General features: G+C 45.9%; 6 protein-coding genes and 2 long non-coding RNA genes across 28 annotated transcripts in view; 4 read left to right on the forward strand and 4 right to left on the reverse strand.

The window, feature by feature from the left end:
- Positions 1 to 5,004, reverse strand: part of rec114 (REC114 meiotic recombination protein) — a 27,547-nt gene extending 22,543 nt beyond the window's left edge. Inside the window, exons 1-2 of the mRNA XM_064336036.1 lie at positions 4,835 to 5,004; positions 4,171 to 4,260 (exon numbers count right to left, since the gene is read on the reverse strand). Coding sequence (XP_064192106.1) covers positions 4,171 to 4,260; positions 4,835 to 4,969 — 225 coding nt within the window. The 5' untranslated portion in view covers positions 4,970 to 5,004. The remainder of the gene's footprint in view (positions 1 to 4,170; positions 4,261 to 4,834) is intronic.
- Positions 5,005 to 6,494: 1,490 nt separating this feature from the next.
- hcn4 (hyperpolarization activated cyclic nucleotide-gated potassium channel 4) lies at positions 6,495 to 72,761 on the forward strand. The gene is made up of 8 exons (XM_064336037.1): positions 6,495 to 7,975; positions 28,418 to 28,841; positions 39,891 to 40,052; positions 41,536 to 41,754; positions 55,108 to 55,254; positions 55,645 to 55,885; positions 60,993 to 61,157; positions 65,788 to 72,761. The coding sequence occupies exons 1-8, from the start codon at positions 7,314 to 7,316 to the stop codon at positions 67,311 to 67,313; spliced, it is 3,546 nt and encodes a 1,181-aa protein (XP_064192107.1). The 5' UTR covers positions 6,495 to 7,313; the 3' UTR covers positions 67,314 to 72,761.
- On the reverse strand, positions 25,156 to 36,775 carry LOC135255202 (uncharacterized). The gene is made up of 4 exons (XR_010330121.1): positions 36,589 to 36,775; positions 26,562 to 26,666; positions 25,472 to 25,589; positions 25,156 to 25,293 (listed from the first exon to the last, which is right to left on the reverse strand). It is a non-coding gene; the product is annotated as an uncharacterized LOC135255202 (long non-coding RNA).
- A 16,047-nt stretch (positions 72,762 to 88,808) lies between the features above and the next one.
- On the forward strand, positions 88,809 to 101,859 carry dhdh.2 (dihydrodiol dehydrogenase, tandem duplicate 2). 6 transcript variants are annotated; one of them, XM_064336047.1, is made up of 7 exons: positions 88,809 to 89,110; positions 89,275 to 89,386; positions 89,516 to 89,679; positions 98,651 to 98,903; positions 99,388 to 99,512; positions 100,426 to 100,576; positions 101,264 to 101,859. In XM_064336047.1, the coding sequence occupies exons 1-7, from the start codon at positions 89,021 to 89,023 to the stop codon at positions 101,371 to 101,373; spliced, it is 1,005 nt and encodes a 334-aa protein (XP_064192117.1). In that variant the 5' UTR covers positions 88,809 to 89,020; the 3' UTR covers positions 101,374 to 101,859. The 6 variants fall into 6 exon arrangements, with proteins under 6 accessions (XP_064192117.1, XP_064192115.1, XP_064192119.1 ...); XM_064336045.1 differs by lacking the exons at positions 98,651 to 98,903; positions 99,388 to 99,512; positions 100,426 to 100,576; positions 101,264 to 101,859 and adding exons at positions 90,780 to 91,032; positions 91,331 to 91,455; positions 91,891 to 92,041; positions 92,339 to 92,646 and having other exon boundaries at positions 88,820 to 89,110; XM_064336049.1 differs by lacking the exons at positions 88,809 to 89,110; positions 89,275 to 89,386; positions 89,516 to 89,679 and adding exons at positions 94,303 to 94,392; positions 94,499 to 94,610; positions 95,247 to 95,392.
- LOC135255206 (uncharacterized) lies at positions 92,085 to 94,210 on the reverse strand. The gene is made up of 2 exons (XR_010330124.1): positions 93,444 to 94,210; positions 92,085 to 92,554 (listed from the first exon to the last, which is right to left on the reverse strand). It is a non-coding gene; the product is annotated as an uncharacterized LOC135255206 (long non-coding RNA).
- An 871-nt stretch (positions 101,860 to 102,730) lies between the features above and the next one.
- Positions 102,731 to 132,000, reverse strand: pkma (pyruvate kinase M1/2a). 8 transcript variants are annotated; one of them, XM_064336039.1, is made up of 11 exons: positions 131,957 to 132,000; positions 117,961 to 118,145; positions 116,449 to 116,540; positions 113,261 to 113,392; positions 112,587 to 112,773; positions 112,056 to 112,326; positions 111,364 to 111,514; positions 110,221 to 110,373; positions 107,797 to 107,963; positions 104,847 to 105,028; positions 102,731 to 104,285 (listed from the first exon to the last, which is right to left on the reverse strand). In XM_064336039.1, the coding sequence occupies exons 1-11, from the start codon at positions 131,983 to 131,985 to the stop codon at positions 104,179 to 104,181; spliced, it is 1,656 nt and encodes a 551-aa protein (XP_064192109.1). In that variant the 5' UTR covers positions 131,986 to 132,000; the 3' UTR covers positions 102,731 to 104,178. The 8 variants fall into 8 exon arrangements, 6 of the variants coding, with proteins under 6 accessions (XP_064192109.1, XP_064192108.1, XP_064192110.1 ...); XM_064336038.1 differs by lacking the exon at positions 107,797 to 107,963 and adding an exon at positions 108,358 to 108,524; XM_064336040.1 differs by lacking the exons at positions 107,797 to 107,963; positions 131,957 to 132,000 and adding exons at positions 108,358 to 108,524; positions 127,478 to 127,637.
- A 2,322-nt stretch (positions 132,001 to 134,322) lies between these two features.
- LOC135255207 (protein mono-ADP-ribosyltransferase PARP6) lies at positions 134,323 to 156,310 on the forward strand. 6 transcript variants are annotated; one of them, XM_064336056.1, is made up of 23 exons: positions 134,323 to 134,626; positions 136,933 to 137,103; positions 138,204 to 138,281; positions 139,779 to 139,873; positions 141,903 to 141,963; positions 142,061 to 142,151; positions 142,283 to 142,349; positions 142,764 to 142,913; positions 143,736 to 143,898; positions 144,389 to 144,442; positions 145,804 to 145,899; positions 146,564 to 146,656; positions 147,074 to 147,199; positions 147,411 to 147,476; positions 147,714 to 147,781; positions 147,874 to 147,922; positions 148,558 to 148,670; positions 149,685 to 149,757; positions 152,170 to 152,239; positions 153,152 to 153,231; positions 153,524 to 153,587; positions 153,946 to 154,030; positions 154,149 to 156,310. In XM_064336056.1, exons 2-23 carry the CDS (start codon positions 137,095 to 137,097, stop codon positions 154,249 to 154,251), a joined length of 1,854 nt encoding a protein of 617 aa, XP_064192126.1. In that variant the 5' UTR covers positions 134,323 to 134,626; positions 136,933 to 137,094; the 3' UTR covers positions 154,252 to 156,310. The 6 variants fall into 6 exon arrangements, 5 of the variants coding, with proteins under 5 accessions (XP_064192126.1, XP_064192122.1, XP_064192127.1 ...); XM_064336052.1 differs by having other exon boundaries at positions 134,324 to 134,626; positions 144,311 to 144,442; XM_064336057.1 differs by having other exon boundaries at positions 134,324 to 134,626; positions 143,748 to 143,898.
- A 21,307-nt stretch (positions 156,311 to 177,617) lies between these two features.
- celf6 (CUGBP Elav-like family member 6) overlaps positions 177,618 to 288,358 on the forward strand; it is a 131,052-nt gene continuing 20,311 nt past the window's right edge. For 2 of the 4 annotated variants that reach the window (XR_010330126.1, XM_064336058.1), the window contains exons 1-10: positions 177,618 to 178,165; positions 186,256 to 186,338; positions 254,131 to 254,179; positions 265,875 to 266,003; positions 270,949 to 271,028; positions 282,914 to 283,057; positions 283,616 to 283,763; positions 285,325 to 285,474; positions 285,904 to 285,966; positions 288,027 to 288,107. Coding sequence is in view for 3 of the 4 variants with exons in the window: in XM_064336058.1 (XP_064192128.1) it covers positions 177,916 to 178,165; positions 186,256 to 186,338; positions 254,131 to 254,179; positions 265,875 to 266,003; positions 270,949 to 271,028; positions 282,914 to 283,057; positions 283,616 to 283,763; positions 285,325 to 285,474; positions 285,904 to 285,966; positions 288,027 to 288,107 (1,177 nt within the window). In the remaining variant the exon portion in view is untranslated. The remainder of the gene's footprint in view (positions 178,166 to 186,255; positions 186,339 to 254,130; positions 254,180 to 265,874; positions 266,004 to 270,948; positions 271,029 to 282,913; positions 283,058 to 283,615; positions 283,764 to 285,324; positions 285,475 to 285,903; positions 285,967 to 288,026; positions 288,108 to 288,358) is intronic. The other 2 variants (XM_064336060.1, XM_064336059.1) reach the window with 2 other exon arrangements.

A 288,358-nucleotide genomic window follows, 5' to 3' on the forward strand; every position in this document is an offset into this window, starting at 1 on the left:
CCTCGTTTCATTAATATTAATTCCCCACCTGTATTCCTCGCCTGGATATCCAGTGCTCCCACGCTCCCAGCACACTCTACCACCCAGCTTCAGCATTTAGTAGAGACAAGATGAAAACAGAAGCCTTTAAGAAATAAGGCGTGTGGAACCATCATCTAATCTTTTAGAAATTACCCAAACTGTTCCGCTTTCCAATGGCAGTGATACCGTTGCACTCTGTAGCTGTGTGTTTAGGTTTCTGTAGCACATTTAGCTCAGCTGATATTGCCTGTTCCTTTCTCCGGTCTCCTCCGGTCTACTAGACCTCACTGATCAATTAGTTCTCCCCGCTGATGCTGTTTGGTAAACATATTGCTTTTATGGGCATTTCACTTTGAGTGAAATAATGCCATTAACCAAATGCAAGTAAACCAAAGTATAGGCTACATACATATATATATATATATATATATATATATATATATATATATATATATATCATGGCTATATTAAAAGTTTTTTTAAAAGCACCTTTCACACAGGACTCAGGTTTTCCAACTTCAAGAAGACTTGAATTTACTCGGCCTAAATTTAACAAACCCTTCTTCACATCGGCTGTCACATAAACATCATGTGTTATAAAAGAATTTTAAGATTCAAAGCAGATTATCATTTTCTCTCTCTACTGAGATGTTCTGAGCCGATCCGATTATTCTCTCTCTCTCTCTCTCTCTATTTTAAATTTATAAAATCTGACCATCATTTACCTGGGTCACAGGTCTGATTTAGCACGTGCGTGCAGAAGCCTGCGTACTCCCTCCTCTACTCTTCTCCGTGTCACAGCATAGATCACATGACACCTTAGAGCAGGGGGATGTTCCAGATTTGGGAGTGTTCCTGTTTTTACTCAATGCAGTTTTCCAGCTAACTCAGTAACCCTACTTCAGGAAATACCCCCCTGTGCAATTAAACTAGTGAAATGGGGGAAAACCAAGCGGCCAAATCCAGGTGTGGTTTTTCAAGCTCACAGCCAGATCTCGTCGAGAGATGTTGCTCACTAGTGCCAGTGCAACTGGCTCCAGTATAAGTGTTTCAGCCACCCGTTTCAATGTACGTCAACGGTAACAATACATTCAAAATACGAAGTCAGTTTTTTCCCACAAGAAAATGTAGTCATAATAGGTTTGTTTTCTTCATCTAATGTCTCACCATGTGCCTAATTGTTAAGTTATTGTGTTATTTGGACAAGATTGTAATATTTTGTGGACGAATCAGGGACAGTTTGTGTCTCTGCCGAGTCACTGTATCTCACATGCTTAGTGGACAACTGGACTTCACTCCCATATAGGGGTCCGCTTGCCTACTGTGCAGTCTCTGGCTCCAACTTGTACAACATGGCGGCGCCCACAAAGTTCTCTTCCGGAGCACTTGAAACGTGTTTCACCAAGCCAATGGAGAGTCAGTGGGTGATGTCACAGTGACTTAGTCCATATATTTTCTAGTCTATGGGGCAAACACAGCCCACCATAGACTAACTGGTAGCCACTAAGAAACTAAACAAAATTTAAAAAATTACAATACACATCATAAATTTGACTATGTTCAGGGAAGCCTCTGGACAGCCACAGCAAATATAATTGTTAATGTCGGCTGGTATTCCTGTCGCATAGGCTCCTCACTATTATGGTGGACCTCAATGTTTTTTTCTAAGCTACTGCAATTTAAAAATTTTGTTAATTAAATTCCCAGAAGGAGCTCTTTCCTTTCCTCATAAGCTTCTGAAAAACATGCAGTAGCATTAAGATTAAGCACACCAATCTATCCGTGGGCACTAACCTCTCTTCCCAAAGGACTTTACGCTTTGACCTAAATAAATATGTGGCCTTAGCTGGCACCTCTGGCTTAGCTTGGCAGTTTGTCACTGGTGGAGATAAAAAATAAATAAAAATGGCGCATGGTTGCTATGGTTGTCGTCTCTCTGGCTGGCTCTTGGAAAAGACACGTAGCTTGGCGCTGAAGGTGACTCTTCTGCTCTCTGATGCCTAACCCAGCTAACACAAAATGTTCTCATAATGTTACTGGAACGTTCTGACAACGTTATAACATTACCATGACATGGCAGCAACACTGTGAGAACGTTTCGCGTTAGCTGGGAAGCTACCTCTTTGCGCTACTTCCTGGGGGACAGAGTATTTCTTAAAATGGTGCATGCGAGCCAAATATTTTCCATGTTCTATTTACTAAACAATGTAAAAATAAGATGTATTGTAGTTAGCCTCAGTAAAGTAAATGCCGACTTAAAATATTTGCAGCTATTGCTTATTATTCAAACACAGGTCGGGGTACGCTGCTGACGCTGTGCAGATGAAGACCTTGAAAGAGCCGTGACTTTTGATGGATCTGAATGGTACTTTTTCCAATGAGCACACAACACTACGTGTGTGGTCCGTAGGCTACCAGCTGAATAGCCCTGGTGTGCAAGAACAGAGCAGAGGGCATTAATAATTATGCACAAAAGAACAGTTTGGGATTGCTGGTTTCTCTGAATTTACAATGACAGGCAAAAACTGGAAAATATCAGAAGTCAATTCCAAAACTGAAAATATTACAAGATGAATGTGAACTACCAATACCTCCCTAAATAATAACAGCAATTTACATTCACCAGTAACATTTTATATAATAAATAAACATGTAATAGGTAAAGAACAATACCTCCCTGCTGTGTATTAATTATACATAGCAAATCGCTAATAGTCTTGACTGAAGTCTTAAATTCACTGATATGACACATAGCTATACCTAACTTTCAATGCAGTTGCTCACATATTGGCCTGCAAGGGCTTCTTTCTAATCTATCGACAGAGCTAAACAGTAATTTATTTCCTGGATTCAAATTATCCTCACTCAAGTGCTCCTCTGCATTCAGACTAAAAACACACAGAAGGATCAGACAAAAATACTATTATCATCATTATTTTGAGGAGCAGGAGAAAATGGAGCTTAGCTGTGGAGTTTAAGGGGAAAATGTACAATTCAGCTAGAATTGAGATATCCTCCATACTGTACAAGAGCAAACTGGGTTTATATGTACTATATTTGAATGAAACCCCACAAGTTTGTAATACAGGAACTGACATGACCAAATGTGGACCATTAATAAACATTCAGGTTAACTGTAGCATTACTGGCATGTCAGAGCAGTCTTGCTCCAGTTTCCCTCTTACTGCTAGACAACAGCACACAGCATAAAACTCAGATTTTCTTATGTTTTAATGACCTTTATAACCCTTAATTTTTTAAAAAGCTATCTTATACATGCACATGCATTCATGCATGTACACAAAAACATATTAAAAACTGAAGATATTTAAACACCTATCCTTGCTCCTGTTAAAAAACATGTGTATCACACCAGAACCCATGACTGCCATTTAAGTTATCTTCAGCAAGAAAGCTTGCTAAATAAACATTGATAATAATAATCCCCAGATTAGAAGTAGAAAAGCCCTGTGGCATCATTCCTCGGCTGACAACTGTGCTTATAAATTTCATTTTAATTTCCACTATCAAATTTATGAAAAATCCTTGATATGAAAACTAGTGTCATACAGTAACCTATGTAGTATCAGGTAGGACTCCCTTTACCCTCTAGGAAAGCCCAAATTTACATTCTCTGTGAGACGGGTGCATGCAAATCCTGGCAAATCCGGGAATCACCACATCTGGCACCAACAATCACACCATGGTCAAAGTCGCTTAGTTCACACACCTTGCCCATAATAATGTTTGGCTGAACAACAAATAAACCTCTTCACCATGTCTGCATGGATATATTGAGTTGCAACCACATGATTCGCTGTTTGGAGGAGCAGCAAGCTATTAGCGTTATCAAGCAGGTGGACTTAAAAAAGTGGCCACTGAGCCACCCGCATGAATGCCAGTTAATCTTTTTGTCATATTGTACCCTTTTCCTTTCTTTAACTCACAAAATATGAAAGCAGCTACAATTGTTACATTTGCTCATATAGTGAAAGTGCACTAATATCTTGATAATATCTTTTATTTCAACATATTTCAGCGCATGTAATTTTTCACTCTGTAGACTAAAAACCGACAGTGAGGTGGAGGGGAGGAAGTGTGTTTTGTAGAGTAACATCTTTAGGGTGGAAATGCAGAACCTTCCCTTACCAAAAGTTCCTGGTCTTGGGAAACAAGCAGGTGTCCTGACTGCACAATGGTTAACGCCAGATGCCCTGCAGTGTCACTGGGCTCAAAGACCTAGAAAACATTTTTACCAAACTGATCATTGTCAGAATCAGACTGTAGACTTACACACAAAAATTTAAAAATAAGTATATGTAAGGCCAGTCTGTCAACGGTGTAACCTGTCATGAGGGTTAGTCGGTGGGCCCGACTGGAGACCAAAGGCATTCTCAGAACCCTGTCTAGTGCCTAAAGCGTAGGAGTTAGGCTAATATCCAAAGGCTTTAAGCACCTGGTGTAGTTCGGTAGCTAGGTAATGCTAATAGGCTATATATTTTGGCACTGAATCTACCTACAGACCCAACTCCATTGGCCCCTGACAGGCATTAGCTAGCTACTCGCCAGTATAATACAGCCACAAATAGTCACCTATCCTAGTCAAACAATATGTAAAGTTATACCTTCTTTACCAACGCACTGGATGCTTTTTTACCACTGACCTGCCTATATTCTTCATACCATAAATATTTACCAGCTTGTCATTTAACTGCTGGTTACCAACACTTCGACAAATTATGCTAGCGTTAAATAACCAGCTCTGCAGACAGTGAGTGGGCTTGATGTTTTAACGTGGTTTAAAATAAGAAACCTTCCAGGAGGAGGTCCTGTCGCATTTGGAAGTCGGGGGTAAAAACCGTCCATATCGTTTCAGTCGCCAGAACGATTTGTTGGTGTTGAAAACCTCATCGTTTTGTTTCCCCTTTGAATCAATTTTCGCCGCCATTTTTCATACATTCCACGTTTGTGTGACAGTATCCCAGAATGCACTGACACATAAGGGAAAAGTTGAGACAACAGAACTTCTGTGGTGGAGAGAGTGGTTGTGTTCGAAATTCAAGTGACTATTAAAAAGGTTCGAAACTGCATATTATCCGCACGTAACATGCTGACTGGCGTAAAGTTAGTAGTATGGTCAAAAATAATTGAGATGAAGTAACGTTGGTGTGTTAGCAAATACAAGGGAAGTATCTTTGATGTTAGTAGTCGGTTTCGAATTGGAGGAAGGATCTCTAGCGTTGATGGTTTCGACCATAGACTGTATAAAAGTTTGGACGTGCCTGATCTACGTTTTATGAGCTTGACAAAATGTAGGCCAAGTGAAAGGAACAATGATACATCGGTTCTTTCTGTAAGCGCGCGTGTGCTTGTTTATGGAGCAAACTTGCATATGCTAATTATTCTACATACTGTAGGACTGCGTCATAGTTCTATCCCCATTTATTATGATAAATTATGCGTATAGTTGCTGGATACCACATAAGAAGCTGGGTTTTCTTGGCATGACTGGTGCTGAGTCGAAAGACTGTTTTGACAGCTTTCGATGCATTTATAACTATAACTTACACGTGATTAACGCTCAATGTTTGCACAACCACTTGGCTGACGTGCAGAATCATAGCTTATACAAACAGGCATATTTGACGAGAAAACAACTTAAAACTCAGAAACCTTGCGACGTGTAGCAGAAATTGATGCTGTCTGAATACTGGGTGACCTAATACTGGTGGTGGCACTCCAGGAACAGGTTTGCCTACTGATGAAGCCTAAAAGCTTTGTGCAACGCGTAGCTACATAAACTTATGTTACTTACGTAGACCACTAACTGTGGAAGCCTGTATCAAAATGTGCGCCTTACAATGAAGGTAGCCTATATAACTGAAACGTTTGCTTGGCTTTAACTGAAAAACCTTGTCCTTTTATGCACGTGCTTACTCAAATTTATAAAAGATTTTTATAAAGCAATGAATCCGAATTCATAGACTGTATAAGCAGAACGAAAATGACTTATGATGTAGCCTATTTGTTATCTGATCTCTGTTGATGCATTATTATTGCTTGAGAAATTAATTATTACATTTGTAAATGTTGCATGTAAAGCAACTATGAAAGAGCGTTGAATTGGATTCCATCCATAATTGTTAATGTTATTATAGCCTAATGTGACAGTGGTAAGTTATGTTTTAGCCTACACTATAGGCCTAACGTTTCTATTTAACGTAATTAGAACAAGTAAATAGGCTACATAAACCAGTAATATAAAGTTAAATGCAATAGGTGCAAGAGTTGAATGATAATGTTGTGTTTCGTGTATCAAATGTGTTTAAGTATTTAATTTTATATGTAGCATAAGGGTGTATAGAGGTCAGTCTTGATGCACTTTAAATTGATATCTTCTGGGTATGCTTTTAAAAAAATGTTTTCAGTCGGTTGTCCGTAGCAAACTATAATGTCCAGATGTGCGCTATGAAAAACCCGCGCATTTGCACCTCTGGCAGCAATAACTTCAACTTTGAATCGGGGGACTTTACTACTGGTGATGGCAGCTGCTTGCTTACGTGTTCTTGTGTATTTGTTCCAGTGCAGACACTGGATAATATTATTTATTCAGCAACATAAAGAAAGGATGGGACTGCCCTTTGAGCGTTAGCCCTTTAAAAGCCCAGACTGGAGTTTTAGGTGGGCTGAGCTTATTTGCAGTTCTCGCTCCTATGGCAACCCAATAGATCAGCTTCATGAATATGCACAATGCCAGAAAGGTTGGGACGATGGACCCGTGATGTCAGCGCTTCTTGGATGCTGGTGCTGTTTGCATGATTACATTGCATTGTTTGTAACTGACAACAAATACGGATCAGAAGAAAGAGGAGATGCCTCGTTTTTAATGACCTCCCAGTATGCCCCATCGCCCGTCACGTCCCTTACCTGGCATGTGGAGGTAGCTTCATGTGTTTTTTATTTATTTTGCGCTCATTGGATGTTGAGCATTCCAGTGCCTTTCAACAGGAGTGTGGGGCTGCAGCGGGGTGTACTGTCAGAGCTGCGCGTGGAAGCTTATTACAAGCGTCAGGTAATATTTGAGATGATCCGTTTCTTTCAAATGCACCACATCCACCCATGTCATGTGCACTAGTATAAGGCTTGCGGTGTCTTTGATTAGCTCCAGACAGTGCGCTTACAGTCACCGGTAGAGAGCTGTGTCATTCGTGGCAATAACAACAGTAACAATCCGGTTTTAGATTTTTTCAATTATTATTTTTTTCCCCTAACTGGAAGATTTTAATATCGCAATGGACAGGTTACATTCGTCCATGCGTAAAAGGCTCTACAGTTTGCCACAACACATAGGGCACAAAGCCTCGATCATTGGCGAAGGAGAAGACGGCGACAAGGACACCAGGAGGAAGAGTATCAGGATGAAGCCGTTACCTTCGCCGTCCTCCGCAGGAAGCTGCAAAGGCATCGGGGAGACCAAAAGCGGAGACGTGATTATGGAAACGGACATCGGGAGACCCATAAAGACCAGCTCGAATGGGGACTGTAGGAGGTTTGGAGACAGTCTCTCGTCCATCACTGGACGACATGTCCACGACTCTGACTCTGCGGAAGAGAGGCGCCTCATCACCGAAGGGGATGTAACCCCCAGCGGCGAGAGCCCACCGGGAGCTCTAGATTGTGGTTCGGAACTGGGAGCGCAAGGCGGAGGTGCACAGCAGGCATCTCCGGATGAACAATCAAGCTTCATAAAGTTGGATGGCATCGATCAAATTATGCCGGACGACGAGAGATTGTACCAGGCTGGCTTCATTCATAGGCAGTTCGGAGCAATGCTCCAACCGGGGGTCAACAAGTTCTCCTTACGGATGTTTGGAAGTGAAAAGGCGGTAGAAAGGGAACAAGAGCGGGTTAAATCCGCCGGATTTTGGATAATTCATCCCTACAGTGATTTCAGGTAACTAGTCACCCATTTGGCATTCGCTCAAAGATATGGTGTTTTTTTAATTTTTTAATTTTATTTTTAAAATCTCTGCTAATGTGAGTTCTTCATTCGTAAAAATAAATTAAATTGCTGTTGGAATTCAGGTATGTATACTGTGGCAAAATTGCGCACAGACAGTATTTACGGGTTATCTGTATTGCATAGAATTTTAAATTATAAGTGCTTGCTGATTAGGTTTTCAGAGGGAATTATGTTGAAATTAGACATGGAAGAGAACGTTTAACTACTAACATGAAATAAGATGTAAACACAACATGAAAATAAATGTTCTACTTCTGGTAAGTCAGATTCAATAAGTGGACACGCAGCTTTTCGGAATATCATCTTAAACTTCCGTGGTATGATGTCAATGAAGGGGAGGTTAAAATATATTATTTGTAGACTAATTAAGTTGCGCATTAAGTCAATTCAGCTTTCGTATAGCTGTGGTCACGTTTTCTGTCTGTATAAGATTAATTCTAGCTTTAAAAATGAACATGTATTTAGTATTTTCGTCCAGACATTATTTTAAATTAAGTAGTTCACAAATGCAAAATCAAAACATTATTATTATTTTCTTTATCACAAAATATGAACCTAGTTTCAGTATTTTACAGTAGTCGACAGTGAAATAATTTCGGACATTTCTTTTGTTTTTGTTGCTTTGGCTAGAGATTAATGAAATATTATACTTGAAAGTATTCGAACTAACACCAGCAAGTCATGGTAAACAGTACAAGGATAACCACACGGAAAGAATGAGTTAAACATGTTTAATCTTCATAATGCTTTGTAGCCTCAATTTACACGTTCGACAGTGTGGCTCACCAGAATTTTAACATCCAGTCAATGGCTATGAGAGATAGCACCTAAAGTCCAATTCGATTGTTGCTTTTGCAGACAAACCGCAACGATTTTAATTAAACCACGTCCTTGAGAATGACATTGAATACATGCAGTTGACTCCAGACAAAGAAAAATGTTTAAAGCCTTTATGCTATCTTTCAGATGACACAGCACTGTGTGTAACTTTGACATGATCATTAATTCTGCTGTCTCACTGCCTGCGGGATCTGCAAGGTTAAGAGAATACGTTTCGGATACTGAGCTACCAGCAATTTAAGGGATTTATATTTTGAAACCACACAATGTATTTACATTCAAATTCGTAAATCTTAAATACCGATTAAACGTTTCAATTAAGATAGCAAATAGTGCATATATGAGTTCCATCTCAGAAATAAATCTCCACCTTGTGGTCACTGGTGGAATTGTGTCATACTAAAAAATTATCCATGTTCCAGCATGCATTACTCTGTTAAACCAAAATACAAAATATGACTTGCATTTTGGGGCCAAAATTCCTAACTTTTAATTAAGCTGCAAGCAAATACGGGCAAAAATGCTCAAAAAAGAAAGAAAAAAAAGAATGAAGAATGTGTCAATGATCTTAAATTAAAGTGGTGGAGGCATAGGTTGCTTTGCATGTGTCACAAAGTCATTAACTGGTGAGCACTCCATATTACATAATGCCATTATTGTCCATTCCTGACTGCAAGAATGCGAATGACCACATTTAGGCTTTGAGCCAATATGGGAAAAGTGTGTACTCTCAGCTTGCCCTGGGCAGTGGGGGTTAACCTGGTTCAGTTGAACACACTGTAAGTGTGAGGTAGTTCAGGTCAATGGCATGACACATAAAAACTGTGCTCTCTACCAAAGCAATTTGGTGAATAAAATGGATTCAAAATTCTGCAGAAAACAAGTGCAGTTTATAACCCCATGCTATGGTGTGTTCTGCTGGTGCACTGATTACATTAGTCCCACTTCACGAATACTAGAAATGCTTGGGCTTGCTCCTGTTTTCACTCGTGTCAGTTTTAATTATTAGCAAGTAACCCCCTTCTTTGCAGTATATCCAACATTGTCTGTGACAACAACTGGAATATTTTCTTAATACAGTCACAATTAAAGCCATTTCCCAGTTTTTATGTCTTATTCTGGAGTTACAGAGCTTTGATATAATCTATAGGAACATTTTAAAAAGTGCAGCTCTGACATTTGATCTAATATCCCTGTGCTGTCACCAATGTGTAATTATTACTTGCCACAGAAGTCTATTGAAATAACTTTGAATGCTTCATTGTAAAATCCATTTGTTTAATCTTATTCCGTTTTGAAATAGTAATTACTGTTGTATTTTAAATGTCAATCATAGCTCTATTCAATGCTTCTGAATGGCATCCACGTTACCTTCGTAATATTTTTAAAATTTGCATCATAAAGCCACTCTTGTGGGATTTTGGAAAATGTTCATATACCCTGCAGTCCTAAGTGATATCTTAACTTGGACTCCATGCTATAATCTCTGCCCTTTAATCTTTCTCTACAGTAAATTGGAAATCCTAAGGCTGTTGAATTTCTCTCCGCACATTTTTATAGCCTCAATCATAAGAGCAGCCTATTAAGTTCGGATATGATTTCCATTTGATGATGAGGATGATAAAGAAGCCGGTTATCGCAAGCAGAGTTTGCCGGTGATAACTTGATGGGAGTGCCCAAATTTGACTTTATACTGTTGGCAGTGTTTTAATTAGCCCTGGGCATATTGGGGAAAAAAGAATAGATTCAGTTGGGGTTCCTCTCAGAGGAGAACAGACTGATTTATTTACTTGTTTATCTCTCAGTCTCCTGATCTCGCAGGAATCTTCACGCTGACACTTGGCCGTCTACACGGTACAGGATAATGCAGGCTTTTAGAAATTCTTGTTCAAAATCTTTTTTTTCCCTTCCTTCCTTGTGTCTTTTCCTTTCCTTATCTGTCCAGCTGAACTCCAAACAGAAGATATTACAGGTTTTTTGTTTACTCTTTGAGCTTCTTCAGTATGTGGTCTGCAAAGCATTGTACATCCATGAAAAGCAATCGTAATTTTGTGAAACAAACGGTTTTTTTTGTCATGCATATTTCATATTGCTGCACATACTGCAGGTTAAATGTGTATTTTTAAGTAGGAGATATGGTTTGCATTCATTAGCAGTTTAATTTAATGCCATCAGAAAATTTGGCTGTAATGAGTGCAAGCATACACAAAATTATTTTTGCCCAAATAAATTCTTTTCTTTGTTCTATTAACAGTGGAGGGCATGATATATCTCAGTCCTCAGTGAACAAGAGAGTTTTATCTCAATAAATATAATTATCTGGAAATATGCTTCTCTGCATTCATAGCTTTTCCTTATTGCTTATAAATCTAGAATGTGTAGTGGCTTTGTGTTTGGGATGTCAACGTATTTGCCATTTAATTACGATTAATGAATGTCGTCAGTAACTCACGTTACTTAGGCAATTCATATTTTAAATTCTATTGCACTATATTTTCATAGATTAATTTCTAATAGCGCATCATTTTGACTGGTCTAGTTTTCCGAGGACCGGAGCAGATGTACTGTAATCAGTCACCTCTGTTCTGTTCCCATTGACTGTGGTGAAGAATGGATGTGACAAACTGTCGTAGACATATTCATTGTGGCACAGGAAATAAACGATTTGTGTGTGGCGGTGGGCGTACCATATATGTATTATTTTTTAATTTTCTAGCGGCTAAAGACCTCGCTGCAGTGCTACAGTCTTTAGAAGTTGTTGAGCCCCCCTCTTCTCGATTAGAAGTGACACGCTTCCTGCTTTAGCAATGAAAATGCCCTCCCACTCAATCCTCGCCTCTGTCTCCGTGGAATCTTCAGTGCTAAGCATCTCCACCTCTGATTTATTTGTTTGTCAGTGCTAAGGAAATATGTTGGGTGTCCTGCCGTACTCCTGCACAGTAAACACAATTGTGTTCAGACAAAACAGTGTTGATGAAACACTATATTGCTGTACTCCCATGTGCATGTGCCTCACTGTTTTCAGTCTGGCCTAATCAAGCGTAACGCCACACAAGGGTAGTTCTACACAGTCACCTTGGGTTTTGGAAATGTGCTGAATAAATAAAATCTCATATTACTATTGTTTGTAGTAGTAGTAGCAGCAATACATTGTAGTAAAGCATGTAGCCGTAGTTGCAGTACATGTAGCAAAGCACGTACATTTCTAACCATAATTTATAAATGATTTGTGTTCATTTATATTTGTTTCAGGCTATCCATATTTCTCCAGACCCCTTTTTATTTTGGTTCTCCCTTTGTTCTTTCAAATAAGGATGCGGAGGAGCATGCTGGTAGTGTCAAGATTCTCTTTGTGATATGAATAGAAAGAAAAATATAGTAATATGGTGCCTCCGCAAAATATTCACAATAGACTGAAATTACTGCGAAGGAGGAAGAAAACGTTTGAGGTGTTAAACAATAGCGGAAAAAATAGAGTATGACTTGCTACTGTTTCCAGACTGGTGTCATCACCAAAAGAAAAGGTCCAAGGTTGTCTCACTGGTCTTTTGACAGTGGTAGCACCCCACTTTAACCTGAATATGAGGTCACAGTGCAGACTATCAACTTTAATTTGAAGGTATCTACATCCATATTGGGAGATCTGTGTAGGAATTACAGCCCTTTTTATGCACAGTCCCGCCATTTTAGGGGACCAGACAATCGGTTGCTCAGCAGTTTTTTTGGCCAGCTGTGTGTCTTTACATCATTAGATCATGCACAAGAAAGCTAACAAAAGGTCCAGAGTTGAATCTAGGTATGGGATTTGGGGTCTATTGCTGTTGTCATGGGGACCAAATAAGTGTTAATGCCAGTAAAGCAGACCATCGTGAGGTTGAAATATTTAAATACAATGATCAGAGACTTAGCCAAAACATTGGGTGCATCAAAATCAACTATTTGGTACAATGTGAACTCAGCAATAGCAGATAACCTGGTAGACCCTGGACGACCACTGCAGTGAATGACCAATGAATACTTTCTATTGTGAAGAAAAGCCCCTTTTCAACTGTCAAACAGATCAGTAGCACTCTACAGGATGTAAACATAGATGTGGTCAAGAGATGACTACACCAACATAAGCTCAGATGGTTCACCGATGCAAACCACTGTTTAGCCTTAAGAACAGAATAACCATGTTAGAGTTTTCTAGAAAGTACACTAAAAACTGTTGAGTTCTGGAACAAAGTCTTATGGACAGATGAGGCTATTATTAACCTGTACCAAAGTGCTACAAAAAGGAAAGTGTGGAAAAAGAAAGGAACTGCTCATGGTCCAAAGCATGCCACCTCATCAATGAAACATGTTGCACCTAGACTTATGGCTAGGGCATGCGTGGCTTTCACTGGAACTGGCTCACTTGACTTAATTGATGATGTGACTGCTGATGACAGCAGCAGAGTTAATTCTGAAGTGTACGGAAACATCTTGTCTGCTCAGATCCTGCAAAATGCCTCAAAACTCATCGGCTCTTCATCTTGCAGCAAGACAATGAACCCAAATATACTGCTAAAGCAACCAATCAACCGAGTTGTTCAGTGCCAAAATGTGGAATGTTCTTGACTTGGCCAAGTCAATATCCTGAATCCAACTAAACGTGCATTTCACTTGATGAAGACTAGACTGCCGCTAGAAAGCCCCCCAAATACTGTAACTGAGGATGGCTGCAATACAAGCCTGGCAGAGCATCATCAGGGTAGATACCCAGCATCTGTTGATGTCTATGGGTCGCACACTTCAGGCAGTCATTAAATGCAAAGAATTTGCAATCACATTCTAAATATGATAACTTTATTAAAGATTATGTTCATTTGTGCGGTTACTTTTGGTCTCATAAAATGGGGAAACTTTGCATGAAGAGGGCTGTAATTCCTATGCGGATCACCCAATATGGATGTAAATGCCCTCAAATTAAAGTCTTCCCTTTAGCCAGAGCCAAAACAAAAAAAAAATTAAAATACTTATGGGCTGCGCTGTGTACAGTATATCGGTTCAAGCTGTTATGATGGCCAGGCTGTGCTTGTCCTTAATAACCGCTCCTTTGTAGAAACGTTCACATTATTGTTTTAAACGCGCAGCGCAAACTGACATTTTCCCAAGGGCAGGGATTTTAATCGAAATCATAAGTAAAAACGAGTGAGAGGAGGCTGGAGTATAAATTAGATGGAGAGGGGACACTCTCTTAATGGGCAGGATTTTCAAAGGGCTTCATGGCGAATTAGGGCTCTGGCTTTACCGCACAAGCGGCATTATGTTCATCGTTTATCATTGAGGGAGCAGATCAGCGTGTCACCGCGAATCACGCTGTGCTGAAGGCCGGGAATTCGCAGTGCTGTCCCCTGTCAAATGTCTCATATACTCTTAAGAAGGGGGAGGGACGCGTCATCAGAGGGAAAGGGGATTAAAGTGGCATCGTAATCCAATCTGTCGGCTCGTTTCCAGACCTAAAGCTGCATAGCCTTTTCACTGCATTTATGAACATGCATGCGTTCGCCGGTAGGCTCTGTTGTCACCAGCTGGCTAAACGGAAGCGATAGATTTAAGCAGCTATGTATGAAGCAGTCCGGGCAGGGAATATGGCAGATGTAAGGAGGGAAGCCGGCACAACAGAACTACGCAGCAGTGAAAAAGACATTTTTAAAACTGTGTGAATTTATCCTCCAAACAAGGAAGCTATGCTTGTCGATTTTTCTGTTAATTGTGCCGCATCACAGCGGGGGAAGGCGGTGAAAGACACTTAAACTCAACGCTTTTTGGGAAAGGCTTCATTAAGCCTTCTCCCTGCGTCTGTAACAAGACCAAGCTGGGGACGCAATTACAAGGGGAAGCCAGCCTGTCCTATGGTGTCTGTCAATCTGTTCAAGCAGCCTGGCCTGGACTTGCTTCCTTTGACCTTGCGCTTTCTCACCAAGCTTCTCCACCCTGGACCCAGTCTGTCCTATTACCCTCAACCTGCTAAACTCAGCTGTACAACGCTAGTTAAACCTTGCCCCCACCAGTCTTCCCATTCCCAAGCCCGTTACGTTCTTTCCTCTCTATCTTCTATATATTTGTGGAGAACGTAGAATGTGGGGCAGTTTGTAGAGGAGTGAAAAACGTGAGGATATTCTGTTGAACTGGAAGAACGGTGGCATTGGGTTTCTTGATAAAGGCAGATATTTCCTCCTGGTTGCATATAACTAACGCCTGTTAGTTCAGCTTGCTTCATCTGCTCTTGATGGGATTTATTATATTGACAGTTGTAATTAAAAACATAGTCTAACAGGCATAACTGTATTTAACAAGCTGTAAAATTCTGATATGCGTTAGGCATGGCTTTCTGTTGCAGAAGGATGGCCAATGGCTAAGTCGTATCAAATGCTCCTAAATAGACTATGTTTGAATTCACATATGAAATATGGCAAATTCCAACATGTAGGTCTCACACAGATTATGAAAGAATACACAATGCTGTTTAACTTGCTTCCAGTTGGGAATTCACCTCCAAATGTAGAGTTTGAAAAATATATGTGGATAGTTTCAGTGTAAAGAGGAAGTCAATGGTCCATATAAAAAGTAAATATGGGTGAAAGGAATGTCTAAATGCATCATTTGGACCTTTCTCAGGTTGCACCCTTGTGCAGTTTTCAACATCCTGTTTGTTTTCTTAATAGATTTCTGGTCCATGTAGATGAGATTACTAAGGCTTTTCACAGGAAATTTTGCATAGGCTGAATTCATCCATCTCAGACCGAAGCAAATCGACCTGCTTTTATGGGGTTTCTGTGTGCTAATTTCCATGGGCAAGGAGTTGCACTGTGCTCTGTTTCATATGTAAAGCAGTCAGATTTTCCCCTTGAATGGAGAGTGTCTAACCATGAATATTTACCTTGGAGTAGTTTATTGACAATTTTGATCTGCTTCAGCTGAAGTAAGGTTGCATCCCATATTTCCTCGCCAGTGTCAGTCTCTTTGTGTCTTTCCTTCAAAGCTCCTTGTGTGATACAGAGTTTGGCCTGACAAAGCAAATAAATATTTACATTCAATGAGTAGTGCCAGCACCCAGCACAAGAACAGAATATCTTTCCATCTTTCATCTTGAATCAAAGGGGTTCATATCCAAGGAAACATAACTATAAAAAGCTTAGGATAGCAGCTCCCTTTAACACGTTTACTAAACCAAGACTAGCCTGTTTTGAAGGGAGACCGCTTTGACAGTTCATGGATAATGTGTGATTTGCTCAACAGATTTGGTGATGGACAGTTTTAAGGGGGGTGTGGCTAACAAATCAGGATTATGCACATGGAAATACAAGACAGTATTTAAAATGGCAATACAGTTAAAACACTGACTTTAAAGCACAATAAACATTAGACTACCATGTGTGTTAGAGAACTTTGCCTTTGAAAATAAAAGTTATTTTAAGCAAGTTATGAGCAGTTATTATTTATTCCAGTTTTACCTAACTTAGATGACAAGCAGGTACATTTAAATGTAGGGGTAACAGTTTGTTAGGGAGATGTTTCTTTTGTAGTGTAAACTATTTCTTAAGATTCTAGAGAAAAAGGGGGCATGGGTAAGTAGTGTTTTCTGTAATGGCCTTGTAGATGATGTCAATGTAATGAAGTCAATCCAGCCCATTCATACTGAACGGAGTTGTAGGTGCAAGTAACAAATCCCATACGCCATGATAAACAAACATCTTTCATCTTACTAAATTAATGACTTACCTGAACAAGAACACTGATGAGCTTTAACTTTACGAAAAATAATTGGGCTGGTTTCACTTTTTTTACAGTATTGTTCTTTGTTGTATTCTTGCTATGAAACACTTTTATTGTCATTTTAATTATTCAGTGCTACTGTGTAAAGATTTGACACAGAACTGGTTAGTACCGTAAATGTGGTAGCTGGGTTTTTAAAATCCACTCACATTTTTTAAAAGTCATATTTGACAAATGTATGTGAATGCTGTTATAGAGGAATGGGCATATAGAAAATCCTGGCAGTTGTTGCTCAGGAACAGTTAATCAGCCATATTAAAAAGGTAGACCAGATTCATTTTGGATTGTGTTATGTTCTTCACAAGGTCAAAACAAAAATACTGACTGACGTCTTTGTCCTGTTATTATCAGTTGATGTTTTGAAAAGATCGTTGGTGCCAGTCAGTACTATGTCAATACTGCACATTATTTGGGACCCTCAATGCCCGCAGGAGGTCTGGAAATGGTAAATTATGAAGGAGAATATATAGTGCTTAATTCATTGGGAATAAAGTCTAGTTTTAAGAATATCTGTGTTAATTTTTCTCTAGTATGTGGTCAAACCCTAACTTACTGAGAGAGACACACTGGCAGGTACACTGCAGCTTTCCCCCTGTTGCTGTGTGAGGTGAAATATAGGCATGTTCTACCGATGTTTAAACATTCTGCAGTCCAACTAATGATTTGGGTCTGTCTGACTAGTCTATTCCATGAAGGACATCAATAAAGGGAAGTTGATGTATGTCTTTAAATAGTGCTAATGGGAGATGAAGTCAGAAGTTGAGAATGCTTTTACTCAACCTCTGGACTATACCTCCCAACCAATACTTGTGAAATATTGTTCAGCATATTGCTTATTGCACAGTTGTCTCTCTTGGTTACACACTGAATTGATTTGTCTCAGCTCTCCTGGAACCCCTGACTTGCCATTGGGAGATTTATAGAAAATTGAATTAAGTCCCTCCCCCTGCAACCCCTCCCCACATTTCTACCAATAGTGTTCTGCGTTGCCCTGCCTCTGACCGTACGTTAACCAAAGCCTTACCGCAGCTTGTGTTTTTCCACCAGGCTGGCTGTTGGTCTGGGGGAACATGTACTGTTGTGACTATTCTGTGGTGTTTTTTTTTTTTCTTGTTGGTAAATGAGTCCATTTTTTTTTAATTTAGCAAAGGTAAAGCAAGGGATTACCGAATGTGCTGGATGGTCTTGAAAGTGGGGTAATCAAAATAGGCCGACATGCTCGTCCTGGAATATTAGGAGCACACATCTGAGGAGATTATTACTACACAATTTATTTAATGGAGGGAGGATGGGTAGGGAGGTGGGGGGGGTGGGGGTGGGAAGGCAGGCAGTAAATGAGACGGAGTGATTGAAATGTACCACCTGACCTTGTCGCACTCGCGCAGGAGTGAGAGCGTACAAACACTGGGTGCTGCGCAGGCTTAAAGTGTGGACGTGCATTTTCCCATTTGTCTGCGATAGCATTTTTCACCTTGCGCGTTTCAGTAAAGAAATAAATTAATGAATGGATGAATGAATGAATAAATAACATGAAAGAGCTGCTGCATTCTAATGTGCTAGCAGCATGTAGAACAGCAGGTTTGCAGGTCTGGTGATTATATTGATTTATATGACATTTACATCTTAGCGAGAGGAGAAAGCCACCTTATCGATTTCCTGGCTCTTACAAGTCAGTCCTTCTCAGTTCATATCAGGTCTGTCTTTGATATATATATATATATTCCATTTTAGTAGTAATAGGTTGTGACTGTATTGTGTCCACCTTCTTCATTAATCTTTCGTTTCAGTTTTTATAGGCCGAGCTAATGTCTCTTTTTTCAGCTTCTTATTACTGCGTATTGGCTCAGCGGTCCTACCAGTAAATGCCATGTGTATGTATCACCGTTTTTGAAAGGTAAAGGTAAAAAAATGTAATTACATTATTCCACAGTTTCCAGCATATTTGACAGATACACATATTTCACACATTCTTTTGCAGCGCTGTCTATCACATTTAGACTACCTGAAGCAAAAGTGATGTGCAAAAAGTATCCAGCCCCAGGTCCTACATATTGACCAAGACCACACTCATATTCTGAAATGTCTTTTTTGGAGGGGGTAGAAGCAATTGCATAAGTTAATTGCCCCCAGTGAGCAGGTGCAGCAGAAATGACCATGGCTGCATCCACTTGCGCACGGTTATTTTGGATCCTTTCCGTACTGCTCTCTGTTCTCTCGTCAACCGTCCCCCGCAGCAGCTAGAGCTGATCCCACGACCGAGATTGGCAGGCGATGCCCTCGCTCACAAACCCTGGACGCCCGTTCTGTCAGAGAACCACCCCCGCCTGCCTCCTCTGCCCCTTTCCCCTTGTTTTAGCCGCCGACCTGAAGAGATGTTTGATATATTCTTTTATGTGAGCAGGATGAAGCTATATTCTCTTTATTCTTGGAGTAGACAGTACACTCTCCTTGTGTGCTTTCCCCCCCCCCCCACTTTATTCAGGCGGGGAGAAATCAGAGATGATTGCAGATAGATACAGCATTACAGTGCACTGCTAGGAATATTCAAACCCCGGCCACACAAGGGGATTCAGACACGGGTTAAGGATCAGCCACCATTTGCATTGCACCACACTGTTTTGCCCGTTCTCTCCCATATTAAATTCATTTTATTCGTGGTTGCATCAGGACCTCGTTTTGCTTTGTGGAGAGGCATGTAAAATAAATTCTGCTCAGAGCCTAAGCCCTCCCCTATTCTGTGCCTTTCACCAGTCGAGCTGACCGGTCACATTATTCTTGCTGGCTGACAGTAGAGAAACAAGCTTATTAAAATACATTAGGGCAAACCGTTGGGTAGATTTGTGAGGCAAATGTCACCTTCCTCTTGCATCGGCGGCCATTCCGGTGCTCTAAAGCGTGAGGGAACCGAGAAGTCGCCGTGCCCTGACCTTACCAGATACAGAGGGTTTGAATCCGGCACACGCACAGGAAAAAGAAAGAACAAAACGGTGCGTGGCTGGCATGACTCACAGGAAGTGTTTTGCGCCCCAATCAATGTGTTTGGCCCGCTCCGAATGCATGTTGGGCATCTGACTGGGAGCCTCAGACAAGCGGTCAGATAAGATGCATGCCGTCATCAGGAATAGATTGGTTTTGTTCCACCCCGTGGGGAAGCCCTATTTTTTTAGCACATTATTCAGTGTCAATGAAAGGGCTATTCTCCTACCTCACCCCCCATCATTTGTCATTTAGGTAAGTTCTGTCACATTTGATTTTTTTTTCTAGTCTACCCTTAGGGCTTGCCAGTGAGTGAGTAGTGCTATTTTGTTAGGGAGATGGGGAGGGGAAGGACGTGTAGCACAGTGGGTAAGGAACTTGGCTTGTTACCGAAAGGTCGCAGATTCGATTCCCGGGTAGGACACTTCCATTGTACCCTTGAGCAAAGTACTTAACCAAAATTGCTTCAGTATATATCCAGCTGTATAAATGGATACAATGTAAAATGCTATGTAAAAGTTGTGTAAGTCACTCTGGATAAGAGCGTCTGCTAAATGCCTGTAATGTAATGTAATGGGAACTTTACCGAAACCCAATACATAGAACCGCAGTTAAAAACACACATTCAAGAAAGCATAGAAACAACAAATAAACAAAATAAATCCCATCCGATTAGGTTTAAGAGTCACTTAAGGCTTGTTTTGCAGTCAAGTGAAACCAGATAAACTCAATATTCAGTCCCGCATTTGTATTTAATTTTAGTCTTAAAAAGGGGTTTCTATAAATTGCTTGCTTAAGCAGCATCAACTTGGGATACATTTTTACTCTCTTGCTCAGTTTTTTTTTGGGGGGATGCTAAAATGTGCTAACGGAAATAAGAGTCACGATTTGAGAAAGAAGGGCTGATTAAATACTTTTGTTATTCTGGCTCCTTTGTCTGTCTTTGTTTCTTTGTGTCCTGTTTCTGTGTGTGTGTGTGTGTGTGTTTGTGTCTCTCTCTCGCTCTATCTCTCTCTCGCTCCCTCTGTCTCTCTGTCTGTCTCTCTCTCATATCATAATCCCTGGGAAGCTCAGATAGCCTCTCATTCAGGCAAGTCCATTTACTGATTACATCACCTGGTTAGAGGAGATAATGGTGAGAGACATGGTTGGAAGTGGAAAGGGAGGGTCGTGGGAGGGGCTGGTTGTGAGGTGATCACAGGCAGTTTGACAGAGACCACTAATGCAGTCGCTCATCTACTTTTTTGGAACAGCTGCTCTCTCCCTGTAGGGACACTGTGACGCATGTGGAGGGTAATGCTTAGCATTTGCTGCTACACTCAACAGCTGGCAGATAGTGGACTTCTAGAAACAACACGCATTCCTGTGAGATAAGGCGATGCAGGATTTGCAATAACAAAGGAAAGCATAATTACAACTGGGCATTGGCCATACTAAAACAAATATGGTAGACGAGTGAAAAAGAGAACACAAATACTGATAAGAGCCACAGCACAGCTATCCATAAATGGAGTTCCCTTTTGTAATGGATGTGTGCGGTTGGTGGTCCTTGTCTGCTTGTGGAAGGCTTAACTTCATGGTTTCCTCTGCATGCTGTTGTTTCTATAAGCAGAAATCAAAATGCTTAGAGGCTTGTGGTTAGGGTTCAAATTATCTCCATTTCAGTTAAGTCAAATCAGGAAATTCACTAATGTAAATGGGATTGGTCCCAACTTATAGGGTAACTGTTGAGGTGACCATTGTTACTTTAGTCTGTAGGCTGGGAGGGATGGGAAGTGTGTACACCTCTGATAGGGCCTGTCAATGGGTGCCAGTGACATGGGTTCTTCAAAGTTTCTTTCTCAAATGTTCTTCTTTCCACCTCATTCTTTTGGTTGCCCCTTGTTCTTTCTCACGGATTCCTCTCCTCCTCCTGTCTGTTTCCATGGTTACATGGAAGCACAGTTCCTCTAGCGTAGACTCCCCTCCCCTCACTTCACGTGTAAGGTTTGGTAGTGCAAAGGCTGAATCCCAGGGTAGGAAATGCAGTACAGTCTATAAGTATTTGGACAGTGAAACAATATTTGTTGTTTTGGCTCTGTGCTCAAAATGGAACAGTGATATTAAATATTAGGTTAAAGTGCAAACTGTCAGATTTAATTTGAGGGTATTTATATCCATCAGGTGAATTGTGTAGGAATTTTCAGCCCGTTTTATACATAGTACTGTCATTTTAGAAGACCAGACATAATTGGAGAATTGGCTGCTTGGCTGTTTCTTGGCCAGCTGTGTGTTGTTGCATCATTAGTTCATGCACATAAAGTTAACAAAAGGTTGAGTGTTGATTCTAGATGTGGCATTTGCATTTGGAGTCTGTTGCTGTTGTCTGTCAACATGAGGACCAAAGAAGCGTCAAAGACAGTACAGCAGGCCGTTATGAGACATAGCCAAAACATTGGTACATTGTTAAGAAGCGAGAGCACACGGGTGAGCTCAACAATATCAAACGACTTGGTAGACCACAGAAGACCTCTGTTGTGAATGACCAAAGAATGCTCTCAGTTGTGAAGAAAAACCCCTTTTCAATTGTTGAACAGATCAGGAGCACTCTACAGGCTATTGGCATAGATGAGTCAAAGACTAGCATAAAGAGCAGACTACACCAGCATAACCTCAGTGGGTTCACCTCAAGATGCAAACCACTGGTAAACCAAAAGAACAGAACAGCCAGGTTAGTTTGCTAAAAAGTACATTTCAAAAACTAGAATTCTGGAACAAATTCTTCTGGACAGATTAGACTATTGTTAACCTGTACCAAAGTGATGGAAAAAGGAAAGTATGGGGAAAGAAGGGAACTGCCCATGATAAAAGAATACCACCTCATCTGTGAAACATGTTGGAGGTAGTGTTATGGCTTGGACATATATGGTTGCCTCTGGAACTGGTTCATTTGTCTTTATTGATGGTGTGACAGCTGACGGCACCAGGATGAGTTTGGAAGTGTACAGAACCATTTTGTATGCTCAGATCCAACCACATGACTCAAAACTCATTGGATGGCACATTGCCTAGCAACAGGACAGTGAACCCAAAATTATTGCTAAAGGAACCAAGGAGTTTTTCAGGGCCAAAAAGTGTGATGTTCTTGACTGAAATTTCACTTGCTGAAGACTGAAGGAAAAAAGCCCCTCAAACAAACAGAAACTGAAGCTGGCTGTATAACAGGTCTGGCAGAGCATCACCAGGGAAAATAACCAGCATCTGGTGATATCTATGGGTTGCAGACTTCAGGCAGTCGTCAAATGCAAAGGATTTACAACCAAGTACTAAATATGACAGCATTAATTTGTCCAATTAGTTTTGGTATCCTAAAATGGGGGAACTGTGTATGAAAAGGGCTGTAATTCCTACATTGATCACCCGATATGGATGTAAATAGCCTCAAATCAAAACCGATAGTCTTCACTTCAACCTCATATTCATTGTTTCATTTCAAATCAAATGTGTTGCAGCGCAGAGCCAAATCAACAAAAATTGTGTCGCTGTTCAAGTACCTACAGTCTGCACTGTAGCTCATTTACGCTCATGCATGGTACTTAACCTGATTTGCTCCGGCAAATATCCCAGCTGTGTAAATGGATGACGCGTAAGCTCTGTACGACGCCCTGGATTTGAACATCTGCTAAGCACGTAAATAACGTAATGTACTGTCCCAGATAGAAGAGACTCTCCCCTTGCTATTACTTCCACAGATTTTTCTCTCTCCTTTTTTCTTCCTGTCACTGTAAGGGCAAACTGCACCTATGATATGCACAGCCACCCGCCTAGCCGGCAGCCGTTTGAAGAGTAGAGAATGGCTACCAAGGCATTTTCTGTCACAGGGGGCAGGTTTGTGGGGGGGGGGGAGGGTTTATTGGGGTGGATTCTTATCGCTGTGCTCATTTTGTTCACAGACACCAGTGTTGCTAATACAGAAGTCCCTCTCGAGTCTGTGCAGACAGGGATGTTAGGGGCATCAGAAATCCACTGCTCCGAACAAGCTGTGACGCCTAGCCGTCCCTAACTTCCCGGTGGCCCAGCCTGAAGTTGTCTCTTGACTTTTTTTTACACAAATGAGTCTCCTTGGGATGCCTGTCTGCTAAAAAGCTAAGATTTAGTTCTTTTTGGGGTTGCTTGGTCAGCATGAATGAAGGAAAGCATTAGAGTGGGCTTTCGTCATGTTGCGTCTTAGAGCCGTTCTGTAGACCAGTGGTGATGTCAAGAAGATGGTATTGGATGGTATCTTTGTGGCAGATGCTGGCTTCAGTAACGGAAGCATCTGCCTGAGGGCAAAGGGCAGATGGACTTCGCTCATAATCCCCGGGCTCGTAGATGTGGTGTGCATGGGCAAAGATGCCTTCTACCTGAGTAATCATTGGAGCTTACCCTGGCTCGTTGATCACTGGAGCGTCTCTTGGCAAGAACGAGCCTCGGCAGAGTTTTATAGGTAGATGGAATACAAAACAACAATTTCCTGGTTGTAATCTCATTAAGGGAGCCTTTTTCATTTATTTGCAACATCGAGAACAGTTACTTTCTCCCATCGATTTTGTTTCTGTAAACCCACGTCTGCGTCCGTGTTCTGCAAATCCATCTCTTTCCTCTTCCCCCCGAGGTTAAAGAGATTTACTTTTCCCTCCGCCATAAAATCTTCTCTGGCGACGGTGTTTGGGTGCGATAAAACGGCAGCCGGGCCTCGCCTAAATATAGCCGGGCCGAGAGCATCCGCGGACAGCGGCGGGCGAAACGCTCCCGGCGTTCCCGCCGGTCAAGCTCGGCAAAGTCGGCGCAGTTGACTGGATATCAACAAAAACGGGCTTAACCCTTCTCAATCCACTTCCCCAGTTACTGGCTGGCAGGTGCAATCCCCCCAGACACCATGGGGACTGACCCTTATTGGCTAGATATGTATTGCGCTCAGAGGCAGTAATTATAGTTACTTCCTGTTAGCTGGTGACTGGCTTACCCGCTCCCCTTCAGGTTGAGGCCTGTATATTTCCTGAGGGTCGTTTGATGTGCTTTGGAGATTGGCTTTCAGAGTTCTGCCTGAAGCTTATGAGGCTGCATTTTCCCCGACCCCCAACCCCCTCCCCCCTGCCCTCCCACCTACAGTAGTTTGGTCTGGCTCCGGGCTGTCAGCTCTGATGGAACTCAGCACAGATCCCGTCTAACTGCTCGGTGTCCCCCACCGTGCGGAAGCGACGCCTCTGTGACGGGCCGGGGCAGTCTGACGATTTATTCGAGCGGGCACCCGTGTCTCTTGCCTTCGACGTCGTGCGAGACAGCTTCCGGAGCCCGTGGGCGGAACAGCACTTCCGAAAAGCGCTCCGTTCCAATCCCAGCCCCACCCCCACCCCATCCAAATAAAACAAACCACAGCAAAGACAACAGAAAAACTGGATAAAAATGATGCAAGAAGGGAATTTCTTTTCACATTCAGAAATAACTGTAATTTATTCAGTAAGCCCTGGTGTCATGCTCTGGTGTTTTTCTTTCTTTCCGGTGTACAGTGCTGTCCTCATTCAGTCAGTTAGACAGCCTGGAGTAGCAACATGCTGCAGCTGGGCCTCTCCTTTAAGGTAATATACCTGACCTAGTGTCTTCACTCATCACTGTTATAAAAAAAAAGAAACAAATGGGTGAGTGACATTCCACTGTATACCATAAATACATGACAACAACCAGACATGGAGCTCAGAGAGAAGGGTTTCCCTCTGCATAGGTCTGCCTCTTTGTAGGGCTGGCAATTATAAGGATAAGTCTGGTAGTGGTACCCGTAGGACGGCTTACTTAAGGTGCAGCGCCGCGAGCCTGAGAGGCTTATCTTGTAGCCGAAGGCACTTTGAGGGTGAAAGCGTGCTTCTGACATCCCCGGCCGCCACACACGAGACCGGGCTCCTGCTCTGCCCTTGGGTGTGCGGGAAGGAAAATGTCAAGGACTCCCGTTTTCAGTGGGCAGTCGCTACCGCTGCTGGTGGGGGGGGAGGGCGGGGCAGGTGATGTGGGGGGTGGTGGGTTCCCCCCCGCCCCCCCCCGTTTCATTTCGCGCAGGGTTGGAAACGTGCTGAGATATGAGAACAGAAGTGATGTCATGCTTTTTAATACAAACCCCCTCCCCCTCTAAAAAAAATCAGATGGTATTTTCTGAATACTCTGGAGTGCATTTGCTTGGGGTATACTAACTCGGTGGGGGGGTGGGGGGGGGTGCTAATCATGGGGGAATCTGGGATTCTGCTCCTTCAGATGTGCTTCCATGGTTCATCTACGCTTCCTGTGTATTTATAGAAGTGTGTTTTTTTTCCTCCATGTCAGGCACCCAATGCATAATAAAATACCGAAAATGGATCTGTGCTGTCGAGATGAACTGACTTCCATTAAGAGGCTATGCGAAGAACGAGAGAGGCGAGCGTGTGCACATGCATGAACTCATTGCATATCAGGAGGCTTGAGTGCTGGGGCGTTTGACTGCTGTTTACGCGCTGCAGACACATTGCTCTGCATATATTGCTTTGAATATGTCTGCTGTGCCGTTTGTGCCTCTGAATCCACGGAATAAGTGGGCCTCAGACAGGTGCGTTTGTCGTCTGTCTCTTGGTCCCTCCCTGGGGAATTCTGACAGCAGTGTCTCTAACCTTTTCTTTCATCAGACTCCACAAGGAAAAAGACAAAAACAAACAAATACTACTCTTCTTTTCCTTCCCCTTCCCCTGCCAGATAGAACAGATTTATTATTATTTTTCTTTTGGTTTTTTACCTTCTGAGGTTTGACCCAGTTTATGTACACAAAAACAAAGGGAACCCACACAGCAAGAAGAACTGCCAGAAACTCAACAAATAAGTGCCATTGTCATTGCTTTAAGAAACAGGTAGGCTGACTCACTTTGTTTTGGAATGGTTTTTCACAGGGTTATCCCTCATTATCCAATTTTGTTTCTTTGCGTGGGAAGGATTTCAGCACCCTACAGATGTTAGCATTAGCAATGGCCTGGGACAAACACAAGAAAGCAAGCATCATTAGTGATATACATGATTTTCTTTGGAATTTCCCTTGTTATCCTGGGTTTAAAAAGCATAGGAAGAACAAACTCACTGACACGAAGATCACATTGTGTATAACCCTGCCTGACAGAACCTTCTTTTGAAGTTGCGGATACCATTTCACTTTGAAGAATTCCAATTACTCTCTGCCTGGACTGTGTGCATGGTGTGTAATTTGAAAATAATCCATCCATAAATGTATGTAGTTTCACTGCTATTCACAATAGTTGTGTGGAACCCAATGCGTCCACTCTTTATTAAAAAAAAAGAAAAAAGTTTTCACTGGCACTAGATTTTTCATATCTTTGCTGCCCTCATTGCAAACATAAACAGGATAACTAGAGCCTTTTCATTTATTTTGGCTCAGCTCTAGATTGGTTCTGCTGTGTGATGGATTTTCATGGAGGAGCTGAACTTGAATAATGCATCTGGGCTCAGAGGGCAGGTTGAAAATGCGGGAACCCCCTCCTCATACAATCTGATGCCCCAAGGATAGATCACCCTTCATGCAACAGAATTAGTCTGTGCTTCGTTACAAAGCAGTAGGAGCAGTGTTTATAACCCAGCACATCAGACACTGTGAATAGCTGATTGATTGACTGATTGCTTGATTGATGAATTTATTTCTCCCCTTGGGGAAATTTGTCTTGGATAGTAATAACCACTGTGTGTACACAACACAACATCATACACAAATATGCATACATTCTTACATGTATCCATGTACTTACATGCATACACATACATACATGCATACCTAAACATATACATGTACATGCATATAAATTGAGTAGAATAAAAAAAATCTTAATTTACACATAAAAGCACATTAAGGGATGTTTAAATCCACCTTCTAATTCTGACACTTGTGCTTCCTGATATTTTACCAATGTGCGCACACAAACATTGAACAAATCGCACAGTCAAGCGATCACACTTGACTGATGGATGTTGAGAGACAGAGAGATAGACTGTCAGACTGTTTAAGATATGCATTTGTTAAATAAATATAAATGGGCATGTGGCAACTTTGCATTTCCCGGACAAGTAAATCACACATGACGAAAATACCATTTCTGAATGACCTTGTCTCAGTGGTATTAAAGAGAATTAAAATGGCTGATATAATAGGCTATAATCAAGCCAAACCTCCACCACAATTTATTCCCATTTAACCAACCATCACAAAATTACCAAAATTGAGTTGGACATGACTTAATTAGCCAGATCTGCAGAGTACCTCTAGAGTTTTGTGTCTTGACTGCAAACATATGGCCAAAGTTTTGCTTTCTATTGGACAGTGCAGTACTTTTGGAAAACGTTCACCAATGACGCTTAGTATCAGTTATATGTTACAAGTCACAACACATTTTACAGGCTATGTAATTGTAACATTGTAACAAATGCTGCTGTAGTATTAGCACAGTCACATTTGTACATTATCAGTATTAATCTAGTATTGATAGAGAGCAGTGACTTTGAACACTTTATTTTATTTCTATTTTGTATACTAAATCTAAAATTGTTTTCCAGTCACATTTGTACATTATCAGTATTAATCTAGTATTGATAGAGAGCGGTGACTTTAAATCGTTTATTTTATTTTTATTTTGTATACTAAATTTCCTCCCTCCTCAACCTTCTTTTGCCTCTTCCCCTTCCTCCTCACCGTGGCGCTCCCATGATGCCCGTGTGCAGGTTCTATTGGGACCTGACCATGCTGCTGCTGATGGTGGGCAACTTGATCATCATCCCCGTGGGCATCACCTTCTTCAAGGACGAGCACACGCCGCCCTGGATCGTCTTCAACGTGGTGTCGGACACCTTCTTCCTCGTGGACCTGGTGCTGAACTTCCGCACGGGCATCGTGAAGGAGGACAACACCGAGATCATCCTGGACCCCCAGCAGATCAAGATCAAGTACCTGCGGAGCTGGTTCGTGGTGGACTTCATCTCCTCCATCCCCGTCGACTACATCTTCCTCATCGTGGAGACGCGCATCGACTCGGACTTCTACAAGACGGCCCGCGCCCTCCGGATCGTCCGCTTCACCAAGATCCTCAGCCTCCTGCGCCTGCTCCGCCTCTCCCGGCTCATCCGCTACATCCACCAATGGGAGGAGGTAGGCGGCACAGTTCATTACCACTCCACCAATGGGAGGAGGTAGGCGGCACAGTTCGTTACGACTCCACCAATGGGAGGAGGTGGGCGGCACAGTTCATTACCACTCCACCAATGGGAGGAGGTAGGCAGCACAGTTCATTACGGCTCTTACTGTATCCGTACGAAATCAGGAGGAGGAGAGGGGCTTAATGACCTTGCAGTTGACCTTTGCACACATGTAGTAGGAAAACTAGAAAATAGGAGGTAATCGTACTCAAAAAAGTAAACACTGAATCGTGGACCAATTAGGCAAGGTGAACTTGCCATCTTGACAGCATCTCAACAGGAAATACAAATAAAATAAGTATTTAATTTCAAATAAGTATAATAAGTTATTGCAGTTAAGTTGAAAGTTTCCAATGCTCCCCACTACCCTTTCATGAATGTCATGAATGACAGCCCAGTGGGTGCATAATTTAGTAAGAAACATCCTGCTACACGTTAGCACATCAGAGGGTCCCCCAGATTACCAGGTGGATTCATATGGTGACAGAGAAATGAGCTCTCTGCTGGAGGCGTCTTGTCACCTGCCTGAGCACAAAGCCCACAAACGGTTGACTCCTGGGAAATAAACGTGACAGAAATTAAATTAATTCTACTGTGAACTCATTCCTGACAGTTTTAATAGTAGATTGGTTCTATCCCTCTGACAGATGAGCGTGAGTCAGGTTGTGGGCTTCCTCACACAGCTTAGTTCACATTACGTAAGCGCGCCAACGTTTTTTGAAGTCTATTTGAAGTGACTCACTGGCGGGGAAGACGGTAAAACACGAGCAGGCCTTCACTTCATACAGCTGTTTTATTGACACAGATATTTCAGATCTCTTTGCCTGTAGGATTTAGCTTAAATTAAAATTTCATTAAAGAGGTTTGAGATCACAGTGCTTATTGCTGTAATGCAGTTACAATAACACTGTATGTTTTCATGCAATATTTACTTACACATTTCTTTTGTAATAGTGTGCAAGTTATACGATATTTGTTCTGCCAGACAAGACACAAGGAAGCATTGCCAATTTGTCATGTGTATGGTTTTCACTAAAATTAGTACATTTAAATTGAAGGGTTCAGAGCGAATTATTTTTTGCTTTTAATATTGCAGCAATACATTTTTTTGTTCTTTAAAAATGACCATATTCATATACATAAGATACATTTAAAAATGTGAAGTTTTATGATCAAATGAATTGATACTAGTACACACGCTTTGTATTTGCTGTTGAAAAAGTTAGATTCACATCTCTTAAGAGGACATGGCCAACACCTCACCTCCTCACTGATTCTGAACAGATTCCTAGGCTAGGCAAAGTCGTACCTTTGTGATGAGACTTGTATCACTTGCAGGGTATCTGAAGTGAACTTTGTCTAAGATTCCACCCCAACAGCTAGGCATTCATAGCTATCCTCAATATCACTGTATAATGACCTGAAATCAAGATTTTTTTTCTTGAACTTAATTTAATTTAGGTTTGTGTGTATGTATGTATATATATATAGATATATATATATATATATAGAGAGAGAGAGATGTGTGTATATATACAGTATATATATATATATATATATATATATATATAGATGTGTGTGTATATATACAGTGTGTATATATATATATGTATATATACACACACTGTATATACTGTACATACAAACTTAAATGTATTGGTAGTCTACTCCATTATTGTTATTATTTATTAATGCTAGTTCAGTCACTGATGCCCTGTGAGTAGAGGAAACCCTTGATCCCATCTTGGTGGTACAGGTACATAACTTGTGAGACCTTTGAAAAAAATTGAATAGTCAACTTGATTACATTCATGCGAAAGCACTGGATTGATCTCCTCTGAGCAAATTCTGAAGGGGACTCGATTCCGAAGCATTTTGGAGACTGCAGTTCAAATGAAAGACAAATCAATCTCCATTTAGGGCTCTATTATCCAGAATCAATGTCAGGCGGCACAGGGTTGCAGTCAGTGGTGTGGTACGTGGGTACACTGGGTGTGGCTAGTGAATGTTGGTACTTCCTGGACCAGAGGCGAGGAACACACTGTACAAAGTCTTTTGCCTGCCTGGAAACAGGCCTGGGCTATATTGTATATATTATCAGTGTGTTTGGAGCAGCTGGATTTGTTAACAATCAAATGACCTGTTTTAATTACCTTTAAGAGCTATGTGAACTGAGCAGGGTGTACTGCCAATTTCAGTGGTGTATGGCTGCAGTGGAAGATGAGGATGATGATGTACTAATCGGATGTTTCTCCCAAGATGTTCTTTTGCGAGAGGTGCAGAGTTGGGCTGTCATTTTTTATGCCTCCGCGATGGCACAGCCGTGGCCGGAGGCATTATGTTTTCAGGTTGTCCGTCCATCCGTCCATCCTTCCGTCCATCCGTCCGGCCCGATTCTCGTGAACGCGATATCTCAGGAACGCCTTGAGGGAATTTCTTCAAATTTGGCACAAATGTCCATTTGGACTCTAGAATGAACTGATTAGATTTTGGTGGTTAAAGGTCAAAGGGCAAGGTCACTGTGACCTCACAAAACATGTTTTTGCATTGAGGGAATACAAAACACCTTTTTGCCTTGAGGGAATTTCGTCAAATTTGGCACAAACGTCCACTTGGACTCTAGGATGAACTGATTAGATTTTGGTGGTTAAAGGTCAAAGGTCAAGGTCAGTGACTCAAACATGTTTTGCATTGAGGAATACAAACATTTTGCCTTAAGGAATTTCTTCAATTGCACAAACTCATGGACTCAAGGATGAACTGATTAGATTTTGTTGGTCAGAGGTCAAAGGTCAAGGTCACTCATACACTAATAATGAATAATTCATACACTAATTATGACAAAGTTTCACACAAATGTCTAATAGGATAAAATTATGAAGTGATGACATTTTATATCCAAATTGGCTACTGGTTGGCGGAGGCATACAACCGCAAGGCGGTATTTCTAGTTTTTCAAAAATTGAGTCATAACGAATCTCATAAATATGTGAATTTTCTTCTGTCAAAATTTGAACATTGCCTAAATGTTTATTATGGGTTAATTATGCTATAACTAAGACAACAGTATCTGGAAATTTTGTTTAACACAATAAAACCAGGGAAGACCATGCAATGCCAGCGATCCCGCTCACAGCAGTAAAATGACTCAGTGTTGCTCAAGTGAAAGAAAGAGAAATTATAACGCACAGAGTCCATCATTAATTCATGACAATCGCATGGCTTAACTGAACTGAGCTGTATTGGATGAGTGTAGTTTCGTCTTGTTTTGAATACACTTAGTGGATCATTTAACTCCTGTTTCCAAATCAATATAGGTTTGACTTGAATTACTTACTCATAGATATTAAGCAATGAAACAGCATGTCTATCCCCATATGGCATTGTTGTCTGATCTACATGTGGTATTTAAATAGAACATACAAAAGAATATAGAAGAGGTAAAAACAGGTTTCCACCTCACACACGTTAACGTGTGTTTAACTGTACACAAACCATTTGTGATCACTTCAAACTTAATGTTTCTTATTGTAGCAGACAAATGTACACTCTTTGTAAAGATATTGCACAGCTTTTGATCACATTACTTCTAAGTATTTCAGTAAAAAGTAAAAATGGGAACAATTCTGCTGGTGCTACCCAATACAAAATATATTTGTGGTAATGATATTCTGTGACCATCAGTAATTTGAAATAAAGCACACATTCCAAAAAATAGTTTTTTTCTTCACACAAATATTTTAATTTTATGTAGAAAAATACTGGACAAAGCAATACATTTTCAAGCTGATTATAATATATCCACCAGCAAGATAGATTGGACTGCTCAGTTATATTGGTATGAACTAATACTGTAGGAATTTTTAATGATTACTATTATGTGAATTGTTTATACATTTTTGTAGAATGTACATGTTGATATTATACTTATTACACATTACATTTATTATGCCAAAAAGATATATTCTTATATTACATTAATCATCAAGCTGTTTATAAATACAGTCTATCCACAATTTGTGCCAGTACTGTAGCGATCATTTTAACTACTAACATAGTAAAATGAAAAGATCGTTCAAGTTGCGTTTATTGTCATTCTTCTCCTTACACACAGGTGTAATAAAAAGAACAAAAGACAGTACCCTATGGACCATGATGCAGTTTTAGAACAGCCATAAGCAATTGGAAATTGAAATAAATACAGTAATGAAAATTATTTTTAAAAATAAAAAAGACAATGAACAATAAATACAAAGCATGCATTTTTTCCTGCTTCTGGGATTTATATCAAAGTCAAATTGGACAGCATATGATCCATGAAAACTCTTGATGGGCTTTTGAATAGCCTGTAATAATGTGCATTGCATTGGAAACCCCCGAAATTTGCCATCCGCCCTGCGATGGGCTGTGCTTTATTTCGTACACCTGTTCTGGGCAGGCGGGTGGCGAGGGCACAAATCGGAAAATTGCTATCCGCTTCCCTGGATTGACTGACACACCCCCAGCAGCGACTCTCCTCCCACTTGGGCGCATGACGAGTAAGGAAATTACCCAATGGCTCAGGCGTATCAAAACATATGACGAAAATACCATTTTAGCATGCAGTGCGATGGCTCACAACATGCCATGCGCTAACCGGTAAATAGAGCCCTTTGTGTTTTAAAAATAAGAAAACTTCTAAAACTACCTCAGTTTGAAATGACTTAAAGTGTTATTAGTCATTTTGTTCTAAAAAAAACTCTGCTAGAATGAAGGATTTACTGACAGGTACAGACTGCCGAATCATAGCGGAGGACCGATTTGCATGTCGCTGGTTGTCTCTCCCTTTTATTTCCTGTGGGCAGATAGCGCCGCTGCTTAGAAAGGCAGAACCAAAGGCCGGCGTTGCAGAACCTTTGACTCATGACTGTAAGATCATAGAGATTGCCTCACAGAACAGTCGACGCTAAAGTCCCAGAAGATGAGCTTCTTTTTTGGCTGGACCGCAACAGCGGGGCCAGCCCTATAAACGCGAATGTCTGTGACTGAGTGACTGAGTGAGTGATGACGTTACACTGCGCATGTCTGTGACTGACTGATGAAGTTATACCAGTGGTCGGCCGGTTCGGTCCAGCCATGTACTAGGTCTTGACCTGGTCTTGTTTTTTTACTTTGATTTGCGGCATTCACATTTGGTATTAAAGACTTTTTCTTTTCAAACTGTAAGACAACTTATGGCCTCACATTTAAGCACCTTGGCTAACAGGGACACAGACGAGGCCCTGTAAATTTCACTCGAATTGCAGTCAGTCTCGATGCTTAGTCGGAAGAGCGACGTTTCTGTGTTCATCCCCTGATGACTTCTAGGGAAAGTGCACCCTGGAAGAGAGCACGCAGTGCCATGAAATCTAAAAGGAAAGTGTCATTTCTTGTGTCAACCTCTTGGTGTGGAAACCGCATGTCACTTTGTCCAATCTTTGGTTGCGCTCCGGCGGCCGCCATTACGGCTCCCTTCTAATGGGCCCGGTTGCAGAATCGCACCTCCGCACCCACTAGACACCTCCTGTCAGTCAGCATTAAGCGTCCCCAGCCCCCACCGCCCCCCGGAGCCCTTGTTGAAGCCCGCTGCCTTTCCGCGCGCGCGATACGGGAGTGTGAAAGTGTGGCGCTGTGCAGCGGATCCTTCAGACCGCGCCCCCGCGGCGAGACGCGACCCCGCTTCCTGCCGAGCGAGGAGTCGTTCGCCTCCGCTGGAATCCGTCCCCTCCGCCATTAACCCACACGTTTCTTCAGACTCTCGCTGAGGCCTGCGGCTGATACGGCCGAGTTCTGGCTTCCGTCCTATCGAGGCACGTCCGTGCACCTGACAGAACGCCTCGTTAATGTTGCCAGACTTCTCATATGCCTTATCCTGGCCGTTCGAGATAGTCCAACATACTTTATGACAGACAACGTTCGTCTAAAGTAGCGCAGATGGCATTCCGGAGCCCGGGACAGGGATAGCTTGGGCGAAGATAATGGCATTTTAAGTGGTCTGCGCAGATCCGTCATTTCAGTTTGGCTGCCTGGCCGTCTCCAGTATCCAGCGACACGACAGCCGGGTTTCACTCATTGTCATGTTTTATTGTGAGAAAGGAATAAGACTCCGGTTGAGGATATCCTCCTCATTCAGCTTGTCTCATTCAAACAGACAAAAGAGCGCCTTGAATAGAATTAGCAGAATAGAATGGAATAGAATAGAATTATAATTAGTTCGAGTGAATGCGCTAATTGCTAATCCTCCAGATATGTACACCGCCTACCCCTTCCCACAAAGCATTGAAGGTAGGCACACACAGTTTTAAAGCATTTTTTCTTTGAGCAGCCACCCCCCTCTCCCCCCACCAAAGCCATATTAAATCACTCCTTTACACTGGTGATTATTTATATCTGGGAACATGTAAATAATATTTCAATACTTGAGGAAGAGCATCTGATTAGGAATTGTTTTGTTATGGCAGACAATTACCCATCGGATTTCGATCTCTTGAGTCAGGAGCTATGGAGGAAAACCTCCCGTGTTTCTCTATTGAGCTGAGCCCACGAGGCCATTTTTATTTAATATGGACACTTGGGATTGTTGCGATTTATGGCCTTCATGTCCCAGCTGGGTGAATGCTGGGCTGGAGGAGAAACATGACGTGCAGGTGATATACTGGAGCTTGTTGATAAGACAGCTCTGCGCAGGCATCTTCAAAATTATATACATTCAAAATATAGATCAATTAACCAGTCTGTGTTTTGTGGCTGAATACACAGGCCAAGAACTGCTCTTTCAGAGACAATGAGGAAGAAAACGTTTAATAGGGTATTTTTGAAAGCACAATAAAGCTTGCCAATATCACAGACAAGACTAGGCTGAGAATATACCTTTGTGACATTCATACCCACAGCAGGTTTTCCCAAGGAGTATTACATGAAAATGCACAATCCAGCACACACACACACTCACATATACAGTATATATAATAATATATATATATAGTTTGGTTTCATTAGAACAGAGGTTATAGCTTTTCTAGGTTCTATAGTGGTATCGAGAGGCTGTAACCATTAACCTAGGTGTTTATTAATTGACGTTAAATTTAATTCCTGGAAATTTGGTGTGCAACTTTCTTCTAGCATATGGTAATTCTGGTTTAGTTTTTGGTGAGGTTCCTTGTGTCTTCTCTTGCCATACTATGCCTCAGAGTAAAATCTGTTCCGTCACATGAGAGTTTCTTTTTGACCAAAAAAAACTTAATCTGTACTTAGAACTTGTTTCTGAAATGACTGCTTGTGTCTCCTTAAGGAATGTTTTTTTATTTTTTAGATTCTTACTTTTCCCCCCCTCCAATCTTTATTAGATTGCATAATGATTTATGTATGTATTGCAATGCACATAAATTATAATATGTAACGTGCTTGGCCTGGTTAAATTGTATGCTTTTGTATGCTTTTCCTTTTTTCACAGAGAGGTGCATCTCTTTGTGAATTTAGTGTTTACCATGAATTATAAGGCTGCCTGTGTACCCACCGTCCGCACATTCAACACAGTCAGTTGACATTGAAAATGCTAAAATGCTCATCACCTTATGTAGGCTACTTAGGTATTTATGGTGATGGGTATGTGATTGCGATACTCATGAAAAAATAATACACATTCATTGATGCTTGAAATGAAAACAATTTAAGAATCTTACCAGTGACACCACACATCATGGCATAGCCAGATTTATGAATGACGATTCAGCTGCAGAGAAACTTCGTTGTTTCAGTTGTTTTGAATGTGAAAGCCGTAGGTGGAATGCCCGGCAGTCTTGGTCTGCTGCAGTGACTGCAGTGATGAGCTCAGCATGTTTAACAGCTTCATCCTTAAGGCGACTCCGAGGACAATCTCATTGACCTCATCAGTCAGCCTTTGTCATTTGTGTGGATAACAATGCAGTTTGGGCTAACTGCGTGCGGCTGTGAGTTAAATGAATAAGACCTAGCCATCACGCCTAATGCGCTGCCCCCTGATGCATGCGTGTTTTCGCATACACGGCGAACTCTTCCCGGCAAGAGGCTTGACGTAATTGTTTCATTGCGTTTTGGAAAATATTTCAACAATGTTAATGTTCCAATCAAATGTATTTAATTAAGCTGCGGGCGTCCGCTCCAATATAATTATTTAAATTTCGACCACATAGCAGGACGAGTTTTTAACAAGTTTGTCAGAGTGTCTTTTGATAATGAGACAGCCTATTTCTGTTTCGGATCGCTAATGCACATTAAAACAAAGCAGGAACTGAAATGAGGTGTCCCCCCTTGAACCCCTGCATGGAATAATACAGCACTGTTTAATATGTAGCATTGCTAATATATGTTATCTTTGTATTTGGGTGACATTTTCAGTTGTACTTGCATCGTTTGCAATTTCAGGATGGACTCAGTCGTACTATCCAGGGTTGCCATAGTTGGCCTTCCTCCCCAAATATTGGGCTTTTTTGAAAATGTAATGCAGGCTTAAGTTTCGGTGTAAATGTGAGAAGGAATTAATGTTACATGGGGGATGGAGGGGTTTGAAGGAGATATTGGGGAATAGCCTTGAAAGGTTCTATTGTAGTCAATTGGGAGATTTCTCGTAAAACTGCATTTACTACATGAGCATCCGTGGGCCTGTTTCAGAACAGTAGTAAAATCTTGATTTGGTGTGGTGAGAAATCCTATAAAGCAGGACTATAGTGTTAATGTTCAGGAAGTATTTGCCTAATCAAACGTGTATTGTTAAGCTGGGGATCCTCCAGGATTGGTTCAGGTGAGTTTCCCCACTTCACTAGAAAGTGCTTTGACATCATGAGATAATTAATTTTTTTTTAAACTAACTCTTTTAAAATCATGGTGTTCCATAAACTTGGAAGTAGGTAAACAATTACTTAATTACTGTGTGCATGCAAGCATTTTCCTCTTATTCTGAACAGTAGCTTGTTGATTTACGTTATTTAATACAAAGCTCATTATAATGTGGCTTGGAGTGGCACACTTAATTTAGCCTTAACTGAAACGCTGCAGGCATTAAAACTGGTTATTTTATTCCTTCTGTTTGAAATGCATTGTGAGTGACTGGAGGGTTCTTCTGAGAGTGTACAGGAGGATACTCGTCATGGCCCTCCTGTTTGTAGGCAAAGCAGTCCTGGAAATGCAAGTAATTTGACCTCTTATGGAGTTTTCCATGATTCATTCATATGCTGCGGAATAATTTAAAAGCTATAACAGAGCACTTTTTATTTCAAAACTGAAATGCCATGTCATATTTATAGGTGTATTCTTAGCTGGGGTGTTGTCTGTATATAGATAGATATCTGTGTGTAGAAGTGTAGAAGTGGGCTGTGTGTAGAAGGTTGCAGTGGTGAGCACTTTTTTGGGGGGCTGTATGTTTGGTAGATGATGTTGGAAGGATGCCTTGGAGTGAGTGACTCTCCTTAGATTATGCAAACCCACCTGCCCCAAAATGCCTTGAACAAGGACCCAGGAAGAGGGGGATGGGAAATTTGACCACTACTCAGTCTGAGTTAAGGTTTTTCTCCTAATCTGAGTAGAATGTGGAGTTTCTATCTGCTGGCACTTTCATGATATCTCGGTCCCGGTTTGGGGGGGAGTTGCTCCTAACCAGATCTGCAACAGTCTTGCAGTCTCCTGATGTACCAAGGAGTCTTTAAAAATGTGCCATGCATATAAAAGCCATCGTCCATAATAAAGGACTCAACCAGTCATGCTGGTGTATAAAATCATTATGCAACGGGAGTATTTTGCATGTAACCATACTGGACCTGATGGACAATAAGTCAATGGAAAATTTGTGCAGGGTTACTGTCCTTTTCTGAGGCCAGGGCCTTAGGCTGAGCCCAGCGTAAAAGGCTAAAGCGAGCATCTCTCTCTCAGCTGTAAGCTCTTAAGCGTCATGTTTTAAATAGCGCTGAGTGCCTTTTAATAAGGAGCAGCGTAGTTAACAGTGCGCACCGTAACCCTCAATGGGATTAAGTGGCTTTAAATTGCAGAGGCCATTAAAAGCCAAGCCGCCGTCCAGGAGCTTCCCAAGAGCATATTTATCTCCGGATTAGCAAACATCCCAAGTGCGCCAGCACTTTGCAGGAAAGTGGTTGTCCTTACCATCTTGTAATATCATTCATTTTTCTAAGTGGTTCATTAGAGTCATTCACTGCTGTTTCTTCTTCTTTTTTTGGCAGTGCGGTATTCCCACGCTGCCACCCCTGTGGTCATCTTCAGAAAACCATTAGACACACCGGTGAAAAGTGCACTGGCTTATGCAGTAGGCTGTAGTTATTACATCATGACTCCATTTGTCAGTTTGCAAACAATGGGCCTGATTTACTCAGACCTTTAGCATCCACAAAACCTTTTAGCAAACGCAAAAGCAATAACGTTATCGGCGATTGGTCATGGTATTTGTTTTGCGCCAATCGCCAATTGTGTTATTAGTTTTACACATGCTAAAAGGATTTGTGCGTGCTAAAGGTCTTGCTAAATGAAGCCCAACATGGCTTTAAATGGTGGTTAAAAAACTGCTCCATCACTTGGCGACACTTAACATCAAAAAATTTGAGAATTAGGGGGCCTCCAGTGGCGTAGCCCATAGAGCGCTTTCCACATGCTGACTGCGAGCCGCGACGTCGGCGGTGCGAGTCCGACTGCCGACCTTCGTCGCATGTCTCTCCCTCTGTCTCCCCTCCTAGTTCTTCCTGTCTCTCTACACTATCCTGTCTAATAAAGCTGAAAAAAGCCCAAAAAAATATTTGAAAAAAAAAGAATAAATTCGAGAATTTGTGGAACAGTAAGTGTAATATTGGGGACAGGAGCAAAACAAAGTAGGCATGGGTTGGAGCAGAGGTATGAAAGCCTGTTATTTTGGGTGCGGGAAGTGAGAACACATGCTGGGGGAAAAAAACACGTCAAAAAGTTTCACTTGTGCCGACCGTCGTTTTGTTTTCCTCGGCTGTCGCAGATCTTCCACATGACCTATGACCTGGCCAGCGCGATGGTGCGCATCGTCAACCTCATCGGCATGATGCTGCTGCTGTGCCACTGGGATGGCTGCCTGCAGTTCCTGGTGCCCATGCTGCAAGACTTTCCTGCGGACTGCTGGGTGTCAAAAAACAAGATGGTGGTGAGTGTTCCTTCCTCTCCCAATGACCCTTCCAAATTCTGTAGTCTCCGAATGCACCTTCCATTTCGTTTCTCTGTTAACTTGTCCTGAGCAACATTGGGTATTTCTGTCCTGTGTTTCTGATCGTATTTACCCTTTAAGTTTATTCCTCTGTTGTTTTGGTTTACTTAATTTATTGTTTTGTATGTGGTCTGTTTTATAGGTTGTTGTGTGCTCTGTAGCTTCATGACTTCATGAGATACTGTACAGTAGGGGGTAAAATGCAGTTATCCAGGCAACAACATTTGCAGTGCTATCAGGACAAGCAAAGGTTTACCTGTCATTCATGAGGCAAGGAGAAATAGTGTTCCTTCGTATTTTTGCTTGTACACCAACCAGTTGGGCACCAGCATAATTTGATCTGAATGTGTGAATAGTTTCCAAACAATTCAGCATTCATTTTAACGATCAAAAACAAGCACAAGTTTGCTTTAGATAACCTATACATAAAATTTACGTAACCTAAGAGATCACGTCCTGGAATTATATGACCCTGACTCCATCAATGCACTGCAATGAACTCAGCATGTTACAAATTACCACAGCCAGAAATCTGATCTTCAGAGATCCGATTCATTATGGGGATTTGAGATGAAGCATTAAAGAGGATTAATCTGTGACCTGTGAATACTCAAAATAACAAAAACAATCACATCAGATTCAGATTACACCTGTGAAGACCCAAATGATTAATTAAAATGGCAGTGGATTGTCTTGGTGTTGAACACCAATTCAGCGATCTGTGTGTTTATACATGACATGCTCGCATTTTTAAGTCAGAGAAGCCATGACCGAAATAGTCCACCTTTTTTTATCTGGACTGGTTCCTGTTCCATTATCAGCAACTATATTAGTCCTGTTTCGGTGACATTGTGCATGTTTTCTCTTGTCAGTTTATAAGCTATAAGCATGGTATTAGAAGTAGTTTTTAGTTATGTCTTTCACATTTTACTCGTTTGAAAATGAAATGCAGTGAGGCATTTGAATATGTCATCTCAGGACAACGCTGATATTGATTTAGCATGGGCTACAGCAGGAATCCAAAAGGGAATCAATTTATCCACAAGTACACAAATTACAGAAATGTCACATATTTTGTAATGAGATGACCTACTTTTTTGTGTATGTTCTGAAAAAGGCTTACCACCAACCAACCTTTATTTAATTTTTCCATAAACTTTTTGTATGTTTCACATGTGGAGGGAAATAAGGATTATGATCATCAATTAGCAAATGGTAGAAAAAATGTACATTTACATAATCTGAGCTGTGTACCTTCCTTAAAAAGAGCTGCTTTAAGGATAAATTGTTTTCCTGATGCTCTGCCATTTTTACTGTCGGACCATAGGCCCTGGCATTTTTAGACCCATCCGCTGCTTTTCAGACTGCTGAAGCAGGGCATTGTCACTGTACGTCTCTCCGTATCTCTCCCTCTCTCCTCCAGAATGACACGTGGGGTCAGCAGTACTCCTACGCCCTGTTCAAAGCCATGAGCCACATGCTGTGCATCGGCTACGGAATGTATCCCCCCGTGGGCATGACCGACGTGTGGCTGACCATCCTCAGCATGATCGTGGGCGCCACCTGCTACGCCATGTTCGTCGGGCACGCCACCGCGCTCATACAGTCCCTCGACTCCTCCCGTCGCCAGTACCAGGAGAAGGTGAGTGGGGTGGAGTTGGAGTGGAGTGGAGTGGAGTGGGGGCAAAGTGGGGACACGGCGAGACATGCTGCGTGGAAAGAGCCGGAGTTCTCACATGTTTTTATCTCGATTTTTTTTTCGTTTGAAGAACAGTTGTAAGCCTGCCTCGTTGCTATGGCATCCCTTTTACATTTTGGTGGGAGCAGAACAGGTGCACGCTCCCGCTGAAGCATGTGCAGCTAGCCGCCGCTTCGTTTACCTCTGTAGTCCACCGGCTGCATTTCTCGTGTTGGACTGCACTCCTTGGGCAGCTGGGTGCAGCCAGACCGCAGGCACTTAATCGATAGGAGGAGTGAAATGGAGCACTCCCTCCCTGGAGCTATGGCCAAATATACTCCCCCCCTGCTTCTGGGCTGCTGACCGCAGTCAGCACTGCTATAGGCTGGATTCAGGTGGTGAACCCAGATTGAAAGCACACACCCAATCACTTACGCTCCAATGACAAAGTGATATTTTATGTATGTATGCATGTTAATCATCCTCGATGTTAACTGGTGACTCTGGTGCTATTGAACGCATGTAAAATATTCACTTTTATTTGGACAGATGACTGCATGGGATTTGCACATCTCATGCATCTATGGGATCCTTAAGGGACACTATTTAAATAAAAACATCATTTTAGTTTTTTCTGGAGCACATGTAAGGGTGCAAATTTTCAAATGTGGCATTGTAACTATGCACTTTATGCCAAGAACTTGATAGGCCCCTCAGCTGCCCTACAAAAGTCACACTTCATTTAGCGAACGCGCTGTAACATTATATAGCAGGAAGCTCTAAGGAGATCGTGAATATCATTTACTGTAAACCATAAGACGGAGTGTAGCACAGTGGGGAAGGAACTGGACTTGTAACCGAAAGGTCGCAGGTTCGATTCCCGGGTAGGACACTGCTGTTGTACCCTTGAGCAAGGTACTTAACCGAAATTGCTTCAGTATATATATCCAGCTGTATAAATGGATACAATGTAAAATGCTATGTAAAAAAAAGTTGTGTAAGTCGCTCTGGATAAGAGCGTCTGCTAAATGCCTGTAATGTAATGTAATGTAGACCATGTTAACAAACACCGGGCGGCGTTGTCTCGACGGTGCTGTCAGGGGGAAAAAAAAAAATACAAGAAGGTTCATTTCAAAGAGCGATGTTTACATTACCGCGTGCGTCACGTGGTAGGATTAGCGGGCACGGGGCGGGATTACCCGCCTTTTATCTTTCGCCGCAGCGCTAACCGGCACGCGTCGCCGGGTCTGATGACAGGAAGCGTCGTCTAACATGGCTTTTAAACGAGCGACCTTTTGAGCCCCGGAGGGCGCTAACCGCGGTCCGCTCAGATGCCGTGACAGGTCGCTGGCCTCTTTGCGGAGGATCGTTCGGGAACATCTCTTTCTTCCGCTCGCCGGTCATTGCACTTCCTGTCTTTGTGATCTACGTTCCCCTTGGACAGCGGTTGTCTGTCAAACAGATAGATCATTTTAATGGCGGCGCAGATTACTTTAACAGAGGAGGCGATCAATATGCTAGTCACCTAGACCGACAAAGTCCCCGAGCAGGCCTAGGCAACGCGTGTGTTTGTTCAGCACAAAGTGCGATGTGCGATGCTTTGGCAGGAGTTTTTGGATTTGGTTATGGGCACATGGGAGTGTCTGGCTACCCCATTTCACCTTTTCTAAATTTCACTTGTGCAGCCTGTAAACATTTCTTCCCCCCCCCCCCCCCCCCCGCTGTGTGGAGGCCCTGGCCGCTGCCCAAGCAGGCCCCCGCTCCTCTCCCCGGTGCCCCGGCGCGCCCGGTGGGCCCGGTGCTGGCGTTAATGAGCCGTGCTGCTTGGAGCCCTTCGGTGGATAGAGCTCCTGGCGCATTGGAGACGTCCGTGTGAGGGCCTGGCACCCGACCCTTCGAGAGAGGGGGAGAGAGAAAGAGAGAGAGCGAGAGAGAGAGCTGCTCAGGAGCAGGGTTTTGGCGTACGCTCTTACCTTCGACCCCCTGCCTGACTCCAAAGACCCACCGCGGGGGTGAACCGCCTTCATCGTCCTTCAAAAACTGGCCAAGGGTAAACGAGAGCTCAGGAATCAGCCGGCGAATCTGCGCCTCGGTGGCGGTGGCTGCGAAGGAAGAAGAAAAAAAAAAAACAGGCCGGCGAACGAGCGGGAGACGGATGCCGTTGCCGCCGCGCCGGCGCTCTAAAAGGAGGGGAACGGGGGGCCGCGGTGGCGCCCGGCGCCCCACTTTTCGGAGTCACGGGGCGCTGAAGTCGGAGCACCAGCTGTTCATCCTCTCTCCGGGTCGCGGCGCGGAGAGGGCCATGGCCCCCCGGACCTCCGGCGCGCCTCTCAGCCGAACGCTCTCCGCCCGCGGCCCGACGCCGCTAATCAAAATGCTAATGTTTCGTCTGCCAGACCGTAGCAGAGGCGACGCTGTAAATTGCTATTAATATTTGAGGAGTGCGGGTTTTTTTTTTTTTCATGTGTCTGTATGCGCAGGCGGGGGAATTAGGCACGTTTCGCAGCGCTCGCGCCCTCTGCTTTGCTGCAAATTAGCCCCGAATCCTGCTTCTCCTCTGACAAGTATTGTCTGCGCTCCACTTTTGAACGGAGGTTGACCTTTACCATACAAGAATTCCTGCTGCCTCTGGCCTCTGCGTTGCCAGCAGCAGTTTGCTCCGTGCCGGAGTTTCTTGACACACATCGGGAAAGTGTTGCCATCCTTAGAATCCTCTCCGTGCTTTCCAATCACAGGTTAATGCGATGATCCGCATTGGCTCAAATCTCCTGCCGATTTTCTAGCGACCTTGGTCCAGTTGTCCAGTGGCTCCTGTGGGTCCCGAAGGTGCACAAAGAGAACATGCAAACATGGCCAGACACTGGAACTAGGAAGAAATTCATGTTTTGCCTCAATTCAGTCAAGTTCTGTTCAAAATTTGTTATATAAGTCAAATTTCCCTTTCTTCACTGTTTGGTGAGTTCATTTTTCTTACCTTGCCAAACTGTGTAATGAAAACTTTTAATTCTGGGTCAGAGTTTAGCGGAATTATTGATTGAATCCAGGAGCTGCTGAGATGTGAAGAAGATTATGTTCCCTCCTCTTTTGTAGTTTAGCGTCACTGTTCAGAGATATCCCTCAGAAAGGAAGAGAGAGGAGGTTTCAGCAGGACAGCAATATTTTGTTAGGCTTTTATTTTGCCGCTGAGCTTTTTTGTCTTATCTTTGAAACTGACTGCATCTTGGTCTCGGAAGACGGAGTCCAACTGTGACAGACCTGGACCGCGTTCATCCTGTGCTCACTCCCACACGTTTCTTTTAATGAGACTTGGGATTTGGTGTTCATTAGCAGGGACTGAGCTTCAGCTGGAGTGAAGGCGGGAGCATGTTGTGTTGACTAGATTGAAGATTCACAAGTGAGATGAAATGACAGTATTTAAGTGACAATTATTTTTATTATTTGAATTCCTCCTAGCTCGAATGGAGAAAGAAACCCCGTTTAAAAAGGGTTATATGCCCAATCAGAAAAAAAAAGAAAAATCAAAGACAATAGGAAAACTGGTTGTCAGAAAGCCTTGGTATAAACTGAAAGAAGAATTCTGCCACAGTGAACCTCTGAGATAAATTCTCGGTCCCAAAGAATCAAACAAGCTGGTTTAAATTAGCTCTTAAATGGAGACAGTAATGGTGTTAACAGTGGCACCGAGTAGAAAGTCAAGCAATCATATTCTAAATGCTTTACAGTAGATTTAATTATGACTTCACATGATATTTGTAATGCAATGTCATTTGTTGATTAAACTTAATTTCACTGTGGGTTTTTAAAATAATTCTCTTTAGGTAAGGTAGAAAAATTCAAAGCAAATAAGTACTACAAAATGGAAAAAGAAAATATGAAAATCAAATGAATGACCTAATGACCTAATTAATTATTCATGGTTTTCGTTTAAACTGAAATTAGCTTGTTTGTCTTTTGATGATTTCCAGTTTGTCTCTGGAAGTGTTTTTTTTTTTTTTTTTACTTTAAAAGGCCTGCGGTCACTAGGCAACGGCTGCAGCTTGCACAAGTTCCCCGTGCTCTCAGAGAAGGGCTTTCAGGTGCGTCTGAGCTTGCCTCCCTTCTTGGACACGAAGTACGGCTAGCCGGCGCGGAGGTGTGAGGCTGGCAGACACCTCTCCATTTCCCTGTGGAATCTGCCATCTCTTTTCGGGCTTGTTGTGACCCATGTCACACAGAGAAAATTGCATCTCCAAGATTGGAGGATCCCCCCCCCCCCGCCCTCCTCCTCCCTCTTCCCATAACCACCAGCACTCCACGTGCCTGCCTGCCTGCCTGCCTGCCTGCCTGCACAGCGTGGACGGGGTTTGGTGTGACAGTAATATTGCACCTGCCCCAAACTTACGAAGTGAAGCGTGAATTCTGACGGGGAACTCTGAGGTTTCCGCGCTGCTGAAAGCTCCCCGTTCAGTCAGTTACCCACTGATGTCTTCCATCGTCTCGGTGGCCTCCTGTTTGAAATAACAATTACCGCCCGAAGAGAGCAGTCAGCTTGAATCTGTCGTCTGTGCCCTCAAATCTATAATCTTTGCTGTTATTATTCTTATTTTTTTTCGTCATGATTTTGCACAATACTAAAGAGTAACGGCATCATGCTATTTCCTGTAAACCAAACGGTCAGCTGAATAAGAGAAAAGGGTTGGATTTTCGTGTCGCATCGTAAGCGTCGTTGCAAAACCCAGACCGCCGAATCATCGCCCCCGGAAAAACAGAAAAGCTATTTTGTTGAGCAGTCAGTGTGTCCAACAACTTACTGAACTGCCATTGCTATTTACAATAGGTCTCCATCCTCTGAGTTCACTCCCAGCCATTTGCTAAACAAACCCCTTGAAAGTTGCTGTCAGAATTGAGGGCTTTGTGGGTTTTGCCAGTGCCAAGTACGCTAAAGGCGAGGTCCCAGCGGGAACGTGGGTCCTGCCCAAATAGCCTGTCCCCCCGAAGCCCTGCTGTAGGGACAAATGTGCTCCGCTCGTCATGGCAAATGTCAGCAACTCTCAAATTTTGCAGCCTTCACTCTAACAGATGAACGGGACTGCCACATTTTCCATACCCTGCTGCTAAGCACTTGCCCCCTATGCTGACTTTTTATAATTGCACAAATCTGCATTGCAGCTTGGCAGCCCAGCAGCGATAGCCTGCCCCTTGACTGCCTGGCATGGATGAAGCCTTTTGCAATATGACAGGAGGCACGGATTTAAAATAATTTTCGTCTGCTATTCTAAGTGAATGTTCTTCAGCGGTCTGCTGTTGTTCCCGTGATGACTATTTCCTGAAATTTTAAGTTTCTTTTCTACGCTTTTGTGCTTAGTTGCTATTTGAATGTAGGCATTGCCTCTTAATGAAAAACAGGGAACCCTGGAGAGGGCTCAATCATAAACAGCAGGCTGTGGCAAGCCAGCCCTCCAAACCGTATTAGCAGCAAATGGCACTGGTGCTCTGCAGTCCCCCTGCACTAAATCTCTAATTAACACTTAGCAATTAAGCGCAGGTCCTCCAGGAGTGATTAACGGCAGCCCCGAAGCCGCTGTTCCAGGAGTTTCTTTGTTCTGCTTCTCCCAGTCTTACTTTTTTTGTGAATGAAATCATTTTCTTGCCCTTTGCTGTACATTTATTAGAAAATTCTCTGGCATTAAAATCAAACTGAAGCTACCGTTAGACAGGAAAGGAAGCTGAAAGGCCAAGCACTTTCTGTTGGGACAAGGCCATTATTGCGGACAACTTGAGCTGCCTCTAGCTGTGTTTGAGCTTTTCTCATTAGCTTTGGCTCGGATTTTGTCGTTAATCTGAAGGCTGTTAGCGACTGTTATTCCGTGCTAACGCGCGTGCCAGTGTGGCTGATTCTGTTAGCACATTAATAGCCCTGCTGGCCTGTCCGACGCAGTCTCTTTCAGTTATCACGCAATAACGGCTAAAACATTTTGCATTGCTCTTGGTCTTTCCTTATTTCTGATTTCCTTTAAATGATCTTCCAATTTTTCTTAACCCTCCTGTTCTGTTCATTTTTTAGGTACAGCAAAAATGTTCCCGGGTCAATCCCCATACAGGGGGGGTTTGCAAATACATGAAATGAACCATTTTCATTTAAAATGTTGATTACACTAATTAAGGCCAGTAGAAGAAGTTTCATACTGAAAAAATAATTTTAAGTATTTTTCCTAGATTTTCAAACTTTAAAAAGGGTCAATTTGACCCGCAACATAACAGGAGGGTTAAGTTGTACATGTGTATTAGTCGTACTACAGAACATCGATATGTACGCTTTGCTCGACATATTCCATTAGCCTCTTGTTTATCCAAGGCCATGGCTGTTTTAGTAGTCTCCTGGTCATACCCAGTAAGGTTCCAAAAGATCACTTGATTGGGCTCAGTTAAGCTGTATTGATTGAAGCGACTAGTGTCTTTTTGTGTATGGAGTATCCTTGGTATCAGACATTTTGCCCATTATGTCCGGCAAAAGTGTATTTTGAAAGAAAAGTTAATTAATTTTACATTTAGCACACTTGCGTTGGTCTGTATTCCAGGTTTGCATACTGGCTAGATCTTGTTCTGTGGCTATGCCCAACTGCAGGCAAATATACAATGGGCCTTATTCACAAAACCTTTCTTAAATTCTTATTATTTTTGTTCTTAATTAAAGTTCCTATGAAAAATCAATGTGAGATTCATGGAAACGTTTGTAAGCACAGTTAACAATCATATTTGGTTTTCATGAATTGCCTGATTCTTGTTCACTCATGAGTCACAGTTTGTAGATTCATAGTTTTGTATTAGTCTCCCATGTCTGATGTTTCCCATGCCTGATGTGGCCACCAAACACATTTTTCATGAATGCTAATTTCTCGCAGCAGTCTCGAATGTAGAACATTAATCAAGAATGGATTTATCCTGGGAGCCAAACCTGTGATACATTAGCATAGTATTCAGATGGAAAGATCTAATTTAGGAAACATTGGGTAGCATTGCTTAGGAATAAAGCGTGTTTAATATGTGTGTAAATATAAGATAGTATATAAACTAAGATAGTAAATATTGTTTGTTGTAACTTGGCCTCATTTTGATATCAATACTTTTAACAGTAGGCCTAGATTTAGCATGTATTTAATGACTAAAAGACGATGTATGCATGGGTAAGTTAGCATTTTTGTACACTGAATAGGTTTTTAAAAAAATATCATAAATTTTCGTATTGTGTTTGTCATGAGCAATTGATAATAATAATGAATATTCATTTATGAACCATAAGATAATTAAATCTAGTGAGAGACATGCATACAAATGCATGCAAAAGCATTTGCAAACACACATACATTCTAGCTCAAAGCAGCACATGGACATGGATTCATTCATATTTACAAATAAATGAAAGTATTTTATCGTATTTTTAAGTAGATTACAGTAAGTGTTTTTAATGGGTTACTGTATGCACGGTAAACTAATTGTTTGTGTGTTAGTAGATGATCTATAGGCTAGCTAACATTAATTTAAAAATGTGACATTTGCAAGGTAGCTACAGTAGCCTAATTAAAACGTAGTTAACACTAGAACACACCAGTCTATTTGATTGTTGCGAATTTAAGAAAATCTGCCATCATGAAATCCATATGGTTTCCCCTTTGTGAATTTTCTTAAACATAATGTATATATTGAACATTCTGATATAATTTGAATATCAATATTGTATAGGGAAATAAAGTTATAAACACTTACCTATTTAGTTACTATTTACTACGTGAATGATCAGATTGTTTCAAATCATCATTTATCATGCCTGTATGCTTATTGTATGATTATTGCTATGTGAAACGTCATTGCGAAAGGACTCCAATAGTACTCAGCTGCAGCCTTGCAGAACACTCCCCTGGCTGGCCAACGCCTGCAACAGCAGTCAGAGGTTGTATGGCCTACCTTGAAGACATGTAGCTGTCTGTGTCATGAATATGGTTGAGTTCTGTGACCCAGTAGCGGCTCTCATATATCTGGTACATACTGGACCGAATCGTAATGCATAATGCAATTTCGATGCTTCAAGATGAACATATATCCTTTCTGGTATGTAAGTGTTCATCAGCTGTTTAAAACATTCCATTTTAAAAAATTTTAAAAATAACTATAAATAAAAATAACTATAACTATTAACTATTTTTTTTAAATGTGATACTTAAAAGTTTGTATGACCACAATGTGTTCAGGTGCTAAGATGAAAAAACAAAGTCCAGGTTAATAATTTAGGGAACATTGGGTAGCAGCATTACTTTGGAATTTGTGTTAGCTAAGATATTAATTATTAGCCAATATTGCTTCTTGTAACTTGGCCTAATTTTGGTATTAGTACTTTCAGTGGCAGGCCTCAATTTTTCAAGACTTAATGACTTATAGACAGTGCCTTGTATGTGTGAGTAACTTGGCATTTTTGTACATTGAAAACATGCTTTTCTTCAGATATAATACACCGCAAGGGATGAACACTGAACACAAGTCCGAATACAGGTCAGAAAATAAACTCCAAAAATTTGTTCACACTTTTTTTTGTCTAACTTCATATTTTTGAATCTCAGAAATCTGCTGCGTAGCAAGCAAGTTAGCAACCACACAAAACACAGATGGCAACCACCACATTTTTAGAAACATGTTCAATTGGCTGAAATAGCATCACATGGGTACTTCCTTATATGTCCATTTCTCCTGTGTATCAGAGTGTCCCCAAATTGGCTAGTTTGATCACTCAGCTTTCATCTGATGTTGTTATTGGCAGAAGATGTAGCTAAATGTCAAATGGGGAGAATTATTGATTGTGGGACTGGAGCATTTCAGCTGACAAGATTGCCAGGAAAAAGAAGGGTAAAAACAGAAAATAAGTCTGGTGCTTTATTGTGTGGATGTGTGATCGTATCTGAATTCTGTGTAATCACATGAGGTCAGAAGGTACCTAAGTTAAAGTCCTTAAGGGCTGAGAATCTGTGGTCATATTATTCTTTCATTACATTATATTACAGGCATTTAGCAGATAATCTTATCCAGAGCGAGGTGCACAACTTTTTACATAGCATTTACATTTGCATCCATTTATACAGCTGGATGTATACTGAAGCATTACATGTTAGGTACCTTGCTCAAGGGTACAACAGCATTGTGCTACCCTGCAACCTTCAGGTTGCAGACCAGTTCCTTACTCATTGTACTATGCTGCCGCCCAGTCATTTCTGTAGAAATCCCTGAGAAGCGCCAAACTCTGTGCTGTATAGGTATTGGGCATAGTGGGCAGCATACCTGCCATCCAAATGCATACATGCATTCATACATACATGCATACATGCATTCATGCATACGTACATACATACATACATATATACTGGGTCTCATGGTATGGCACACGTTTCTTATGGAAACCCATTGTAAACAGCTATATTTGCTCGGTAAGAGGTTTGTTTTGTCTTGCTTGTTTTGTAGGTGTGTGTGAAACACTTTTCCTGTGTCATAAGCCACATCCTAACATGATCTTCATATAAATACAGGATGGCAACAGATGTACCTACAGTCAGATTAAAGAAATAATGAGTTCGATAATAAGATTATATTAACTCATTTTTCTTGATGGTTTTCACATTTCCGGGCCCAATTAGTGGTCAATAGATAGTATTTGATGATTAATTGAATTGTTCCCGACCCCATTAACAGATTAACCAATCAAAACAGTAATCTTCACCACCATGGGCTAGGAACTCTCTGATCTTATTTGTTCAGTTTTTTTTACCACCTCCAAGAAAATTAAATTCACTGATGTGTGATTTTTTTTTTTCTACTGAGAAAAATAGACCATAACCCAAAAATGAGCTTGCACCATATGTGCATTGCTCTTCATTCCATAAGAATACACACGTGATATTCCTGGCCCAGAAAGCACTGCTGAATGTGTGCGTGGTTGTTTGGCATTGTTCACAACATCAGTGATTCAGTCTGTAATCAGTACTGTACTACATACCGTAACCCCTCTCTGACTTGTTTGATGAGGATGGAGAGAATACTGAGAGAAAGAGAGGAAAAAGTAAATGCTTAGAAATTGTAATTAAGTGGCTGACATCTCTGTTGGGAAATAAATTATTCATTTGTTATTTGCTGAGGAATTTACATCATCTAGTGTTTGTGTGTGCGTATGTGTGTGTGTGTGTGTGTGTGTGGGTGAGAGAGGGAGAGCGAGTGAGAGAATATCAAGCTTTCTGAAGTTGTGTTGCATTAACTGTCACAGCCAGGCTCACAGTTTTGATTTGATGAGGGGGGGGAGTTCAGTTACGGGGGAGGGGGGGGGGGGTCACACAATGTGTCCATAAAAGAGTGAATTCACCCATGTTCAAACCCATGTTCAGACACCAGTTACCCTGGGATCAAGGCTGCACATAGGACTGAAATGCCTTTTAGAAGTACCTTTCATGCTAATTCGCAGAACAGAATGAGCAATATTATAAAAGCTGTTTGTTCACTTGACTGATACACCCTTCAAGGCTGAGTTGCTCAGAATCAAATTCAAAGTACATCACAAATCGAGGAGGAACAGATGAATATAGCAATGATTGTCTGTGCTAGAGGTTAGATGCGGTGCAAAAATCAATCACCAGAAAAATTGATGTGAAATAATGCAAATCCAAGTCAGTTGCTCCAAGAATAGTGTCGCTACAATAAACACAGCAGTCCCAGACGGGCTGTGTGCATATACATTCACACGTTAAGCTTCGTTGACTTATTTGAATGAACATGTTTGTTTTTAAACCATCTTTTTTTTTCGTAAAAGCGTCAGATGCTACCATGGCTAAACCCTGTGATGCAGACGCACCCAGACAAGGGAGAAAAGAGAAGTCATTTTGGCTCATTATCAGCTCCCCAAATGTATAAATCAATGCAAAGGGAGGTTTGAAATGGACTGCTTGATAAGAAATAGATTCCAAATCATAGCCCAAAGTGAGGGTTTATCATTTCCCACAGTTGCCTGGGGGCTGAATGCCTCAGTATTTTCTTTTCTTTCTTCAGTTTTAATTTATTTTGCAGCTTGAAGTTTTTGCTCCCTGGAATTTTGTACTGCATCCCCCATTGTTAGGATTATTTTCCTCTACAGTATTTTAGATGTGCAATGAAGAAATGAATGTATATCATTTTAGTGATGTTCTAGGGCAGTTTCTAAGTGAACTCCTGCGCAGTGTTGTCTTAGCTTTTCAGTCAAGATGAAGCATTTGAGCAAATTCTTTTTTTTTTTCACATTTCATATTTCATATTTTTCCCATGGGTCCATTGGGGTTCAATCTCCGGTATCTCCGAGCGCCATTCCACCCCGTCTTGTAGAGCGTAGTGCTAAACCCCTCTGATGTCCTCGCTGCATCTTGGCGTGTTTGCACGCCTCATTCCTGACTTCAAAATGGACGGCTTTGATGATCAAACAGGTAGCGCGCCAGAAGCCGCGGATGGTAAGTAGGTGAAAGGTCGCGGCTGACGGTACTTGATTATTAGCATGCAACAGGTGTCTTCTGTGTGCGGCAAGTAGCGGAGACAGGCTGAGCAGGAGTGTGTTTTGGGGGGGGGGGGTGGAGGGGGAGGGATACAGCATATTAGACCCACAATGCATTGCTGCCGCAGACACATGGCACCTTCCTCAGAAGCTTGTCCTGGCAAGAAAAAAGAGAGAGAAAATTGGATGGGAGGGCAAGAGAGAGAGAGAGAGAGATAAAGCGAAGGGGGAGGGTTGTTATTCTCTGGGATGGGGTTAGAACATAATTCGATTACCTGATCCCCCCCCTCCCCCCAGCACCCCTGTCTGACATCTGTATGCGTCAGCAGCAGCGCTAAGTGACCCATGCCGAGCAGATAGACCCTGTGATCTGGGGAGCTGCTTTTCCTCAACAAGGGGCTCTACGTTGCCCTGGAAAGGGGCTGATCCTCCGGGAGCTGACCAATCCCCACTCTTATTTGTGCCTTTTCATTTCGTCTGCATTTCATTTTTTTTGTGTAGTGGCCCCTTTAATTACATATGCTTTGCGTCCAAAATAATTCAGATTTCCTCTTCAAATCTCTTTTTGCTTGTTAAAAAGTTCCTAGTTTTTTGGGGTTTTTTTTTTCTCTGACACACTACAGAGTGTGACTTTGGGAAATGGAGGGGTTCGACGACGCGCCAGTCATTTGTGAACCTGCCTCCTGAAAGCCGCTTGGTCGGTATGTACTTCCCCTGGGCTCGGCTTTCAGACGCTCGGCGACTTTTTAACGTTCGGCTTCAAATTGATTCCGAGATGCAATTAGACACACATGTTAAATGATAATGATGAGTTAAAGCTACTATCATTTGTCAGAGTGCAGTCCCGAGTGCTCTTAACACCGGTGCTAGAGCCAGTGATTAATGAGGCCCCAGTCTTGCCTGACAAGTGAAAGTGTGTCAGTCCTAAATAACATGTACCTTGACTCGAATATCAGGGAGGCCTGTTGATAAGCCGGGAGTTGCTGCTGCTCTCCCGGAGCCTCCCGCCCCCTCCCCCCACCAGCTGAAAGTGCTCTTCTTTTGATAGGCGAGTCAATGATATGACTTCTCTCTGTAATCTTTACATGTATGGGTTCCTGCCCTTGAGCGGGAAATGTCAGGCTTATTTCTGGATTGTTTTCTTTGTCACTTCAAGTCCACATTTGTAAAGTAAGATGTCCATTAAGATCCATCCCTCACTAACTTTAAACCTTCTGCATGACACTTTTCAACCCTCAAACTGGTTAGTAGGTTATTTTGTAAAAAGCTACTTAAATTCTTCTTAACATAATTTTCCAAAGGAGTACTTTTACTTACACGCAAGTAAAATGTCAGTGATGTAACTACTTTTAATCACTGCGCTGTTGTATATCTGTGAACCACTTTACGTAGTCTGGCTTTAATGGGCAACTTTAAAAATCTAAGAGTATATTTGTAAGTTACCAAAATATTTAATAGAATAATATGTTTAAAATGGCTGACCCTCAGACTTTCATGTTGTCCAAAGGTTAGAGTAAGTGTATGTTTTTGTTTTGTGCTCAGAATGTTGAGTCTACGATGACAGTGTGGTTTTTTCTTATTTGATCAGGGACCTGAGTCTGTGGTAACATGTCTTTGTCTCTCACAACATCGCAATACTGAGTGAACGGTGATAGTATGTGTTTCTCAGCATGATTCGTTTCTCTCGTGTTCTGAATTTTGAGTCCACAGTAACAGCAATGTGTTTCTCTCCCACTCGATCGGAGTGTGAACTCAAATGTACCGTGCCTGTTTCCTTTCCTTTCCTGCAGTACAAACAAGTGGAGCAGTACATGTCCTTCCACAAGCTTCCAGCGGACATGAGGCAGAGGATCCACGACTACTACGAGCACCGCTACCAGGGCAAGATGTTCGACGAGGAGAGCATCCTGGGGGAGCTGAACGAGCCGCTGAGGGAGGTGGGGATCGTCCGTCCACATTTTTACTTATCGCTACGGCAATTGCCCCCTTGACGAAGCGGTCCTCTCTCCTTAGAGTAGTATGACCAAGAACAGCCTTCTAGTTATGAAGATAATCGAGCAACTTGAGCGGATTTACCCACACTCCAATTTCATTTCATCTGTTCCAGATGTGTCCGAAATGATTGGAGGATGGGCATGACTGGAAAGCTCCCACCATTTAAAAAAATGAATTCTTTGTTTAAGACTGATCATTTGATTAGATGAATCAGGTGTTTTCATGCTGTGCTAGAACAAAATTTTAGGATTCTCCTGATGTAATGACATCTGTAGTCAAAAACTCACAACTCTACGTGTCTTGTAAACTAACCTTCATTTTTCTGTCCACAGGAAATCATCAACTTCAACTGTCGGAAGCTGGTGGCTTCGATGCCCCTGTTTGCTAACGCGGACCCTAATTTTGTGACCTCCATGTTGACTAAGCTGCGGTTCGAGGTCTTCCAGCCTGGTGACTATATCATCAGAGAGGGCACCATCGGCAAGAAGATGTACTTCATCCAGCACGGAGTGGTGAGCGTGCTGACCAAAGGCAACAAGGAGACCAAGCTGTCCGACGGCTCCTACTTCGGGGGTAAGGGGACCAAACTTCAGCTGTCTCATCATGGAAACCCAACAATAAGGTCACAGGCATACATGAAAATCTTTCTATGCTTCAATATTCATAATGACAGCTTGCAAAAAAACCCTAGTTCCTTTAGGGTCTGGCTAAAGCTACAGTTTGCATTTGATGGCAAAGACAAATTATATTTCTCTTCACATTTTTGAATGACTGGAAAGTCTCTAGTGCAATCGCCCATTTGCTGAGAACCGAGGCTGTCTTTATGCTACAATGAATTGTTAGCATGGTGGGTGGAAAGGGTGTAGACCAGATTCAGTTAATGACTTTCCTTGTTTTATTTATTTTTGTTTGTTCTTTAAGTTGACATACCAGTCCATCCCGTGACCAGTATATGTTCAAAGTAGAGCCTGTGACTAGTAAATGTTCAAAGAGACCTTATTTGAGGCCTTGCATGCTGTGCTTTAACATGTTCAGAATATAAAAACCCATGGTAGCTGTGTCCAGGTCATTGCAAAGCTGCAAAAGTACATGAGAGAGCTGCCATAGTGTGCGTTTCCCAAACACAACTTTTCCATAAGTAAACGCCCTATCTTTTAAAACGCGCCGTTTAAGCGATGAAAAAAAACTGCAGGGAGGCAATTTAACAGCACATGACCCAACTGTCTGAGTTTAATTACGGCTCCTCTGCTCCGAACGACCTTTCTGCCCTCTCATTGGGCGAGCTCGTGGGAAATAATGGAAAGATGGCAAGCAATCCATCTCAGACGATGCCAACATTAATCAACATTTCACGCAACGGGGCCACGCGCCCCCAAACGTGGCTAGCGCCAGCGGACGGGAATAGAAATTATTTATTGCTGCTTTTAAAATATGATTTGGACCCAAATTCAAATGTTATCACCCGAAAACACCACTGTGAATGCCTGGACTTTGGAACAGGATTACTGTGCTTTTAGGCCTTTGGAGTTGCGTAGTTGCTTCCCAACTCTTTGAACGAGGACGGTTTTGTTGTTTTTGACCCCTTCAGTAGCCAAGAGTTATTTTAGAGATATGGTGCCACATGGGGGATGGGGGCAGGGACATCATGTGTCCTTTGTCAAACATGTCTTAGCCGTTCGTTTAATTTACATAACTGTCACATGCTTGGGGAACTGAACAGATTTCATGCCAGGCAGTCAGGCTCTCTCTACGATCCCGCAAATGAGGAAGTGAAATCTCAGGTGAGCATCACAGGAAGCACACGCGGAGCCAAATTGAGCATAGCCTGTATCTCTCACCCAGAGGTCCCCCATATTTCCATACCCTATCTATACCCCCCCTCCCCATACACACAGAGGATTCATTATTCAACATAGAAGCACATGTGAGAATGTGAGCACGTGCTGCCATATAACAGGAACTGCTCATATGTTGGGGGGAATATGTAGCTTGAGAAAAGCAAGTCACATGCTGTGATTGGTAATGAGGTTCAGTTTGGTGCAGTGGCACATTTAATGTAAGTGCAGTGTGACCATAGTTGTGTTTTTCCATACTTTGGCAGACATGCCTGTATCACACCAGCATCAAAAGGCAAGGATTCGTCAATCTTTGTCATTTTCTTACACCTCGGCTCTGTTCGAGGTCAGTACGCGCTCAACACGGTGCTGTGATCCCACACAGCTGAACTGAGAGCTGTCTGCACCCTGTCTGGGCTCCGTGTAACCTGGCTCTCCAGAGCCTCTGGCCACCCCCCCCGCCCTTACTCAGGTGTTATTTCAAACAAAATTCCCAGAAGGGACAAGTACTGCTCTCAGATTTTTTACATTAGCCCCATTCCATCAGAGCTTCTCCTCTTCTTCCACAGAAAGAAGAGAAATTGCTTTTCTCTCCTCACGTCAAACAACAGTAAAATTGTGGCGTTTTGTAACTTTTGGACTGGAGCCAAAGCAGACAAGGCAAGAAAACATACAATTATGTTGTGGGCTTCGAGTCAAATAAAAATTTAGGACATAAGCCCCCCGGAACATATACACATGGACACACATACGCATGCACACACACACAGACCTCTCATATTCCTCCTGACAGCTCACGTAATGTCATGAGGAATTAGACTAACCTGTGCCAGTGGGTAAAAGGTTAGCATGTGTACAGTGAGAAGGCTGGAGGACTCCACCTGGGACAGAGATAGACACTGACAGGAGAGTGCTACCCCCACAGCTACCCCCCATCTCCAGACACAATGCTCTTCCAAATCAGATAACAACATCAGGAAAGGATGCAAAGCTTTAAAACAAACTCAGGTACCAGGCAACTTATTAATTATGAACTTTTTTCCCACGGCGCGCAGGCAGGACTGCCGCCGTGGGCTATGCGTGGCAAATTGTGGTCACTCACTCACTCATGGACGTTTAGTCAGACACATGCGCAGGTGGTGCTTCGCTTAGTAGGACGCGTGCGCAGGTGGTGCCAGCTAAAATGTGTCAGCGGAAGTGAGTTGCGCCATGGGTCTGTACGGTTCCGTGCTTGTTTTGCTATGCAGTGGAAATCAGTCCTGTTTTCTAAATGGAAAAACGGCTCAGTTGGGTTAAAATTTCTCAGCTACTAAACTGCAGCTAGAGTTGCTAGGGTTACAATACATTTTATATATCAAAATATGAAATCCTTTCTTAATCAACAAATTTTTTTCTTATGAATTGCGCCTAATCCTGTAAATGCATATGCACTTATGCAGTATTTCTTAGATGAGAGTTAAGTAGATCAAACTATTTTTAATTCAGCAATAGAATTTTGTGACAAATGATTAGCATATGGGTGATTACACGTATTGTATGTTCCAACGTTATTTTATTTGACACCAAAATCACGCACGTGCGTTCAACATTTTTGAAGCTACAAGAGGGTATGGGGAAATTAGTTGAAAACTGTAAAAAAAAAAAAAAAAAAGGTATATACATAATCATGGGTTTTTCATTCACAAGGTCAATCATTTAAAGTGTTTAGTGTCCCTAATCTGACCGGAAAGAAGCAAAGTGGATGGCGAAGCGGGAAATTACATGCAGGTTCTGTCACTATTTGCGTTCTTGGGGCAGAAGGGCAAACACGGTTCGCCCTGGGTACTAGGCAGCATCTGAGACGGCGATCTTAATCGACCCGGAACTTAAGCCAGAAACCGACCCCTCCCGCGCGGCGCTAAGCTCTCGGCGTTCGGCGCCCGGCGCCCAGCTTGCCGCTTTGCCGGTCGGCGTCGGGCTCTCTCTCTCTGCGTTCAGCTCTCTTCACATCCCCTCTCTAAAGACATCGAGATAAGGCCGGATAAGGGCTCAGCGGGGCTCAGCGGCGCAGATCCGCGGCACTCACTTCAGCCGGAGAGCTGGACGGCGCGGGGATTCGTCCCCCACACAACAGGGCCGTCCCCTGCAGGGATTACCGGCCGACGGCCTGCGGAGATGCACCCTCCGGCGTAGGGGGAGGTAGCGAGTCACGCTAATGGCACCCACAGCTCCGCAGACAAATTACATTGAAACGGACAGCCCGGCCATCACAGAACGAGAAATACAAATAAACGAGGGCGAGAGAAGGACGGCCCTTATTCCAACTGAGCAGAAAAAAAAGAAAAGAAAAAGAAATTCAGTTCCATCAGTGCAAATAAAATGGACTCTCTAGTTCTAATGGATCAAAAAAGAACACTACTTTCGAATGAAAATTATTAAAAGGACGTTGTACTCCGAGGTCCTTACGGGGCACCTGAAATGGAAAAGCATATTCTATTCTCGAATGAAAATCGATAAAAGGGACGTTCAGTCTTATGCAGTCCCTCCAAATGAAAGCAATCCCCGGCTGTAATGGAGCGCGGGAGAATCGCTCTCTCCTCCTCTGAGCGGTGCTCGCGGTCGGACGGACGGCGGAGCGCGGCAGTCCCAGCGCACCGTTAGCACGTGTCCCAGGCGCACCTGGGGCACAGTACGCTAGCACAGATAGGCCCGCTATCGTGGAGCTGTAGCCGCAGCCAACGTGGAGCCGCCGCCGCGGCGCTACAGATGAAGCATTATTCCTGTGATCTGCCAGGAGGGGAGAGGTCTGGCGGACCTTTAAGGCTGGAGAATTGCATTAAGTGCTTCCACTGTGGATTTCAGAAAATACAGATTTTTCATGCCAAAAATCCATATGTATATATAGATATATACTGCATCTGTACACGTGATTGTATGTACTGTATATAACAAAGGAAGGGGTTAGTACCCCATTTTTTCTTTTTATATATGTTGTAAGGAATGTTGGTTGATTCAATCTGCCCCCGTATGTCTGGATGTTGACTTGAACTGGAGTGTGAACACTTGCTGAAGATGTGAAATGATCTAAGGCGGGTGGTTAATGGCCTACCCAAACCGACCGGCGGCAGACAAACACGCACAAACATGGCAATGGATACTTGGTTAATGCGATCAGCCTCAGGACGCATGAATGTTGATTTGGGATAGACCTGCCAGAGATGTGGAAGTACAAAAGAGGGTGTCAAAGATTATGAAAGCCTATCAGAAGGGAGAAGACATGCATACAAAGCATGATAATTTTGTTACCTGCCACCTTATTGGTACATTTTGTTCTGGGAAAGGGGTATTAAGCTGGTACCTGAACGGCACTGCATTTTAATTGACTTGCCTAACCGGATATGTTACATGCTGTAAAGAAGTCTATTTTTACTCTGTTAATAAATTGTTATTGACCTAAACATTTAGAACTTTTGGAAGCTTTACTTACAATGGACTAAATTCCTACAATTTAGGGATGGGAGTGATTTTTGTACAGTATAATTATATTTAAAATATAAAGTGTCCAGGGCAATAAACCTTTGATTGAGTTTGAAAAGTTTGTGACTGAGTGGCATGTCTCTGCGTGTGCGTGTTGTGTGGGTGCAAACGCGTCGCATAAATCTTCGGGGATCCGTGGTTTCGCACGACGCCTTCACGAAACGTTGCCGGGTGATTTATCCCTGGCGGATTGCTCTCTGATTTATCACCTGCGTGTCGCACGGCGATGCTCACCTCCCGAATTCAATCTGGCTTTCCCCCCGTTTGGACCGGGCGCCGTCCGGCCCGCTCTGATTCCCCCCCCGTGTCTTCTGTGTCCCCCGTCGCAGAGATCTGCTTGCTGACGCGGGGCCGGAGGACGGCCAGCGTGCGGTCCGACACGTACTGCCGCCTGTACTCGCTCTCCGTGGACAACTTCAACGAGGTCCTGGAGGAGTTCCCCATGATGAGGAGGGCGTTCGAGACGGTGGCGCTGGACCGCTTGGACCGCATAGGTGAGAGTGCACAGTGGTCGGAGCGCGCGGTCGGCCTACCGGTGGGAATCGAGGGCAGGGGAAGACAAAATATCCCAGATGCTGTGGACCTTAAAAGGGGAATTTGTTATCAGTACCGCAGAGCAACCTTGTGACCAGGTCAGGTCTTTGTCAGGTTAAACCCTTTGAAGAGTAGGTTCTTTTTGGAATGTTTTTCCATATCCTACATCAGTGTTCTAGAACCATTGGTTTCAGTTTCCTGTAGAGATCGTTACATCAGCCTTAGAATGTTCAGTTAAGAACATTCTCATCACATTTTTTTCTATCTTCTGTGGGTTTTCAGGTACCTAGCAAAGATCTATCTGGTCATAGCATTGTTTTTATGTTACATCTACTAAAGTCACTTTGGGAGTATTAAACCATGGGATATTTTTCTCTGTATGAACCTTCCACCAGTGCCGACTGTTGACATGCGTATTAGATGCCTTGTTATGATGATTAAAGGTTAAGAGACACTAAACTTTTATGACCAGGAAACAGAACGGAATAACTAGTTCACACTGAGTATAAACTGAACGTGTACTGAACACACACTGAGCGCAATCTGAACACACTGATTACACAATGAAATATTTCTACCTGTGAGAAAAAGTGTAAATTGAGTGCTCCAGCAGAAAGTCTATAAATAAACCGCTCCGTTACCGGGATACCGCCACGCCCTCGCTGGCGAGCGTTTTGCATTTCGGAAGGCTACTGTGTCCAGCTGCGTAGTGAGGCCGGTAAGCAGATGTGCTACATTAGCACGGATCCCTCTGCCCCACCCACGCTGGCCTCGGTACATCTGCTTCTGTGGGTTCTGCCAGTGGGCGGAGATTTGGGGTTTTACCCAGGAGCCATTGGAGCTCTAATTTATTCCGAGAGAAGACCGGAAGGTTCATGCGTAGATGCCTCTCTGCTGCTGTGACTCACTGATGCATATGTAATGTGTGGGCAACACACAAAAAATATATATACAATACAAGCATTAAAATGCATGTGTTGTTTCCACATTATTCACCTTTAATTCATAGCAACATCAGAGGTACTGACAGCCTGAGTGGAGATAGACAGTGTACAATGACTGGCTTTCACATTCAAAGTCTAAACAAAAAAAACTGTTTAATTGAGTCATAAATATTGGGTAATCTAAAAAAGATGTAAACAGCGGCGAAATAAATGTAGGTATCAGAGAGGGAGCGCTTGCCACAGCTTGTGTGGAGCTCAGGCTCCTGCTCTTGTTGACTCTCTCCACTTTTCTGCTTGTGTATAAACACCCGGAGAACACTCTGTCTTCCCGCTGCTGTCGCATATGAGTGTGATTCGATGTGCCAGAGAAGAACGTCTACGGTCCTGGAGGGCCGGAGGCCCTGTTGGGTTTTTTTGTTATGCCTCGCTTCCCGATTGTTAAATTAAAGTCGCCATTTTGGATGAGGAGTCGGTTCACCTTGCGGCAGCAGGTGTAAGCGCGTCCCTTCCTCGAAGTTTGCTCGGAAACCTGCGGGACGGCAGGACCCCCATGCGCCTACCCGCCCACGTGCTCTCACAGCTAAGCCGTGACCAAAGTTAATGAGAAATGACTCAAGATGGCTTCCTAAATCTGAGTGAAGAAATGCCCCCCCTCCACTGTGAGCACGCTCAGGCCGTCTGACGGACAGGTTCGGCACCTCGCCGTTGGGTCGCTCTCGTTCAGTTTCGCCGCCTCCTCTCCCAGCTGTCAGATGGGTCCAAGACCTCGGAATCCATTTGCATGCCTTTGTCACGACGAAACGGCGGGGTGGATATTTTTGGACGGAGCTCGTGCTTCGGCAGCCCAGAATAAAGACGCCGCCGGGTTACTTTCGAGCCAAAATGGCCGCCTCTTAATCGCGGCCTTCTCTGTTGGCAGCGAGGATTGCCGTTTGCCTGAGTGCATCCCCCCCGGCTTCACAGGGCATGCTCACTTTGAACTGGTAAATAAGCGGTGCTCACCTTTCCAAAAGCCCCCTCTGTAATGAACTCGTTCACAAAGCGCGGTGCTCCACTAATTAATTATATTCTTAATGGCCCCTGAGCAATCCGATCTGCTCTCACGGAATTAACTGGTGGGGGCAGCGCAGGTTGTCTGACTGCCCAAAGCGCTCTGTGATTGTCTGTTCTGATATCTGGGATTGTGACAGTGATCTTTGCCTCACTAATTCTATTTACCGTCATGTGGTAATGTTTTTACCGCTCTCTGTTTCCATCAGTGGTTGAGGATTAAAATAAAGCAGGGGATAAAAAAACTGCTGATAAAACCGTGAGTTACAGTGGGCTCCATAATGTTTGGGACAAATACATATTTTTTTCTTGATTTGGCTCAGCACTCAGTACAATCTTAGATTTGTAAGCATACCATTCACAAGTTCTCAGCTTTTCATTTTATACATTTTGGTTTCACCATGTCAAAACTGCAGCACTTTTTATATATAGCCCCACCCCCATTTCAGGGCACCATAATGTTTGGGGCAAATGTCTTCATGTGTGTTTCTGATGGATCAGGTGTGTTCAATTGTTTCCTTAGTGCAGGTATAAGAGAGCTTTCGGTATCAAGTCTTGATTCTAGGCTTTTGATTGCCTTTGGCGTCTGTTATTGGTATTTGTCAACATAAGGACCAGAGTTATGCTATTGAAAATCATGGAAACCATATATGAGGCTGAGAAATAAGAAAAAAACTATCAGAGACATAGGCCAGATCTTAGGCTTGCTAAAATCAAATGTTTGGAACATCGTTAAGAACAAAGAGAGCACTGGCGAGCTCAGTAACTGGTGAGCTCAAAGGGCCTGGTAGGCCAAGGAAGAGCTCTACAGTTTATGACCGAAGAATTTTCACCATAATGAAGGAAGACCCCCAAACACTTCTTCGACAGAAACGCTCCTAAGGAAGCAGGCGTAGATGTGTCAGTGACTACTATTTGTGGAAGACTTCATAAACAGGCTACAATGCAAGGTGCAAATCACTAGTTAGCCCCAAAAATAGGTAACAGTTTGCTAAGTAGTTCCTGCAGAAAAGAGCCTGCAGAGTTTTAGGAAAAGGACGTGTGGACAGGTGGGACCAAGATTCACTTGTATCAGAGTGATGGCAAAAGCATTGTATGGAGTCCAAAAAGAACTGTGCAAGATACAAAGCACCTTCGCCCTCTCACTTTTGAAACATGGTGGTGTGGGTGTTACCTCCAAACTCATTGGACGGTGCTTCATCCTACCTCTGGGCAGTGATCCCAAACATACTGCTAAAGCAACAAAGGAGTTTATCAAAGCCAAAAACTGGAAAACATTTGACTGGCAAAGTCATTCACCCGATCTGAATGCAATTGAACATGTGTTTCATATGCTGAAGGGAAAACGTAGGGCAACTAGCCCCCAAAATAAGCAGGAGCTGAAGATGAGTCAGTACAGGTCTGGCAGAGCATCACCAGAAGAAGTTAATCAACACCTGATGATGTCTATAGGTCACAGACTTCAACCAGTCGCATGCAAAGAATATGTGACAAAGTACTATGCATGGCTCGTTTCATTTACATAACAATAATATGTCCCAAACATTATGGTGCCCTGAAATGTGGGGGCTATGTATAGAGTGATGTAATTTCTATGAGGTGAAACCAAGGTGTATAAAAATACCCTTAAATAAAAGCTGAGAATGTGCACTTTATCCACGTTTGAATTATTTGATTACAAATCTAAAACTGTGGAGTACATTGCCAAATCAAGAGAACATGTGTCTTTGTCCCAGGCATTATGGAGCTCACTGTATATGCGATCCCTGAGTAGCTTGTGAGCTCTCAAATTGGTTCATGAAAACTCCCAGCTCATTTTTGACGTGGGGAATTCTATTCTGTTGCGTCTCTGTGGTTGAGCCCTTGACTGGTTCACCACTCCCACGTATTTGATCCTCTGGTATCGACAGGTCAACAGCTACACTCCCTCCATCTGAGAAGTACCCCTATGTACTTCATAGTGCATATCATTTTTTGGGAATACCCATTTTTTTGTTAAGTGTTTGTTTGGAGATCCCCTTCTCTCTTATCTCTACTGTAGTACATCTCACAGCAATTGACTCATGCTCTTCTGAACTTCTCCCAGATCTCCCAGGTACATTTTAGCCAGCACTATATAAAATGGGCCTATGTCTTACTCTCATTTTGGGGCTTGCATTCCTGTACCAGCTGTAGCAAGGAGTCCAGGCCTTGGACTCAAACTCCCTTACTTTGACTTAATTGCAAGTGTTGCTCTTTGTTTAGTTTGTCTGTTTGCCAAGCTAATTTCGGTAGTTGCTTAACTGACCAAACTGTTATTTAGAAAAGATTTGATTCAATCTAGACTAATGTCCTGTCCAATTTGGATGTTAACTCACTATTCTATAGTAAAACTACAGCACTGGTTGGTCATATCAGAAAGTGTATTAATGTAGCACCTGTTACGCACTAGGTGTGAGTTAAATTTGCAAGCTTTGAGAAATATGGTTCCCATGGGAGACTATGTCCATAGCTTTTGATTTTACCTATGAAAGCAGCCCCCTGACTTATTTGCTGTACCAGAACTCATCTGTTTGTAACCATTTGTTTGTGTTATCTGAACTGCGTGATCTTTCAGGCAAGAAGAACTCCATCTTGCAGCACAAAGTCCAGCACGACCTCAGCTCCGGAGTCTTCAACTACCAGGAGAACGAGATCATCCAGCAGATCGTCCAGCACGACCGGGACATGGCCCACTGCGCCCACCTGCTCCAGACCGCCCCGCCCCCCGCCCCCCCCTCGCCCACGCCCGTCATCTGGGCACCCCTCATCCAGGCCCCCCTCCAAGCCGCAGCTGCCACCACATCCGTCGCCATAGCCCTGACCCACCACCCCCACCTCCCCGCCACCCTCTTCCGCCCCCCGCTGTCCATGCTGGGCTCCCTCAAGGAGCCTTCCGGCTGCCTTAAGAGGCTCCACTCGGTGGTGCCGGCCTCCACCGGGCCCAGCTCGGCCGGGGACTCCCCCTTCGGCACACCTTCCAAGCCTCACCCCGGCACGGACACGCCCCTGCTGGCCTCTTTCCGAGCGCATCACATGACCTCGGCTTTGAGCCCGCAGGCCTCCGGCGGCAGCGGGCTGCCGGGTCCCAGCGCCGCCTCCACGCCTCCCTTCGGCCGGCTCCCCGTGTCCGACTCCCCGACGTCCGGCGCCGCCGCCGCCGCCGCCCAGCTCCACCGGCAGTTTCCCGAGCGGCAGTCCTTCTCCTGCGGCACCCCGCCTTTCGCGCGGCTCTTCCAGCAGGAGGCGGCCGGAGGGGCCGCGGGAGGAGCCGGCTCCCCCGGCAGTCCCCCGGCCTCCAGCTCGGCCCGCCCTGCGCTGGGTCAGCTGCAGCCTCCCCTGCCCGCGCCTCCGCAGGCCGGGTCCCTGCAGCAGTTCGCGGGCGGGGGCAGGACTTCCAGCGGCTTGAACCTCTTCTGCACGCCCTCCTCGGGCTCCCCGTCCTCCGGGAAGAGCCAGGCGGGCGCGGGCTCCCCGTCCTCCCTGCTTCAGCACGGCCTCTCCGGCCTCCAGTCGGGCTTCCTCCCCCAGCCCCCCCAGGAGCGGTCGGCCCTGGCCTCGCTGGCCCAGTACGGCTCGGGCAGCGCGTCCCCCTGCCGCACCCCGCTGGCCCCCAGCCCCACCGTCCAGAGCCCGGCGGCGGGGAGGACGTTCCGCCACAGCGAGCCGCCGAGCGCCGGCGGGTCCCTCAGCTCCCTGCTGACGCCGCAGAGCTCGTGCGCGGCTCCGCCGTCCGGCCGGCCCAGGCCCGGGGCCGAGTCGCCCCTGGGCTGCTGCTTCTCCCAGGACCTGAAACTCATCTCCACCTCCCACCCCTCCCTGCCCCAGGAGGTGGCCCAGGCCGCCGGTCGCTCGGCCTCGCGGGAGTCCATCCCCTGCTTCTCCCCGTTCTCCCCCCCCTCCCCGTTCTCCTCCCCGACGTTCTCGAGCAAGCCCTACAGCTCGGTCCCGGGGCACGTGACTCTTCCCAGGAAAATGTCCTCCGGGTCCATACCTCAGACTTCTTCCCCGGGGGCGTCCCCCGCCCTCCCTCCCCGTAGAGGCTCCCCGGCCTACTCGTCCGAACTGGAGTCTGTTCGCTCCAAGCTTCCCTCCAATTTGTGAGGTTCGATCACACCCTCCTGTACCCTGGACTGAAAGAAACAACCTTTCATGTGATGCCCCCCCCCCCCACCTTATTCCTAGACTTCACTGTGTTTAAATTTAGTTATTTTAATTCTCTCACTATAACTGTGATTTGAAAGAGAACAAAAAGCTTAACCAGGTGACGTAGAGCTCTAGTTTACACTCTTTATTTTTGCTTTGTCCTCCTCCTTTTTGTCCGTAAATATATATGTAGCCTGATATTTATGAATATTTTGTATCCAGTGATAGGAGGGTGTGAGATGATGTCCATCAGGTGAGGCCCCTGATTTTATTCATTGTTATCTATGCCAAATGAACCAACAGGGGCTTCATCAGATAGTTCATAGAAAAAAAAAATAGTACTTCTTGCAGGGACCTATGCACTAAAACCTGCATATAAAACATCATTTTTTTCCCTCCAGTGACATTTATCACATTATTAAATATGAGTTATGATCTGTTTTTTTTTCCACATTTTGGATCTCCTATAGTTGATCCTTGCATTTATGTATTTCATTTAAATTTTATTTATAGATATTACTGACTTTGCGAAATCTTCCAGGGTGGATAAACAACTCGAGGATTAGAAGGAAACCAAAAAGGATTTCTCTGGGAGTAGAAAATCCGGCTCTTGTTGTCCTACTTGTTTTTTACAGCAGTATTGTAGTAATACCAGATGTGTTCAGAGGGGCCTGCAGTCCCTCCATGTTGTTGGTGAAGAGAAGAAGCCGCTCCTGTAGCGGGTCAGCTGCTCTGTGTCCGGCAGCATCCTTACAAATTCACACTGTCTTCCAAAATCATGTAGTCGCTTTTAAGGGTAAAAAGGATAGAGCCCTGCTATCTTGGCGTGTGTGTGTGTGTGTGCGTGTGCATGTGTGCGTGCGCGCACGCGCGTGTGTGTGTGTGTGTGTGTGTGTGTGTATGGGCTTCGGCTTCATGAAAACAGGCTTACTTTTGTAAGCCAAGGCCTTCCCCGACTCTCCAAGCAGAGATTTGCCTTTTCACGAAACGTAGGACTTCCATCAAAGTTCTTGTGTAGCCTTGTATACTCTGATAACCCACCCACCAACACCTTAAAATATGCCAGTTGAAATTAAAGAGTAAAGGATACCAGTGGTGACAACGTAAAGCTACACCTGATTTCTGCAACATGAAGAAAGCAGAATGCATTTTATCTGCAATAAGAATATATATTTGGCATAGTTTAAAGGTCACATGTAGCCAACCACTTTACAAACTCTCGACAGGTGCCACACTCCATAAATACATTTTGTGCATTGCTGAATGTAGCTGCTATTAGACATCAACAAAGACATTCTCCGTCCCATTGAAAACCAATTTTGAGTGAAAGATTATGAATTTATACACTTATCATTTTTAATTGACATTCATATTAGGCCGAGAACCGTTTTCACAATCAAAGTTTGCGCAGCACCATTGTGAAGGGACATACCTTAAGTGAACTTAAAGCTCTGATATGGAGAAGAGTCCGAAAAGGCAATTAAGTGGGGGGACAGATGAACGTGTCTTTGGAATAACTGTTTAGACGCCCGAGGGAATTCCGTGGTCTACCTGATCCACGATGAATTACTTCAATTTGCCGATTGAGCCGTCAATCAATATAATCAATAAGCCGAAGGGAACATAGAGCCCTCCCTCCCAGGTCACTGTATATCATCCGTAGGATAATCTCACCTGCCTGGCAGAACTTCCCACATCAGTTTCACCCCCAGCCATTCTGAAAAAGCAACCTCACGAGCCAGAACGAATCAGAAGCCCGCTTTTAGCAGAACTTTGACCTCTGCAGAACCAAGATCTGCTTGGCCGGTTTGGTCAGTTGGAACTCGTACACAGTGACTCATAAACAAACAGCTGCAGGCCCTTCCAGGCAGTCCCTGCGTCCTCGTTTCCAAGCTGTGTGAAGATGGACAAAGTCCTTTAGTCACATGTCACTTCTGTGTGCATAATTGGTGTACAGATTTCAGTGAGCAGGAGACAGAACTGTAGGCGATGGACTGTGGACTCTTGCCTTCGAGGTTCGGTAGCAATAAGGGTAGCGGTCCCGAGGTGTGTCCTTTCCTGAAAATATGGTGCTGTGACAAAAAAAAGGAGGAAACAACAAAATTATGCCTTTATTCCAAAAGACAGGGCTCCCAGTGCACTTTCCAATTCAGTGATTTTCCTTATTTTATTAACAGCAGTGTGCTGTAAATTTACGGTGTTGTTTTAATTGCAGTTTTTCTGAGCTTAATTAAAACACTACCAACCTACCTGAAGTGTTGTACATTGCTGCAAGCCTGTGACCAGTCATGTATACAGTCCAACGGTCAGTCATGGAAGTTATTGAATTAGCACAGATGCCCAGGCCGTGGGAGTCCGTGGGAACGTTTGCTGTTGAACGCACAGCCAGGGCCTAAAGAAATCCAATCCGGTCCAATCCGCTTGATGGTGGGCCGGGCTGTTACCCAGGGTATCGTTTCTGTTTCATTTCCCCCCACATTCAGTTGTTATTTAACAAGTTGTCCTAAACTGGAGCATGTTGCTGTCTAAAACCTCTGAAATATTCATGCCCTGTCAGTGTCTGTCTGCCACCTGGCACCTGCTCGGATTGGCATCCCGAATTTCATAAAAAACTCTGTCTTTTCCGACAGACAGACAGGAAGGAATGACAGTTGACTGAGCAGATTGTCAGGGCTTCCCATTAAACCGCGGCGACGGATAAACGGCACTGATGCGAAAAATAAACAAATGTCCAAAAATTAAAAGTCGCCTGATTTGACCGTTGATAAGTTTGCGAGTTCAGAGGGAGGGAGAGAGCGACGTTTGCCAAATGGCTTCTGAAGGATTCGCTTCAGAGAAAGGCTGAGAGGGAGCCATGGAGAGTGAGAGATAGATGCAGCGAGACACTGATATATTGAAAGAATGATGTGGTTTGACAGACAGCCACAGGGTGAAGGCAGACAGATTTCCCAATTGGGTATACTCAGTTGGGGGAGATTCTTGTTCCTGGGACAATGAAGGCGAGCTGCCCGTGTCATATCACTGTTTTTTGACCACTTGTGGAACTTTTTTTTTTTTTTTGGCTGGACCGCAGCAGCGGGGCCAGCCCTACAAACGCGAATGTCTGTGACTGAGTGACTGAGTGATGAAGTTACACCATTGGCCGGCCGGATCACGTGTGTTGGGTCCAGCCATATACTAGGTTTTAACCTGGTCTTGTTTTTTTTTTTGAGGTCAGGCATCAATTCAGTTTGGCAGGAGGGGCTTGGGGAACACATTCCCACATTCCCGTGGAACACAAGTGAATGCGGGTTGCGGGTCTAGAAGAGAAAGCTACGGCATGAGATATCCGTGAAGGAGGCTGCGGATGCGCTATTTATAAAAATGAAAGGTGTTGTGAGTTTAGACCTTGGACAGAAAGGCGGTGCGCTGACACAAACCAAGAGCTGAAACATTTCACAGTGGGGAGTGTAAAATGCATCAGTTGATTCAGTCTCGAGCTGTCATGCAGCTCGCGAACGAGTCTCGAGTAAACAGGAAAGAAAGCCAACGCGGTTTGAGAGTTAGCGCCGACGAAGCCTCTGATTTGGATTGTTTTGGCAGGCAGGCGCCTCTTTATTAAGTCACTCTAGCTACATCCGGATAAATTCGGTGCCCTGCTGCACGCTGCCTGCGGAGAGAACAGCCTTTTCATGCTGGCGGACGCTGCGAGCAAAGGCCTACGTCGGCGGGCGATGCCGGGTAATTGTCTTTTTTTCCGGCGGCGCTCCGCATCGCGGTAAATGTAGCGTGGGGGAAACCTGGAACCGCTCCGGCTGGCGAATCCTTGCCTAGTAGCTCGGTCGTGGCAAATTGTGTCGCGCGGCACGTTCGATTCCATTCGGGATTTTCCTGGTATCAGAACCTAATCCTTTCTGTTCTGTGTTTATTTATTTATTGTCTGTTTATCTCGCCCGCTTGCCCCGAATCCTTTGATTCTGGTGAGGTGTGAGGGGAGACGAGCCAGCAGCAGTGCAATCAGGAGTGGTGATTAAGGGATCCGGTCCGCATTCTTCGGTTAAATCTTCGGTTTCTCGCCCCTCCCGCCCTCAGAAGTGACATGTGAGGTAGTCCAGCATCTCATTTGTTTATGTCACTCATGCCCACAAGCTCTCATTATTTACTTGTTGGCACAGTTTTTTTAAATCTGAACTGAACTGCATCTAGCCTCTTCTTTACAGCGTAGGAATGAACATTTCCCCGTGTACATTTGTACACCCGTGACCAGAAAGGTTCTTGTTTAGAGATTCAATACCTATACAATTTAAATCAGTCACAATTTGCATTGCAATTACAAGTTCTCCAATTTCTGAGCAAAAGTAAAAGATGGGTCATGACTTTGAAGTCAGCTCGGGTTACTACTGTGCAAACGTAAGAATGAAATCGGCCTGGGTATATAGGCCTACGTTGGCTGTGTTCTTGCTGTATCCTTTTGTACACGTTCCATGAGGTTAATTTACCCATGCATTTTCAAGCTCCTGTGAGAGTTACAAGTAATACAATACTTGTTTGTAAACAGTGAATTTTCTTTTGAAAGAACAGACCGTGGTGCTCTTTGAACAACTGCACAGGCAGAACAGTTTGTTGCAGGAGCTGTACTTGGATAGGAAGTCTCCAAAAAAAGAAAGCCTTCATGATTATTGCCCTTAATCCCACTGTACTGGCCCAGGTGTGATTACTGTACTTCAGTGTGAGCCTCAAAAACTGCAATCTGAGCTCCTTGCTTTTTTCAACCACTGCAAAGCATACAGTGCATATTCTGTTGTTTATTTGCTTGTTTCAGCTGTTAATATTTATTGATTTATGCTACATGATTATATATTCCCAAAGAATTGATTGTTTTTTGTATTTATTTTAGAAGCTTGAGTGATTCCAGCACCATTTCAGTTGTGACAAGCAAAGCTCACCAAATTATATGTTTCTACCTTTTATCATTATTGATATTCAGATTTTTTTTTTTAAAGAAATGTAACTGTTAGCAGTTATAATCTCTTCAATGACACAGAACATTTACTGGACTTGGAGAGTATGGACAATGTCTATTTCTAGGTACTTATTTTCTGCTTTGTAACAGAAAACTGTCCTACCTGTTACTGAAGAGACTCAGTAATGAAGGAGATCAGTATTTTTGACCGCTTTGCTATTGATCAATGGATATCAATATATTTTTTTTTCTGTGTCAAAATCCGAACTCTGGGATATAGCAATAAGGGAATGTGTTAATCACACTGATGGCTGCCCGTAGGAGCGTCGTGAACTTTTCCTACTATAATATTTATGGAAAACACTGTATTGGAGAGAAGGAAGACGAGAATAAACTGGGTTGTTTATAAGCACACGCACAGGATTATATTAAGAGATATGAAATAAAAATACGATGAACAGCCATTTCTTGTTCGATATTTTCTGTGTGTGTGTGTGTGTGTGTGTATGTGAGAGTGAGTGTGTGCTATCTTAAGCTGTTGCTTTTGGCTCCTGTGAAGAAGATTGCCATTGACTTTGCGAGACTAAGTGCTTCACCGTTGAATCCGGAAAAATTGAGTGATCAGTGCTGAATATAGTCTCAGGAGAGCCGTTATTATTCATTGTTTATTTATTTTGCAGACATGAAAAGCAGGACCACTTACAGAGAGTCAGACATTTTCAGTGCCGAATGAAAACAGCGGGAGCACAGCTACGTGAAGCCGCTGTATCTTAGCAACTGCAATCTGGCAGGCCAGGTCATGAGATCCCCAGCTTGATGAGTGTAGATAGGAAGACCTATTGGCCTACTTTGTCCAAGGCTGCTGGCAGATCAAGAAGCATATTCTCAGTATGGTGTAAAGGGCATCAGTCATAGAAAGGGTTGGCTAAGAGTGACCAGGGTGCTATTTGGACTTAAAGGGGTCCAAGAACTCTTTCTGTAAAATGGCAGTCGCACATGAACGGCTCCCTCAAGTGTTTTGAGGGAAAAATGGGAGAAGAGTGCGTAATAACTTTGGACGACTGCCAGCGAGCAGGTCCGGAGCCGTTTAATTGAGCAGGAATAATAACCGGGAGCAGGAGACGAGTTCAGAAAAGAGGAGATGCGGCACGTCAGACTGTGAGGGATTTCAGTCTGATATGCTGGCGGCAAATCTTGGTCATGCCTGGCACAGCAAGCATAACTCTGCTTGTGAATAAAGGGAGAAGAGAAGAGACATTCAAAGTTTCTCATTGTTAGGGGGTTGTTCCAAGTGGACAGACATGGTATTATTATTATTATTATTATTATTATTATTATTTATTATTATATGACCAATAGTGTTGCATATTTGTAAGGGGTTGGGTTATTTTCATGATTCCCAGTGAAAAAATTTTTAAATCATTTTTATCAACTTTTGACACATTTTCTTGTAAATATTTTATTCATATGGTATTTAGATTATTTCCCATTTGTTTCAATAGAAAAATATTATGAATAAAGATTGCTAAATTTTTAAAAACTTTGCTTAACTTCCAAAGTCCAAAGTTTGCTTTTTTCATGATTTCCGAGAAAATGCACATTTCATCTTAAATCAGTTTTCATCATAAACACATTTCATTGTAAGTATAATATTTTTTAAATTTATGTGGATTCTTTCCATTCATTGACATTGGAACATCAAAACTTTAAGATGATGCCTTTTTTTCCCTTTCTTTTTAAGGTCCACAGTGTTTTATGATTTCCAGTGACTAGGGAGAAGCTGACAAATTCATCCTTTGGTTGGGACAACTTGCTGCATTATTCTTTGCACTAATTCCTCCTGAATTCTTCATTTTAAACCAAGCCATACATTTATTGTGACAAAGAAGGTAGGTTACTATTCTTGTTTACTGTATATTGATTACCATCATTTCATTTCTTATTTCATTCAAGTTTAGCCACAGGTAGCTAACAATATTCCTGTGTTAGCTGTTATAAGAGATAGGCGCTTCCCAAAATGAAAAAGAACTTGTATCAGACATGGATACTTTTGGTAACATGGAGGTTTTCGACAGTACCCCAACAAAACTTTCAAATCATGTTCACAAAGTTGGAGGAATTTGTCTTTGATATGTCCAGTCATATCCTCAAAATCCCCAACATGAAGGAAGCCAGAGCAGGTGCCAACAGAAAGGTTTCGACCATGTCCATCTATTTCCAGTGAGGCTATTTTGCTGTGATCCAAAACTTGAAAATTCAGCAAACAGGCTATTTGGGTGAACTGCATTGAAAAAATGATCTAAGCAAATAGCTTGCTCCGATGAAGACAAAGAGCTGCACATAGCCAGCAAGGGTTGCATATGACTGAAGGAGAAAATATCCGATTGGTAAACCCAACTGAGAAACACCAAAGGAAGTATAATTGTCAGCAGGGTGGGGGGGGAAATGCGGTCTTTTTTTTTTTTCTCAAATTTTTCAAACCAATTTCTGTTTTCCTGTTTTTTATTGCACAGTGAAATAGGTTTTTTTTTTTTTTTAATACACATTCAAATAACTGAAATAACATATTTAAGAGCCTCATTATTTTGTAGAAAAAAAGTCATTGACCTGCAGAAGAAAAAAAAATTGTTGAAAAAAAAGACTGTTATTTTTCCATTGTACAATACTGAAACTTCAGTCTTGCAAAGTAAAGATCCACGAGATTGACTGTACAGAAGTCATAAATAAATAAGAGGATTTTTTTAAAGTTCATGCTTTTCCTTATCTCTGGTTTATGAATAACTTATGAGACTACAGCCATGACAGGCCATCCCAGCTGAGGGTTTGAATGTTATGTGGGATATACTATATATAATCTATATATAATCTTTTAGTTTGCTATACATCAATTTCCTTTCAAAGTAAATATCATATAATTAATTAGTACAGTGTCATTGTTTGCATGTGCCCATATTTGCACATTTCCTTTTCCCATAATTATTTTCTGACTGATCACGGTTACTGCCCAGAGCTTTTGTGTAAAACTTGCAAAACAAGGGTCACATATTCTATCCAAAGCTAAAATACATGAATGAGTTGGTACTTTGCAGTTTTATAGCACTTTTAAAGCAGGGAATGAGGGAATGAGTCTGTTTATAACACCACTGGATATCACCCACTTGGGTGATGTATTACATTTTTGTTCCATAATGCTCAGTGGTATATTCAATTTGGAGGGGAAGGAATCATTTATTAATAAAAAAAATTGTAGGATAATGTAGGATAATTTGATGGTTATTAAGAAAGAGCTAAATTCAGAATGTAGCCCAGGCTTCAGGGAATATCCCTACACTTTGTGATAACTGCCATGGAACCTTCACTTGAGGATTCCAGTGTTTAAGGAACTATGAAAATACAGTGCTGTTTGTGCTTTGTTAGAACTGTAAGTCTCAGAAATCTAGTGAATCTTAAAATGATTGTGGAATGTCAAACAGACCAATATTTAATAGCCCTTTTCAGTAGTTATTACATATACACTAATTACCAAATGTTCGGATAAATATATTTACTACAAAAATTGAGATGCAGTACAATTATTATAGAGCAGTACGACTCCAACTACAACTCTGTTTTCCTGAGATCTTAACATCCAAGTTTTAATATCTCTCCCGAAACAATAGAGAACTCATGATCAATTAAATTATTCCATTGTAAACGCATAAAATGGCATTGAAGTGTCTTTATAGTTACTTAAACCAAATTTATATTTAGATTTACTATAAACGCACCAAACTTCACTGAGACTTATTTAAATTTTATTGCAAGATAATTATGGCACTAAAGGTTTCAGAGGTTCAGACGAGCACTGCATGATTATTCATCCACTAAAGATGAACATGAATCACACTGCCTCAATTACAAATGTAACCATTATGTTAATCCTGTTATGCTGACAAAGATTGGCATAGATAAACACATTTAACATTGTCTACTTAAAAACTCTGACAAATCTTTATGGCACTGCTTAAAAGATATGTCATTTTGTTTCCACTAACAGTAACTTCCTGCCATTTTATCCTGATAAATAATTAGGAAACTGGAACTGGGCGGGATGCAGTTTCAAGAAGAGGCAGAATCAAATGATCTGTGAGTATATGTTATGAAAATGTAATTATACATATACAGAGCTCTCGCTTGTACATATTTTCTATATATATATATATATATATATATATAAAGAAATGTTCCACAACTGAATTCTGTAATTAAAGATTTTTACACAAATTCCACAGGCTTCAGAGCAGTCATTTGTTAAGAAAGGAGTACACTGATTTAGGCCTTATCTTAGGCCTAAACTTAACACAAAAGTGTGACCCCATTGTATATAAAGTATAAAGTCATTGCTGAAACAGGGGAGCTATGAACAGTGCTCTTCAGCAGTTCAAACTAAAAAATGCATTTGAACCAATAATCATGCGGTGCACATCAAAGTTGGCCATGAAAGTTCACAGGCATTTTTCACAGTTATAGGGACAATCAGAATATATTTAGCTAAAAGTTAAAAAAAGAAATATAAAACAGTGCTTGTGCATTTGCGCACGCTTCTTGTTTTGATCAATACGTGCCATTATAGTGAAGTAAATGTCTAAGTCCTGTGTGGGATGGATTGTTCTGAATGAGTGCATGCTACAATAAAACTGAGCGAGGGTCTAGCTACAGTAGCGAGCTGCATTAGATTTCCCTACAAATCCTTTTTTCCCCCTTCCAGTAGCTGTTGCTGACAATAAAGACGAGTCAAAAATAGCTCCGTAAATCTAAGTCTGGGAATAGAAGAAAGAAAAGCCATCAACTTCCACATGCTCTGGGGGGGGGGAAGAAAAAGATAACCCTCCTCTTTAGCAGACACTAGGGGAAGAGAAGGGCAAAGACCACAGAGTGCGAATGAGAAACAGAAAGCAGGAGGGAGGGGGGCAGAAGACGAAAGCAGCGGTGGTGGGGAGAAGGGGCTCGAACAGAGAAGTGTCGAGCGGGAGGTACGAAGGAAAGACAAGGAGCTGACGGAAACAGAGCTGAGCTGTAAATGGATTTTGACAATCGAGCTTTGACCCCCTGATGCCATCCGCGCATTGGCTGGAGCTGTCATCGTTTCCTGACGCTGTTCCTTTCAGGCTGTAAAAGAATGAGTCATTCTAAAAAATCATTTGCCACATCTAATGGTGGGATAATGTACACCAAAAGCCTTTGTTGTTGACATCTGAGTTATATCTGGTGAGGTGCCAGGCCCTGGTGTGCTTCCTACTAAAGTAGGAGGTTGGAGCCACAATACATTTACAATATTCACAGGGTTTGGGGGTAAAAGGGGGGAGGGGAGACAGATATGAGGAAGAGAATGTGATTTAGTGCAAGAGGAGGTGATAAGGGTACAGTAGCAGAATGAAATGTGGGACTGGGGAGATCGACAGAAGAGAGAAGCTGTGGAACAGAATAGAGTGGGCTTGGGAAAGGGAGGACAAATGCAAATAGGGCACAAATGAAAGAGAGATGGCGGAAACAGAGAACAGGAGGAGGAAGAGGAGAGAAACTGAGGAAGGGAGGGGCTGGCAGTGGCGGTCTTCGAACATCCAGTGCTCTTTATTTTAATCCTGGCACAGCCTCTGGGATTAAAGAGAGACGGTTAAACTCTAAATATTTCATGACTGTTACGAGCCCACCGGACAGGAGTTCAGATTATTACGTACACATCCTTCTTTGTTTCATTTTCTGGGAGAAGAATGCCGTTCTTTGCCCTCATTGCTCTCAAGCGACCCGCGTGTGGTTGATCTATTTTTTATTTTTTGGCCCACCCTGTTGCTGTAATTTTGTTAGATTACTTATTCAAAGAACAGATTAACCTGGAGCCCATTTTTTCAAGTCATGCAGGTCTAAGCAAGAAATTTCCCACCGATCGCGGTGATATCTATAGAAAGGGATGAGTATGCATACACTACATGCTCCTGTTAATTCCTGGATTAAACCCTCACATATTTTTGAGTCAGGTTGATGTAACAAAAAAAAAGAGATTAACACAAATAAATGTTTAAATTAAATGCCGTGAAAACACTAACACATTTGTTCCACAAATGAGCATACTTTCATGTCATTTCGCTGATTGACTTTTATTATTTCTATTTAGCAATATTATGCATGCTATCTCTTTTGGCTGAGCCCGCTCTTTTTGGGGATGATGGCAGTTTTGTAAGCTAGCATGACTAACTGACTGTGAACAATCAGAGTATGGAACGACTGTCATTGAATTACCCAGACTGCATTGAGAGTATCATCCACTTGATTTAAATAATTCCTGCATAAAAAAAGAAAACAGGGAATGCAATAAAAAAATCACAACCCAGTTTATATTAGCCTTGGTGCTATGTTAGCATAGCACATGAAACAACTGGTTTTGCTGGGTTTTTTCAATATGGTTTCTGAGATCGGTCACTCCATTAACAGCCTTATTCTGTGTCCTCACTGCTGTCAATCTCTCCCATTCCTCTTACTGACCATTTTATACTCTGAATGACAGTACTAATAATTTAGGTGTCTGTTTCAGTGTGTGTGTGTGTGTGTGTGTGTGCATGTGTTAACTCCACCTGCTGCTCATAGCACATAATTTCATGTATTTTCTGATACTCTCAAAAATTTCTACATTACACTGTGTGATAAAAAAAATCAATCAAAGAAATGTGTTTTAAGTACTTAATCGTGACACTTGTTGTACGTCGTTCTGGATAAGAGCGTCTGCTAAATGCCTGTAATGTAATGTAATGTAATGTGACAAAAATGATCTGGCTTAACATTCAACAAGATACCTTGATACTGAACAACCAACTGGCGAAACAAATAGCAAGTAGGTTTCTTCCAGGTCTATCTTTGTGCTGGTTGTACATAGCCAACATGGAGTGGTGCATTATACATTTGAATGTACGTAAATGTGTAGGAACTCCTTTTAGGTGATAGCAGTAGCAGTGATAGAGGAGGGGGTGGGGGCGGGGGCTGGTGGCGGAAGCACATCAAGGGGAGACACACACATCTCCATCATGTTTCTCTCTCTCTCTCCGACCGTCTCCTGTGTGAGCCACACTCGCCACGGGACGACAGATAAAAACATCATGGCCTACATCGGGCATTTAAAGAGTGGAGTGCGTCCAAGTGTGCAGGATGCTTAATGGCTTGCCTCTGTGAAGAGGAGGCTCCTGTGAGGTGCTGCCAGCGCTCTCGAGGCGACACGTCGGTTCGTGACTAATCAGTTTGCCGCGTGTTGGATGACACGCGCCATTGTTCGGATCACAAAGACGCATCCCACGCTCGGAAGACGGGCTATCTCCTCACTGCACTTGACACACGCCCTCCTATCGAGCGGCTCGTCCGCGTCGGGGCGACGGCGCCGTACCGACGGCCCCGTTGCGCAACCGGGCGACCCGGCCTCCGGACACGAGCGCCTCCGTCGCCGGTAGCGACACGTTCGGCCCGTGAGAAAAGCCCGGCCCTCTTTGCGCGCCTTTATTGTGACACGCTCGGCACGGTGCAGCCCTAATCGGCTTCTCCGCGGTTCCCGAACGAAGCCCCTTGTGATGTTCCCGACGCCGTCAAACGCGGAGGGGGCCGGGGCGTCGCCTGGTTACGGCCCGCGGCGGAACAAAGAGCAGGCGGCTTTTCCGTTCTCCGCGCCCGCCTGCTGGCGCTAATCGGTCCATCTCGCCGTCGCTTCGTGATTCGGGGCGAGCGCCGTCCGCGGCGGCGAGCGGCTCAGTCGGCAATTTGCGCCGGAAAATCACGACTCGTGTGCGTCCGACAACCCGCGCGTCTCTTAATGGTGGTGCGCTTGCTTAGAGTCCGTCAGGGTTCTCCCTGTCATCCAAGTCCCTGACTAGGCCTTGAATGATGCCTACGCTAGAGTACTGGGCCGTCATAAATGTGTGCATGCCCCAAGGGGGTTGGCCATAGTGGTCAAAACATCGGTGAAGGTCACGCTCTCCCTCCTTTATGTTTCTATATGGAGCACTGGCCAGTGTGCATTAATTCAGAACCCTGTACACTATGGGGTCTCTGCACAAGAGGCAGAGGGAGGAAAATTGGAGTTCATGATTGAAGTATTTCCATTCTCTCTGGCCACGGCCGTCTCCTCGCCCAGCTAGACCCAGCTCTGGCTTTCTCTCTGTGTGCATGCTGCGGATGCCAATAGGATGAATTCTGCAAGGATTCTCGAAGGGCGTTTTCTCAATTCACAGACCCAGAATTCCCTGAAAAATTCCCCCTCCTCTCCAGCTCTATGTGATTAGTGAATGACTTTCTCCCTACCGTAGCAAAAAAAAAAACAACTGCGACAAAATGGCAGCGTGTTGTGTTGCCGATGGTGAACGACGCATTGCTCTCCGTCGTGGTTTCCTCTCCCCCACATTCATCAAAGGCACTCCTCCCTCCTCCCACCCGCCGGTGCCGCCACTCACGGCACCTCTCCTCCCCGTCCTGATACTCCTCCTCCTCCACTGACCTTGACAGCCAGATGAAGGAGAGCCTTCGGTGCTTGAATACCACCCTTCTCCCCCATGTCCTTGGAAAAAGAAAGTCTCTTCGACTTCTCACGAATCGATCGCTCAGGGGAAACACGCGCCCCCACGTACGTTTACGCACCGGTTTCCAAATGTGGAACATCTGAGTGGCGGCTTCCAACCAGTACATTTTGGGTTCAGTTCCTCAGTGGACTGTCTTACCTGAGCAAGGTACCTTTTTTGTTTGATCACGATTGCAGTCCTGTGTAAATAGGTAGTATGTAAAATGGAAGCTTTGTAAGTCTTGTCGTATGTGCCAATCTAATAAACAGAAATGCATTTTTACAAGATATCTATATGAGTATCTGAACTATAAACGTATAAATGAAGAAATCAAAAACTAAAGAGCACAGGAGATTGTTCTGGAAAATGTTGTTCTGGATAAATACAGTAGAGGCAGAGATCGTAAAAGGTGTTCCGGCTAGCCGCAGTGCTGGACACCTTCTAAATGGCAGGTAAATGATGATCATAGATAATAAAAATACACAACCCTGGCATATTGTTAGCTGACTACAATATATGCTGATAGGCAAGTAAGAAAATGACAGTTTGCAATAAAAAGTGTTGGTGGTGCTCGGTGATATGCTACATGGACCTGAATGGACCCAGACACAGGAAGCTGTGATGCATGAAAGAAAGTATTTCCCCTTGCACTTTAAAAGGCTATTTTCACCTGTTTCTCAGAACTCTTAAATAAAGCCTTATAATATTGTGGCAATACACAGCAGAGTCATACAGCAGTTCATGCCACTTTTCTAAGGACATATGTGAAGGCAAAAGTATCAAATCTTATAAATTATGTGAGGAAGTATTTGTGATACACACATAATATGCATTAAAAATACATAAAGCACCTTGTAATCTACTCGCTCGCCTGTTTTTTTTCTCTCACAAAATCGACATCAGCTAGTGGCTAAATTATTGCATACGGTTCAACTCTGCAACTTTCCTTAAACGTGTGACAACAGGGTGGAGATTATGTAAATTACCCCAATTAAGTATTCTGTCTAATTTATAAAGGAATGCATTAATTGCGACTCCCCTCTTCGTGCGAGTATTTTTTTAACCCCTGAAAGCAGGTGGTAATGTGTCTGCGCTGATACAGCCTGTAGCTCACACACAGGATGCCAGAGAAGTGTATCGGCATCCTGTGTGAGAGCTTATAGGCTATATCCTCTGTAGCCAGGCCAGTTCCCCTTGTGGGCTGCATGGGGGGAGATGAACGGATGCATTTGCTGATGCAGAACACTCTGGAAAGAAGACAGAATTTAAAGTACCTTTCACACACGTTTCTACAAATTTATTCTCATTTATTTTCAGGTACAATGTGAAATATTTGTTTTATTGAAAGGACGCAAGACTTCTAATGAATTCAACAGTCAGAAGTTAGTGTACAAACGCAGCTCTGAATTTAACCAATTGTGTTATGCGTATACTTTCAGTAGGGTTGGGTTGTCAATGCAGCTCATCTGTGTCTATGCCTTCCTCCGCCAGGACATGCTCATTTTGCTGGGATTTTCTACCTGTTGCCCATTTCTTAGCACCTTGAAATCTGAACGTGTAAACATGCAGATTGTTTCTGACAGAACTTATGTCTAGCTACCGCAAAATTGGGAATGAGATTGATTTATTTGATTACGCAAATAGAATGAGTCTTGGTAAACTGGTCATTAATGTGTCAGTACCAGCGACTGCAAGAGCTGCAATATAGCGCATGATTTGGGCTGCGACTATTTCCTTAGTAAATTGAGACCAACAAGGGCTTGTTCGAAATCTAATCCTGTCTAATTCAACCTACTACTTGATTGACTTGTAAGGCAATTAATCGGTGCTTGGTCAACAAAATTTTATCAACCCACCCACACCACTATGGGGCCAACCTAGGATATTACAGGTAGAAACGGCAAGAATTTTCCAGCTGTTTCATTGGCTGTGGGAATTCAGAGGTCACAGTATCTGTATGAAGAGTTCCCCACATCGTGCTTTCTCCTCTAGCAGCCAGCGTTTTTCTACGTCCTGTCCCAGAATGCAATTTTACCAGCAAAAAACACAAACCGATGCCCATCCATTGTATCAGTGCCCTCCCTGAACTGCTCGTCATCTGGTCTCCTGGCTTCACAGAAAGTTACAGGAGGCTGTCCTCTGAGTCACCTTGGTCCCACGTAGAAGGAAAAAAAAAAAAAATCTAATGGAACTCAATCTGCTCAAAGCGTTCTCAGGAGCAGACACCCACCTCTCCATGACGAAACGGGACATTAGTCGCAGCAGAGACCTTTAGAGCCCAAAGGCTTCGTCTGCCTCCTGCGGTAGGCCCGATCGGGTCTTAAAGACAGCACTGCATGCTGTGCGCCTCTCGCGCGCGGAGTGCGATCCGTTCCTCCAGAAACAACGATCACAATCAGACTTGCCTTGACTGCAGGCATCGGAGTGGCGCGGGCTACCTGGCCGTACGCTACACTCGAGAAATAAAAGAAATGGACAAAATATAGAAACTCAGCCCAGGGAGTGATGGGCATTCCCATGGTAACCAGGTCCCGTGGTAGCAGCGGAAAGACTAGGCCAAGCCCCAATGCCATTTGCATACAAATTGCCCAGCTGGTACCTTGTCGTTATGACAACAGCACACAGCTTCCAGAGCGCATGTGGAAGGGAGGCACAAAAGGAGAGGGGTCTGCCAGCAGAGAGCCACTGATCAGCTAGAATTTCTGTTTTACAATGATGATGATTTAGTCTAACAGTATGTTGTTATATGAGACTCTCAGGGGGCAGGAATCAATTTAATCCGCCATTCTGAGGGGAGGAAGAAGGCGGATGAGTGTCTGAACATAAATTGAAGCTCATATTGACACAGACAGAATAGCATGCAACGCATTTAAGGGAAAATTACACTTTTTATTTGTTGCTTTTGGCTAAGGGGGATACATTGAGTATACTCTAGCCTTCGGCTTCTTCTTCTTTTTCTTCCTCTTCTTCATCTTATAACAATATCACCAAGGTGGCACAGAGTCCCATTAATAATCAATAGGTGTAGTGTTAACCTAACAAACAAAAATTTGTATTGTAACCACTAAAGAAAGTATCACCAGCCAGATAACCTTAATCTTACACAGCTAAAACTATAAGATTATTCAGGGGGAAATCCAAAGAAAGAAATAGAAAAAGAAAGGTTATCTAGAGGATCAGGGAAGCCATGGTGCAATCTGAAGAGGTGAGTCTTTAGTCTGCTTTAGAAAAATGGGCAGGGTTTCTGCTGTTCTGACTGCAGTGGGAAGCTCATTCTACCACTGAGGGGCCAGAACGGACAGGGGACGTGACCTGGACTTACAGGTACACAGGCAGGAGGTGCCAGATGCTCAGAAGTAGGAGAATAGAGGACTCTTGTAGGTGTGTAGGGTCTGATGATATTTTGAAGATATAACAGACCTGTCCCTTTAGCTGCCTGATAGGTTAACACCAAGGTATTGAATTTGATGTGAGCACATATCGGTAGCCACTGGAAGAGAAGAGAAGGGGAGTGATATGGCTTAGCCTGTGGAGGCTGTAGATCAGATTAGCAGCAGCTAATGATGAGTTGCAGATGTCTGATTGTGGAGGCAGGAAGGCCAGTAAGGACGGTGTTGCAGTAGTCGAGGCGGGACATGATTAGTGCCTGGATTAAGAGCTGGGTTGGGTAGGTAGGTGAGGAAGGGGCAGATTCTCTGCATGTTGCACAGGAAGAATTCACATGCCCGAAAACGGCAGTGAAGTTCCCAGAGAGTGACAGTTTGTTGTTGAGCACCACTCTGAAGAGGGTGACACTGTAGTGCCATCTAGGGTAAGGGATTGGTCCAGCAAGGGGGAGGACAAGGCTGGAAAGTAGAAAAACTGAGATGCATGCGGAGACCAATGTATCAAAGGGGGGGAGGAGAGAAATAGTTTGGTATCATCAGTGCAGGAGTGATAGGACAGGCTATGGGAGGGGATTACAGAGCCAAGAGATTTTGTATAAAGATAAAAGTGGAGAGGACCAAGGACTGAGCTCTAGGGGACACCTGTCAACAGTCCTTGAGGTCTCAAAACTGCATCCCAACCTAGAAGGAATGACAGTTGGGTAGGAAGCGAACCAGCTGAGATCTGTGCTACAAATCTCCATGGTAGTCTCAGAAGTCAAATGCCTCAGAGAGGTCAAGAAGGGTAAAAAGGAAGGAGGACAGAAAAGCTGCATTTGTAGCATGGAAATCCTCACTGACTGCACGGCGGGCAGTCTCTGTCGATTGGTCAACTCTGAAGCCAGACTGATGAGAGTGCAGAAGGTTCTGAGAAAGAAAATGATACATTTGATTGAAAAGAGCATGTTCAAGCATTTGGAGAGACAGGGAATAAGACTAGAAATACAGAATAATAATAATAATAAAAATAATAATAATAATTTTTTATTGCTTTTGATTAATTGTATTATCTAAAATAATGACTCAGAGCAACTACATCATCGTCAATATGAAGAATGCATAAAATTAATTATTCACATAAGACTGTAAAAGCAAAAGACTTTTACTTGCTTTGGTTTTTTTCCCCATAGAATAGTGGAATAATGTTCGGCCTCATTACGTTTGGGAACACTGGGAGTCAATCTCCAGTGTTTCTCCTTAGTCTTCATTAAGGTAGAATTCCTGCGGCCTTCTTTGGGGTTACACCTGCGACTACCTTGGCCACATACATAATTCAAAGGAAATCTAACATGATGGAGATGTCAGAGATCAAGCCATCTGTGTTTTGATCTATTCCTAAACCACAGTAAATTCATACTGCCATCTAGAGGCTACTACAGGAACAACACTGAAATATTATGTTAAAGCACTGTTACTCAAATCACAGTCCTGAAACCTTCTGGTTTGACCCCCCTTTTACCTAAGCAGTAGCACTAATTGTTCAGTTAATTAACTAGTAGAAAAGAAAGGGCTGGATTTGAGTATCCATGAGCTATTGAAAATGGGAAGTGAAACAAGCCACCCAGAGCTTGCGTCACCTCTCATCTGTTTCAGTGTTTACATCAGCTGACCTGACGCTCACTTCCTTTTACACTTTAACATTGACCTACAATGATAACAAACACATTTCCCTCTGACTTTACTCCATTGCCCTCAGATGCTGATTGCATTGGGGCTATGGGTCTTCCCTCTGAAGTCAGAAATGTATATGAACATTTTTACGATTATATGATTTTGGTAACATCATATTACTACAATCCTCAATCCACCCCTCAGAATTTGTTAGCAATGTGTCCTTTGTTAGTATATGAGGCCAGATCTACAATCTTGGCTAACTGAAGGGTCCACTCTTCCACTGTCCATTCGTGCACTGTGCCCAATGTATAGTTCTTTACAATTCATTACAAGTGTTCTTCATTAACATCATTAACAATGATTCTCATGTGCTGCAGACTGAAAACAGCCCTGGTTTGCTAGGTATGTTTAATTTGTATATTATATTAAGTATGGATTTATACATTTCTCAATAAAAACAATTGTCCACACACACACGCACACATGCACAAATGCACAAATGCAAGCACACACACACACGCACGCACAGACAAGGTACTCTTCATTTGCAGAACGACTTCAACACAAATGCGCCAGAAACTGTTTGATTTTGCAGGTGAGGGAAATAACGTACAGTGAAGTTAATACAAAAGTGGAGCAGGACAGAGTACTCAGCTAATCTACTGATAAACATTCCCTCAGACAAGTTGGATTTTAATAATTTCCCTGCACATAGATGATTTGCTGGATAAATCAATGTGCTGCAGCAGGTTGACCTAGAACACTGATCTTTCTGGTCTGGTGAATGTGTGGAGTGCAGGTAAACCTTTAAGTTCTATACAATAAAGGCTTTTTCCTGTTCTGCATTAATGTTGGTAGACAATCTAGGGGACTGTTTTGGAACAAATTGTTTCAGACAGCCGGTACAGACTGCTTCTCCCCAGTCTGAACAGCTTGTAGCAGCAGTCCTGCCACACACAAACACATACTACGGATTACCACCAGGTGGTGAGGTGGCGAATTAAGAGGGAGGGGGAAAAGCTCTGTTGCATATAAATGAACAACCTGCTCCGTAGGGGTGCAACCGGAGACTAAAAAATATGGACAAAGCTACTGTGACGTCTCCCACTCACTCTCCGTGGGTCTCTAAAACACGTTTTGAAGCTCAATGGCGGGCGCGGCCATGTTCTCGATTTGGAGCCAAAACCATAGAGTTAAGCGGTTCTGTGATTTTTACAATGTGATTGACAGTCTAGTGCGGAACCCATCAACCTGAACGAACGATTGCAGAACGAACTTGAGGCTAGCTGAATGTCTGCCGTTATGCTTTAAAATATATTATCAAATGTTTACGGAGTTTAATTTCCATCTGTGACTGTAGGCTACTGTGTCATGTAATCACGTTATATGACATTAATAATACAATTATGTTCAGTTATCTTCAATTTATGTTTCTCAGCAAAACGAATAGCTTGGTATTCGAATAAACGAATAAATGCTTAGCTAGCATATCAGCTTGCCAATGAGCTAGGTAGGCTATCCGTGGTTAGCTCACGCATTAGCAATATGAACCACAGGGGAAGAACATCGACTACACTGATGGTCAATCAATCAGAGATGTGTAGCTACTGGTGATTTGACTAGGCTAATTTTCATATAACTGTCTGGTAGACCTGCTGTTAACCGAGCAAGTTATCGTCAAAGGTTTTCGCCACAGTCAGTTAATGAGCCAGTAACTGCTCCATCGCCGTTTGTGGTGGTCACTTGCTGGGTGGCGCTAGCTGACCGATCGTTCGCAAGTCACTTTTTACCGAATAAAAATTAACACTGTCAGCGGTGATTAATAAATCTACCAAGTATTTTAATAACTGATTTGCAGGCGTGTAAATATGACAACGCACTCTGTACAGCCAGATTTCCACCTCTTGCATGAAGACAAAAATAATGTACATTGAATTTCTAATTATTATTAGGCTATTTTTTTTCTTGTAGCCTAGATCATCAAAACCAATGGAGAAAAGCCAATATAAGCAAAGGAGCCCCCAGGACCGATTCTGAGAACCAGTCTTAAATGCTCTTGTCGGTCTCTTAAATGCTAAAAACATGTTCCTTTCTAAATTCCAATCTTACAAAGATGGTTAATTTCGTTAAATTATATGTGTGTGATTTCATCGTGTGTTGTATGTTATCCAGCAAATAAACCTAAGACTCTTAATTCGCTTCGTGAAACTGAAAATTTTGCAGTGTTTATCCTAAAATCGCGATTATAGTAGCTTTGTCACATGCGTGAAGCATGTTAGCTAGCTAGTCAAATGGCTTGGTAGCCGAAGTTGCGAACTGTTTTAGCATAGGCTACTGGACTACCAAATATAGCAAGCTGATTATGCTTTCTGCCAACTAATTATTTGGTTAAGTAGGCTAAAGGAAATAGCAAAAATGACTCGGCTACCGAAAAGCTTCAGAGGAGGATTATTTTATGGTCGTCTAGTGCAGCTGTAAATAGCACACGCCATAATGTAATCACTACGAAATGGGATGCCTGCATTTTCTGACTTCGCACAGGCGGACCTTAGTCGGAGCCGCAATGTTATAGCCAAGAGGCGCCACCTCCCACCCAGTGACCATAGACTGTAGCCCCTACTGTAGCTTAGTCCTCAGCAGTAATCAGGAAGTTACGCAAACTGTACCTCATTGGTCCACAACAAATATTATAAGTGCCCAAATGACACAATAAATCATGAAATCGACCCATGGACAGTCATAATACGAATAAATTACACATATTGTGACTATTTGTTCTCATGAGAAAAAATAATTGACTTTGTATTTTGACCGTATTTGTACCGTAGACTTACATGGAAACCGGATATGAAACACCTATACTGGAGCCAACCGTAGTGGCGCTAGTGAGCAACCAGGAAGAACAAGACCAGGAAATGAGCTTCAAAAACGAAGTCTGGTTTTGGCCGCTTGGGTGCTACTGTTCGACTGCACCAGACATAGTGCTTCTTCTGACAGCACCATTTTAGAAGTCAGGACTTCCCACAGCACAGGAGCAAACAACGCCTGCTTCCGTCTTTCTGGACATCACCCTTATGCCATTCCCGTCACCGGCTAACTAAAAGCGAGGTCAACATGGCAACCAGGTGGGGAATATGCGGCGCTGGGAAGATCAGCCACGACTTCTCCGTGGCTCTGAAGACGCTTCCGGCTGGAAATCATAAGGTATGGAATCCCACTGCTGCCACAGGTGACACGATAAGTAATGCCTATCGCCACAAGATGTACAGTTAAGACAAAATTCCTGTTCTGAATCCGAAGTATCAACTGAAGTTCCCCAAATTTCTGGTTTTCTTTCTAGCTCTCCCTATCACTTCCTCCTCTTCCAGATTGTGGCTGTGGCTGCCCGCATTCTACAGAACGCGGAGGAATTCGCCAAAAAACACAACATCCCTAAAGCGTACGGGAGCTACGAGGAGCTGGCAAAGGACCCGGAGATAGGTAGGTAGGTGGGTGGGTGGGTTGGGCGAACGGTCCGCGGCGAACGGTCCGCGAGACCGGAGCCGGTTAACGAAGCGAGGCCGACCGTCGGTCCGTCTGTCTGAAACCGAGCCTCCCGTGTTCCCGCAGACGTGGTCTACCTGGGCGTTCTGCACACGCAGCACCTGCGGGTCGGCCTGCTCTTCCTCCGCGCCGGGAGAAACGTGCTGTGCGAGAAGCCCTTCGCCATGAACTCCCGGGAGGTGAAGCAACTCATCGACAGCGCCAGAGAGAACAACGTTTTCCTGATGGAGGTACACTGAGCAGTGTGAAGCTAGCGACAGTAAGGACTTTCGCGCGGGTCTGAAAATTTTAAAATAAAAGTCCGACGATAAAACCACTGTTACGTTCAGCAAAATGAAATTAATTAAGGAAAAACCGGACTGCAATTGTCCTAAAATACGAACTATTCGTTTTCTGTGTACAATATTAAAACAACTTCGATTTTAAACACAGACATTGTAAAACTAATCACAACACTAATATTAATTACAAACAAACCTGTCTTCCTTTTTTCTATTTTTTCCCCTACATTTTTAACAATGACAATCCAAAATTTTAAATGCAGAATAATAGATAAAATACACCCATTACTTTTAATTATTATTACAATATCCAATACAACATTACATCAGTACATAAGTTTAACTGAATGGTAAGGAAAATGCGTTACTTCAACATTCTTTGCTACCTTGTAACATCAACTATGCAACTAAAAAAAAATATATATATAAAAATGTGGCTGAATATTTCACTAGAATGGCAAGGAGAATAGGACAGTATTAACACTTGTTTGTAAAGGTGAAAACATCACACAGAATATCATGGCTGGGGTATAAGCATGCAGTACAGGCGGATTTCATTCAATTAAATCCCAATTGCTTTCTGATAGCATGACATATATAATGCGCTGCTGCCTCCCCTGGACATGTTGTCTCAATGATATGGGGGTGTTTTGAATACCTTGGACCCTCCACTCTTCAGATATGGTGTCACTTATATCAAATAAGCGTCATAGAAAATGTGGCTGGGGTTTGAATATGCAGTACATATGCGAGTCACAGAGGAGGTAGATCCTGCAAGGCTGTGTAAAGCCAAAGGAATTCTGCATTTTAGAATCATGAGCAATTTAAATTCCGGTGTAGTGGTTTCTCTCATTTAACTTGCAATTGGATGATACATTTTACATGCATGGACTTCCCTGACCCACTTATACATATTTGAATAAGGGAAACCTGTTTTCGTACAGCAGAGTTATCTGCTTTGGTTCCAGGCACAGAGACAGGCCGCTAATTATGTTCTTGCTGCTGCAGGGCAGACAGCCTTGTCTGACAGACGGTATCTCCTCCTGCAGGGCATTTGGTCGCGGTGCTTTCCCGTTCACATTGAGGTGTGCCGCTTGCTGGCCGAGGACACGGTGGGCGAGGTGAAGATGGTGAAGGCCTACTTCGGCTCTCCCCAGCTCCACATACCCCGATCGGTGGAGAAGGAGCTGGGAGGGGGGGCCCTACTGGACATTGGGGTCTACTGCCTGCAGTTTGTGCTGATGGTGTACAGGGGCGAGAGGCCGGAGTCCGTACACGCCACCGGCGTCCGTTTGGAAACAGGTACTGACTCACAGAACGGACATCATCTTTGACTTTTTATCTAAAAAGTTCTGTGTGTGTTTATTTTTATTTGTTTGCTTATAAGTTAAATGTTCTCAAATACAGACACTTTGATAAAATATAAGTTTTTCTAATTGATTTGAAAATGTTGCACTTTTTGACAAAATATCGGTCAAAACATCGGTAGTCGGTGGGCTAGGACTCTCCAAAATCGGGATCGGCATCGGACCCAAAAATCTGGCATCGGTCGGGCTCTAATCTGTTTCCACCTTTTTTGACTTGTTTTTCGGTTTTGCAGGAGTCGACGAATCCATGGTGGTTGTTTTAAAATTTTCCCGGAACAGAATGGCCATCTGTGGCTTTTCTATCGCTGTATCCATGCCCAATGACGCAACCATCTGTGGCACCAAAGGAACGATTACGGTAAGGTGATATAGGACCAGTTTCACAGACACAGATTAAGGCTAGTTCTGGACTAAACTGAGTTTTGTATAGAGAGTCTCTTTTCAAAATTGAATTTAGTCTAGGATTAGACTTAATCTGTCTGTGAAACTGGCCCATAATGTTTTAATCGCTTAATATTAAATAAGAGAACTATATTCTTTCAAAGATAAGATGCAACCAAAAATACTTCTCAGAGAACAGAAAGTTAAGACACAATGCTTACATAAACTAACATCAGTATTTACTGTGATGTTATGCTTTTATAACCATCATGCATTTGTATTCCATTGGGAAAGAAATGTCTATTCCATTTTCTTTCAGTCATTTGTTGATGGTGTTTCTCAGTTTGATCTGTGTCCATCACTTAAGACTGCAAGGCCAGCAGGCCTAATGCTGGTCTGATGGCTGTTGTAGGTGCCCTTTCCCATGTGGTGCCCAACCCGCCTGGTGGTGAATGGGCAGGAGTCACAGTACCCGCTTCCGGAACCGTCTATGCCCCTGCATTACACCAACAGCACTGGACTGCGCTACGAGGCAGAGGAAGTGAGGCAGTGCCTTCTCAAAGGTGCAGTAGCCCGGCAGAACATTTCAAAAGCAGAGCGCAGGGCCTAGGTTGAAGTTTTTATCAAAGTAAGCATGCCATCACAATGACTTACGGTATACTGTTGCTTTTTAGATATTTTTTAAAGAAAACGAATTGCTCTTTAGAAAATGCTGTTATTTGAAGGGATATATGCTGATAAGCATTTAATGACAACATTTCACAGTTTTTAAGCTTTCTTAAAAGCAAACTTGCTAAACAAAGTCATTTTTGAGATCGCAGACACAAGGGCCTAACACTACATTCGGATCTCTTCCCTAGGACTTAAAGAGAGCTCTCGGATGTCACTGGAGGAGTCATCCCTCTTGACTGAGATCATGGACGAAGCCAGGCATCAGGTCGGGGTGGTGTTCCCCCAAGATGGCGAGTGACCCCCTCTCCACGCCTCAGTGGCTCCTGTGCCGTAAAGAGAGGTCCTGACTTGGGACAGCGACACAGCCGAACTCCACTGCCTCACCCAGGAAGCCCCTGACTGCTCTGTAAAGCACAATTCAGCAAACGTCATCCGCTGTTAAATCTGAAACTGAAGGCTCAGCCCTGAAAGCACAATAAAGAGTCATGATCATCAAGTGTGCAGCTGAGAGGCTTAATTGTATCCCATAAAGGCTTCTATGATTTTGTGAAATACATAATTGGGTAAAGGGAGTTAAACAAACAGGCGTGTGCCCCGACACACACAATCAAACTCAAACTGCGGCGTAGGTGCCAGCATGGCTGTCTGTTCCGCACAGACAATGAAAACATTTTCTGTGATGAGCTCTGCAGTTGTGTCAAAGAAGCGTAGAATAATGCAGCTGAATTGGCAGGAGCTGCTGGAAACAAGGCTCTTGTTTTATGCGCTGTCTAACTGTGTAATCTGGACAGGTGATGCCAGTGAGAGCTGATTGGATGAGGTGTTAATGTAAGGTCATTCTAATTTACTGTTACATATTCATAGTAAATTGCAATTAAATGGCAACTATATACTGTGATTTCACCGTAAACGAGACTATGGATTAATGCGAAATAGCTGTATGTAGAATTACAGTAATCAGCTGTTTCTAAATTACAGTAATAACCTGTATTTTGACACAACTCAGTTCCCAGCAGTTTACAGTAAAATTGCAGTCAATGTCATTAAATCATGTAAATTTTACCACTTTATGTCATTTATAATAATAATAAATCATTTAATTAATGTAGTGCTTTTCTCACACTGAAAGTGCTGCATAGTGATGAGGGGCACTTCCAGCAACAACTTAGTTTTCCCTGGAGGTCTCCCATCTGCTTAGCTCCAGCCATTTATAATAATAATAATAATAAATTGCATTTTTATAGCACTTTTCAAGATGCTCAAAGTGCTACACAGTGAAGGGGGGGAACTCACCTGAACCACCACCAATGTGTAGCATCCACCTGGGTGATGCAGGGCAGCCATTTTGCCCCAGAACGCTCACCTCACATCAACTTAGGTGAAAAGGGAGCAAAGAGATAATACAGCTATAAAACCTACAATGTAAACACAGTATACAGTCCAGTCAAAAAATTATGTCTACACTGACATCCACTAAAAATCTAAAAGTTTTCTCAGAAAGGTGCAAACACTCAAACACTATGTCTGGGCGACATAGCTCAGGAGGCAGAAGAGGGTTGCCGGTTCAAAAACCCCGCCCTGGGCATGTCGAAGTGTCCTTGAGCAAGACACCTAACCCATAACTGCTCTGGCAAATGAGAGGCATCAATTGTAAAGCACTTTGGATAGAAGTGCTAGATAAATGCAGTCCATTTACCATGTTCTTTGATTATGAGCATCTCTGGTGCACAAGAAGCACTTGTAAACAGTTGTAAAAGACCAAGACAAAAGCTTTCAATTACACGGACATTTTTGGTTTTGTTCCTCCAAGGCACTTACAATAATGCCCATTTCCTTTAAACACTGAATACAACAAATGACTGAAAGCCAAGTGAAAATGATGCCACATTCATCACACAACAACACAGCCTGATAAACATGGCTCGTCAGCAGCATTGCAATTGTAAAACGCTCAATTACACCGACAAGTTGGCTGAACATTTCTGTGTAAAATAACGTTAAATCACGCAATGCCCACTTCCCAAATTGTTTTACGCTAGCGCTTTGATATTGGTAAGCAACCTTACTTCAAAAGAAAATGATTAATTACTTAATTAGACCCAAAAGATCATTAATTCACTCATCCATTCATTGACTCTGGAATGTAGTACCAAATGTCGCGTCCAATATGACTCGATTCACTAAGCCTGCAACGTTAAGTGCGGAAATTCGACTGACCGTAATACACAGAGTATTTTTCGGGGTGACCGATGTACCGTCTTTATCACATCCGAAATTTCGCCGATTCTGTGGTGAGGCTGCAGGACAATAAAATTAAACATTTACTGAATGCTTCTTTATTCTCTCAGGTAGTAGCTGTGGCCGCCCGCGGCTTAGAGCGTGCGCAGGAATTTGCCAAGAAGCATAACATTCCCAAAGCCTATGGGAACTATGAGGAGCTGGCCAATGACCCAGCGATTGGTGGGTACCCTATTCCATTTTAAGACCAGATCTCTGCCGGCATTGCTGCTTTAGTTTCCCCCTCTTTATCAGTTAAGGTGAAGTCACTTGACAGGTGAAAAATGTATGCATGCATAGGAGAGTGCTTCACCGGAAATAGTCTGATTCTGGCTTTTTCTGTAATTAGATTGGATATGCCTGTTTAGCCTTACGATATACTTCTGTAACCTTCTCTTTGTGGGTGAGGATAGCTCAACACAGAAGAGTTGGTAGACACATTGTGTTGTACACTTGTATAAGTGAAGTTGTGTTTCACACGTACATCCTAGGCATGCGGACGGAGTGTAGCACAGTGGGTAAGGAACTGGGCTTGTAACCGAAAGGTTGCAGGTTCGATTCCCGGGTAGGACACTGCCGTTGTTCCCTTGAGCAAGGGAAATTGCTTTAGTATATATGGATACAGTAAATGGATACAGTGTAAAAAAAAGTTGTGTAAGTCGCTCTGGATAAGAGCGTCTGCTAAATGCCTGTAATGTAATGCATGCACAACTGTGTGTGTTTCTAAGAACAGCACCATTGTATGTGTATATATTTATGTACTGCTGTCATTATCATGTACTCTCTCTGGTCCCCGTCCCTCCTCCTTTCTCTCGACAGATGTGGTATACGTTCATCCATGCCATTTCCCTGCGTGCCTGCTGTACATGAACGCCAGAAAGAACCTGTTATGCGAGAAGCCGTTTTCCACGAACTCTGGGGAACTCATCGCTTCTGCCAGGAAAAACAATGTTTTCCTGATGGAGGTAGGAGAAATAGCAGTAAAAATTCAAAGCATGCATGACAAAGGATTCCAAACTTCACGCATACAACTATTATAAAGATTATGATTACTACAACTACTAATAAAAATGTATCTTTTAATACATTTTCCAGCGTTCAGATAAACAGCCTGATAAACATTGCTCGTCAGCAGCATTGCAGTTGTAAAACGCTCAATTACACCGACAAGTTGGCTGAAAATTTCTGTGTAAAATAACGTTAAATCACGCAATTCCCACTTCCAAAATTGTTTTACGCTAGCGCTTTGATATCGGTAAGCAACCTTACTTCAAAATAAAATGATTAATTACTTAATTAGACCCAAAAGATCATTCATTCACTCATCCATTCATTGACTCTGGAATGTAGTACCAAATGTCATCAGTTAAAGTTGAATTATCAAAGGAAATTTTACTGTTATAGCTAGTCTCTCAAGTAATCGACTCCGAGTTTGCCACCGGTGCCGCTTCACTAGGTGCCAACCATAATTGCCATATCCGAATGCTGTGGTCCAGTTCAATTCAAATTTCACTGTACATTTTACAATGCATATCTATATGTAGACTTGGCTACATTTATACATTATGCCATACATACTGTACAGTGAATTATTTGGGCAGTGACATCATTTTTTGTTGTTTTGGCTCTGTAGAACATTGTAGTCTAAATAAAACGATGAATATGAGGTTAAAAATGGTTGTAAAGCCTAAAAAGGGGCTGTCATTCCAACAGGGGCCACCTGATATGGATGAATACCCTCAAATTAGAGCTGACAGTCTGCACTTTAACTTCATTTTCAAATCCAACGTGCTGCCCTACAGAGCCAAAACAACAAAAAATGTTTCACTGTCCGAATACTCAGACCGCATTATAGTTAGTTATCAATAAATTAACCTAATGGCATAAATACATGTCCTGCGATAGATTGGCGACCTGTCCAAGGTGTATTCCTTTCCTGCCTCGCCAAATGCACGCTAGGGATAGGCTCAAATACTCCGCGTGACCCTGACAGTGACCCTGACCAGGAATAAACAGGTATAGATAATGGTTGGATGGTTGGAATGAATACATGAATAAAATGATCTGCCAAATTAAACGGATGTCAAAAGAAGGAAGTACGATCTAACTCCACCTATCGGCACCGAGAAGAAAAATGTCTCTTTGACAGACGTGGTTTGCCCGGTGCGCGTCATTTGCTTGCTGTCAGCGTAATCAGTAGCCACTAACATGACAACAAAGTGGGGAATATCTAGCACAGGAAAGATCAGCCATGACTTCACCGTGGCTTTGAAGACTCTGCCCCCGGGAGACCACCAGGTAACATTAACATTGGCTAACTGGTTTACTTTGTGGGTTAACATTTTCTCCTTCAAGTAGAATCTGGAATTCTCGAACTCGATATAGTTAACTTCTCAAGCGAGATACTGATTAGATTTATAATTACAGCCTATTTTCTGGAATCTTAAATCACATTTGGGGAAATAAACTTAAGTCTCCAGCTGTCACTTGAAGGTTTTGTAATGCTTTGCGATTGAGATGTTTCATACTTTTGTCATTGAGAGTTATCTACACGTTAATGAAACTCATCACGTGCACTGAACATACATAACATGGAACCAAGTAACATTAAGCTGTACAGTTGTGTATCTTTTTCTTTAAATGTTCTGTGTTAGATGCTAATAAATTAGCCTACTTCAAGAAGAGAAAAAATAACTGCGCTCCTTACGAAAAACTACTAACAGCGTTAAACGAGCTAACTTTTGTACAGGATAATCATGCTTTTCGTGCAAGCTTGCGCGCTATAGTAAACGGAGTTGCTAATGTTAGCTAACATATAGGGTTCATTTATAGCGCTGCATTGACGCAGTCTACCAATTCTTGCGTATTCTTACTTACCATAATGACATTAGTAATGTTACAGAACAATTTATGCTGTAAAAGCCTACATTCCAATATGAAGCGATTCACTAAGCCTGCAACGTTAAGTGCGGAAATTCGACTGACCGTAATACACAGTATTTTTCGTGGTGACAGATGTACCGTCTTTATCACATCCGAACTTTCGCCGATTCTGTGGTGAAGCTGCAGGACAATAAAATTAAACATTTACTTAATGCTTCTTTATTCTCTCAGGTAGTAGCTGTGGCCGGCCGTGGCTTAGAGCGTGCGCAGGAATTTGCCAAGACGCATAACATTCCCAAAGCCTATGGGAACTATGAGGAGCTGGCCAATGACCCAGAGATTGGTGGGTACCCTATTCCATTTTAAGACCAGATCTCTGCCGGCATTGCTGCTTTAGTTTCCCCCTCTTTATCAGTTAAGGTGAAGTCACTTGACAGGTGAAAAATGTATGCATGCATAGGAGAGTGCTTCACCGGAAATAGTCTGATTCTGGCTTTTTCTGTAATTAGATTGGATATGCCTCTTTAGCCTTACGATATACTTCTGTAACCTTCTCTTTGTGTGTGAGGATAGCTCAACACAGAAGAGCTGCTAGACACTTTGTGTTGTACACTTGTAAGTGAAGTTGTGTTTCACACATACATCCTAGGCATGCACAACAGTGTGTGTTTCTAAGAACAGCACCATTGTAGGTGTATATGTTTATGTACTGCTGTCATAATCATGTACTTTCTGTGGTCCCCGTCCCTCCTCCTTTCGCTGGACAGATGTGGTATACGTTGGCACCATTCATCCATGCCATCTCCCTGCGTGCCTGCTGTACATGAACGCCGGAAAGAACCTGTTATGCGAGAAGCCGTTTTCCATGAACTCTGGGGAAGTGCAGAAACTCATCGCTTCTGCCAGGAAAAACAACATTTTCCTGATGGAAGTAGGAGAAATAGCAGTAAAAATTCAAAGCATGCATTACAAAGGATTCCAAATTTCACGCATACAACAGTTATAAAGATTATGATTACTACTACTACTAATAAAAATGTATCTTTTAATACATTTTCCAGCATTCAGATATTAAATAAATGGCAAATACAAAAAGCACAGTAAGACCACTATTGTTCAACAGCAAGGCATTAACAAACTACTCCTATATTCTGTACAAACTATAGCTATGTACTGCTACCAACAAATAGCAGTAAATGCAAATGAAACTGTTTTCTAATCTTTAAGTGCGGTCATCAGTTCAACAAAATGGCTGCGATTGTTTAACAGTTTAACTGTGTGTGAACGGGGGCAGTGCGGGGCCTCGAATGAACACACCCCGCTCCCCTCTCGCACCGCAGGCCATGTGGACGCGCTTCTTCCCCGCCTCTCGGGAGATCAGCCGAATCCTGTCCCAGGGGGAGCTGGGGGAGGTGAAGGTGGCGCGGGCTGAGTTCGGGGTACCCTCAATGCACGTGCCCCGGTCGGTGGAGAAGGAGCTGGGAGGGGGGGCACTGATGAACATCGGGGTCTACTGCGTGCAGTTTGCGCTGATGGTGTTCGACGGGGAGAGGCCTGAGACCATCCAGGCCTCTGGATTCTGTCTGGACTCAGGTAGAGCCGACTGTCCGGATGAGGATTGAGCGATGTGGGGTGGAGGACAGGGTAAACCGCTATGCTAACGTCTTTAGGGCCTCTATGAAGTCATTTTTATTTCTGTTTCCCAAAATCAATTTAGATTCCCCCCTCCCCAATTTTCTGCTTTCTCTGTTTTTCTTTGCATCTTGAGTGGTTTATCTTTTTAACCATTCCTCTAGTTAATTTGTAGTTCAGCGAGTCTGCAGATAGAGATCTGCTGCAGCTTTCAGCTGAACTTCAGTTGACTGCCCTTATACAAAATCGTTATGAAGAGGGTTCAAAGACATGCAAACATAGTGCCTTCATGAATTCATAGTACGAGTTATCCTAGTAGCAGACACAGAAGAAGACTTGCTGGAGGAACTTAGCACTCGAACCACAATCTGCTTCTGTGTTGAAGCGCCATCTAGAGGCTGTAGAGTGAATGACGTTCTATTACGGTGCTTCTTGTTTGCGCTAGGTGTGGATGAGGCCATGGTGGTTACTTTGACGTTCTCGCGGAACAGGATAGCCGTGTGCATTTGCTCTGTCGCGGCCCAGCTCCCCAATGAAGCCGTCATCGTTGGAACGAAGGGGAGCATCAAGGTGGGTCAGCGCGAAACAGACTGCACGCCATTCGACCTATTGGGTTTATCCACCTCTCGCGCAGTACAGCTCACCTGAATCTGCTGATGCTGGAAAGTTGTGCCTTGTGATTATATTACATTACGTTTATTTAGCAGACGCTTTTATCCAAAGCGACGTACAAGTGCATATCAAGGTCATTGGAACAACTACAAAACACGGGTTTCGATAAGGTACAATGCTCATTTTGTAGTTATTCATAGCCAAGAACACAAAGTCCAGTTCACACAGTGAATATTATTCAGCCCTAACCTATGCTAAGTCAAACTAGGGGGCAGTACAAGCTACAACATTAGGACAATAATACAAAGCACAATAAGTGCTGGAATGATGATGTCTACACGAGGCAGAATGCTCAATCAAAATAAGGAATGATGCTCAAACACGTCCTTCGTTGTGTTGCTGATGGCTCGTACGCATCTGCCCAGCCAACACCACAGTGGCAACACTGATTGGACAGTACATTGCACATTTTACATTGGTTCTCAATGTGCCAATTTGTCAAAGCAGGCAGCCTAATTTCTAAACTAATAACGCCCATTCATTTTCCTGTCAATGCAGAAACAAAAAGGGCAAAAAATGACGATGTACGGCACTGCGCAGTCACATTTCTTTTTTTAATTGACCGAACAATAGACAATTATGCAAATTGGGCCATAGGTAGAGAGTCACTGGTGCAGTTGAACCGGTTCTGTTGAAATGGGCATAAGACAAACTGTACCGTATGTATCCACATATCACTGCCAAGCTGGGGAAATACTGTGGGGCCCTGTGAATGAACTGTGCAGCTTTGTTCCTGGTTCCCCACCAGTAAGTGGACAGGCCGCAGTCTGTCTCTCAACCGCTATCCAGTAACCCTCCCCGTCTCTCCCAGATCCCAGCTAACATGTGGTGCCCCACCGCCCTGGTGGTGAACGGGAAGGAGGAGGAGTACCCACTGCCCCAGCCTTCCTTGCCGCTCAACTTTGTGAACAGCACCGGGTTGCGCTACGAGGCCGAGGAGGTGCGCCAGTGCCTCCTGAAAGGTACGGGCGGTTTCTGATTGGCTCACATCTCAAATGTGCAACTAGAATGTCCTTAAATAAACATTCTAATGCAGATGCAACAATCGCTACTGGTAACTGAAAGCAATGGAATTCTAGAACACTGACTTGAATTTTGAAAAAAAAAAACATTCCAAAAAACCTACCTACTCTTCAAAAGATTAATGATGCCCTTTTTCATTTAGTTTGGTCATGGGTTCCAAGCCCGTATGCTTGGAACGGTTTACAAATGGGGGGAAATTCTGTGAAATCGGTTATATAAATTTAGGTTGCTGTTCTTCCAACCGTGGCTGTCTTGTTCTTAGTCAATGCTCTTGCCAATCAAAGCCAAACAAAAAAGACCTAGTGAGTATAAACTCATTGATACAAAGCAGTCTTAAACACTGCAGGTCTCGCAGATTTATATTCTGAGCGCATACTGGTGATGCTTACCAGCACATTGACGGATATCCGTTTCAGTTCCATTGTGCGTAAGTCTAGTTTTTATTTTCCAAACAAACCACTAGGTGGTGCCACAAACACTTTACTCTTTCAGCTTACACATTATTGGGAAGATGTAAACTGACTCGGTCCCGAAAAAAAGAACAAAGAATCATAATTACAGCCATGCTAAACCATTCTTATTGAGTCAAACGGCTAATAAAAGCGCCACCTGTGGGCACTGTGCAGGGCTGAAGGAGAGCTCTCGGATGTCGCTGTCGGACTCGGCCCTGCTGATGGAGATTATGGACGAAGCCAGGAGGCAGGTGGGGGTGCTGTACAGCCAGGACATCCAGTGACCCTGGGTTCCGCTACCTCAGACACTGACCCCTCCCCCCATTCACACTGACCAATAAAGCGGTCCCATCATCCAGATGACATCATTAAATGTGCTTATCAAATGAATAGGAGCATTGACACTCGTGTCACGAAGATTCCCAAAAAAGACTACATATGGTCACGTAATCATCCCCCTACCCATGGAAGACGTGTTTTATTTAAAAGGAGCAATCTGTGATTTGACATTGAAATGATTTGGTGACTATGTTGCTTATGGTACAGATAATAATCCCTGTCCCATCTTAAAAAAAATGAGATTTAAATGAAATTTCTGCTGCTTGTAGAGACAATTCATGTAGGGTTTTTTTTTTTTTTTTTGATTGATGCCAACTACATGCTAGTTCACCAATCTTTGTGCATTGGCTAATATGGTGGAATCAGTGAGTAGGATGTGTCATCCTCATTTTGTAAAGTTTGGCTGATTATTAAAAAAAAGGTTAAAAATTTGGGGCAGGCTGCATGGCCAGTTGCCTTTATATACATCCTGTTGTCCAAATTGTTTCAAATGGTAGTTTGTGGTAGGATAGCATACAGTGATAATATTGTAACAATTAAAGGCTCCATATTTAACTTTCTTAAATGAGTACACCACACAAAAGCTTAAAGATATACAGTGTAAGAAACTTGCAAAACATTTTATTTAAAGACTAGAATTTCCTAGAAGTGCCAATTAATTTAGAAAAAAACCCCATCCATTATTGGGGTGTTGAATTGAAAATAGATTTTCATTAGTAACATTGACTTATTTAAAGTATTTTGAATTCATGCACATTAGACACTTAAAAAAAAACACTTAATTCTCTAAATTATCTAAAAAAGAATTTTTAAATTCAAGTTTTTCAAAATATTTCAAAAAAACTTATTTTATCCACGTCTGGACAACACAGTAATGTCTTTATTGCAACTGCAGACAAATCTTTACAACAGCCGCAGCATGCAAGCACTCTGGCTTATCAGAGAGTGGCTTATCACGAGTGCTGATCACGGGCAGAACATTTCCCAGAGGCAGTAAAAAAAGGTGTACTGAAAAGTTGCACAGAAGACTGTTTCATTAGAAGCTTGTAACGTGTACGGTGGTCCAGGGAGTGCCGCAGCGTGCCGTGCGCTGTAAATGGTAAATGGACTGCATTTATATAGCGCTTTTATCCAAAGCGCTTTACAACTGATGCCTCTCATTCGCCAGAGCAGTTAGGGGTTAGGGGTTAAGTGTCTTGCTCAAGGACACTTCGACACGCCCAGGGCGGGGTTTGAACCGGCAACCCTCCTCCGGTCTTACCTCCTGAGCTATGTCGCTGTGAAATAAACACTCGCGCAGGGTCAGGTGCTCATCTCTTTTATTGATGGAAATTCCAGCCGTGCGGGACAACTCGGTACACCAGATTTATAACATCGTATTACCCTTTAGCATATCGTTAGATTTCTCAAATCTAGCATCACAATCAGAGAAGCGACGATGGTGACGGAAGGGACACACAGACACTGATCTAGGTCACCAGCAGACGAGGGGGACGAGAGAGAGAGAGAGAGAGAGAGAGAGAGAATCGGCGGGTTTGCGAGGAGAAGAAGGGAGGGAAGGAATGTGAGAGGAGAGGAGAGGGGAGGGCTCTACCCTGCTTCCTGTGGGACCGAGGAGGGGGGCGGTGGTCATCCCACCCCCTCCAACCCCTTTCAAAAAAAAATAATAATAAAACCATTCAAAGTGCTGGGCTTCGCAAAGTGCGTCACGGATCGACACATCAAATGGATCGCCCGCTTCCATTTTCAACTCGACCGAACCGTCGAGCGGCTCGCAACAAAGCAGTGGTTCTTTAGTGCCAATGTAGGTCTTTGACCAAAGAAAAAAAAACAAAACAACAAAAAACACTTTTAATAAATCTAAGGGCTTTCAAATGCTTTCTTCTTACAACGCACACACGGACTTAGTAACTTAGCATGGGTATCCAACATTAATATACATATTTTTTTTTAAATCACTCGCTTACAAAATAACATGTCAAATGCCCACCGTATTCATCATTCGCTGAAGTCAAGTATAACGCAGAGTAACATGAGTGTAACAGAGTGTCTACAGTAGTTAGGGAACGCAACACGTAAGGTACAGTGCAGTACAGCAAAAGCGGTTATACTGAACACAACACAGAGACAGAAACTGACAGCACGCAACGCTCCGTTTAACAAAAAAATGAAAAAGCCAAAAGAATCAAAAATGACCGAAGGGCAACAGCCAATAAGAGAAGCTCTCCTTTAAGAAGCCACAATTTGTTCATGTTATGGGTAGAAGAGCCAATTTTGTAAGTGGCTTTTCTACAAAAGTAGAAGGTACAGGAGCAACTCTAGGAAGGTCTGCCGCCTTCGTCGAACGAGAGCGGGAGCCGTTACAGACGAACGTCTGGACCGAAGCGCTTTCTGTTTCGTTTAGCGGTACGGAGGTTCTCCTCTAAATAAATACAGCTTCCAGCAATGTGTAGAAGTGCCCTGGAGCTGGTGGGAGGGAGCTGGAAGAACACACCTAGATGAGACGACTTGGGGGACCAACGGAAAATCATGTTTGGTTAGTTAAGCCGCACCCCTCCTGGTGCTCTTTGTAAGAGGCCAGGGGGTTTGCGTTTCCTTTGCCTAGATTGTCTAAACTATACAGACGTGTGAGTGAGTGACCTAGCAGTAAGAGACTGCGTTGGGGGGGCGGGGGGCGGGGGGGGGAGGCGAGGAGGGTGGGAGGAGAGAGGGGAGGGGCCAGCGCGGGCGTGGTCCTCGGGAGGCGTGGCTCAGACGACGGGGACCACGCGCATGGTGTTGGTGTATCCGGAGCCCGGGCGCCAGCCCGTCAGAACGATGACCACGTCGCCCTCCTTGAAGAACCCTCGCGCCTTGCCTGGAAAAGCAGACGGGGTGTCGGTTAGGGGGGAGGAAAGTGCACAACAGCGCCACACATGGCCAGAGCCTGTCACTGCAACCTCACAGGTAAGGCCTGTGCTTTTAGGGGGGGAAAGTGTACACCAGCACCACACATGGCCAGAGCCTGTCACTGCAACCTCACAGGTAAAGACTGTGCTTTTAGGGGGGGAAAGTGCACAACAGCACCACACATGGCCAGAGCCTGTCACTGCAACCTCACAGGTAAGGGCTGTGCTTTTAGGGGGGGGAAAGTGCATACCAGCACCACACATGGCCAGAGCCTGTCACTGCAACCTCAAAGGTAAGGGCTGTGCTTTCAGTAAAACTACAGAGAAAGAACCAATAAAAAAACGAATTCTAAAATATTAAGCCACCTTTATTCAGTCGAGAGTTACTTACATCCTTACGGTTCTTACACAGCCCACTACAGGGGGATTTGCCCGTCAACTGCAGATTTACATTTCAATAAGCAACACGCCCTCTGGCACATTAACAAATTCAAACTGGACGCAGCGAGGCGGACGCGTCGGGGCCTCACCCATCTCCATGGCGAAGTTGACGCGGAGGTCCACGTCCTCGGCCCAGACGTCGTGGGCGGGCTTGGTGTACTGCACGGGGAAGATGCCGCGGTACAGGTGGCACTGCCGGGCCGTCTGCCCGTTACGGGTCACGGCGATGATGGGCGCGCGTGGCCGGTACCTGGAGATCAGGTGGGCGGACCTGGCGACGGAAAAACGAAAGCTCGTCACGGGGGCGCGCGCGCGCTGACCGCGAGCGAGCCAGCGACCGCTAATCCCGCGATGAGCCTGGACTCCCATATCCACCCGGGACAGTGAGCGATTAAACTGAGTATCTACGGTACAGGCTACATAACCCACACACCTACTGTACACTATCAACCCAGAACACTCACATCTAAAACACTCAGACATGTACTCAAATCTAAATGCATGTCATTCATCTCCTCTCACCAAACCCATGTTAAATACCATAGTTACTACCACCGTGTTAGTATTGTTTGGAAATATTAAAAGGATTAGACGTTTCAAAAGAGAATCCTGATCTAGTGACTCTAGTGAGGGTGCGCACACAGACATGTCCGCACAAAGTGTGCAAAGAAAGCTCAGCAGTCGTCGCAATCAGTGATGTTAAGGCCAGACCTGGGTCTTGCCTGGTGTAATTGCGCCTGCCAATATGACCAGAAGGCAGGGTTTGCACTTTTTGAGAGTATTCCATTGGTTCCAATACACCAGACAAGATCAGTAAAGCGCAGAAATGTACTTGACTCCAAAACAAATACGTATTACATTACATTACATTACAGGCATTTAGCAGACGCTCTTATCCAGAGCGACTTACACAACTTTTTTTACATAGCATTTTACATTGTATCCATTTATACAGCTGGATATATACTGAAGCAATTTCGGTTAAGTACCTTGCTCAAGGGTACAACGGCAGTGTCCTACCCGGGAATCGAACCTGCGACCTTTCGGTTACAAGTCCAGTTCCTTACCCACTGTGCTACACTCCGTACAAACCCAGGTTCTGGTTAAGGCCGAAAGACCAAGAGGTGGGTCAGTGTTTCATTTCTACTGCTGATGCCCAATTTCAGTTTCCTCAACAGACACGCCATGAATATAATGTATGGGTTGGTTCCGACTGGATTTTCGTAGCGAGCTACAGAGTCCAACAGAAAATGACTGCAGCGTGTGTGCAGCTGTACGACCGGTTCCACAGCCAATTAAATGACAGAGACGCTCGGGTGAAACGTTTGTGTGAAATGTTCCATTAAACATTTAATCATAACTTTACAGTCAAGCCAACTTTTCAACTTTCAGCTGTTTTGTGCCAACTGCACAAAATACAGTGTTTACACAACTGGAGAATGTGAGGTCCATATAAAAACTCAAGGAATTTTCAATAGCTCTTTAGCTGTGACACCTCTGCCAAGATAAAATATTTAGTTTAACATACGCCTTAGATATCGTAATCAAAGTTCTCTCTATACTGTGTGCAAAATTCCAGTTTTGTGGTCTGGAGCACAGAATTCACAATGCCCTGTGAGTGGACATATCAAAGCTGTGTGGTTTCTCGGTACAGAAGGGGGTGCGTGTGGGTTGCACGCACCTTCTGTGAACTCCACATTTCTTTCATAGCAAAAATCGTAAATTTTGTCCACGAGCACGAATTTGGAATCGTTACCATAAATGTTTAATAAACAAGGCCCCAGGAATGTTTTGTGATTTAAAGAGTCTCTCTTGCACAATCCAGCACAAAAACATTCACTTGGGGGAAAAAACACACATTTTTTGAACGGACTCACACCACAGACCAAATGCATACAATGAACACCAATGTCCGCACGTCCACATTTAAAAAAAATAAATTTCTCGCACCCACGCACACACCTACACACACGCACACACATACGTACAGGGAATCCAGAGAACACAAGGGCTTTTTGCGCCAAATCTCACCTGTAGGTCTCTGTGCAGCTGCTCCCGTTAAGCTCCTGAGTCCTGCTCTTAAAGCGGAGGTGTACTCGCAGTGAAAACGAACTGAGGCTTAGAACTTAACTAACCGATGTAAAATGACGCGCTTGTGGAGAAAACTACACTCCGCATTGATTTCGGCCGCTGCGATTGGTCTAAAATATCGCACGGGTGGCTGCGACTTTCCGTTCCTCCTCCTCGTCCAATTGAGTGGAGGAACGTACAATCTAGTCTCCTCTTTCGTCGCACTGCTAAATAAATCAAAGCGATTTCAAAAGCTTCCAGCTGTCAAAGTTTCTGTTCCTTGATCACACCAGCTGTTGTTCTGCTTTTAGTGTGGTCACAAGTTGTTCCAATGACCATGATATGCACTTTTGTACGTCGCTTTAGATAAAAGCGTCTGATAAATAAGTGCAATATAATGCAGACAACGTCATTTCCGTGTTTTATCGCGTTCACCACAACGGCAGAATCTGAATTTGAACCCGTCCACAGATGTCGAGTCTCTTTAAACAAACAGCTGGGCGCCGTGTTCGTTCGACCTCAGCCAAGTTCGCCTTCTCTTCAAGTACGCCGCCGCCTCGTTCCGACGCGAGCGCTGAACTTGGTAGGACCAAATTCACAGCGCCCCCTACCTGCCAGTCACGGTAAGCACTTTGCGGTTCACCAGCCGGGGTCTTGACGAGCACGAGGCCAGCGCCAGGGTTCCCTCCCGCTCGCTCACCTCCTTGCCTCGGCAAGTTCCACCACCCGCTACCGCGGCGCCCCCTACCTGCCAGTCTTGGTAAGCACGTTGCAGTTTACCAGCTGGTCTTGAAGAACGAGGCCAGTGCCGGACCAGCAGGGTTCCCGCTCTCTCACTCTCTCTCTCCCCCCCTCCCTTACCTGCCGGTCTCGGTAAGCACGTTGCAGTTTACCAGCCGGTCTTGAAGAGCAGGAGGCCAGCGCCGGATTATCAGGGTTCCCTCTCTCTCCCCCCCTACCCCCCCTTACCTGCCGGTCTTGGTGATCACGATGATGGCGCTGGCGCAGCACTTAAAGGAGGCCTCCACCGCGCCGATGGCGGTCGCCTCGGAGGGGTCGCGCGTCAGCTGCGTCGAGCGGCGGAGCTCCTCGAACAGCTGCCTGTGGAAGGTGGCCGCTTCCGCCTCCCGGGCGATCTGAGCGCGCCCCGGCGTGCCCGGAGGGGGGGGGGGGGGGGGAGGGGGGGGCGGCGCAGGGTTACACTCAGTCACCGCACCCAAACCACTCGCACCGCCACCAAGGGATGGCAAATGTTTAACTGACCTTGCCCATTCCCCCCCACAAGCTCACTTAAGGCTTGAGAGTCAAATTTGAAACAACCCCTTTTAGCTTGGGCCAATTGAAAATGTATTTATTAATGTTGGGGGGGGGGGGAGGGGTAAATAGCATCTTTAAACATTTGCCATGGTGTACGCCAAGTGCCAATCCTTCCCTGTCCCTGGCTCCATGACTTTCGCTGCGGAACAGACGGAACCTTCCGGAAACGGCGTCCCTTCCCCGAACCCACCCCCCCCCCTGCTCTCCGCCTACCTGCCGGACCCAGTGAGCACAATGAACGCCGACGCTAAGATCTTAAAGGACGCCTCGACCGCTCCGACGGCGATGGCCTCGGCCGGGTCGGTCGAGTGCGGCGTGTTGCGGCGCAGGTCCTCGAACACCTGCCGGTGGTACATGGCCGCCTCGGCCTCGCGAGCAATCTGGGGCGCGGGCGCGGCAGCGGGCAGACACACAGACGGACAGACAGACAAGAGGGCACAGAGAAAGAGACAGAACAGATGGCAAGAAAAAAGGGGGGGTAGGGGGGGGAGCGGGAAGTAGGTAAAGCAGGATTTTAGTACCAGCGCAGTTAGTGGGACAAAAAACATACAGAGGCAATATGTTAATTTCTATTATGGATGTCCCAACAGTACGCAATCATACACGCAATGAAATCTACTTTCTAGAGGGTGGGGGGTGGGTGGGGGGAGTCATCGCTACTCTTTCTGGTTAACTTATTTCAGAAACAGGGTACGCTGTATCATTAGGGCAGTGGTCACCATCCCTGCTTAAGTTTGCTTTCCACATCACCCATTTCCTGAGGAGAGGGGCTACCTGTTAAACACTGACATTTAAATACCTTTTTTTCCCCCCTGCCAAGAGATCGACTTATTCAAGTATTCCAATTAAAATGGCATTTGTGTAACAAGCTCTTTGACTTTCAATCTGCATACACCCTTCGCAGTATTTCTGCAGTACTGCTAAAGATATGGATAGACAAGTGTGTGCACCAATCAGAGGACAGTACGTCAAAGGGGGTAAACGTAATGCTAAACCAATAGCATGATTCATTACAATCAATTACAAAAAGGGAATTCAATCAAAATTCACCGCAGCTTGGTCCATATTATATTTGTTCACACAAAAATCTTTTGACTTTGCCTAGATATAAAAATCTATCCATATCTCAAGCAACTTGGAAAACATTTTGTGAGAGGACTGTTCTCTCATGAGCAAATGGGAGCGTTTAAGACTACCACCTTAGGGCTAATCTCACACGTGATTGTCAGTGGTTAACAGGAGGGAATGCCTACTCAAACTGAAGGGAAATGGACGAGGGGTGGAGATCAATTTAGAAAACAAGGCGGTGCCTTTTTTAGACCACAAGGAAAGCCACTGTGACAAAAGCAAAAGAACTGCAGCCGCCCAAAATCACAGCACACGAGCTCATTTGGAGTTAGCGACAGTGCGCCCCATTCACCGACACATGGAACTCAGGAGCTGCGGGAGTGACGGTTAGGTCGTTAGCACCTGACAATGCTAGCTAGGTTAGCGGTTCCCTCGGTGTTAAATGGACACGGTGAGGGCGCTACGCTCTAAGCGGGGCTGTTTTGTAAGTACGCGTGAGGCTGACGGGGAGGCCGGTTAGTCCGCCGGTGTGCGGAGCGTGCGGACAGCGTGTTCACCGTGCGCGCACGAGGGCCTCTGGGCCTCCCGGGTCGCTCTGGAAACCCGCGCGCGGGCAGAGCGGAGGATAGGGAGCTAACCGTACGGCTCCGGGGGCGAGCAAGCGAAGGGGCTCGCGGTGGGGGAAAGCGTCTGCAGGACAAGTTCAAGAGACCTGGCTCTGTTATTACTCTGCAGCCCACATACACAGTGCTCAGACTAAACCAGAAACGGGATCTGTCCTCGTATCCATAGCTACAGCTGGCCCTGACGTTCAACACCGAACATGCACAAGGAACACGACGGCAGACGCGTTAGCGATAAAAGCTGGCGTCGCTGCCGCGATCGGCAGCAGCCCAGGCCGCGTTCAAGTCGCGCGGACCCGGGCGGCTGCCGACCGCGGCTTTCGGGAGCCAGCGCGCTCAGTTAAAGCTAAATGCTGAGCGTTCGGCCGCTAGGGGGCGCCCTCACCATGTGCTGGGTCCGCACGGCCTCCAGGGGGTAGTCTCCCTTGGCGGTCTCCCCGCTCAGCATGATGCAGTCGGCGCCGTCCAGCACGGCGTTGGCCACGTCGCTGCCCTCGGCGCGCGTGGGGCGGGGCTTCTTGATCATGCTCTCCAGCATCTGCCGGGATCAGAGACGGAAAAAATTTCACCGGAGCGGATACAAGGTGCCGACGTTCGGCGAGCGTTCACCGTATGGTCAAGTGGACGTAATGTAACACAGTGGGTAAGGAACTGGGCTTGTAACCGAAAGGTCGCAGGTTCGATTCCCCGGTAGGACACTGCCGTTGTACCCTTGAGCAAGGTACTTAACCGAAATTGCTTCAGTATATATCCAGCTGTATAAATGGATACAATGTAAAGTGCTATGTAAAAGTTGTGCAAGTCACTCTGGATAAGAGCGTCTGCTAAATGCCTGTAATGTAATGTAATGTAATGTATGGTCACACTTCGGTCGAGTTTCCCTCTTCACCGAAAAGCGCTTTGCTGCTAAATAAATGCAATACGTGACTTTTAAAAATTCTTATTTTGTGAGATCATTACTTAACCCCCAGCACTCCTCTTAATCAAACAGCAATAAAACAGACATTTCCTAACACACCCCATTCAGAGGTCAATGTATTCTACTGCACACGACAGAAAGCACCTCCTTCCATTCTTTGTTTGGACTCAGTAACCTTGACGGACAGCATTGTTATTACGTTACTGTTATTTTGGCGTTCCCTGAATGCAACAATTATTGATTGTTGACAATGATGCCTGGCAGTTTGTTTTCCAATTTTGGCCAGCTCGATATTATATAAATATTAAACATTTTGAGTGTTGTTTTTATTGGTTTCTCCTGCCAAGACCTTGGTGCAACAGAAACATAAGTAAAATGTTTTGTACCACATTGTGTTGCCTGTAATAAAACACAAGAATTTCAACTACACTTATTTTATTTTTAGGGTCATTGCAGTTCACACAAATATAATACAATGTACTGATTGTTTGATTGTTCGTTCAAGTACGACCATTGTGGGGAAAAAAATAAATCAATAAAAAACCAGCAAAGGCTTGATGGTAAAGGTAGCCTAAAGAGTTCAAATGAGGCGGTCTGTCTCATTCTCACCTGTGTGGCACAGGTGATTGGCTTGCCAGCCCTGTTGCAGCGGCCAATCATCATCTTCTGTGCGAGGAACACTTTCTCTGTGGGGATCTCGATGCCCAGGTCCCCGCGGGCCACCATGATGCCATCGCTGGCATCCATGATCTCATCGAACCTACGGGGGGGAAGGGGGGGTCAGACCGCACGGCCCGTTTACGAAACAACCTTGAACGCTGCAGTTTCCGTTCATTTCCTGTGTGAACACTTTCTACTTTGCTTTACTTCTGTACTCCCTGACACCTGTCAGTCATTTGCCGTGAATGTGAAGGTTCTGAAAAATGTATATTTAAAAAAATGACAGGATAGTTCACTTTGAGTTTTTGATAAGGTTTTAGTGTGTGCTTTTGTTTGGTCCAGACAGCTGAAGGATATGTTAAGACTTACAGAAATTTCTGACCACCCGCAGCCTCCAGAATTGCTGGTATAGGTGCATTCTGGGATTTGCGGTCAAAAGAAAGCAAACGCACTTCAGGTAACTTCAAATGATCCCTTTAAATAATCTAAAAAGTGCCTCTACTCGGGGACTGAAATTCATTGGACGATCCTCATTGGCTCATAAAAGAGGAAGACCTTGTTAACACCCTTATCACGACAAACTGGCCCTTGGTGGTGCGGTAATAGCGACGGTGTGAGGCAGAAACGGGAGGACTGCGCACCTGCGCACGCCCTCGTGGTTCTCCAGCTTGCTGATGATCTTGATGTCCTTGCCCCTCTGGCCCAGCACCTTGCGGACGGCCTGCACGTCGGCGGCCTTGCGGATGAAGGAGGCGAACACCATGTCCACGCCCTGGTCCAGGCCGAACTGCAGGTCCTGGACGTCCTTCTCGGACACGGCGGGCAGGTCCACGGCCGCGCCCGGCAGGTTCACGCCCTTCTTGCTGCCCAGGGTGCCGCCGTTCTCGATCTCGCAGTTCAGGTAGTCGGGGCCTGCGGGCGCGCGCGCGCGGCGGGTAAGGAAAGGGTTAAATCCGACGGGCGGGCTCGTGGGCAACTGGGAGGGAGTGGATCCCTCCATTTAAAAAAATAAAATAAAAGCCTATTTCAAGAGTTGCTATCAAGAAATGCGAGATTGTGACATTCTCGTCTTCTCGTTGGAAACCTCTAGCTTCATCCATAACAGAAAGGCAGAGCGGTGTAGGAGGGGCGGGGGGAGATTTGACTTTTGGAGTAGCCGCACTTGCACTCACCGATCTCTTTGACCTGCAGGGACATCAGCCCGTCGTCGATGTAGATCTTGCTTCCGACCTGCACGACGTTGACGATGTTCTTGTAGTCCAGCCAGAGGGTCTCGTCGTCGCAGTTCTCCATGAAGGAGTCGTCCAGGGTGAGCTTGATCATGTTTCCCTTCACCAGCTCCACTTCAGCGGTGCCGCTCTGCGAGAAGGGGGGAGCGAGGGGGGGTTCACATGGAGTAAACTTCAATAAAATAATAAACACAATAAAAATGATTTTTTTTTTAAAAAGCTCACTTTGTTGTAGGTAAGTGGCTCCCAACCCTGTTCCTGGAGATCTGCCATCCTGCAGGTTTTCATTTCAACCCTAATTTCACACCTGACTCTGTAATTAGCAGCTCTCTAGCAAGATCTCTAGCCGGTGAATAATGTTTGCTTTGTGAACATTGGAGTGAAAACCTGCAGGATGGTAGATCTCCAGGGAACCGGCGTTGTAGGTACACAAGAAATGGCACAGGATTGCCAACAATTTGGTCTTCACAGCTCTACAAAGCAATCTTCACCAAAGAGGCTGGAGGTAGCTGAAGGTAGTTGCTACGGCAACAAGCTTACACTACCGAGATACCGCTGAACCAGTGAAGTGCGGCTGAACGGAATCCATTTTGAGAGGGGCGGGCGATGTCACTCACCCCTTTGATGAGCCCGGTCCTGATCTCTGGGCCCTTGGTGTCCAGAGCGATGGCCACGGGTCTGTACTGGATGCTGCCCGGCTCGAAGCTCTCGGTGGCCTCCCGTATGTTCTTGATGGTCTGAGCGTGGTACTGCGGAGGAGAGAACACACGTCTTCACTGCACACAACCTTGGAGAGTCATGACAAGTCTGCAGAAGAAAACAAAGTTTTCACGGAAAGCACAGAAAAAGGCTCAATAAGGACACAAGCTTCAAGATGAACAGTACTTTCAAATGGTAAATGGTAAATGGACTGCATTTATATAGCGCTTTTATCCAAAGCGCTTTACAATTGATGCCTCTCATTCACCAGAGCAGTTAGGGGTTAGGGGTTAGGTGTCTTGCTCAAGGACACTTCGACACGCCCAGGGCGGGGTTTGAACCGGCAACCCTCCGACTGCCGGACAATCGGTCTTACCTCCTGAGCTATGTCGCCCCCTTTCAAAAGCCATAGGATAACCTGCTGTTTGCTAATGATGCAACACTGCACTAGCACACTTGGGCATTAAAGGAAGTCCTGTTGCAGGGGGGGCTAAAGTCCAGGTGGAGTCATGAAGTTGTGTTTGATCAGCAGGTATGCCAGGAAGTGTCTTAATGTTAACGGAAGGCATATCTTACGGCTGCAGTCACCGCAGTCATAACTGCGCACTAGCCATTCAGCGTGTCCCTAAAATTACGAAAAGCATCAAATATCAAATAGAAACACAGTGGAGAAAAAAAAAAACATTGAGGTTTTGGCTCCAGTCTATTCAGATCGCACGCGTACCTGAGCTTATGACACAAAGCGTGCATTCAGAGGGAGCAACGATTCGGGAGATAGTGCTTCTTGAAACTTAACTCAAAACACTGTTTGCACACCAGTCTTTTCAAAATCATCAAAAAAGAGAGTTTAGGACAGTGTGCCCATGTTGCAGGTTGTATTGTGGTTCCACCTGCCGTGACCCAATTGGCATATCTCCCTTCATGCTAGGCCCGCCCCCTCACTGCCCCAGCAGAATCGGGGAGGCAGCGTTTCCCCACACATGCGCTTTACTTGGGCAGCGCCCAAATACATCTGGAGATGCAATTTTTTTTACCATTTCCTATTTTTTTTTTTTTACCCGTCCAAGAAAACGACACCATCTTACACTAGCAATCTCCACTCACTCCACCCCTCCAGTCTCTGTTCGCTGTGCTCGTGTGACAAGGGGATGCGGGCTACAGACTCACACAAGCTCTGCAGAGTTGCCGAGCCTGTTTATAATACACAACTTTCTGCTTGTTTTTCCAAATCCGAGTACCTGTTTGGAAACCTAACAGGCAACCAGGCTTTTTCCCCCCCCACATTTCCGGCTATTATTGTTCAAGGACACCACCTTGCTTATTAAATTACCTATTCCACCCCACCCCTTCGCCGACCCGCAATCGCAAAACCCAACTTTTAAAAAAATGTTTTACAAGCGCGGACAAGGTAAGGCTTTCCCCTGTTCTGCTTATTGTGTTATTATTCTCTGACTTTGGAGTGGTGTGAATGAAACTGGCAACAGCGCTACGTTGGTAGCGATACAGCACAGCCGTAACGTTACCACATCATAACACACAGTGCAGTTGTTCCGGCCACAGCTCTCTCTGGGGACTGTGACAGGTAGAAAGACTGACTAACTTCAGCCAAATTTAGATGACTAATTGTCTGTGCATTTACCCAGCAGATATGGTGGAGGGGAGGTGTAAAAATGGTGACACAGTGACAATTTGTTTGTCATATCTGCCCTATCCCTCTCCCCGGTCTGCTTAATGCCATCCCAGCACCTCTGTGGTGCTTGGTCTCTCAGCACCTGAGACCATCCTATCCTTTGGAACTCTGCTGGACCACACTACGCCTTGTTCACACGGCACACAACCTGACCTCGTACTCAATCTCTACCGCTTAGCAGAACAATTCAATGCGGTGCAACAGTGGAACCCGTCGTTTCACAAAACAAATGGGTTCAGCTCTCCGTGTCTAAATTACCAAGATATGATCCACTGTGCAGTCATGTGCAAATGAGAAGGGTAGAGCAGACGAGGCCTACCGTGCCCCAAGGGCACGCATTGTCCTGGCTTCAGTGTTGGCCACATTACTCATTACTCAAGAGCTTTTGCACATTGCCATGTGTTTCCTGGTCATACTTCTCAAAATCTTCTTTTCAATGGAGGGCCTCAAACCAACCGCTATCGTTCTCTCTTGCACTATCGAGTACTGTTCTCAATCTGATAACTAATCACTGGAGACCAACTTAAGCAACATGGGGAATGTAGACTGCCTCTAAATGTGGTTTCCTTACGCACACAGAAAAGATCTGTGTCACACTCCATAGTAATTACTTTACTGCTTGAAGCCAGTTCTGGCGTGGGCAGCTGGACAAGCACAATGCAAAATGAGTCAGGTGCGCCCAGGCGTGTCACACACGTGGAAAAAGGGATACGTGCGCTTTTATTCTGATAAGGTCACCCCGTCCGTGACCTGGATTTGACCTTCTGATGGTGGGGCCACCATTTCGCCCATTATAAACGCAACAGGCAGGGCCATACAAAGTCAGACGGTGGAGCCAGTTAAGACCAACGCCAGCAGGTGAAAGAGGAGGGAGGAGAGGGAGAGGAAAATTGGCAGTTACCCTTTGAGTGAGAGAGCATTTCCTGCCAGATAAATTGAGAGCTAGAGGGCACACAGGAAAAGTATTTAAAGAACCTAAATCCAATTGGGAGATTAGGTTTCATCTCCACGCAGGAAAAGGAGCATTGCTTACCTTTGATCTGGGCAAAACGGTATGTAAAACAGTATGTAAAACGCTACACTCGCCCTGCAAATATTTATCCTTTACCGACGCCCCGCAAGACAGACTTTCCTTTCATGGCAAGGCAGTCCCAGTGTAAAAAGAATCAGGAGATGAACCTGTGTAGAGTTGGGTATCGCTTAGAATTGATCGTCACACAAGGCAGTGCATAATGCGTCACACAATCATCACCACGCTCACGATGGGGGGAAACAACCTGTTGCACTCCGTAGAGTTGATATTAAAAGCCGTGGACATTGTGGACAGATGAGCGAAAAGAGGAACATTTTTGGATGACACTGGTAATTCCTTACTTGGCCAGGGCAAGGTTGCGTTTTGCACGTGCTCAGACCCACCTCGTGATTTCCGTGGGAGAAGTTGAGGCGGGCGATGTTCATCCCGGATTTGATCATCTCCTTCAGCATGTCCACGGACCGGGAGGCGGGTCCTGCGTGGGGCGGCGGGGGGGGGAAGAGCGTCAGGCCCGCCTCAGGGACCACCCTGGGCCCGGGTTCGACACGAGCCACCCAGATCGTCCAGAGCGGCACAGAAAGGAGGTCGGCGCATGGCGCAAAAACACTACTGTACATGAAGTTCTGTTCATGACCGAAGGCATGACCTAACCTAACAGTTCTGCATTCTCTTTTTATTTAACATTTCTTTTTTTTTTTCATTTTTTTCATTTTTATTTAACCAGGCAGGCCAATCAAGAACAAATTCTCATTTACAAGGACGTCCTGAAGAGAGACAAACCTCTTGGGGGCGGGGAGGGTAGGAGGGTGATATTAATTTTTAATATCGTGTCTGTTTAAACATGCAGGTCAACTGAGCAGTCTATTAGCATCACCAGTCTAGGCCCTTGGTCCCAGAGGACCTCAGTGTCCACAGGCTTTTACTTAAGTGAGGGAAGTCAGGTTTAATTTCATAACAGGTCACCGCACCTTCCCCCCACCGCTACAGCACAGAGAGTGAGGATTCCCAGAGCCGCAATAAGCGTGACGGTTTGACTTAGCATAGGTTAGGTCAGAATAACGTTCACTGTGTGAACTGGACTGTTTTTGGCATGGGTGGGTAGAGTACCGAAAAACTGTACTTGAGTAAGAGTAAAGTTACTCATACAAAAATGTACTCAAGTATGAGTAAAAGTTACCCTTTAAGAAAACTACTCGAGTAAGAGTAAAAAAAAGTATCCAGTCAAAAAACTAGTTGAGTACTAAATTTAGTTACAAGTCTAGTTCGGTACATTTTCACACCCACAGGCACGATTTTCAGGCTCTTGTGCAGTGTCCTGTGCTCTAAAGCATGTGGTGTGTGGCATGGGAATGCTCTGAGTCTGCATTCAATTCCAAGCCACATTTCATACTTATACCACATGCTTTAGGGCACAGGACGCTGCACAAAAAAAAAAAATCGCACCGCATATGTAATAAAATAGCAACTGTAATTCACAATTCAAAAGAATACTCGAGTAAGAGTTATGAGTACAGCCGATAGAAAATAACGTGAGAAGTGCCCGTTCCTCAAAAAACGAACTCATTTACTCATTTGCGTTACTTGTAACGCGTTACTACCCCACCCCCTGGTTCTTGGCTATAAATAACTGTACAAAATGAGTATTGTACCTTATCGAACCTGTGTTTTGTAGTTGTTCCAATGACCTTGATATGCACTTTTGTACGTCGCCTTGGACAAATAAATGTAATGTAATGATAGCGTCAGCGACAGAGAGCTGGGAAAAGGTAAGCACCGCAACCCTCGATCTCCACCAGGGGAGAAGAGCGGCCACTTATCCCACCGCTAATATACCCAGACTTCACTTGCTCTGCAGCGCGGGTGGGTGAAGGGGAGGGTGGGTGAGGGGCACTGACCGATGGTGCAGATGATGCCCGTGTTGCGGGCGGTGGTGGGCTCCGAGTCGATGTCCAGCAGGCACAGGTGCTCCAGGAAGGTGTCGGCCATGGCGGCGTTGAGCTGCTGCGTCTGGATGAAGGCAGAGCCCATGTCTTGAGGCTTCATGTGCGGCATGATGGGAGCGTTGCTGGCTGAAGTAGTCCTGCTCGGAGGGAGAGGGAGGGGGAGTGGGGGGGGGGGGGTGAGAAGAACAGCAACAATGGGCACAATGACTCAGCTTCTCTGTCCCTCTCCCCCTCCCTACTTCGGTTACGTTTTATTTATTTATCGTTTTCAACTGGAGCAAATCCAAACAAAGCGGTAGCTCTGACAAAAGGCTCACTGCAGACTACTGACCAGCATGACTGACGTCATCCTGACTGCTATTCGTAGGTGACTTAGGTGCATTAACTGTCTTAACTACTACTTGTATTTTTTCCATAGACTGCGTTGTTGCCGTTCTCGTTGTTAGTGTTAATCAGTTTAACCTTCAGGGTCCAAGTTGAACTATGCGGTTGTTCCCTGTACTTGGACCGGTACTTCTCTCTAGGGGTTTCGTCATACTTGTTCCTGGTTATAGTTATTAAACTTTGTTGTACGTCGCTCTGGATAAGAGCGTCTGCCAAATCCCTGTAATGTAATGTAATGCTATACTCCCATCAAGCAGAGGTCAACGCGCACGACTGACCTCCACCATCTACGAGCGCTAGTTAGCCATTACCGCTCTGCGAGTTCAGCCCCGCAGAGCTACCCGACTTTTAATAGGCTCTCGAGCAAATGAGGAGCTATTAAAGTGAGAGGCACAGGGAAACCTGGCAACAACCCAGCAGGTGGGTCCAGCACCACGGCACAGCAAGTGCCCAAGATCTCACAGGGGTCGGGATTCAGCTGTCAATCACACGGGCTAGCCTATACCGCGCGACAGCTGCTAGCACGGGCGCTTTTTACAATGTAAAACCGCTTGTGTAATTTCCAGTGAGGGGTCAGGCTCAGACGAGTAATACGCTGTTCACACGGTGTGTTCTCAAGCTTCCTCCTCCGCCCTCCTAACCCCCCCCACCCCCCCGACAACTGGAACGCAGAAACACCAGCCCCCCCCCCCCACCCCCCCCTTCAGACTCCTGGAGTGGAATTCCTTTCACGGGGCGTGCCTTCTTAAAGAGGAAGGGTACAGAGGCTTTGCACAGGAAGGCGCATCAAGAGAAGCGGACCGACCAATCCCATTCACGGCCCCTCCCTTTGGAAACCCCTCATCACGACCTTCCTGTAAACCGCCGTGATAAAAAGTAGGCTTAGGAAATAAGGAAACTAGAGCTTCCCCCCCAAGCAAGAAGCCATGGGAATAAAAACAGTGGTGAGATGGGAAAGGGAGGCAGCCTAGAGGATCTTTGCAAAGCGCGGCGGATGTCCTCCAGGGGAAGAACGTAAATAAAAAAAGGCGTCACGTGACCAGAGGCGGGCGGTAAAAGGCCTGCAGTGGCCGGGCCTGCCCTTCCTGCAGCTGTGCTCCAGCACGGTTCGTTCAGAGGGAAGGCTGCGCAACGGTCATCCGGACGTTAGCCAACCCCGGACACTTCCCCTTTCCGAAGAGTTACCGCTACTTAGCGCGGCCGTTTGTCACAGAATGTCGCTGGCAGAACAACACGGCGAGTCCCACATACGCATACAAATTAGAGTGCTCGGACCAGGCAACTTGGGTTTTGGGAAGAGCGTATCGCAAAGTGCATTGAGTCGATTTGGGGGTTAAGTGAAAGAAGCATATTACTTCTGGAAGGAGTCTGCCCTTCACAACAAGTAAAGGAGAGTGATTTTGTTTGAACTGAATTCTGGATTCTTCCGCCTAGGGCGTGTCGGCTCATGCAACGCTCCCTGGCAAGCTACCAGGCCACGGTTTTGCCCTTCACGTGCCAAACGACGACAGAAAAGAAAAAGAAAAAAAAAAAAACCATTTCTTTACCGAGTCAATTTCCCCAGATCTGAGCCGACAGTCTCCCGACGCCGTTACAGATTTATGATACGCGACACAAACCACTCGGTCTTGAAAAAAAAAAAAGACGCACGCTTCCTCATTTTTGAGGAATCGCCCCGAAGAGGCAAACTCCAGCCGAAACTCAAAACTCAACCCTAAAGGCCCGGGGCTCCATTCTGAGCCAACCCGCTGTCTGCCTGCCCGCATTCTCTGAAGCCAGGCTCCCCTGGTGTTTCTCCCATGATGCACTGCGGCACGTCACCCTCGGTGCGCTCCCGCCGCCTCTTCGCTCCGCCTCGGCGCGCGGGTGGGTCAGCGGGCGTGATCGTCTCTCCGGACGGCGGAATCCTCGCGGTCCGAAACGGCGGCTGCGCTCCTGTTACACGCCCGCTCGCCCCCGCGCTGGAGCCCCGATGCTACAGCTCCCCTCCCTCACACGAGGGATGCTTTAAAGCTCATTACTCTTCCATGAACCTTCCAATATTTCCAATGGAAATAAAAAGGGTACGAACATTAGCATACTGACCGCATATTTAAAAAATCAGCATAGCGGGGCTCAGCGCTAAAATTATTTTCTGATGCGCTCCTAAGCTGAAAGATCTAGGAGCACGCTAATGCTAATCCCAATTAGATGTGCTCCTAGATGTGTTTTTCCAGTCGGCGCACATCGATTTTCTGGAGCGAACGCTCCTAAATTGGGAGCACTGCAGAGCTCTGCGCAGAAACACTGAGCAGCGCAGAGGCTCAGAGGCGCGGGAACAAAAAAACGACAAAGTCCGAACGCTACGGTAATGCCTCAGGACCAAAAGCGCCATCGCACGACTGATCCCACGCATTCAGGCTGTTGTATAAATCCATGTTTCTTTAACAGGGGCGCGCTTCAAAACAAAACTTCCACAGCAGAGGTGGGCGACTGCATTCCGGCAGGGACGGAGTGTGGGGGCAGGCTGTCATTATGACCAGTTACACTGGGCTAATTATCTGAACGCACACGTGCTGGGTTCTCATGCTGGAATACAGGAACAGTCTTCACCCGTCATTCATGAACTTATCAAGAAACGGAGCCAGGATATCAGTTACTAAACGGCTGGGCGAATTAAATGAAGGCGGAAGCCGGCGTGAAATCCAGGAGCAGACAACAGCCCTCCTCGCTCACCCGCTCTAAAGCGTACAGGAGCAGACCAGCAGCCACGCCCATAACCTGTGGGCCTAAAAAATCTGCCCCGGAGAGGCAGGGGGCGTGACGCCGCAACAGAAAGGTGACCTCGCTCCTCGGCCGCGGCCCGCCGAGTCCCGGGGATTCTGGGAGTTACGTAACCGACGGGCGGCCCGGGGAGAGGAGGAGGAGGGGGGGCTCGGGCGCGGGAGGTCGCGTTGAACTCGGCTCCCGTCCCGCCGGGGGGGGGGCTTCGGTTTCCCGCCCCGCCTGAATTATTAACGGAGGCGCCCCCGCGCCCGCGAACCCGATCGGGCTTCCGACCGGGAACCGGAGAGCTCCGGGACCTCGGCCATCTTCCAGCTTCCCCCCCCCCCCCCGCGGTCCACCGATCGGCCCGCTGCCCTAGCTTCTGCTACACTACGACTTACTGATACCTGGGCAGCCTTTTCCTCCACCTGTTGGTTATGTGTGCATTTGTGTGTCCATGCACAATTTGTTTTAACCACTTATGCTGTGGCACTTCTACATATAGGCTAAATCTTGGTTAGGTATTAGCAACGATATTCTTTTGGCTTATACATTTAATGTTTTAGCCTGTGGCAGAACACAGTATATAAACCCAATGGCAAGGTGAACGTCCTGGGTGGCACAGATCCAGGCTTCTTAATCAATCCCTGCTAAACACTGTAAAGTAGGGAGGGCTAATCCCCTGCACGGAACACGGCCACAGCAGGGGGTGTGGCTTACAGCACGGACAGGCCGGGTGATGACTGCGCTGTACAGCACCCCTCCCCCCTCCCCCCTCTCCTTTCCCTCTGACTCACTTTCAATCACCACCTGTGCTGGCCTACATGAAAACCAGTGTGAACGCCCATTGGCTGTCCTGCACCCTGACCGGAAGGGGGGGTGGGGCTGGGAGGAGCCACAAGTGCTTCACAGGGAGAGATAAGACCCATCCTGAGAGGCCCAGCCCTGCCCTGCCCTGCGCACACAGCTAACGGTGTAAACCTGAGCTCCAGAAGGCACGGGGAACAGACCTCTGCTGAATACGGTGCCACACTTCCCTCTCACCCCCGTACGAATCGCGCGGGGGGGGGCGGCACACCTGCCACTCACCATGGCCCTTTTAACGGTTCGTTCTCGGCAAACTGGAAAAAAGCAGAGCGTCTCCGCGGAGCAAACGATGCCCGCTGCATGCAGAGAAGGTTCGTCGCGCCTTGCCAGGCTTACTGCTGAGGATGCTGCTCACGGCTCAGGCAGCAGCAGAGAGAAGGAGGGGGGGGGAGGGGGAGAGGGAGAGGGAGGGGCATAGTGACATCACAAAGGGCCGGCCTGCTGTGGTACGTGAGGGGGCTCACATCCTGCCGCCGAGGGCAAGCGGGAGGCGGCTCAGACTAGAGCTCCCGGGCCCCAGCCGCACAGGGCTCTGCGCTAACCCCCCGCGCCGCAAGGCTCTCAGGGTCCCGCCCGCCAACCGCGGCGCCGGCGAAAATAGCCGATTCATTCACGGCAGCCCACCACAGGCCGACAGACCACGCGGTGCACTGCACCAAAAATATATTTCAATTCAACAAATAGAATAATATTAGATTTCAACTATTTCAGGTTTGTTTCTTAATAACCTTACAGTACCGCATTAATCAGCTAAAAAAAAGTGCAGCGTGTGCCCAAACACTCCCGGTTAAGGTGGAGCAGCCTTTGACGTTAACGTTGAGGGCCAGAGAGTTTCTGTCGAGGAGCAGCGGAATTTTTCACGATGCATCGAGTCCGTACTCGTACAGGGCGTACCCTTCTGTTCACGCCGGGCTACAGGGAAACACCGCCTAGACGCGACACACTGTCCTCCATCTTAAACTGGACTTTCCATTCCCTCTATTAACAAACTCGCCGCCTCCGACGCAGAAGAATACATGAACGATAATTCATATCGCATATACAGACTGCGCGCTGTGCATGAAGCCTGCGCCCCACATGACTTTTCCCATTGCTTCTCTAAGCCTTAGAAGACAGCACAAGAGCACTGTAGCCCGTTTTTCAGATTTTTAACAACCAAATATGGGAATGTAAAGCCAACTTGTACCGCAATTCAAAGAATTTGTAAATGACTGGTTACATGTAAATGTACTGTGTGTAAGTGCATATTTACATACGCACTTCCGGGCAATCTGTCCATGTTCAAAACTTCATATTTAGACACGTGGTCAGAAGAAAATACTATTTTTTGTCATTTCATTTTTATTTTCATGGGATGCATGGAAGTAAATGAATCTTCCATGAAAATAATATAGAAAGTACTGGATTTAAAAAAAAAAAAAAAAGAAGAGAAATGTAATTATAATTTTTATTAAATTATGAATGTTGACACACTGAGTGCATCAGCATAGCAGGGCTCAACGGTAAAATTATTTTCCATGGAGCACATGCGCTCCCAAGCTGAAAATTCCAGGAGCACACTAATGCATCCCAATTAGATGTGCTCCTAGATGTGCTTTTCCAGTTAGCGCACAGCGATTTTCAGGAGCAAATTCTGCTAAATTAGGAGCGCTGCAGAGAGCTCTGCACAGACACACTGAGCAGCACAGAAGCTCACCTGCGCAGGAACTCAAACGCAGCGTGGCCCTGAGGGCTTATGGGCTGAGCCACTGCAGGGCTCTCTGAAGGTCGGGGGGCTAAGGGGCTTTGCGGTCACGATCCGCGGCTCGCTTTTAACCTGCGCTGCCCGCGGGCCACGCCCCTCGCACGGCCATTCCGCTAACTGACCGCAGAACGAGGGGCGCGAACACGCTTTGTCCCGACCAGAATACGCCCCTCCCCTCCGAGTCGGTGCTCGCCGCCGGGCCCGTCAACCCTACCCAATTCCTCTCGGCGGCGGCGCTCGGGGTGGGTAACCATACGCTCTCGTCACGCGCGCGGTTACGAGACCCAGCGCGTCCGTTTGAGGCCGAAACCCGGCCGGACGCCGAGCCCACACGGCCTCTCTCTCTCTCTCTCTCTCGCTCAATTCAGACCAGTCGGGTTTACATACCGCGGGGCCTTCCAGCTTCGCCAGCGGACGCACAACCGCTTTACCGCCAGACACCTCCCCGGCAGCCCCAGCGCGCGCGCGTGGCCGTCTCTCCTGGTGCGGGGGAGACGAGGCGCCGCAGCCTTCTCTGGACGAGGCTCGCGGTACAGTGACCCGCCGCGGCACAGCGGCTCCAGCGGCTCAAGCCCTAATCCTCTTCCCTTCCCTTCGCTGTGCGTGCGCGCGCGCGTGTGTACCGACCGGCCTGCTCGTGACTGCGCTCGCTCAACGTCACCCGCTGTGCAGGGGTCCTCTAACAGGCTTCAGACCAGCAGGGACAGTGTGGAGAAGAACACGCTGTGCTTTACATTCACATTACCCTCACGCACCAGAAACAGAATGTGCTTCTTCATTACATTACTGCCATTTAGCAGCTGCGCTTTTCCAGAGCAACGTGCACACAAATCCTGCTTTTTTCAACACATAGCATCCATTTATACAGCTGGATATTTACTGAAGCAATACCGGTAAAGTACCTTGCCCAAGGGTACAAGAACAGTGTCCTACCTAGCAATGGAACCGGCAGCCTTTAGGGTACATAATATTACACTACACTGTCCCCATAAATATATATAAACCTTACAAATGGAGTGAGCCTGTTCCGATAAGTCACAAAGCTCAAAAGCATCATCAATATTACTTCAGGCGGCCCTTGGTACAGCCTGTACTGCAGTGCACCGCACAGCATAACTGCTGCAGAGGAGGAGAGTGACTCATGCAGACTGCACGTTGTGTAACACACCTAGCAAGCCCCTGATGTCTGCAGCTGGGGTTCACTCAAATGGGGGGGGGGGGGGTTGGAAATGCCAGTCACGCACAACGGGATCCTGTGTGCATCCATCCGAGTGTCCGTCTGTCGCTCTGACTCGCAGTGAGCAAGAGCTGCCTCCTGACTCAGAGAGGAGGGGGGAGCCCCCCCCCCGAGCACCCCCTCCCTGAATGCCCGGTCTCATTTAGGCAGGGACGGTTTAGTAACCGTGAGTCTCTGGAGACTCACTCTTTCTGAGGTCCAAGTCATACCAGTTCCTCAAACACGTTTCGAGAGCCGCCTAGCTCTTCCTGTGCGGTTATTTCATCACTCTGATTTCAAAGGAAACCCCAACTTTCCACTCTATGGTTACAGAAAACGGTGGTGGGGGGGAGGAGGGGAGGGTTGTGTGCGTGCCTCCAGTCAGCTACGCCATGGAGACGACGCGCCGAGGCTTCCGCGGGCATCGCTCGACGCTGCCCGGCTTCCCCCGTCCGCTAAACCGGACGGGATTGGGCTTCCGCCCACTCGGCCTCAGCGCGCGCCAGACGAATCAGTGGCAGGACCAGCACTTTACTTAACTGCAGGTGTGGGCGTGATTAACGGTCCGCATGCAGCCAAGCAGGGAAATCTCACCACAGGTGTCATTTTCCCCCCACACCAGACACTGGTCGAACACTGAAACCGTAAATCACCGTTCTTTTCTCCCCCACAGTGATGTCATTTCCCATGCCCAAGTACTGAATTCTACCCCCCCTGCAACCCCTAATTATTTCTCAGTAGTGAAGAATTCAATTTTGACAACAGAACTGCAGCAATTAAGTTACTATCAAAACAATCACCAAATTCCAATCTCCCTTTTCAAGCCTGCACACTTTCCTCCCTCTCCACTGCCGCACTGTATTAACTGAGCCATACGCATCGGGGCAATCAAAGGACTACAGTCTCCATTGGCAGCCGCCATGGCGCTCATTAGCACATCAAAAGCTTCCACTGTTCCTGTGGTACAGGGAGGAGGCCCCGAGTCAGGAGATCCAGTGATGAGCGGGGTCTCAGCCAATGACAGGCAGGCGAGGGCTGAACAACGAGCAAGCTCACAGACAGCATGCAGACGCTGCACACAAGCCCGGTACGGGAGGCGATGCAGTACCCCCATCCTCTTTTCTTTCCAAAGGAAGCTATACATTTTTTTTTCCCACAGAAGCAGACAAGGTCAAGTAGAAACAGCCTACATTGTATTCGGATGTTCAAAAAAAAAAAAAAAAAGCCCATGTTTTGTCACAGAACTGCGTACATCATCTTAAGGTCACTGAGAGAACTACTCTGGTGTCCTCCTCCCAGAATTCCCATCTTTAATGTTACATAACATCCCACGCTATTACGTCTTCTCCCCCTGTGCAGCCAGACAAGGCTACCAATGTTTACTGTCCACATACAATATGGCCACAGAGGCAATTCTGCAAGCTAAATTAACATCACATTGGATGATGAGGTATTCTGGAATTATACAAGTCTGTTGAAGTACACACAAATGCACACTGAAACAACTGCAAGCAGCCGAGCTTCTAGACATAGCATCAATTACCATAGTAGATGACATTTACGCTAGCTTAGTGTGTATAAAATCATCAAGTGTTTTATGGTACTAAGCACGTGTAAGTGAGATGCTCTCCAGCGTGGCTGATGCGCCAGTGGTCACGTTTCCATCTCTGCGTCACATTTTCTCAAACCGGGCGACCACGGATAACAACCGGCCAGTGGAATGCGGCATTTGGCTAGCAGCCACGCCTTCCAAAAATGGTCAGAAAAGCAGTTCTCTGGACAACAATCGAATGAAGCCCATAATGTCCTCTCATTTCACGCAATGTTTCGCCAATGCTGGTTATTTAGCTATAAATCTATAACGTTAGTTACTCTGATACTCAGTCGCCTGAACTGAAGGGCACGTCGAATGTTTCCTAACGCAGCTACGTAACAAACCATAGCTGGAAATTTCCCATCTTAATCTCGTGTACATCATTAGCTATAATATATCTTGCCAGGTAGCAACCTAAAGTAATCCGTATCTTCATCGCAGTAGCTATTAAACATTAAAATCAAACTAAACTTGCCCAAGTACTGAATTACATAGACTAATTAATTAGAGAGCTAAAACATAAAATTTGCTGCATTTCCCGTCATAGTAGCTAGCTAGCTACCTAATAGTGTCATTTGTCAGTGTTCACCGGGCCTGGTAAGCTACAGTCATAAGTAGCCAGGTTACAGCATCGGATGGCTAACGAGCTAATTTTGCAATAAAACAGTAAAGAGTGACGACGCCTGTAACCTAATAACTAGCAACTAAATTCCTAGCCAGCTAAACGTGCTTCAAGGCCAGTGTGAGAAGCTGAGTAAACTGGCACACCCCTTTCTCCGAGGAGACAGAGAAACAAATACAATACTTTTACTTGGCTAATAGACAGCTAACTATCAAAGAGTTCAGGCCAGTGAGAACGTATGTTTGTGCAGTTTCCTCCTTCCTTCATTGAGTAGCTACCCACTCGCTCTTGACTCACCTTATCTCGATGCAAGACGGCAAGGACTGATGCGCTGCTAGCACATCCACCCGCTCAAGGTGATCTCTTAGCTTACCGGCACTACTTTCAAAGTAGGAATATTAGATATCCTTCCGAGAACCCAGGAAGTAGAGCATTAAATGAACTTCGGTCGATTGTAACGGCTATTGGTCGGTTGCTCGATTGGTCTGAATCATATATATTTCTGTACTCGTATAGTTTACGTGCAATTCGATGTTTCCACCCCGTTCACCATTGTAAATGGCAAATGTCTGGTCTATAAAGGAAGGTTACACTGCAGAGGAAGGTTGCGCTACGGAAACCTCACTGACCAATTGCAAAGCTTGAATAAGGAAGCATGGGTCGTGCATGTGACGGGGAGATGCGGCGTCAAGTACAGTTACAGTATATCCTAGTTTGCAGAAGTTACAATGATTGTAACGTTGGTTGTAATAAACTGAGGAAGTGTTGTTCTATACTGACTAACTGGCTTCCTTTAGCTAGCTATCGAGGCCAATACTGATTGATGGTCAATTTTTTTGTAAGGAGAACAATCTTTCCTTTTTGGTCACACAATAGCATCGCTAAGTCGTTTTCAAAACGCTTCAGAGGTATTTTCCACCCATTTGCACGGGGTTGACAGACGTTAGCCGTTGTTCACAAGTAGTAGCTACAGAAAAGAGTTACAATTAAAACGATCTTTTCGCTATTTTTTTCTGCGTCCGACACTAATCATCAACTGCGAGTCACTTGTGGACACCATTTCGCCATATTTCGCTCTCCTGGTTTGACAATGAATCCCCACTAAAATAGAGCTTGTAATTTTAACCAAGTGCCCGTGCGCATTGACTAATCGTAATAATACAGACTTCATATTGTTCTATTTGGGTCTGCGCAGTATGGAGAAGAAGAAAAAACAGCTACGCGGCAAGAAGCACGTACAATCCGTCGTGGTCTTCGGCCAACAGTTGCTTTGGACAGAATGAAAATGCGGCAACTTACGCTTGTACAAATAAATTCGAATATTGTACGTTTTAAACTACAAAATGTGTCCGAACTTTTAAATTAGCTCTCATTTCTCATGTTCACATTAACCGTACATTTTAGACCGTTTTAAACTAGGTAATTCCCTATTTAAGTCAACCAGATCCATAGCCGATATATTATCCATTCAGACAGGAGATGCTGGGCTTTCCATTGCTCGGTGTAACCAGTCACACCTGTAGGATGTTTAATTATTCATGTTTTTTTGGAATCTTCTCTAATGATAGTAGGACTATAGTATTATAAATTGAAATGTTCAACTCCTATTTCTGAACAAAGAAGCCCAGTTTATTTATCACAAAGGTTATTTAAAGAATGTAAATCAGATGATTCAGGTCCCAAAATGCAGACACATCTATAAGGTTGGTTGGTTGGTTGGTTTTTATTTAAGTGTCATGCACCAATAGGTGCCCAGCCCACATGGGCTTACAAGACACTACAGACATAACAAACAAGAGCAATAACATAGCATAATGAGAGCAAAAGAACAAATGTAATACAATTCAATTCATGTCAATCAATGTCAGCCCAAATATAAGGTATTTATTATTCCAAATACCTCTCTTTCAAGCAACACAGACCTTGCAGTTTCCAACGCTTACTTTAATTTTTAAACATTACACTTGAATCTCATCAATGCATCAAAACCCTCACAATTCTAATATGTGATACTTCACCAAATGGAATTTTCAAATGGCACATTGAAAGGCCTTTACCACAGAGATCTCACATGATTCGCTGGTTTTAGTTCAGTAGTTCCCAACCAGGTGTCCACTCACCACCATAACAATTAGGTCGTATTGGGGATTGTAAAGAGAAATAATGTGTACTGTACTTTCATTTGCTATTCTGTCTGAGATCACCAGAATGTTAGACTAATAGTTGGGCTTCAAGACTCTCTCTATCTGGTTTATTTTAATGCTGTAAGAGCCAATAAGGGATGTTTTACAATACACTGATATGCTGCATCATAAATGTGCGCTTCTGGAAAAGAACCATGTGATGATGAATATTTTAGGCTAAATGGTGCATACTACTGCAAAATGACAAAAATGGAATCAGTACGCCTCAATGACCCCACCTTTAAAAATCCCACATAGTGAGATAAAAACAGAGTGGATCATGCTTTGTCTTTGTGTTGGAGTCCTCTTAACGATGTGCCCTCTTAACTATTTTAGAGGGGAAATGCAAACACTCTTGTTTATTGCAGAATGTAAAAGTCCCTTCAATGGATTAATGCAAGAGAACATTGCCTCTATTAACCAATTACTTTATTACAAGTAATGTAAACTGGAGGCTGTTAAGGTGCCGATTAGAGGACCCAACAGACTTTCATGAAGAGAAACATACTCAGTTAATAACTTTAACCATACGCAGTATCCAGGTTTAGATAAAGATGTAGATTTCAGGCAATTTCTGTAATCTGTTTACTTACTGAATCACCCACCACATTGTTTTGTTTGATTATATTAATTATATATCATATTTAAACTGTGCTTTTCTAATTATAGAGTGAACGGTTGTATCTGGAGGTTATCCCTCATTGGATAAAAGAACCTCTCAGGAGCAATCTGTTTACAATATGACAAAGTACTTTGGCACGTACATTATAAATAATGATTTACTTTGTGTTGTTAGATCAATAAGGTAGTTTAATAAAATTGTCTCTTATTATGAAAATTTCAGTTCATTCTTCAAAATATTGAAGTTACCGGCAGCATCGAAATAACCATTTGAGAGTCAGTATCGCCCTCTAGTGTCCACAGTACTTGACAGCAAGGTATTGCTCGCCACTCATAATGGTGGCAAACCGCGATGAATGAATAACGAATAGATGTTTACTGAATACAGATCATTAATTGCATAGTCACATAAATGGACGCTTACAAAGAACCATTTAAGCTGAACTCTGTTGCAGGAAGCCGACTCGGTTGTACTTATAATACTGGTATCAGCTCTATATTTACATATTAGATAAGCGTGAAAAATAACCCACAGTTCAGATATAATAATTTAGGTTTGTCAGCATTGTCATTCCTGAAGGTCAGCCATGCTCAGGACAGAAATGAGATAATTTACTGTTTTTTTCCCCCCCCAAACTGTTAAATTCAGCAACTAAATTGTAATTGTGCAATAAAATTAGCATAAATATGTTATGTTTAAGTTTTTATCCTGCATAGGTTGTGTTAACTTCTCATCAGATTCAACTAAACATGCAATTTAACCAGGGATGGCCAAACCTTTGCATACCACTATAACTGGACCTCATAGAGTATATGTTTGGCCAGTCTCCACTTTGTTATAGTGACAATTTAAATGATAAAATAACATTACTTACTGTACTTTTCTGTATCACCACAATGCATAGGACTTAAATTCTTATTGAACTGTTCTGGGTGACAATTTGGTTACTTTGTAAATTTTGTGAGTACAGTGCTTTCAATTCCGTGTCCGCATGGGTTTCCTCCGGGTACTCCGGTTTCCTCCCACAGTCCTAAGACATGCAGGTAGGCCGATTGGAGACCCTAAATTGCCCATAGGCATGAGTGTGTGAGTGGTGTGTGCACCCTGCGATAGATTGGCGGCCTGTCCAAAGTGTATTCCTGCCTCCCGCCCAATGCCTTCTGGGATAGGCTCCAGCACCCCCCGCGATCCTGCCCAGAATAAGCAGATATAGATAATGGATGGAGTACTTTCAATTCCATGTGTAATCAAGTCTAATTTAATTTTTGGATTAGGTTCATATTTTACTATAAGTTAATAGCCCCTAATTTATTGCTACTTTGAGGGCACAGTAATAATTATTTATGTATTAATAATTATTAATTATGATATGTGCAGTGTACAGTATAATTCAATGCTTCATATAATTTTTGTCTAATGAAAAAATTGCCAATATATTCCTGCTCACTTATTCATACCTCTTCCGATACTCTGCACGGAGGCAATGTTGCTCTCAGATTTTATTCACTTTGCTTTCCAGCCCATATGCATACTTATACATACGCAGTAATTCTGACCTAACGGAAAATCTATTCTAAGCCACGATGGCACAACAGAGTGTGTCCCAGAAGAGCTTGTCCCAGATGCTGTTGGTTCAGAGGCAGGCACAGTCTTCATGCCAGCTTCTGGAATTGTGTCCATGTGGTTCTCCCTACTTCCTGTGTGGAAGTTATACTGAAGTCTGGCCCTTGTGGCCAGTGGTAATTCTGTTTTTCATTCTTCCTCTCCAATCAGGATTGATTTAAACCTGGGACACCAGGTAAGCTGAACCTCTGGCCAAACGGTGGCTCTAATCAATCAATGAACTATGGGTAGGAAAGAAAGCCAGCAGTAGTACTGGTCTTGGCGGCCAGATTTGAGTATCCCTGCTGTAGTTTATAGCCAATGTGCCCCACACACCCCTGCTCCACCCCTCACCCCTTCCCAACGTACCTAACGTTGCTGCTGTTCCCACTGCCCATGCTATCCGTTAGCCGATGTTTCCTGCCATGCCCGCTCTGGCCGCTCAGCCGAATGTCCCGGAGGCTGCCAGACACCTGCGCAGGTGGCAAGACGAAATCTGCCCCTCTGTCACCTCATTATGAAGGCCTTCCCCCTCCTGTCACAAAGCATTAAATCTCACTTCGCTCAACGATGACGTATGGATTCCAGGTGAAATCCAATATCCCTGCTCAGAGCTCCTCCGAGGCAGTCCCCTGAGACCCATGTAAATCAGCACAGCTGTGGCTCGAATTAGACCATATCAGGGCCAGTATTTTTTAAAAATATAAAACACACAAAACACATGTTTGTATGCATTTCTCCGTACATTGAAAGATGCTGATTGATTGACAGCGCGAAGAGCAGTTTCAATTGAGCTAGAGGCTGCTGTTCACTTCTATATCCCCTTCCCCGATGCCTGGTCTTTTATGTTATTATGGCATGGCAAGATCCATCCCTAGCTTGCTTTGACCTGGCAGTTTGCCTCATCATCTGCATGTAAGTACATCTAGTACTTTTCTAGTTTAATACCTTTTAGTCCTGGAGCCTAATAGACACACACAGGTTATATTCTTCATGACTTAGCCAGTTCTAAGTCGAGCTGAGTGGACAGAAGCTACCCTTTTCATGTTCCCTCACTGATGTCATGCCTTTTATGATACAGTTGTAATCACTTGTACCTTGCTTTGAACTCACATTCCTGTCTTTGTTTCACTCTATTTTGTACTTATTCGTGGTCCATAGCTTTTAGGTTCTCTCTAATCTATATGTACATTCTTTCTTTTTTTTCTTTTTTTTGAGAATGTAGGAGGGTAGCATATTTTTGATAACAGTTGTTAACTACATGCAATACATTTTTTATGATGTATCTTTCAGAAAGGTAGTGTTGGAAAAAAATGTTCTAATGAGGTACCAATTATGGCTTTTTATTATTGGTTATTAACTTCTAAAAATATTAATAGCTAAAAAGTGAGTCTGTTGAGAAACCAAGGTTGATGAATATAAGGAACCATTCCAATAAGTTATTAAAATTAAAATTAAAATTGGTTAATTTTGCCTTCACTTTCAAAGTTTGGAATATTTCAGAGTTCAGTATTCCCAAGAGATTCACATATGACTTTCAACTGTACTTTTTGGCAGTTGATTAATGTTAGTTCTAAAAATTCTATCCTATTGACAGTGTTCTATATAGTTACAATTATATGACTTGCTATATTTGGTTGTTTGGATGACATTCTTTTTTACCAAGGACTATACACACATTCTATTAATAGCTATAATCTGTATTCCTTTTTCTAATCCAAAAAATGACCACGACATGTAAAAGATCATAAGCATTTAGTGATTATTTTAAAGCATACTTTGTTTCTATTTAAGTTTTTTACCAGAAACTAGAAACAGAGCTGGTCCTTGAGCTGTGCAGGTTTAGTATATGAAGCTGATATTACAAACAACACCTGAGGCTGAAAAAATGGGAGCATAAACACATAGTCACAAATATGCTTGTGCATGCACATCTACACATATGTGCATCCACACATAAAAACACACACACACACACACCTATACACACGCACAGAAACACACACTCTCACACACACACACACACACACATGCACACACGCATGCACATACGCATGCACGTACGCACACACCACACAAACACACATCCTTATGGTACAGGGACGTGCAGCACAGCAGGGACTGAATGGGGAGCTGCTAATCTGCCTGGCAGGTCACTCCTATCCAGGGTAAACACTGATTAAGGCCACAGTGCTGCCATTGACGGACAGCCACCTCTCCCAAAATAGAAGGTTCACCTCATACAGCGGCATTATCACTTCTACAACTGCTCTTACCAAGGATTTGTTTGATTGGCAGGTGAAGTGTATTATTGGGTATGTGGAGGGGCGGGGCTTCTGAAAAAAATGTGGCACTGAAGTGTTAAATCATATTTGTTTTGTGCTGAAGGATCGTCTGGCTGTATTAGGCCCAAAGCACAGTGACGCTAATAGGCTGGGGCGGGCCTGACCCCCCCTCTCCTCCCATCTCCCTGTCTCTGTTCCTTTCCTTGTCCCCCCAAAAAAGTCACAAGTACACACATACCCACAAAGCTCAGCTCCGGAGACATTTAATAGAACTGAAGCTCTTTGTCTTTCCACTCATCTCCTCTTCATTTCTGTACCTCTCTCCCTATCTGCCTTTCTCTCTCCATCTCTCTTCCCTCCCCTCCCCTCCCCGTCTAGCGTTGGCCCAGTCAGCTGTGAGTCACGTGACCGGCCGCTCGGCTCCCACTGAGCATGCTCGGGCCCGCTCTGTGTTGTCAGGCAAAATAAGACAGCAGAAGGAAGGGAGGTCCGCAACAGATAAACACACAGCCTAGCCTCGGCGGCGCGGCGCATTTCCACAGAGCGGTGCACACGAAGGGAGAGCCGGGCGAGGGAGACGCAGGAACAGAGAGAGAGAGAGAGAGAGAGAGGCTGCTGCGGCCCTCAGCTGTTTTTTTTAATTCAGCCATCCGTTGTTTTTTTATGAGTGTAGGAGGAGAAAGGAGAGGAATACGCATCCAGGTGCACCCTTGAAGCGGAAAAGCCAGTGACCTCCTTTCTGTCTTCTGAGAAGGTAAGCGTGGCAGGGGAGGCGCAGGGGCTGGAATTATTCTAATTGCACCTTCATGCGCATTATATTGATGGGGTCTCTTTGGGTCTGTCGGACTGCTGGGTGTGGGGGGGGGGGGGGTCGGGGTGAGGGGAAGGGGGGCAGCGCCCAGGGCAGGATAAAGACATTGAGGAAGGATGGAAGCAGAGAGAGGGGGACAAGCTGGAGGGCAGGTGGGGGTTAAAATGATGGATGGAAAGTAACAGGAAGAGTAAATATGCTGACGGGAATTTGAATGTTTTTTTATTATTGTGAAACAAATTGTTAAAATAATTGATATAATAGTCACAAAAGACAACAATTTGACAAATGTTGGGTGAAAATAAGAAGCATGCAGAGAACAAACCTCACTCTGAGAAACAGAGAGCGAGAGGGGTGGAGGGGCATGGGTGAGTTAGGGTAAGAATCTTTCTATTGAGTCATATCAAACCCAGACACACTGTGTTAGACAGCACTAGATGAAACATACCCTGCTATGGAGCCTCTCCTTTGTATCTTATGAAAGATAAGAAATGTGTCTTGTTTTGATTCACCTGTAATTTATACAGTCATTTTAGCACTGTCATAAACACTGTAGCTCTTCAGCTTTTGACACACAAACAGTGCTATAAAGTGTGTGAATTTTTTCATGTGCACCTACTACATACAACTGTGCGCAGTAGTGCTATTATGCTTCTTAATTTATGGTTTGAATTTGGATACTCCTCAATAGCTCTCATACAGAAATAGCCTCTTCATATGATGAGTCCCTACCACCACCACTATCATCATCATCATTGTCTTTTTCATCATCTTCTATATTCTTTTCATCTTTACCTTAATTTTCATTGTCATCTTCAGAGAATGTTATTTTAATGTTAGTGCCATCTCACTATTTGTCCGAAACAGGGATCTGTACACTGATTTTAAAATATCCTCTAGCTATGCATGACCTTTTGAGCTTTGGAACTGCCACACAGGACCCCCAAGTCATTAAAGGAGCGCTGATATTTTGAAAACAAAAATTCTGTATCTGCATTTCATTTTTGTTCCAAATGATTTTTTTCCCACACCATTATTCCGTGCCCAGAAAACGATTTGCACAAGGCCAAGAATTTATGAGACCTTTTCATCAGCAAACACGCAGACATTCACAAACATCACAGAAGCCCTCTTTAAATTCCAAATCCAAATTACATCCTGAAATACCAACAAAAATTCTAGAAACATTGTCTAATTTATTATTCTCCCTCACAAATTGTTTACTTTGGACACGTCTGATATGCTTGTCTATCAATATGTGAATGTCTGTTTCACAATGCGCTGCAGTTGAAGCATGAATTAAATAGCGGACGTGACAACAGGAGATATGTCCTGGAGCAGATCCGTGCTGTGTTCCGGTAGCAGTCAGAGAAGTGGCAGCGATCCTGCTGTTCGAAGGCTGATATAATCAGGGCAATAAAGACAACAGAATCGAGCTGCAGATGTGTGATGCTCAGAAGCATGTCAGACGTTCGAGAAGCTCTGATTGAGGCCTGCGCCGTGTAAACAAAGCCTCCGCGATTTGCCCTCACCCAGTCGGTACACACACGCGCCCGAAATGGCGAGATTAGGCCGTCTGCCTCGCGGAAAAACGAATCGCATCGTGTCACACTGCATGAAAACGCCAGCGGAGCGTTTCACATTACCTTGTTTGACCCCGAAGTGAAAAAAAATAAACAACATTTCAGTTGTTACTTTTTAAACATGATGCCACAAAGGGTTCAACAATGATTCATGTGCAGGCATACAAAACAAATTGCACAAGCATTTGCGCAGCCATATTCTTTTTATAGACTTGCATGTATACGAAGTAGAAGGTGAGACGACAATGTTCATTCAGATATTTAAGAATCACTGAGAATTTTTCTGGATATGGCATATACAAAATAACGATAAAGAAGCATTTCTTCAGAAAACAATAAATAAATAAATAAATAAATAACCCTCCATGTTTAAAAAAGCCCACAGAATCTCTCCCACACACATTCCACAATGATTAATGAAATGGCGACGGAAGACAGAATTGGTTGTTGCTAGGATACCCAGGATAGAGTGCAGATGATCATAAAAAGGGTGTAAAAAAAGACTACAGCTATGAGATCAGAGATGGAAATGTTGTACATCCATTACAATACATTCTTCACTGTCCTCATTTGATCCAGCTGTCCCCGGGAAATGTGATGTGAAGTGTGAATTGTACCTTTAAAAAAAAAAAAAATTTTTTCCCCTTTTTCTTCCATGAATGCAAGGAACCAGGGGTTGCCACGGAGACAGCAGCAGTGGAAAAAAAAGAGAGAAAGGAGGCCCCCCGTGGATTCAGCTTCCTAGTTCCTAGCCCTGCCTTCACACTACCACAGCTGGAATGGGTGGGAGACACTGGCCTCTGTCAGAGAAACACATATGAATTGCAGATGGCAATGGTAGGTCTGTTCGATCATGTGGTCTGCTGCTGTATTCATTGTTCCATTCATGTAAATTTAGTGTTGACAAATATTCCATGACGAGCTTATAATGTGATTTGAGGGGAAACTATACAATATACTGTATATATAAACATGTAGACTAGGCATGTTGCCAATGTCTCCTGTTCATTGTCTGCTTGCTTTACAATAACTACTTGAAGGTACACAAATGATCTGGCATTCAGAATCTGTAAAAATATAGTGACTCACAGCTCATGAAATAAAAATAAAATAAAATACAATTCTCTATCTAACAATTGAGCAATATACATATCTTGGACTGTTCATTTCACACAGTTTTTGAGTGAGGGTTTGAATTTGGATAAGATTGCCCAATGCGTCATTATAGTTGAAATTCAGACTCAGATTGAAATTATTTTAGGATGGCCAAATCTGTCATTGCTAGTGTCTGCATGAAGTTATAATGGTATAAAGAAAAAATAAAGCAATGTGTCTTGTCCCTAAGGGACACACTCCAAAGTGTAATCTGACATCTCTGCGCAATGTGTTTTTGGCAAATGCATGCACTGGTCGATCAGACTATTTCTGGATTTACTTGATGTATGATTCCTTTTATATCTATTTAAAAACCAAGCGTGGGCGCATTAAGGGTTTCAGTTAGTCTCTGCCCCAGATGTATCATAGAAACCAGCCTGGACCCTTATGCTATCCATTCTCAGGTGGATTGATTATTGAGAGAACAAGAGAGAGAGAGAGACAGAGAAAACTGAGCTGAATTTGTTGGTGAAACAAGTAGTGTTTTCTATCTATTACAGAACAGAGTGCACCATTCTGGGCGACAAACATTTGGATCATGTCTTTCAAATAATTAAATTTCTGTCTTCTCTTAAATGTTATAATGATTATATTCACTGATACATGTTTGAATTTTTGATAATATAGCAGTTATTTTATATTTAAAACAATCAAATTGGTCATGGCTTGCATTGCTTTGACAGTCCTGATGGTGATAGTCCTACAAATAGTGCATCACTGAACTGAGTTGAGTTGAACTGATTCAGAAGAAACAGGACCTTTTAAAATCCATGTGTCTGCAGGACATAAAGGGCCAGTTTTGGGCAGAGGATGAATCTGACGGAGACAATGACTCGGAGGAATTCCTGTACGGGATTCAGGTGAGGATGCTGAATCAGTTTTTCTCAGCTATGGAGAACTCTGTGAAGGAAGAGAGTGAAGGAGAGCTTTAGATCAAGGACTTCTCAACCAGTGGCATAACAAAATTTTCATGGGCCCTGGTGCAAAATTATAGCTGGAGGCCCCACCCCCGGCCCATCACCCTCAGACACACACCCTCCGCCATCATCACACAGGCCTAAATAGTACACTGCATGGCCAAAGGTATGTGGACACCTGACATCCAAAATCTCATCCTAAATTTGGCATTAATATGGAGTTGGCCTACTCTTTGCTGCTATAAAAACCTTCACTCTTTTGGGAAGGCTTTATGCTAGATGTTTGAGCATTGCTGTCGAGATTTGCTTCCATTCAGCTGGAAGAGCATTAGTGAGGACGGGTGCTGATTGGGCGACAAGGCCTGGCCCGCAGTTGGCTTTCCAAATTATTAAGAGTTGGATGAGGCTCTGTACAGGCCAGCCAAGTTCTTCCATACCGTTCTCGGCAAATCCATTTCTACGGGGACTTCACTGTGTGCCCAGGGATCCGACACATGATTGCTAATTGAGGGCTTACAGCTATGGACAGAGTCAGTGTGACTGGCTGGTCCTGTCAGTGTGCTATCTGCTGCCTATGTGCACTGGCACTAGACATGATGTTCTCATGTTCATTACATAAACCATAGAAAACCAGCACAAACATGCCAGTGACTGTCTTTACAGTTCTGTAATAAGATGGGGTTTTAGTAGTTTGACTCAGCAGTAGTGTGCGATAAAGGGAATGGCTGGCCCCTTAGCAGCTAGGAGCCCTAGTGCAGCTGAATATCCTGCCAGTAGTTACACCTCAACCCTCATTAGTTTTATGCTCACTGAAACAATTGGAATCCCAATTATTTTCAAAAACTTTCAGTCTGATTTCCTGAAAAAACGAGGTGTATTCTCTAGCAATGCGTAGTTACAGTAATGACCCTGCTCATATGTTTTACTAAGTATCATGACCAGTGAGTCGTCACGGTATCTGTTTTGCACCAATCATTGGTGTGTTATTAGTTTTGCACGTTCTACGGTCTTAGGAAATCAGGCCCACAATATTCACTCCACTCTCTCACGTAGTCCAACAACATAATCAGACCACTCTCACAATATTCGCCTCACTCTCTCACACACAATAACAGAATTCACAGATGCCACTGCCCTTCTACACCCACTCTAAATTTATTAAACATTGACTTCATTAACACACCACACTTGGATCATCACGGATTGCTACATAAGCTCTTAATGAATAATAGCTAATGCTAACTCTGTGACACCGGCAGAAATTCTAAAACTCTGTGCTTGATAAGGTTCATTTTTCTTTATTAATAATAGTCAATGCTCTGCTACAAAATACAAGTAAGACATTTGATTTGATATTGCTCTGTTAGGGCATATCTCCCATTGTGAATTTTTGGCAGTAGCACGTTAGCTTGAGAGATGAACATTGTTGAACGGTTGTAGGGAAGCTGTGCAGCTGACCTATACAGACACCCCCAGTTGGACGCCGACATCGAGGCAGTGAAGGACATCTACACTGACAGCGCGGTCTCTGTCAGGTACAGTACACGCGTCCAAAAGACATGAGCCCAAACTCCACTCCGCCACTCAGTTTTTGGTTGTTTCGTGTAAATGGCTGCTATCTTTAATTACTGTAGCAATTGTACGAAGTTAGATTTGGTGGCAGGGAGGAAAACACACGTTTATCTGATTCCATTTCATTTCAAAATCTGTAACTGAAATGTTTTGGACATTTTGTTAATAAGTGTGAGGAAAATTGCTATAGAAACATGATATGTCCAGACATAACCTGATGTATATTCTTTGGTTCTTGGCAGTATACTTACATCTCAGAGTCCATGCCTGGCACCAGCACCCCCTCTGGCTTAGTCTCAAAAAATGGGGGACTAAACTTATGAGAAACTCAGAGGTCTAAAACTTGTTACGGGTACAGATGGCCTAGGCATGAGGATGACTTAGTTTTCAGAGTATAAATAACTTGGATTCTATTCCTAGAAACTTGGAAGTCTGAAACTTGTTACTCATTACTCAGAGGTCCCTTATGAATGGCTTGGATTCCACTGCTAGAAACTTAGAGGTCTGAGATTTCTTACTCAATACTCAATACTCTAACCCGCTAGATTCCCTTCTAACTTGGAATCTAGCGTTAAACCTCAGAGGTCTCTTGCAACTTGTAGCTAGCTCTGAGTGAGGTGTGAATCTGAAATTCAAGCATAGATACCACAGCACCTGAAACACCGTCACACCTAAGAACATACCCACCAGCTCTTGTGGGGTTTATAACTGTATCCTGGGTACTTGTGATGTTTCAAAACTGGAAAGGAAGATGCAGATATGGTGGAAGCATGATGGTTTATTAATTAAATTAAGTAAAAACGAATATGAACACGTTCAGTACCAATAGCTGTACACAAGATAGCATGCTGGCTAAGAATAATAGACATGAACATATTTACCAGCAAAGTACATAACCAAATTATTCTGTATGGACATGACTATGGTACCTGGAGAACTGTTAGGCAGATTCTCCCAAATGATGACTATGGTACCTGGAGAACTGTTATGCAGATTCTCCCAAATGATGACTATGGTACCAGGAGAACTGTTATGCAGATTCTCCCAAATGATGACTATGGTACCAGGAGAACTGTTAGGCAGATTCTCCCAAATGATGACTATGGTACCAGGAGAACTGTTAAGCAGATTCTCCCAAATGATGACTATGGTACCTGGAGAACTGTTAGGCAGATTCTCCCCAAATGTTGTATTAGACTTAAATGCAATCCTGAGCAAGCCTTCCACATTACACACTTCACTCTGTATGCCCAAATAATGTCTCAACAGGAATCCCCACCACCAAGAGACCCACGCTCCTAGTCTCTTCCAGGAAGTATACTGTAGACACAGGGGAACCATCACAATCTAGTGACTGTGATAAGATACTTTGTATGTTGGACATGATCTTACGATTTTACCTGTCATTTTCTTAGATACTTTGCCATGGAGGCCCAAGGTGGTGGGCTTTCTATAACCCAAACACTTACGTAGGCAATACATACCTATCTATAAATACATTTTACTTTCCCCTCCATGCATACTTGGGATCACAACCTCCCTATACCATCTAATAACAGCTCAGCATGCCTGTCTATGTATCACCATCTCCTGCATTTCGGTTGATATTATTCACAATCCACCACATTTATCATATCGTTCCCAGCTATTTACATGCACATACTGTACATATGATGCTTTCTTTTAATGTGGGTATTGGTCAGTTCAGGTACTTTGAACCAGGAGTGGTCTTCTTAACCCCTGGGGGTTTGAATGAGTGTTGGGTGAGACTGTCCTATCTCCAGGCCGTGGACAACTTTATTTCTAGCTGTGTTTATAGCCTTCTGATCTTTATGACTCCACCTGAAATGATCAAAGTTCAGAGAAAGTTAAAATGGCACCTTGTACAATAAACACATTTTTTGTAACCCTGATTACATACAGTAAGTTGAAATTGTGAAATGCCAAAAGACCTTTGTTGATTCATATCTCTCTCCATTTCTTGCTTGACAGGGAGTATGGGACGATTGACGATGTGGACATCGACCTGCAAATCAACATCGGTTTCTTGGACGTGAGTTGCCTCACCTCTCTCTACTGTATCATCCACATCATTTTCCTTATTAGTGGTGCAATCCCAAATGCTTCTGTGTGTATCTGCTTCTCCTCAGGAGGAGGTTGCGACCGCCTGGAAGGTGATCCGCACCGAGCCCATCGTGCTTCGCCTCCGCTTCTCCCTCTCCCAGTACCTGGATGGACCCGGTGAGCGCCAAACGGCCTTTCTGTTCTCCCTCAGTAAAACCATAACTCTGCCATAACTCTGCTCCTTCACCACTTCAGAGTCACGCGGCTTCGAAGTCAACAGCTGACGCCTGCTTCTGCTTTGTCTGCAGAGCCGTCGGTGGAAGTGTTCCAGCCGTCCAATAAAGAGGGCTTCAGCCTGGGACTCCAGCTGAAAAAGTGAGCCCCTGTAATGACCCTCCACACACAGGTCTGAGCACCATGCCACTGTTAATAGCCAAGCGAAGCATGGATACCATAATGACTTTCTGAATCATCAACATTTGCTCCATCCAGCTAAACATTTCAATTAATTTTAGCATGTGGTGGCTACTAGCTGAAGTGGAAGTTTCAGTTAGATATACAATACATTGTAAATGGTAATTGTGAGTTTAATTACTGGTAATTTGCAGGAGTAGATAATAACTATTTTTGTATATTCTTTTTTGTATTCACTGTTTACTGTTCACCGATTATTTAATATTTTTAGGGAATATATGTATCCCATAAGAATTGTACAGATTCATTACTTCTGTGGGTAAGGATTTTGGACATTTGTAAAACACTCTGTCTCATCCTGCCTCATTCTCCCAGAATCCTCAGCATGTTCACATCACAGCAGTGGAAACACCTGAGCAATGAGTTCCTGAAGGCGCAGCAGGAGAAGAGGCACAGCTGGTTCAAGGCTGGGGGCACCATCAAGAAGTTTCGTGCTGGACTCAGCATCTTCTCCCCCATACCCAAGTATTACCTCAACTGCACACTTTACAACTACAATGGCTGTTATCATATACTGTACATGTATAATTACAACATTCTGTAATCTTTTCCAGATATTACTAAGAAATAGAGATTCTAGATCTGTTGTTCTTATTATATGACAGAACTACTGTTACAATTAGATGCATTGTATAATAATGTAGTCCACAGTATTAACCATTACTACAGCAGTAGAGATGGTGGTTTCAATGTAACAGTCATAATTTGAAGCACTTTCTAAAGATGTAGTTCCTATTGTTGTGCTACTACAATGAGTACTCATTGCATCATCAGTTCTAGAATTCTTATACAATACATGTTGTATTATGTCACAGAATTGATGCTGTGATAATTCATTGTTGTTGCCCATTTTCCTGGTGGTAAATGGGCCTGGATATAGTGGTATCTACTGGAAAAATATGGTTTAACCCATTGAAGACTAGGTTTTATGGAATGTTATTTTTTCTTTCAAAATTCTAAGTCATTGTTCTAAGACTCCATTGCTTTTAATTATCAGTGGTCATTGTTACATCAGCATTAAAATGTTCAGTTAAGAACATTCTAATTGCTTATTTCTGCTTCATTCTAATCATGTATTACACCTTAAAGGGTTAACCATGTGATTAGAATGTTATTTACCAAACATTCTAATGCTGATGTAACAATTGCTACTGGTAGTTGAAAGCAATGGAGTTGTAGAAACACTGACATATAGTTTTTGAAAACATTCCAAAAAAAAAAACCTACTCTTCAAAGGGTTTGAAAGCCTAAAACTAAAATACGGACCATGCATGTCTCCTGTCTCTGGCCCTCGTCCAGATCGCCCAGTTTCCCCCTGATCCAGGACCCGGGTCTGAAGGGGAAGCTGGCCGTGCCGGAGCTGCGGGTCACCCGGCTCATGAACCGCTCCATCTCCTGTACCGTGAAGAACCCCAAGGGGGAGCTCTTCAGCTACCCCCCCAACAGCCAGGTAAGCCGTGTCCTGCCCTGTTCCATCCCACCTCTGCTCCTCCCCCAAAATATGAGCAAAAACTAGAATTAGCGTTTTGTTCTCCATCCCACATTTATGGGCAGCAAAGACTGCAGGCTAGTTTTATTCTCAGAAATACTATCTGTACTCTGCATGTGTTTTTGCAGTATAATTATTATTAAAGCTGACATCAGGATATTACAGTTTCCAAGAGTGGTTTATAATTTTGATAAAACACATATTGTGTATATTGTATATTAAATCTACAAAACCGAACATAAATGCAATAAGACGCCTGCCTGCCGCTCCTTCTAAATTCAGTACTCGTATCTCCCGCAACCTTCCCTTCCCTCCTGCGCTACATTGCTGGCACCCTTTTCCCATAATGCTTTGTCTTCACTTGACCCATCAGACTGTGGCTGTCCCTGCGGCCAGGCCTCCGGCGCAGATTACCACGAAGCAGCTGATTGAATTGTTTTTTTCATCCCAGGCGGGAGGCCACTGCAAGAATATTCCTACCTTGGAGTATGGCTTCTTAGTGCAGGTAAGCTCCCGGTTAGTCAAGCATGCTCCGCGGTGTAATTTATCCAGCTACCTAATGCCCTAATGACTGCGCTTTTACTGTTTGTGTCCTGGTGGCATAGGCTTTGTCTTTACAGGCAAAGCACAGTACGGTGGAGCTGTAAATAATTGATAGTATTATAATCAAATTTCCATACATGGCTTAGTAGAGTGTCTTGCACATTTATCTTGTATATTTATTGTTACTGAATACACTGTAAAAGTACAATTTTGTTGTGGTATTACAGCATTGTGTTCCAAAAAGTAACTATATTTGATAATATAATACTACACTTATATTACCTATTGCAGAATTTTCAGAATTATTGCATTGCCATGAAATGTTCAGAATAATAGACCATGGAAATGTGAAGTAAATTTTGCACCCAAATAAGGAATTCCGATTCCATCACCATGTCAGACTAACAGGGAAATTAATAGGGGTAGAAAATTATTGATGCCAGCTCCGACACAAGCACTGACAATTTTTCTCAAGATCTTTGGATTTAATATGGATGTCTTTACTTGTTGAAGTTGTATGTTAGAGTTTTGAAGCCTGAATATATTTATTTTTTACCAGATTGTGTTGATAACACACACAATTAATTAATCCCGCGTCGTTTCTCATAGTTAAAGGACGAAATGATTGGTAAATGGCAACCAAAATCATATTAATTTTATCCATAAGTGAAAAAAAATAGAACTGAAAGTAAACGGGAACCACCAAAATTGTTCAGTGATCAATTGCGCAGAATAAAAAGGCTTCCTGTTATATATGTTATATCCACAAGGTGGTGCAAGAAGGGCACTGTATTGCAATAATAATTAAAATTATATAATATTAAAATGTTAATTTTAACAGTTCTATCCAAGGAATATTTGAGTTCCATACCTAAATCTGGCCAGCCAGTAAAAGGAACCAATTACAGTTGTGTAGCTAATGTATAGTGGATCACGTGTTTAAGCATATATAGTTGGGTTCATGGTGGACAAAAAATTATGTTTGTATTTCATGTAAAGTTCCCCATTCAAGGTCAAGTCAAGTCAACTCAATCATTACTATCCCTGTGGAAAATCTGTTATGCAGACAAGGTCAATAAAACAAATAAACAATTCTGGCATAAGGGGACAACATGAACAAAAGAAATATTTGAAATTCATCCCTTGCCATAACTGATCACATTTCATCCATTTTAAATGAGAGCAGGGGAGGAATCTGGAAAAAGGTGAATTCAGAAAGCTTTACCTCCTGGAACGCAGCCATTGTAAGCCAAAGCTCGGACCCCCTCCCCCGAGGGAAAGTGGAGAGACTGCGAGGAAAAAGGTCACTTTTCTTCCCGACAGATAATGAAATACTCGGAGCAGCGGATCCCCACGCTGAACGAATACTGCGTGGTGTGCGACGAGCAGCACGTCTTTCAGAACGGCTCCATGCTCAAGGTACAAAGCGCCGCGCGGAACGCGATACAGAGGCACTTACTGCAAAGACGCGAAGCTGAAATGAATGCGTGTCATCAAAGCGCGATTGCGCTCAGCGATGGTGTTATCTTTCACGGAGCGCTAGGTTTTGAATACATTAGACCCTAAAGTTATGGTAATCTCGCCTCCTTTTTTATTTGGTACAAAACCGTAGACAAAATATGAGCAGAGGAAAATGAAATCTGAAGAAGATGCGAGCTGAAAGCCGTTAGTGCCCTGCATATACATGAAATATGAATATTTTTATGCCCCGTGGTTTGGTATGGAATACAGACCTTTCCAGAGCCAACTGTGGCCAATATCACTGCAGGGTTATGAATAATTGACAACTGTATCACCCAGGCAAGAGAGGATGTCAGTAGGCTTAATAACTGAAGTTGCAGGAATGACGACCACTATTGGGAATTTTAAACAGCATTAAAAAGGAAATTTAATGCACTTTAATTACCAGGATGATTGTCACCAAAAATGAAGCACTCCTGAAATGGATAGTAAACACTACTTGTTTCACCACTTGTGTTTGTGTGTACGTGTATTGTGTGTGTGTGTCTGTGTGTGTGTGTGTGTGTTTGTACGTGTGTATGTGTGTAACTGTGTGTGTCTCTCTCTGTCCATGTGTTTGCAGCCGGCAGTGTGTACCAGGGAGCTGTGTGTGTTTTCCTTTTACACGCTGGGAGTGATGTCAGGAGCAGCCGAGGAAGTGGCCACTGGAGCAGAGGTGATGATCTCTCTCTCTCTCTCTCTCTCTCTCTCTCTCACACACACACGCACACACACACACACACACACACAACTAGATTCAATCAAAGCATTTAGCCTTTGAAGGCATGATAAAGGAGTTATATCAATCCAGACTTAAGTGTTTTTGGATTCAAGAGGCCTAGATGTAGCTTACTGTAGCTTGAGTCTAGTTTAAGCAGTTATCCTTGAGTAATTTCTTCCTGAAGATCACACCGCAATAGCAGACGAGCTGTGTAGGCTACTGTGAGTGCAAGTGTCTTCATTCTGGCCCAAACATTCTGTGATGCCTAGTGGCACTGCATAATAATATACTTATATCTTTCACCCAAGTTTCTTTCATATATACAGTGTACTGTTTGTGTTGAGCATGTGTTTGCTTACCGATGGTTCTCAGGTGGTGGATCTGCTGGTTGCCATGTGCCGGGCAGCTCTGGAATCCCCCCGCAAAAGCATCATCTTTGAACCCTACCCTTCTGTGGTCGACCCCAACGACCCCAAGACCCTGGCCTTCAACCCCAAGGTGTGGAGTTCATTGCCTTCCTTTTGCTATACCAGCATTGTATTTTTTAAACTGCAATATTTTGAAGTATACTACAACTCTAATGTTTAAGTCAGATAAATTTCAAATGTGTTCTGAGATCAGTTCATAATTTGATTGACTGTAAGGAAAACATCACAAAGCCCTTTAACAGTAAGAGGCATGCAACTCTTCCACTCTTCTTTGGCTGCAGAAGAAGAACTATGAGAGGCTTCAGAAAGCTTTGGACAGTGTCATGTCCATCCGGGAGATGACACAGGTAAGAAACATAAGGAGGATGCACATACTCCACTGTACATCAGTAAATACAGCTCCCATCTCACAACGAACCAGGCATATCCGAAAATAATATATACCGAATGTACACAAAATTAAGATGAATAGAGCTTCAAAGACGATGATCATTCCTCTGACTGGCTCTTGAGGTTGTACAATTATTTAGTTTTTTTGCCGTGTTGACAAATCAGTGAGTAATATATGTGTGCATTTTTGACAGGGGTCATATTTGGAGATTAAGAAACAGATGGACAAGCTGGATCCTCTGGCACACCCCCTGCTGCAGTGGTGAGGAAAGGACTGTGCCTCAGCTGAGCCTGCTCTTCTACACGGCTGTGTCTCTCTGAAGGACTCTTCTCACTCTCCTCTCTCTCTTCCAGGATCATTTCCAGCAACAGGTCTCACATTGTCAAGCTTCCGCTGAGCAGGGTAGGTCAGGCCCCCTGAGTCTGACTCAGGAGAGTCTCGAAAAATGATCTCAACAAGCATTTTAGTCTTATATTTAGTCTTAAAATTTTATTTCTATTACTTTTTCTAAATAAGACAAAAAGATGAGGTGCCAATAAGGTGCGACAGTTATACTCATTTTAAGATTTGCCAGTTTCACTTGTCAAGAATAAGTAACTTAAAACAAGCCAATATTTTGCACCCAGGAGAAAAAAGTCTCAAGTCTTCAAGTCTCATTGCAAGATGAGACACTTGTTAAGACCGATTTCTGCAGTGCTGTCACGATCAGCTCATCTGAGGGTGTTGGAGATGAACTAGCCTCCGGCTGACACCTGGAACGTTGGTTGAGTAAATTTTGCTGTCCTGCCAGCGGGTTCAGCTGAGTAATTGTGGCCCCGGCCAGAGAGGAAGGCCAGAGCCCCGTGGGTTTTCGGCGGACGCCCCCGAATGTTCGGCTTCCGTTTGAACTGGTCCTGTAGGTCGCCCTCTCTGTCTGGGCAGCCCCCCCACACCCCCTTTAATTTTGTTCAGTGTCTCACTGGGTTTCTCTTCATTCTCTCTTTCTTTTGCCTTCTCTTTCTCTCTCTCTCTCTCTCTCCACCCTCCCATTTCCACAGCAACTGAAGTTCATGCACACGTCCCACCAGTTCCTCCTGCTCAGCAGCCCCCCAGCCAAGGAAGCCCGCTTCCGCACCGCCAAGAAGCTCTACGGCAGCACCTTCGCCTTCCAGTGAGTCCCCCCCCCACCCCCACCATGCAGCCCCACCCACTGCTATGGTAGCGCAGCGAAATGGGGGTGGCCATCAGACGTCGCCGAACGCTGAGGCTCTCCATCCGTTGCCCGGGGGTCGTCGGGGTCGCGAGGGCGGGAACGCAGGGGCGGCGCGCTGCAGCTTTTGTATGCGTCCATTGGCCGGGAACTAATCAGGAGCTTAAATGTTGCCTCCGAGCGAGGGAGACTGGCATGGTCTCCCCAGAGAATTTATTTTACACTCCGTGTCTATTCTTATGAATACTGACCATGCTAAAAATAACAACCAAACAGTCATTTTGACCTCAGCTCTTTATTTTAAGAATAATAGAGAGTGGGAAAAAAAGATGGGTATACTTGAGTCCCAGCGGGCTGGCTTTTTATATAATCCACTGCTTATTTTCTCTAAATAGCCTGGGAGATGGCAGAACCAGGTGACTCTGGGCAGCGTTCGCTTGTGGTCGGTTGCTTTGTACCCAGCAGCCTCAGCCGTCGTCCGACACAGGGCCTCCCAGGTTGGCCAGATAAACGACAGTTGCATTCCTGATCAAAGAGGGTGCTGGGTCATTCCTTGGTTATTTGCGGTTGCTTTGCTCTTGTCTTGTTTTGTAGCTGATAGAGTTGTTTGCTTGTGCAAGGATGAGAATAAGAGCTAGACTAAATTTGCTTTTGTCCTTAAATTTGACTAACACAAACACAGTTTGGTGAGTTAATGTTGGCCATTGCTAAACTCGCCAAACTGTGTCTGTGAAGAAAAAACAAACAATCAAACCGACGATTACGCTTAATTGTGAGTTACAGTTATGAGAAAACATTGATTGAATCCAGGCCTGTGAAAAAAAAACAGATAACATTTGTGCCCTTCCTGTGTACAACAGCAGCTGTAGGCCTCAGACGAAGTCTCGGTCACACGTGATGCCGCGTGTTAAAGAACTGTTTGTTCTGTGTTCACAGCTCTCCTTACTCTCTTTCTCTCTCTCCACACTGCTCTAGTGGGTCCCACATAGAGAACTGGCACTCCATTCTGAGAAATGGACTAGTCAATGCCTCTTATACCAAACTGCAGGTATGTAGCACTCGCAGTTAGCACAAGTGAGACGCATGCACTCTTGGACAGAGCCTGTCTTCCTACCTCAGGCCTGCTGTCCAGCTGATCCATTTTGACAGCAACGGATGCCACGTTCCTCCTCGGGTCGTTTGTTATTTTTCCTTTTTTGTTTTTGAATCGGACAGACACACCGGTAACCGCCCAGCTTGTGTCTGGCGCGGGCCCTTCCCGCGCTGACGGCAGTGGACGCCGCGGCTCTCCCTGTCCGCGGAGGACGGAGGCCGCGGTGTTCACTGGGTTGCCGGGGTTACCTGTCGGTCTCGCCGACGGCAAAGGTGGACCACTAAGAGCTGCAAACACACCGTGCGCCCCGAATCCCTCGGTTTGTAGGGCCTCTTCTGCTTCGTCCTCTGGTCTCGACTTTAGAGGATCTCATAGCGAATAGGGCCTCAGCTTTTGCCAGCATCCCGGTTCCTAGGTTTTCAGTGACAAGGGGGTTGTTATTGGACAAATGGTAGCAGTATTCCCAAAAGAAGACTATTGACCAGTCTAGTCTGTAAGAAAACCAGCATACTTGTACTTGTGTTCTCCTTCTTGATTTTATATTCTTATGTACAATGAATCATGAGTCTTCTTTGTTTGTGTATGTGGAGTGGACATGTGTACACACCCTAATACTCATGTCAATACTCTTGACAAAGTTTGGTCTTCTCGCTACCCTGTCTCTATAATTGCAAACATAACTACATTTTATATAGTGATATTTTCTTGGGAAAACTAATATTTGCACCATTTTTGTATAAACATTGAGATAATTGGATCATTGTCTTGCTGAAAGATTTGTGGCCAAGTTTGAGCTTCCTGGACCAAGGTTTTTGGCCAAAATGTCTTCTTACTTGCTGAAGTTCATGATTCCATTGACTTGAACAAGAGCCCCTAGGTTCAGTAGATGTCAGCCCCATAACATCAAAGATCCACCATCATATCTCACCAGGCATGGTGTTCTTTTTTTAAAGTAATTTCTTTCTTTCAAAGAATATAACTTTCCTTTTTTGAGCATACAAAATAGCTCATCCCTTTTTTTATACAGCCTTCTCTGCTCATTCTTATCAAGGGTGTAAATAATTTCGAAAGGCACTGTAATTGATCTGATCATCTCAACAACTGATTAGAATTGTGTGATTGTGAAATTCAGTATTTCATTATAGAAGTTCTATAATGCGGTGTAAATTGCAGTGGAACCTTAGTATCCTGTTAATGAGAATGAAAGAAGAGACGGTTTTTGTCCTTGGGTTGCAGAGGATTAATTTGCCCTTGTCATAACCAACAGTGTTTGGATTAAATCCAAGATAAATAACCGTGTGAATACGCTGGAGCTAAATCCCACGCCACTGTACTGAAGTCACACCCCCAACTTGCATTGTTCTCATAGGCAAAGCTGTTAACCGTTTAAAGTGGAAGATCACAAATATGAAATTAGAATGTTCTTAACTGAACATTCTAATGCTGATGTAACAATAACTACTGGTAACTGAAAGCAATGGAGTTCTAGACCACTGACTTAGAATTCTGAAAAAAAAAAATTCCAAGAAACCTACTCTTCAAAGCTATTAATTTGTCCCCCCCGGCAGGTCCTTCTTCTGGCACCATTTCCTCTGGAGTCAGGCTCTAGGACACAAACATTTCAGAGCTTTGTTTTCTTGTCCTGCCTGTCACCCTACACCAGCATTTCACACCATCGGGTACTCTCATTTCTCTGTTTTTGGCTTTCAACTTTCATCTGAAAATGGTCACCTCCCCTTCTTTCCACCCCATGGTTCTATAGGTCAAATGTAGGCCATAGCACCTTACCTTTCACCTTAACCTACATCTTCTCTCCATCTTCTACCACCCTCCACCCATTCCTTAAAACTTCTCCCCCCGTTCACCGTGAGTGTCTTTGCTTGTCCATAGTGCCTTGCTTGATTTAAGGTTCCGGTTTTAGACAATAAGATGTTCCTATTGCAAGAAGATCCCCTTAAACAGGCTCTCTGTTTGGTCTTCATCCTTGTGTGTGGTCATTTCCTGTCCTCTCCAGGCGTTCCCTTCATCCATCTCCCCTGGTTTTATGGCTCATCGGTTTCCCGGGATTCAATTACCCTCAGACACTCGCCTGTCCGATGCTTGTTACAGAAAATCATAATCATTGCAAGGTGTTCCCTGGCATCATAACCGACTCAATGATAGGACTGCTGATGGCGCCAAAGACAGAGTCAGATGGAAATAGTGTCCTAGTAGAGCCACTGTAGTTTTTGACGAACGGCTAATTGCAGTTCCGGAAGGCGATACTTGATGCGCGCAGGCTCCGCCTCTTCCTCTGTGTACGTCTGAGTCTGTTTCCTTTCACTCTGAGTGATTCTCCCCTCCCCCCCTGCTCTTTTGGAACGCAAGCTACACGGGGCAGCGTACGGGAAGGGCATCTATCTGAGCCCCATCTCCAGCATTTCCTTTGGATATTCAGGTAGGGACACGGCCCGATCGCCCTCTGTTAACCCTTTGCGGTCTCTGCCCTCAATGCTCATGCGCTCAGCCGACGCCACCGCCGCGGGCGTGGGTAACTGTCCCTGCTTAGTGCTGCCGAAAGTGTGTGTGCATGTGTGTGTGTGTGTGTGTGTGTGTGTGTGTGTGTGTGTGTGTGTGTGTCTGTGTTTGTGTGCTCGGGCGAATGTGTGTGTGTGTGTGCACGCCCGACTGTGAGTGTGTGTGCGTGTGTGTTCTCAGCTCGGATAGCTGAAGGGGGAGAGTGCGATGCTGTCGGCCGTGTGTCTTTTCTCATATTTGTGTCTGGCTCTTGGTGCTGGTCACTGGTCTGTGACTCTTTCATTGGGGTTCTCTGGCCCGCTGCCAGAGGGCATCAAAGCCTGCCCAGCGGTGCATGCCAGGCATGCCAGGCACCTTGGCTGCCGCTGCTGAGGTTTATATGGGGAGCGGAGCTGGAGTCAGACATCGGGGGGGGCACTGCAGCAGGCGCTTGTGCAGTATAGCCTGTGAACCTGTGTGCCAGTGCTGGTCTGCCACACAGCAGGCACGTAGCGTGGTGACAGCTGACATGACAGTGTGTAGACAGTGTGTGGCCGTGTAGTATGTACAATGGTGCTGTGTAACCGCACGTGTGTACTGTATGCAATGTTGATGTGTAAGCGCTGGCGTGTAGTGTGTACAATGTTGGTGTGTAAGTACTGGTGTGTAGCAAAGCAGCAGTCTAACGCAAAGCATGGTGTGTATTACTGCACACGCACTGTGAGGAAGATCCTGTGCGTCCATGCAGGTTTGTGTTATGGTGGACAGTGTGTGACACTGCCGGTCCGCGGAGACAGATTAACCTTGCTTTTGTTTCACCTGGTCACTATGGCAACGTGTGCTGTGTGTCTAGGGATGGGGAAGGGACAACATCGCATGCCAACCAAAGACGAGCTGGTCCAACGTTATAACCGCATGAACACCATTCCACAGGTACTGCAGATTGTAGCATACTCCTGCACCACTCAAAAATATAACTGATATAGCATTGATTTTCAAACTTTCCTTATCCATGTGCTATTTATTTGAGGACGGGAACAATTTGTATCGCAGTAACGCAGGGTATTTTATATGGTAGAATGGATAAATAAATAACCTATTGTGCTGTTTTTTCAGACAAAATGCTGCGAAACCAGATTTGGCCATAGTGCACTGTGCTGGGTACCAGTATGTTTATGAGCTTCTGTTAAAATCTGTCTTTCTGTGCAACTTGGTCTTTTCCCAGAGCCGTCCAATACAGTCCAGGTTTCTTCAGAGCCGGAATTTAAACTGCATTGCTCTGTGTGAAGGTAAACGATCTGAACTAAAAGTCTAATATTGTAGATCAGTTAACAAAAATAGAAAAATGAACACAGTGCATCCCGATCAATTCTCGTCGAGATACGTGGAGCAATCCATAGGGTGGCCAACTCTTGAGCGTTATACAAGTCCTCTGTGTGGATGGTGATCCACTGCCACAGTGCCTTCCGAGCTGCGATCCTTTCTCTGCTTGTCACTCTCCCTGTTTTTTTACCTGTCTGAATAAAGAAAAAAAATACAAAAGGTGGGAACATGCTGCTCTCGGCCCCCCTCCCCCCCAAAAAAAACAACAAAAAAAAACAATGTGAGGCTGCCATGAGTGGTGTAATAACTTATGCTTTCCCACAGTAATAACATCTAAGGACCTGCAGAAGCACGGGAACATTTGGGTGTGCCCTGTATCTGATCACGTCTGCACGCGGTTCTTCTTTGTGTGAGTACAACGTCGCCGCTGGTTTCCTGCTTCCAGACACCACTCTAAAAATCTTCCTGGAAGAAAGCTGCATGCGTTCCCCCTGATCCGTCTGTTTGTCCGTTTGTCTTCCGTTCAGGTATGAGGACGGCCAGGTGGGAGACGCCAACATCAACACCCAAGAGCCCAAGATCCAGAAGGAGATCATGCGCGTCATTGGGACCCAGATTTACTCCAGCTGAGAGGATTCGGAGGAGACGACGCTCGTTTGTCCACCAGGGGGCACCGGGAGCACGCGCGTGGCCTGAGCCCGCTGGGCCGTTCGAGCCATAGCGCGGACGAAACGGCTCGATTTTCGCTGGCTTGAGGGGAGAGCGAGTGGAGCTTTCTGTCTGTTTCCTTTCACTCTCCTTCTCTTTTATTTCGCCCCTTCTATTTCTCATTCCGTCTTTGACAGCCCCTAATAGACGTTTTACCATCTGCCTTTCGAAAAGGCCCCGGGTGAATGATTGATAATGGACTTCCCTTCAGATGAAATGAGGTTGACAGGCAGAAATATCTCCCGTTGAAGCTGTCTGTTTAGGGAGACTCTAATGAGACTTTTAAATAGGATATTTGAAATCCCGTGGCCTACTCACGTTGGTCTCCCATTGAGCAGGAAGAACAGATAAGAACATTAAGCTCGATCCAGTCTGTACACTGGTCTGCTGTCCTGTTCACCTGACCTGACCTATCGACTCGCCAACCCCCTGCCTCCGAGACTCTGCCCAGTGCTCTCTCATCCCCCCCCCCCCCCCCCCCCCAAGCCACTGTGCCATTTTACTCAACCTTTCATTTTACAGGCAGTGGCCGATAAAACTGTCTTTGTCATTTCAAACGGCGGATGTCTGAAATTCACTATATTGGAAAATAATTCAGAATGATCCAGAATGCTTGTACGAGCCTGCCGTTGCTGGCCTGAGGATAATGGGGTGAACAAGCCTTTGTTTGTCATTTCATTACTTTTTTATGAGGGAGTGTTTTGGCGACCTTTGGTTCGTTTCATATTCCTTCGAGTCATTTAACGTGAGCGCAGATCTCAGGCGCGATCAGCCGTGTCCTAAGCACCGCTTTGCAGTTATTTTCCCTAAATTAAAGCTGATTTCCCTTTGCTGCTTGAATAAACACGGAGCTCCTTGAATACAGAATTGGAGCGGGCTCGCTCTGCATATAGCGTAATCACGTCCCTTATAGCAGCTCCTCACACGTGACACGAAGACGAAACTTATTCTGACTGCACAAGAACAAAGCGAGGTTATTTTCAGAGCGGGGCCTGTTCTTAATGGCTCATATAGGAGATACAGAATGTCACAGTAAAAACGTGTATACTTCCATTGTTTCTTCATTTATACCCCAAGGATCTTTCTGGATGGTTTCGGCAAAATTTACATACTCTATCAACCTGGGCACCAGTCTCAACAGCTTTTCTTTCTCTGTGGAGGAATGAAAAAAAAAATGGATAAACTAGAAGCTGTTTGCTGGATTCCCAACCAATTAGCATTAAAGTAGTTTGAAGGATTCCTATCCAATCAACACTGAGGTCCTCCACAGGCACTTGTATATTATGCTTATCCGGCCGGTATTTCCTTAAATGAGGGACCATGGGGCTATTTATCGGCATCTCTGATTGAAAACTCATTCCTAACAGAACTCCGGAGGTTACTGAAGTGCTTTAATTCAAATCAGTTCTGTTTACCTTGGGGAATGACCGTCATGTATAATTTACCTAGTTAGTTATGCTCTAATGTGATTGATGGTTTGTATTTATGTTTGCGTGTTTTATACTTTCCATTGCACTATTGCAGAGTTTTCCACACTCAAAGAGACTTGTCTTATGAACGATTAAATGACATCACTTGGCAGCCATTTTGTGAGCTTGCTTGTGGTGGCCGGTACAACTTCAGAGAGGCATTAAAAAGAGTATGAAAGAGGTTTTGGATACCTTGAAGAATGTTTGGTGGATGGTAAGGCAAGAAAACAGTGTATTGCTTAGACAACAGGGAATCAAGAGAAACACTGACACCCAAACATATCTCTGCTTTCCTGATATACTTCCTTCCTGTCCCAATAGTTCACTTGGACCATCAGTGTCCACTGCTTTCCCAATGGTGATACTGTACTTTACGATTAATTATGTATCTGTTAAACAGTGGTTTCTTGTCTTTTTTCCTGTCAGTCTTGTGCTTGAATGAACGGGATTCAAATGTAATCCTGAAAGTAAAAAAATAAAATAAAATAAAGATTTTGCACAATTTTATACAATCTGTCCAATCTGTTTGATTTATTTTGATTGGTAGGAAGGCATCTTTCTCTATGAATGCCTGAGTGACAAGACCCAAAGCTATGAACCTTTCTCTTTCTCATGCTAAAATTCCGTTGTATATTTTTATGAAACTCCCCAATGTTACAAAATAGGCCAATAATATAGCACGGTGATTAGATATTATTGGGGGGATTTCATGATGTGATTGGGATTTACTGATCAACAAGCCTGGGTATTTGTCACAGAAGTTGCAGGTGCCACAGATTCTGTGACTTTCCTCCATTTTAGGATTCTCTGTGATTTTTCGGCAGTTTTGGATGGTAACTGTCAACCTTACTGCAGCCAATGGTGTTTTTTTGTTGTTGTATAGGCCTAGGCATTTTAACAGTAGCATGTTGCCAAATGCTGGGAGAAAGTGCAATATTGTATACAGATTCTAGAATGTGCTGGGATCAAGATTGTTCTTGTCAGTTGTTGCTATCAGAGGTTTTTTCTATTGTTTCCCACTGCTGTGGATGCTCAATTAACATTAATAAATGAACGTTAAAAAAATGTTTTCTTCCACTTTTTTCAGTTTTGCATGATTTTCAACAACTTGGCCTTGACTTCAGCCAATACATTTTGTGACAAATACCCAGCTGAACTGATCAGTAATCTGTAGTCTCTGGGGCATGCCTCCAGAACCGCCTACAGGGTTGCAGTTTTCGGGGTCTAGGCATTTCAACCTTAAATATTCAAACTTGTGCCCGTCACTTACATCACAAAATCAAGTTACCATAGGAAAACAGAAGTATGCAGTATGTATTAAATCCTCTGTTGCTAATCCAACTATCTAATTCATTTCTGTTGTAGCATGGTAAGGGATAGCAGTACATTCCAAATACAGGTATTTGAAATATGTATTTGCATGTATGACATATTAACGGTTTCTAATGTCTCGTTTATATAGTTTATACCTCTGTGCCCCTTCAAAGAAACCTGTCCCTCCACCATTTTGACTTCAATAATCTGTCTCTGCTGTGTGTGTGTGCGTGTTTGTGTGTGTGTGTGTGTGTGTGAGTGAGCACGAGTGTGTGTGTGTGCCTGTGCATTTGTGTGTTCACAAGCACATAACTCTTCCCACCCAATAAGACTTTTTCCCATTATCCTCTCTTGTTCTCAGAGTAGAGTAACATCATGGATAATGAGCTGTATTTATGTAGCATCTCATCTCTGTATCTCAAATTCAGGTAACTCACCTTAACCACCATCAATGTGTACTGCCCACCAGGGTGTTTCTCTGCAGCCATTTTGCATAAGAATGACTCACCATGGCGCAGCTGTAATGAAAAGGGAGAGGTTTATTAAATCAGTGAAAAAAGCTAACTTACAAGGTTTTTTTTCAGGAGACTGGACAGCCTCCTACTATATATAATAAGTCCCACTGTACCTTTAATGGGTGCAGCAGGGAGGACTTAAATTTAATGTCTCTGTCAAAAGGTAATGACTCCTACAGCACAGTGTCCCGGTCTCTGAAATCTGGAACTGGGTATTTGTTTAATTCTCCATTAGGGGGTCTGCCCACTACTTGGTTTTCCAACCAAATGTAAAACCCTATGCTTCAGCTGTGAGGCAGAAATAAATGATACATACAGAACTGAATCATTTTGTTGTGAGAATAGAGTTGCTGCAGTAAGATTATGATCTGTGGGGATCTCTTGATCCAGGAGATCCAGAGATCCAGTCAGTGGCACCACACCAATGATCCACTGTGGGGAGCTCTGGTATAATTCATCAGCTGTCTCTGTTTTCCACCAACTCACAAAAACACAAGTACACAAGCATGTGTACACACAGGCTTATTATTTACACACATACGCACTGACCCACACTCGCTATGCACATTGACACATAGACATACTCTACACGTACGAAAACAAATACCCATGCACACATGCTACACACACTTAAACAAGAATAGCACACACACAAATGAATATTTCAATGCACATACAGCCCTATACGTGCACACAGACAAATACAAATGCAAACATCTGTACACTCAACACAAGCAACCGCATGTAGTGTGCACAGGAGCTAAAAAAATGCAAAGGAAACTGCTCATTTCACCTGATTGAGAAACAGCGACCCGGTGACTTGGGAGGAAAGGAGGGGGCTAAGGTAGAGACCAGGCCCCTCGGATACCGCGGCACGCCTTCTCCCCAGCTCGGTAATCACTGTGACCGTTTGATTCCGGCACAAAAGGGGCAATTAAAGGGAGTTGTTTAATCAGACGCGCTTTATTGAGCTCTGCTCTCTTAACTTGCAGCTCCAGCCTCCCGTCCTCGCCGTCTGCAGACAGCGCTGACAGAAAAGGTCGGCAGTTTAACTGAGCTTTAAGGGTCTCGGCCAAAAAAGACACGGCGTCCGTCCATGCCCATATTCAGTGAACGCCCCCTCCTCTTGCAAAAAAGATCACGATCCCGGATTATAAGCGTGGGTTTTTTTTTTGGATTGGGTCCAAAAGCCTGTATTCTAGAACTCCATCGCTTTCCATTACCAGTAGTGATTGTTACATCAGCATTAGAACGTTCAGTTAACAACATTCTAATCATGTATTAGTGATGTCACAACTTAAAAGGCTATAGAAAGATCAGCCTAGACTGCTAATCTAATAGCCCCATTACAATTAAGGGCAGCACGTCCAACTCCTCGCGCCAAAAGAGGCGATTGATTTAAGAGTTGACCTTTTTCATTCATAATTTCTTCACAAGGCAGCTCATGTTTGTGTCCTCAGAGCAGGCCCAAGCACTGGGCTAAAACAGGGGGCTGTAGAATCTACGGAAACAAAAAAAAATGCACAGGGTCATTTCCGCCTTCCTCTTGAAGGAGAGGGCTGCAGAAAGAGACGTACAGCTTGTTAACAGCCGCAGACTGAAACCGAGCAGCACAAGGCCTAATGACCTGGGCGAAACCACATGAGGCCCGGCCCATAAACACAACAGCTGGGAGGGTAATGTTTTGAAACACGGAGGCTCTCTGTCCTCCTTCATTTCGGAGTGTGCCAGGAAAACGCGCCATATTCCGCAGATGAAAAGGGCTTGTCATTTACCCCCTAAGTCTTAATTATCGCTCTGAGTTTTCCTTTTGCTTCCCGCGGCCACATTCGCGCTGATATATGGATCCATCTGTACACTGTATAATTCCATTTTTGCTAAGTGGCACTTTCAACAATGGCTCCAATGATACGTCTTCTGCAAAAGTGACAGCCTCGCAAAGCGGATAAGAACAAAAGACGGTTCAAGGAAGGGAAAGTCGTGATTAAAATTCCCGAGGTGCCGAGCCTCAGCTATTTCACATCATCCGCACAATTCCAGTTCATCACGCCGTCCTCTCTCTTTCGTCAATGTTTTAGTAATTTGTATTTGTTTCCTCGCTCGTTTATCCTTTTCCTCTGGGAAACCGCGGAAGTTATCCGGGTTTCGCGCGGAGCCCTGACAGGAAAAAGCGGTCGATGCAAATTTCATTTGTTTATTTTGGATTACCTCTCATCTCGTCTGAGACGATCTAAAGTCATTACTTGTACCCTCATCACGGTTGCGGTGTCATCGTTTCAGCCCCTCCCCCCCAAACTTAATAGCCGCATTCTCCAGAGTCCCCTGACCTACACGACCACGTCTCCACGCCGCCCGCATCAATCAGAAAGTCTAATCTGAGAGACGCAGCCGAGCCGCGTACCAACATCATATTTTTGATGACCTCCGGCGGCTCCACGACTACCCTCTGCATCAGTCTCTATCCATGATGTTACACCGTCAAAACAGAAACGAAAAGTTGCCATTTGGGTCTTTTTTCAATCAATTTTGCATTTACATTTTAGCCATTTTTACAGAAGCTCTTGTCCAGAGTGACTTACACGGATTACATTAAATCAAGTTATACAGGCGGATATTTACTGAAGAAACGCAGGTTAAGTATCTAACTCAAGGGTACAGCAGCGGAACCTCACCTGAGAGTCGAATCCACACCCCCAGAGCTGCAAGCTCTGATCTCTAAATATTACGTTACACTGTCACCCATGTACCCTTCATTCAAAATTCTTGCACACTAGAAACCTGATACTTTGATAGACAGTCAGGCAGATGGCCATTTTACTATGTTTCTTGTTTCCTTCCTTCATACAGCTATAGATCTGTCATTAGCTGTATCTCACACCATATTTGTGTCACAATAAAAACTGTCAATGTTAATTTGACATTTTTTATGTCATTTGGGGTGGTAGATCTACATTCCTGTGACATGCATTCACGACATAAACCAACAGCAATAATGACATAAAAATGACAGTGAAAAATTAAATATGAACATGGAAATACAATACTACATTACAGCCCTGTTTTTAGGTTGTGTGCTGTGTTTCTATGTCACCTGACTTGGTCCTGACTAATACTGCACACCTTGGTACAGATGATACGAAATACATCTTCAGTACGACACAGAAATGAGGACATTTTTATCATTTCTGAGGATGCGAGTGATTTTCACTTGTTCGTGGGAGTGCTGCAGGATGTTAGAGAACATCAATGGCAGGAGCAATGGGGGTATAAAAGCCAGTGTTTGGGGTACAGGTGGGGGACACCAAAAGCTCCCAGTACCAAAGTGGACAGGAGACTTACTGCAGAGGATACTACATGGGAGGCTGGCAACAAACACATGGCTGGTCTGGGATTGATTCTGGTTTGAGACGGAGGAAGGGGTGTCTGTTTTCTGATTGCCCTGAAACACTGCAGCATCTATTTGCGAACTGTGGCTGAAAGGGTGACCCCTGTGTTTTGTCTGCTGAAAGTGTTTTGTTTATGGCTGGAGGTAGTTGTTTCTTTTGAGGAGTGTACGTTGGGGGTTATGCATGGATTTCAACAGCGGACCATCACGGCTTTGCAGGACTGTCTGGAAGGGCAGGCACAATTTGCTGTTTGGACAACACATAGGAATAAGCATCAGGGATACAGGACCAAAGATGCCCGTGCAGCATGGTCTTAGGGGGGAATGTCTCTGTGCACTTAGGGCAGAGACGTGTTAAAAAATGAAGAACGATGCAGCAACACTTAACAGGAGGTGATGTATTGGGAGAGGTGTTTGTGTGGGTTGTGTGGGCTGTGGGCCGTGTGTTCTATTTATTTATTCATTTATTTTTGGGTTTGAAGGAAGGGGGTGGGACTGAGGGGAGTTACGATGGTAAATTATAAAGTACTTGTTGTTATATAATAGTGAAGGCTTTTGTATGTTCAATGAAGGAACATCAAAGGGCTCTCTGTCTTACTGTCTCTCACTCTCTCTCTCTCTGATGCTCTCCATATAATTCCATTTCACTATTTTTTTCACATTCCTATCTCATATTGCATTTTGCATTGTTTTTTTCATAAAATGTTTTATTTGTGTTTTGTTTCCTTATGTATACAGTTCAATCTCAAATTTCATATAATCCAAAATGCTTTATTGGTAATTATTGGTATAACAAGATGCATCACATGTTGCCAAAGCTCAGAAAAATATCATACACAATTTAACATAATCACAGATCTAGTCACATAGTGTACTGAAAAATGCACTCATTTTTACATGAGTATGTATATCTTTTTATTCAATTTGGTGGTCACTGGTTGTCCCTCTGCTTATGGCAAGCAGTAACACAATTTGCTGCTAATGTAATACACTTTCTCTGTTCCACTCCTCTCTCCTCCCCCCTTCTTCCCCCTCCCTCTCTCTTCATCTGTCTGTTTCATAGCCACAGGTTCCACTCCCTCTCTTTCTCACACACTGTTTATCTGTCTGCCTGTATCAGTTTTTCATAGTCATATGTTCCTCTCTCTCTCTCTCTCTCTTTCTCTCTCTCTCACACACACACACACACTCTGTTTATTTGTATCAGTTTTTCATAGCTACAGGTTTCTCAGTCTTTCTCTCTCTCCCAGCATGCTCTTCTCGCGCTGTCTCTGGGCCGTCTGCTTTGACACGCGGTGGCTCTGACCCCACAGGTGATTGGCGGCTGTGGGCCTCATTCACCCGCTTCCTCTCCGCGGTGCTTCAGTGGAAACATGAAGAGGGCTGTGCTAGCCTGCTCGTTTCCTGATAAAGAGCCAGGCCTGATTTATTCTCCACCATCCCTCAGACTCCTCCTTCTTCTGCTGCTCTTCCCTCCTCCTCCACCCCCCCCCCACTCTTTCTTTGCTAAATTTCCCTTGAGCTCCTAACTCTTATTTGTCCTCCCGGTGACTGTGGCTGAGGGATATGGGTTGTCTGTTTCCCTCCTGATAATGCTCACAAATTCAATTACCCCCCTCCTCCCCCCCTCACTGACACCCCCATAATCTGACTAGCTCCTCCGCAACTGGTGTTGAATGTATGTGTGCGTATATGGCAAAGACAATCTCGGGCAAAACCACAGCATGCCGCAGACAGTCTCGGTTACCTTTTTCCTTTCTTCAGTCTCTCCTCAGTCTTTCTCCCTCCCTTTCTTTCTCTATTGCTTTTTCTCCATTATTCCCTCTCTGGCTGTCTGCCTCTCTCTCTCTCTCTCTCTCTTTCTCTCTCTATACCTCTCTTTCTGGCTATGGTAGTTGCATGGGGTGGTCTTTTGTTGTAGGTTTTTTTTTTTTTTGAAGTTCTGTAATTTCTGTGTTTGTACAATGAACCCCCTTCCCAATAAAGGGAGTTTTATAATCTAACCTCTTTCTCTCCACCGCTCTCTCTCTCTCTCTCTCTCTGTCTCGCTCTCTCCTGGGCGACTGGCTCAGAACGCAGTGACCTGAGCCGGAGTGACATTCAGGAAGAGCTCCCCTGCCTGCAGAGCTGACATTTCAGGCCAGCGCTTTGATGGTGCCTTTGAACGGAGATCTGTGGACGGAACAGCCAGGCTGTCTGGGAGCATGACGCATCCCCCACCCCACCCCACCCCCCCCACCCCCCTCCACAGCCCGCGTCCAGAGCTCCTTCAAAGCCGTCCACATTGCCGTCTCCATGTGCCCCTGAACAGCTGCTCTTCAGGACGCTTCATTGCCCCCCCTTGCCCGAATCCAGTGTGCCTTGCCTCGCCCTCCGGTAGCTCTGGACCCCTGGGAATGATGGAGTGAGCCAGAAATGAGCCCCGAAAAAAATCGAAATGCACCTAGCTTCTTTTGTGATGTCATCGCTCACTGTTGCCGTGGCACTCCAGGATTGCGTCACCCTTGATACCGGTGTGGGTCAAGTATTATATCTTTGCACCTTGACAGCGAGAGAGAGCAAGAGAGAGAAAGAGAGAGAGAGAGAGACAGAGAGAGAGAGAGAAAGGGGGGAAAGGAAAGAGAGAGATTGAAAAGAGAATGGCTAAATTAAAGGTAACTGGGACTGTCCGAGGCATGCTGTGCAGTTGTCTGTGATTGTCTTTGCCATATGCACTAATACATTCAACACCAATTGTGGAGGAGCGAGCTGAAGGGAGACATCCTATCACTTCCCACACTTGAGCTTAATTGGTCTGTGTCGGATATTCACCCATCATTTTAAGATGACAGTTTCCAACAGAAATATTTTGTTCTTTCGGGACCTCTCAGGCTGATTTGTCTCGATTACAGCAGACGGCTCGGGGAAGCTGTAACTCTCCGTGAGAGAGAGGGGCCTAACAGACAGCAGGGGAGGTCAGCCCCCCCACCGACACCCCTTTCACAACAGTAGACCGCTCGAAATCCCTCATCCCTACCGTTGTGGGACCTGGAAGCTTGCCAGAGACGGCGTATTGATCGACCGCAGGGGCAGCGGCTCACCTGCTAATTGAAAGGCTCTTCTGGCCCCTGCGTGGGGGCCGTAAAGCCGCAGCTACACTGCATTAAACGGCCCCCGTGACTTAGTTCTTCAAACCTGCGGGCGCTTCGACTCCCCGGAGTCCGCATATATGCATCTGTGTGCGTCGGTCTGACAAGGGGGGTGGGGCAGGGAGCAGGTCTGGGTGGGGTGGGGTGAGGTCTGTCACCTGGAGGCGAAACCTTCCTCTGGTGACGGATCATTTCTTATGCGGGCAGGGAGGGGGGTGGGGGGGAGGGGGGGAAGCCTGATGAGGTTGTGTATCGGTGGATAATGTAATGCCCGCCATCGCTTCCCGAGCACCTCTCTCCCGCCGCGCCCGATCGCCCCCCTTTCCGTTTGCTCGCTCGCCCGCCTGAAGGGCGCCCGCGGCGATGCGTCCCCGTCGTCCTCCGCAGAGCCCGTCAGGGCCTGGCTCCGGGGGGCCTCTCTCCGTCGATACCGAGCGGGAGGGAAGGTGCGGGACCTGGAGGGACGCCGGATCCCGGCGCCCGGCGGAGCGCCCCTCTGAAAGAGAGGTTAATTGGATTGTAATTAGAGCCAACGTGATTAATTGATAGCATCTATAAATTTCAATTTTCCTATTGTGGGCCGGACAAGCGAGAGTCAATGCGCGGTCGGAGGGAGAGGGGAGTGTAGGAGGCAGAACATCTTTCCCAGCTCTTTTGTGAGAGAGGGCCTTTATGTTATTGCCTTGCCGTGCTTTTATATAATGCTTTGCTTTGTTGCATACAATAATGGCTCCTCCGTGGGCCTAATTTGTCCGGGATTTACAGCAGTTGCACTCGAGAGCTAAGATGCGAGGCTCTGTGGAGGTTGCATAAAGTGACTTGCAGGCCATGCTTCTGTGATTTCTCCATTTGATTCTCATGAACGGAATCCCGCCGTCCATTTTATGCCGTGCTTAGCAATATTAGTGTTGTGCTCGTTTGTTTTGTTTTATTGAAAATAAGGGCCTTAACTAGGGGCTACTGTCTGAGACCTCAGCAGGTGTAATTATATATTTAAGTGCAGGTGGGCAGTGAATACTTTACAGTGCCTCACTCTGGTAACACGTTGTAGTGCAGGCTGTAAACGTTAATGAAATATGATTAAACTGGGTAAATGTAGTGAGCATTAATTAATTATATTGAAAAATGTTCTTTTTAAACTAAAAACATCTTTAACCAAAAACCGTCTTTCTCAATAGAAAAAAACTTAAAACAAATAAGTGTAGTAGAATTCTAGGTTTATCCAATGAGCATTTTTTTCAGTGTACCTATTCTAACATTGACACTAAATACCCCTTGAATTATAAATTGTGAATGTTCATCAAGCACCTCTGATATAAATACAGCAATTCTGTATTTGACTGCTTTTTTCGGGACCTGAACTGATTTTCAAAGGGTGAACAGTCTCTTTATTTCAGGACAGACACTGCAATAAATGTTAATAAGACTTTAATAATGCAACAATTAATGGTTAATTAAAGAAACCTTGGTATACATTCTGAGCATCATCTGCTTTGAGAGTTTTTTTTTTTTTGGTCAACATCAGGGCAAAGAGAAGTTTCTTAAATCGGTGAATTATTTATTTATGACATGAGTTTATTAAATTTTAATCTTCGGTGTCATAAGTCAACAGAAGCTCTGGCCTCGTTATTCAGTAACAAAGCGAAGCAGAAACATTGCATGCTCTGGGGCCGCTCTGTGCCGCGTTGGTACCGTTTGCGCGTTAATTGAAAGAGTAGTGCCTGTGCAACGTCTGCCGGTGCCGGAGCAGAAGATTGGACCGAAGGTTTGGTTAAACCAGCCGCCGTGCAGCACCTCTCTGTCAGGCCCAGGCTCGGTCCAGAGGCCCCGCGCCACAGCCGAAGCATTATTTCTACCCTTTGCTGATGGCGCGTTTCTGCTTCCTTCTCACATTTTCTATCGTGCAAAGCGGGGCTTTTTCGTTCCGAGTGCGAACCGCAAACAGAGGAAGTGAAGGAGCTGGGAGCCGACGACGCTCTTGGCGCCCGGACACTGGCGTGGCTGTGAGCCGCCGAAATATCTGCAGCCGATGCCGAAGAGGCGCCGGAGCTTGAGACGCCGGGTACGTTTCCACGGCTGCCTGGTGCCGCCACAGCACCGAAGGCGTGTGTATTTGCGCGTGTGTGTGTGCATGCGCATTTGTGCTTGTTGTGTGTGTATTTGCCTGCTGTGTGTGTGCGTGTGTGTGTGCCTGTTTGTGTGTTCATTTGTGTGCATGTGTGTGTGTGTGCGTGTGCACGTTTGTGTGTGTATGCATGTCTCTGTGTGTGCAGTTGTGTGTGTGCGCACATGTGTGTGTGTGTGTGTGTGTGTACAGTATGTGTCTGTGTGTGCATTTGCGTGTGTGCGTTTGCGTGTGCATATATGTGTCTGTGTGTGCAGTTGTGTGTGTGTGTGTGTGTGCGTGTGCACATGTGTGTATGTTTGTGTGCGTGTCTGTATGTGTACGTTAGTGAGAAAGGGGAAAGAGGTGAAATCCATCTGTCAGGATGATAAAGATGGGAGAAACAATGAGATTTTGTCCTGGGAGAGGCCAGCTCAGATAATGAAGGAAATCTGCCAATCAGATAAGGTTCCCCTGGCCAGTAGCCCCGCTCCATGCCCCCTCTTCCCAACACACCACTGCAGTAATAATTTCCCCTCAACGTCCTATCTTAAAACTCCGCCTCGACCATCGTCTGATTGGAGTAAAATCACCTGTGGCTCGCCGGTCAGTTCCTGGTGCCAAAGCTTCAAGACCACTCCCAAAATGAAGTTCGAGATCAAACAGAAGCAGCTCAGGCCCTTCATCAAATGCAAACTACAGTTCTACTGCGGCTTATTACAGCATCTCTGCCTTTGATGCCTTAAAATGATTCAGCAAGGGACCTTTGGATGGACATGACAACCATGTTTGGCAGGGGTGGGGGGAAGCTACTTTTTTTTCCCCCTCTGGGTTGCCTCTGCCAGCACTACTGGAGTAACAAACGACTATACATCTGGTCTGAGCTTTGGCTCGCTGTGTGACTCATTTCCTTTAAGCAGTCATTAGCCATTAACTGCAAACACAGCATGCATCCTTATCCTCTCCCTGAAAAGAAAACTTTCTACGATCCCTGATTTTGTTGTCCAAAGACGGGGCGGCCACACTGTTACAGCATGTCATGGAAGCCTTGGCTGCTGGTAGGCTACGAGGCTCTGAGCTTCAGGAAGAGGCCGGACCTGTCTGTCACCGAGCCGTCGCGAGGCAGGGAGGTGCAGCGGTGAACGTCAGGGGTCACAGAAATGGACGGAGATGAGAGGGATTGGGCGGGGAGGGCTTCTGTGACAGCGATGAGGGGGCGAGGAGAAAATGGCCAAAGTCAGCAACGGGGCTAAGGACGCACGCTGTGTTAGCAGTTAATGAGTCACGCTGGCTATGAGTTTGAGGCTATGAGTCATACAGCCATCCCAGGCTCAGAACATATATATCCTCATTTAATCAAATCAGTCAGATGAGAGCCCAAGTTCTCATTTGTACAAAATTGACAAACAAATTGGAGAGATAATGCAAGGGATCGTGTAGCCAATAGGCTGTATGGTAGACAATTAGGTGGGCAGTGTAGCGAGATAGTTTTTCTTAAATTTGACCAGGGCACTGGGTATTTACAAAATTAAAACATGCCAAGGGACCTATAATGACCACAGTGAGTCAGTATCTCGGTTTAATTTCTCACCCAAAGGACTACACCTTCTACGGTGCAGTACCTCAACAGGGCTCTGGGTCAACAATTGGTTTCAATTAGTCCAGAGGGAAGAATACCTCCTACTGGCTCGCTAACACTCCATCTACTCATTTTTCCACGAGGTGGGAGAAACCCTGGGGTTATCACATCTTTAGCAAAGAAAAATGGGGATGCAATAGATCAGCTAGGAAATAAGCTGGTTCTCCTCCATCCGCTATTTTTTTATGATAACAAAACCAATGAATTTAAGGGGGCTTAAAAGCATACACGTACACACAGGCAGAAAGGTGAGGCCTAGAAGGTTGCATACTCCAAAAAAACGAAATAAAAACGGACTAGTCTAGAAAACTTTGCCTGGCTATTTTAAATCACACCCATATCGTGTACAAAGGTTGGAAATTTAATACATATAAAAAGCCCATCTTATTCCTCCAACAATAGTCACCCCCAAACCCCCAGGGAGAAACAATCACAGCCCATAGCAAGGCAGTTTTTAATAATTCTCACTGTTCCCGGCCTGCACAAAGAGAACCATAATCAGTTTTGCTTGAATGTACTTTGTCTAATTTATCAAACAACAGTAATTTCCTGCAGTGTGCAGATAATGACATATGATTTCAGAACCTCATTGAATTCTTGAGTTGCATCGACAAATAAGAAACACATGAATATAAATGGATTAAAAGCCCACACAAAAGTGCTATTTCATTATTTTGATGTCATTCATCAAAGTAATGTCATTACAGGTAATCTCCTGTGATCGCAAGAAAGCCCGCCGACAAATTGGGTTAAGCCATTCAGACAGTGTTTTCTTCATATATGGATTATCATTATACACTGTTAGCTCCGTAATTTCCCCAAATGCCAGCCCATGTAAAGACGCACACGCAGACACGCAGACACGGATCGGCCGACGCCACGCGCGCTCTCTGGCAGCCGGCGCGCGGAAGCAATCCCTGCCGACGAGGCTGCGGCCGGGGCTAACGATCATCAATCACGCCTAATTCCCTCTTCGTCCAGATATTATTAGTTTTTTTTTTTTGATCTCGCCTCCGTCGCGATTGTTATTGCGGTTGATGCATTTCCTGACAGCTCGCGTTCTCCATTACAGGTTTGACAATTAACGCGCGGGAACGCAATTACGGTGACGACGCGTCTTAAACGGGGGGGTCGCGGACGCCGAACGCGTGCCGACAGGGCGTGTATTACGACGGTTCTCTCCGCTCTCTGCTTCGGCGAATCGGAGCCCGCCTCGGGGAGGGACGCGAGCGTGGCTAAACGATGCCGTCAGACACCTGCTGGCGTGGAGAGATTTCGAAATAATTAGACGGGTGGACGTATCGAATTTCTATTTCAAATTCAGACTTCTTTTCCTTTTTTGTTCTCGTCCTGAACGTACGTGTTTCCTTTGTCAATGGCGGAGAACCCGTGAGCTTTTTAGGTTTTATCCAGCCGACCATCAGGTAAATTTCTCAATTGTTTCGGCTATTGCTTACTTCTGGTTTCAAAGATAAAAAATCAACTAAACAGAACGAAAAGCAACTATTATAAGCACAATGAATATAAGGCTGTATGTGACAGTTCTGGCACTCCTCTGGCCTCTTGTTACATATGCTCTACCCTCTGAAATTGTTCCCTCTCTCCTCTGGCCTGGCACTCCTTCTCTGCCGTTAATCTCTCTCCTCGCGACTTCGCCCCGGCTCCGCCCCCCGCGCTCATGCTCAAGCCGTTTCCCGTAGCGACGTTCCCGAAGGCCGGGGACAGAGGCCCTGGCGCGGGTAAACACGGACGCCAGTCCGCATTTCACGGGCGGCTGCAGCGCTCGCGTCCTTCTCCGCTCCGCCTCCGGGGGGCTCCGGACACCCGCAGTCACGGACAGAGTCGCCAGGCTTGTGTTTGTGTCGGAGGGTTTCGTTCTGTCATGCGTGTGGGCTGGGGGGAGCCGGGCTGGTGATGGGGGAGTGGGGGGGGGATTACACGAAGCTCCGCCCTCGCCCCCGTTCGAATCTCACAGCCCTCTGGTCAAATCGCCCACGCACCAACATCAGTAATGAGAAAGGAGATACTGCACTGTAGGACAATCCTCGCGATTTATACACAGGGAGAAATATATTTTAAACTCTAATGACATTCCCGCCCGCATTCGACAGCCTCGACAACCCCCCAACTCCTTCCATCTGTCCCAGAAATCAAATTCGCGAGGAATTTAGATACCCATTTAAAAAAAGAAAAGGCTTTTTCATGGGCTTCTGAATCCAGAATGGGGGGCAGAGGGTTCACGTCTGCTTCATATAATCTTAGACTCGCTCAGAGCATTCTATTCACGGGAACTGCCCGGGCATTGCGTTTGACTGAAGAACGACCTTCTACACATGCAGTAATGCATAATTAAGTTATTACGACTTCCATCTCAGCAGTAGCAGCAGCCCACCCCCCCCACCCCCACCTGCTCAAAAGAAATCTAGTTGCAATGCCCCCTCCCCGCAGAAAATGGATACATTTAGTTCTGCTCTGTACCTCATTGTCCTACAGTGCAGTATCTCCTTTCGCTGTGAATTTATGATATAAAACCTCACATCTGCATATGCTTTCAACAGGAAAAATATTCTATATTTTCTTACTGATTCCTAGGCAGATGTTGATGAACAAATTCCTCCCGGATTGATCTTCCACAATGCTTCTTCAAGTTAATTAATTAGGAAAAAAAAGTGGGCAAAAACACAAAATTGATTTCTGCTGGAAATAGATTTTTTGCTATTTCCATTTTTCCTCTCCCTCTCTCTTTATAAAGAACACCTCCATCTGCGATTGTTCTATTTTCCATTTGATGAATTCAGCTCCCAGCAATTAGTATTCCTCGCAAACTGAAGGTGCCGTGGTTACTCAGCATGGCCGTGTAAAAACTTACTGCACAAATGTCCCCTCTTTATCTAATTGTTAAGTACCTTTCACACTTGCCTTATAAATTAATAATGTCATTGCCAATGTCAGGGTGTTGCGGACATGAGCAGGGTTAAAGCTTAGTGACTTGTCTGTCCCAGGACGTAGAGACGAATCTCACCTCCTTGCCTCCTCCAATGTCTTGTCCCTCTCCTCTTTTCCCTCTCTCCTCTCCTCTTCTCCACTCCTCTCTCCCTTCTTCACATGAAAGCAGTCTGTTCTCTTTGTGCGAGAGTGTGGGGGGAGCAAGGTTAATTAGACAGAGGGCCAGAGAGAAGGGTATTTGATAATGAGAAGGAGCTGAGTAGAAACAGATGGCCTGGAATTGATTAACTTGAAGGAGAACTTCAAGGAACCCGCTGGACCAACCATTAGCGTCGACATATTCTAGGAGGGGTAAAACCCGGCTACGGTGCGGGAAGCAACGTAACCCCGCCGATTTCCTTAATGCGAGACCGTAACTTTGAAAGGGCAGAGGGATCGTGACCGTTCACTTCAGGGGGAGATCAAACAAAAGGAACCGACATTAGGTGGACTCGCCATGACTCACAATAATTGAGAGCAACCTCCATTACACGAGACCGCTGCGAGCTGATGGCGAGGGAGTCAGAGGAGGACCAGATGAAACAAGGAGAAAAGATGACAGAGAAGAGCTGACGTTAGGAAGAGCGGGAAAAGAAAACAACCACAGACCACCTGCCATCTGTTCTCGTGATAGAAGAACAAAAATATTTCAAGAGTACAAAAAACATATAAAAATAGCGCCAGATATTGTAAAGACGTGTAAATTGGTGCTCAACAGGCAAGGCAACCATATGTGAATTTGAAAGGGATCCTTACCTGGGTAAATTCAATTGTGACTAACTGAAAAAAAAAATAAGGCGAGATGGAGCACACAGAGCTTTATGCTAAGCACACGATGCTTTTTCTCAGGTGAGTAACTATTGAACTTCCCTGGGTAAAGATTCATTTTGTATTCAAAAATGCACCCGTTCTTCACCACCCCGGTAATGGGCGAGATTTCAAAGTGTGGTACTGCGCTCAGCAGGAATAGTAAACATTGCTGAACAACATATCATTGTAACAGAATACTCTACGCTACAATTTGCATTAAACCTAAACAATGCAATCCACCCCCCCCTGCACCTCACGGGCCCCCCAAACCACTGAAGTACGCTCAGCGACTCCCTGCATTGGTTTCCTGAATCATGAAGTGGCCTGGCTGGCAGAGTACTGCACTGCAACTACCACTTCAGTCAGTACCCTGACACGGATCTCCCACTTACGGTGCAGCACAACCTGGCGCAAGGCTTAGATACAGGTGAAGCCGGACACTTTCTCTGGCAAGCACAGATCTCCCACTGTTAATTAACAATAAAGATCAGGTTCTGTCAGATCAAGATTTAAGACCCATGCATTCACACTCCGCCTCTTATGTTAGCCATCTCCCTTGTTATTGACAAGCAGGCGTCACTCACAAGGATGCATGGATTATTTCCATTTAAATGAAAAGAGAGATGGGGTAGTCGCCGGGACACAGACACAAACTGATGGATTTGGGATCATAACTGTATGCAAAGAGATATGATTTAGCGTTGCTCTACAGGAAGAGAGATGTCTGCATGTAGTAGGCTGCCAGGCCCAACATGAAACAAAGCTACGAATTGAATTCAATTGCAAGTTGATAACTACTGTTAGGAAAATTGGTTTTGTTGTTCAATGAACTCACCGAAACGCGCTTAGAAACATTAAAAATAGTTTAATAGAGCTGAGCAAAGAAAAGAATCTTCTCACACAGCTGGTCCTGAGGCTCAGTGCACTAACCACCCTAAACAGAGACCCCTGCCACAATCTTAGGGACAGTGACTGACATGCATCACATGGACCACCAAAAATTGTGTAAACTTCTTACTTATTTGTTTATTTACATTGACTTAATTATGTATTATATGACTTTATTTGTCATTATCCTCAGCATCATTATCATTATTTTAGTCATTACTATTGATTTTCTGTTATGTATTTTATTTATCTTTTTTCCGTTATTATTTTTCAGTCTCCAGTCAGGGAAACGTTCTTGTTTACATGTATGGCTACTGTAAATTTGTTTCTAGTCTTTGAAGTAAAGTGTTTTTCTTTATTTTTTTTTCTTTAATATTGTATGCTCTGCCATGCCAATAATGCAAATTGAATTGAATTGAAATCGAAGCCAACAATTTATCTGAAAATAGAAGTGAAATGACAAATGCTGATTGCATAGCTACAGCGCTGCACATGTGCATATTTTGCTTAATCATGCTCCCAAGTGAACTGGTATATTTTTCTTGGCAAATTGGAAGGCCGTATCATATTTATAAGTGCTAATTGCCACCAACTCTGCTATCGATTTGGGAGAGCACAGACAAGCATGTGCTCTAATTCGAAGCATGTGAATTCAGAAATGGCTTCTTATGACATCTTATAAATTTGCAGGTAAGGTTTGCACAGACAGGAGTTGGAGGAAGACACTTCATGTGCAGCATAACAGGCAAACTTGTGGACACCTAATTTGACCAGTGGGGTCAATGCATGGTGCACAATGAAACAATTATCTTGGCTGACTGAAATTCTCCCATGCCTGAGCGATGCTAGAACCAATGGCTGTCAACTTGCGGTGGTCCTGGCCGCAGTTGTCAAAGTTATAGCCTGAATTCGATACCAGACCCTAGAGACTACTCATTTCTACTGCAGATGGAATTTACAAAACCAACCTAAGCCACACACGAACGATGCTTACCCAGTGAATTAATTCACCTCACAAAACTAATGAAGAATAGTTATGGGTTTCTTTCACATATTGTTTTTTTGTTCCTGAAAGCTGCTCGGTGGTAGTCAATATGCTCCAGAGAGCAGTTTGTTAACTGAGTATGAGGGCTTTCTGTGAAGCCAGATTACGTATGACTCAACAACTTTAGTTTGAAATGAAACACTGTTAAGTCCTGCCAGTTTCCTGCTCAAATCAGAATTAGATTAAAATGAGCCTAGAATTGTCCTTGTTAACATGGTATTTTCTTGCCAGCAAGAACAGGCTTGGCTTGCATCTCACCAATGTGCTGCCATACACACAAAGTGATTATGCGGTGGAACACATGTGAACAGATTGGCAACAAACTTGCTCGTTCAGCACACAGTATAGAGTGTAGGTGGGCACAGAGAGCTCTGGCACTTCAAAGTGGAAACGAGTGTGGCTTTGTTGATGTGTTGATGTGAACCTGGCTCAGTATGCATCAGAATGCTCTTCCCACTCAGCCTCCTGCATTAAGGCTGCAGTTCAGCAGCCCCCCCCCCCCCTCCCCAAGGCCTTAATGCCACATTCTGACATTCAGCCTCAGGTGTGTGCCTGGAGAGACCAAAGTTCTGCACAGCACCCCCCTCCAAACACACACACACACACACAACTTCACACACACATGAAAGTGCACACGTGCATGCACACACACACACACATGCATGCGCACATGCACACACACACACACACGCACACGCACAGTAAAATTCCCAATGTTAATTCTACTCTAACAATGTTAATTTAACTCTAACAGATAGCATTTAGTCCCACTCAGAGAGGGACCAAATGCTATCTGCTAGAGTAGATTTAACACTGGACATAGCTACTACTGTGCGCGCGCACACACACACACACAAATGTAGAAAGATCTGCAAGTACTAAGCTTAAATGAATGGCTGTGGAAAAATGGCTGTGGTCTCCCTGAGACACAATGTGTGGCCAGCCATTTCCTGCTCCTAATTATATATAAAAATAGAAGTCCAGATTCAGTCTGATTGCTTATTATACAGTACTTAACAACCCCATAGATGTTCTATTTAAAAAGTTACTGAGGAACTGTCACTTATACATTTCAAATTCTTATAATTAATGTCCACATTGTCAGATCATTTCAAGGGGGGTCATGGATTCCCTCATTCTTCAGGTATCTTATTTGTGTGACTGCTTTGACTAGAGGAAAGTAAATTATTTGTATCAGGCTTAGTGATCCAAATCCAGAATGAAAAAAACAAAGCAAAACAAAAACAAACTTCCAAATCCACGGAGCCATGTATTTATAGGGCATTCATAATGGGTAGTTTCTTCTGTCATAATTCATTTTCAGAAAAGGTTGGAAATGAAATTATGTCAAAAAATATGGCCTGCCCCTGCACCATATGCCAAGGTATGCTTCAGAAGATCCATGGGCAGCAGAAAACAGCAGAGTTTCTGTGTTCCTGACTGCTGGTTTTAATTTTCTCCTTATTTTTCGCAATAGATTTTGGCCCAAAGGACTAGGTGGGCTGACTTTACCATGTAATCAAATGTTTTAACCGATCAATGAAGTGCTGAATAACAGCAAAAACCACCAAACCTGTCAGGCCTCCAAAGTCAGAGTTACAGATCCTGAGATCACCTTTTAATTCTCATCACGCTTTTCATGTTTCTACTTACGCGTTCGCTGCAGAGACTGTGCTCACCTGTGTGATCAGACTAATGGGGCGTCTCATTACCATCCACAAAAATACTGCATGATTAAAGAATGCATGATCAAGTGATAAGAGACTACAATTTCGAAATGAAACTAAACAAAACCTAACATGCTTTACTACTGCCCGAGCTGAATAAACCATAAACAATAAAGCTGTTATTTCCAAATGTGTAGAAAATGTATTCCGAAGGAGTACAGCTGCAAAAGTGAAAGTTTGCAATTCTTTATCTTGAGAAGAGACAGAGAACACTGCTCCTCTCCCTGAGGGCAGACCCAGTATTAACAGAAGCAGGGAAATAGTTTTACCCACTCAAATGCATTTTTAACAATAAATAAAATCATATTAATGCCGGAGAAGTCGCACGAATTTGAATGCGACTTGCATTTGGGTTATTTTATTATCAAAGTAACCACTCCATTGACCAACCAAATTAAGAACGTGCTAATTGTACGGATTCTTTCATATTAGTGTTTTCAATGGTCTGCATTGCTGTAATTGCACACTATGGTGTTACTGTATGAACTATGTATGTATGAACTGAAATTGTATACTACAATGATTTGCATAATATTTTCATGAATTATCAACCTGATCTCATTGTATTTTTTGTGCATCTAATTTCTACCTGATTTGCATGTTCGTGTTTTTACTCGAATGCATTTGGGAGCAACTTTGGATAAAATAATTAGGTAATGAGGTACGCGGCTCTTCGGAATTTCAAAGAGCCTTTCATGCCGCACGCACACGCCATTACCGGCGCTGCTGTGCCAATTCTACCCACTTAAAGCCTGGCGCCACCGGCGTGTCTCTCCCTGTCCCCAATAGGACCCTAACAGCGGCGAGTCTAACTGAGAATCTCCTTTATTTCATTTTTTAAACATAAATCTCTATTTCAGCGCCACTCTAAAACAAACCGAAAGGATGCACAGACGCCATTATAATCAGGAATAGCATGCGGTACCTGCATTTCCCCAGTCAGTCATTCCGGCAATATTCACAGCTGTGAAGAAAGGTTCCCCACTGAGAAATGACAAAGAAAAGAAAAACAAATCACAAAACCAATAAGCAGCGGTGAAACTGAATTAGCGATGCCTTTATGGAAATGGGAGCTTCTGATGGCTCTGACAAAGAGGCCTGCTGCGCCGTTATAACGCATTTGACAAATAAACTCTCTGTGCATTTTTGAAATGATCTACAAAGTGATTAAATAAGTAGGCAAAATGAAAATAAATCAACGAAACCAGGAAAATGAGGTACCCTACCAGATGTTGCTATCGCCCTGACTTTTAAAGGACATTTCACTTCTGTACCATATAAAGATGTTTTGGCCTTTTTAAAATTATTATTATTTTTTTTTTTACACTGGTTGTAATTATGTTGCAAATGATATTTTTGTTTCCCCCCAAATTTGTAATGATCTATATTTACCCTTCATGAAAGCCTTTTCCAAATTAAGGCCTAATCAAACTTGAAGAATGTACCTAAGTGCTCAGCGTTAGACATTTATTGGGGTTAATTCTGCCTGTGCATGCATTTACTGTATATGCAGAAAATATACAGTAGCTTATTCCTCTCCTAAATTTTTGTTGTTGTTGTTGTTTGTTTGCTTTTGAATAACAGCATTTCAGGAACAGCTCGTGATACTCCTCTGTTTCCATGTGTTCTTCTGGATCTGCCAACAGCTCTGCATTTACTGAGCACATGGTAGTGCACAAATCAGGACCACGGTCAGCAACAGATTGGGTGCTGTGTTTTTATCTGGGCCATGCCTGGTTAACAAGTCACCTTTCTGGTGTGGATGATGTTCTTTTTAAGGAGTGGTTATATTAAAACGAGACGTGTACAGTTAAAATAAATAAGAGTCGTTTAAGGCATATACATACATATATACTTATAGAAATGGAATACTATGCAAATGTGAGCTTTTTACTTTTCACTTTAGTAGGAACCACTTAATGTTCTCTTTCTTCACTCACACCAGCCCTTCATTCTTGGTCTTCATCTTGACTTGATAATAGTACTGCTTCTGTAAAGTCTACTGAGATTAAAATTGGTTCACAGAACACATTTTCAGACATGATGCAATTTGGTGTTCTGTCATGATCGAATATTGTGATATGTAAGAATGTGTATAATATTTTTGAGTCTTTAATAAGCCAAGCTCTTCTTTTACACAAATGTTTGGATTCACACTCCACCCCATGGGCCTCCGGTCCTCCTGTCCTCCGATTGGCTAACCCGAGCTTATTATGCAAATTGGGCATGGGGTCTTGTCAAGAGCCCATGAGCTGACGTCACTAGGCAGAGTGGCAGCTGACACGGGGAGAAAGAAACAGATTGAGTACGAGAGAAGCAATGAAAATATATAAAAGATAAATAAGGCGAAATCAAAAGAATAGGACGGAGAGAGGGGAGGGAGAGTTTGTGAGGGAGAGCGAGTGAGAGAGAAGAGCAACGTGAGAGGAAGAGAGAAAGGAGTAGAGAAGGGAGAGCTTGAGCTTGAGCTTGTGCGCGTGAGATAGAGGGACAGACGAGAGAGAGAGAAAGAGAGAGCGAGAGAGAGAGAGAGAGAGAGAGAGAGAGAGAGAGAGCAGTCGGGCCCATTGAAGAAAGATGGCTACAGTCACTGCGAACGGAGTGCAGCAAGAGAATGGATTCAGCACCACGAACAGCGCCGGCAGGATGAACGGGCTCACAATCGGACAGAACACCATTCCCATGAAGGACCACGACGCCATCAAACTGTTTATCGGACAAATACCGAGAAACCTCGAGGAGAAAGATCTGAAGCCCTTGTTTGAGGAATTCGGGAAGATATACGAACTCACCGTGTTGAAAGACAGGTTTACAGGAATGCATAAAGGTCGGTTTCATTACTGTAATATTGTTTTTGGGCCACTTCGGTCTGAACTGACATATTCTTTGACGGAATTCATAAAAAAGTGTTTCGCTTATTGTCCGAGGCTGAGTGGGGGTTGGGACGGCGAAGAGAAATGTCGTACATTTTATTTCAAACTGAAAAGTTGTAGACACTTTAGAGACGGTGTGCATGCATGTGTATGAGGATCGATGGGCCGATTCCACAACCACGTGAATCCAGTCATTTAAAGGGCTTTGTGTTTTCTTGTGTTTACAAAGGATAGTTATGACCACTGTACTATAGAGGCAGAGTATACAGTAAACCAAATACGAGTAAAAGTGGCCCAATTGTGCGCATGTATTAGTTTGTCTACTATTGCTTTTTGCACAGGGAAGTGAACGTCATAACATAGTCGAAAGTTAGATACTAACTTAAAATAGGAAGAAGAAGGTGTACTTGAAGTTCACCACTGCATTGTGTTGTGCTCTTGGATTTATGGACGGGATTTGTAATTTGGTGAATAAACTCCTGTAAATTGCTTAGGCAGGAACAGGAAAGGGAAAAAATTATAGGGGTTCTCTGTTCTGCCAGTTTTCATACCCTCGCTTTTAAGGAGCCAATATTCTAAAACCCCCTCTCCAATTTCCCTGACTGCAATATTTGCAATTACATGCAAATTGAAACAAAGCTTCTTTTAGAAGTTGAATTCCGAAACCGTTGCTGTCTCTGACAAAATGGCGTAATTTAGTTGTCAAGCGAAACGCGCCTTCGCGAAAATCCCAAACCTGCACTATAACTGCTTTTAATGCGCCCGTGCAGATCCCAGAACATAGAATAGCTCCTCGTTTCCAAATGTCACCGAAGATAGATTTGATTAGACTCTGCAAGCATTTATATATATAACACTACGACTAGAAATCCTTTAATATGAAAAGGCAGATATCCTCGTGTTGCTTTCATTGAACGCAGATTGCTGTTTATATGAAAGCACAGTGTTGCTTTTTCACGGTTGTTAAGAAGTCATGCAGATAATACATGGCCTACTGTAAACCTATTTCTAACTATCCAATATCATTTAACCAGAAAAACATATAACTTTTTACAAGCAGATAATGAGTTCACACTGACAAATATGTGCACGACACTTCAGGTGTCATCCATCAATAAATTATGGCTGGAAGACACCTCAGGTGTCTTTCATCAATAAATTATGGGTCCGTAATAAGTTTCCAATCATAGCATTTGGATCAAAATTTGAAGGCTTTCCAAAATAATTTGTCATATAAATCTGACTATTTGACAATTCTGAAATGTCGTCATGTATGCAACACTCATTTGAAAAAATGCCGTCAACACCGAACAAAGGACGTGTGTGAACAGATCTCCAAGTATTTGCGGGGCAGAACATTTAATGACTGTAGTGATAAAATAATTGTTTTGCATTCCCCTTACGGTAGGCATATAGTGTAAAAAAAAAATCATTTATCCCTTTGGACACTTTTAATAAAATAAGCATTTGTTGCTTATTACCGTATAAACAATTTGCCATTCGACTTGATTTTGATTGATAACATGTCCACCAATATTTAGTTGTGATTGCAGGATGCATGCAGTATTTGCCTATTATTTCCTAGTCCCTCAGGCCCTACCTATATATTTGGCAAATACTTGACTATTTGGCAATATGTCACAAAAATGAGTTACCATCGGCGCACATTATTCTTCTGCTTCATCATTATCATCATCATCATCATCTTCTTCTTCTTATTCTTCTTCTTATTATTATTATTATTATTATTATTATTATTATTATGTGCCTTACAGAAAATTCAGAAAGATAAATCACAAGTGTGTCGATTTGGTACAGAGCTGTCTCTCGCCTATCAGTAGTGTCACAACTCTCCTTTTTCTTATTGCGAAACAGCCTTCTACTCCTCAGAATACAGGTATCAGACTCGCCCCAGGGGAGCTAAAGCCCGATAAGAATAAAAGTACCTAGCCTATATTTAATAGACTCCCGTCCTCTGGAATCTATATGGCACTATGAGGCAGGAAAGTTATCGGCACGTAGCTCACGTGCGTCGTGTCCCGGAGGTCTCTACTGCCTGTTATGTTTCTTTGGAAAGACTGGATGGATACATTTTAGTATGAGCAATTAATACAGTGTACTAAATGCTACAGATATTATTATTTTGCCTCCTTTTATGCCTGATCATTGGGTATGTTTCCTGATGAAAAAACTTATTCAGAACTATTTACCCCGCTTATTCTACAGGCTACATAACTGTATAGGCATACCACCTTCAATTATAATGGAAAACTATTCATTTCACAACTAAGGTTGCGCCACATGTGTTCGTGTGTATGTGCGTGTGCGTGCGCGCGCGCATTTTGGGGCGAGGGCAGGCACTCCCCATGATCGTTTCGGCAATAACAAGCGGGGAGAATGGTTTACACAATGTGATATTCCGTAATACGAGGTTCGGTCTGTTCCAAAATACCATGTTTTTAATAATATGTTTATGTTTCATTTAATGTGTTTAAATTTGAATTCGTGACATTTTTAAGCGTGTAAATTAGTGTATATTGATTCTATTGTGTATAATATGCGAGTTAGGTTTCAGTAAAGGTTGGCTACAATAAAACCGAATGAATGTAATGCAATATTTAGGTTTATTATTTGACAACGGGTAAATACGTTGTCTTGTTTTTTCATGAATACTGTTTTTATTTTGGGTTCAAAGGACTTCTTGATTGTGCAGTCAATCACCATTTTACCTTGTTTTGTTTTCTACAAATATGATTACAGAGAGTGTTCCACACAGTATTGTCGTAGGAACCAAATAACTGAAGGTCCGCCTAGCAACAGGTCACACGCAGCATCCAGGGAGCTTCTTGCAATATTGCAACAATAACGATCAAACAATCAATCGTCTTACGAAATATAAAACGAATAACAATCGCTCGCTAGGTATATTCGCGTCACATGAGTTTTCTTTACAGTGCCTTTTCATAGACAAATGTGGCTTTGGTTGCCTTAAAAACGATCACTTTCCTCTCTTTTCATGCTTTTTACAGGCCTGTATATGGAAACTGGAACAATAAAGAGGGTTTAGATGCAGTCAATAACCAGATAAAATCTTGCAGCGTACAGGAATAGGAAATTGAGTCACTGGACCATTATTCTACAGAAGCACGGGATAGTGCCGCAAGGTTCAAGCAGCTAGTATAACTTAAACTTGCCCTTCACTGGGAATAATGTATATATAATGAATATATATATATATATATATATAATTTCAGAGTGAGATACATATTATGTTAGTTTTCCATGAGTGGCATTGGCCTGGTCCCCTCTTGTCCCCACTTAAATTTTTAAAGGTAGGGGGAGTGTACATGCAAAGACATATTAACATTCCCTCTGGCCAGAGTAATATGGGTATGCCAAATGTGTAGGTTTGGATGTCGGTTGAGTTCAGTTTTAAATAATTTCACCAGACAATTGAAAATATACTGTGCCAGTCACCCAAGGAGTTCCCCAAGGTTCAGTACTTGGTTCACTTTTGTTCATTATATGTTATTTGCCATCATGGTCTCATGTTTCACTGTTATGCTGATGATACCCCGGTTTACCTGAGCACCAAATCAGTTACTGGCTTGCATTTGTTTCTTCTTACTAATTGCTTGGCTAACATTAAAAAGCACACATTTTTTAAAATTACAATGTGATAACTCAGGGGTAGTGCTAATTGGCCTTCAGATATTCATTCAGAGTAATTTAAGTTTTGACATTTTAGCCCCTCCCTCTCTTTGCTAAGCCTTGGTGTGATTTCTGAGCCTACCCTATCTTTTGATGCCCATGTCAGAAATGTGGGTCTCATTCTATCACCTCTGAAAAATTACTCACTAGAGACCTTCCCTGTCATTTACCAATGCTGAAGCTGAACCCTGCTTTTATGACCTCGAGGCTGGATTACTGCAACAGCCTACTCTGCCGCGTTACTGGCAGGGTTTTAAATTGCTTGCAATATGTTCGAAAATTCAGCCGCCCAGATTCTCACGAACCAGATTTAGGGAGCGCATTACCCCTGTTCCTTTTAAACTGCACTGGCTCCCTGTCAAGTTCAGGATCAACTTCAAGGTCTTGCTCCTGACCCGTAAGGCTTTAAATAGGCTGGCTCCCCAGTATATGACAGACCTGGTGCAAAATTATTCTCCCGTTTGCTGACTCCAGTCTGCTAATTCCAACTTCCTTGTGCCAGACAATGCAAAATTTTGCTCCTGGGATGACAGGGCTTTCAGTAGTGTTGCACCATGTTTCTGGAATCATTTGTTATTTTTGTTATTGTTTTACTTGATTCTTATATATTTCATTGATTTTAGTCGATTGCTGTGTCTCTGTGCTCTTTATCCCATTTGTCATGTGGTTGAAATTTGATTTTCATTTGCTTTTTTACTCTGCATATTCTCTATACTTGTTGTACAGTGCTTTCAGTATGATAAACATGCTATATAAAGAACATGGATTATTATTATTATTACTATTATTGTTGTTGTTGTTGTTTTTGTTGTCATTATTATTATTGTGATTATTATTATTATTATTATTATTATTATTATTATTATTATACAACGTATACCTTTATAATAGCAAAGAGACCTCACAAGTGTGTAGATCTGAGAGCTGTCTCTCGTTGATCAGGTTATGTCCAGCTTTTAATGTGCAGTCACAGGTTGTTCGCACGCAACCGCAGAGAACAGAGAACTGGAACCCCGTGAACTCCAGTGAGCAAAACAGGGCATTATTACAAAGTGAATAAAAAGGAAATTAAAAAGGAAATTCCTTTTTCTTTCTCTATGCACCAGCGATCTTATTCAATTGCTCTTCTGTACCTTGGATGATAGCTTTACTTCATAACCCAACCAAGCACTGGCATGGGAAGAGACAAACAGAAAGCAATACCGGGAAAATAAAAGCTTAGCCATAATTTTTACACTTTCAGCCATTGCTGTGAATGCAGAGGGGAACAGAGCTATGTACTTTCTCCTGGTGCTGCCATGTTTATTATTCATATTTCTATAATCTGAAGCTTCATCGCATACTATTCCGGAAGTTCTCATTTTGCTGTGGACAGCCTGGACGAGACAAAGATACCATCCACCCATTTAAAAATGAATGTATAAAATGGTGTTTTAACATTATTAGTGGATGTTCATTCTGGGGACGGTGATATGAGGAGGTCCTCTGTAGCATTCTCGAGGATCTTGAGGAATCACGCGACATCCGTTTAGCAGGACTGCGTCAGGGATTCCTGCTGCAGCGCATCACTGCAAGTGCTGACCAGTTTGCGACTGACGCGCTTCTGCTTGTGGGTCTCAAGCATTAACGTGTGAGAGAGACAGGTCTTTCCTGGTGCCCACAGGTTATTATAGCAGGCTGTGGTCCGTGAAGATGCTCATAGGCTGCAAAGTAAATACATATGCATCATTCACCAGAAAAAGAAATAGAAGTGCAGCAGTTTTTATAGCTGTCAGACATACTGTACCATGCATTTTTGTCTTAGTTAGCCAGTCAAGTGCAGCAAGACTTATCGTCAGTTTCATCATGTGTTTAATAACATTTGTGCTAGCTGATTTTCTGAGGCAGTTGTATGTCAAAAAGGAAAGAAATATAGAGGAAATATGTCTGTGGTTTAGCGATATGTGGCTGCAGACCAGCAATTTAGTGTTGGTGCCAATGATTTATATTACACTTAATTAAATGCCATCAAAAATCTTTACACTGCAGCCTTTGAAAGTGAATGGGCTCTGATAGTCCTGCTGTTCTTGGCACTGTGTGCCCTTTTCTGTCTGGGTGGCATCTTGGGGAAAGCAGCTACAGGAATAGAGAGGCTTATGTAACAGACTCGGGAAGGGGGAAAAATCCAGCGAAAGTTTACTTTAGATCGTAAACTTCAGTTGCAAAACGGTGTGCATATATCAATTGTGCTGCAGTCCAAATAAGTTCAAAATGATGGAATTCCCTGTTGCAGATCAATATGGCTAACCATATCATTACACAACCTGATCTCACGGGTCCAACTTAGCAAGGTTGTGCAGCGGTGCATGAAAACCACTCAGAAAAAAAAGACTCTCAATAAACTTTGCTCTCGGCTTGTTTCTCCAGTCCAGTGAAACATGTTATGTTTGCCCAATGTCTAATGAAGCACGCTCTTTGCATGTTTGCCCAGTGAAGCTAGCTGTTGCCATTTTTTACCCGTTGTCCAGTAAAACTTCCTCTTGGCGTGTTATTTTGGTGTTCAGTAAAAGTGGCGTGTGTGTGTGTGTTGGCCTGACACACAGTGGAACGTGCTCAAAAGCAAGTTCTGGGTAAATCAACACAATCCAGATAAGAAGAGGTGACAAGCTAGAGAAGAGAAAAAAAATTTGCTGAGGCATTCTACCTCCCGTCTATTTATGTGGGAAGGTATCTGCGGGGGAATCAGGACCTGTCACTGCTGAGCGGGAGATGTCTGGGGTCTGGAACATGGCTGCTCTTTGTTCTCTGGTGTTCGCCAGGCTTGTAGCGGAGCTTTCTCCTCATGATAGCAGGCTGATTGGAGAGGAGGGTGAAGGTTGTGGCGAAAAGAGACTGGCTTGGCGGTACGCCTGAATGCTGCACTGTGATCTGGGCTTGAGCGGTGGAGTGTGTGTGCGCGTGTGTGTGTGTGTGTAGAGAGATTGAGAGAGACAGAGTGAGAGAGATTGTACATGTGAGAGAGAGAGAGAGTGTGTGTGTGTGTGTGTGTGTGTGGGGGGGTGTGTGTATGTACATGTGTATGTGTGTGTGAGAGATAGAGAGAGAGAGATTCTACGTGAGAGAGAGAGTTTTTGTGTCTGTGTGTGTCTGTGTGCATGTGTGTGTGTGTGTGTGTGTGTGTGAGGGAGAAAAAGAGACAGAGAGAGATTCTACATGTGAGAGAGAAAGAGTTTGTGTGTGTGTGTGTGTGTATCTGTGTGCATGTGTGTGAGAGAGAAATAGAAAGACAGAGAGAGATTCTACATGTGAGAGAGAAAGAGTTTCTCTGTGTGTGTGTGCGCATCTGTGTGTGTGTTTGTGTGTGTGTGTGTGTGTGTGGGGGGGTGTGTGTATGTACATGTGTATGTGTGTGTGAGAGATAGAGAGAGAGAGATTCTACGTGAGAGAGAGTTTTGGCTGTGTTTGTGTGCATGTGTGTGTGTGTGTGTGTGTGAGGAGAGAGAAAAGAGACGAGAGAGATTCTACATGTGAGAGAGAAAGAGTTTGTGTGTGTGTGTGTGTGTGTGTGTATCTGTGTGCATGTGTGAGAGAGAGAGATAGAAAGACAGAGAGAGATTCTACATGTGAGAGAGAAAGAGTTTCTGTGTGTGTGTGTGCGCATCTGTGTGTGTGTGTGTGTGTGTGAGACAGAGAGAGATAGAAAGACAGAGAGATTCTACATGTGAGAGAGAAATAGTTTGTGTGTATGTGTGTGTGTGTGTGTGTGTGTGTATATGTGTGAACTCCCATGGGAAGTCCTGGCAGCAGGTGTGACATGCAGTAATTGGAAAATATGCTGCCCGGTGCAAAAAACCTTCCGGAAGGGTCATCCACTGTCAGCTTGCCCGGGTGCATAACAGAGCAGCCACTCAGGGCTTAATGAAAGCTGTCACACAGTTGTTAGCATCACAGTTTATCCATACATATTCAGATGAGCATTTTGCTTTCTCAACTTTGAGCGTGGTCTCTTGAGATGTTAAAGGTCATGTCTTTTTTTTCTCTCCTCTGCCATTTCCAAAGTTTCTAAGACGGGAAGATGAAAGCAGCACTTACGGCTTGCTCTCCCAGCCCCCTTTTCTTTTCTCATTAATAATTATGAAATCGACTTTTCTTCAGATGAAAACATCAAGTTATGTGGAATTAGCATGAGGGAGTGTCTTCTCTTCTGAAGCGGGCTTTTAAGAACGTCAAGCGAGGGTTTTTTTTCTATTTTTTGAGAACGCTCCTTTCTTGACTAAATCACTTGAAGTAAAGCCCCTCTCTGCCTCTGTCTCTTCCTCCCTCTTATTTCCCCCCGTCCGCATGCCCTCTGCAGGATGTGCCTTTCTAACATACTGTGCCAGAGAATCAGCACTGAAGGCCCAGAGTGCGCTGCACGAACAGAAGACCCTGCCAGGGGTAAGTGCCCTGATTTCTCTCCGCGCTTTCTCCCGTTCCCCGCCGAGGGGCGAGTGCCGTTATTTCCCTCCCTAATTTCGCTCTCTGCCGGGGGTAAGTGCCGCAATTTCCCCTCCCCGCTCCTGGTTTCCTGTCTCTCGCCATCTCAGGTGCCCCTGGTTATCTTTTGTAAATCCTCAGAGACTGAACGGGGGGGGGGGGCTGGGGGGGGTTGCGGGTAGGAAGCTCTCTGTTTCGGGTTAATCAGCTACTTGAAATGCGGTGGATCTCCTGGGTAATTTATAGTGCGCATCGTACCGGCCTTCGTTGCACTTAAAGCCCCATAGAAGAAGGCTCCCCGTCCTGCGCGCCGCTCATCAATGCGTACCTGCACGGCGGTGGCTGTCGGGAGGGCCGGATAAAGAAAAATGAGAAACAGTAGACATGCACTCATCCATAATTCCGCTCATTGAAATGTATAATTTACTTAAGTTTCACAGACGTATGCAAATGCGCTTTCGAACCGATATCCGCGTATGGGACGTGCTACTGAGGCAAGTGGATTCTTAGAGACCGCGTACATCAACCATTCAATTACGAGCGAGGGCAGTCGATACTGATTATGTACAGAGTGCATGTAATGTGCCTCACGTAATTGACAAATAGTTTTCTGTCGCGGCAATGGAGATGTTCAACAACAAGTACTGATCCTTCTTAACAAGAGAATTACCAAGGGAGTGCAATGGTAGTGGAGTAGTAGGGCAATGGTGATCTGTTTGTTTTCTCCTGGTTAAAATAGCCGGTATAATGCCTCTGTGGCTCTCGTGGAGAATCTTCCGGGCTTACGTGTCACAGCATGGCAGCGGTCTCTCAATCTGCATCAATTCTGAGCTCAGTAGCTCACCAGCGTCGTCCGTGTTTCTTTCTGCACATGCTCAGAGACAACAAAGGAAACCGCGGCTGCCACGGCGATAACTGGCTCCGATTCCCGCCCCGATTTTCCTTTCTTTTTTTTTTTTTTTTTAAAACCCATAAACACGGCTCCCCGCGATCTCCGAAACACTTACCGCGTTCCAGCCGACGATTTCAGGCTTGTCAGAAAACCGTTATAATCCCTCCAATCCCCCCCATGCCCCGAAAATCATACCATTCCGGTTTGATCCGGAAAAACGTGAACCGGCATCTTGGGCTTGGGAGCGGCCCCCGTGTCCCCGAACGTCCAGGTACGGGTTTTTTTTTTTTGGTTTTACACAGAGGAGCTTTAGCGTCCTATCAGGCAGGCTGCAGCTCCTTTTGAAAAATAAACCCCCAGCCGCCCTAAACCTTGACACGAGCGGCGCGGGGGGTTCAGTCAATTATGACAATTATGCAGCCAAGTGCTTGGCAGCGGCCCGGCGGAGGGAGCGCCGGGGCCAGCCAGCGCCTGGATCGGGCCGGCTCTGAACAGCATCCTGGACTCTTCATAAAGGGAACTGCCACAGTAGGCAGCGGTGGGACAATAAAAGCTTTCCAGCTCTTTGTCATTTTTCAAAGCGAAATGTTTCCATCTTTTGTGCGAGTGCATTTTGAAGGGGGGACCAGAGCTAATTTGCAGGAGGTGTGGGTTGGGGGGGTGGGGGGGGGGGGTGGGTGATGGGGTGGGGGGGGAGTCTGTCCAGCGAAAGAAAAACTGATGGATTTCTGTCACCTGGAGAGTTTCTGTTTACTTCTCCGGAGACTTGTTAACTGTTCTCTCTCTTTATTTCTTTGTTTATTTTTTTTTTCCGGGTTCGCTCCTTCCATTTCTTTTTCTGCGGGCCGCCGCCGCCGCCAATTTCCTGCTCGGCTATTATTTTTTAATCGACCCGTCCTGTTCCGCGATAGTTGCGGTAGCTGCCGGCGAAGGAACCGAACTTTGGGAGTCCGCGCCTCCTCCCTTCGAGCGTGCGCACGGCAGTCGTGTCGACGCGCGAACGGGCTCGAGGCGATTCGTCGCGAGGCGAGATTTAGCCGGCGAATTCCGTGTCGATGGAGCTACCTGTCCCCGTCCCTGTGGCGTATTCTGTCGCGGGGGTGATTAATGAAACCCCTTCAGCGTAACGCGCGGCGGCGGCGCTCCGTTAGCCTGGCGGACGCCCGGCTAGGGCTGTTCGGAGCCGAGAGTTTCGCATTTAAACGCGACCCGTTCCCTTCCCTCGCTGTTGGCGGCGAGTCATTCACTGCCCGGGCCAATTAGATCCTCGGGTTCAGACATAACAGCCCCTGCAATTGACGCAAGACCGAAACCCAATTAAAGCACCGTGAGGAAAAAGCCAGAGCTTTTCCTGGACCCCCCCCCCCCCCTTACCCACCACCCCTCGCCTGCCCACATCTCTCCCTGCCATCCCCCCCCCCCCCCCCCCCCTCGTTCTTGCACGCCCGCTCTCTCCCCACTTCCCCCTCAGTTGCGTGCACTCTCTCACTGCCTCTTTTTGTTTGTCTGATGTCTGTGTTGGGGGTGCCGCTGCCGCCGCGCCGCCGCCTCGCACCCGCCGTTCTGTCCGCTGCGTGGCGGCGTCCGCGGAGCTCCACGGCGGGGCCGTTTCCGCGTCTCCCCCGGCTGAGACGCTCCGGCAGGACCTGAGCGCTTTATTAATAAGGAGTCAGCCGAGCGTGGCCGGCCACATTAGCGGGGTGGGTGGGGGTAGGGGGGTGGGGGGGGGGGGGAGGAATGTAGGGTATGAAAAGTTCTGGAGAGGGAGTTTCGTGACTCTTCTGCGCAAAACACAGAGTGGCACATTTTTGGGCCTTGTCTTCCGCTAAGTTAAGCAACGAGGCCTTTTAGTGTCTCTCTTTTTCCCTGCTACCCTGTCTCGCTCTTTCTCACATGTCTGCACCCTCCTTTTGTATACACCTCAGGATAACTGACACTGCTGTGCACCTGGACTCTTTCATGAAGCAGGATAACTGAGTTAGCTGGACAACTGCACTGAGCAAGACCCGAAAACGAAGAGCTGTTCTGGGTTTGCTCTACATCGTTATCCAGTTAACTCTGTAATCCTGCTTCATGAAATAGCCCCCTGCACATGGAAATGAGCAGATTATGCTAATTATGCTGTTTGGTGTAGACTTAGTAGACTTAGTTCTAAACTCAAGCCTAGATTTAAGCAATATTTGTATTTTTAAATACAAGCTTTCTTGACTAATACATTATGTTTTGGTAATAGCAGTTAGAAATCAGAAATCAGCCAAATTTGCCATATATTGAGAATTCCAGGTAATCCCATTACGCTCATCCCATGTCTTTTCCCTTGTTCACGTGTTCACGAAGGGACCCAATTAAAATACAATAGCTGCTCTGGCAGTTTCTTCTCCTCCTCCTCCTCCTTCTCCTTTTCAGTCATTTTCTAAATTTAATTTTCTTCACATACAGTAATTCCTCCGCTCATTCTTCTTTATCTTACCGCAATGAAATTTTTTTAAAAAAAGCTAATTGATATTCATTCATGGGCCAGCGCGACTCTCGGTGCTTCGAACGGCGACTGTGGCGTGACGTCATCGGGCCTTATCGCCCGGGACACGGGGGTGGGGGGGGGTGGGGGGGCGGGGAGGGTTCCCGTCCGCGAGGTCCGCGGCGGTGAGAGCGGCCGGGAGGCCCAGGCTAATTACCGAAACAATGCCGGGCCCGGGCCGACTCGTCTAAAAAAGAAACGCCGCCCTTTCGCCGCTCAATTTGCCCTCCGCGCGGGATTCGTCAGACCTCGGCGCCCATGAGTAAGCTCCATGATGAGAAAGGAAGGGAGATTTCGGATTGCGGGTAGGAGGGGGGGGGAGTCTCTTTTATTTTTCTCAGCTCTGGGCTGCGAATGACATATCGTCGTGATTTTCTTCTCTTTCGCGAAAGGGGGGGGAAAAGACCCGATGGCCTGTTCTTTTTTCCCCTCTTTCGTTGAGATGAAAGTGCTCCACCAACGAAAGCGTGGGGCCGGGGTCTTCGCGTGTGAGACATCTATAGCGTGCCCGATTTCTGTCGAGCATCTGAGCTAAACATCAAATCATTTGGTGGTGCAACTTTTTGGCGAACTTAGCCTAAGCGGGCGCCGTTCACACCAGACTGCAATCCTCTGCAGTGCAGCGTTCTCTTGATGAGCAGATGAGGTAAGCCAGTGTAATTCGGGGCAAACCCGCTCTGACATTTACGAAACGCACGTCCGGCGGGCAGGAGGAGTAATATGCGGGTTGGGTGAAGGTGGGAGGGGAAGGAAGTGTTTACTTAAAGGCTCTGTCGGGACGACCGACCCGCTCTCCCCGGATCGGAACGCCGCAGCGATACTGCAGCGGAGTACGGCGCCGTCCAATCAGGCGGGACCCGTACGGAGCCGGGGGGGGGGGGTACGAGGCAACAAGTCACAGGCGCGGAAAGCGGCGTGTCTTTGCAGCCTGATCTCGGGATGGGAAAGAGGCAGTGCTCGGCCCTGAAGGGCCGCGGCGCACCAAGCCCTCGTCTCCTGATTGGTCGGGGAGCTGGTGGCCGTGGGGATAGGGCTAGGCATGATTACCTGTGTGTTCCCGACCGCGAGGGGCCTTGCATGGTTATCTGCGAATTCTGAGGAACGCTTGGAGTCCTTTTTCCAGATGCCATCTATCTTTTGCATCCATCAAGCTGTGCTGCGCTCAGAATCTCCCAGGTGGGAGTGATGTAATATATTTGTTATATATATAACTTATGGGGAGCACTGCTGCCTCACAGAAAGAAAAAGTCCATGGCCTGAATCCTGGCCTGGGCTTTTCTGTGTGGAGTGTGCATGTTCTCCCTGTGTCCGTGTGGGTTTCCTCCGGGTTCTCTGGTTTCCTCCCACAGTCTAAAGATATGCATTTTAGGTTAACTGGAAAGCATAAATTGCCCCTAGGTACAGTATGAGTGTGTGAGTGAATGGTGTGTGTGCCCTGCGATGGACCGGCAAACTGTTCTGGGTGTATTCCTGCCTCTCGCCCAATGCATGCTGGGATAGGCTCCAGCACCTCCTGCGACCCTATACCCAGTGGGTATAGATAATGGATGGATGGATAAAAACCTATATAGAACAGACCAAAAGTATTAGGTCACCTGTGGATTTTTAAAAAACTTTTGGTCAAGATAAATTCAATTTATTCATGTGCATTTATTGAATAAAAAAATGGCTTTAAAACCAAAACTCCTTTGGCTTTAATTAGAGTTAAACAAATTATTGGAAGCCTGTCCAATCACTTTGCTAAGTGGGTGGTGGAAGGGTAGTTAAATTGATTGAAATTTTATATATCTTAAGTTTTTTTTAAATCACAAGCAGGTTAATGCCATTGGCCTCTAGCGCAAGTTAAATAGGCACTAACATTGCAAAAAATATGGCAAAGAAGAAGGAGTTAGATCTGCTGGGAAAAGTAAACACATTGTGGCAAGAAGGTTATTCCTAGCGAGAAATTGCAAAGAAGCTTAAGATTTCCCGGTGTTCAGAACATATTCAGAAGGGTCCAGCTGATAGGCGGTAATGTTAACAGGAGACGATGAGGAAGAAAAGCATAACATCAGAGGCAGAAGCCAAATATGGTGTGGTGTCTAGCAAAAGAAACCGTCATTAAACTGCAGCACAACTACAAAATGAACTCACTTCAACTAGAGAGAAACCGGTTTCCCTGCAGTGAAACAGCTACTACAATCTGTTGGTCTAAAAGGATATGCATCTGCCTTTTCTCAGGATTTCTTTGTGTGTTGATGGTGCTTGGCCCACTGGAATTTCTTCTTGTTAACAGCACCTAGCAAGGGTTTTTTCAGACATACACATCCTTTCAGACCAGCAGATAGCCACCATTTCACCGCAGTCAGGAAAAACTGGTTTATCTGTTGTTGCATTACATTCTTCCTGCGGTTGTTGTGCAGTTTTATGATGGTTTCTTTTACTAGGAAACACAAGGTATTTGTCTTCAGCCTCTCGAGATTCCCGGTCTTCTCCTGTTAACATCACTGCCCATCAGCTGGACACTTCTGGAGTTTGTACTGAACATTGCACCTGGAAATCTTAAGCTTCTTGGTAATTTCTTGCTGGGAATAACCTTATTGACGCAATATGTTTACTTGACCCACACTCCTTCTTCTTAACCATATTTCTTGCCACTTTAGTGCCTATTTTACTCACACTACAGGCTAAACGTTTTAGGCTACCAGTGGCTTTAAAAAAAAAAAAAAAGGTAGATGAGATTTAACTCAGTTTAATTACCCCTCCACCTCCCTCCCATCCCTCCACCTCCCACTTTGGTAGACTTCCCATAATTTGTTTAAAGGTAATTAAAGCCAAAGGAGGAAAGTCTTGTCTTAGATAATTTTCTTAAGTGAAACTCATCTTTTTGTGGTATTGCAGGTAGAGACTGAAAAAAAAGTCTATACTTTGATTTGTTATTCAAACTCAATGCAGAACAGATGAAATTCAGTGAAGTAAAAATGCATACTTTATTGCTGAAACACTGCACAATTCTTTTCTATTTCTTTTGAAGGTGGAGGAGGTATCATCATATTTGTAGAGTATCACCAATTCTACGTGTGTTCCCGGTACAGTTAAAAATGTAAATGCTGCAACACAGGGCCTTGCCACTGCCAATCTCCCAGCTCCCCTTCAAAAGGGCACCCTCTCTCACCGTCTCTGCTTCTACCAGGTAGAGCCATAGCACTGTAACAGTGCACGGATTGCTGGTCTAATTCCTGTGCTTCTGTCTGTAATGGGGCAGAACTGCTAAATGTGACCGCTGGATTGTTAGCAGCATTGCTTCAGTGGAATGGATAAAGAAGGCAGGGGCGTAAAATTAGCTTGAACACCAACTTGAGACAGGCGCCCTTCACCAAGCTGACCCCCCCAGCCCACCTGCGCATACACACACACATGCATACACGCACACGTGCGCACACGCACACACACACACACACGCGCACTACACATGCTCCAAGGCTCCCGTGCCACACAGGTGGGGGAATATAAACCCATTCTTATTTTCCAAAAAGACAGCAATCGCTCAGAGATATCAAAGTTCTCTGCTTGAATTTGTAGAAGGTGGCACTGTTGAGACTGGCACCTCTGTTCCAAACAACAATCTGTTGAACAGAGGGTCCAACAAACAAAAGAGCAAATCACCCACAGGGCAGTGCCATCTCTGTTCCGATTCTGAAACCCTCCTCCATCCTCTCACCCGTGGCAGACGTCCACATAAACAAATGAGGTTCTTCACTGCACTTCGCCATTGAGTGATTAGAGAGTGGTTCCAAAGTTTGAAAAGGCTTTAAAACGATGACTCATGAGCGAGAGAGTTAAGACACGGCCGAGAGTGGGTTTGCATACTTGATATTTAGCGTTGCAAGGGCAACCGCTTCCTACACAGTGTCCAGAGGATTAACTGTAAAACTCATCTGGTGACTCCCCCCTTTGAAAAAGCGACCTTGCGTTTCGCGGGGATCATGGGTAAGACCTTGAAAGCCGGGGAGGACGTGGGAGAGCGCTGGCGTTGGGGAGGAGGGCTTGGTTTTTCTCCCCTGTAACGGCGTCTCTCCGTACACAGATGAGCTGGGTTCTGTGTGCGCTTGTTTGCATGTCTGCGAGTGTGAGCATGTCTGTGTGTGCACGGGTGCGTGTGCATGTGTACGTAGACGTGAATGTTTATTGTTTGTATGCGTGAACGGATTAAAGAAAAATAAACGGAGTGGGGAAAAAACCTGCAAACCCCTGCAAACTACGGTTCACAATCCACTGGTATACACACAAAAGTTCTGACCCAAACTGGATCTTTGTACGGTCAATGTAGTGCACTTCCTTTTTCCGTATATAAATGTTACACAAAAGAAACACTTAATTAACGCGGGCCCATGACCTCACTTATCTTATGCTCACCATGAATGTACACATTGACGCAATGCTTGACGTGTGTACAGATGCAATCGCGTGTGTGCGTGGGCTTTCGTACGTGCGCGTCTGCATGTGCTTTTTTGCGATGAGAATCAGGAGGAGTCGGGATCTCGTCCCGAGAGCGAAAGCTCCCATCGGCTCCTCGCCGCGGCGGCAGGGAGCCGTCGCTCCTTCTCCTCCTCCTCCTCCGCAGCGCCTCTTTAAACTCGAGCCCCCCCCCCGCTCGGACCGCAGCCCCGATCCGAGCGCCGAGGCGCCGAGCTCGGCCGCCCCCTCTCCCCTCAGACGCGGGTGAGGCCGCCGCGCCGGCCTATCTGCGCCGCGCACGGGCTCCGCACCAGGGCCTCTGCCAAACACCAAACAAAACGTCTCCGCTCGGCAAATTTATCGCAATGCCATTTACCCCGGCCTTCAAAATCGATCCAGGAAATGAGTCCAGGTGGTTCCTTAGGTGAGGAGTGCATTATATAAATGAAAGCTGCGCGTCGCTCGGCAGTCCGCGTGTGGGGGACGTGGGGGAATACGGCGTCGGGTTTTTAAAAGCAACCGTTTTTATGCCTCTGGCAAATATCACCTGAGCGGCGATGCGTGCTTTGGCGATGGTGCCAGTGCAGCGTTAGGTTGATAAACGAAAAGTACGCACCCGCATATATTATGCGTACGGGTGTGCACGCGTGCATCTGCATTTGTATCTTCACGCGAGCGAGTGTGTGGGTTTTGCATTTGCTGGGCGTGCGTATGTGCGTGTGTGTGTGCGTGTGGTGGTGCGCGCGCTCTCCCTGCTGCGGTTTTGGGGACGGCCCTTGACACGCGGTGCTCAGGCGGTGCCCCCTCGCCCTGACCGCAGCGCTAACGAGACAGAGAGGCCCGGGGAGGCGGCTCCTGCCCGCCTCGGAGGGGAGAGGGGTAAGGGAGGGGGGGGGAGTTTCTTAACCTTTATTTATGCAGGGGAGTTTGACTGAGCACACACGCTCATTTACCGCAACACCTCGTTAACCTCCCTCCCAGAAGAAGATAAAAAAGAAACCCGATAATAAAATGCCCAGCTACCACAGTCCGCCTAAATCTTGTCTTCTTTTACCATACAAAAAGCCCCCCCCCAAAACACCATATTCTTTCAAATGTTGCCACATCATGCATCATTTTAAAATACTCATATTCTACCCTAAGGCATGCAAAACATAACCCATAAACATGCGCAGTACATCCATAGACCCACCACCATGCAGCATATTCCCATGTGTGAGCCCAGTTCAATGTCTTGCCTGTCCATATAAGAAATGCACGAGTACTACCCTGTAGCATTGCTGGAACCTGTACTTTGGTCCACAGACAAACAGAGAAGATCCCCCCCCCCCCAGCCGCAAACACAACTCAATAAACCAAACACGTGACACAAAAAGGTGCAACACTGTTTTCAGGCCTGCACAAAAAAGGGGCATCCTGCACCCACCCCGGATCAACACAAGTCACCCACGCCTTAGTGGCCACGGTTCCATACTGGACCCTCCACTGCAGACCCCCAGTCGCTCTTAGGGAGGGGGGGGGGGCCTCGAACAACGCCCTCCTCCTGCACTCTGCCGTTGTCTGGTCACCCGGCTCAGCCTGCCACTGATGTTCCCTTTTAAACACACACTGCATAAAACTCCTTCTCTTTCAACCTCCTGAAACATCCACAAACCTGGAGAAGTGGAGGATAAAAGCTTACCCTCCCCCTCCTGCCACTCCTCTGCTGCTGCTGTCACGGTAACTGTTGGGGAACTGGGGGGGGGGGGCTCTGGGGTGGGCGGGAGAGATAGACAGAGAGGGAAACAGAGTGAGAGAAAGAGGGAGAATGAGAGAGGGAGACACACAGAGGGAGAGAAAGAGGGTAGGAGAGAGATGGCGGGAGAAAGAAGAAGAGAGATAGAAAGAGATAGAGAGTGAGAAAGAGGGAGAGAGAGATATATATAGAGAGAGAAAGAGGGAGGGAGAGCGAGAGCAATAAAAGGAGAGCGGGAGAGAGACAGAGCGATAGAGCCGGAGAAGGAGAGACCGTTTCTAGCGGTCCTCCGCGGGGCCTTCCCGCCGGGCTGACGTGAGAGCCGGGTGTCAGACGAGGCGCCGGGAACACTTTGCCACGTCCCCCCCCGACTGCAGCCCTCTCCCAGGCCAAGTCCATTACTCACAGCATCATTCCACCTCATTGTCTCCCGGCAATATACGGCCTGCGCTCTCACAGAGATCCGTACTTCACGCCCATGGCCACGACGCAGCCGCACGTGCGCGTTCCCGCAGTGACGTCACCTCCTGTCTGCAGCGCGTCGGCGGACGCGTCGAGTCTCCTCCTTTTTCTGTTTTCACTTTTTTTTTTCTTTTGGTCCGGATTTAGTTTGTTTCAAGAGTTCCCAGACAAGTTTGCCAGTTCCTGGAATCATCAAAAAAAGTGAGTGAAAACAACCCCCCAACTTACCAAAAAAAAAAAGGCAGTGACACTTGGTTAAATTTGTTACTCAATTTCGAAGACAAATCGTGTCAGCGGCGTTCGAGCACAAGCCAAATTTAATGACGAAGTGCGACGCGGTCGGATTGGACTCGGGGCCCCGAGTCGTCTCTGGGCGACGGCGTCGACGCTGGCCGTGGGCTGTAATCACTTTTAAGGCTGCGGACGGGACGCGAAACGCTTCTCTTTTTTTTTCCCTTTAGCCGACGGCGCGCTCGCCTTCCAGCTGTCACAGCCTCCGCAGCCCGGCCTTCCCGTCCTCCCTCTCGCGTTCCCTATAAAAGGGGAGCCATAAACGTGTATACTCCCACCTTCCAGTCTGACGGGCGGCGGTCGGGGGCGGGGGCGGGAGGCGAGGGAGGGAGGGAGGGGGGTTGGGGGGGCGGGGGACTTGAGGGAGAGGCGCGGGGTCCTTGGCGAAGGCAGATTGAGTTTCAGCTCTTACATTTAAACTGTATCATTAAAGGAGGTGGAGGAGTGAAGCCGGGGCCCCTCCACAGCCCATAAAGCGTGGCGGGGCCCCGACGCACGGCCGGGCTTTATGGGGGCCGGCGCACGTGCCGCGCGGCTCGCGCGGGCTAGCGGGAAGGAGCCAACAGCCGCCGCGCGCGCGGCCCCGCGCGACCGCGCTAATCTGTTTCTTTTTAAGGGGGGAGGTTTAAAATGTCTGCCTCAGAGGCAGCTTATTTCCTGCGTTTTTCTTTCCCTTCTCCTCCGCATCGTCTTACTTAATAGGGCCGAGACTGATTTTTTTCAGTCAAACTTTTCCGTAATGCCTGTTAAATTAATGAGGAACCTGCGCCGTTATCAGCTCTAGACAATACTCTCCGTTCGAGAACGACAGGTCGTTAAATATTATGACATATTATACCTTTAAATAATTTGATGGGTTGTCTGGCCCTAGCAATAAGCATTTTCTATAGCAAAATTCATCCAAACTACTGAAAGACACATTATATCAGTGAACCTTCAGTGTGGCATCTTGTATATATTATACTGCTACACCATCCTGGAGGGTTTACTTTATTTAGCTTATGACCTCATCTTAGTTTCCCTCAATCTTTTTTTCCCTTCGCCCTTTGCTAGCTCCTTCCTTTCCCTCAATCCATTTTCTATTTTTTCCCTCTTGAATAAAAAGGGTATTTGCCCTAATTTTGCCCTCCCTCCATGGTAAGTAATGCCTCTTTTGATTAATCCTGCGACAGCGCCAAGGCTCGCGACTGCCGTCTGGGTTTTAGCAGCCGAAGATCGTCTCGGCCCGGGCGAAAAACCGGCGCCGACATCAGTCTCCCCCCCCCCGCCGCCCACCTTTCCACCGATCCTGCGCTCCTTCCCGAAATAAATCTCTCCCCGAATCCCACTTAAAACCCCGCGTCGGCATCTGTCCTTTAAGCGCCGTTATCTGCGATTACCTCGCCGTTAGAGATCTGGGGCCGCGCTCGGCGCCGCGCAAGAGCGCGAGCTCCCAAAAAAAATATTAAACGTGACCTTGTAAATATAACCTACTTGGAGAGACTTGTTTTTTTTTTCTGTCGTTTTTTTTCTTTCTATCCCACGGAAGTGTTTTTTTTTTTCCGCTGCGCTTTTTGCTTTAGGACGGCTCGCCGTCGGCGCCGGGCGGCGAGGACCGTTAGCGCTTCCCGCTCCGCGCCGCGCCGCTCGTCTGCTCGTTGTGTTCGCGCGCGGTTTATTCCGGGCGTGGGGGGGGCGGTCTCAGCGTCGAGGGCCGGCATTAAGACGGTGACACTTCCCCGCGCCGGATGACGCCTCTGGCGGCGCTTTGAGCCGCGACGCTCGGGAGAGAGAGAGCCGGGGGGGGGGGAAAAATCGATCGGCCGAAGGATCCGCGTTGTTACCTCGCCGCCGAAGACGAAGGATGCGGGGGTGGAGCCGGGGGGCGGGGTTAAGGGGAGGGGAAGGGAGGAGGGGAGGGGAAGGGCGGGTTGCCAAGAAAGTTCTCTGTAATGTGGCGTGTTTAGAACCCTCCGGAAAAAAAATGGCGGTAAAAAGACAGCGGGACAATGCGCTCGACGCGCGGCCTGAGACGGGACTTACCGCGCGGCGGCTCTAACGAGCGCTCAGGGCCCGCGCCGCGGCGGCGGCACGCGTGCCGGAGCAAGGATCGCCACGCCTGCTGGCTTCGCCTGCGAGGTGGGGTTAGGGGAGCGGCGGGGGGGCCTAAGGGGGGTGGAGGGGGGCGCCGGGCACCGCGGGGGGGACTGCGACGGGCAGAGCTGTCAGCAGGGTAGCCCTGCGGCTGATCTCCGCTGATTGGCTCCGAGGTGAGATAGCGCGGGGCGCGGAGCGCGCATTCGGGGGCTGCAGGCTCAGATAAGACACGGATTGGCACCCCCACAAAGAGAAGAAGGGAGGGAAGAGAAAGAAAGGGAACGGGAGAAAGAGACGGAGGGAAGGGTCGAAAGAGACATGAAAGGCGCACGGAGAGAATGCGGAAGGTGGCGTGGGGACGCGGGCGTGATGGATGAGGGGAGGACTGCGTGTATTTTACACTGAACTCCGGGCCATGTTTTCGAAGTTCACAGCGATGAGTCAGGCACACCTCTCAAGAAAAGTTAAACATTAATTATGAAGTTAAATGCCAGCTTCGCCGGGCAAACATAAAAATATTGGTAATAATTTTTGTGCGCGTTTTCGGATGCGCGTTTACGAGTACGTCGTTCTGAGCAAATGGCATGCATGTGTGAGCAGAGCGAGAGCGTTCAAATAGCGAAGGGTGCAGGTGGTCTCATAATGGCGCAGGGCACAATTTTCTTGGCACAGTAAACACGGGTAAACCCGTACCCTCGGAAGCCAACTTCTAAATGAACCAGTGCTTAATGCTACAGAGTGATCGCCTCTGCCCCATATCAAAGGATTGATTTCCTGCAGAGAGGGGTTGTCTTTCAAGATGGCAAGGCCCATGTCTGTACAGCACGACAGTCGTGACGCTCATGCTACTCGAAGGTCACGGCCTTTGAACCCAAGACTCAAAGGTCACCAGATTTGAACCCAATCAAGCATTTATGGGACATGACGTGTTTTCCATATGTTGATTGATTTTGGTGTGGAAGATTGGTTCCTATATTCCTCTTGCAGGATTTTCAGTGCAGACTCTACAACGTAGTGCTCACAGACTGAACAGGCAGAGCTTCTCCTTACACCATTTCAAGTGGCTTCTCAGCTAACACAAAAAAAGTTGTCACAACGTTGTCACAAAATTGTCAAAAGCTGAGGCCATGTGTTGCCACGAGGTTTTTAACAATGTAAAAATGAAGGTTGTGACAACGTTGTTCCGCGACATTCTACAATGTTGTCTGAACGCTGTGTGACTGCTTTCTGTGAGGTTGCCACAGCCTCCTGACAACATCGTGACAACATTCCACGCTATTGTTAACGCAGGCCTGTGTCTGGCTAGCCACATTGATGTGTTCTTTAAGTGTTCCGTAACCTGCGTATGAGCGTGGCTGCCTTGCCGTGTGCACTTGCGTGCTACGCTTGCGTCTCGTAGCGCACGTACATGTATGTGCGTGTGCCTGCTCATCACTGTGCATGTTGCGAGAAGAAGAAGAGTGGCAGCTGATCATCGCACGAGCCCAAGCAGCTGGGGTTTCCACGGCAACCGCGCCGCGCACGGTAACCAGAGGGACTAAGAGGGTATCGGGACAATGCGAGTCTGTAGGGGGGATGCGGAGGCGGCGGCGGTGTGTGCATACGCTCTCGAGCACGTGCGTGTTCGTGTGTGCGGTGGTGGTGGGGGGTGGGGAGGGGGTCGGGATGGCATATTTACAGAGTCGTATCGACGGCGTCGATGGCGATGGCGCGCCGTGACGATGGGGTCGTCAGGCGGCCCGTGGCCGTGGTTGGTGGATGGGCACAGCTGGGGCCCAGCGAGGGGGGGGGGGGTTTAGTGGGGCCAGAGGACACTGTCAGCGACCAGGCCCGAGGAGCCCCGCGGCGCGCTAATGACTGTAAACAAAGCAGAGCCTGAGGGCTCCGCCCAGCGCCACCGCCGCCCGCTCGCTTCCGCGCGACTTGGTGGACCGTCCAACAGCGCACGGAATGGCCGCCGCCTCCACGCTGTCCGACGAGAACCAGTCCCTGTTCGGCTGAGATCTCCCCGTGGCACTGAGCACGGAAAATAACGGGCGCTAACGCGCGCGAGTAAGAGGCGGTGGATGAACGTTCGCGAGAGCTTCTCGTGCTCCGCTTGTCGACGTGCGGTCGTCCCGGCACGCCGTCGGTTCTAGCGCGCTTCGAGGACGTATAAATGAGGGTTTTCGCGCGTGAGCCATTGAGGGAATATCGGCTCTTTTAAAAAAAAAAAAATAGAATTAAATAAAGAACGTGCCACAAGTGATTTGACGTGGGGCCATCTCCTCTTAATTGCAGCTCTTTAAAAGCACTCCGTGAGCGCTGGAATGGCATCAATTATGGTTTAGTTAGATCAAAGTGCAGAAGATGAAAACCTGCCAGACTCCAGCTGAACTGAGTGTCTCCAATCAATTACCGCGCTCGAAAATAAGCCCCCGCGCCCAGATGGGGTTAGCGATTCGCCGAGGCTCCGCCCTGGTGCGAGGGCACCCCATTGCGTTCGTCCGTACATTACGGGCATATAGCAGACGCTCGTATCCGGGGCAACTTACGCAGCTTTTTTTTTAACATTTTTTATTACCTATCATCCATTTGTACAGCTGGATACAGACTGAAGCGCTGCAAGTTAAGTACCTCGCTCAAGGGTACGACAGCGATGTCCGACCTGGTAATCGTCCCCGCAACTTTTCAGCTGCAAGGCCAGTTCCTCGTGCATTATACTACACTGCTGCCCACACATAAAGGCAATAGCAGTAAATAAGTACATAAGATCATACAGCGCATTGAATCCTGAATGTAAGTGACTTTATTCTTCCGTGCAATAGAGGTTGGCATAACTCAGCTTACACTCCACCAACAATTTTGCCTTATGCGAATAAGCCTCTGTCACAATAATAAGGACGATATTAAAAGCAGGAAGTTATAACAAAGTTACAGGAGAAAAAAAACTCTTCTGCTTCCTCCGACGGAGCCAGACAAAGAGAAATAGCGGCCTCCTCGGTCCCCTGGTGCAGAGGGATGTTTAATCAGGTGTTTGAACCGAGAAGGTGAGGTCACCCCAGCAAACTCATTATATCTGAATGAGGTACCGTGCAAGGATAGATGAGGACAATCAGTCTAAGTCATCTCCAAGCATCTCCCTCACAACACATATTCCCAGTGCAGTAACTCATACACACACACACACACACACACACACACACACACAAGCACACACACACACACAGACACCCACACACACGCATTCACACACACATACCCACGCACACACACACGCATACACACACACACACACCTACGTGTACACACCCAAACACACATACACACACACACACACACACAAGCGCACGCGCACACACAGACACCCACACACACACACACAGGCGCGCACACACACATACCCACACAAACGCACACGCACACACACACGCGCGGACACACATAAACTCACACACACATAAAAACACGCCAGTTCTCTGTGCTGAGAACTGATAAGTCCACTGTTGGGACAGAGCCAGGAATCTGCAGGAAGTATATGTCTCCAAATTGATAAGCCTAGACAAAGGAAATGAGACTGTAATGGATAAAAGCACATCGCTCCAGCAAAATAAATATATAACTCTAGAGGCATGATTGCATTATTAAGAGTCAATAGTCTGAAGGTTCATTAGTGAGGTCTTCACGTATAAATACATTAATAAAAACGAAATGTATTGTTTAATCAATATTTTCAGCTGTCAGAAAAATGATGATCACTCTCTGGTCAAATGAGAAAGGCAAAAATAAAGAAAATCGATTCAGTTTGTTATTTAACTCCTCTACTGAGTCATTATTTGATAAGGGAATACCTTCTTGGATGTTTGCTGAAGCTGTGCGCACATTTCAACAAGTCGTTTTTAAGAGGAACCTGGTTTATAGCGATGTGAATAAAATTCCGTGAGGCAGAGGGCGGCTTATCTTAACCTGTTTGGTGAGTGGCAAATTGTTTGTGCATATTAACATAAGATTGCATCAACATGCTTTGGGTACGTTCCTTGATTATGTGTGTCTTCATGATACTGAATTGCAAGAGGAATCCCTATCTCCGAATAGCTCAAGTAAAAACATGGTTTGTGGCAATATGTCCGAGGTGAAATATACAGTGAGCTTCTGAAGAGTGTTTCTGATCTGTGGTTTGAGGGGTTTTCTTTCATAATGTTGAAAATTCTTTGGTCTTCAAGGCCTTTGTAGAGGCCTTCCTTGGCCTACCAGGCCCTTTGTTATTACTAAGCTGACCTGTGCTCTCTTTTATCTGATGTTCTAAACTGTTCTTTTGGTAAGGCTAAGGTTTGGCCTATATCTCTAATTTTCATTAAAAAAATTCAAATTGTTGAGTACAGAGCCAAATCAAGAAAAGAAAAGTTCTGTCCCAAACATTATAGAGCTCACTGTATGTAAATGACGCACATGAGCAATGGGTTTGCGTATAATAAGATACTGTGATCAGTATAGCGAGGAGAAATATGATTCTGTTGACATTACAACACATCATTCTGAACTGGTCTCATTAACCAGGCACAAGTTGATATTCAGTTGGACAGTTTGTATATATCAAATGTTTTTCTTTTCTTTTTTGCTATATGCCTTTTGAGGCTGTTTTTGCACTGATAATCAGGATGACACTCATTTGACATAAGCATTAGCTAGACTTCAGTTGTGATGCCAGACATTGCCTGATATTGCTAGCTAGATATCATTTTAGATATGATTTAGTCAGACAAGCATATTGATTCAATTGATGTTTGACATTTAAGTTTTGTTTAATTTAAGTTTACTGTGTTTGAAATCCAATGGCTATATTTAAAATGGTAATATAACACATACCTAGCATAATAACAAGTAGATAACACATAAATAACAATAATATAATAATGTAGTAAAGAATAATTAATATGTGATAAACAAATGAGAAGTTTAGAATCTGACAGCGCCCTTGAAGTGGTGTGGCTCTGGCAGGTGCAATGCAGTTTTTCTGTCTGGGAATATTAACCTGTGCCTGCACAATAATGCCAGGGCTCTCGAAACAGTGCGCTGCGTGGCTTGGAGTCCGTGTGAATTTTAGTATGTTTTTATTTGAGTGTGCGTGCATTTTCAGTGCATGTGTATTTGAGCATGCATGCATTTATGTACTGTCCATGTGCATTTCAGTGCAGGCACATTCGAGAGCGCACTCATTTGGGCATGCGTACATTCGAGCACGCACGCGTTTCAGCGCAAGTGCATCTCAGGGTGTGCGAAATTTGATCACGCGTGCATTTTGAGCATTTGTCCATCCGATCGTGCGTGCATGTGAGCACGTGCGCATTTCAGTGTGCGTGCATTTGAGCGCGCGCATTTCAGCCTATGCAGCTCTGCCGCTTTTTTTTTTTTTTTACGGAAGCGCGTTCGCCCGCGCGGCGCGAGAGAGAGCGGAGGGGAGCTCGATGTCATAATAGCCGTTAAGCGCCATGCATCTGGGCTCCCGGGCAAGGTGGCGCGAGACGTGCGGAGGGTGGGGCGGGGGTGGCGGGTGCGGGTGTAGGGGTTTGGCGGATGGGGGGTGCGGTGGTGCGGGGGGGAGGGGGGGGGGACTAACGAGGATGTATGGTTCCTTCAGGATCCATCGGCGGACATTTTTCACCTTTGTTTTTCCCCCCCCGGTGTCTGGGAAAGCTGCGCTTCTTCAGCGCGCTGTCATTACGCGGCTATTACGGCGCTCTCCAGAGCTGACAGATTACCGGCGGCGCGCGCCCAATCCTGAGCAGCCGGCCCCCGCTCCCGCCGCCACCGCCTGTAATTGAAGCAAAGCCTTTATCTGGGGGTTTTTTAAGCCATGCCGGCACGCTCTGTCTCTCCCCACCTCCGCGTTATTTATACCCGTCCTGGCTCCGACCACTGAAAGCCCGCCATTTTGTGCCTCCGCGCGCTTGATTAATTAGGAGATACTTTGTCTTTGGCGTTTTTCTTTTTCCTGTACCTTTTTTTTTTGTTTTTGTTTTTTTTTTTTGGCTCTACTTCGGTAAGAAGGTTCCGGACTGTGAGGGGAGAGCCGAACCTTTCAGACCTCGCCCTCAGGGTGTTTTTTAAAAAGACGTCGTCTCGTCGCGTTTCGAGACGTCCTCACGCGGAGGCGATTAACGCGGGCGGATTCGGGGTCACGTTCGGTAAAGTCTCCGTGCGGGGGACTGGGATTCGGTCGGGGAGTCGGAGGCGGCGTTTCCGCGCTCGTCCCATCAGCCGGATCCGTTCCGGAGGGAAAGTCGCGGGGCGGGTCTCTCGCTGGCCAGCCGCGGTTACGGCGTTCGTTTTGTCTCTATGGTCCCTGCGGTAAGGGCTGTGTCGGCGCGCGGCGCTGTCTCGGTACGACTGAACTGTGCGCGCGAGCGTGTGTGCGCATGCTTTCGGGACCCCCGCGTGACCACAGGCGCGCGTGTGCACGCCAACTCCTCCTCAGTCCTCATTAACAGATGACCGTGAGCATGAGGTGGAGGGGGGGGGGTGTGGGGCTTGAGGTGGGGGCGGACAGTCCACGGGGTCTCGCCGCGCGGCAGATGCATTAACGCTGCAGCGGTCGCCGCGCGAGCGGCGGGCGGGCGCGGAGCTGCTGCGGCGAGGGCGACGTGCCCAGCTGCGCCCGGGTGTCTGGCGATGCCATTTCTGTCGCTGCCTCCCAAAAGCCAGACGAGACACGGGGGGTGGGGGTGCGGGGTGCGGGGTGGGGGGTGGGGATGGGGGGGGGTCTAAAGTCTCCGGGCACTGCGTCTCTCTCTCTCTCTGCAGCGATTTCCAAATCAATTCCTATTTTTCATGTTTAAAACCCGTCACAGCAAATTGATGCTTTCCTGAATGGAACAGTTTGAGTTGCAGGTCAAAGGGCTGTGATTATATTTTACGGTAGCAGTGACGCAGGACTGTTTATTTCCTGGGAACCTTTTTTTAAATAAGTAAATGATCTACGTTCAGTCTCGTCTGCTTCATATAATCAATTTTAAAGAACGGCAGGGTAAAGTGAAAATCTTTGAGAACATTTTAAGGTTTTGAATAGAAGTGCAGAGTGATTTTTCATTTTTTTATCGGTCCACCTTGTAAAATCTAGCAGCGCCTCCGCTGGCATTGAACTTTTACTGCCCACAGGGTGACCGCCTGCCCCCCCGGTGCCTCCTTACTGACCGCACGGTCAATGAGCGAAGCCTCTGAACTGTGGCCGGTCGGGACAGAGCCGCGCCGGGTCCTGCGTGTCACACACAGTCACGGAGGCCGCCGCCTCGAACCCAAGAGGCTCCGCCTCGGCTTCGGGGCCGTCGCTCGCCGGGTGTGGAAGCGCGAGGGGCGACGGAACCCTCAGAGGGATATTTACTGTGGCGTTCGCATCGGCGGCGGCGGATCGAAGGCGGGAGCGTGCGAGAGAGCGCGTGGCCGACTATCCATTGGCCATCGGCATGGAGACGCCCGGGCCACAGGGGTGCGTCGGATTGTTTCGATGACCGTTTGCCCCCCCCACCCCCCCCAAACACGCAAACAAGCACACACACACACACCCACACACACACACACACACACAAACACACACACACACACGCACACACACACACACACACACACACGCACACAAATGCACACACACTCACACAAACACACACCCACAGCAGCGGAGGTATCGAAGTGCCGTTAAAGGGGTGGCTGAACCGCGTTCCTGGGCTCGGATTCCTCCCATTCTTCGGCCGATTAGCGGGTCGCTCGCGCCTGCCGCCGCGGACACCGTCGCCGCCGCGAGGACCGGCGAAAGGGCGACCCTCCGCCAGCGCTCTCGTTGCGCCACGTCGCCTCTGCGGGCGCACAGTCGAAAACCCGGCCTGCAGAAGCCGAACCGCTCACGTTCTGTTCCGCCGTTTTCATCTGAACGGAGCTGAGCGATCCTGCGCGTCGCTAGCGCTAGCTTTAGCTCCCGAATTAAAAATAAAAAATAAAAAAAAGGGTCCCATTTTCGAAGCCGGATAGAAGGGCCGCTCCGCAGAGACCCGCGCGACAGCCGCCCCCCGTCCGCGGGGCGGGGGGGCTCGGGCCACGTCGTCGAGAAGCGCCCGCCTGGCGAAAAAAAAAAAAAAGGGGGGGGAACCTTGAAATTTTCGCATTAATTTACGGGGGCTGTGCGGTGCGACTCTCTCATTGTGGAGCCGGAATTAAAACGGAATCCATTGGCGACGGTCCGCGCGAGCGGGGATAATCGAGGCGACGTCGCCCGTCTCAAACGGAGCAGCGGGGTTTTTTTTTTTTTTTTCGTGCGAGGGCCCAGAAAAGTCATTTCATTTTCTTTTTTTTTTCCTCCCCCCCCCCACCCCACCCCCCCATAGTGATGAGGAGACTGCAGCCCGAGTGCAGAGGGCATTAGAAAGATGAGTGGGGCTGATGGGACTGGGGGAATTACCTGGGAGAGAGGGGGCTGCGGCTGCACTGCAGGGAGGCCCAGCGATGCCGGAGAACCACTCAGGAGTGATGTATGTCAGGAGTATAAAACACACACACACACACACACCACACACACACAGGCACATGCACACACGCGTGCACACACGCAAACACCACACACACAGGCACACACAGACAAAACTCATACCACAACACATGGACACACACACACACATACACACACACACACACACACAAACACCACACACATACATATACACACTCACACACTGAACTCATACCACAGCACATGGACACACACACACATACACTCACACACACAAACACCACACACATACATACATACACTCACACACAGAACTCATACCACAGCACATGGACACACACACACATACAGTCACACACACAAACACCACACACATACATACACACACTCACACACAGAACTCATACCACAGCACATGCACACACACATGCATACACACAAATAAAGACCACAACACACACACAAACACAACACACACCATGCACACACACACAAACACACACACACAAAACTAATGCCACAACACACACACACACACACAAATACACACACACACACACACACAACACACACACACACACACAAATACACACACACACACACACACACACCCCTCTGCCGTGTCTCCACCGCCCTCACACTCCTCCGTCTCCCCCCCACCCCAGCCCTGACAGTAATTTGACAGCCCCGGAGCTGACAGATTTGAAGGGGGACGGCGTAAGCAGTTGTCAGGCCGGCCATGTCGGGCAGCTGCTGACTGGCTTTGAATCCGGCGGCGTCTGATCGGCACGCGGCGATGTGCTCGGGGGAGGGGGGTGGGGGGGCTGGGGGCTCAGCGGGCAGGCCGAGCGCGGCCCGAGCTCCCTGGGTCTAGCACGGTAAAAACCTCCGGCGCCGCGACGCCCCGGGACGCTAGCCGCCCCGCCGCGCCGCGCGCCGCGACCGCGAGCAGCTGCCGGCGACTGAAGACCTTTTCAAAATCCCCCGAGGCTCTCCGTTTTATTAAAAAGAGATATTGAAATCTGCAAATAAACAAACAAATAAATAAATAAATAAACAAAATAAACCCCGCGTAAATACAGATATGAGCGCGAGCGCATTCCGCTGAGCGCTGCGCAGCGCCGGCTGATCCGGAGACGGTTTCGGCGGGGAGCCGCGGAGAAACGCCGCCGCCTCGGCGCGAACGCGAAGCGCGAGGCGGGGAAACGGATCGACGGAACGGTTCGTTTGCGAAGACGAAAGTGAAGGCGGAAGAGCTTCCATTAAGGCCGGCATGCTGCGCGAGGGTTTTGGGGACCGCCGCGGAGGGGTGCGGACCGGCTCACGTAACCGGCAGGCAGCGTTGGGTAGGGGTGGTCTCCCGGAGGCCCCTTGTGTGTCCCTGGCTCTGCATTCCAAACATCAACACCACTGAAAGGACGCCGTGGAGAAGGAACAATGCACTACACTCAGGACAAATGCATTAACGAGGATTACAACAAAGGAATCAGCAGCATCATTTAAAAAGTACACACAAACATACATACATACATGCATACAAACATAATGTACATACATACATAAAGACATACATACAGTGCACACACAGACACACACATAAATACATACAAGTATATATGCTGTACTCCATATGAATTAGAATAAAAGGTGATGACGTGTGTAAGGAGTCTGCACACCAGGGGATTGGTCGAGACACTGTTTTCCCCAAGATGCTGAAGAGCTACAACACTCACTTAGGTTGACTGCATTACATCTGTTGATGATGCTAAAAGAAACATTCAAGTAATTTACTCATAGTATATTTGTAGGGAGCAAATTGAGTTGGCAAGTAGCAAGCATTATACGTAAGCTTTGCTGACTTTTGGTAGACTAACGTAGCTAGCCAGTCACCAAACAGAATGTATGTATTGGTGGGTCTACTTCTGCCATACCTACTCAGAATAGTGACATAAATTTAAAACAATTTTGATTGATGAGAGACAACAACCCCAAACACAGTGAAATCCCACTGTTATTGTGGAAAGAGGACACTTCTCAGGGCTTAGTCTGACAAAGATGAATAACTGACACAGTTCTTTTGTTTAGACACTTTATGCATTCATCAGTAGGTCTAATGACTAGTAAAATATGTTGTCAGCGGAAATGCTCTCTCATTGCTGTGGATGTTCTCTTAATTACTGTGATCCTGAGCAGTCTCCAAAGACAGGCTAGTGTATAGCCATTAAAAAAAATAGCCAATAAAAATAAAATAAATAAATAAACATGCATACATGGATATATGCATGAGCAATTTTGCAGCTACTGAGAAGAATCAAATCCCCTGGACATAACCCGGCCCCAGTGTGGTGAAGGAAAGTTGATCTGTAGGAATCAGGGTTGGCACGTATCGCAAAAGTCAAGGATTGGTTTCCCAGTGCCTGTGCATGTCTGCCGATCTGGCTCTCACAATGCAGTCGTTCAGGTCATCCACCTGTTTAAGAGGTGAAATGAATGCCTGCCTCTTTGTGTAAACTGGTGAAGTGTGTTGATCGCACGGGCAAAAAAATAAATAAAGTTAAAAATGGCCGCTGGGCATCACCCAGGGGTTATACATTAAAGACTGATGAAGTCCATTTACGCCTCCCCTGCTGTAACCTGTTGTGAAATCTTTCAAAATATATAATAATAATATTAATAATGATATTTTTAAGAGCTCATAAAAACCAGATTATAACCACAGTTACTGCTTTTGCTGCTACATAAGCGAACGCCTGGCCGAGATTTCGCTCGCTCCTCCGTGCGAAACATCCCCCCTGTGTCTCTTCAAAAAAAAAACAGCGGAGCAGCGAGAGAGGTTAACTGAGCGATTGAGGGTGCCAGCGCTGCAGGTTGTAAATATCACCTTGAGCATTCACCCGCTCCCACGCTCTCCGAACAGGCTCCGGTGCTTTGAAACAGCAAACGGAGAGGCCTCGTTCAACCGTCCAATCACAGTAACCTCTTCTCCTTTAAAAAATGTGTTTTTTTTTTACATTACACGCATTTAGCAGGTGCTCTTATCTAGAACGACTTACACAACTTTATTTTATTTTTTTGCATAGAATTTACATAGCATCCATTTATGTAGTACGATATATACTAAAGCAGTGCAGGTTATGTACCTTGCTCAAGGGTACAACGGCAGCGTCCTACCTGGGAATGGAACCTGCGACCTTCAGGTTACAAGACTAGCTCCTTACCCATTATACTTCACTGCGGCCCCGAAATACTGCTCTCTGTTCACCAGGGCGTATCTATGAGTATACTCTAGTAGGAGTATTTTTTGTTCAGTAGTAGACACATAATGGGGAGAGTGCCACCCCTGTGCCGCCCGGAGCCCGGCACCCGGCCTGGCGGCGTGGTGGTGCGTGAGCCGGCTCAGCCCTCGCCCGCGGAGGCGGCGCAGTCGCTCTCGTCTCCGGCCATATGCCCGGGATAGGGCTGCCCTCTGGGGAGAATGTGCCACACGATGGGCACGCTGGCGGTTTCTTTTCTTTTTTTCTTTTTTTGCACGAGCACGGGAAAAAGGGTAAACGTCAACATCTTGTGCGGAGCGCCGTTTGTTAGCATCGTCGCTCCCTGACCTCTGCACTGCGTGTTGCTGGCACGGGAACTTTAAACCCCCCCCCCCAGGCAATAGCCCCGGTGCAGGCTGTGGGGCAGCAGGGAGGGGGCAGTACTGAAGCAGCGCGTGAGGGGGGTTGGGGGGGGGAGGTGGGCGGGGGGCTTGGGGGAGTGGGCGGGTCGGGGGGCCTGCGGCGGTACAGTCTGCATGACCTTTAAACAGCCGGGCCTGGGGTTCCAGATCTCAGGTAGGGGGCCCCTGGTCCGCGGAGGAAATGGAAAGAAGGAGAGAGAGAGAGAAAAAAAAGGACAGGAGAGCAGCTTGCGTCAGAGATAAGAGTCTGGAGCCTAGTACATCTCTCTTTGATCAAATGCATAACTGCCTTTGAGGCAGAGCCCGGATCTGCAGAAAAAAATGGGGGGGGCGGGGGGGTGTGCAGGGGGGACGTTGGCACGGTCCCCAGATCACGCTTTCCCCACATCGCCTCAGGCCCCCCCCCCCCACCCCACCCCCCCCACGATCGTGCTAATCACAGCACACCCCATCTTAGGTGTCTGGCTTTTGATTGGCGACCTTGTGGAGGGAGGTCCGTTCGGCTGGTACTCTGTCCTCGCTCATTATTAGCAGGCCTCAGAACCGTGGCCGGGCCGTAGGATCGGCCTCTTTAAAAGACTCATTTACCGTCGCGTCCCGTTCAGCGCGAAGGGAAAGTGAATGCGTGCTGATTGCGGGCCGGAGAAGAAGAAACCGGCCGAACGGCAAGATTGCGTTACTGTCGTTAGGATTGCATTGTGCGCACCTGGTCAGTCCCAAAGCAGACGAATCGCTTGTCCTTTCTCTCTCGGAAGGCGTGGAGTTAAAATAAGGCTGCAGCGTCCTGAAAGAACTCCTCAGAAGTTCTCTGAATAGCTGAAATAAAGATGGTCAGCGGAATCGTTAAAAATCGTAATGATATTTAATGGTGAGGATTGTGAGTGGCCTCCCTGTACATGAGTCTCTGCAGTGTGCCATTTTAATACCTTGGATTGGTTCATCCTCATGCCCTGTCCACTCCCACTAATCCAGATTCTGTAAAGTACTTAAATAGCTGATATTTAATACGTTCCTTATTTTTTAGGTCATTTTTAATGCTCTAAAAGACCCAGGGTGAGACCAGACATTTGGAGACATGACTAGAAACGAGACGTTTGAATAAATTCATAAACTGCGTAACACCGGTGTATATATGAGCGTGTGCGTGTGTGTGCATAAGGAACGCGTGTCTGCATATGCATGTGCGTACGCAGACGCACTGTGGTCAGACTATAAACAGAATTTAGAGCCTGTGTATGTGCGGGTGCATATTTGTGTGCGCGTGTGGCTGTGTGTGTGTGTGCGTGTGCGTGTGTAACTGCGAGTGTATATGTATAAATGCGTGTATGGGCGTGTGCGCACACACAGTGTGTCACGACATCGGTCTGCACACACAAAGAGGGGTCTTTCTTACTTTAGGTCCCTGTATCTCAGCGGATGCTCCCGTGTGATATTTCCCTCTGTTCCCTGAAAGGCATAGCTCATATCTGCGGTGGGTTTCATTTCCATATAATTGAATTCTGTTGCCGGTCCCACGTCTGCGGGAGGATTCGGTTAGGCTGAAAGTCCTCTTTGACTCCTTTCGCCTCAGCGCAGATCTGGCTTCAGCCGGCACCGAAGCCGGGGATACCTAACCCTGCTCGCCGCATTTATTGGAAATTAAAGACGTAGCCGCTAATGAAAAATACCCAATATTACCTCCGTCGCGACGGCATTAGCGTATTACCACCGGCGCGATTGCGTTAACGCGGAGACGTAGGGGGAGATGGGCGGAGGAGGGAGAGAGGACGTACGCATTAGCATAAATATGAATTTCAGGCGCCGCCGAAGCACTTGAATGAATAAGAACGTAATGAAAAAAAGTCGTTTTCGCCGTTTTCCTCCATCGTTTGTGGGACCCGGGGTGAATGAGTCACGGTCGACGGCTTTCGGGGGGAGAATCCGAGTGGGCAGGGCCGTGAGCGCAAGGAGGCGTGGGCAAATTTGCGGCGGCACGAATGGCGGCCGACTCTCTCTTCGCACCCCGCCCCCAAACCCGCGGCGTCTTCGCGGAGAGCGCAGCCGGTCCGCCACACCGGTGGGGGATTATGGGAACAGCGCTCGCGGTCAGCAGTGAGCACGCTTAGCGCTCACCTGTTTCACCGTCATGTCGAACCCTGAGCCGGCCCTCGCGTTTCTCGTTCTGTGGCCCCTCCCCTTAACAAACCAGCATTCTGCTACTTTCTGCCGAGCATTGTGGGTCCCAGGGTGCTTCTGTCACTCCCAACTACACCCCCCTCCCCCACAAACCCCCCCCCCCCCCCACAATCCCGTCAGCCATTGAGCTGTGTGTTGCGTGTGAAGCCCCATCAAGGGCATTGATTTGTGTGGGCCATTATCCCGCGGGTTGAATGGGTCCCTTCGGGGGACTGGGATAGGAGAAGTGAAGTCTACATCCATCCCCAGCCCTCTCACAGCTGATTCCAATATAGATTCCGCAGTGTAGCCGCCACGGCGAGGGGAGGGTCTCAAAGATGCAATCGGCGGTACATTAAAAAGCAGGTAGCACTCAACCGTCCCTGGTTGTCGGGAAAAGAGGGAGAGAGAAAGTGAGGGGGTCGGAGGGTGACGTCTGCACTGCAACGCTTTCATTCCCCGTCACTCCCCCCCCCCTCCTCCTCTCCCTCCCCCCCCAGGAGAGCTCCTCCCACAGGGAGATATCAAAGCGCGTCAGTGAGCACAGAGCTCAAACTCTGACCCAAACTCCAGAGGCTCCACACAGAGTGGCATTCTGGGGAGGGTTTCTTCATAAACTAAGCAAACAAAGTCCCACTGAGACTCCCATGGTGCTGTTCCCCCCCTTTCATTTGAATAGCATTAAAATGTAGTGGAAAAAGAAGAAAAAAGAAACAACCGGTCCCATAGCACAAAAGCAGGGGAGGGTTTTTTTTATTTATTTTTAGCAGAACAGACATATATTTTCAGCGTGCTTCAACAGTGCGTGTCAGTGAGAGTGTGTCAGGTCAGTTTACATTCCTACCCATTTTTTTCATTTTCTTACTTTGAAAATCACATTAAGTCCCCCGATGGTACAATAATAAAACACTTATTACCCAACGGTACGTGTTATATGCATTCAATTTCTCGCAGCAGTAATAATTTGTTCTGTTGTTTTAATCTAAGTGCTGCATTCAGTGTGCTGATTAGTGGTTTATTTTTGCTTCCAACAGATTCTGCAAACCCTGCGAGGGTTTTCTCTGACAAATTTCGCTGCTAACCCAATACCACTCTTTGTCATGTATTTTTGCTAAATAATAAGATAAACTTAACTTAGCCCTTATATATGCAAAAATGTACCCATATGTACAATGATGTGTTATGGGACACAAAATAGATTGATATCCAAGCTTGATATCTTGCATACTGTTCCAGATATCTGTAGATAGAACCAAAACTATACGGTATTCCTTTTACAAGACAGAACCTATAATCCTGTATATTCTGACTAATCCTGTCTATAATCCAGAGTCCTTGATTTTCTCAGGTAAAAATGTTCTCTGAACTACTTGGAGCTTGACTTCAGGATTATTGATGTGAAAAGCCGGTTCCAATGGCAGGCCTGTCTCCGGAGCAACGATGATGGCAGGCCCGTCTCCATTGGACCGTCTGCCTCTGGGAACGATGAAAGCAAACGCATTTATCTGCGGTTCCAATATTAAACTCAACTGATTTCATCATCTCAGGCGAGCTGGTGGAAGAAAAAAAAAAAAAACTAAAAATAATAAGAGCAAAATCCAATTTGATAGAGGAATAATTGGATTTACAAACATCTGAGGAGAGATGTGATCCCAGATTATTTATTTAATGAAGTCTTGTGATATTGGGTATATGTAAATGACTAAGAGACTGAAGTTTGTAATAAATCTCATGATAGATTTGTTAGAAAGTGGCGAAACCAATACATTATTAAGCCCTTAGTGGCATTCACTGGGGGTCTGATCTGACGCGTTCTGCTTGATAAAATCATTAACAGACTGATAGTTTCAGCGAAGGGATTCTTCAACCAGGAGCTCCGTAGCAAATGGATCCCGCTGAAGTCACCATAGCGAGCGGCCTGTCAATCAGCCAATAGCAGAGCGCTCCCCGTGCGAGTAATAAAGCTGGGATCAATGACGCGGAGATCTGTAGGTTCCCAATAACTTCCATCAATCTCAAGGCCACGACGAGGCGGGCCAGCTCATTGGCCCATTCCTGAGGGGGGGGGGGGGGGGGATTTTATGAACCTAAGGGATTTATTGGTGGGCATGGCTTCAGGAAGAGAATAATGGGAGAAGCTACCATGTGCTTTCATTGACAGAATCTTAGTGCAAATTAGTCCAATTGAGTTTGCTTTCCCTTACAAAACATTACCTGGTTCAGATGAACAATTTATCAAAAGCGTGTGCCACCCATCTTGGAGTGGATGAAGCCTCAGTCTCTCCTATGTCACTCATACAAAGTAAATATCTTACCATTTAACTCATTGGGGTTGAGTCTTACTCTTTCCCTATAACGTGCTCTTTCTGCTGGTTGGCCCTGTTCGCAGGGCATGAACCCCCCCCCCCACCCCCCCACCCCCACCCCCACCCCCAGGACTGCCCCAACCCCCACCATGGTTGTTTTACCACTTTTCTTGCTCATAAGACCAGCTTCATAATTCCTGATCACCAGGAGCCCAATAAACAACCCAGCGGAATCCCTGCAATTTTAATGAGCGAGCAATTTCTTGTCCCTCTACAGCAATACGGATCCCCTACCCCTCGCCTGTCTTGGGTTTCGCGAAATCGCGTGCGCGGGTATACGGGGGCGTGGGTTTGTCTGAGTTTATTGTGAGGATCGGCTTGCTCCTTTTCCACTGTGCATTCCCTCTCACGGGAGAATCAGCACTTTATGTTTTCTCCTTTTTGTAGAACACCGCCCTCCCCCCCCCCCCCCCACTCCACCAACATCACCAACACCACCAACACCATCCACAGAAAGCCGCGCGGTTGTTATTGGGGAAGCGGCGGGGACCTATTTTCAGAACGCGCTTCGTGCTCGCCGTCACGTCTCTCAGCCGGGGGCCCCGGCTTCGCCGAAAACCCCATCGACCGAATTCGGGTCTTTTTTTACATCCTTTCAGCCGTCTGGATTTTCACCGCAGGATTCGCGTTGTTCCTGAAAAAAAAAACAAAAAAAAAAAACGTATCAGGGAAGCGCAGGGCACCGCGATGTAAAAAAATCTTAGGGCCGGCATTTTGCCAATCGCATCACGCATAGCAAAACAGCGCGCCCGGCAAGCCCGCCCCTGATAACAGGAAAAGAAAAATGTTGAGGGTGAACAAAGAAATTCAGCGGTGTCCAATTTCTTCCCCCCCCCCCCATGTCCCCACCCCCACCCCCTTTTCTTATTTGCGTCTCTCTCTCTCTCTCTCCGCGTACCCAGACTCATTAAACGTAGCGGCATCACTGAGACAGTCGTCTTGTGAGAGGACTCGCCGGAGACTTTAATGAGAGAGCCATCAGATATTACGCAACCCCCCTTTGAACGTGAAATCCTCCCTTCTCTGAAGAAATGGGGGGCAAATCAGAATTAATGAGGATTCTGGTGGCGGAGCCACAGCTGCTGCAAGGGAGCGTGTTCCAAAGTTTTGTTCCCTTATTTTCCTCTCGTCGAGGATGCCGAAATAAGTTTTTTTAAAGCGCGGAGCGGGAGGATGGAGTCGGGCATGTTATTTTCTTTTTTTTTTGGTGAAATTTCTGAAGGTTGGACGTTTGGATTTGGTAGGGGGAAAAAAATCTGCAGATGATGCTAACGCGTCCCTGTTGTCAAGAAGCCGTCAGCGGTGTTGCCATTGTGTTGTTATGTGTAATTTATGGCTCGGGAAAGACATTTAAAAAAATGAGTTTTCCACCAGCGCACGTGGCTGGCCGTCGCCGTGTGCCAGTGTTGCAGGTGGCACTTTTCTGATAAGGCGCTGATATATCATTTGCCAAGGTCGTACTTAATTAGCCTATTTTGTCGAGCATGCTTGCGCAAGGTCAGTTTTATCGGCTGAAGAATGCAGACAACAACAACAAAAGAAAATAGATTAGTCACGACTTAGCCGGGCTAACAGGCAGGCAGGTGGACAAGGACTGCGGAAAGTGGTCGATTCGGAAGGTGAGCCCCTCCTTCAGACCATCTCGGGGAAAAAAAAAAAAGACCCGCTGTGGGTTTTTTTCCCTGGTATTTTTCCGTCTTGACTTTCACAGGCAGTTTGGAATGACCGCTCTGCGGTGCAACAGGGGAGGACTGTAAAGGTTTATCAAGTCCATAATGGGCGAAATGTACAAATAAGTTAATGAATAATTTGGGGAAATGTAATTGTTCCTGGCCGTCGCGGGCGCCACGTTTAGTTCCCCCTTTTTTTATACGATGACAAAGAGCAACATTTGCCCGGTCTGATTAACCCTGCCCAGAGTTCTGCGGGGAGTCGTAAGCACCTGTTTTCCAGGCAGTAAATACAAGCCTGAAAGAGATGAATCAATGGCCCCTTAATGGCTTAGCAATCAGCTGCCATTTAGGTTAATAGGCTTTCTTGAGGACAGGGATGGCTAATGTGCAATTTGGAGGTCGGAGCTCCGGTCCCAAACCAGCGGAGTCGCGCACGCGGCGTTCGGTCGAGGGACGGCATGCTGGGAGAGCTTTTTCCCGCCCGCATTTGTTCGTCGACGCGAAAGCAAAGGACAGCCACTTTCCCGTAGCGTTGGCCCTGACGTCGACGCCGTCGCCAAATTAGTTCCTACGGCCTCTGGAGTGACCTCCTCGGCTGAGCGAGGACTGCCGGTCATTTTGGGCCTCAGAGATCTCGAAAATGAATCATTTTGCACCACATGAGCGTCTCGACAGCGTTCCAAGCGTACGCGCCCGTGCGCGCTACGCGGCGAATCAGAAGCAGGACTCTCGCGCGATTGCGCGTGGCGCGGCGTGCCGGCTCCTGATGGCGGATCGAGCTGATTGTGAGTTCACAGGTAGCGCGAGCCTCGCGGATCGGCATCAGTCCCCCCGTCAGTCTCGCCTCATACCTGCCCGCTTCGCTTTCGCTGATCTCCTTTCTTTCACCGAGACGCACTCTCGGGCTGTGACATTTCCGTTTCCCTGGAGACAGAGCGCGCCAGGCGGTTGCCATGGAAACTCCCTGCTCTTGAAGGCACAGGCAGCAGCCCCCCCCCAAAACCCAATCCCACCACCCCCACCCCACCCCTCGCCCCCCCATCCCCCACACACGCCCACCCCCCACCCCCCCCCCCTTCAGAGCCCGCAAACTGCTGGGGAGACGGGGAAAGAAAAGGCACACCTGCTGGCTCCTTGCTAATTGGCTATTTCTCCTCTCTCTCTCTCTCTCTCTTGCTTGCTCTCTTTCTCTCTCTCTCGGTTTAACTTTTCCTGCTTTTCTCCGCTGCTGGCGCGGCGTGTTCGACAAGAGCGAGTCTGTCGCCTCCTTTCCTCCCCTGTCATTTCCTCTCTTCCTCTGCGCACCTTTGTTCTCATGCGTCTCAGATCCATTCCTTCCTGCTCCCCCGAAAGTCCCGTCTGATAACCGCGCTCTTCCTCGATCGATCACCCGTGATGTCATCTTTTCCCATTTAAAACCGCGCACAGGTGTCCGGATCCGGCGAGGTCCCCTGAACCGCGGCAGCTCGCGGCGCACCTGCTAGCATTTATCACGCCGAGCTTCCGAGCAGAGAGAGGGGGGAAAAAAAAAGAGAGAGACAGAGAGAGCATATTCCGGCATTCAGGCCATGCAGTCTGCCGCCGCGCTGGCGCTCCGGTGACCTCTGTCCAGAGCGCTCAGCCTGAATACATTTTCGGCCCTGCTAATGGGGACCCTCCATCGCCGCCCACGTTCCCCTTCTCCGCTCCCCGAGCACCCGCAGGGCCGATAGACTGTATTAATCAACCGCAGACCCGTGTTCCTCCGGGAGCCCGCAGCCTCGGTCCGACACTTTCCGCGGGGTAGCCGGGACAGGGTCGCGGCAGCGGCCTTCGAGAAACGCGCGCGTGATTCACGCGAAGAGCCGGGACCTCGACGGCGCGCGGAAAACGCGGCGCGTTCACTACCGATGGCCTCGCAACGGCTTTTTTTTTCATTAGGAGGGCAAACAGACATGAGGAGATCTTTGTTTCCTCCAGAAAAAAAGCAGGAGACCGCCTGTGTTTGCGGGAGTCATAACGTGGGCAAACAAAGGAAGTCGAGGAGGGCTCTGACAGGGGAAAAACAACAGGGACTAGCCACAAAAAAAAACCATGCGCCCCTAAGGTACATGCAGACTATTCCGATGGATTCCGTGCTGCAGAGGCTCTGTCCTTTTCTTAACATAGGGAAAACCTTTCATAAAGGGGACGAAGTTGATACAGGTAAAGTCCTGATATTTATATCACTGGACGGTGGGGTGGCCACTCCCACCTGGCCGCAGCTCGGCAACAAATGGCTGTAGGTGTGACATCACACCATCCGACTGCAAAACTTCAGTTACATTTTTAAAAAATGAGATCGTAAAGCATATCTGCCTTATGCAAGGTAAGTACACTCTTTGTAAGAGAGTGCGATCGCAGAAGTCACACTGGGTCACACAGAGCGACCCCCCCCTCCCCTCACCCTGAATCTCCAGCAATTGTGTGTCACGAAAACTCCAGCAAATGTGTGTCACACCTGAATATACCTCATCACAGCCTGGAGAGAATGGTAACTGTCAAGGAGTGATGTTTTTTTCAGCTCAACTGTTAGCCTTTAGTCACCTTGTTCCAAGAAGTCGTTCGCAGTATAAAATTCTTAGCATGGCCATGGGTCTGAATTATGCAGGGCATTTTAAACCTGGAAATGCATTACTGTCTGGATTCACCTGCAGGATTACCGGGTTGCGTGTGGAGTGTCCTGTGGACTGCGAACGCAACACCAGCAGCAAGCATTAAGCAATGACTCTTACGGAACAGAGGCACGGTAGCCCGAGCTGGCCTCAGGGACGACTGCGAGGGCAGGAAGTGCCGTCCGGAAAGACGGGCGTGTTCCCTCCCGCTCTCGCCACCCGTCCACCGCCGCTTCTCCGCCGAGCTCGAAGCTGCGGTTCAGAGGTCGGTTCGGTCCAGCCGTCCGGGCTGCCCCGAATCAGCAACTCAAAAAGCCGCGCGGCGTCCCGTTCGGAAGGGAGAGACTCCGGGAACTGCGTTCCTTTCACCTCAAAGCGAAAGACCTCTCCTCGCAGGAACACATCCAGTCTCTCGCTCTCTTTTAAAATTCCTCAAAAAGAAGCAGGGGCTTTTTTTTTTCGCTCTCCAGCGTATCGCTGCTTCCAGGTTGCGCCAGCACACGGGCGGTTCTCTGCATCGATCAAATGCAAAACCAATCTCAAATTTATTTTTTGCTTTCCTGGAGGGAAGCAGTCGAAGACTTAGGTCCATACGGTTATTCGAACAGCCTTTGAACGGCTGCCTTCAATGTCGAAGAGGTATGGAATGATGATCCTTCTGAGGTAATTAAAGAGCTGAAGTTTGGAATTGTGAATTAACCGGCGTGCAATCGAAGCTAAAAGCACAGATCTCGAGGCAATGCTTCGGAAAAAATTCTTTGACTTGAAAAAAGCATCAAAAATCCTTCGGCAACAAGGTACAATATTGATGACCTCACTGTCAGGCTTCGGTCCCTGGGTCCTCACCTTGTTCACGGAACTACCTTTGCACTTGAGTTACTTTACTTGAAACTAATAACCTGCCAGTGAAATAGCACTCCTTAGGACTGCCGGGAGACATGAGATATTTGGTCTCCTCTTCAAGGACACATCTGGACATTACTCAGACAATGTAACGCTTGGTCTCCCATTGATGTTCCGCGCAAAAATAACTGATCTATAAATCAGCCGGTAAAATCCACAGGAATTAAACGTGACTTGGCCTGCAAGTAAATTATTTGAGGAGAAAAACCAAGCTTTTAAGACAGACATCTTTCCTAATCAAAAGCATTAAACAAAAATGGTTTTAAAAAAAAAGATATATACAGAATTTCAATGTGACTTTCACTTCCCTAGATGGCTGGCTTAATGCTGAGTGAACCGCACGTAGTGTAACAAAGCTGAGCACGGCTACAGAAAGATATTTTCAGAGGAACCGGATTGTCTGTCACCCCCCACACCCCCCCAACCCAACCCCACCCCACCCCACTCAGCTCCCGTGTCAGATGTCCCCGGCGGCTAAATTGCTCGGGGTCCCAGGGCAGCCGCTGAGCCCTCCCTGTCACGGCACTTTGTGTAGTTTACATGCCCACCCCCCGGACCTCTCTGCAGATCCACACCCCCCACCTCCCTCCCCTTTCCCCATCAGGGCTGCAGGAGTGATTGTAAGTGTCCGGATGACAGATGCCCGCATTACCGCCAGCGGCTGCATCCTTTCCTTCACCGCCTTCCATTTCTCCCCCCCCTCAATACTGCCAACCCCCCCTTTCTCCTCTTTTCCTCTTCCCATCCTCTCTGCCAGTCTTCACTCCGGTGCGGGCAGGGTGACAGATAAGACAACTCGGCTTCAGTAGAGGACAATCTCCCACCTGGTCCGTCAACCGCTTTCAGAAATAACTGACAGCCTTCCTTGATCCACCCCGATGGGTTTGTCCATCCCTGCTTCCCACACGCATATACAAGGCCCAATACAAATTCAGCACTCAAGAGGAATACCAGAGTCCAATTGGGACCATATGTACTCTGTAAGAGTTGATTTAACACTGAGCATTTTACCTCGTAACAAAACACAATAATAGCTTATCCATTTAATCTAATATTGCCTGGTCATTTTTCTACAGCCTAGAGAGTATCCATCACTGCTTCAGGCATGGGCTTCAGCATTCGAATGGTCTCCTAGCTACACAGACCGTGCTATTCAAATGGGCACGCGGATACGACCGTTTTTAGCTCATCCCCTTTACTTTGCCTTTAGCATGCAATGGCATTCTCTTGCCTGTTATTGTGACGCAAGGACTAATTTTGGATTTGTTTTCATGTTTATCAACTTTTTCTCCCTCAACGCCCCCTCCCCCCCCCCCCCGTCTTATTTTTAGATGGTCACGCCTAATTGGAATGAGCTGAGCTAAAACAACAGCCTGAATTAAGCAGCATTAATGCTAATGTGCAAAGTCACAGCGGAGGGTATCACGGTAATTTAATTTAAGATCCTTATATTATTCTGTCATTAGCATTAATCTATATATATCATACATCAAGGAGTCTGGGATATGGCAATATCAGTGGACAAGGTGCGTGCCGCAATGCTCCAGCACACTAATCTTTACCTACCCCACCCCCCACCCCCCCAGCCCCCCTCCCCAAAACTGTCAGTTTGCCTTGAATAGGAAGTCAAAAGAGAAAAACGAAAAGCAATCAACACACATCAGAAACGGTCCATAAACTCGCTTTCGGTGTCATGCCCAAATCATCGAGTGATTTATTTATTTGAATATCTTTTTGACAAAAATAGCGCTCATCAGTTAGTATAATGCACCTGGCATGCTTCGCAGGTCTCAGAAGTGATTGGTGGCGGCGGCGGTGGTGGGAGGGGGTGAGGGGGGGGCGGGGCGGTTGAAAGCATCGCGCGGCGGTTCTTTGTCACGGTTTATCCGGGCAGTGCTGGGAGAGAGCCGTACCGCCGGATCGCGGCGCGCGCCGAGCCGTCTGCCTAATGGCTCGCGTCCCCGGTGAGGAACGCGGCTGGGACTCGGCCGATGGGCGGAGCAACTCGCCGTCACGCCCGTCCTCCCCGCTGACGAGTCCCGCGGCACCGCCTCTGCGCGATTGTCTGCCTTCGTACCCGTAGCAATCTCCCGCCGCCACAGTCTTCTTCCACACGCCCGTCCCTGACAGCCGACGCCCACTGCCCCCTTCCCCACCGACGCCCCCCTCTCACTCCGACCGTCGGGCGCAGCCATAGGCCGAAAGCGTTACCAGGTGGATTTTCATTGGCTGGCTCCCAGTGGCCACCCAATGAGGCTTCCCGCTGTCGCCGTGCGAGGTGCGAACAAGTGTGTAAAATTGGTATGGGCGAAGGTAGCTCATACCTCCCCGCGTTCCTCCTGTTGTAAGTTTCTGTGTTATCTGCGGCCCCCCCCCGCTGCATAAGGTGTGTAGGCGGGCTGTCAGCAGCGCTGCGACAGGGACGCGTCCCGCCATTGTTTATCATCCGCCTCCCAGCCTCGTATCTCGCACCCGATCTCCTCTCCAGCGAAGCGTGCGACTTTCTGTGTCGCTACCATAACTTTGCGCTGCCTCTCGCCTCCAGCTCGCGCACGCTAGCCGGCGCGCTTCCACGGCACGCGCACATACACACACACACACACACGCACACACATGCTCACACACACTGGCACACACACAGGCACGCTCACAAACACACACACGCTCACACACACGCTCACACACACTAGCACGCACACAGGCACGCTCACAAACACACACACACACACACAGGCAAGCCCACGCTCACACTAGCACACACACAGGCGCACTCACACACACTAGCACACACACAGGCACGCTCACAAACACACACACACACACACAGGCAAGCCCACGCTCACACACGCACACACACACACACACTCACACACACTAGCACACACACAGGCACGCTCACAAACACACACACACACACACACACAGGCGCACTCACAAACACACACACGCTCACACACACTAGCACACACACAGGCAAGCCCACGCTCACACTAGCAAACACACAGGCGCACTCACACACGCACACACACACACACACTATGCCAAGTCTGATGCAAGCTCGTGCAACAGTACGCAGAGTGGCAGCACTGCTTTTCAGGCTCTGCAGTTTTATCTTGCGACTGCAGTGAGGCATTACACAGTCAGAGCACTCCTGTGGCAATTGGAAAGTAGCTTTCCATGTTTGGATTGTGCACCCCCGTGCCGTACTTTATTGTTTTAAAAGCTTTATTGATCTCCAAAAAGTGCCTCCTCTCCGCAAGCATGTTTGGATTCATTGGATATCGCCTCCCCCGTCCCCTTCAATCCCAAAAAGATGAGGTAATCGCTATTTCCCAAAAATGGACGGTAAAAGCTGTGTAGGGGGAAATTCAAAATCGACAGTTAAGTTTTCCCAAGCATTTTTAGTGTGATGCACGCACAAGCAATCACGACCAAACTACCCCCCACTCCCTGCCCTCCCCCGTGCGGCCCACCCTTCCAATAAAGCAGGGATATGGGAGGCTGGAGACCCTGTGAGTTAGCTCTGCTGTTTGCGTATAAGACCAGAGAATCAACTACGCGCGTCACTGTCTGTGGCTGCGACACGATCCTTATTGTCACAGCACTGCTCTGATTGATTACAAGGTCTGATTGTCCCTCAGAGCCCAGACTTAACCTGTGCTGACTGCTGCCAGGCAGGAGAGAGAGAGAGAGAGAGAGAGACAGAGAGAGAGAGAGAGAGAGAGAGAGAGAGAGAGTATACGAATGTGACGTACAAGCATTCCTGCCGTCTTGCATCTTGTCTCCGGTTCTTTTTAAAGCGCCGCTAGCCGCACGCTGCTTTCTCCTGTGCGAGTTCCCGCGTGGCCGCGGTGCGACAGCTGCAAAAAAAACAGGGGCGGAAAAATCCGGCAAACGCCAAAGAGCCAGACGCGAGGCCTCGCTCGGCTGCGCCGCGTCGCGTCAACGGCGCTAAATTCACCGCCGTCCGAGGTTAAAAAGCTGGAGACGAGGGGCCCGGCCTGAACCCGCGCGCCCGTCCCCCCCGGGGGCCCATAACCGTGACCTCAATCTCTCTCAGAGGGGTCAGAACCAGCGCGGAACAACCCGGCCTTTTCATTACTGAATTTTAAAAAACTGCATCACCAGAAATAGCATCCCTTATAATGCGGTCCGTGCACTTCCATATTTCGAGATTGCTTTTGTGCGTAGTTAAGTACGCCGTGTCCCCGCGGAACCATTTATGCACCGGTAACTAAATGCACATATCATGGGGTTTGCATGTAACATGTAGGTGTAAATAAATTACATTAAATGCACATTTGTTCGGACCACACTGGGTTGTAGAAGAGCAGGACAGGGATCTCACAAATCAAATGTAAGATGTCTTGGAGCTGCCATAACATTGACAGAACGTTCATGAAACCATAGAAACATTCATGCATACACACGCAGATGCACGCACACAGAAATACAGACAGACCCATGTGCACACACACACACACACACACACATCAGCGCACATACACAGAAAAGTAAACACAGAGGACTATTAGCACATGCTAATATTAGCTCACATGCTAATGTCCCTTCACCCCCCATCCCCACCCCCGTGAGCCCCAGCTGTGCTACTGTGTTGAGGCAAACGCTGGTCTTCAGGGCAGACGCACTCACTCTCTCTCTCTCTCTCTCTCTCTCTCTCTCTCTCTCTCTCTCTTTCTTTCGCCTTGTCGCATTTGTCTGTTCCCATCTCCCTCACTTCCTCTGCTACACCCCCCTGCCTCTGCCTCGGGAGTAATTAAATCAGTGTACGCCTCTCCAGACCGACTGGACTGATAAACACTCACACAAACAGACACGCAGACACACACATACACAGGCATGCACGCGAACACACATGGGTGAGCACACATACCTAGCTGTACATGTACACATACGTACACACACACACAGGTGAGCACACATACCAAGTTGTACATGTGTACACACACACACACACACACACACACATACGTGTAAACATGTAAACACACACGTGAGCACACGCAGACCCCGAACGCCCCGTGCTGTCTCCCCGTACTGCAGGTGAAGAGAAGTCTACGGCTTGGCTGTGGATAGGAGCCTCTCGCTGGCATTGACTCAACCCGTTGGAAACCTCCACAAAATCAGAGTCAGACAGCCAATGGGCTGCCAGCCCTGTTTTGGCAGGCCAGCTCGCTGCCTTTTAAAAAAAAAAAAAAATAGCACGCCAAGCGCAGGAGCAGACAGCCTTCTGATCGCTCATTAAACCATCATACTTTAGCTCTCATTAAAGAGAGCTCCAGAGGAAACCACGGAGTGCATGTACGGGGGAAGGATCCGTCAGCCGCTGTGTGGCGGAGCCGAGGCGTCTGAGCCGCTAAAGCGTCTATGATCTCTCGGATTTCGACTCTTTAAGGTGTTGATTAACTTGGCAGCATATTAATTAGTAAGGTATCGAGCAGCCTGAACAAGAGGAAGAAAAAAAAAAAAAAAACTCCTTCAATTTGTCATGTAAGCAGTTGTGCAAACTAATTAGCATTTTTCTGAGTAAAGACAAAATCGCTTATGTTTAGGAATTAGCGGGGGCATAATGATGTTTCGAGAGTTGGTCCTCCGGGGGCTTTCAGCAGCGGAGGGGCCCGTGTTCCGACATCCCGGGGAACGAAGGCATTTGCGAAACGCTCCTAAAGCGCAGCGAGTTGTGACACCTGCGTCAGAGGGCGGCCCAACGCTGGCACTGGTGATGTTGAGACGTTGACTGATGATGTCGAGACATTGACTGGTGATGTCGAGACGTTGGCTGGTGATGTCGAGACGTTGACTGGTGATGTCGAGACATTGACTGGTAATGTCGAGACATTGACTGGTGATGTCGAGACATTGACTGGTGATGTCGAGACGTTGACTGGTGATGTCGAGATGTTGACTGGTGATGTCGAGACGTTGACTGGTGATGTCGAGACATTGACTGGTGATGTCGAGACATTGACTGGTGATGTCGAGACATTGACTGACGATGTCGAGACGTTGACTGGTGATGTCAAGACATTGACTGGTGATGTCAAGACATTGACTGGTGATGTCGAGACGTTGACTGGTGATGTCGAGACATTGACTGATGATGTCGAGACATTGCGGATTTTCAGTCTGTTTTCGAGAGCCATCTCCACTCCACTGTGATGAGGGCCTTGTGCCTCTGTCGTTCCTCCGATACCCAGCGCACCTTCATATACGAATACCCGAATAATCAAAGAAACGGAAGTCCCCTCAAGAGTGAGATTAACAGTGGGCCTAGGATCAATCAACATTTGTCCTAATCTCTGATGTACAAATAAACACGAGATTCTTTTATTCGGGAGCTCGGCCAGTTAATAAACGATCGCCGAACCAGCCAAACCGTGCTTTTGCGAAGAACATACTATCTCCTGCAATCAACTGCGGGTCGAAGCTGGGGACAATTTTCGATTGAACCCGACCCAACGTCGGGCAAACACAATCTCACCCCCCCTGCACAGATGTAGGAAAGGTAAATTGCCGCGAATGTGGGATGGCTTCCTTTGACCCGCTTCTCTTTTGTTATTGTTGGCTGGCTGTTCCGGGTCCCTGCAGTGCGCTGTCCCAGTTTTCGCCTCGGCACCTATGAGGCACGCGCGCGACTACGCGCCAGCCCAGGAGAGGACGGACCATTTTTATCGCACGAGACGACAATCTGCCCCCTCCGTGAGGGTCGCGGCCCGTCTGCCGGCTCTCTCTTCCCAGCCCGGGGGGAGGGGGTCCGCAGCGGTCTCGCAGCACGGCGGTCAGGGCCGAGCGGCGGAAAGCCGCGACTCCGCGCTTCCTGGGACGTCTCCCCGGCGACGCGTTCGGAAGAACCTCCTCGCCACAGGGGGGAACAGAGAGGGAATCGATGTTTCGCGGTCTGGGTTTGCTGTGACACTGTTAGGTTTCTGGATCCCCACGTCCCCGAGCCTGTTTTATTCGCGGTTCAGGGCTCGGAAGCCGCCAAGGGCCTTGTTAGAGAGGCACCGACACTGTGCACGCTCGGTGTAGCCAACAAAAAAAAACCTAGCCAAGCCTTTTATTTTGAAAGGCTTTTTGACTTATTGACTTATTGACAGAGGATGTAGTTACGGTTTAATTTGACCTGAATTCGGATCTCACTTATAGCTTCATGGTAAATTATAGCTTGAAAAAATCGCAAAAAATCTTTATTTTTGAAACCCAAAATTCTTCTTTCGACTTTTTTCCCCTCACAAATTAGGAATCTGCAATTGCACCGTACGAATCACTACTGTGCCACCCAAGGATCACTGCGCTTCTCTGATTCTCCTGTCTGCCACCTAACAATGACTTTCTTCACTCTAGAGGCTACGCAGTTCTACTGTAAAGCAAGTTCTCTTCCTGAGAAAGAGCTGGCGGCCTCTGCACATTGCAGAGAGGAGCCAATAAAGCAGTGTCCTGCGCAACTCGACCAACCTGAACCCGCCCTTTCCCTGGTGGGATGAGCCCAACTGTGTCCCACTGCTCCTGACTCCCAGCACACAGCTGGCTAATGACACAGCCTCGGGTCCGACCCGCAATGCCTGGGCTGTGCAGCCCCCTGAAGTAGCTTTCTCTTCCGTGCGAAAAACTGCGTTCCTGGGGCACGGCCCCTCACAGCAGGCAGTTCTTAGACAGCGCTCTTTGGTTCTCGCCTTCTCCTCAGGCCGGTTGGTTTTCTCGATGGTTCGCATTTGGTATCGGTACCGAAGAGAATCGTCAGAATCTCTCCCTCTCTTCAGCATTCCGAAGGGGTCTTCCTTTGTTTCCGGCATATTCCACTGACACGCTCGCGCTGGATTAAAATCTTAATTAACTTTGAGGGCTACGCGCCGGCTCCCTGTGGCTGAACGGGGGGGGTGGGGGAGCGGCGCAAGCTCTCGTGATCTTACAGAACACCAGCCTGCTGAGGAGAGGCCCGCCATCGCAAGCCTTCATGGCTGCTCCATTACGGAACAAGAGAACAGGACAGAAACACACTGCTAGTCTGGACACCCAGAAACAGCTCTGCACTGAGAGTCAGCGGAAACCGGTCCATCTCACAGAGGGAAATAAGGGATAATGATATTAAACTGAATGACATTACACAGAGACTTGGTGACCTGACTGTAGCATTATTGAGTAAGTGCTGGAGAATGAAGGCTTGAAGATATAAAGCGGTAGAGGCTCATGGGTGTGAAATGAAAGAGGCAGAAACCTCACCTTTGCACTAAGCATTGGTCTAAACTAGCTGCTTGATTAATATACTTGTAGTACTCCATTGTGTCTCATGCTGCAGGGTTCTTTTCAATGATGGGGTACAATCTAAGTCAAATAAATCAACATGGTGTCATCTCTCAGATGCCAATGTGTGACACATTATTATTATTATTATTACTATTATTATTATTATTATTATTATTATTATTATTATTATTATTATTATTATTAGTATTATTATTAGTATTAGTATTAGTATTATTTCACATGAACTGGTGCCAACAGTGACATGGTGAAAGGCGGTTTGTCAGCAGTGATGTTCTGCTCACACACTGTGCTTCTGCATCCACCTGCCTGCAGTCCCTGTGGTCCACATCTGGCACTGAAATGCGCCTCCCACCAGACCTCCATATGGAAACGGGCTGCTGGGCTTTTCGCTGATTTAACGCTATTTGTATGCTTGAAAGGTTCCCCATATCCGCAACTTTCCTGACCACTGACCTTTCCCAGATTTCTTTGCGCACAGTTGGCTGAGGACATCCTGTGGAGGTATAAATACTTCGACTGCTGCTGCAAAAAGCTTCGCACGGAGTCACTCTTCAATAAGATATTACAGATTTAATGAAGATTCTGGGTAGGTGGAAAAGTTGTTCGGAACAACTCCGGAGAGATGTTTTCTGAACCTGTTGACATCTCTTAATTTACATTCGCGGGAGCGCTCCGCTATCTGTGCGGCGCTGAGCTGCTTTGACGTGCTCAACTGATAGGCTTTCGCCCAACACCGGAAATCAAAAGCAGGCGAACATGGCGGCGCGGTGTAAATTCGGTAGGAAAGCTGTTGATACGAGGCTCTTTACTAATGCATATAATCTTTCGCTCTTTCTGCGGCCCGGGCACTCAGCTGAACTCGCACTAAAGCAGATGAAGCATCGCTACTTCTCTGAAAGCACAGCAAATGGCCTACCTGCAGTCCAGTGAATAAGACAGGGCCCACACGCTGTGTTAGCTCCCCGGTGCAATTCATTTATTAGCAGAAAATATATGTTTCAAGCCATTATGACCATAATGGCTTGAAACATCACTTCTATTTGCCGCTAATAAATTAATTGCACTGGGGAGCTAACACAGCATGCGGGCTCATCCTTCTAATTCAGGTTACTGTTCTGTCCGGGCTGAGCTCTCGGACACACACGTTTGTTCTTCTTGGATTCCAGGGTTGTTCTACCTGGAATCCAAGCCAGAATCTCCACAGGTCCCGTATCCAAATCACCGGTACACACCATTTTCCACCGCCGTCTGTGGTTGGTTGGTCAGTTGGTCCACATTTTTCACCCCAGGAGGCTGAAATTTGGCATGGAGGTTGGTCATGACCGAAGGTAGAGCTGAGTAACTTTCGGGCCGATTGACCGAGAGGGGGTGTGGCGGCGGGCGTGGCATATCACATAAAGGCGCATAACTCCCGATTGGATTCACAGATTTGCACAAGATTTTGTGGAAAGGTTGGTCATGAGGTTGGTCAAAGAAGACGTCACGTGTGAGGGTGTGTGCGTGGATGCTTGCACACATGGATGCATGTGCGTGTGCGATCGCAGCTACTGCGGATTTGCGCTTGTTTGACTGTGGTTTGCATGCTGCATGGTGCTGTTCCTTAAGAACAAAACCTTGCGCAGGGCTGTACTTCACTTTTCAGTCAGTGCCATTTGTTGACTGCTCAAGGTTTCTCCCTCCGCCTCTTTTTCGATTCTTTGCGCTTTGCTTTTCAAGCATAGCATTTTCCCCGCTTTCTGATTTTTAACTACAACAAATAAAAACACTGCACTGCGTATTGAAGGGTATGTTGATTTATTTTTCTCAATCGTCAGTCCTAGTATTTAAATGCCCAATTTATTTTGAGGCCAGGGGCATAATTTGAACGAAACGTATTTCCATTTTTTTCCAGCCGTATGTACGTTCTTCATTGCTAGCGATTTTTATTCACTGGCCTTTCTGCCAGCCAACTCAAATGTGCATTTATGCATCTCTAAGGTCAACTCCACTCATTTAAAATACAAAATACATACTGGGCTGTGGGTCCCAGTATTCATCACTTCCACACCACTGGCACAATGGTGTGATTTATTGTCTGCACTGCGCGTGTGTTGCTCCTCTTTGTTACTAGAAGACTCTGACCCTGTCCTGCTGGCGGGGCAGCTGTGCCAAAGAGATACTTAATCTCAGAGGACAACTGCCTGCATGAATATGTTTATGTGTTCCACTGAAGAGAGGCTAACCCACCATGCCATGACACCGCAGCGCTAGAAAGGAGAGAGACCTACAGCACACTGCCAATGAGGGAGAGAGACCTACAGAACAGCTTCCAATGAGAGAGAGAGACGTACAACACACTGCCAATGAGGGAGAGAGACCTACAGAACAGCTTCCAATGAGGGAGAGAGACCTACAGAACAGCTTCCAATGAGAGAGAGAGACCTACAACACACTGCCAATGAGGGAGACAGACATATAGCACACTGCCAATGAGAGAGAGAGACCTACAGCACAGCTGCCAGTGAGGGAGAGACCGACAGAACAGCTTCCAATGAGAGAGAGAGACCTACAGTATAGCACACTGCTAATGAGGAGAGAGACCTACAGAACAGCTTCCAATGAGAGAGAGACCTACAGCACACTGCCAATGAGAGAGAGAGACGTACAGCACAGCTGCCAATGAGGAGAGAGACCTACAGCACAGCTGACAATGAGGAGAGAGACCTACAGCACAGCTGCCAATGAGGGAGAGAGACATACAGCACAGCTGACAATGAGGAAAGAGACCTACAGCACAGCTGCCAATGAGAGAGAGACCTACAGCACAGCTGTCAATGGGAGAGAGGGACCTATCACACAGCCCCCACAGCCAATATGAGGGGAGAGATCCACATCTCTCCAGTCTAACCCTTAGTGGAAGAAATCTACAGCACAACTGCAACAACCAGCAATGGTAGTGTGACCTACGGTGCGGGTGATGTTGCCAGATCTGGAACAGGGGGAGATTAAAAGGATTTTAGAGAAGAATGAGAGAAGCGACACTGACTAAAACAGAGCCAGAATGTTAAGCTCCACAAAATCACAGTCATGGCCATGCAGAAAGCAGAGAGAGCAGTTTAACCTGTGGTCCGGTTTAAGGTGCAGTAATGTGAACTAGGCAAACTCTCCAATAATCCCAGTTTAGCACTGACCCCTCCCATAACCCCTCTTCCTCCTCGAAGCGGAGTACACTCGTCTCATGGGATTACGCTGGCCAAACAGACTCCCTCAGAAATCAGCAGGACCCACCCCCACCTCCCCCGGCCAACCACGGGCGCCCTTTGAAGTGAATGCGTTTAAGGGCACACACCGCTTCTGTTTGCATAGACCCTGATTTATTCAGCAAAGCCGGCCTGTCCCTTCTTGGCCAATTTCGCCCAGCCCCCTAAAAGCCTGTGGAAAACACTGAACCAAATGACTGCTGTGTTAGCGCTGCTCATCTCTGGCAAAGTCCTTCCGGACTTGAAAATGACTCAGTGAATTCTTCTTCTCAAGGAGAGGAACGGTGTGTCCAACAAAATCAATTGTATTTACAATCTTATTCCAGCTTGATTCATCCTCATTGTCCCGGCAGTCAGGAACTGTGATGTCCTCAATGAGAGATGTCAAACTGGCTTGTAACTGAATCAGAAAACAAGCCAATAAAGCCGTTCGGCCCGGGCATCGCTCAGCCCCTCTGCAGCTGAAGGCTTTGCAGGCAAAGGCTTTGATGTATTTTATTTGCGAAATAATTTTCCGTCGAGGCAACCGAGAGCTCTTTTCTCTCCTCGGGGCCAGCGAGGCAAACACTCCGCTGGTTCTGACCGGAATTGGACAGAGAGAGATTTTTTTTTCTCGGCAGACCGAAAGCAGCCCGATAAAGAGTCGGGCACGTGCTAAGTGCGATAATGCTCTTGTGGCGGTTCGGCGAAGTGTATCGGGGAAGCGCGAGCGAAGAAACGACATCGAAGAAGCGGTGCGGAGAGCGGCCGGGATACCCAGCAGCCACCGTTAACGCGTCCGCCGCGCGAAATGGGCGTCGTCTCTAGGCGTGGGCTGACGCAGATGCGGAGGCCGATGGGTCCTCCGGAGCCGGAGTTCCTCCCTTCGTCCCTGCCGCCGTTCGCGTCTGCCCGCTCCGCACACGCTAACCCGCGCCCTGCTACGAAGTTGAATTAACACTGAATATTTTACTCTGCGGCAGCAGGGAAAAGGGTGAAATTTTCATTCACCCCCCTCCGCCCCCCCTCCCCTCCCCAATTCAAGAATGTGGCCAGTAGCCTATTTTAGCATAAACAAGTACAGCGTACTTTGGCACGCACCGCTGCCAGCAAGGAAATTCATCCTGGGAGCTTTGTGTAATCCTTATCTCTGTATAAATATCTAGTGTTAACTGCGGGGCTTTATTTCACTCTCCCGTTCTGAATGTAAGTGGTGACTAAGCCATGCATTATTCATCTAGGTTGTGTGTTTATGCAACGGCTTTGAAATTAGATATGGGGCCTGATTAACTGTTGCGAGGATGAGCTATGTTTATGGTGGCAAAAGAAAAAGGAAAAGGGGGCAATGCTGAACCACCTCCTCGCTCCAAAACCGTTGAGGTGGATTTGTGCTTAAATGGGGGTCACAGGAGGTGGGATGAGGTGGCTTTGAGAACGTTCCTCACGTATTTATCATCGAAGTGGCACGTCTATTTTGCACGTTTAGATTTTTATTAATTTGTCTTTTCGTCGTTTCGCTTTATCAGGCTCTTTTGACCTGTTGGTTCAGGGTGCCCAGAGTGAACCTTTTAATCCCACTTTCTTTTTCGGTTTGCCGTTCTGCTATTGGATTGACATTTAATGCATTTTACACCAGGGGTTGAGCCTCCCACTGTTTCGCCAAAGTTCAATTCTACAAACCTCTCGCGGCACCAAAAATACAACACAGCATAAAGATCAGATTGCGACGTAAGTACTGAGCAAAACAGAAAAAAAAAAAAAAAAACATTTTCAGAAAAAGGTGCTTTCATTCCTGTTTGATTTGATTGTGTCTTATTTATGGAAGGTTCTAGACAGTGAGTGGAAAAAAAAAACCTTTTGCCATTATGTATTACTTTACACAGGCTACCACAGTACAAGTGGGATGGATACGGGTAGACAACATGAAGGTCTTGTATGATTTTGTTACTATAAATCATTGAGTTCATCCTTTTCTCAGTTCTGATTTGTTGCCCTGACCTTGTCTGGACTAATTGCAACACTTACTGTATTATTCAGTCTATACACCGGCAGCTGTATGGACTACAGAAGTGGCTGAAAAGAAAGCCAGAAATATAGATAAAACGATTCCCAAGACAATGATTGCAGAGTTAAGGAGGAAGTGTTTAATCGTTTGCTCAGGTGATTCAATTCTGGGTGAAAATGGGACCTTGCCAACGAATCAGGGTGGGTGTCTGCATACAGTATAACCTTCAGCTATTGGCTGGCAGCAAAGATCTATACTGAGCCAATTACAGAGCAGGAGGGCACAAAATTATGAGCATCTGAGCTTCTGAGGACGGTAAATACTGTCGAGGAAAGGACAGAGGCAAAAAAAAAAAAAATACAACGACCAACTTCACCTTTCTAAAGATCAATCCAATCACATTTGCAGAGTTTAGAATCTCAAACAGGAATACCAGCAGATGGATACTCATATTTTGAACATTTATTTGAAAAATGAAAGCACATTTTCAATTACACCGTTAACACTGGATCCAGCTACAGTAAAACCGATACCATTTCATCTTCCCCCAAGCCATTGCACCTGCTGTTCGTAACGTTTATTTACCCAGAATTTTAAAGATGGTGTGCCTATTGTGCTGTCTTTGGGCAGTGTGGATGCGTGGAAGGGAAGGACGTGCCAATACACCTGAACACAGTGGCTCCTGAACTGTAGGTCAGCTCCGATTGGTGGTCTTAAGGGGTTAAGGTCTTCACTAGATAAAAGTGAATGAAATAACTTACACACAGTAAAAGTTCAAGTGTTAATTAAACTCTAATATTGTTAATTCAACTCTTTACAGATAACATTTGGTCCCACTCTGGAACGTGTGACCAAATGTTATCCGATAAGAGTTGAATTAACACTGGACATTTTTCTGTGTATAGCACTTTCCATTGACATTCATGCTAGTCTAATTAAACACTCTTTACTGTATGGTGCTTTGTACTAGTTAGAAGCAGTTGTTACAGAATTTTAAAAGTTTTAATCCTGTTGGTGAATATGTATTAGGCTACATTTTAATGAGGGGCATGTCTTCACTTCAGTCGTAGAAAGTCTAGGAACTCTTTCCCTAGTACATCTTGTTGGAAAAAAATAGAAAGCAATTTAGAAGATCTGGCAGTGGTGTCTAATTTCCTACAGTTGGCAAGATGTCTAGAATTGTTATTTGTTTTACTCTTAGCTGGCTGTTAGTGTTCAAATAGTCGGCATCTATCCACACTGATCTTTAATAATTCCTTAAATAAACAAAGTTGATTAAAGAAGTGAAAATATGTGTGGCCATGCTGAAGCTGAATATCGTCTATCTTGTTTCATACTCTGGGATTCTTTAGTCTTAATAGCTATCCGGTCAGTCACAGATCAATATAGCAAGACTTTAATATACGGTTTATGTATCAATATATTCATTTTTTTAAACAGTTAACCCATCTTTCCTTCGGCCCAAGCATACTTAATCGGCTGCGAAATGCATTGCAGTGCAGATGCAGCCACACATTACAGAAATGAACCCATTTTGTCTCCACATCTCACATGGCCTAATCAAATCATTGGCCTTGTTGAACCAAGATGACTCTGCTGTAATATAAACATCAATGAGATCGTGTATCACTGCCACGTCCCCGTTCAGCGGGCACTGTCTGCGCTCTCCGGGGCCAGCCGGGTCGCCATGCCGACCCTCCGCCGAGCGCTGATGCTCTGCATCTCCCACCTGGCGTTCACTCCGAGTCGCAGAAACCAAAGCGATGCGGCCAACAGCTGAGCAGGGACACGAACACACAAGCGGAGGCCTTACGCCATTGTGCCCGACTTCACCTTGCATTGGACGGAGTGTAGCACAGCGGGTAAGGAACTAGACTTGTAACCGAAAGGTCGCAGGTTCGATTCCCGGGTAGGACACTGCCGTTGTACCCTTGAGCAAGGTACTTAACCGAAATTGCTTCAGTATATATCCAGCTGTATAAATGGACACAATGTAAAATGCTATGTAAAAAAGTTGTGTAAGTCGCTCTGGATAAGAGCGTCTGCTAAATGCCTGTAATGTAATGTAATGTAATGCATTCTCTCCATCATAACAAGCCGGCAAGGGCAAGATGGACGCCAACCAGCCGTAAAAGTGCAGCTGCCCGTAAAGTGCGGAAATCCTCTTGCGAGGTTGCGCAGGAGAACTCCAGGGCAGTGCGCGTCGCACCTTTTCGCTGTCGTGCGTTTCAGTACGCAGGGCGGAGGTATCGCATTACGCACAATAAACACGATGCCTTTTGGAATAACAATGGGGCGCGGGTGTTTGTCATTTTCCTCTCGGTTCGATTCGTTTCCTGGCGGACTGTAGCTCGTTAGCATCTTTGCGCGCCGTGCTAATTAAAGAGCTCCCGCGCCGGTTCACCTTAAACGGAAAAAGCGGCGGCGTTCCGCGCGCCTCCGTCGCTCTCGGCCCTGTGTAACCGTTAAATAATTGTTATGGGAGGCCGACGGACTGCCGGGCGACACGAAGGACCCCGCCGCGCTCGTCTCCGTGACACCGGCAGGCTTAGCAACCGCGCCGCGTAAACGGTGTCTGGAGATAGAGCTCCATATTGCATTCCGTTTCAAGTGTAACAAATCTCTTGTAATAATATCATAATAGATGTATTATTCATTAGGGCCTGCGATGATGCAAAGAATGAAATATACATGGTGTTTCAAAGCAACGGGGTGCTGTTGGGTGGTTTGGGCGATGTAGTTTTTTTCGCGCGCGGGAGATATGGGCGGCGGCATCCGTCCCCCGGCGATACCGTGAGCTTCAGGGTGGGACAGTTAATTGACAGCTTTGAAAATAAGGAGCGCATCAGTCCAAACGGGAATACAGTTCCCTCCGACAACAGGGCAGGGAAAAGGGGGGGGGGGCATTTTAAATAAACATGCTTTCATTTTAAACGAGGAGTCTGTCCGTCCCCAGATGTGACTGACAAAAGGGGTTTGGATATTTCTGTTCCAGTTGTCAATGAATTAATTTTGTGAAAAGCTGCCAGCAAAGCAATTTCTCCACTTACTTCCCAACGGGGGTGGAGTAGACCTGGGGTGTAATTGCAGGCCAGAAACAAACTGCATCTTGCTTTGGCTGAAGCGGCAGTAAGATATATGTATGTGGGGGGGAGGACAATGTGAGACAAGAATGGAGTGTTCATATACATATGGAAAAACATGGAGAAGCAGAAGCAAATGTCAGCCCAGACAGAAAAGCTACATGAAAGATGTACACAGAGCAAATGAAAGTAGTTTTTTTTTGGGAATGCAACCTGGGCTGGCTTTTTTTGACGGTGAAAGGGAAGACCGTTAAAACGCATACGCGGAGTTGTGAGGTTTCCCATTAAGACGTCTGGCGGAGTGTTCGCGCGTCTCGCGGTACCGTGAATGGACTCCGGACCCGTGCAACCGGAGCATATTGCGAATCGAGGAACGGCGATGCTCAACTTCACAGAAACACCCGAAGCCATCAGTCCCTCCGCAGCACACACGGAGCTGTAACTGCCAATCAAAGCAGCCTCGGGCGCTGCCACTGACTCGCTTGCATAAATTAGCATGCATTTGCATAAGAATCCATCGTTTAAGCAGCCTCACTTGGCTCCTCCACTGAATGACATTTTCTATCGTTCTGCTTCTCTCTCTTTCCTTCTCTCTTTCCTTGTTCCTCTGTCAGTGCTGATAAGAGCAGGATAATTTGTAGGGTTAACTCTTTGCATGCCGTGGCATTTTATATTCCACAGTTCTACATTATCTGTAATTGTGATAATGGGGACATGGTCTGTTTACCCTATTCTGTTTGTGACATGTAAGGGAGATACTTTGGATACATGTTTAAAAATTTCATCTTGCTAAAGTCATTAAAGTACAAAATCAGAGCTACAAAAGGAGATGAGATTGATTAGTTTGAGTAAATATTTCTTGTGATAGGACTTATTGGATATTCTGTTTTTGATTTTTCTCATCATAAAATACACCCACAAACCTGGAAATATTAGATGAAATTATTATATCTGAGTAGTCCCTGACCCCAGTGCTTGTTATGATTTTGAACAGGTTTGATTATGATAGCGGTTAAACCATAAATTGATAAAAAAATATAAAAAGACGCATCTCAAGGTTAACCTTTGATTTAGCTCTAAAACGTCTGCCACCTCCCTAATTGTTTTTGCATGACTGCCCCATCATCATGTAACTTCAAAACATTGACAGCCGCTCTCCCTATTGAAATGTAATGATAATGCTTCAAGGTGTTTCCCTAAATTCTGATAGTCATAATCAACAGGTACTTACTTCTGGCCAGGCAGATATTCCATAATAGCTTGCATAAGAATCCTTGGAGGAAAATGGCTGTCGGCTGTCTCTTTTGTCTGCCCGCAAATTAATTTGCATCTGAATCTTGGACTAATGGACCTGCTGTATATCTTCAAGTTGCAGATAACACTTGTTTTTGTGCTCATGTTTGTCAAGTGGGACATAAAGAGCAAGACCATGCCGTTTCAAATGCTGGTGGAGTTGATTAAAGGTGTTTAGGCACATGCTGTGCGAGAAAATAATATGGATCAGTATTTGGGATATAAAACATAACCTATTTCCACCTTTATTTCAGAAGTTGATTAGGGAGATATACTCTGCTGCCATCCATCATACAGATCTAACAACAATTTTAAAAATTCCCCATCCATTGCTTAATTGAGCCTACATTCTGATCATGCATGCAGTCAGTTGTCCGGTTGGTTTGGCAATGATAAACATTAGCTGCGCAGCTGTTCTGACTTTGGGTTTGGCCATTAAGTTTCTTTAGTCAGAAAGATAAAAATTATGAACAGCATTAAGGACAACTCTAGTCACAAACCACTCAGACAACCAGTCCTGTGGACATACGTAAATCTCTGGAGCGAGGCAAAAAGTTACATTGGACCGATAAAAACTGTTGACATAAACAACAGAATGACATTAGTAACCTACTCTCTAGCGTTAGCCAAGTCCACTCACTTTTTATCTCTTTCGGGAAGTGGCACAAAAACGAAAACAATACTACATCATATCACACACCAATGAGCAGAGGTGTCAACAACAGAAGCAGAAAAAGGTGCATTTCAGCCCCATCGAAGTAAGAAAACTCTTTCTGTCGTCATATTTTCACATACTTACACAACAATTAGAATTCTGAAATTTAGGTGCGTGGTAGATTTGATTTTCAGGAATGCAATTCAGGAATGCAGTTCAGGCAACGTTTCCTGCCTGTCCTGTGGAATTGTCAAGTGCAAGATGGCTTGCGTCAGGTCTCAAATGGCTACTGTCTGATTTTTCATTTTATAAGTTCATTTTTTGTCGATATAAGTTATTGGAAATATTCCACGCATCATCCAGAAATGCATGTTATTGCACCAGTGATAATTTCAGTTTACTTATGAGTCAAGGGGCTTTGGTTGAGATGCCCCATGGAAAAATAGGAATAGGGTAACAAAATATTATTGCACTAGTTCCTACTAATCTAGGGGTAAGCTTGTTGATAATCAAAACACTGTAAAAAGCCAGATTTTTAGCTCCTGGTTATTTTCGGGATAAATGCAAATTGGCTTTGAGACCATGTAGCAGAGGCGGAATCAAGCCTTCATGACTAAACTTCATAAAGCTATTTAATGGTTGCGATGATAAAGCATATCACTGTTAAATAATCTTTTTTTCTCATCCTTATCAAAAGAATGAGAAAGATTCATGTAAATAAATTAGACACATTTTTTTTTGTAAAATGATCCAACTGGAAGGAGTGATCAGCATTGCTGATCTTCAAACCCACTTCATAATCTTAAAAAAAAAAAAAAAAACTCTTGTGATTATATGTAGCAACCACCTGGTTGCAAGTCTAGTTCCCAAACTCTATACCAAACTAGAACAATAAATGCGGCATATACTTGTTCCTCCACCTCCAAGCCTCTTAGATACTGCTACCCCATAAAACACTACTTCTGAAGGACAGGTCCTCTTTACTTTGGAAATAGGAGGCAAGTGTCCAAGTTTCAGTTGTAAAAGACATATAGCAGTGCCCCCCTACTATTGAAGAACAGTCAAGAATGAGTGCTAAAAGTTGCACAGATGGAGATAGGGGGTTGGAGCGGGGGAAGAGCTAAGATGAATTTTTCAGAGTGGAGGATCAATCTGACATGAAGGACGGATTTCTCATTGCCTGCAAAGAATAAATAAAAAGAAAGAGGAAAGAGACCCTTTGCCCCCAGCTGGAGTTTAGGGAGTCAGTAATTGGCGAGCCTCTTCACTTCCATCTCTGTTTGAAGTGGGGAGTGAACACCTAATGAAGCTTTTATTTATTTATTTTCGTTTTTCTGCATGTTACATGATGCTTGTCTGATAAATTATTGAAAGTGCGCTTTCATCCCAAAAGCAGGCCATGTTTAAGGATGAGATGCGCTTGTGGCTGGTCCAGGGCACAACAATAGCAAGACTCCATAGGTTAATGAATCCGTGTGGGAGGGAGGGTGGACAATAGGGCACGGACCTGGGGATTGATTGAGCTCGGCGAATTACCTCCTGCATTTCAAGTAGCACCTCGGCCGTCTGAGAAAGGCCAGCTGGGTTCTCGCTTTGGTTGCGCTGTGACCCGCTAGCTGAGGTAGCGGCGTTGCCGGGCTGTTGTCAGCCAGCTCAAATGAAAGATTAATAAAAGCGCGCGAGGGTAATGCGCAAACAGAGGGGTCTAACGAAGCAGAGAGAAGTGGGGATCGGGTGGAACGGGGCCTGCCGGGCCTCAATGCTTCGCCAGGCCACCCCGCCCGCTCTCCCCGCCCCCCCCCCCCCCCAGGTGGGGATGAGTGGCATAGCGCCCCAGAGGACCTTATCGCCCGCGCGCACTCGCCCCCCCTCCCCTCCCCCCGGCCATAATTAACAGTCGCACCAGGTGGACTTCGTCACTGCCGCTCCTCACAGGCTTTTTTCAATTACTGCTGTGCATCCAGTCTCCCCGTGTTTCAGGAGCTTTCCCACCTCCCTCACTGACGATCCCTACTTTTGTCAAAGAATGAGTGAATACATACGTCATGTTTAAGTAGTTTTGTACACAAACCACAAATTACTCCCTTATCTAAAAAAGAAAATGTGTATGTATATACAACGGCTTGGCTGAATACTCGATTCTAATTGGTCCAAGGGTACGCATTCATTTTCCATAACGACAAATCAATGCGCAACAAAATCCAACATTCTAAAGCAGTTAAACAGCATTCTTTCGATTTTGAATTAATGTTACATGTACATCCACTTCCCTTTTCAAAGTCCAATTTCACAATTAACGGCAACGTTAGTTACTGTAGCTCTGTAGCTTATAGCTTGATTTAAGCTTGCCAACCATCCCGCAAAATACAGAATCGTCCCTTATTTGGACAGTACAATGGGCGTTCCTTATTTAACTCATGGCTACAGGACTAATTTTTTTGTATCTTTGTGAACGATTGCGTTTATAGTTTAACCTCTGTTTTGAATTTAATTCAATTGTCAGCTAGCTAGTTAGCCAGCATGCTGTGGGACCCTTTTGACCAGCTGAATTTTAATATTGGTTAGGTAACAAGTGACGGTGACCCTAGAATAAAGATAGCTTGCATTGTAACCTGGTCTCAGAGGGCCTCGAAATATGCTATGTCTACACTGCATGATCACACCATTTTAAAAAGCAAGAGCCAGGGAGATACATTTGATTGAGTTATGGTTTCATGACAAAAATAACCAAAATTGGTGCTAATTGTATGGCATATAAAAGAGAAAGAGCTATTTTTCCTAGTAGAATCATTGTTCTCATAGAATTAACTATCGTAGGTTTTTGCTTAACAATGGTGCAAATAGAACTATCAACCAAAGTTTTACATAGCAACGGTCCAAATAAAACTATCAACGAGAGTTTTGCTTGACAACGGTAAAACAATATACCCAAAGGGCCATGGAATAATATTTAAATTTCAGCTGATTAAGTCAATACAAAACAATAAATATAAAAGTATCTAATATATATTCATTGTTGGTAACCGTTGTATAAGTGGAATAAACCACTCCGGGCTGTCCTGTTATTGGAAAGTAATGTACAATGGGGGTGGTGATGCAGCTGAAATGTTGTGGTTTATTGCATACATACGTATATACGTATATAAATATGTGTGTGTGCGCTAATAACTATACATGTGCACAATTGCAAGTATTTTAAGGCCACATTTCATTTATGGACCTGAGTGGAATATAAAGTACAGTGGACATGACAGCAGCGCCAGTGTAGAATCAGTAATTGACATTGCCTCTGAATAGGTTGCTTTTCCCTTCGCGCTGGTAATCTCGTGGACTGGGGCCCGCGGTTTTCCCCTGTTATCAGGAGCCCATTGACTGCCGGTGCCCAGAGAGATGAGGACGGTCCTGAGCTGTCTCCACTATCCACTCGCTGTAAGGCTGCAATGCTCCAAAAGGCCTAATCTGGAAATAAGATGTGCCTGCCAGGGAGAGTACACCTTATCACCATCCACCAATAATGCTTGTTTTTGTTAGCATTCACTGTGCCGCAATAGCCGTCGTTTTTTTACTTTGAAAGCTGTCAGACTTTATCTGTGTAATTATTTGCCGTTTGTTGTTTTCTGTCACGTCTGCTTTGGCAACATTGCTTTTGTGCCGTCCTGTTGCCGCACCCTGTGTGAGTAAAATAAGTGCGCGTGCTTGCATTCTTACACGTACGTGTATCAACTCTTGTCTGTGAGCACATGGGGGTGCACATGCAGGGTTGCCAGTTTTGGTCAGCTGGCCCGAGTGAAATTTACTGCATTCACGGGCCAGTGGGGCAGGGGGCGGGGGATGGGGGGCTTGAGTTGATTACAGAATGGGGGGTGGGGAGTCTTTGAGATTGTGAACCAGGATTGGGGGGGGGGGGGGCGGTGCGTGTGCTGGTAGCCAATTGACTCTCTGTAATGTTATGAACCAATCTCTCTTTGTCTTGCAAGCTGATACATAATTTGTGTAATCAGGGAGTGGATTTGTTTTCAGTTGTTGTTGTTAATGTTTGCCATGAGATGTGTTTGGGTAGCGCAAGGCCCTGAGACAGAGCCTGAAATCACGTGCCATGCCAAAAGCGTGAGACTTGGAAACCCTGGTACACGTGCCCAAACGTTTGTACGTGCATACATGTGTGTATCTGTATGTGCGGTTCTACATGCAAGTGCAGGTGTGCATGCGAGTGAGTTCTACCTCAGCTCTGGGACCTCAGCCGACAGTACCTAGCCTCTGTCCTGCTGGAGACTTTGGCTGTGTGGGGGAGGAGGAGCAAGGCGTGGAGGTGCGATCAAAAACCAGATGACAGTGGTTCTCGGGAGGTCGTTTACCCCGGTACTCAAGGGTGTAAAACCACAGATAGACACATGCACTGCTTATCATAGCATTATGTCAACATGCTCCCTTTCTAGACTGTAAGAATAAACTATAGCAATAACCCCTCTGTGGCATTCTGTTCATGCCCCATACCTCTGTAACTGCCCTCCCCCCCTTGATTTACTCATGGCTTTATGCCTTCACGCTACCCCGCTATAGTATGTCATTATGTTCAGTTTTGTAGCGTTTATGTAATGTTTATCAGATGGAGCGACTTCATTTTTTTCTTTTTCGTTTTGAGGATTCAAACTTTAAGGAAGCGGCTAACTTCGTGGCATAAACGAAAAGCCTAAAGAGAGTGTGCTTTTTAATAAACGGCGTTCGAGCTCCGTGATGCCGGGGCCGAGTCGGAGAGCCAGTTTTTCATTACGCCGTTTCTCAGCGCAGCAAAAAATAAAGCACCTGATTGCTTTTGAGCCGAGTTTCAATAAAAAAGCCAATGGAGCACTTTGTAATGAAAATGTGTTCCGAAGATGTAGAGAGCATATTCAAAACAAAACACTCATTTTGCATAGGTGTCACGGGCAGCCTAATTGGAATGCTGAGTTGTCTGTACAGGACTGCATGTGTTACATTTATTACAGTGTTATTACCTAATAATACCTACTCACTTCTTCTAACAAGATCCCACAAGGCCAATACTATCCTTGTTATTTGACAATCCATTAGATGATGTCACCTTAATGCTGCAGTCACCTTAAACCCATTGTTCACTGCTAAATGAACCACACTGTTCTCTAAAATATTGGCTTATTGGCTTATAAACTGATCGTTTATTACTACTGGTTTGATTTCTATAAAGCTTTGTTGATTTGTAACCACCAGCATTTTTAAATGGTCCATACATCATTATCTTTCACATCCATCACGGTCGCACAAACACGCACACAGTTTTAGCAGCAGAATAAAGTGTGAATTAAAACCCATTTAGAATGCAGTGAATATAACCCGGCATGAAGCGATTAGCCTCTGTGCTCCGTCTGTACTCATCTTTGAGGTTTAATCATTAAGCTCTATTGGCCGGACTACGATTCCCATCAAACAAAAGGAGTAACTGTAATATTACCATTTTGGGCACTTTCTGTTGTGCCTCCTCCCCCCCGCAGTGGAGAGAAGCGGCACCTGGCGGGGTCTTCATCGCGCCGTTCTGTGAGGCAGACCAGGTTGACACTGACGCGCGACGTCTGCTCTTCGCCAATAAACCAATGGTCAGTCACTTCTCAGAAATGAGAGAGCCTTTACTGGGAGAGCTGCATGTAAAATTGTTATGAGCCAGACTGCAGGATTTTTGGCGGAAACCAAATCCCATCAACGGTATCTTACCGTTACAGACTTTTTTTTTTTTTTTTTAGAGCTGAGGGTTTGGGGCTGAGTCGACCTGCAGGGGGGACATGAACACAAAGAGCGTATCGGTTTTCAGGAAGGACAGTCTTATCATGTATGATAAGGGGCGGCTCTGCGTTTGTATGTGCTGCTTCTCGCGTTACCGCTGCGGTTTGCTTTATCTAGTCATTTTTCTGAGCTGCTTACAGCAAAGCCAGGACCACAGCAGGACATCCGTTCGCTCTCCATGCTGCTCAGTTCCAAGCTGTGTGGGGAAAAGTGTGCATAACGTACCTAATTTATCTCAGCTGTTGTTTAGATTTATTTATTTTTTTAATTTTTAAGTTTTTATACCGAGTATGCTAACGTTCTATCAGGATTTCGTGACGTGGACCCCAACTACAGTGAAGGGTTTGTTTTTTTTTTGAAAACCACGCATAGCTAATCAATGCGTTAGCATTGAAAAACGCCCTTATGAATCTGTCACCTCGCACGTTGACTGAGTGTTGCTGTTTTGCTCCTTTTGGTTGTTGAATTCAATTTCCTTCGTAGCCATTATTTCCAGACAGAAAACAGGCTAATGACAACCTCATTGACAATGATGAGCTCGATTGCACAGCTCCGAGATTCAATCCAATTCCGGGAGGAAGCGCGTCCATTCGTCTTCCGTATAATTGTGGCGCTCCATCAATCCGCAAAACGTTTTATTTATCAGGCGGGCAGTCCGATGTGACAGTTTTTTTTTTTTTAGGAGAGGGCCCCTCGTTAGCGTCCTCGGCGGAGACGCGCCGCTCCGCTCCGCGCGGTGACAGCGTCACAGAGCCGTTTCGCGCTTCCCGGGCCACACAGAAACGGCGGTGGGGGGGGGGGGGATGGGGGGGGGGGGTTGTCCGCTGTCACTCTTTTGTCATTGTGGCGGCTGCGCCTTAATTAAAAGCTGAAGGACAATTAAACAATGACAATTTCCAGAGGAGGAAAAAAAAAAAAAGCAGGTGGAGAGAATGGAGGATGAAACGTAGCCCGGGCGGCCGAGCTTACAAGCGTTCCCTGCTAGAGCGCGAGAGCGCTGCGTGTGCGGGTTTGGTGCGTTTGTGTTTAGGTTTGGGGGGCAGGGGAGCCGGGGTAGGGGTAGGAAAGGGGGGGGGGGCGTGAGTGAGGGGAACGGTTTGTTTCCAAGGCGCCGACGAAGGGCACTTTGAGTGGAGCCAGAGCGCGAAGCGCTGCTCTGGTTAAGGCGGCAGTTGCCATGGCCTCGGCGGTCACGTTTGCGCTGCTCAGGTCTCCAGCGCTTCTGTGTGTGTGTGTGTGTGTGTGTGTGAGTGTTTCTCGCGCGCGTCACTTTAGCGTGTCAGTGTCTCACGCTTCTGGTGTGTGTGTGTGTGTGTGTGTGAGTGTTTCTATGCATCACTTTGCGCTGCTCGGTTCTCCAGTGCAGGCCTTCTATAGGCAGCGGGTGAGCGTGTTTCTATGTGTGTGTGTGTGTGTGTGTGTGTGTGTGTGTGTGTGTGTGTGTGTGTGTGTGTGTTGTGTGTGTGGTGTTTCTGTGTGGTGTGTTGTGTTGGTGGTGTGTTTGTGTGTGTGTGTTCTGAGTGTGTGTCTGTGTGTGCGTTTGTGTGAGTGTTTCTGTGTGTGTGTGTGTGTGTGCATTCCTGCATTTGTGTATGTGTGTGTGTGTGTGTGTGCATTCCTGCGTGTGTGTATGTGTGTGTGTGTGTGTGTGTGTTCCTGCGTGCCGGTTATCTGCTCTGTTTGTTTTAGTGAGCGGCCGTATAATACCGTCGCCATCGCGCCATATGAAGAGCGGCGTTTGTGCGCGCGGGCGTCTCCGCGGATACAATCGCCGTCGCCACTGTTTAACTGCCTCTCACGTCTGGTGTGGGATCCAGGCCTCACCCTCGCACGCCTGGTGTGGGATCCAGGCCTCACCCTCGCACGCCTGGTGTGGGATCCAGGCCTCACCCTCGCACGCCCGGTGTGGGATCCAGGCCTCACCCTCGCACGCCCGGTGTGGGATCCAGGCCTCACCCTCGCACGCCTGGTGTGGGATCCAGGCCTCACCCTCGCACGCCTGGTGTGGGATTCAGGCCTCACCCTCGCACGCCTGGTGTGGGATCCAGGCCTCACCCTCGCACGCCGGTTCGGGGCTCCGTTTTTCTGCGTCCCTCATGCAGCGCAAAGCAGAGGTAAGGGGAGGGAAATCAGGCCGTGCGTCTGCGGCCTAAAAACCCTTGCCTCTCTCTCCCCCCGACTGCGCCTCAGCCACGGGCGCGAAGAGTGCCTCGCCACACCCCGTGCCGAGACCCTTCACGTCCGGACCGCCCAAACCTGTCCCTGGAAACGCACCGTCCCGTAGGCTTTCCCTCCAACCCTAACGCAACGCATCTCACTCCACAGCTAGAGATCGCATTGAGCTGCTGATTAGGAGAATCAGGTGTGCCGAATTAGGGTTGAAATGGAGACCTGCGGGACGGTAGATCTCCAGGAGCGGGGCTGGGCAGGTCCGATCTGCGTCTGTGGACCGACCGGCCTGCAATCATTCACAGATGCCCAGTGACCTCATCGCTCGTGTGTTAGTCCTGACACACGGCTGCAGTCACAGAGCCATAAGATGTGCTTGCAGTGACTGGGAGTACCCCCCCCGCCCCCCCACCACCTTATTTTTCCCCACAACTTCTTCAGTCGTTTTATTGCATCTATAGTTTTTACGTTTGCCCTTATAAATGTACACATACTCTGGTTCTTGAAGCCCACTGCACAATATTGATCCAATGTTTAAAAAAACAGTAGGAAATATTAGCCTTTATTCAGATTTAGTGTTCCATTTCAAAGCTGGCAAAGAACCCCAAGTCGGTCCGGAACATTTTCGGTGCGGAACAGCGCGCTCTCCTGCAGAATTAAAACCCGGAGAGGTGGAAAGCGCCCGTCTACGAGGCTGAGTTACTGCCGCGCGGCGGGAAGAGTCCTGCACTTTTGGAACGGGGGCCCCCGCGCTCCCCTCCCCCTGCACCCCCGACCGTGTCCTGCAACGCAGCCGGGAAGAGAGGCCGCTTTAGAGAGCTTCATAAAGCCCGCTGTCACATTGACTAATTTGTTAGTCTTGTCTCACTTTGTCGAATCTCCCCCTTTCCCCATCCCCCTCCCCCACCCTCATTTCCCCACCAGCTCCCTCGACTTTGGGGGAGAAAAGAAGAAAGCCATAAAAGTAATGTAGTGTGGCGGACTCTCGCCGCGGTGATCTACGCGCCGATCTCTCCGCAGCTGGGGAGAACCGGGGGGCTTTATGAAGCGGGAGATAGCGCGGCGGCGAGATTCCTCATCCGCCCCGACCGGCCGACTTTCTCTACCAACCCCCCACCCCAACACACCACCCCCTCACAAACCCACCCCCAACCAACCCTCCTCTCCCCCACAAACCCCCCCCCCCCCCCGATTGGAGACCTGCTGGGGGCTCCTAACAAAAGGAGAGAGGCGTGATGGATACGCGGCGCCCGCTCTCGCCTCCGCCGCGTCGGTCGCCCCTCTCCGGAGGACGGGCGGAACGTGCGAAACGAGCGCGCGAGCTTACCCAGAAAAATGAAGGAGTAAAGGGGGGGGGGGGGGGGACCGGCCTCCGCGGGGAACAAACTGCCAGGTAATTACTGAGCGCGGGACAGAATTTAGAGACAGAAACGAGTAAAAAAAAAAAGAAAGAAATAAAGCCTCTCCCCGTTCACGGGCTCCCCCCGCTTGGGAAAACAGTGTGTGCGTGTGTGTGTGTGCGTGTGTGCGTGTGTGTGTGTGTGTGTGTGTGTGTGTGTGTGTGTGTGTGTGTGTGTGTGTGTGTGTGTGTCTGTGTGTGCGGGTGCATGTGTGTCTGTTTGTGTGTGTGTGTGTGCGTGTGTGTGTGAGTCTGTGTGTGCGGGGGCATGTGTGTCTGTTTGTGTGTGTGTGTGTGCGTGTGCGCACATGCCCTCATCTTTAATAACAAATCTGCCACAGCTAAAAATAGGTCCCGCCTTCTACCCCCTGCTGGGGTTCCAACAGGCTGCCCCATCTTACTTGATGGCGGAATTGTCCTTCATCAGTTCTGCCTCCAGACAGTGCGGATTTTTTGTTTACTCCAATTTCTCCTCTGTCTGCGCAAATGCCGAATGAAGGCACGGCCGCCCTCTCCCTAATTTTCGGCGCGGCGTCTGCGGGGCGGGGGGAGCGAATTTGGGGAAGGGAGCGCCGTCGTCTGCGCCAGCCCCCGGCCGCGCCGACCGGCTCGCTTATTTGTTCTGACGTGAGGAGGAAAATAGGAACAGGAGGCGCTCTGTGTACTCTAGCCTCTGGGTTTGTTTTCGGAGCGGCTCTCTAACCGCGAGCCGCCGTTCCTCCCTCTTTCTGTCTCTTTCTCCTTCCCTCTCTGCCTCTCTCTCTCTCTCTCTCTCTCTCTCTCCCCCCCTCTCTCTCTCTCTTTTAAATGGCACTCGGAGAAAAAGTCAGATTGCGTAAAGCGTCTTTAATTGAGCTTAATAGGCTGTAAATGGCATCGGTAACACGTGCCGACGTCTTGACGGACGAGCGGGTGTCGGCAGGGAAGAGCGGTGGGGGTGGGGGAGGGTGTGGGAGGTGGGGCGGTGGGTGGGGTTGGGGGGGGGGAGGGGGCGGAGTGGCAGCGACCTGGGTCTCTATTTTAGAGGGAGGGGAAGACAACATGAGCTCCCGACGCCCTCCCCTTTTGCGCCATGAAATTAATTAGAAGAACTGCGATTGGAGGGACGGCTGAGAAAATAATGAGAAAGAAGCCAGGCCGTTGTGATTGGAAAAAAATGCGCTGCAACTGACCCCTGTTACGACCGAAGGTCAAAAGCTTAGAGCTATGAAGAGTAAGAGACAGTGGCACTAAAAAGCCTGTTGCTGCTAGGCTCTCCATCTTGCTCAAACCTACGGACAACCTGCAAATCTCTTGAAAGAATACAGAGGGTGTTATTCTAAAACCTCCCTTCTTGAGGTATGGCATGACATTCACAGCATGAATCAGGTGCTTTGGTAAAATTTACTGAGACACAACTACGGGGGGATAAATTGTTAGAAAGAGGAGCTCCTGTTTTCCCCCGGAGTTGAGCGCACACATCTGTCAGTCCTGCATGGTATTATGAACGTCTGGTGCTGACATGTAGCCAGTTTAAAAATATAAAGATTTTTTTTCCCCCTTGTGCCCTTTCCACACACACACACACACACACACGCACACACACACGTACTCAGGCAGCACGCATACACACAGACAGACACACACACACAGCTGCACAGCCGCGCAGCCACAACCAGAACAAAGATGTATTTATCATAAAAAAAAGAATGAAAAAATATAGATTGGCCGCAGGAGATATTTAAAAAAAAAAAAACACAGAAAAGAGCGGAAGGCTCACAGAGAGCGGTGAGAGGGAGAGAGCTGAGGAGAGGAGAGGAAAAGGGAAAAGGGAAAAGGGAAGGGGGGGGGAGGCGAAGGGGAAGGGGGAGCGGAGGAGGCGGAGGTCCCGAGCCCGGGCGTGCCTTCGATTGCAGAATTCCCCGGCAGGACAGGCCGAGCTGCCGATTTGTCAGCATTGATCAAGCCATTACGGAGCTGCGGCGGGGAGCGTATCGGCCCTGGAAGCCGAGGGGCCCGCAGTCAGACAGAGACGAAGCGAGGGAGATATCCTCGCCTCTTTCTTTTTTTTATTTTCGGCTCCCGCTTCCTGCTCCTCAGGCCGGGCGAGACGCGGGGGGGGGAGGTCTGAGCCCCGGCGTAAACGGAGACGGCCACCCGTGGGCCCAAATGTCAGCTCTTCGCCGCGTCTCCGGCCCGAGGGGGGGAGACGGCTCCGCCTCCCTTGGCCCCCCGATAAATTCACATAATTAACTTTGCCTCGATCTGCCGGCTAATCTGCCGCTCGGTAATAAGGGATTAAAATGTCACTTAAGCCACCTGCTGTTACTGAGCCCGCAGCCACCGCTCGTGAGCATCTGCGCGCGCGCGGCTGTGCGTCTGCGTCCGCGTGTGCGTCTTTGCATCTGCGTCTTTGCATCTGCGTGTGCGGCTATGCGTCTGCGTGTGCGGCTATGCGTCTGGGTCTTTGCATCTGTGCGTGCGTGTGCGTCTTTGCATCTATGCGTATGCGTGTGTTTTCATGTGTGTTTACGCACGCGTGTTTGTGTGCGGGCTTGAATTACGCCTCTGTGGATGTGTGTGCTTGAAGCCGTTTGTGTGTGTGTGTTTGCGTGTGCGTGTGAATGTGTGTGTCTGTGAGCCAAGGCTTGAGTGTGCCTGTATGTATGTGTGCATGTGTTGTTTGTGCTTACGCCTGTGCATATTGTGTGTGTGTGTGTATATGTGTGTGCGTGTGTGAGTGCGTGTGTGTGTGTGTGTGTGTGTGTGTTTATATGTGTGTGCATGTGAGTGTGTATGTGTGTGTGTATGCTTGTGTGTGTGTGTGTGTGTGTGTGTGTGTGTGTGCGCATGCAGGATTAGGGATCGCTCTATATTGACTTTCTACCTGTGCTCAGTTGGCTCCACCTCCTGCTGTCTGATTTTCAGTCATTAAGAGCAGAACTGGTTCACGGTTTTGCTACATTTAGAGCTTTTCCTCCCACACTGTGGTTGAAGCCATTAAAACTAGTTTTAAAGGAAACAAACTTTTTTTTTCTTCTGTGGATTGCGGTAGGGCTCCAAGCGAAGAGAACACACTGATCACAAATGACAAGACATAATCTGTGACGCTTGGAGACAGCAACGAGCGAGAGAGAGAGAGAGAGAGAGAGAGAGAGAGAGAGAGAGAGAGAGAGAGAGAGAGAGAGAGAGAGAGAGAGAGAGAGAGAAGCTTGGCAAGGAGATATGCCAAGCATAGACTGGACCTGGGAACTTAAATAGACACTTGTGAAGAGCCAACAAAAAAAAGGAGGTAAGGTGCAGTGGAGAGAGGAAAGCGGGCGTCACTGTTTAAAAAGGGTTTTCTGAAATCCCAGAAAGTAAATGACGTAGAAAGAAAAAACAGAAGAAAAAAAAACGACAGAGAAAAAGAGAGAGAGCGGGAACATCACAAGATAATGACCTAGAATCCAACATGCTGCTTGTTCTGGAGCTGCCCTCCTGTTCTTGGTTGCCTGGCAACTTCCCCGTGTATTAAGAGTTGTCTAATGATTCCTGTTGCTGCACTGGTTTGGAGATTACTATAGGGCCCCCTCCCTCCACTGGCAACCAGGTGGCTGACTGATCGCTGGGCTGGGGGGGTCATGATCTCACCCTGCATGTCTCACCCCCCCCCCCCCCCCAGTCTTGCCTTTTAACACACACCAACTAGACCACCGCGATGCTAGACCACCGCGATGCTAGTCCACCATGTCATGCATACGTTTCCCACTCCCACACCCTCCTCTTAGCCCCGACAGCCACACACCATACACACGCTAACCATTTCACACAGCTTCCAAATGCTCTGTCAATATGGAGCACAAGGCTATGTACACTGCCTTCATACGCATCTAAACTCAATTTCATGCAAGACATTGCTGCAGTTAGCGGTTATTGTCGCTACTGTTTTTGTAGTCTATTCACTACTGCCCCTCATTCAGGGGTTTTATTGCTTATGACGGAACACTTGTTTATTGCATTACAGTATTGTTTTCGCGTCTGGAAAACAATCCCCCTACGCCCCTAAGCTTTTTTTTTTGTTGTTGTTTGTTTTGTTTTTACAAATGCGCGTATGAGTCATTTAAATAAAGAGCACCTTTTTACGTGTTATTAATGTATGCAAATTAATATTTACAGAAGCGCCGCGCTGTTCAGGTGCACAAAAGAGCTTTTCAAACCTGGGATTCAAACCTGAAACAGTCCAATTACCGAACGGGGTCCAGACGTTTAGCGACTACTGCGCTACGCTACGCCACGCCACTTCTGTCAAACTTTTCTCGTTGGCGTGAATCAGTTGAACACGTCCCCCCGAGCACAGCGAAGCTCTCCCTGTGTTCAGGCCCGGCGAGACTGAGGCACGCTTGTTATGTGTTCTTTTTTTTTATTATTCTAGCTCTGAGCACGGCACGCGGGCGTAGTTCCCCTCGGCAAACATCAGTTTTTTGCTTTGCTCCCACAAGGCCGGGGCCACATCTGCGTCTCTGGCCTCGCGGGAGTGTGTTTGCGGCGCGCGTGTCAGGCGGGATTAAGGCCTGTCTGACGGACGTGCGCGCCTGTGTGCGTGTGTGTGCGTCACCCGAGCGCGTCACCCACGCGTCCATCTCGTGTCCGCGTTCGGTCGACGTCTTGGGCTTGCGTCGACCGCCGCGTTCTCCTTTCGACAGCCTAAATCCTGATGGATCCACTCCTGGAGAGCTTACGTCTGTGACAGGGGGCCAACGGTGTAATAAGGCTTTGGGCTTGTAGCTCAGAGTTTGCAGGTTTGGGTCCCAGGTCGGCCACTGTAGTATCCTTCAATAAGGTAGACAACTTGCACTGCTTAAGCAAAAGCTGTGTAAATATACTGTACGTGTATAAAAACGTAAGCCGCGCAAGTCAATCTGGACCAGAGCATCTGCTACAGTAATTGCCTAATGTGCCGGTAAATGTAATGTAGAGATGTAAGGAGGGGTGTCTAGGGATTCCGTTCCATATTTCTTCTCCCTCTCTTTTCAGCAACACCGCATTACCTTTTTTTTTCCCCCCGCAGTCTCTCCTTTGAAAGGAAGGCTTAATGTTCTTTTAGAGTCTCGGCCGGGGGTTCGGAATCGAAATCCTGGGGGTACTGTCCACTACATCGGCAGCCTTTCAGGAATGAGGTCATGATGTTTTGGTATTGTTCCAGAATCAAAGAAGGCTCGGGAACAGGCCGCCTTAAGGGGGACTCTTGAGTTAGAGGCTCGGAAAGCGTGATGTCATGGCAGGGGACGCGGGAGGCCGCCTTAAGGGAACTCTTAGTGTGAGATTTGGAGCCGGTGATGTAATGGTATTTGTCACTCGGTGCCATCTGATACCCAGCGTGACTCCTGTCATTGAAAACCGCAAATTCTGCTCAACTGTGAATGAAAGCGGGAGTCTCCTCGGGCCCCCAGTCCCGGGTAAATCAGACGTTTCGTGAAACCCTGCCCCTCGCTGCTTTTCGCCTCCCCCTGCCGGGGGTTCAGCGCGCGTGTGGAAGAGCGTGCGTGTGGAAGAGTGTGCGCTCACCCAAATCTTTCCCTTCTCTCTCTCTCTCTCCCCTCAGATGAACCGGCCTATCCAGGTGAAGCCAGCCGACAGCGAAGGACGAGGAGGTAATTAACCTTCTTCTGGTCTTTCTCCGCACCCCTCACCACGCGTTAACGCCGCCGCCTCGGAAGGGGGCGCGCGGGCCCGATTCGCGGCGCGGCCGCTAACGTAGGTCGCCCCGGCTCGCGCCGACTCCAGCCCGCTGCCGCCTGCGCGAGGAGGAGGAGGAGGAGGAGGAGGAGGAGGAGGAGGAGCGCGGTCGTCTCCGGTTCGCCCCGGTTCAAAGGCGAGCGGCGGGCGGGCGCTCGCTCGGCTCCCGACCGCGCCCGGAGCGCCGGCTCACCCCAATTACACAAACGAGCTTCTGGGAAATCCCCCCCCCCCCCCCGTCCCCCTTTCTAACACTGGGAAGTCGCGCTTTGTCTGCCGCGTCACAGGTCACGGCGAATACCTCGATAGTTCAGCGGAGCCGTGCGTCGGGGAGAAAACTTCGTCGGGAATAACGCGGGGAATTATGACCGCGCGCGGTCCCGGACGGAACGGAACGCGCGATAATTCTCGTCGTGCAAAAAAAAAACAGCTCCGTGAATTAAATCGAATATAGATCTGGGAACGCGGGGCAGGGAATTAAAGGGGAATATATCGTCCGGGTTTCTTCTACAGTGGTCCCCTTCTCCACCTCTCTCCCCTGGAGCAAAGCCCAAGGGTGATTTACACTGCCAGGTTAGGTTCAGGCAGCCCATTTCCTCGCCACACAAATCCCATTTAGATCCTATTTTTGTCACGGCGCCACTTTAATTAATGGCCATCTAAAAACAGGCAAAGTCTGACCGACAACGCTTGGGCGGGAGCCAGTCTGCGTCTCGCGGAGATAAATTGGACAGAGGGCTTAAGAGAGAAGGATGGATGGACCCTCGCTATCAATTACTACTTTTTCTGTACGGGAGAGACGGGGGACGGAGAATTACAAGGGAGCCGGTGAAATACAGGCTTCTCTGCGGCCGACCCAAGACTCCGCAGTCTGCGGGGTCTGTGAGAGAGATGCTGTATTTCAGAGGGGGGTGGGGGGTGTGTGTGGGGGGGTGGGGGGGGGGCGGTGGAAGGGACAGGTCAGTGAATGAAATAAGACCGCGCGGACAGGACGGAACAGAGCCATCGAGCGTTAACGGCAACAGGTAGCCGGAGACCGGGGGGGCGCGGAAATGAAGCCCTGTCGCGGCCGACAGTCGGTAATGAGATTTACTCCGCCTGCGTTCGCGCCGGCGCGTCCGTCATCGCGGGATCGTTAGAGGGGGGAGTCTCCGCCTCCGACGACGACGACGGGACCGGAAACGAGCGACGCGACACCGGGGGGTCCGCCCCGGGCGACGCCCGACAGATTTTTGGCACGGGGCGCGCTCGACCGCCGAACGCGTGAACGCAGAGGTCGCAGGCGCACCGAGCCGTCCCGATTTCCGCGGCGGCGCGTTCGTCAAAAATGGCGTCTCGGCATTACCTCGCGCGTGCCAGACATTAGCGCCCGTCAGCGTGTTCTGACGCACGGCGGAGCTCCCCGCTCCCTCTCCCGGGAGGAGACGTCCTCCCTGGAGGACGGGGAACGCGTCAGCTCGGCAGAGAAGCGGCGGCGGTGGCACACGCCGCGCTGGGGACGGCCTCTCTTTCAACCAGACGCCGCCGTGTGACGCTCGAGTGTTTTTTCCCCCCCCCCGCCTAACGCTAAAAGAAAAAAACCCGATCCTGTAGCGCGCGGGTGTCGAACCTCAGTCCTGAAGGGGCCGCGGCGTCTGCTGGTTCTTGGGGGGTCCTTCTCGGCACGAGAGCTTCGTCTAAGTCATCGATCGGCTGAGGAATCCGCGCCTTCTTTCTGGAAGGCCTTAATTGACGGCTGATTTAAATGAAAACACAAAAAGCCCGCAGACACCGTGGGGCCCCCTCAGGGATTCAGTTTGACGCCCCTGCTACGGAGTGACTCATACGCTTTTAATGTTCCCTGGAATGTTCCGGAGATCCTGCGGGACTCAGAGACATCCCAGTCGAGTGAATCAGCTTTTGATTGTTTTCATCTAAAGGAGGGCGATTCAATCAAACGACCCTTCACTCTGTCCTTAAAACGTAATCACGATTTTAAAACGGGCGTTCTGTGAGTGCCGCGGTCACTGAAATTAACAGGAAAATATTGGGCACGGGTGCCAAAAAAAAAAAAAAAAAATATGGAGTGCTACTTGTTTAAATTCGTCACTCACAGGAGCACAAGTTATCAGACCGTGAAAAAACCCCGATCTCTGTTTGGAATTGAAATCCAATCTCGAAGGCGTTCGGACACTCCGCTGTTTCCTAACCGAACCAGACGCTATCAGGATGGCCTCCGGCCTCAGAAACGCACCTTAAAGCCAATATTTACCGTCGTCCGGCTCTGAGCAAACCATATGTCTTTGGCTGCGTTACAGCAAACTCCCAGCCTGAAAAGAAAGATAAACCGGGGGAAAGGAGGGAGAAAGGCATGGAAGAAAGAGAAAGGGAGGGATCAAAGCTTGGAAGAGAGAGATGGATAGAGAAGGAGGCAGGCAACTAAATATCTAATAAAGCAACAGAAGGCTGCCTGGTCTCCCTCTCTCTCTCTCTCTCTCTCTCTCTCTCTTTCTATCTCTGCCTCTATCCCTTCTCTGCTCTCTCTCTGTCTCTCTCTCTATCCCCTCTCTCTCTCTCTCTCTCTGTCTTTCTATCTCTGCCTCTATCCCCTCTCTCTCTGTCTCTCTCTCTATCTCTGTCTCTATCCCCTCTCTCTCTCTCTCTCTGTCTCTCTCTCTCTCGCCCCTCGTTCCCACCAGGAATCCCTTCCCTCTGACCTTGTCTGCCGGCGTTTCGGCGAAGGGAAGATCAGGCCAGATAATCTGTGATTGGAGATGGCCGCCATCTAAACACAATCTGTTTGTTCGCTCCGTCCCCCCTCCTCCCGCCGGAGCCTCGGAAAAATATGGAAGGCGTCCAATTACCGGGCAGATGAGGAGAGGCGGCGGGCGGGACGCAGACCCCATTCCCTTTCATTAGGCCCGATAACAAAGAGTCCCTCCCCCCTCCGCCGGGGGGCCCGGAGGATCTGCCGTGGCTTCGTCTCTGTAACCTCCGCGGAAGAACTTTTTCTCAGCCCCCCTAACTCCCCCCCACCACTCCCACCCACCCACCCACCCACCTTCCCACCTCTTTTTGACCGCGTTTGTCCTTCGCGAACCGCCGGAAACGAGGGCCCCGTTGAAAGGTTAGCGATTGACGGGGCCCCACGCTGTTCTGCGGCCTGCTGTCACGCCCCGCCCCAGCAGGTAGGAGGCGCGGGGGTGCTGTGGAGGGAGGGGGGGGTGGGGGCGCTGCTGGGTAATGCTCAGCTGGAAGGACCGCGGGAGGGCTGTCTGTCAGCGCCCCGGCCTCCGTAGAGGACCGCGTTCTACTTTACATGCAAATGACTGATCCCTGTATGCCCCCCGGTCGCAAACCCCCCCCCACCCCCCCACCCCCCAAAAACTTCCAAAAGTCAACGAAGTATTTAGAACTGCGGGCTCTACTGGAAACTGTAATGCGCATGTTTGAGGCTGAGGACACAACAACCGAATGTGTGTCTGCGGAATTGAATTACTTAAGCGCGAGTCCTGTTTAATCTCTCTGATTACAGTAAGGAATGGATACGTCCCAGAACGTGAGGAAAAAGAGGTTCGAGTACGCGAGAAGGCGAGGCCGTCATTGCTCAGTTTAGAGTTTCACTGCCGACAACGCTGGTAGTGCATTTCAAATAGCAAATCCGAATATTATTATCTTCACCGATAGCATCAATATGGCCAATCTTTGCATTTTAATTGCGGTATTTACTTACTGCTTAATGAGCTAAAGTGATAATGGATACGGCTAAGAAATTAGCAATGAGAAGTAAGCGCAGCGCTAAAAAGAAATGGCCGCGGCAGTATCTTAATCACCACGCGACAAGGCGTTATATCGATCAGCGCTGCGAACACCACTCCCAGAGAGCTCTGTGGCGAGCTTTGAGGTTTCGAAACGAGACTTATCAGAACCACAACCTCGATGATTTGATGCTGGAAAATGATTCAGCAATAAAAACCCGTTCAAAAGGAACCTTTATTGTTAAAGAGCTTCTTGAGCTTTTCGAACCAGCTCTGCAAGCCCTGGGAATGTGAGAATTGCGGATCGATTTGAGTCTGGAAAAATCTGTCGGGCAGGTTAAATGAAAGGTGTGACACTCATAGGACAATACAAGTTTACTGTATTATGAAATAAACTAATAAAGTTTTTAATAATAAACAAACTTTTTATTTTCAAAGGAAGTATCTCAGCTCAGTTGTTTGAGCACAAACCAATCCTACATATAAAATTTGTTGAGCAAACAATTGAGTTTTGTAATGGATAAACAATTTTGGTAATATAATGGACTTATAAATTTCTGAAATCTAAAGGCAACTATCACAACATTTTTTTAATTTTAGAGCTATTAAAGCGGATTAGACAAAGCTTTCAACAAATGGATAAATTAAACAGATAATACATGTTAGTGATCAACATATCAATAAAATATCTCTACAAGTTTATCAACAGTGTTATAATCACACACCTGACCTGTCACCAAAGACAGAAATGAGGTATGACATGGTCCAATAGGGACCATATGTACTCTGTAACAGAGTTGATTTAACACTGAACATTTTACTGTGTGGCACAACTTACATCCACTGTCTGATAGTCTAGAGAAAGAATGCAGCGGCTCTGCTGATGATACATTAACATGCTGTCTGAATATGTCCACCAGATGCAAAATAGTAAAACACTGGCCCAGATAATCTAGCTTTAGCACGCTGATGGTTCTGATGTTATATAAAGTGATCTTTACTTAGGGCGACCACATTCACATTGTACATTTTATGAAAATGAGAATGCCTGTGAAGACAGGTGACATTTCTGTCCACATTACCACATTTTGTACTTGTATTCTCGTTAAAGTTCATTCAAAATGTACATGTCATTTTTAAGTAAACTGTCAAGCCGAAACTATGAGTCAGAACAGGCAAGCCAATAGGCTAGCCAATTAACCTCCATGGGTGCAAAGGATTTACAAGTAGGAACTGATAACCATAATGTTCATTTTAACTAGTTATGTCACTGGACAGCTAGCTAATGCACTACTGTTGATGAAATACTTGAAGTGTAGCCAGCTCACTAGTTCATCTGTGTGTGTGTGTGTGTGTGTGTGTGTGTTTGCATGCGTGCGTGTGTATGCGTGTGTGTGTGTGTGTGTGTATGTGTGTGTGCGTGTGTGTGCATGCATGTGTGGTTCACAACAACACAATCATTTTCTTGAATAAAAAAGAAAGAAACAAAAAAAAAAAACTAGGAATAAGGAGTAGCACTCAATCCGGAAGAGAGAGGCATCAATCTTGACAGCATATGCCTTCTGCCCGAAATCAATTCAATTTTCATACACAGGGTCCCGAAATGAAAAAGCTCAGCGAGACAAGCAATTGTCAGATGTCAGTAGTGTTTTGATAACTTTTTTTTATCGGCCTTTATTTGCATTCATAAACCTGGCCATCTACGCTCCGCTTCAGCCTGGACATGGCTGGAGACTGACATTGCTTCATTTCCCAGATGATTGCCCCCGCCTTCCGTCGAGACACATCAAACGTCAAGATGCAAAAGCCGGTATATGAGGCGGAAAGAGAGGCGGAGGGCTCAGGGACGGGCGTGGTTGTAAGACTAACGCGCATGGGCTATCTCACTCGCCAGAGTATCCTCACACAACCGCGCGATAACGATCGCTCTAGTTGATCAGATTTCTACGGTCCGCTTGGATCATTTGGAGCGCAGATGTCACAGTGGCTTATGCCTGATACATACGCAACTTTTAGGTTTATTAAATGCCAAAATATCGTACAGACGCATTTACTTATTGCAAAGATATTCATCACGTTTTGTGAGGAAAAAATAACAGATATAAAAGACTTGAAACATACAACAAACAAGAGTGTACTGTAGCATTAGAACAATACGGGATGAACATCACACACTTTAAAGAGGAAAAAACAGGCAGAGCTCTCATTGCTTTTTCATTTATTTTACTTTGCAACTTCTTAAAGTAATATTCTAATTCGATTTCCAAAACTAAGGATGTTGATATCTTCTGACCATTTAAATTGTGTATATATTATTTTCTGTATAGAATAGGTTTATCAAATATATTACTTTTATATCTAGTCTTTTGTCACATATAATGATATCTTTGCTGCTAAACTGAATTCTTCATCCAGTGCATCAAAAGAAAAACTGCTCAGTGTCTACCCAAAATATTTTAATTCGTGGACATTCATAAAATAAATGTATTATAGTTTCTCCTGCCTTCAGGCAAAACACGCAGCTTATGTCTAATTCATTTTTAAATCTTAAAATAACCTGGTTGACTGCATGGATATATTAAGTGAGGGATTTAAAAAAAAATACTTTGCTGTCTTTGTTCATGACACATTATTTTCTACACAGTAAAATATCCAGTGTTAATTCAACTCTAGCAGAGGACATACACTATATGACCAAAAGTGTCTGGACACCCATTGGTCTGGAGCTGTTTTTCACATTTGTGGGCTCTGCCCCTTAGGTCCAGTGAAGGCAAATCTTAATGCTGCAGCATACAATGACATTCTAGACAATTCTGTGCTTCCCCAACAGTTTGGGGAAGGCCCTTTCAGCATGACAATGCACCCGGGCACACAGATAGGTGCATACAAATATGGTGTTGCTCAGAACGTCCGTGCCCAACCTCACTAATGCTCTTCTGGTTGAATGGCAAAAGCAAAATCCCTGCAGCAATGCTCTAACATCTTGTATAAAGCCCTCATAGAAGTGTGGAGGTTGTTATTGTAGCAAAGGGAGTACCAACTCCATATTAATGCTCATGATTTTGGATGAGATGTTGGATGTCAGGTCTTTGCATACTTTTGGCCATGAAGTGTATGAGTCCAATAGGGACCATATTTACTCAGTAAGAGTTGATTTGACGCTTAACATTTTACTGTGTCCTTAGCTTCCATGCTGCTTGCCAGTCGATATACCTGCATGTTGAGTTCCGATATGCTTTACAGTTAGGAAAATCAGAGTCAGTGCAGTTTTCTAATGCAATCATGAGTACATTTTTTGTTCTTGGTTGATACTCCATCCAGCTACTGGAATTAAATAGCTTGTGTCTCCCCACATCTATAACACACTGTATTATTTATGTAAGACCTGAGCGTATCGCATCAAAGATTATAGAATAATCTTTATCAGTAGCAGGAGCTGGTCTATTTTTCTAAAAATTCACTGTCACATACACAGCACCTATCAAATGATGTGACTCCTGGCGAGTTACATCCTCTCAGAATATGTGCAGGATGGTATTTCAGCAGTCTAAATGGAAAAAGGAATGCATCCAAAAAAAGCATCTGAAAAAATCATACGTGCACTGTTATTTCGTGCAGTTAATCCAAATCCACTATGTGGCAGGTGAACAATTTGAAAAAAGTGTAATCGGGTATTTGTTAGTGTACAATTTGAAATTGGTTTGTCAATTAAATACAGTTATTTTATTTTTATTTTTTTGGGGGGGTTGGGCATAAATACTATAGCCCATTTTGTATGCATTTTGTCTTTAGGATATGTTTATTGGAGACCTATCCACTGCCTCCTGATTGAATGTTGCATTTAGGCTACCTACTTATGTTTTCTTCAACTGAATTGAATGGGACAACAGATTAAAAAAAACCTGAATCCTGCCTTAAATCATCTGTAGCAGTATGACTGTAAACTTAATTGTTTGCCATTTTGACTGTAATTGAAGTAAGCATGTTTTGCATTAATAACATTGTCCTCTACTGTAAAATCCATTTAGCAATTGCCTTTTAGCAGCTAGACTTTACGTGACTCCACTTTGCTGAAATGACGCCACTGGTAGGGTAAACCTGACACTATGGTTACTACTGCATCTGTGTAGCAGGCTAGCTAGCTAATAAAAAAATAAAAAAATCTTGCCTGCCAAGCAGAAAATGAGCTGCTTGGAAATATGCACATTCTGAAAAAGAAAGTGTTGGAGCATGAAGTTGGTCGATTTTGACATCCAACGAGGTCATAGTTACATCCCGTCATGCATCCGGTAGCAGTTTCTAAACAGCTTTACAAAAATTTTGACGTCTGACATTACACACCGTCCTCACAAACCTAGCTTGTCTCACTGAACCTCTAGCAGGCAAAAATATAGGAAATGTCAGTGCACACAGCTTTAATCATACGATTTGTTTTCCTTTATTTTGAAGTTATAAGGCACTTTAAACACTCAATAAATGCTGCAGATTAAAAAATATATATTTTATTAAATGAAACTGAGGGACAACACTAAATTAAAATAAAATAGCTGTTGTTAGAAAGCTATTGGCTACTTGATATTTAACTTTCGTTACCTGCTAGCATTAAATATTTTTATTTTCCCATCGGTTGCAAGCCATAGCCACAAATCATTTCTACCAGATTTTTTTGTTTGTTTATTTGTTTCTTTTCACATTACGTTTCCCTCTCAACAAATCTCAGATAGTTTTTAACTACTGCCACCCACTGCAGGGCACACGTTTGTATACAGTTACAAAACCTACACTATTGTACTACCGACACATGGAGTCGAATTGAGTTGATGTGACACACAAGCTAAATCGATGAAGGGTGGGATGTCACCTGCTCCACCGAAATGAACCGAATCGTTTGAAAAGGGTGGGAGGAGGATCATTTCCCATATAGGCCGTCGCAAGATGAATGCAGGTGGGGTCAGTCTCTGGGCTTTTGCATCACAGCCCCGTCAAACGTCCGCCGCTATACCTCGGTATCGGAGCACCGGCGCATATGTCATCCTGACTCCTTCCGTATGTAAATGCATGATTCTATTTTAACTCAGTATTCATCGATTTCTCTCCTCGCTTTCAGCCCCCACCTCCAGACTGAGCATCTCTCTATTCACGGCGTGCATTGGAAGTCATTTATTCATAATGCACTTTAAAGTCCGCGAATGGCTGAGAGACCATTTGTAGAGTGAAAAAAATGCACAAATCCAATAAGCATGGCTTGGGAGACAGGTGCAAAGTGGACTAATTAATTGCAATCCATACTCCTGGCCAATGTGTACGGTTTTCGCAGGGCTTTCTGGGGATGCATTGAGCGCGCTGGGTGTAGCGCCGAGGTCAAAAAATGAAAAGACAGTGGCTCCAAATTCAATTTACAATGTCTTTCCTGGGAGAGGAGGAAAAAATACTCAGCGGACCGTTCTCACTCTTTTCCAGTCTTGACTGTATATCACTTGCTGTGCCGTTTTTACGGACGCGCCCGAAAGCTCTTTATCCGAGCGATGACAAGCTAATTGATGCACGTGGAGCTATCGTCAGAGCTCCTGCGGTAGGATATATGCTTTCTGAATTTATGCACCGCAGTTGTACAAAGGCCTGGTATTGAGACATAAATACTATAACATCCAAAATAAATATAAAAAAAAAACACTTTGATTCATTTAAGGTTGGAACCAGGATGGCCCAGATGCATCGAGCTTCCTGGTCTCATATCGCTGCAGGGAAAAGCAATAAATCGCATAGCCGCAGAAAGAATACATTTTAGTTAATAATAAAAGATGAACTCTGCTTGGCACCTGCTTCCGCACCCATTGCGATGTGAAGCCAGGGGTAGTAAATTAAGAAACTTTCATCCCTGTCCGTGTCCCAGTCAGCTGAACGGGGGATGAAAGCCAAACACTCACCTGCTAAAGCTCGGTGATCAAATAACGCCAGACAAAAAGCGGAAGAACATTTGGGTAACGGGAGACAGAAGATATGGGATATCTCCCTTATTTCACTTTAGATTTACTCTTGCTTACGCTTAGGAGCATAAATCCCATGACTCATAGTGCAGTAGCTGATTGACATATCCATACACTATTTGATCAAAAGTATCAGGACACCCCTTGGTCTGAGGCTGTTTTTCATGGTTTTCCGTAGTTCCGGTGAAGGAGAATCTCAATGCTGCAGCATGGAATGACATTCTAGATGATTCTGTGCTTCCCCAACAGTTTGAGGAAGGCCCTTTCCTCTTTCAGCATGGCAATGGCCCCGGGCACACAGCGAGGTCCATATGGAAATGGTTTTGTCGATAACAGGGCCTGACTGGCCTGCAGAGAGCCCTGAACCCCATCCAACACTTTTGGGATCAATTGGAAAGCCAAATGCGAGCCAGACATAATTGCCCAATCAGTGCCCGACCTCACTAATGCTCTTCTGGCTGAATGGATGCAAATCCCTGCAGCAATGCTTCAACATCTAGTATAAAGCCTTCCCAGAAGAGTAGAGGTTGTTTTAGCAGTAAAGGGAGGACTAATTCCATATTAATGCCAATAATTTTGGATGGGATGTAGGATGTCAGGTGTCCACTTACTTTTGGCAATGTAGTGTAGCTGGCTTGTTTTCACTTTTACACTGAAGGTGGCTATGTCTGGCCTTTTTCTCTGGTGGACACAGCACTCCACACCCCACCCCATCGCACACCGCACACCCCTGAGGAGTCGTGATCCCCTCCAGAGTGACACCGGCTCCTCCTCCGAGCGTCCACGGGGGCCCCTCGGGTACCCATAACAAGAGGAGATAAGCACTAATGAACAAGATGAGAAATTGGCTCATTCGCAGCCCTGACAGGTGAAGCGTGACTAAACGACCATCTAGGAGCTGGAAGTCCTCCAGCTCAGGGAAGGCCGTACCTTTCCGCGGCGGCAGCAGCGGCAGTGGTGGCCATGCCAGCGCACAAGACCTGTGGACTGCCACCGCCACAGTAGTGGGAGGGGAGGATACCGTTGGCTGGAAAGTCGGAAAGGCCTACGGGATGGGGGACCCAACGCCATCCCTTGAGAAAGAGGCTCACCCCCCCATCCCGGCCATCGTTTTTAGCAGTGACAGGCGGAACAGCTGCGTCTAATGGGGTCTGGCAGGTACAGGAGGCGTCACATCTGTCGAGACCCAGGCGAAGCACGCCCCCCTCCTCCGAGCCTACAGTCAAATGACTCGCGGCAAAGATCAACGGCGTCGTTTCTAATAAACTCCCTCGCCCTCCTCACGCCACTTTACATCAGTTCTGAAGGTGTTTTTTTTTTTCTTTTTGCTGGTAGCCATTTTAATCTAAAGCTTTGCGGAATCAGAAGTGAATAACGTTGGAGAAAATAAAGAAGATGAATGTTCTGACTAATTCCCGAACAGACGGGGAAATTAATGAGAAAAATCCTTCCTCCTGACTCTGTAGATGTCTGAGTTTTTGGCAGAAGATGGCAAGAGTTCCAGTCTGTTCTGGGCACATATAACACACCCCCCCCCCCTTCCTCCCAGCCCTCCCTCTATCTTGAAATAGGGTTCTGTGCCTGGCTATGACTGAGTGGATGGGGGGATGCAGGAATGGTTGGCAAAAACCCAATTGCAGACAGATCAGTTTTGAAACATGTTGACTTCTTGTAAAAACACCAGTTATCACATAGTGATGTCCGAAAAATGCTTTCTTACAATAGCATGTGTGAGAAAATAGTTAACAGAACACTAGATGGATAAGACAATTGACTTTATCGGAATTCTCAGGAAATAGCGAGGTCTTCAGAGTTTAGGGCGGCTCATTCCGCTATTTGATTGTTTGTCGTCTTTTTTCTTTCTTTCTTCTTCCTGTTCTCTCCAGAAGACAGGAAGCTGTTTGTGGGCATGCTGGGAAAGCAGCAGAGTGAGGAAGATGTGCGGCGGCTGTTCGAGGCCTTCGGCCAGATCGAGGAGTGCACCATCCTGAGAGGGCCTGATGGGGCCAGTAAGGGTCAGCGCCAACACTCACCCTCCCTCCCTCCCTCCCTCCATTTCAACACTCACCCTCCCTCCCTCCCTCCTCATTTCAACACTCACTCACCCTCCCTCCCTCCCTCCCTCCATTTCAACACTCACTCACCCTCCCTCCCTCCCTCCCTCCCTCCATTTCAACACTCACTCACCCTCCCTCCCTCCCATTTCAACACTCACCTCCCTCCCTCCCTCCCTCCCTCCCTCCATTTCAACACTCACCTCCCTCCCTCCCTCCATTTCAACACTCACCTCCTCCCTCCCTCCCCTCCATTTCAACACTCACTCCCCTCCCTCCCTCCCTCCATTTCAACTCACTCCTCACCCTCCTCCCTCCATTTCAACACTCACCCTCCCTCCCTCCCTCCCTCCCTCCATTTCAACACTCACTCACCCTCCCTCCCTCCATTTCAACACTCACCTCCCCCTCCCTCCCTCCCTCCATTTCAACACTCACTCACCCTCCCTCCCTCACCCCTCCTCCTCCCTCTCATTTCAACACTCACCCTCCCTCCCTCCCTCCCTCCATTTCAACACTCACCTCCCCTCCCTCCCTCTCCATTTCAACACTCACCTTCCTCCTCCCTCCCTCCTCATTTCAACACTCACCCCCTCTCCCTCCCTCCATTTCAACACTCACTCACTCCCTCCCTCCCCTCCCTCCATTTCAACACTCACCCTCCCTCCCTCCTCCCTCCTCCTCCTCCATTTAACACTCACTCCTCCCTCCCCCTCCCTCCATTTCAAACTCACCCTCCTCCCTCCTTTCACCTCACTCCTCCTCCCCCTCCCTCCCTCCCTCCATTTCACACCTCCTCTCCCTCCCTCCCTCCATTTCAACACTCACCCTCCCTCCCTCCCTCCCTCCATTTCAACACTCACCCTCCCTCCCTCCTCCTCCATTTCAACACTCACCCTCCCTCCCTCCCTCCCTCCCTCCATTTCAACACTCCCCTCCTCCCCCTCCCTCCCTCCCTCCCTTTCAACACTCACCCTCCCTCCCTCCCTCCCTCCTCATTTTAACACTCACCCTCTTCCCTCCCTCCCTCCATTTCAACACTCACCCCCACTTCTTTTCTTCATACCCAACCTTCATCCCTCTCATCTTCCCTTCATACCCATACTAAGTTTCCGTCGCTCCCTCCGTATCACACCCCTCCCACCTTCCCTTCATACCCTACCCTCATCCCACTCATCTTCCGTTCACACCAACACTCACCTTCCCTGATCCCTCTTCCTCCCTTCATACAAAACTCTATCACCCCTGCCAGTTCTCTGCTCCCTCATTTACTTCCTTTCGTTCCTTCCCTTTCTCCTCTTCCTTTCTCCTTTCAGACCCCCCCGTCCCTCCCCCCCAAGTCCACATGCACCCCTCCCTCTTCTCTCTGTCATACACCCCCCCCCCCCCCCATTGCTTTAGAGCCAACCCGCATCTCGCCACTCGCTGCCCCCCAGTCCGGCTGCTCTCTACACAAAGCACACAGGCCACAGATGCTCCCCGTTCCCCTATCGGCTGTGAAAGATGTTGACTCACCAAGACTGATGGGCTAAATTTAGCTTTAGCTTCTTTGCTCCCGTCTACCAGCCCAGCCAGCTGCCTGTCACTGTTTCTCTGACGGGCTCGTGAACGTTTCACTGGTTCACCTGAACAGCATGTATGCCAAAGGCCACACACTGTACTTTCATATCCCTATGTCCAAACATGAGATGAGATGGCTTAACTGGTGAATAAACACACGCACGTGCACGCACACGCACCCATATTCACACACGCAAACACACACATGCACACACACGCACACACACACACACACACACACACACACACAGAGCAATGGTATCTCGTCTAAGGCCACGCCATGTGCAGATTTGTGTGCATCTGCTTTGCTCTGGCTCATCCCGGCTATATTAGCCAGCGTCGCCTGCAGCGCAGCGTCCCCCACCCCCCCGTTGCCTCAGCCTGTTGCCGGGTGTTGACTGACAGACGATGAAATGAAATTAGCAGAGGGCTGCTCCATCAGTCGGAAGCGCGCTCTCTCAATCCCTGTGAAAGTCCGCTGATGTTTGCCTCGCTTTGTTTTCCTCATTCCTCTGTTTACATTTTTTCCAGTCGACCCCACAGCCTTTAGCTTTGTATTTACTTCAATTTTTAGACGTTTGCTTCAAACGTAACACAGGAGGTGTGCCAGTCGTCCTATCCATGTAATGTCGGATGAAAAGGCCAGTGGCTTTAATACGGGTCGCGCTTAGGAAGCTGTCTACAAAGCACCTTCTGAAAATTTTCCATTAGAACAAAGAAAAAATATCCCATTCTTTTCTCAGTCCAAGTCTGAGTGCACAAGTGTTGCCAGAGCCGCGCTGAGAGGGGTTCTGTCAGGAATAATGAAGAGACGGCTTTTAAGTCTATAATTAAGCTGCGTTATGAATGTCACACGCTCGTTCAAATGGGATTCATACATGCAGACTCTTGTACAAAAGGAGTTCAAAAGGCAGTGAAGAGTGCACCCGATGAAAGCAAAGCATGTCTTTTTCTGATTGTCCAATTCAGAATACTAAAAAAAAAAATCTCCACACTCCACACAGATCATAAGTCTGTACTACTGCAGCAATTCTTCTGAGAACTTCTAAGCGGGGCCCCTTCACTTTTCCTTTCTCCGGGTCAATAAGACGATACACCGTGCGAAACGATAGGCCCGTACAGGTCAGGCGTTCTGAGGTGCTTGTTTCTTTAGTGAGCGAAGTTTGCAGAACTCAGTTGAGCTTCAGTTGAGACCTGCTTTCCAGGTGTACACGCTTAATCGCTCAAGGGCTTGTTTGGACACCGTGTGTGAGGCGGTCGTGCTTTGTAAAATCACCCTCACGTCAGGAAGCGGAAGCTTCCGGAGTTCCGGAGCTCCTGTCCCTCGCAGGCTGTCTCAACAACAAAGGCTAAAGGGTTCCGCTCCCAAAGAGACGTCGGCTAAATGAAGAGGTAGCAGACAGGCCGCATTTCGGGTGGGAGCGAGCCAAAAAATCTCACAGTTCGGAAAAGCGGGCTGCGAAAAAAAATAAATAAATAGATAAAAGCGCGAGGGGAAACCGTGGAAAGAAAAAAACGCACACAGCTCCTCTCTCATCTTCTTTTGAAAATCCTCAGCTGCCCACATAGCCTCTGGGCAGACAGCAAACGGGCTGCTCCTTTCTGATATCGAGTTCTCCGCGAATCTACGATCTCTGTGATTTTCTGTGTGATCCTTTTTTAAGGGTGTAAAATGCGTCCTCTCTCGTCTGACTCATCCGTAGTGTTAATCCAATTAAAAGAGGCAACCGACTTTTCTTGTACTCTGCAAAATTGTTCTGGCTGCTATCTACGGAATGACACGTAGGAATCGCAAATGCAATACATCGTGACTTACACTTTACCGTCATATTTTTTTTTTTTAACATTTTACAGTCTGTTTGGGGATGGGTTGTTCTTCAAGCACTTAACTAACAGTGACATAAACACTTGCACTGCGATGCACAAGTTCTCCAGGGGTTACTGTAAAATGTTTAATCTTGTTGCTTCATCATTTCTGCGCCAGCTGGGGGTACTTCATGTATACATAAATATGAGAACATGTAAATAAGTTTCTTGACAAAAATTTCTACCGAGGTGGAAAACTGTAGAAACCCTGTTCTGATCTTCTTGCTGGAGATGATAGGTTCAGTCATTTTGACAGAAACAGAGGATGTTAGTTTCTTTTTTCTAAGAAAACCTGTGAGAGGATGAAACCCAACAGATGCGGGACTCTTTGGTTAGCTAATTACCTGCTCATTAACCACACACCTGTGCTGACTGACAGCTAGAGAGGGAACGCCTCACCTGAGGTGAGTTGAGTAGGCAGAACATCATGTACTGTTTGCAGTGGTGCTAATCGGAGAAATCCCAGGCTAGGGGTCGCAGGGGTAGGACTTCACCTCTAGCAAGCACCTCTGTGAAACATTAATCAGTGTTTTGCGTATTGAACACATCCCAAGATGAATTATACCTTATTCTCACCATAGGGTTGCTTTCACAGGTCCTCCAAATTGTTTAAAATTTAATATTGAAGGTTTCCATATTAATATACCGGCCTGCATTTCAATGTATAGTAGATAATGTAAATCTTTTCTGTCTAGTTCATGGTGCCACATCAGTTAGTTGAAGTTGGCCTCTCTCTCTCTCTCTCTCTCTCTCTATCTCTCTCTCTCTCTGAATGGTACATGGTATGATAATCTGGAAATGAGCACGGAGAGATAAGATGATTTGAATAATTCAGGTTCTGAATCTGTAAGTGAAATGCTTTATACATTATGTGGGTTACTCAAAACATAATCGCTATCTTATGGAAATTTTCCACCTTAGGAGCTAAAAAAAAAACTAGGCCTGATTTTAAAACCTCTCAAAATAAGACTGCATGTTTATTTTCAGTTTTGGTTGATTCTGGCCTAGGCCCTTCTTTTCAAAATCAGAGATGATATTAACGCTTTCTGAATAAAGCCCTGTTTTGTCTGTAATAACACACATGCATATATATGGGTAGATAAACAGATTATATTACTCTGCAGTTGTCATCATAATCTCTGTTGTGAATGGCTGCACACACAGATCACAATGTGTAAATATTAGACCCATTATTAATCGCGAGCGAGCCTCAGAATTTAAATGCTTTGGCTTCGGTTTCCCCCCCGAAGCCCGGAAGGATTCATAAATGAGTGAGTGGCAGGATGCATCGTCCAGTCATGCATTCAATGCAGTCACAGTGATTTATTCAGTGTCCTGTGCTCCAGACATTAAGGACGGAATGCATTAAACAGAAGGCATTGAGTGAACGTAATGCTAACGAAGGCTTCTGCCTTGTTTACCGAGGCCTGCCTGCCCGGTCGCCCGGTCCGCTGATCCGTCTCTCCCTCTCCGTTTGCAGGCTGCGCCTTCGTTAAGTTCTCCAGCCACGCGGAGGCACAGGCGGCCATCAACACCTTGCACGGCGGACAGACCATGCCGGTGAGTTCCAGCCGCGAACTCGTCTAATGCGCCGACCCGTCGCTCGGGGGGGAGCCGAGGCGGTGCCAGGTCTCTCTGAAACACTGCTGGTATTTCGCACGGAGACGAGGAGGCGGATGGGAACGCCATTCCTGGTGTGTATGCAGAATTTTGTTTATGCTAATTACCCTTGCACACTTAGCTAATTAGCTGTATACACTCATATATTTTGCCAAGTTAAAAGTATCATATAGGGACACCAGGACTGTCATCATTTGGCACCCGTGGTCTAGCTGAAACATCAGGTCCCGTCAATGATCGGATAAATTAAATAAGACCAGGAGTTGCCATGAAATCCAGAAATAGATATAGCTCTCCCCACCTTCCAAAAAAGTTTTTATTTTTATTTTTGTACGGTATGTTATATCTGTATCAATGAAAGCAGGTTGAAATCAGAGTATACAACAAGAGATGAGGAACATACTGATACACACACATGCAAAGAGCATTTTTATATCAGTATTCCTTTTGCATGCTAACAGGCAGACACGCATGGCTGACCCCAGTACTGATACTGGAGCTCAACCATCTCTTGACTGCAGAAACATGGGGTCAAGCCAAATCCAGCCACCTGAGGTCCAGTCTAGACAGGCCATCCAAAATGACATATGGAGGCACAAACAGACCCTGCGATGTACCAGGAGCCATCCAAAAAGCCTTTTTATTAAACTACATATCCATAGGCCTATCTCTGTACCTATTCTTGCACCTGTTACCGCCACTCCAGGGTCCAACTCTGAATCAGATTAATATGCAAGATGGCAGACAGTGTTTATCAAACAAGGTGTGTTCCAGCTAATTTGGACAGCGACGGGGCCACATGTCTCCGGCTGCAGACGAACGGGGCGACGGGGCCCCCTGCGGAGCACGCCGCCTCCCGCCAGCCGCGGAGTCCAAACGCGCGCTCCGCGGAAAGGCGGCGGCTCCTCCCGCGGTCGCCCGGGAGCGCCTGCGCATGCCTGCGCATACCAACGCCCGCGAATAACGGCTGTTTAGAACAGCGACGGCTCTCGGGGACGGCGGGAAACGAAAAGCGGGAGGTGGCTCATGCAACGCGCGCAGGGAGGAGAGGCGCATCGGCCGCCGGTTTTAATCGGAGCTAACGGCTAAGCGCGGTCGCGGAGAACGCCGCCGCGCGCGGTTTGACGATCGACGCGGAACGCCGCCGGTCCTCGAGGGGTAGAGCCGAGGATGCCGGGGAGAGGGGAGGGGTTACTTAAAATGGCGGAGCGGCGGACGGACGGCCGGAAACCATTTGCGCGAACCGCGTCGCGTGCGAGAGCGCCGCTCACACAACCCGCTGAGCCCTGTAATAACGGCAGCCGTGCGAGTGTGAGAGAGGGAGGCAGTAGCGGAGCCAACAGTCTCAATCCGCAAACACGCTTCATTGGTACGACCCAGCGCAAGTATTTGAAAACGAACGATAATGAAATCCGTCGGTTCATCTCGTATTCCTGACTGAATTCCGCGTGTTTCAGTGGAAGCCAGCAGTCTGTATACCGTATTCACCCAGCACTGGAACAGATCCATGCTAAATAGTCCGTAGGGTACGCTCAGTGTCTTCTCGTTGGGGAGGCTTGACGAGCTAATGCAGTTTATCCATACGAATGCAAGCGCACGTCCGTATATGCACGCGCGTGTGCAGTAGCCTGTGTGTGAAACCATCCATTTATGTATGTTTGTTTGTGAATTGTTTATTTATTCTGCGCCGGGTAACTGTCCAATGGGAAGCCTTAATACGTGCTCAGATGTCTATGTGTATAGATGGGGGGAAAAGCAAGGTTCTAGAGCAAGAGATGGGAGACAGGCCGAGATAATGAGCTTCTTGTCTCCCCCGTGGACTGCCTTGGTGAGCGAAGGTTTAAAGATGTGAACTTGAAACCCACAGGGGAGGGGGAGGGGAAGGGGGGGGCACAATCAATTAGGCGACATACTTGTTACCTTTTATTTAATCAATTAATTTGCTTATTTCCTTCCAGTCTGAGTAACGGTGTATATACTTTCCTTACATTGTAACACAGTTAATGCCTTCCTGAAAAACGGAAAATTTGTGTTCAGGCATGCGTTACACCGTAAGGGAATACCGCTTTGAAAAAAGGAGAAAAAAAGGAAAAAGCAACAAGACATTAAAATGCATAGTAATGATGGTATAATGAAAGAATACCATTTGTTTTTGCTCAAAGATATTGCTACATATGATCGTACTATAATAGCAGGATACATGGTTGTAATATTGTGTCTCTGTGATGACGGTTATGTTTGTGAAACATCTGTTTAATTTCACCTGATTCTTCATGACTACTAGCGGCATATTTCTACAACTCACTTTTCCTTTTAATGGATACTAAACACAAGTCCATCAATAAAAAACACTTCGAAGATATCCACAATGTATTCTTATATGGACGTCAGTGAAGAGCCAAACTAACAGCGGCTAAATTTACCTTTGGCGTTCTGTCGTAAGCGCGAAGGCCAAGATCAAGCACAGAGACGACCAGCGCTGAAGCGGTCTGTTCAAAATGCTGCAATGCAGAACCTGGCGACTCCGGATAATAGGCCGAGGTGAGATCTGTAATCACCTGGACAACCGCTAAGTATTGCTCGGTGTCCGGTGGGGCGGGGGGGAGGGGGCGGGGGGGGACGACTCGTTCTTTTCAGCGGTTCGTTTCTGTCGGGCATTAGCGGGAGGTGGATGGCAGAGTGAATAGAGAGATGCGTCAGCGTGATTCACCGAACGCGATCGGTATCAACGCTCCGCCACGCGAAGATATAAAAAACAGGGCCTCGCTTTAATGAATGACCCTTGCCAGAGACCGGCTGTTTCCCCGGGCAGAGCAGTCTGTCCAAGTCTCCGGTTGAATTTAAAACTTTCTTTTGCCGGACTAAGATGAATAGTGTAAGAGTTGTAAAGAAATGTTTTCGTTCCTGATTATAGGCAAGATAATGCGGAGTTACTATTTTACAATCTTTAAGTCAGTCTGTCTTCCTAACTGATTTCCATTTTTTTTTTGTGTGTGTGACTGAGATGCACCCTAATAAGAGTGTAGCAAGGGTCAGTTACAGTAAGCCCCTGTCTAAATTTAAAATAGTATTATCTTAAATGAACAAAGAGGTGGGTGTCCATGAAAAATCCAATGTAAACGGTTTCCAGTTGTCGAGTTTTAATATTTCAGTGGAAATAGTGTTTGGATCACTGAGGCGTCGTATCCATGTTAATTGATGTTAATTGATCTGCTTTACAGTAGATGCTAGATGGGGTCCAGATGGGTACCTCTCCAGCAGAGGTTATTGTTTTGTTTGCTCCGGAGGAATCTGTGCTGTAGAGCAGAGATTTTCGGGGCTAGTTCTTCACAGTTTTTGGCATCTAATATACAGCTGCTGTCCTAAACCCTGCTGATTCATTCACTACAGGAGAACTTTTAAATGGTTGAAATTTGTAGTCCGGACTTTCCATTCACTACATGTGGTATTGTAATTCTGTTGGAGTGGACCTTGCCTTGCCCATTTAATACATATGTGATGCCAAACCTGACAGCAAAACAGATTGTTTTGCAAAGCATGGAAGCCTGTAGACTAAAAATGCTAATTTCTTTCCTAATACAGCACAAAAATGCACTCCAATTTCACCATTTCATCTCGCTGTTTAATAGCTTGTAGGCAGAAATGCCAATTCCATTGAAAGGAATGGGCTCCTGCTGGCATGTGATAATTATTATTATTATTCTATATATATTTTTTGATTTAGAACTAGTCTGTTCAGACATCCAGCCGTGCAGTGAGACAGTATAATTGCAGTTAGATAGCTTTTAGTCGGTAGCTACTGAAAAAAAAAATATTTTTTTTTTTCATAATTTAAAAGAAATTCTCGCTCTGACATAGGTATATGATTCACTACATGTGTTCAGAGTGGCTAATGGATCACTCTGAAGCTCCGTGGACATCATTTCATTTGCATGACGCGGCATGAAATCCATCCGCTTTTCCCGCTTGCTGCTTTCGAATTTACTGTCAGGCTATAACACAGACGAAAATGCCCCGGCCCCTGATTTGCATGTCATTAAAGTGATGCATAAAAGGTATTACCATTAAAATAACACCTGGCCAGGTCTAGTCTTAAGCAGGTGGAGTGAATAAAAATTGATTATCTGGTGTGTATAAATATGACTCTCGTGTTACTGATGTAGTGGAATATGAGCACATGGAAATGATTATAAATATACTACACCATGATCATGTTGCTGTGCACTCTCGAGATAACGGCTAGCCTTGCCTTTTTAGAATTAGTGGCCCTGCTCTCTGGCTCCCAAAGCAATGTTTTTTATGTTTTTTATGGTACAGTACAGTTCCATTATCTAACATGAACCGATGCATGGCTAACATGAGCTATCCCTTAATTGTAATAAATTTGTTCAAGAGGGGGTTGCAGGGTGTGAATTTTTTATAAGTAAGGCAATGTTAGCACAAACAGATTCTTCATGCATTAAAAATATGTTAAATGTCCAGCTGCCATGCTTGATTGCAAACTTGACTGTGATGTCGTGCCACCATCCATTGATATCCATTTATTATGTCAGTAAGCTGAATGAGTATGTGTACGTATATTCTGTAGAAACTATTGAAACCTTATAAATGGCTTAATGTTTGTTGAGCATTAGTGGGGTGGTGCAGTCAAGTGTTACACATAGCTGACTCACTTAACAACAGCAGTACCTGTGGTTAAGTAATCACTATTCACACCTCACCATTGGTTTAGTATCGTTTTTTGATCATTACTCAATGCTAGCTGCCAAGAGAGCAAACAAAGTTTGTCAGCATTTTTAGTTAGCAAGCTAGATAACAAATAGTAACTAATTAGCTGTAGCAGCTGCAGATGAACCCACAAACTGATAAAGATATAAACACATATAGCGATTTCAGCAAGAGACAAACCAGGCAAGTGGATCACACATTTTCACACTATTTTGAGTCATTTATGACTATTAAACTTCACAAAATAAACAGCAGCTAGCTAGTTAGCCAGCCAACGTTACACATCCACTCAAAAAACTGCTGATGGCCTCGTTGGAAGTCTTCTTTACTACAGTCCCCGCTCTCACAAAGTCCCTCAACCACACTGATGGACGGCATGGCTGTGAGCTCCCGCCCACTCGCGGCACCACTGCTGGGGTGCGCTGGTGGCTGATGCCGCAGCACTGCAACTGGGGGGTGATGACTGTTGCTGGGGTGTTTGTGATCTGGTGGCAGCCGACGGCTACTGGTGGGCACAGACCGACGTGGGCGGCTGCTGCAGGCCTCGGTGAAGAACTGGCTTTCAAAATTCTGCCCCTGGTCAGAGTGCAGCTCTTGAGGCACCCCATATCAGGAGAAGTTTCCAACCACCAGTCACTGACGCATCTTGGGGGAACCACGTAGTCCATGGCCACCAGCACATAACCGGTCCCTCTGTTGGTGATGGAATGTCTATTGCCACCCTCTCCATTGGTGCCCCACTGTACTGCTGCTGGAGTGACACCCTCACCTTATCCCTTGCCCCTTCTTTGCTGTCCCTCCTGCATCTGCCCCAGTAGAACTGCTGGTTGAGCCTGTGTAGAGTCTTATTCATCTCGGAGTGGCCGACCCTCGGGTGCCCCATGGACATACTGTAGCACTCTGACCTGGAGGCACCGGGGCACCACAAACTGTCCTTAGTTAGTGTCCGCCCTGGGTTCCACCATCCTCTATAGAGCAAGCTTTGGTCAAGGAGTCCCATTGGCACACCAGTGCTTTCACCCCTGTAGAGAAAGCAGCCAGACAAGGCAAACAGACCACTACCCCTTCTGCACCCACTGCTGGCTGCATCTCTTATGAACGTAACGTGAAAGCCACACTGGCTGCCCTTAATTGTTTGGGGGTGTTTTCCCATTCAGGGGCTGTCTTGGACTCATGGACCATCTCCTGTGCTGTCTTTAGTCCTCCCTTTGCTCAGTGTGTTTGCAGTGACTGCTCTGTTTACTGGCACAAGGGCAGCATGACAGACCATCGGCGTTGCGGTGCTTCTTTCCTGAGCAGCACTCAAGGGTGAAGTGGTAGTTTCGTAACAGTTCAATCCAACAAGCTATCTGCCCTTCTGGATCTCAATAGCCACTGCAGTGCGGCATGGTCCTTAAACTTGCAGCCATGTATATACACTTTCAATTGCTGCACTGCTGGCACTACTGCCAAAAGCTCCCACCTAGTGACACAATAACTGTGCTTCTCTTTGGTGAGCACATGACTGAAGTACGCCACTACGTTCTCCCCATCTTCTGTAGACTGTGACAACACCTCCAAATACCTACAGTATACGGTTAGCTTCAGTGTCCAAAATAAACAGCTTGTCAGGGTCCACCATAGCTAAGACCAGGGCTGTAACCAGAGCAATGCAGAGGTGGCAGAAGGCCTGGTGACAGGTCGAAGACCTCTGAAACCTTTTTGACTTTTCAGTGAGAGTGTGCAGCAGTGCAGTGGTGCTAGTAAAATCCTTGATAAAGCGTCTGTACTACAATGCTAGGCCCAGGAAGCTGCAGACTTCTCTCTGTGACTTAGGAGTGTGCCATTTCCTTACTGCATCTACTTTTGCAGGGTCGGTACCCCCCCTTCCTTAAAATGGATCAAGAGGCTTGTCTCTCTCTGGAACAACTGACACTTAGCTGGATTTAGTCTGAGGTTGGCGCTTCAACACTAACTGCAGGTTGGCTAATGCTACGTATGTAATCTAAATAGACTACGCTTGCCATAGCTGGCACGCCTTGCAACACTAGTTCCATTAGTTGCTCGAATGCGGCTGAGCTATTAACCCGAACAGCATCACTTTAAATTCCCTCAGTCCTCCCCCCACAGCAAAGGCCATCTTGGGTCGCGCAGTGGCAATGAGGGGGACTTGCCCGTTTACATAGATCGAGTGAGCAAAACCGGGTGGACCCCCTGATGCTATCTAAAGCGTTGTCAATTCAGAGAAGCGAGTTGAAGTCTTTTTTAGCAGCTGCATTTAGCCGCCTGTAGTCTACACAGAACCAGCAGGACTGCTCTCCAGCAGCGCTTCCAAACAGTTTCCAGCAATGCTGGAGAGGCCCACGGACTTTGCGAGGGGCAGATGATGCTGGTTGCTGCTATTCCTTTCATCTTTTCCTGCACTCCTGCTCTCTAGGCCAGCGGGAGGCACCGTGGCGGCTGGCGGATCGGTGGAGCTGCACCTGTGTCAATGTCATTTTTAGTAATGCACCCCCTGTCTTTGGCTGCAAACAGGTACTGGAATTCAGATAGAGAGCACGTAGCTGGCTGTACTCTCTCTGGCTAAGCCCCACACTCACACAGGTCTTCTACAGGCATCCTCAGGCTAGTTGAGCCGCCCACTGTGTGCACTGTGTCACATTTTACACCAGGAGGGGTTTGAGGTAGCAGCCAGTTTTTGAGTGCGTACTGCTTGGTTGCATCAATAATTATCCCAGAACTGACCAGAGTCCAAACCTAAAATGCATCAGCAATTTCAGCTAGAATGAACTCTTGCTCAAAAGTGAAGGGCGATGTGGACCTGCTGCCTCAAGTGGACAGGACGAAGCCCCCTCAGGAACATGTGGAGGGCCAGGCTGTCTCTAGCTGGGCCATTAAGCTGTGGGTCAGCTTGCTGGATCAGCCACTGCATGTCTGTAGTGTACTGGCCTAGCTTCTGCCCAGGCCTCCTCACTCTTGAGTACTGCTGTTCTGACCAGTGCCGCCTGGCCAGTGCCGAACTGAGGCTCTCGAAAGACGGGGGCTCGTCCTCACTGACGTGCAGGATACCTGCAGTGCCTCACCTTCCTGGGATGCCGTCAGTTTGACGCCCCTCTCCTGCTCAGTGCAGTCCAACACCGTTGCAGTGATGTTAAACTGTGTAAGTTAAGCTTGCCAGCTCCTTTTTCTGTCAAATCGCCGGTGCACATGTAGCTGACTCTAATGGAGGGTTTCCACATGCAGGCTAGGCTATCGAAAGGTGCTCTGCTAGCTGGTTCATTGCAACTCAACAGGGAATAGTCCTCTGGGGCGAGCTGAGGGTTTACCCTGACCTCCCATGCCGCAGTCAGGGGCTCTGCTTGCCTCCCCTTTGCTAATAGCTAAGCCCCGTGGCCCCAGCCCATTAGTCTGGCAAGCTCGACGGAAGGTTCCCCAGCCTGTAGCTTCAGGGCCGGCAGCTCCATCTCCCGGAACTAGCGACTACTGGTAGGACTTAGTAAGCTAAGTCCCTAAGTCCCTAGCCTGCAGACTACAGGCTCCATTAGCACCAGGCAAGATGGCGAGCTTGCAGGAGGAGGAGGCTGCCAGGAGAAATTGAACGTTTTACTCATGAATTTTTGCTTGGAGTCGCCTGGCTGCAAAGCCATTAGTCCCACCTCGCAGTTAGCCCTTCCTCACTGTGGGGAGGCTATCTGCGCTGCTCTGTTCTTCTGCTCACTCATCCCCTCTGGCTGTCTCTCTCGAAGGCGAGAAAGTTCCTCTTCGATTTAAAGGTCTACTTCTGACACCAATGTAGCGATTTCAGCAAGAGACAAACTAGGCGTATTGCACTGTTGAGCCTCAATTATTAACGCCAAAACAAAGCAGCTTAGATTCAAGCACAGGGAAAACAGGAATTAGCCGCATGCTGACTGCAAGCTCTTTTTCTACCAAACTTGTAGCCCATAATGCAAATCTGATATACCAAAACCTGCAGAATCTCACTGGCCATTTCCCCTGTCCAATCCTGGACTAACTATCTCAACATCAGGAAGTGATTTATGACCATTAAACTTTACACAATAAGCAGCGGCTAGCTAGTTAGCCAGCCGCCGTTACAGAACTTTATGAAGTGTTTGGTGGCACTATAATTATGATAGTTTGGCAGCACTAGAATACTCTAACGAGCTTGCTTCAGCTTAATCATTTTAAAATGTTTTCATTTTGTTTTATTTTCTTATTAATTCATGGCTACTTCCAAGTTTTAAATTAGACATTTATCTTCTGTATGCTCTGCAACATTGCCAAACATTCAGGTTTTGCAAATCTATGCAAAAAACATTTGGCATGATTTATTACATCACAGTTTCACAAAGTGTTTTAGTAGGATCAAGAACGGGATTGAGCAAAATCAAAGAACAGGCGTGAGTCTTTTAAAGACCGCACAAGAGCAGAAGTTCTTACAGAATTCTTAAGCTCCAATAAAAGTGTCATTGGAACTCTAGATCTCACATGTCTCTGATTGGTTCAGAAAGGCCCAGTGAGTGGTATGTAATAGAATCTTGGCAATACAAGTCAGTTTATCTCCTGTTTGCTTCTAGCTCTCCTATTACAGATGACTACCAATGCTGTGATTTGCCAGCTTGCTGTACTACAGGCATTACAGCCTCAGAAGAAGAAAGCGATGTTGAGCCAGTGATGTAATATTAGTTGGCTTTCATCGTGGAAATATAATTCCTTTACAGGAGAAAAATGTGCATGGTGCTGTATTCTAATTATACTTTAAATTGATGTTTATGTATAATTTACTGATGTAGATTAATGTCACCTCATGCACATCCCATAAGAAAGCAAAAATAAATGTCCTTCTGAAACTTATTGATGGGCAATCAACAGTAAAGGAGGCAGCTTGGTCCATACTGCTGGAATGCTTCAAAATCCTATTTTTTCATGTGCCCAAGACAGAACGTAATGGCTATGGCAGATGGCAGATACTGCGGGTACTTCCGCGAGCACTGCTGAATCTTTGGTACGCTGAAAGTTCTAATTCCAGCCTCTTCATTACCTGCATTAGAGGCACTGTATGAGTGGATTTCTAATCCCACCACGCTTGTTCACTGCAATAGACACAGTGTATGAGTACATTTCTAATCCCACCACCCTTGTTCATTGCATGCACTGTATGAGTGAATTTGTAATCCCAGCCCCTTAATTCACTCCCTAAGAAGCAGTGTAAGACTAAAGTTCTAAGCCCAACCTGTTAATAGATCTGCAGTTCTGAGCCTGTCTGACTGCACAGCCTCTCCTGCTTCTCCTCCTCCCCTCGGTGCTGCTCTGTGAAGGATGGGAGCTGTGTCCCAAGTCACGCTCGTGCGCGCAAAGGCCTGCCTCGGGCCTTCACAGCTCTATTCCGGGAATATATTTTTCACAGATAATAAATAAATAAACACGCAGAGATACATAAAGCAGAAATTGAATGTGATCTAAATGCCAGCTACTCTGCCAAGGGAGAGGGGCTGCGGGGAGATGTCTGCTCGGCAGTGACCTCATTATAGCCGACAGCCCCCTTCGCTCCACCGCCCCCCCCACCCCCCCTCCGATAGCCGGGGCCAGAACGGGGCGAGGTCAGGGGGGTTCCGACAAAACGATATTAGAGGGGACAAAGCGCAGAGCATGAAAATGGCCGCTTCAGATTTGGCTAATTGAAATGGGATCGTCGGCGAGGTACCAGATGGGTCTCTCTCCCGGGCCTGCGTTGGGCCGCGGCTTCGCCGACGGCCTCCGTTACGGAACGCGCCCGTTTTCGGCGGCTGGCTTCTGAAGTCCCGCCCCTCATAGCAAGCGTCTCCGGGCCGGATCCGGGCCGATTCTGGCCCGAAGACAGCACTGCCGGGCTGGACTTGGCACAGATCTGGCCCAAAGTCACTTGCTATCTGGGACCATCCTTACTGTCGGCTGTCTCATGTGCTGTGCGTGGGCTGGGGCTTTAAATTTGGTTCTAGGGGCAAAGACAGCTCATCCAAGCGGGCATTTTGTATGTATATGCGTTAATGGTGTATATGTTTTTTTCTTTCGTGTTTTTGGTATTGAGGTCTGTAACTGTCTGTTTAATTGCTTTTCAATGGGAAAGTTGGAGCTTGCGGAGGTTTTTTGGTGAAAGTTCCTTGGGCATGGTTCCAGCCCTTTGATGTGGGCTCCGTGAAGGTCACCATCCCTTGGCAAGCGTGCCGCAGACTGGACACTCTCATTGCTCCCCATCTCTCTGTAATTCATATACATCCATTGTGTCCCAACACTTTCAATTTCCATCTCTAAAAGCCATAAAAGCTTGTCAACTGAAATCAGAAGTGGAATTTATGCTGACCCTGCCAAAATGACACATTACATGGGACGCAAATGCAAGTTATGATTATGGATTCCTTTTTTTCTTATTTATTGTGTCCTTGCTTTTATGGTCTTGCCAGTTGAATACTCATTGCTTCCCGGTTGACTATGCTTTTTTTCCCGCTAAGCAGCCGGTGATGACGTAGCGAATTGAAACTTTGGTGATTTATGGCCCTCGTGGTCAGTAATTCAGCCCAACCCGGCCCCCTTTTTCCGATGTCTGGGGACCAGTGGCTCCACTGTCTCATTAGCCTTGACACACAACATGATATCATGCGTGGAATGGAGATTTCATTAAGCGTCATCATTTACAAAGTTGTCTGTGGTCCTTTTTTGCTTTTTGGCATGAAATTCGGGTTCCATCGGCCTCTAAAACAATGTATGTAATTTAAGAAAGCAGGTGACAATTTGACAGCCCAGCTACACCCACCCACACACACAAAACCTTCCACAACCTCCCATATCCCATTACTCAGTGCTGCAGTGTACACGCAAGAGGGACTTTGGCCGAAATTATTACAGTTTATTGTATCTTTTTGAAGTGATGGGAGGGAACTAAGATCCATCTGTTATGAACTCGAGTTCCTCTTACCTTGCTCTTGAGTCATGTCTGTTCCCTCCAGCCAATTGGACCTCCCCAATTCATTATGTGCCCACCCCCTTCTTCAGTAAATGTTCCTGTATCAGGACTGGGTATCACCGGGAATCTCGTGCGAGAACAGAGCGGTCATTGCGGTGTTCCCGTGTGTCACCAGGGGGCCTCGTCGAGCCTGGTGGTGAAGTTCGCGGACACGGACAAAGAGAGGACCCTGCGCCGGATGCACCAGATGGCCGGCCAGCTCGGGATCTTCAGCCCCATGACCATCCAGTTTGGAGCCTACGGAGCGTACACACACGCTGTACGAGAGAGCGGGGAGACGCACGTACACAAGCGCGAATATACGTGCATTCACACACGCTAACATGTACACACATTCTAATGTACGCACACAGCCACATGCATGAACGCATGCACACCAAAACACATGCTCAAACAAACGCAAGCCTGCAAAGATGCACACACGGGGACACACAAACGTGCGAACGCGTTAACAAACACTTTTTTTGTAAAAGACTGCAATTCCGTACAGTTATTTCACTTTCAAGACAAATCTGAATTTGTAATAGAATATGAAAGAAAATTGGATTGCTTGTAATTGTTCACATGGCAGACTACCAACCGTGCTTTCCAGTGAAGAAAGGGTCCCTTTGTAATATCAGTGTGCTGAGCAGTCTGGCGGTGAAGAGCCAAAGCTAAATCAGCCTGGTAAACCAGGGATGTTAGAAGGGTCTGCTTTGTGCAAATGAGAGAAAGTACAGTTCAGGACTACTGATGCAGGTACCGCCTCATTATATAGTCGTTTCTCTTCTTCTCTCCCTTGCTCTCTTCCCTCCCTGTTTCCTTCACCACGCTCCAGCAAATGATGCAACAGCAAGCGGCCATCATGGCCGCCTCCCAGGGCTCCTACCTGAACCCCATGGCGGCGATCGCCGCCGCACAGATGCAGCACATGGCGGCTTTCAACGTCAACGGCCTCGTGGCTGCCCCCATGACACCCTCCTCAGGTACGCCGCTTCCCTCCGACTGGTCAAGGGAAACCGCAGCTGGCGTACTGGTGAAAAAAAAAAACTCATGCATGCTGGGAAATCCATAGAAGGGGACACATGACTTGATTCGAGTTAAAGGGTACCAAAGTGTGTGTGATGCAGTGCTGGAAAACAAGGAGGAGAGTAGCTGGTTTTGGAGAGAGACGTGTAATTGTTTCTGTTGTTTTTTCTGTTGTTATTTGTCAGCTTTGCTTGGCAACACTGTGTAATGGCATGCCAATCAAACCTTGAAATTGAAAAAAATTGAGGGCGAGAGAGAGCGAGCGAGAACACTTTAGATTTCACTTGAGTCGTGTGACGTGACACAATGAACTGTAAAAGAAAAGATTTATATCTTCTAATATACTTTGAACAAAGAGAGATCAGGGGTGCTGGAGGAGGGGGGGCGGGGAGAGAGACGCGGGCCCCGAACACCTCGGCCTGCCGAAGACGGCTCCGTCACGTCCCGTGCCCCACCGACGGCCCTCGACGGGCCCGCCCGCCCGGCGGCTCGGCGGCGAACGCCGACACGCACGCGAGAGAAAGCGGGCGGAACCGAACCCCGGGTACCCGCTGCGGGGGGAGGGGGGGGCGGTGCTCTGACGCTCGCATTCCGCCAGCGCGCCCCGCGGCTAGCGGCGGACGCGCGTGCAGTCAGACAGGACGGGAACACCTGTCGGTGCTCGCTCACCGGCGCGAGCCAGCGGGCCCCGAAGGCTTGGCACTTGCGCCGGTCCTCATTCTTTAAAATTGAAAACTGGAAAAGCGAGGGAAGGAAAGTTCGCCGCTCTCTCTCTCTCTCTCTCTCTCTCTCTCGCTCGTTGGAGAGGGAAAAGAGAGAAGAAGAAAAAAAAGCCATAAAGAGGTGACATTGCCGGAGAGCGCAACGGTGAGGAAGGGAGTCCTGCCGAGGGAGGGTAGCCGATGCCAAATGACATACGCCCCCCCCGCCCGTCCCCCGCCCTGCCAGTGCAACCCGCAACTACAGTATTCCGGTGGCATTCTCTGTTTGTGTGTTACCGGGCATGGGGCCAATCTGATGTCTTTGGGGGAAAAAAAAGACCTCATTGATACAATAAGACGAAAGATTTGTGAAAGCTGAGCCGGGGACTTGAAAATTCGTCCGTTTCACCCCCCTGCCTCTTTTCCGCAAAGGGCCTGGATGGGCACACGCAGGGCAAGGTGACTGTCTAAAAACCGGTCGGGGTTCGAGCGAATTACACGGAAAGGCTCGACGCAACCGTTTCGAAATGACCGAAAACGTATCTGCGTTAAGGGTAATACCTATCAACTTTAATCCTACGTGTCTTCAAATGACCTTCGGGGGGAAGAAAATAATCCCTTATCGTGCCAGCGTCCACAAGGTGACTAATCTAAAATGTGACCAGAGGGAACGGAAGCTATTAATAGCCAGACAGGTCTAAACCCTCGCGTCCAATTAAAACGGTATTTACGGCAGGATGTGTAGCGCGCGTATGAAGTGTGGCTCCTTCTCGTAGCGTCCTTAGCCGTCAAACCCGCTCCTCTGTGCGTCCTCCAGGCACCAGCACACCCCCGGGCATCAGCGCGGCGGCCGTGCCTAGCATAGCCACTCCCATCGGGGTCAACGGCTTCAGCGCCCTCCCGCCCCAGAGCAACGGCCCGCCCACCTCCGAGGCCATCTACACCAATGGGATTCACCCTTACCCAGGTGAGGCTCCCGCCCCCCTTTCGACTGCTCGCCGGTCGACGGGTCTCTGAGGAAACCCCGCCCGCGGGGTACCGCCATTTTAAAGGCCGCGTTGGGAAGTGCGCCGCGCGCTTCTATTAATATGATTGGCAGAAGTGTCAACGGTGTCATTACTTCGTTCTTGCGTGACTGTGTGAAGCTCTGATTTTCTCTTTTCTTAACGACAAGCTGCTGCATGATTTTCCTTTTTTTGGAACTGACGAATGCATTGGATTCCTGCATTATGCAAGACAACTGCAGTGATAATGAACTACAAAGTGTTTTGTTTGGCATGCTGTTAATATTTCATGCAAATATCTGGGGGAGGGTGGCGTTTTACAGAACCGTGAAATGTGATACCAGCAGTCTCTCTCTCTCTCTCTATCGCTCTCTCTCTCTCTCTCTCTGCAGCACAAAGCCCTACAGTTGCAGATCCTCTCCAGCAGGCTTATGCTGGCGTGCAGCATTATGCAGGTCTCTCCTTTTTTCCACTCAGCTCTTCTCTTCATCCTCTCATCACCTGTTCCTGATCCCTATGTGTCATCTTCATCTCCTCACCTTCTCCTGTTCTCTCCATCTCATCACTTTCTCACATCCTATCCTCTCCTCTCCTTCTCTTGCCTTCATCTCTTCTGTCTCTCTTTAGCCGCGTTTCCACCGCAGGAACTATACCCCGGAACTAGGAACCTTTTGAGGAACTCAGTGCGTTTCCACCGCAGGAACTAGGGTCTAAATTTAGTTCTGGGGGCTTTGTTTTACCCCCCAAAACGTTCCTGCTCGGGGGGTAGTACTTTCCGAAAGTACAGGAACCTTTTGGGTGGAGCTTGCAGCGCTGAACATTTCTGATTGGTCGAGTACTCGTAGCGTTTGTGTTGTATTTATTTTCCGCCATTACCCGCCATGTTTGAAAATATGCAGCGGCAAACCAATTTATTTTCATAATAACTTCAAATCAAACTTGTATGTTATGCGGCGCAGTAGCCTACTTTTGGTTATAGCCTATCAACGTCTTGGAATTATAACGTGTGCTCTTCTGTTCTTTTCTTGCTTTAGTATTCGTTTTATAAAATGCTAAGCATTCGTGCTGGGGCAGCATATTACGTAGGCTACCAAAACATTCAAACGGATTAATTCGGTTGCTGAATATTTTCTTCCGGATTTTCTTTGTTAGCCCGTTGTAATTGACTCAAAACGTTTGATACAGTTATGTGAGGTATGCGGTAGTTCTGCATAATTAACATTGGTGATACAGTACAAGCAAACTGGAAATCACCTTCCGCACTTTTTATCCGGGTAAAATATCAGGTTAATTCTAGTAATCTTCCCTTTAGCTTTTTCAGACTGTCGTAATTTTACTGCCATTTTTCAATTCCACGAAAAGACCAGGAAGACTATGGACTAATTTATGGTGCATGGTTCGCATCTGGAGGGCACACTTCGCTGCTCGGCTAGCAGTAACTTCGAAGGAAAGCAAATGGTGGCTGTACCACTACTAATTTACATTTTCACGCAAGTCCGAGTTTTCGTTCTATTCTTGTCATTTTGCGATTAGCCTATATGGAATTGACGACGAGAAAGTAATAAAACAGCTAATTGTTTACAACGTGTGCATGTTTTCTGCTGTTAATAAATGTGTTTGAGAGGATATATGAAAATAAATAAATACAAAAGTAACCATATATAGTCATTGTTGGTAACCCGTTGTATATAAGTGGAATAAACCCCTCCGGGCTGTCCCGGTTATTAGAAAATAATGTAGGCTACTTCGGTGGTAGTATGGGGTTACAGAAGAAATTATATGACAGATGGACCGACGACAACGTCAGTGGGCTAATTTGCCTAATCTTCGCGGTACTTTAGACCCCGGTGGAAACGCAGACAACCATTGGCTGAAGGAACCTTTTAGTTCCTGGTAAAGTAGTTCCTGGGACTGAAAGTTCCGGGTAATTTTGGTGGAAACGCGGCTTTTGTCTCCTCTCCTAATCTTCTCTTGCCTTCACTTCCTTATCTCTTTACCTCTTCTCATAATCTTATCTTTTCTTCACCTCTTCTTTCTCTTTTCTCTCCTCCCCCTTCTGACACATAAGCTAGCACTCACTACACCTTTACAGAGACATGTCAACGGGATTTAGTTTTTATAAGTAAATCTTCAGCTTTCTTTCAGTATGTCCCCATGCAAACCTGATATCCTAAAGTCTATGCACTTAGGGCTTTTGCATCTTTATCTCCACTGGTAACTTAATTTTGGACACCAAATCCTGGAAAACGTGGATGTTTTTCTGTGTAGACCAATAATATGAACCGACTGTAGGGTCTTTTCAGTGCATGTTCACAATTGGACACATTCCTTTTGCTTATGCGTATTCAAAATGGCTGAGATAGAAAATGAAGCAACCTTAAAGCTATAATGCTATTTGGTCGCTAGTCTGGGAAGGGAAATAGAATCATACAATGGAAGCTTTGTGAGAATGAGGACGATTGCTCAATTCAGGAAAGTAAATGTGAAATTCCCCTTTTATTCTCCCTTGCTATAGCAGCCTACCCCGCCGCCTATGCGCCAATCAGCCAAGCGTTTCCGCAGCAACCAGCCATCATTCCCCAGCAACAGAGAGAAGGTAAGACAGGCCCCTCCCACCTTAGATAAAAGGTGATAATTGCAGTGTTCCATTCAGATGTGTTTTGCAATAAATTAGCAGAGTAAGATAACTGGTTGGAGTGTGAGAAATGTTCCCCTGATCATGACTTAATATGGTGCTGTAGTTTAGCTGAAAGAGCAAGAATTAAGCTTCCATTTTTAAACAAGAACTGTTCGTACCCTCTGACTATTGAACTGGCAAAGATATTTTTTCAGGGACAGCGACTAGAT

Source organism: Anguilla rostrata, chromosome 5 (genome assembly GCF_018555375.3).
Source record: "Anguilla rostrata isolate EN2019 chromosome 5, ASM1855537v3, whole genome shotgun sequence".
In the NCBI taxonomy this organism is placed as follows: Eukaryota; Metazoa; Chordata; class Actinopteri; order Anguilliformes; family Anguillidae; genus Anguilla; species Anguilla rostrata.

Bases quoted from the DNA above. Each gene is read 5' to 3' on its own strand.
- LOC135255207 (XM_064336052.1), top strand. The intron at 147,923-148,557 runs GTAGGTCAGGCC...CCATTTCCACAG, and splicing joins TCAAGCTTCCGCTGAGCAGG to CAACTGAAGTTCATGCACAC. The intron at 152,240-153,151 runs GTAGGGACACGG...CTGTGTGTCTAG, and splicing joins CATTTCCTTTGGATATTCAG to GGATGGGGAAGGGACAACAT.
- dhdh.2 (XM_064336047.1), top strand. From the start codon at position 89,021: ATGGCAACCAGGTGGGGAATATGCGGCGCTGGGAAGATCAGCCACGAC. The intron at 89,387-89,515 runs GTAGGTAGGTGG...GTGTTCCCGCAG, and splicing joins GGCAAAGGACCCGGAGATAG to ACGTGGTCTACCTGGGCGTT. The intron at 89,680-98,650 runs GTACACTGAGCA...CTCGCACCGCAG, and splicing joins ACAACGTTTTCCTGATGGAG to GCCATGTGGACGCGCTTCTT.
- pkma (XM_064336039.1), bottom strand. From the start codon at position 131,985: ATGGGCAGTGGGAACAGCAGCAACGTTAG. The intron at 110,374-111,363 runs GTGAGAATGAGA...TGATCCCGGCAG, and splicing joins CAATCACCTGTGCCACACAG to ATGCTGGAGAGCATGATCAA. The intron at 107,964-110,220 runs GTGAGGGCGCCC...GGGCGCGCTCAG, and splicing joins CCGTGCGGACCCAGCACATG to ATCGCCCGGGAGGCGGAAGC.
- hcn4 (XM_064336037.1), top strand. From the start codon at position 7,314: ATGGACAGGTTACATTCGTCCATGCGTAAAAGGCTCTACAGTTTGCCA. The intron at 7,976-28,417 runs GTAACTAGTCAC...GCCCGTGTGCAG, and splicing joins CATCCCTACAGTGATTTCAG to GTTCTATTGGGACCTGACCA. The intron at 28,842-39,890 runs GTAGGCGGCACA...CGGCTGTCGCAG, and splicing joins ACATCCACCAATGGGAGGAG to ATCTTCCACATGACCTATGA.